This window comes from Lissotriton vulgaris, chromosome 1_2 (assembly GCF_964263255.1).
Source record: "Lissotriton vulgaris chromosome 1_2, aLisVul1.2, whole genome shotgun sequence".
Taxonomy (NCBI): domain Eukaryota; kingdom Metazoa; phylum Chordata; class Amphibia; order Caudata; family Salamandridae; genus Lissotriton; species Lissotriton vulgaris.
In genome coordinates, this window is record NC_141686.1 from 126,703,046 (window position 1) to 126,963,743 (window position 260,698).

The following is a 260,698-nucleotide window of genomic DNA, read 5'->3' on the forward strand; positions in this document are numbered from 1 at the left end:
GACATGCATCATGCTTGCTCTGTAGGGAAGTTTAATATGATTTTATTGCACTGCTGCACTTTATGCAATGAACTGCCACCAACTTCGTTCTTCTTATGTACAGTTTCAACCTGCTCCGTGGCCGGTCCACTGGGTTGTAGGCCTGTATTTATACATCAACACTTTTTATTAAAAATATTTTGAAAAAGAAAGCATAGTTGTAGCGGTTGCATTAATGAGTTTTGGATGTTTTTCTACTATGAGCGAAGAATGAGTATGATGAAAGCTGAAGGTTAAAAAGGACCAGATATTTAGCAGCTACATTATGTGTCACAGGCAGCCGGAAAAGTGTTTTAGACGCCCTTAAAAGGACACCACAGAAATACCACCTGACCGCCACCCTTGCACCCAACAAAAGGGGTTGCGACCAAGTAACTCATGTAGATACGCAGATCGTCAAATGATTATCTATCTGACATCACTGGTCCCTCTGGGCTTGAACGCCGAGATGGTAAAGAAATGCAGCACGTGGAGATAGGTCGAGTATGTGGTAGGTAAAAACATTTTCGGACTACTGCATGCTGATGTGCTTTGAATGCTGCCCCCCCACCCCCTTCTTTCTCCTCCCTTCTACAGGTCACGTCAGAACGTCGGCTGAAGTGTGGGAGAGCGATGGTCAAACCACCGACGAAAAGGGAAAGAGGGAATATGTGTGTAGTCGTTATGACGATAAGTTTTCAAAAAGACGTAGACTTAAACATGACTGTTCCTCCTTAGAACATAGCGACTGGGAGGATGGACTGACATAGAAACTGGACAGGTACTGTATGACGAAAATTGACTAGAAATAACACGTTGGATAATGTAACTAGACATTTGACTAGGTAGGGACAGGACCAAGAAAAGTGTGTGGGTAAGGGTTACCACGGCACCACCCGTCTAGGACGTTAGAAATGCTGCTGATGTTCAAAATGCACTGCCCCCTTTCTCACACTCTTATAGATATAGCCAAGCTGTCCGACTGTTCTCCCGATCAATACTTGCCGTTGCCTCAGCCTGGAGAACTTCCCACCACAGGAAGGAACTGAAAAATGGTTTAAGATCCAACCATGGGTAAATAGCGCGACCAGGTTAATTTCTGATCGACCAACAGAGGTGTAAGTATTGGCAATTGAGAGCACTCGCAGAGATAACAAGCGAGAAGGAAAAGGAGGGAAGGGTAGAAAGAGCTAAGCACGTAGATAAATAGGATAGTAAAGATACGTAGGATATAATATGGATTTTGTTGGCCACCTGTTGTTTTCTGTTTTGTCGTGAATGTCTTATATATGTGTAAATACATGTGCTGTCTTCCCTGTTTGAGTTTGTGTGTATGTAATGTACGGATTTATGTCTTCCCTCTGTCTGTATTTGCGTGTTACCTGACCTTTGCTGTTCTGTGTTGTGAGCGCACTAAATGACCTATTTTCGTACACGTCTCTCTCTCTCTCTCTCTCTCTCTCTCTCTCTCTCTCTCTCACCACCCCCTTATCTCTCTCTCTCTCTCTCTCTCTCTCTCTCTCTCTCTCTACATGTCATACGTGTACCAAATGGCTCGTTTGGATTGCGGACGACTCTCATTCTCTATGAGAGTCTCCCTATTTTCTCTCCCTCTTTGTGGTAAAATTGTGCCCCACCGGCACCAGTCTGATTGGATACTTATTGAATGCGAAGGTGTTCAGCGAAATTGACCGAAACTAAAATGATTGTATCCCGCCATATTACTACCTCTCCTTTCTGCAAAATGAATGAACTTGAATTGGCTAAGAAGGAAAGGACAGGTAAGACGACTAAGGTCCCCCAAATCTGGCCACCTATAGGGGAACTGTATGTCAATGGCACCTCATTTATGTTCTTCAGAGACGAACGCCAACGTCTAGATTGACCCCCAAACGCCCAGATTGCCCCACCCCCCCCCCCTTTTTTGCACCCAAGCGCGAGCGCCCGAAGCATCCCCGCCCCATTTTGATTGACCCCAGCTGCTGTCCCGGATATAAAAATAATGACCATGAGTAACTGTCGTCCCTCGAGAAAACCTTGTTTTGCCCTGACTCTCGATGATAACGCCCCCGCCCTGTTTGAAAAGGTTAGCCAGCCTTGAAGGGAAATGTTAGACTATTAAGGCTCGGGTTAGAAAGACGAGTCTCCCTGGAGGCTCCGAAATGTTGAGCTTGATGAAATACACAGTTGATAAGAGTCTGACTTCCCTCCATATGTGACCTGTGTAGACAATGAATAAAACTCGGCATGAACTCAGTAGGAATGCCGACATATGCACTGCTTCGTAAATGAACCTCTGACTGTGACCAATGAGCGTATCCCCCAAGTGCGTTGGATTGAGGGAGGAATTCACATGCATAAATGTCTTCCCCTGACCAGTTCTCTAAAGCTTGTTTTCTACCTATTCAAAGATTCATGATCACCGAAGGAGAAGGGTCAGATGTGACGTACAGCCTGGCTGCAGATCTTGGGACCCGTGTGACCTCGACCAAAGGTGGAGCTGCAGAGCAACAAGATACGGGACGAGACCGCAATTTCAACGTGGAAAATGAAAAATGACGGGCCGCCTTGAAGCCCTTCGTCTGCTAACCCACGTGTGCCTGGAGTCTCTGTCCCCCTTCTTTGGGCCCGATTGATGGGCCTGCCTGCTTGTTATCCTTTGCTCCCTTGGTCCCTTTTGTGTGTCCCAGGAACTCTGACCCAACTCCGCTCTCTCTCCTATCGACTATTTGAACCACACGCACCCTCTTTTCCACGTGACTTTTTGCCAAAGGGAAGAACTGCATTCAAGTGGGAATAGGGTGTTGCCACGGAAATATAGGTGCCGAACATAAGGCGCCACCAAACGGATTGTTTAGGGAACAGGACTGTGGTCTAACAGCAGAGGACTGACCGCACCCTGCAACGCGTAAGGATAGAACCGAGCTGGACCTATAGCTCCACCGCCGGTGCTCAACAGCGCCAACGAAAGTACACGGACTAGAGCCTACCAGTGATGGCTCACTGATAAAAAGACACTGTGACGAAGAAATCTTGTGTATTTAACTGAATTCCGCTCTCAACTACCTGGTCAAAACTGTTCATTGGTCACATTTTTAAGTCAGAAACACTTATGCTATGTAGTGTGCTTAATTGTTAGGAACTCAACGAAATGCCATTTCCTATGTGCTGCATTCTGCCCATCACCTCAACTGTCTATGATTGTATGCCAAATGTTAGTATCGGCAAAATGCTAATTCTTCAACGATGCCTGTCTATCTGTAACCCCATCAATTACAAAAATGAACGCTGTAATGTAAAAAGGGGCGACTGTGGAAATTGAAGAAATTGATGTACATAAACAGCATTCATTTCCCTTCTTCTCCCACTCCTCTCCCTGTGAGCACCATGAATACCGTAAATTATTGACCGTATCACTCTGCCAGTAAGAGCCCATACCCATATGCATATGTATAGCCATCCTAGGCACCACGGCCTTTTACCCATTGGAATCCCCGGCTTCCCTCCTGCGCGTATCTTAAACCCCCTCTCTCATGCATAGACCATGAAACCCTCTCCCTCTGCGCGACCCTGCTGTGAAGGGCAACCCTTCTGCTTGACCCGCACAAACCCCCCATTCCCTCTTGAAGAGGCATCCTTCGCCTTAGCTGACATAGCCCTCCCCAGCTGCACCTGACTGCCCCCGCTCTCTCATGTACGGGTCATAAGATCTCTCTCTCTCTCTCTGTGACTCTGTCCCTGTGTCCACCCTGGCTACCCCTCCCTTCTCCTCACATGGGCAAGTCATAAACCTTCTTCTTCTGCAAGACCCTGTCCTTGGGAACCACGGCCGCGCCTGACCAACACCTCCTTTCCTTCCATGAATGCCCCTCTGTTGACAAGCCTTCCCTCCGCGCTCGATTGTCCATGCGGCATGAATACCACTCCTTTGATGACCCCTTCCCCTGAGTCCGGCTGACCACACATGTCCGAGGCCATCGCCTGAGCCAGGAGATACCATTTACTGCCCTTATTGTATGAAGTCACTCCTCTTCAAAGGACCCACTACTGATCCTGGCCACCCCACCCCCTGGGCTATGATCAGGCGCACACATCCTAAACTGTTGACGGAACACTCAGCTGCGTGATTGCCCTCCCCTCTAATCAGCAGGTCAAGGGTCCCTATTGTGAACACATGTGGGGTAGGATTGACACAAGGATCATGGGGTTGTATTTTCCTTGTTACACAATATCATGATTGTAATGCCAAGTGTTTTGTAAAGTATAAAAGACGGAGTCTCAGCTCACTTGTCAGAGCACCTCCTGAAAGACACCGTGTTTCGTGTCCGAAATGACTGGCTCTCCTCATGAGAAATAAACTCTGTTCTTGATTCCTGCTTCCAGCGCCCGTCTCTTTATTTGGTAACTATTCAACATGGGAACTGAGAGGCGGTTTGCGCCAGCGGCCTGGGCATCGGTAGTAATCTGGGCTCCTGTTCCACACAAACAGATCAATCACAGATAAGAAGGGTTGGATTTCCACCACTTGTGAAATTTGGGAGTCTCTTTAGAGCCCGGCATAATATTGGAATAACGTGGGGCAACTATCCGTTGGTTGTGTATGAGCGATCCTAACTGGTCCCAATGGACAGCGATGGAATTTCTTTGCAGTTCCTCAGAGAGTATCCAGGCCTACAGTCTGCCTGATTTATCCACTTTAGATTGGGCCCTAGCAGTATAAGCCGCCCAATCTAAACAGCAAATTCTTTCAAGTAATGTAAATGTGTTGTATTTGTATAGCGCGAACAGTAACCCGTAAGCATCCCGGCGTTTGTACTCCTACCACAAGGGAACCCCTCCTGGCTTTTCCTTGTGAGGTGTCCACTCCTGGGCATCCCATGGTGAAACCAGGCATCCCTTGTGTATCGGGGGCCGTTGTGGAGACTAAGCAAGCTATTGCCCAGAGTTGCAGCGTGGGGCCCATGCTTAGATTCGGCACTGAGGCGAGAATATCCGGTCAGAGAAATTTAAGCCCGATCCCGCCGAGGCGGGAATCGAACCCTGGTCCCTGGCCAGCGCTCTGCATCAAGGTCTGCCGCTCTAACCATTGAGCCACACTTCTCCCAGTACCAGTAATACCATTTCCTCTTTAAGGAGGGCAGGAAGTTGTTCCTTCATTGCGGGGTCAGTCACCATTTTTTATTTAATGTCAATGTAGGCAATATTCTATGCGATGCAAGTCTTGTTCCAAGGACTTGAGCTCACCAACCCTGACTTGATTACAATGGCTGTGTACCATCAATTTCATTGCCTATTCTAGTGGGCAGCATATCTCAGAGGGGTGCATCCTCAAAAAGGGGGATGGAGGTACACCCCACGCTATCAAGGCATACATATAGGTCACAGACCAAAGAATAAAAGCAATACAGAAGCAAGGTGGGGTTCTGTAGTATCAAATTGTCTATAAGAGACCAATTAAGGTATAACACAATGGGGTAGCCCAGTGTCCCTCAGTGCCTGGATGAATATATAACAAGCTACAGTGGCTCTGTCTGGGAGCAACAATTACTTAGCTTAACTTGGAATAAATCCTGAAGCATAATAATGTAACAGTATACGTAACAAGTAAAAATTATACTGTAGATAGATCAAATCAACATGTACATTGAGCTGAGTGTGGGAACACCTTGATACTTGGAGTTTGGCAAATAGTCGTTCACTCATGGTGACCACTAGTACATTTAGTGGAAAAAATGGGGACCCCTACATATTGTTTAGTTTGCTTTTTGTAGGGAAAAGAACAACATTTTTAGAGAAAAGGGACAAATATTAAGCAAACTATTGATAATTGAAGCGCCCTTATCTTGACCCTATATTACATATTAAATGCTAACACATAATGATTTACTGAGACAGTAATATATCAAAATTATAAGTTTTTTTATTATTTTATGTTTCTTGATTTTTTGTTCATTATTTTTTACCTCAATTCATTTATAAAAGACACGTATATTTCATATAATAACTCAGACAAATGTAATGTTTAAGGCAATCCACTTCGTTCTTTAAGTTTCTTGTTAATGGGGTTCTGCTCGTTCACGTGTCATCCGCTACCGATCGCATCGGTAGCGGATGACACGTGAACGAGCAGAACCCCAGGCTACGCAGCACCGGTATCAAACAGAAGACTCGACCGGCACTAGACTGCATAGAGAGACCACGATTCGAACTATCATTAACAAGAAACTTAAAGAACGAAGTGGATTGCCTTAAACATTGCAGCAAACCACAAACAGCTAACTAGAAGGGGTAAACTAAGGACGCCAAAGCATCTACTTTGAATGGATAATATTATCTAGCCTCAGAAATAGTTGTCTAAGGTCAAACACGTGTTGGCATCCATAAGAAATACATTTGTCTGAGTTATTTAAGATCACCGTTTTCCTAGAAGTGTTTGACAACGAGGGAGCCCAAAGTAAAGAGTATCAGTGCTTCAATATAGCATTCCTCAATATCCAAGAGCTAATCAAATTGTGTCTGGAACCTCAAAATCGTGTAGTCAACCAATAAAAATAGAAGTTATGTTGTATGTTATATACGAATGACGGTCACCTGACGAAGGCCCCCTGGCCAAAACGCGTTGTGTCCCACCTTACCGCATTTGCCTTCTCCACTCTTCCATCGACTAATCATATCGTATAGCACTTGTCTTTTCTTCCCTTTTGGCACTATTGTTGAGTGTGTGTAGTTTATATTTGTATGTACATTATATGTTATCGATTGTTAAATTATATAAAATATATGTGTCTTTTATAAATGAATTGAGGTAAAAAATAATGAACAAAAAATCAAGAAACATAAAATAATAAAAAACTTATAATTTTGATATATTACTGTCTCAGTAAATCATTATGTGTTAGCATTTAATATGTAATATAGGGTCAAGATAAGGGCGCTTCAATTAGACCACTAGTACATTGCCATAGTCCAGGCAGCTGCTTATAATTATCTTTCACAATTGTTTCCCCATGCATATCTAGCAGGTGAAGTGTAAGGACACTGTATTCTCATCAGCTGTTCACTGCCCACAGACTTACCATTTCTAAGGCCCGCATAAGCTCTTTTTACATCATCTTCAGTGATCAGGGAGCCTTTTCCTTTCCGCTGTTTCTATCCATGCCAGTGTGGTGTCTTCAAGGTATTGGTGAATGTCCTCTGCCTGTTTAGTGTATTGTGACCCAGATAGCCTAGTATAATAATGAGCGAAATCCAAAAGCATCTGACAAGTGGTGTATTACATCTTCCTTGTCAGTCTCAAGAACAACAGTGTGCTTGGCCACCCAGAGGGGTTGTGTGAGGTCAGAGAGTGTGTGATCCGGGAGTTCACCCTCGCTATATTTTCTTGCTGTTGCATACTTCCCAATGTAATTTAGCTCCAGCTTGGCTTCCTCCCAGAACTCCAGGAGGGTTTTCTAAATTCATACTTCGGTGTCCGGGCTCCCAGTATAATGATGCACCCTTCTGTGATCTGGAGTTCTCATTTTAGTTTTTCCAGTCTACCCATTGTGGAATATAGGATCACATGGCCCATGGATGTGTACTCCTCCCTTATTACAGCCTTAAAGGCCTCCCAAACCATTCCCTGGCTCCGCATCAAGTTTTTGTCAATCTCAAAGTAGTTGACTATGGCTTGCCTCATTTCCTCTAAGAAAGCACAATGCAGCTGCACAGTAGGTTGAAAACACCAAACCTTGTGTTTCTGTGAGAGGTGGGATGCGTAACATCAGCACTACCCGGGAGTAGTCTGAGTATGTGCTGGGGAGAATCTCGATCAACTCTCTCCAGCCCACATGTCCCTTGAGCCCAGCCAATAATATATTTTGGAGAATGTACCATGAACTGCAGAGTGAAATGTATATTCACATTTATCAGCATATGTCGCTCTCCATATGTCCAAAGGGCTGCCCTCACCCCTGTCAGATGTTGGCCTCTTCTAAGGATCACCACCACACCCCTTGAGTATCCTGAGTACGCCAAAAAGTACCGATGGGGACACCAGTTACTGACCACTGCACTGCACATGTGAGTATGTCTATGCAGTGTCTGGTGGTGTAAGCTAGTACTTTAAGTGTTTTTCTCGCATTGTTGAGTCCCCTCACATTCCAAGCCATTAGCGTAATGCGCTTGCACATAGTCGCATGGCATGCTTGTTAGGACTGAGTGGCAATCTTGGTCTCCTTCCAAATCGGTTTGGCTATATAAAAGACTAGATGACTAATTTTCTTTATTTTCATCCCTCGCCCACTCATGCTGATCCCTAACTGTCCAGCAAATATCTATTCTTCCCCCCTTCACCTCACAAGAAATTCTTACTCAACTACGCATCCTCCCTCCTATACATGCATATTAACAAGCTATACTGCTTTGGTGTCAGCCTGGGAGGCAATACTTGGTGCCAAGTATCTCCTCTCCTATAATCTAGTCCACTTACGAAACTGTGCGTCTGCACATGGCTGCAGGTCGCCGGGGGCAATTGAGCATCAACAGCCAAGTTGGCAATGGACGGCTATTGTATATCCTGGGAAGAGCATTAGCCGAGAGTTATCCTTTAGCAGTAGAGCCGCTTGACACTCTGCCCTCAAGACCGCATCCCAATCTTAGTATGCAGGATCCAGACTACTTATAGGTGCATCGGAGCACCAGGAGGGGGAGGGGGAGGGTGGAACAGCACCAGGTGAGTCCTCTCAATTATAAAAAATGCAGAGAGGGTTGCCACCGGCGTGAATTGACGGATCTGGGTTTCAAGGAAAGTTACAGCATCTGAACCCTCTGCACCCTTGGACATGCCAACTATCCAGACATTATTGCAGTGGGAGCGCACCTCAGCAGCTTCAGCTTTATGTTTTGGGATCTGGATTCTCTCCTTAAGGGTTTGGAGCTGTAGGTAAATTCTTTTGGAGCGGGTTGTAGATTGGCAAATGTTTTCTCTCTTTGTGAGATTCTGTCCGCCAGTTTACAATGGCCATCCCGGAGGAGGTTAATGCCTATGGTAATAGCATCAATTTTGATTGTAGAAGCGTTTTTGAGGTTTGATCTGTGGTCAGAATTTGATTTTGTTTATTGTGTTCTGGAGGTGGGCTCATGTGAGGATCGGGATTGTGGCGCACCAGGGTACCAGGATTGGTCTGTCTGGTGTGGCCCATAATCAGGAAAAGAGGGTGAATTATCAGGCTCAAGCCCACGGAGAGATCGCAAGAGGGTATCAGAGTGGCACTCAGTGAATGTCCCAGGTCGGCTTCAGATCTGCTTGCCAGATGGTCTTGGGGGGCAGCATGAGCAGTCAGAGCCAAGAGGTGGGCCTCAACTGAACTAAACAGTTCAGAGCATGTAGGAGGCCAATCCAGTGATGATTATGGGTACTATGGCGGTTGTGCACCCGCTTGCTCCCCCAGATGGCCAGTTATGAGGGGAAGCAGCCCAAGCAGTCTGAGCTAGCTCTGGGATAACAGGTGCAACCATTCTGGGGCTCATATAACTCTGTTTATGGTGGGGAGCACTTAAATTCAAAATGAAAAAGCAGGGTAGGAGAAGTGGAGCATCTATATGGGTGGAATTCTCAGGTAGTAGCACTCAGTTCATCGAGCCCCTTTCCCATCTTATGACTGCTGTGGCCAGTCTCTGAAGAGGGCAGTCAGTGGTAGTTGATCTTGATAGGTGCCTCAGGGCCAAGGCATAGTAATCGGGAGAAGCCCCATTTCCTGGCTTGATGGAGCAAGGTTTCATATGAAAGAGACTTGCTCGGATGTAATCCTCTCATATAACATGTAATACTGTAACCAACATCTTTGTAAATACTATTGTTGCATTACAAATCTTATACAGAATCTAGGGGAAGCTTGCCTGTGTGTATTACTAACCATTAACTCGAGAGACTTAAAATGAATGCCGAAAACGCTGGATTTATATACACATGCGTCTACTGCATCCATGTAGTATGACGTCCTTTGCTTTTGGTGGAAAACTTTGCAGTTGCGCAATAGCTATTAAAATGGTCGATTGAAACCCACATGTTAGTGCACAAGCTATGCTTAAACTACACCTCTCACGTTTTATTAACTTGCTAATGCGAAAGTTTAAATACATTAATGGGATTAAAGTAGAAATAAGTGGTATACAGTCCATTCATTTATTTTTGTATTCTTACATGTCTTTCTCTGACTTTTTTAATAGTTCGTATTTGGGCCTGGAGGGTGACTGAAATCCCTATCCCACCGGACTTTTGCTCAAGCGCACTCAAACCCGTCCGGAATCAATTGAAACTCAGCCAAATTTCCTATAGCAAAAAGCGCTTGGGAACCTCTCTTCTCGACCCGAAGATGGGAAGGAAAGAAGTCAAAATTCGTATACAATGTATTGATCCTAATGTGAAATGCGGGTGGGAATAAAGCTTGGGAACGTAAATTAAGGGACGGGAACATTGAACAATGAACTAAAGAAAAAGCATTACATTAATATGGTGTGATGACCTCTTCCCATCTCCTCGCCCAATCAGAAGTAGGGTGTTTCAGGATATTGAAACATTGCGGGTGGTACATACACATAGACTAGTATAACTAAGGTAGGCTTAGTCAGTTAGATGTCACAGACTCTGTCACAGACCCATCACCGACGCAGACGACGGCGGATGCTTCAGAGGTCAGAGACGCTGTCCGAGCACTCTGATAGAAGACTCGAGAGAGAGTAATGAGATGGAGATACTGTCAGAGAAGAATCCGATCATCTAGAATGAGAACGCCACTGAAAATTGAGGAGGCACATTCGAGGAAGGGGAAAAATCGAAGAGAGTAGTGCCAGAGAGGGGTGTGACGCTGGCGTTGCATCTAGAAGAGGTCACCTATCCTGTCCAGAACCTGTCCAGATCCTTCTTGGCTCCTGACTATCCAGGGGTCCTTGTCCAGCTCCTTGGCCAGGGGTTTATCCTCACACCAATCTTGGTATATATAATTTTTTGTAGTATGTCCTTGTACTGCTCTCTGTTTCCTCCCTTTCTAGGTACTGTCATCTAGAGATTTTAACCAAGACTTATTTTTTGTCCTAATATTGATTATTTTCTTCAAGAAATTGGTGTATGACATGTATTGGCATTTGACTCACAAAATTATTGATTAGATAAAACTTTTAACCCGTTAACCGCAGCAGTAATTCCGCCGCGGTGCGGGCGTTTCCGTGCGTTTCCGTGCGCGGGTGGGGCGCCGTCGGCCAATGGCCGACAGCAGCACTGGGCAGGTAGTGCTGCCGTCGGCCAACTCTCTCGAGTCTGTAGTTATTTGAAGAAAAGGTTTAATGTCATTTCTACCTATTCTACTAACAACCAGATCTACTGACCAGAAGAAATCAAGTTCCAAGGTGATAGGGTTGGTAAGAATTGGTAAAGGTAAATTCATCACGCAGGAATATCAATATTGTTTGCAGCGGTAAATTACTTTCTTATGTGTGAATGTTTATTGGTCCAGGTGAGTATGGTAGTTTGTGAGTAACCCAAGCTGGTAAACCCGCTGCATCACCTTCTAGTGCCACAGGCCTTCAAGTTTCTACAGGCCCGGAGGGAGGAGCAGTGCAATCTCCTGACTGGAAGGCCCAGCCTCCAGGCAGATAACAAATGGCCCGCACAATGTCCTTCATTGGGTGGGTGTGGGGGGGGGGAGGCAGTGAGACTGCCTTGGGATGTTCTCTTGCACTCCAGAAATCACAGCTGACACTCAGTGAACGCCACAGAGGGCCCCTGCTCACCGTTGCACCCTGAAGGGGAGCACAACCGCCCGCAGCAATCCGCGCCTGCTTCTCTGGTCTGATGGGAGCTTTGGGAAGAGGGGCTTGTGTGGCTCAAGTTCCTCCCGGGGGGTCAGCAAGCGTGAGAGAGCCCCCCGGAAAGATGAGGAATCGAGGGGAACAATTACTTACCCACAGAAGAGTACGGCATCCCAATGGGAGGCGGAACCCCCATTGATGTTAGTTCAAGAGGCCAGAGAAGGAATGCAGCCCATGTTGCTCAAAGGTCCTGGAGCCTCCGGAAGCCTGGGAGTGGAAGATCCTTTCCCAAACAGGTCATAATGTGCTTTTTTGCAGTATTACCTTTTATAAGGTTATTCCATATCCACATGTTTATGACGCAATGGCAGTCATCAAGTTTTGAATTATAGTGGTCATCTGGCTATATATTCTTTGAAGATTTGGGTGTCATCTACATAGTTGTAACGGTAAATGATTTAATCTGGTTTGTTAAGGGGATTAGGTAGATGTTGAATAATAGAGGGGATATATTGGACCCCTGAGAGACGCCACAGTGTTGTGTGTGAGGAGCTGATGTAAAAAGTGGTAGACAAATAACACTTTGTCTTTGAGATGATAAGTAATCCATGTTACAGCATTTTACGGACTACAAGATGATGGAGTCTTTGTAGTAGCATGTGGTGATTGACAGTGTCAAATGCAGTTGCTAAATCCAGAAGCAACAAGGCAGCTACTCCATTCATCACAGCTTTGAGTTTTAGATCACCTCCGATGGATATGATGGCTCACTCTGTGCCTCTGCCTTTGAGTAAGACAGACTGTTGGTCTGACAATAATCATTATCTTCTGTAAGGTTTGAGTTGAGTAAACACTACTCTAAAAAAATTCCTAAGAACTGTCCATTTGATATGATCCTGTAGTTTGCTGGATCGGTTGGGAGAGACATAATGTAGGAGGTTTTAAGCATAGGTGGGAAGGAACCTAGCACCACTGACTTGTTGAGTAGGCTTCTGGCTCACTCCCTTTGCCAAGTTGTTTGAAGAATATGTTTAAAATGTTTTGTCTGTGCTGGATCTGAAGGTGATCCTGATGGTCTGGCTGCTATGAAAATTTTGAGGAAATCTTTTTGTGGCAGGGTATTGAAAGTATGCATTAATGGATGATTAGTGTTGTCTCTTTCTATTGGTGGTTAGGTCATATTTTTTGTGGTCTTGTCTACATTCTCCTTAAGGTAATTTTCATTCTTTCTCATTTTTTATATCTATTCATTGGCGATTTTATCACAAACATCTTGTGATTGTGGTGTTTTTGTGTTTTGGCACTCTGGATAGTGGAATTCTGTTAAGTATGTCCACAGACTGAAGTGCTAGATAATTTAGTTACAGGAGCAGATGTCTGTGTTCATGATTAAATTTTAGGTGATAAGGTGATTCAACTAATGAGTGGTTGCTAGCCCAGGAAGTCTGCTTAAACAATCTTGTTAAATAATGAATTGTTTTGTAATAAGAAGGGAGATGTTGTATCCTGAAGTATGTAAAAGTTATTATTGTTTGTAATAACTTTCTGATGTGGTTTGCATTTTATCTCGAGCTATATCTCAAGACATTCTTATGAGGTTGTGTACAATTACTCTGACACTCTCATTGGAATCTAAAGTTTGTTTTGGTTCAGACCTGAATGTTGGCGGTTGCTCGTTTTGTAGGCTCAATCATTTCATTGCACATTAAGCTTAATAAATACTTGAACCCAAAATGCTAGAGTTTTTCAACTGGAAGAAAAATATATGAAGACAATACAATGGAATGTGAAATAGGGCAATCCCATTAAATTCAATGAAGAACAAACAATTTCATAGCTGCCAAGTTCCCCAGATACAGGCTTAACTAGTTAGGCCAGTTCTGTTTTTTTAATTTTTTTTATTCTACAGATGCCAGAATTCTAAGAAGAAGAAAAACGACCGGACTATCTAATTACGCATGGACCTGGGAAACATAGCAGCTATGCATTTTTGAAGGTTAATGCATGTTTGCTAAGAATGGTAGACCATGGAGACATGCTGCTAATTAGATATCGCCGACGCAGCGCGCATGAACTGCGTAGGAGACTTTTAGCCGTCGTCCAGCTCTTTTTCGAAGCACAAACTCGTATGTGCTCCAAAAAAGAGCAGACTGCTCTCCCCAGCGCGCGAGCGTGCACACCACTCGCGGGTGCACCCCTCTGCCTCTCTCACCCGCTGCAGCCTGCATGCCTTTTTTTTCTTAACCTTCAGCGCGAGGCGCGTGCGCTTGTTTCAACATGTATGCAATACCATTTTTCACTTCCATTCTTAGCGATGTTGAAGATGTTCTATAGCGAGGTGCAAATACACTTGTCCCAGTGGCACAATAATATTCAGTGCTTGTTGCAATTTTGTCAGTCTGCAACTTTTTGTACAGGTTTTCATTCTACTTAAGAATATCGTTTATGGTCATTGGCCGTAGTCGACACACAACATGGAAGTTATGTTCAATTGCTACATTTTTCCACCCATCCACCTGGGGTACTGCACTGAATCATTGCATATCTTTGTTACATTCTAGTTAAGCGTGAGATGTTGACACGTATTTGTTTCTATTTATCACGATGTACAGTGATTTGCATATGTGTGTGTGTTTACAAATTCCTTTCTTCTGTTTTACTAGCTTTCTTATTGTATCCCCCTTTTTTCTGCTGTTCACCCCTTGTTTGCTTTGCTTCACTCGTACGAACCACATCCTCCTAATATGGCGCCTGCATTTGCCATTACATTATGCATTGAACTTTTAGTCCATCATCCACGACGGTACAACATTATCGCGTCTTGCTCATAACCGTCGCACACACACTGCCGCCGTCTGAGCCGTTCTCCGCGTTTCAGTCAGTAAATCTACTAACATCTTCTGTTATTTCCGTAAACACACTGCACAGCATGTTTGCAAAATGCTTGTAACCAGTATTTCATGCCGCATTTTGGTATGTTAGGCATATATGTGCCTACATTTGCATTCATCTGTGATCACAGAGTATTCACATCATGTATGCATCAGTAAACAAGCAATGGCATTGCCAATACGTCTCGCCTTTGAGACCTTATAAGTATTTAATTACGCAGCACAAGATCCTTGGTGCAACATCAACTGTTGCATGGGTAAACACTTATAATGTCCAAAAGGCGAGACCTATTGGCTATGCTAATGCCTGTTAAGAATGTGAATATCATAGAGAGGACACCATGTATGCAAACATTTTAGAAGAGGAAAAAGTGTGATTCTGATAAAATAATCGGGAGAATTTATTCCCCCCAATGACTACTATTTAAACAGAGGCAATTTCAGTTGGGATGCGGCCAAAATTAAGAATTTTTTTTTTACTTAAAAAATCGTGAGTCTCCCATTGGAAGTCTGGTACATAATTGCTCCTATATCCGAAATCCCTCCATCACACTCTATAAAGAGACTAACGGAAAAAAAACGCATTTTTTTTAGCATTTGAATAAAAAACAAACATAGTAAAGAAGACACAGTCAACTAATTATACAATCTTTTTAGAATCCATTTCAAATCTAATTATGTTTTTTTTTACCATAATGCGTCAATTTTCATCATAACAGAATAGCTCTGTTTTAACTGTTAATGTTAATACGGGGGCGGTTTTCCCTTCCACGACACCTCTAACGTTCTTGCGTGAAGGTAGACCTATTTTAAGATGGCGCTGACTTAGCCATATCTGAATCATTTGTCTGCTACCGTTCTGTGATGAACGTTTTTTATTTCTTTTAACCAAAACCTGACAGTACTACGACTTAACTACTTGTTCAAGATGGCCGCCACCTTGAAACTGCGCCGTGAAGTGTCAAAGTGTTCGTTGTAACCCGAACGTCTTCAGTTTAACGAGTTCGAACGAAACTACAGTAAATAACGTTTGAGACGTAATGCCGTGATTTATTACTGTTCTGCTTATTTTTACATCGGATCGGAAGAGGAGTCATTTTCAGCCGGAGCATCATCTTCACACGTGTGATCTGAGGGCAACGCAGAAATGTCGAGAGTGGTGAGGATCTACAGAACCCTTAGGAATAACTGGAAGAAAAGCACAGTGGGCTTTTCCCTGCTTATATACGGAGGACACTGGCTTTATGGGAAGTACTGGTAGGTGTTCCCTGCCTAAGAGCCCATCTGAAGGATTTGCATGCCATTTTAGAGTAGACACCTTTTCCTTAAAAAATGACTGCCCATGTTTTTACATTTTTGCTGACCTGGAAGGGCCAAGTTATGTTAGCGAAAACTAATTTCTGTAACATTCTCCATATTCTATTGTATATGCCAATTATCCATTCATTTGCTTTAGTGCTCGGTTAGAATAATGCAGGCAGCTGTGAAATGATTTTAAGTGAGTTTCGTCCTGTATTTGCTCTTTTAGGTTTACATTTAAAAGGGGAAAACATACTGGTGTTCACGGCTCTTCACATTTGTTTTTTTAATGGCATGGGTTTAACATTAATGTCCAGGTGGCCATCCTATATTGCCTTTCGTGCTGCTTCCATTGCCAATGTCTTGCCCATTTTGTACATGGTAGTATTTTGCTAACCCACGTGACTGTAGTAATGTGTTTTGTTCCAATAGCACTGTTTAGTGAGTTTTTCCTCTCCCATTCTGTGATTAGTAAAGCATGTAACACACCACCCAGCTCCGCGAGCTTCCAACTCGTCCTCGCGCCATTCCTTTTTGTTGTCAAACATCAACACCAAGACCTTTTTGATGTGAGAATGGTCGCAGTTTATTAAACCCTTTTTAGCCATACTAGCCATTAAAGGCCTGCTCCAGCTATCCAGGTGCAAGCCGGACAAAGGAACGGGACTTTAATGCTGGTATAGCCCAGCAATGGAGGGCTATAAGGCTATTAGAACATTTCGCCACTAGAGAGCAGAATGTTCTAACAAATAAAACAAAGTCCTCACAGAGGCTAAGGGGATTGAAACCGAAGCTTGTTTGAAGTCCAGTCCGGGCTCCAATGCCGAGTGATGTCCGGGCCCCCAGGATCCAGGACAGAGAGTATCCCAACTGTCCTGTTCTTGTCCCCCTTGCAGTGCCTTGACGTTTGAGAGCCAGCCTACTACAAACACTCTGCACCCAAGCTACCCGGGTCTAGTGAAACCGACTGCTTTCCCGTGCTCCCAGGACCATCACGATCTAAGCCCCCTTGGCAGCTCCCAGACTTTCAAGTGCCCCCCTCACCTCCCTTCTTTTCTACCATGTAATGCTACCAAATCGGCCAGCACCTGTGCACCCAGACTAACCAGGGCAGATACGACCGATCTGCTGGTGGAACTTAGGTCCTTGTCCCCCTACCACCTCATGACCGAAAGAGTCCCACGGATACGCATTTCAAGTATATGTATGCTATGTATGCAGTATATTTATTTTCTCCCACAGGAAAGAATTACGCAAAGATGCACTGTTGTTTAACATTGCTAAAACTGTAAAAAAATAAAAAAGACTATCCCAAAAGAGTACCTACCTATTTATAAAGTTCTTGGTTTCAAAATATATATATAAAAATACCTGCTATTTTTCTAAATTGGTGTGGATCTCCTTCGTGACTGTGTGCATCAAATTATTGACTATGTGTGTGCAACAAATGTCTTACACTCCTCTCTGATAACCCTAAGGCTACTTGACCACTCTACCCTAGATAGAGCGCCATGGGATTGCTAGAGCAATCCCCTGTCTACTTTTAAGGGATACCTAGACTCTTTACACAGCATATTTATTTTTTAATATGCTATATAAAGAGCCAGCTTCCTAAACATACCAGGTTGCTTCGTTACGGATTTGAATTGTTTTAACATTGCGCTGCATTGCTCCGTGTCTGGTGCGCTCACAAAAAGGAAATTGTCCAGGTAATGCAGTTTCCCTCCTTCGGGGCGCCTTTAGTCCAATGCCCATTTTAGGAACGTGCTAAAAGTTTTAAAGTACTGCGACAACAAATGATAGACAGAATGCTGAATATATCAAACATTCTCCCCCAGTCAAGAGATCTGGGTAACCCATCATTCTTTTGCTCACTATGCCACTCCAGTTTGGACCCAGCCATATGCAAATAAGTCTTTACCCTGCTCCTCATGGGGGCAGTCCAGCCCGAACTGACAAGCAAGGTCCTCCCTGGACCAGAAACAAGCATCCTGGGACCAGTTTCAGGTATATCACCCCTTATCAGCCAGGCTAGCTTGAATCCATTGACACAGCGAGCAAAGAACCCAAGTCTGGGCATACCTATCCCACTTAGGACAAAAAGTGCTGCGGCAACAAATGATGGACGGAATGCTGAATGAATCAAACATTCACCCCCAGTCAAGAGATTTGGGTTAAATCCATTGTCTTTTGCTCACCACGCCACCCCAGTTTGGACACAGCCATAGCAGGTCAGTCTTGACCCTGCTCCTCATGGGAACCATCTAGCCCGAACTATCAAGCTGGGTCTTCCCTGGCGCAGGCAGAAATAAGATTCCGGTTCAGGGAGGACCTGGCTCTGCAGTTCAGGCTGGACTCTTCCCATGAAGAGCAGGGTCAAGACTGAGTTCTCATTGGTGTTATATGCTCAGGCAGTGGAATTATTGCCTTGGCTCCTTAGGTCTCCATGTTTATTTATTCCAATTGGTGTGCTCCCTGGTGCCCTTTATTCTGTTCCTGTGAACGTGTGATGCCCCAGAAATGTCAGGACTGCATGAGCTTTGTAGGTGAGGGGGGGAGTTCGTAGCACCTGTTAGGATGCGCTCTCACTGTTTGTGATGCTCGGTGCACCCCAAAGGACACCGTAATGCTAGCTTTGGAGAGTGAGGGCCTGGGGGTTGTTGTTCTCTCAGCACGCAGCCCTATGACTGCTGAGCACCCCTGCGCTCGCTGCCACCAGCCTCCCTGTGTGTCCTTGCGCAACTGCTGGGGCTGTTCAACAATGGTCCTTGTTTAAGCTGCGTTGCCTTGTTGGGTACTCCGCCCTGCCGACACCATCTGACTCTTGCCGCAGCCTCCTCAGCTGCGCACCGATGCTGGTGTTCCCGTGCTGTTCTTCTTTGCTGGCAACCTCTCTTCCTTCACTGCAGACATTGGATCCTTAGCAATGTGGTGTGGCGACACTGCTCCGTCGCACACCCCATCTCGACCACTCCTCCTCTACCGCCGATGCTGGGTCTCTCATAGTGCAGTGTGGCGCCCCCGCTCCTTCACACGCCGCCTTGCAACTCCTTCACCATCGCTGCTGGATCCTGCGATATGATGCCATAACTCCTGGAGGCGACAATGTTGCAGGCCACATTTCCCTCATCGCCTTTTGGCTGCATTTTTAGCCCGCCCCCTTTTTTTTATGGAGGCATTCGAAAATCAACTGTTGCCTTGAAGTACTACAGCTACTGGGCCCTTTGTTGCTGCCCACAGGGGGTGTGCGGGAGAGGGAGTTCGCCACCATCCGTCGAAGGTCGGGTCCCACTTCCCGGTCCGCTTTGTGCCTGTTTCTTGGAATGTTTTTTTTTTTTGTCTGCTTATTCTATCATGTGGCCCTTCCTGATTATGCTCCATATAGTCATTGGGTACCATGCCAGTTCTGTGCCCTGACTTTTAATAAAGATGACCCCTATGACCCAGAGAATAATAAGCATCTTTGCATTTTCACTTTCCTACGATACTTTAAGCGTGTGCAGAGATACTTAAGCAACAGATACCCTTCTAGCATGTATCCACATTTGAAAGCTGTTGACTTGGCCCTTTTAGGATGGTCATCCCTGAATTTTATGCCTTCCTCCTGCATTTTTTCTGACCTGTTTTTGTTAGTTTTATGACTTTAGACACTTTACCACTGCTGATCAGTGCTAAAGTGCATATGCTCTCCCTATTGTAAATTGATGTTTGGATTAGTGACTCCATGATTGGCTTATTTGATTTACGGTCAGACCCTAGTACAGTGCACTGCGGGTGCCCAGGGCTGGTAAATCAAATGCTGCTCGTGGGCTTGCAGCACTGGTTGTGCCACCCACAGAAGCGGCCTGTAAATTGTGTCTCAGTCTGTGGGCAGTCTGGCACTCACCATTCCCTAAACCTTCCCTTTTCTGCATATTAGTCACCACAATGGTACGCCCAAGGGAAGGGTGCATTGCAGGTAAAAGGTAGGACATGCCCTGGTGTGTGTGGCATGTCCTGGTAGTGAATTACAGCCATTTTCATTTTTCACTATTGCAAGGCTAACTGTTCCCCAATAGGCCAGAATGGGCAGTTTGATTATAACATCTTATAATCCTAACTGACTCAGGGAACTAGGTAGAAATTCGAGTTTAGTATGCCTGAACTCAGAATGATAAAATACATCTTTTAGTGAAGTAGATTTTAACATACTGTGTTTGAAAATACCACTTTTAGGAAGTAGGTATTTTCTTGCCTAACTATCTAAGCCTGCTTCTGCTAGGTTGTGTATTCCTTTTCTGGAGTTTGAGTGACAGGGGCTGAGGGATTCCATGAGTCAGGTTGAGTCCGCACTGGGCTGAATAGAGCTATCTGCATATAGATGGGTGGGAGGAGTTGCACCTGGGACCTGAATAGGGCTGGACCTGCCTTCCATAATGCTGGCTCCACCTCCTGTGGTGCGTCTGATGTCCCTGGCTCATGCTGTCAAAGGAAAGAAGGAGTCTTGTCAACAAAGTGCACCAGGACTGCACAGAACTGGTTTGGACTCGGTACAGGATCCTCTGCCTTCAGAGGACAAAGGATTTGCTAGTATAAATATGGGAACCCAGAGCCCAGAATTTTAGATCACTTTAAGGAACCAAGAAAAATCTTTGCTGAGGAGAGGAACCAGAGAAAAACTGAAGGAGGAGACTATCCCTAAGCCGAGTGCAATTTGGGGTATTGGCCTGCAGTGGTTACCTTACTGCCAAAGAAAGGAGAAAGGAACTTTGTGCTACTTTCATCAACTTGTAAAGGATCTCCAAGGACTTGAAAATTGAGCTTGCAGAAGACTCCGGGATAACAGACTTCACCAACCAGGTCCCCTGAGCTCTTTTGAAGTGCCTGCTGTTGTGCTGGCGCTTCTGAGGAACTGCGTGTCGCAAGGAGCTGGAAGCGCGACTCACCAAGAAGCGTTAGGCAGCCGCCGTTGACGCATCACTGAAGAAGGGTGTCGCCGCTGTCGCATCGCAGAAGCGCCTCGCACTGCCAGTGAAGAGTGTCGCTGTCGCAGCAGACGCAGTAGCATCACAGGAGAAGCGTGTCGCAGCTCAGAAGATTCGTTGCGTCGCCGCACTGCCATCGGGCGTGCACACATCGTTGTCGCATCAAGAAGAAGACGCCATTTTATTTCATTGCACTGGATCTTCCTTGCATCACGGCGTTGCGGGTCGTATTGCCACGGAAGCGCAGTAAGAAACAGACGCATCACCTCCCCATGCAGAGAAGAACCGCGCATCACCATCTCCTACGCAGCAGTAGGAAACCGACGCATCACTGTTCTTGCTGGTAAGGAACCGACTCATCACCTTCTCTGCAACACTTTCACTGTATAGCGTTACCCATCCAAAGGTACATTGAACTTAGTGGCGCATTTACCAGCTAAAGAGAGCTAAGCTATTTCTACCATTTTTAAAGTACAGTATTGTGGATTTTTGTTGTTTGTGGTCTTGTTAAGTCTATATAAAAATAATTATTTTTATACTACAACCTGTGTGGTGTCCATCTGTAGTTTTGTCACTGGGTTACTGTATGTGTTCACAAATGCTTTACACACTGCCTCTGAGATAAGCCTGTCTGCTCGTGCCAAGCTACCAAGGGGGTGAGCAGGGGTTATTTTAGGTGCGCACCCCCTTACCCTGACTAGAAGCACTGGTCCCTATATGGTCTAAGGGTACTTACCTCTGCCAACTAGAGACCTCCAAATCTAACATTGGTAGTCAGTGGTTGCATGACTGCTAAAGAAAGGAGAAAGGAACTTTGTGGTACTTTCATCAACTTGTAAAGGATCTCCAAGGGCTTGGAAATTGAGCTTGCTTCCTGCTGAAGTCTCAGGGATAACAGACTTCACCAACCAGCTCCCCTGAGCTCTTTTGAAGTGCTTGCTGTTGTGTTGGGCCTTCTGAGGAACTTCGTGTTGCAAGGAGCTGGAAGTGCAACTCACGAAGAAGAAGCGTGATGCAGCCGCTGTCGTCACATCACTGAAGAAGGGTGTTGCCGCTGTTGCATCGCATCGCAGAAGCGCCTCGCACTGCCGGAAAGAGTTTCACAGCAGACGCCGTTGCATCACCAGAGAAGCATGTCACCGCCGTAACCGCTGTCATCGCATCACTGAAGAAGGGTGTCGCCGCTGCTGCATCGCATCGTATCACCAAAGCGCCTCGCATCATCAGAGAAGAGGGTCACCGTCGCAGCAGACGCCGCCGCATCACCGGAGATCCTTGTTGCAGGGCCTGTCGCGTCTCAGAATATTTGTTGATGCGCTGCGGCCGTCTGCTGTGCACCCTTCTTTTTCGCATCAAGAAGAAGACTCCATTTTGTTTCATTGCACCGGATTTTCATCGCATCATGGCGCTTAGGGTCGCATCCCCACGGAAGCATGGTAAGAAACTGATGCATCACCTCCCCATGCAGAGAAGAACCGACGCCGTCCCCGTCCCCTACAAAGCAGTAGGGAACCAACACGTCACCTCCCCATGCAGAGAAGAACCAATGCCGTCCCCGTTCCCTACGCAGCAGTAGGGAACCGACACATCACCGTTCTTGAGTGTAAGGAACCAACGCATAACTCTACCTGCAACACTTTCACTGTGTAGCGTTACCCATCCAAAGGTACATTGAACTTAGTGGCGCATTTACCAGCTAAAGAGAGCTAAGCTATTTCTACCATTTTTAAAGTACAGTATTGTGAATTTTTGTCGTTTGTGGTCTTGTTAGGTCTATATAAAAATACTTATTTTTATACTACAAGCTGTGTGGTGTCCATCTGTAGTGTTGTCACTGGGTTACTTTATGTGTTCACAAATGCTATACACACTGCCTCTGAGACAAGCCTGTCTGCTCGTGCCACGCTGCCAAGGGGGTGAGCAGGGGTTATTTTAGGAGTGTACCTTCTTACCCTGACTAGACACACGGGTCCCTATTTGGTCTAAGGGTACCTACCTCTGCCAACGAGAGACCCCAAATCTAACAAAAGCCATTTATTTTGGGGGCTGTGAATTACTGAGCGTATTTCATTCCTTGGCGCCCTCCTCTAAATCAGTCGCCTAGTCTCATTAAAAGATAAACATCTTACTGTACATTAAGTTTATCAAGCATGATCACTTTGTCATATTGAAGTGGCCATCTCTTGAATGTCTACTAAATTTAGCCTTGACTGCTGCATTCCCTTCCCATGGGGAGTAGCCTTGTTATTCAGCTGGAATTGCATAATATCTTAAGATGTGGGAAACCAGTGGTAAATAACAATATCCATAAAGGATACTGAACGGTATCCATACTTCCTCCAGTATCCAGAGAAAATACAGTATCATGCCCTGCCTTAGTTTCAGGTGTTGGCAACAGGGCTTCAAGTGAGCCGGGTCTCAGACCTGTTAGTAATTAGAAAAGGACATTGTTGGGTCCCCATCGGGCCCTGTGTTTATGTCCTTGCAGGCAAAACACCGATACATTTCTGAACAATTATTTCACATATTTACCAATCTAGGAATGCAATATTAAATAAGCTGTTACCTGGATGTTTTTTTTATTTTTTCATGTAGCATATTACTATTGTATAGCGATTACTTTGAAGAAGGTTCCTGCAAGGTGTTTGTAACAGCTGTGGTTGCTCTGTTGCTGAGGCTGACGGCAGTGTCAGTTTCTATCTCATAATGGCTGACAGTGGGTCAAAGAAGGTATTCAAACTATACGGTCCTCCAATCCTTGGCCTCTCTGCATAGCGCACAGAGCAATGGTCACGTGCCAGTTGCAATTGTGTTTCTTTGCAAATGTGAGTGAAGAAGGAAAACAGTTGTTAAAATATTGACACGGTGAAAGTAAAAGAAAATGTGATTATATATAGGTGAGTGAGTGTGTTCTGTGACTGGGGATGGTGAAGGGAAGGAGATGTGAGGAACTACATTCAGGAGAGAGTGGTGAAAAGAGGGTGCTAAAGAGGAAAGAGATGAGGTGTAAGATTTGCTGATGGAGGAGATGAGTATAGAAGAGGGCACATGTCTAAAATAGAGTGAACATAACTGGAGTGTTTGAGACACTGAAGACCACTACCCCTTCCACAGGGCTTAGTAATGTGTAATTACAATCTAAGTTTCAGAATAGAAACATTTTCAATAATATTTACAACAGAATCATTGTTACTCAATTATCTTAAATAGCTAACGACTATTGATAAAGCCAATAATCGTGGCTGGCTTTAGGTGTATGTCATTTGTTGTGCTATATGTCTGGATGCAATGAGAGAAAGCTCAGCGGGGCACTAGAATACCATTTGGGTGATACACTTTGGGAATCATAGAAATTGTTTGCATGCTTAAGCCACACCACTAATTACATAGGCTACACCCCTTTTAGGAGCCCCACACTTTTTTTATCCACTTAAAGCCCTGATTGAAATGGCTTAGTAACATGCCTTAATTCTAGTAGACCGTGCCGAAAAAGATTTTGACTGGATCCTTTTAAGTTGGCCATTTATTGGGGGGACGGATAGCAACAGCCCCACTACTAAATTTAGTCTAATGGATAGGTTTTAGCCATGGAACTCTGATACGTGATATCTGTTCCTGCCTTTACCACTGTACCAAAAGATGCTGGTGATAAACACTGCATTGAAGAGCCAAGTGGGGTTCCCAGCGAAATGGCATTTTTGTCCCATGGGTGCAGTCACTCGGCGTTGCCATTAGAGCTATCCCTACCCAAGTTGAGGTGTAGTAGGTGAGCTAAAACCATGGATCCTGTAATCAGGTTATTACTCCTGGCTTTCCCATCTATCAAAATGATGTGCTTGTGGTATGAAAGTACTTGGAATGATTCTAAATTGTGACAGTAAGTTTGTAACACTGGAATGGATCTTGGGCTCATCACGTTCTTGCTATATTTTTGTCCACCTATTTACATTTGTGAGAACTTTGAAACCGGTTTACTTCAGACAGGAAATTCGAACCAAGGATATATTCAGGCGATTGTCACCTCTGCATGGTTTTATTCCCACATGTTTGTAATTTTATATTTTTGTGGCTGATTGAGGATTATCTGACAGGTAATGGTCACCAGAACAGCCGTTCTACCCGAGTCATAAAAAAGGACAATAAACTATTTAGTCTCAAGTGTTGTGTTTACTCTTACATTATGGCTACAGTAGAGATGTGGTGAAATATCAAACCATAAACACATCCCAGAAGGACTGAAAATAGATTGCAATGATTCCTGAAATCTCTACATTTCTTTTCCTTTTCTATAGATAATGCATTTCTAATGCCTGCCTTCAATGTCCTACAGCCCCCCCTGCTGGTCAGACACTTTTCACTGCAGAAGCTCACACCACTATTTATGAGAATTGCTAAATTAAATTGTGGAGGAATTGTTGGTGATTACAGCCATTCCTAAGCACTTACCATGTTAGCACATGTTACCCATTAATAGGGATAGTGCACACTCACTGGGCCTTCGGTTGATCTCGCATTACCAAACTGATAACCTGCTCTGAGCGCAGCAAATCCCTGTGAACATATTGTCCTGTAGGAAGAGTAAAGTGGGGCATTGAGTGTTCTGCATCAGCTCCGTGTTGGACACAGTACACCCAAAATGCTAGACATGCCTGCAAAAATCTTGATACTTAGCTGTCTTATCCCAGAGCAGCTGAAAAATGCTCAAAGTCTGTATCCTTAACAAATGTATATAGCTTCTCAATTAAAGTTCCTCCTGCAAATCCCAAATTACAATCTCGTACTTCTCTTATTCAGCCTTTGTCCTTTGTCTGAGTACTTGCCAGAGAAGAGGACAGTTGTCTCCTTCCTCCTCCATCGATCTCCTCTGAAGGGGTGGAGGAATAGAGGAACTTTGAGAGGAATCCACACTCATTTACATTGGTCCATTTGTGTTAATATGTTTTTTAAAGATGATACAATTTTCTGAGAATTCAATCCACAATAAAATGCCATGTTTCTGTTTGAATGTGTTAAATTTGCATTAAGAGATTGCCTTTTCTTTCCTATGTCAGTGATAGCCTGCTGAGGAGAGCAGCATGTGAAGAAGCACAGGTGAGCAAACCTTTGTATGCTGATCAGTTTGTATTCTTTTGAGATTGTGTTGTACTAGGATATGTGCAATATTGACACAGTCTGATCTTCCATTGTAGTATTTTGTGAAATATGTCCGATGTTCTAAACGCAATTAGCAAGCTTCCCTTCAACAAAGCGCCGTTTCTGGACTAACTACTGGGGGACCTCTTTTGGGGGAACCAAAATTATGGGGTCCTTACTTATGGGTCTTATTTAATGCTATTATGAATAGCATGTTGCTCCCTGATACCTGGATTGAAGCAGAAATTGTTCCAGTTCTTAAGAAGGGCTCACACCTTCTACCCACTAATTATTGCCCGATCACTTTGATCAACGTTACCCAGAGACTGTTTGCACGGGTACTTCTTGTTCCCCTTCAGGTGTGGATGGAAGAACAAGACATCTTGAGCCTCTACCAAGCCGGATTCAGTAAAAACACACCTACTGTTGACCAGATATTTAGACTCCAACTTCTCTTCTGAAAAACGGTGACAATAGAGGGTGGCAACCTCTAGCTAATATTTGCGGATCTGAAGTTGGCTTTTGATCTCGTGCCCAAGGCCAAACTATGGGGTGTACTTAGAGATCTGGGGATTCCCCCTTACCTCCTCAGCATTTGGATGAGATTGCATGCAGGTAATTTTGCCCAAGTGAGATATAGAATATGTGGTGAATTAACTCTCCGCTTTCCGGTCAGCCAAGGGGTACGGCAGGGGTGCATGTTCGTACCTACCTTATTTTGTTTATTCATTAATGCACTGGTTGACCAACTGGGGAAGGTCTAGGATAATGATGCCCCCAAGATAGCGTTCGGTAAGGTTCCAGCAATGATGTTTGCTGACAACACTCTTTTACATTCAAAGTTGCCTATGGGAATCCAGCGGATTCTCAATTGCTTTGTTACATGCTGTAAAACCAGAGGGTTGGAGATTAATACACAGAAGACCACATTTATCGTGTTAAATCCTGCCAACAAGTCTCACTCTAACCCCTGTTTGAGTGGCACTATGCTTAAAAGAGTATTTAGGTATCACCTTGACAGAAAACCTGAGTGGGGGCCGCACATGGCTAAAGCAAGCCTTAAGCTTGCTCAGACCGTAGGAGGACTTGCAAAAATGCACAGAACATCCATCCACAAACCAGCCGGGCCAATAGTTGAGATTTACAAAGTTCTAGCAAGGGGTGCTGCATTATATGGGGCAGAACTATGGGGGCATTGTACCGCTATTTGCCTGAATAAGTTAGAGAATAATTTTATGAGGCAGGTGTTAGGTCTCCCCCTTCTCCTCCCCCAGTACACCCCTCGCCCCTCTACGCCTGGATCTGGGCATTAGGCCCATTGGGGAAGACATTGACCTTAGGCCCGTAACTTTCTGGCATAGATTGTGGGTGACCGCGAAACTGGCCGTCAATCGGTCAGAGCTCAAAGAGCTATTGAGTTTCACGGATATCTGCAAGATACCTTGGTTTGCATATTTAAAGGATGCTTGTAACAGGCTGGGCAAAGCAGGCTTATGGAGTAAACCTGAAGAAACGTGCTTTTTAATCTCAGTCAGAATTGGTTAAATCTTTCAGGAGGCATACACTTGCCGACATCAAGGAATCATCGTCCTATGGCCGCTTGACAGCTGAATTCCTAAAAATTAAGGAAGAGTACATCATGGAATCTTTCCTGGATGATGTTCAGCCAATCCTGGCGAGGCAATTATATGTACAGTTCAGATTTGGGATTCTACCACTTCATGCCTTTTCGAATAAATGGTCCAAAACGCTATCTGGAGGGTGTCCAGCCCGAAATCATGAGGAAGAGACAGATTTACAGGTCTTTTTTTTTCTGCCCTGGTTACAAATTACCTAGACAACGCTGGCTTATCCAACTCTGCAAGAACCTAGGCTGCGTACATTGTGCTGAGGCATTTGGAGTCCTAAAGTACGATCCATGCCTCCTATTGTCTTTGCCGTATCTCGTTCCTTACTTTCAATGTGGCGTGTACGTTGGATTTTTGTAAACTAGCCATCACGGCCCTAGGAATTTGGTGGTGGTGGTGGACGTAGTGGTGGTGGTGGACGTGTGGTGGTGGTGGACGTGGTGGTGGTGGTGGTGGTGGACGTGGTGGTGGACATGGTGGTGGTGGTGGTGGTGGATGTGGTGGTGGTGGTGGACGTGGTGGTGGTGGACGTGGTGGTGGTGGACGTGGTGGTGGTGGACGTGGTGGTGGTGGACGTGGTGGTGGTGGACGTGGTGTTGGTGGACGTGGTGGTGGTGGACGTGGTGGTGGTGGACGATGTAGTGGGGTGGTGGACAATGTGGTGGTGGTGGTGGTGCTGGAAGTGGTGGTGGCGGACGTGGTGGACGTGGTGGTGGTGGTGGACGTGGTGGTGGTGGACGTGGTGATGGGTGGACGTGGTGATGGGTGGACATGGTGGTGGTGGTGAACGTGGTGGTAGTGGTGGTGAACGTGGTGGTGGTGGTGGACATGGTGGTGGTGGTGGTGGACGCATCTCTCTGGTTGATGTTTGGGAGGGGGGTGGGGTGTTCTGTGCAGAAAGGCATTGCAGCGCTCTCGTAAATAAATAAAACAAGCGCAGCACTCGAAAGTGAATGCGACCGCGTTTGGGGCTGAAAGTGCATGCTGTGCTTAATGAGTCATGACGAGGGGGGAAAGCTGCACTCGCTCCCACGGATCCTAGGCCAGGGCAGAGAGAAGGTGGGACATGCACCCGCCTTTGGCCAATTGCATGTTGTCTTTCTTAGAAATACTCATGCAAAGGGTTGTAGCGGGTGAAGAAAACAAAAGCACAAGCTTGTGTTCCAAAGTTTAAAGCCCTTACTAAATGTCTTGCAGAGCAGCGCATGCGCACTGGCTCAGGTGAGACCTAAAAAGCGATCACTTCAATCATTGCCAGCATTATTTTATTGTGTCCAGCAGCCTTTAATGCCATTCATTATCATCATAGATGAGTATCCTTTTATCTGGGACCTGGTGGCCAATAGAATTTTGAAATCCGAGTGAGGTATGGAGATCTACAACTGAAATTCATCAACCTTTATAATTACTTTCCCCTCAGTGCTGTTACTGCTTTTTTTTTTTTTACATTCCCTCATCTCACAGATAGTCGGCCTCACGGGCACCTGTTTTGGTCTGCTCCGGATGCTGCGTAAGTTTCTCCCTTTGTTATCGGAGGAACACAGGAAGATCACAGTGCAGGCGATAATTGGCTCGAGAATTGACTATTCCAACGTTTTGTATCTCGGCCTGCCAGAATATCTGCTTCAACGGTTACAGGTGGTCCAGAATTCGGCAGCACGGGCCATTTTTGGACTATCTCGCCGTGCTAGAGCCTCGTGCCTCTTGGAGGCATTGCACTGGCTCCCTGTCCGGAAGCGGATAATGTTTAAGACCTTGACTCTGGCACATAAAGCCCTGCACGCCTCCGGAGCGAAATACCTCCAAAAAAGGCTGACCTTTTACCACCCAGCCAGGTCGCTGAGGTCAGAAGCCTTGTTTCTTGCCGCTGTGCCCCGTGTCAAGAGGGCACGCATTTGAGGTCGCTCCTTTAGACTGCTGGCGCCCCAGTTGTGGAATAAGCTACCAGTGGCCCTGCGCAGCACTTCAAACCTGTTGGCTTTTAGGAAAGGGCTTAAAACCTGGCTTTTTACTTCCTAGTTTTCCACGATCTGTTGGTTTCTTTTCTGTCTTTTGCTGTGTTTTTTTTCTTGTTATGTTATAAGATTGGTGTGCAAATTAAAGCGTCGGGACACTCTCTGAGTAGCCGTACGCTATACAAAATACAGTTTAACATAACATAACATAACATTACATCTATCTTAAAGCATCACAGTAGACAGGTGCTTCACAAACTTTATAGAATCGCAGCCTAATGTTTAGACTAACAAACTTTTGCAACCTACCTAGATTTAATGGACAAGAGGAATGGGTGATTGTTTTTAAATGTAATGTTAGACCTGCTTTCAAAATGCTGTGAATTACCAAAATAAATTCTTGCGTTCCTCTGTAACAGCAATTGGTTGTAAATTTTACATCCTTGACTACCCCCTCCATATGTCTTCATCTGACTGTCCATAAAAGAGGCAACTAGTGAACTTCACTGAAACTGGACCATTTTTCAGAGTGGGTTGCTGGCCTATAGACTCTGTCCACTAAAATCACAAGGCTTCAGAAAAATCTTCGTGTTGATACCAGTGATTTTAGCAAAACCGAAAACCAGGTTTGCGTCGAGTATGGTGTATATATCAATTTTATACAGCAAGTACACTACCCAAGTTCATTGGATAACTTCAAATGAGCACCAGTTTACATTACATAAGCTCGGATTCATTTTATGTAAAGCATGGAATTAAATGATTTTCCCAGAGCGAACTCCGGGACTCAAACCTGGTACCCCAGATTCAAAGTTGACATCTCCTGTCTTTATGCCACATTTATATTTCTCAATTTTTTGATTACACACATTGAGCAAATTCTCTATTGAAATGGCTTTGTGAAGTGAAAAACACTGCAGCGAAATATTTTGGAACGTTCACCTTTAGTCTTGCTTGGGAATACTTGCAAGGGTTTTTAAAAAACAAATCAACTTCAGCACCTTTGTGTCAGTGGTGCTGGGAACAATCTTCACAGCGAAAGTTCTGACATCAATGATACGTCACTGAAGTTGTAAGGATTGTGAAAAATCCTAGCTTCACACAAAGTGTAGCAAATGCATTCAGCAGGAGAGTGATAAGGTTGTAGTTTGTAGCTGCATTTTGGAGCCCACTGTCACAAATATTTTACTAACGCATCGTGCAGTAGCATACTGTCACTTACAGACTGCAGATTTTCCATTGAAATGGCCACTACATTTGCACAGACAGTTTTACAGCTAAAACTATAAGCTCATAATAGATAATGTGTGGTAATTTATCAGTTGCTCATGATCAAGGAAATGTGTCTGGTTTGTTTTTATTCTATTAAAATGTATTGCTTCCATCACGCTTCAGAATTACAAAAAAACGTGCTTCATATTTGCTTTTCTAACTGCTGCTATATTCTGAAATATGTGTACTTGTCATTTACAGGTATTTAAATTATGTGGTCACAAAACAATTGCATCCCACAGCCTTTCCTTTCACGCTCGCTCCATTGATCCCAGCAAGATTGTAACACAGTTCACTTTAAAAACTCCTCTCACTTTGCAGTCAGAGAAAGAAAACCAACCCTGCTAAAAAAATAATTAGACATTGGTCATAAGACACAGCCTGATGTTTGACATCTGTTTGAAAAATACCAAAAATGACCAGATAAAACAAAATGTAAAGGCATCTTGCTTTATTGCTCTTTTGCGACCCACCAGAAATCACCTCTTGGCCCACCAGTAGATCCCAACCCGCCGTTTGGGAAATGCTGCAGTAGATCCATAATTTTCAGCAAACTAAAAACATATACAGGGGGGCAATAGCCTTCTTTATTCAAACCACCTGATGACATGACTTAAAACCAAATATTTTGTTAGCGGCAACTCTGACTCTTCGTTTTCAATTGGATCAACAATATTCATGTACTTGCGTGGCCAAGTCTAGGATCTCACCAACCTGGTATAATTTACCACATCTTTCTCCCCTGTCCTCTATTACTGAAAAAAGGCTGTCCCGATTCTATGGAAACTTCCCCAATAATAGAAGTACCAAAGGTTTTCATAATCTAATGCCCACACATCACACATCAGTCAAAGTAGAGTGAAAAGTACATTGTGCAGGACAGTGCCATTCCATTTGCTATACCTGCAGTAGCACAGAGTTTAGATTGGGTTTTTGTGTCGGACAAAGACAATTAAAGGATGTTGACATCGAGTGTCTGGAGTGTAGTGGACAAGTGTTCCCAAGATTCAGTGCGGTATGATAATTTATTATCTATTGAATGAAATACAGTGTGGACCCTGTTTAGCAGTGTAGTAGTTAATATCTCTAGGATCCAATGTTCTAGGTTTCTCAGGTGCAGTTTTGTTTTTTGGCATCCGTGGGGTGACGTTTGGTGGGTTAATTTTCACAGCATGCTTGCGGGGTGGTTGTTTATTTACCCTGGTATGCAGTGCTTTGTGATTGGCTATTACTCCTATGCTGCAATGCTGCAGCAGGGTAGATTAAGTGCCCCCTTTGATGTAGTACAGTGGGTTAGTATCATGTGCACTCTGGTACAGTAGTGTATCCAGGGTGGATTGCACTGTGACATGTTTGTCTCTGAGGAAATAGTGGGGTGGATCATTGTCCCTAAATATTGTGCAGTTTGGCAGGATATCGTCTTTGGGATGCATTGTGGTGTGATGGATTAATGCCTCTAGATTGCATGCACTGAAATAGGTTAGTGCCCCTAGAATACACTGCCCTAGGTCAGTGGCCCTAGATGTAGTGTGTTGTGGAGGGTTAGTGGTTTTAAAGGAGCAGTGAAGTAGATTAGTGTCCCTCTGATTCAGCACTGTCTGTGGATTAGTATCTCTATGATTAACTGCAGTGTGGTGGTTTAGTGTCTGCAGGATGCTATCACCTCTGGTAGTTCGTGTCCCTAAGAGGAAGTGTTGTATATGTGAAGAAATATGTTTTGAACACTTGAGAGCTAGTCAAAATAAAATAACTAGAAATGTAGATCTTGCCAGTGACAGTACATTTCACTGTGTTGGCCTGGCTTTAAAGTTGGAGCCAATACTCCAGCTTACATTGTTGTGCTGTTGTAGCCTGTGGTGGGCTTTGCGTTTGGTGACTGGTTTACATTTTATTGTGCATGTGTAGCTGGTAACCTGCAATGTAAGGCTGCACTATGGATATGATAGTGCTGTAGCCTTTGATATGGTTGTGAGCTACATTTCTTGTGCAGTTGTAGCCCTTATACATGGCTCATAAGGTAAGACTATGTACTGCATTGTGGCTGCACCAAGTGTTACACCGTCATTAGAGTTTTTTATATGACATGAGCTGTTCTTTGGTTTACATTGTGTTGCAGTGGTGTGCAGCTTCCAGTGTGGGCTATTCTTTGGTTTACTTTGGTGTAATTGTACTGTGGCCTAAGATGTGAGCTGTGTGAGTATTGTAGGTAACGTTGTGTTGCATAGCTGTAGCCCCTGCATGCAGTCTGTGAGGTAGTGCTATTTACAATAAGGCTGCACTCTGCATTAAACTGTGTTGTCAGATTTGACTTATGTGGGCGGTCAGGCTGTCCCCTGGATTTCGTTGTGTTATAAGTCAGAGTTTGTGACCACTGCTGACCTGTGCTTTTAATGGTTGTAAGTTGTGAGATGGAGTAGGAAAATGCTGTTAAGCTTGCCATTGGATCGTTGTAGTTGTGCATTAGGATGTCAGGCACATCTCGACCACATTTTTATTTTAATTGCGACTAGTGACCTGGGATGTTACCATTAACAGTGAAAATCCATTGTACCTCTGATATTCAAGACATTGTTTTTGTTTGCACCTCTCCATGGTCAAGAAGGTTGACAAACCACAAAGTGCCTTTATATAGTGAAGATGTCGTGAAGAGGCAGAATATGTAAAGTGGAATAATTTAAGGAAAGAACTATCATATAGATTCATCAAAGTCCCCTTTTGCGAGTCTGTATTAGCGATTATTAAGGATTCACTATTACAGACTCGCAAAACGGGATGCATGTAGAATACGCAATATTTTTAGCGATTTCTACTGCTTCCTTATTTGCGATTCGCAAATTGCGAATCGCAAATAAGGATGCTATTTCCCATTCATTCCTATGGGCCTAGAGGCCCATAGGAATGAATGGGGAGTCGATCCTTATTTGCGATTAGCAAATAGCGAATCGCAAATAATGATGCGATTTCAAGGGTGCCAGGGTGTCCAAAGGACACCCTGTAGCACCCCTGAAATGCAAATGTACACAGGTGTTGCGCACACACATGTCCAAAGGACATGTGTGTGTGTAACATACAACTTATAAAAATGCACTAAAGTGCATTTTTCTAAGTTTTCGCTATTTACCACGAAGTTACACTTCGCAGTAAATAGCGGCCCCATATTGCGAATTCGCAATTTTTAAAAGGTTTATGAATAGCATTTAAGGAATCTCTAATTGAGATTCCTTAAATGCGATTCTTCGCAAATTAGCGAGTTCTGTAATTGCGATTTTTGCATTTGGGATGATGAATCCCAAATGCAAAAATAGCGCTTGCAAAGGGTCCCTTTGCGAGCCGATTTTACTTTGATGAATCAGGCCGTATGCTGGGAGACTAGGATAGAAAGCAGCATTGGTGTGGAACAAAACAAGGGCAGGATTATGGTGCATCTTGTGTTTGGAGCAAGTGAGCCCATTCCTCCAGTGCCATATTCATGCATCCGATTTAATTCTTCTGGTTCAGTGGGGTGTTCTGACTCTGTTTTGTGCCAATGGCACATTGCAATTTCAGGGCCCCATCAGCCATACTAATATACTTCTCACCAAGTAGCCCACTAGTAGTAAACCAGCCTCTGTGGTGAAGATCACAGCCTTTAGCTCTTCTCACTGGAAACTACGAGTTGTTGTGGTATGTTATGCACAGCTTTTAGGATGTTTTTACTAGGTTTATGGTGCCATAGGTAAAGTGGCTCATGGTTATGGGGGTGTCCAGTCAACCCATTTCAAGCTATAGGCAGTGGAGGGAGGGAGGCAGGATGAGTGCAGGGCTCGACAAAAGTACTCGCCCGCTCGCAAATGCGAGTCAATTTCTTTCAGGGCGAGACAGTTTTCAGGCCTACTTGACCGGCCTGGCGAGTGAGCTTTGTCGTTGTGCTAAAGTGCAGTGCCGGAGAAGTCTTTAGAGGGCAGCTGGGTGAAATGTTCAGGAACTCCCGTGACAAAATGCGGGAAAAGCAAAGGTGTTGATTGGCTGATTGCAACGCGGGCTCGGTAGGCTGAGGCCTAGTTGCAATCAGCCAATCAGATGGTTGCTAATCGCCGCACAGTAAAGTTTACAGACTTCTCGTTGGCTGATTACAGCCGCAGCAGGATAAGCGTGTAAACTGCTTTTGCCAACCCCTGTTCCCAATACACTTAACCGGAGGCAGGCCATGAACGACACTAGTGCCCTAGCACCTTGGATGTTTTATCATGAGCCTGGGAGCCCTGCGAGTGGAGCTTGGCCTGTGATATAAGCCTGCGCCTGCCGAGGACGGCTCGATCTCTCTGCTGGGAACCCTAAGGTATGAGCTTGGATGGGAACACCGCCGCGGGTCAGGGGCTCTTGCTCCGATTGTTGGAGAGGGTGGCTTTGAAGGGGATTGATGCCCAGCGGGGGCTATTGTTACGCTTTTTATTGTTTCAGACTTCAAGTCTTCTGGAAAAGCACAAACTTTCCGGCATCGTAAATAAACTGAGGTGACTAGAAATTAGCATTAGACATAAAATTAACGTGTGCATTAACATTAGCACTGCTAACTGCCTGTGATCAGAAGGTTGATAGTGCTCAGAGAAGCACAGCTAGATGAGGCACATGAGAAAGGTTTGAGATTTTGAAACTGCGAAGCATTCATGATATCTAATTAAAGGCGGCACAGGCAGCCAGAGAGTACTGCACGTGCCTCGTCCAATGGTAGCACACGAGATGCCAACAAGCTGCCTGCGGTGCCCATTAAGGTGCCAGATGTCAGCGCAGAAAAGTTTGTGTTTTCTCACAGCTTAGAAGTTGGTTTACCCAGCTCTACAAGGGGGGTGCAGTCAGGGGTGCACCAGCGGGATGCAGAGGGTAAACAGCGCCCCTCGATTCCCTCTGTTCTTTTAATTACAAAAATATTTAGCTGCATAATACGATCTATGGTAAGGAAGGAGTGAATGGGTGGGTTGGGAAAGATAAAAGTGGTATAAAAATAAGGAGGCTGGAGAAAAGTGGACAAGAACCAAAATATATGTCCACTCCAAATTGTACAACCAATCACGTTAAACGCATCTCATTTTATTTCCCTGGGTGATTTGTAATTAACTGTATATGAAGCATGGCCGTTCACAAGGAGGACCTGGCTGGCGCCGACTTCATTAAGTTGAAAGGCCAGGCCGTGAAGCACACCAGGAAGTAAAACATATGTAATGGGCAGATTGTACAATCTATGGTGTGTAATCGCACTGAAAGGCTTCACCGTCGCTTGACAGACAGGTCCCCATGTCAGCGACCTGGAAAGGAGAGTGATGGAAAATGACGATATCATGTCATGAGCAAGCACTGCAGTATTGTTTGTGGCCTGGGATGTGCTTACACAGCATGCCTGGTCGGATAGCTGGGACATAAAATACAATGCAAGACTCCGTAAAAACATTCCAGTCATACAGTTACTTCTGTCCCGAGCCATGGCGCGGTCTGCCCTTTCCAAGGCTGTGCTCTAGTACGTTTAAGGTACAGTAGTGTACCGAGTACTGGGAAGAGTGTTTATCCGGGGCTGTACTACTCTAATATGTTTAAGGTACATCGGTGAACCCAAGTATTGCTAAGTTTTTATTTTTTGCAGATTCATATAGCGCTTACTCGACCTGAAGGTATTAGAGTGCTTTACATGAGCACCAGTTACGTTACGGGACACACTCATTTTTGTTATGCACGGGGAGATTAAGTGATGCAAAGAGTATTCATTATGTACCACCCTCCCCCATTATTCAATACAGTTAACATTAGAAACTCTCTTTACCCCCTCCCCTTGGGCAGCAGCGCAGGTCCAATCCCCTCCCCTGAATGGAAAGTTAGAACTGTCCGTTGCCAGCCCATTCCCCAACAAACCCATAACCTGTACAACATCAGTATCCAGTGCACCATACTCCTCATTTTGTTGTGCTTGTTTTGTAGCTTAGGTTGGTGCATAGTATCCAATACTCCATTGTTTAATGCCATGCAAGTGGTCGAGCAGACAGAAGAGTACGAGGCTAAGGCCTCCAGCTCTCTTCCTGTGTCTCTGCCTCCTAGGAGGGAGGAGCGAGGCCTCCCGCAGACAGCGAATTGCTTAACACCGTAGTTCCCACTCTACCCCCATCAGTAGCTTGTATACTGCGGGCCACGCTCTAGTGTGTGTTATGTACAGTAGTGTACCCGAGTACTGCTAAGAGTGTTTATCTGAGGCCGTGCTCGGGTATGTTTAAGGTTCAGTGGTGTACCAGAGTACTGCTGAGAGTGTTTATCCAAGGCCGTGCTCGTAACTTTCAAAACATTGCAGTGAGAATAGTAATGAGGCAAAAAAAATCGATCATGTCTTACTGGTCATAGACCAACTGCGCTGCAAATGTTTTGAAGAAAATGTGAATACAACCAATTTGTGGGTCAAGTGCATTGATGTTAGGTCGAGTAGAACATTCTGGTCACTAGACCTGCAGGTCAAGTGCGATTTTTAAGATTTGTCGAGCCCTGGAGTGGATAAGCTTAAGGGCTGTGTGGATAAGCTTAAGGGAAGCCGTTGTGCATGGTAAGACTAGAGAATTTTGGTCTATAGTTGGTAAGGGATGTGGTGTCAGAACTAGTCCTCTTCCCATCCCCATCTCTGAAGAGGTATGGTCCTCTTTTATTTTGAAGCTATATGCTGGGAATGGCACATTGGCTGAGGATAGTGGGTTTGTTCAAACAGTTGATGGTCCTATTGACTTCCCATCAGAGAAAACTATAGAACTGGCCATAAAGAACATGCGCTCTTCCGGAGCAATGGGACCCGATGAGTTACCTATGACGGTTTTGAAGCAGGAGCCTTCTTTATGGAGTAAGATACTCTATCCATTGTTTAGATCGTGTTTTGTCACTAAAACGGTGCCTGCCTCTTGGAGGGGAAGTATACTGGTCCCAATTTTTAAGAAGGGAGCTAGGGACAACCCCTCGAATTACCGTCTGATAGCTCTCCTTGACTCAATCGGAAAAGTTTTTGCAAAATGTATTTTAACATTACTTTACGAATGGGTCGAAGATATTAATATCTTACCACTAGAACAAACTGGTTTCCGCAGGGGGCACGGTACATTAGATAATCTCACCGCCCTACAGGTGATCTCGGACAAATACATACACGTTCGAGGGGGGGTGGTGTTTGCTGCGTTTATTGATTTCTCCACAGCGTCCGACAAAGTAGATCGTCGTACGCTGTGGAGAAAATTAGCAGCATTAGGTTTACCATCTTACTTATTGGATCTTGTACGTGCTCTTCACACGGATACCTGATGTCGTGTGCTTCAAGGTGGAGAAAGGGGTCTCTCGCAATTAATTCCATCTCTGAACGGCCTTAAACAAGGTTGCCTCCTGGCCCCATTATTGTTTTTCCTGTATACTGCAGATCTCCCCGCTTCCCTGTCTGCTTGCGCGGGCATTGCTCCGGTGGTGGGGGGGGGGTTTCCTATCTCTTGTTTGATGTACGCAGACAATATCCTCGTCCTAGATTTAACACCTAAGGGTTTGGCTAATCGTCTGCAGGCTTTACATTCATTTGCTGAGTCCCATTTTATGAAGATTAATACATCCAAAAGTAAAATCATGTGCATTGCAGGAAAAAAGAAGTGTAGATCTGAAAATTTTGGATGGTCTATAGGTGGCCAGAAATTAGAGGTAGTCAAATCCTATACTTTTTTGGGTAAAATAATTGCGGCCAATTTGAGTGAGAAGCCTCATATCGAACATAGTTCGCGTAAAGCCCTCGCACATGGCAAAGGTTTGAATTCCCTCTATCTCGCCACTGGTAAAAGACATTTTTCCTGTCTACTTGAGGTGTTTAGGGCAAAGATTCCTGCTACGCTCTTATATGGAATAGAACTTGTAGAGCTGAAGCATTGGGGTTTCTGCCACACTGTTGAAGGAAAATTATTAAGATCTTTATCCACCCTCAACACCGCTTGCTCCCTGGCCGCATGTAGGCTCGATTTCGGCCTTAGGAGCAGCTGGGTTCAGGGACTATGTGCTTTGGTAAGATGGGTGGCATGTTTGGCCAGAGCAGAACCGGGATCGTTGGGAGCTCTTCTTAAAGGAGAATTGTTGGGCAACTTTAAAGAGTTCTCTCAAATAGTAAGGAATTTTAGAAGAGCTGTATCACTTCTAGAGGTGGATGAAAGTGTTTTATTCATACATTCCCACCCTCCTGTCCTGCCTGCCTGTTTCAGCTTAAAAACCTTGCTGAAACAGGCATCGTGGGAACTCTGCTTTAAATCGGATAAGAATGTATTACAAGAAAAGGGGGTGGTGATCTCCTTCTTAATTCTTACTCTATGAAGCTTGCCCAACCATATGTCACATGGAATATTCCACATGGAGTCCGAAGACTATGGTTTCTCCTAAGATATGATTTATTGCCTCTAAATTTACTCTTATCTAAATGGTATGGATCCTCTCCGATGTGTAATCTTTGTAATATGAGTGCTCAGGATCGAACTCATGTTCTGTTGATATGCCCTGCACTGCGCTCATTGCGGTTGAAATGGTTAAAGCCAATATGTCTCCAACTCTGTATTTCTAATGTAAATATCTTCCTGCAGGCTTTGTATTTCCCCCCAAATGAAATGTTTTGCTTCTATATTTTTAATTTTTTAAAAAGTTTTTTAGCTATTTATTAATGAGATATGGAGGTGTTTGGTGTTGATTATTCTTGTCTGTTGTCAATCGATGCAAACTGTCTTGTGATCTTTTATTGTATTTTATCTCTTGTCTGTAATTGTACTTCGTTTTTTATGTTGCCCTCTTTGAGAGCCAAAACATAATAAATAAAATTGTGAACTTGAAGGGAGGCAGGGAGTTCTAGGTAAGGAAATGTTTAACAGATCCATGAGAACTGGTTAACTAAGCAAGCATAGTATTACATAGAGGAAACTAGTGATGAGGTCCTCCCAAAAAGATTTTCAATTCCTAGGAAAGAAAGTTTGTCTGGTTCACCGTGAAGTAATCTCCATGTAAGAAAGAGTGATGAGTTATTTGGAAGAAAATATGATGTAACTTCCCGGGTGCCTTGGACTGTCTTTCAAAGGAGCAAGCTGGTCAAGGTGCAAAATGTATAGGTTGTTTTGCGATTTAGTAGTTGCATATGCAACTACTTAAATTGTTCTATGAACTTATTTAACACAGTTATGTGTTGTTACGAGGTTGTAGTGTATTACCATCCCATTCACATGAGGAGGGAGCGTATGCTGGGTGGGAAGCGAGGGGCGTATGCCTGGATGGAGTAATTGCCGACAGATCTTGTCTATTCCTCTGGCTCCCTCCTGGGAGGGGGGGGGGTCTCACTTTAGATGGAGGGTTTCTGGTCCACCCCCAAACTGGAAGTAACCATGTGGAGTTGCCTTTTACTGCCAGGCAATGGGACATCGATATGTAAAAAGATACTGTTCAAGTAACCCAGAGCTTGCACCTTGTTCCACATTTGACTAATAGGGTGTCTGCACTTGCTGAAGTTGTGATACATTTTTGTTAACTTTTCAGGTGTTTGGCAGCCAGCTAATCCCTCCAAATGTACATGTGCAAAAAGCAACAGTGTTTCTGAACCCAGCAGCCTGCAAGGGGTAAGTGCTGCTGGACGCCACTAAGATCACGCCTTAATTCCAGGTGTATTTTGTAAGCAGACTTTGTTTCAGCTAACTTCTCTCCCTCCTTCCCTGTGTCTTCCAAGTCTATGGAAATTTATGTTGTGATTAAATGTCAGCAAGCTTTCTAAGCATGTGAAGTGTGGATTTTCATTATGGAACTTATAACTCACCCATTGATCTCCTTAAAGAGTCAGGGTTGTACCTAAAGAGTTAATTTTGTGAGCGCTGCTTCAGCTAATATTCATTGAGCTGTTTTGTGGCTCTTGTTTAACACAGCCACTTGGTTTTCGCAACACATGATTCCCATAAATGAAGACCATTTTAATTTCAGTGGTTTTTTTGTATAATTTACACAGCAGCGAAGCAAGACAGTGCAATTAGAAAACGTGCAAGGAGACAGCATCTAAAAAATGGCATGAAATGGGTTCAAAATAACATGTATAACCCCAGAACACTACATGTTGAAAACCTGGGGATACCCTAGAAAGGGGAGTAATAAGGAGTTGAGAAAATACTTTCATTGATAACAAACCTAATATGTACCCTCCCTTCTCCCACACCAGTAATAACTAAACCCTCAGACCATCTTTACTGAAGTTCCCCTCCCATCAGCACCTTGAGGATACCCCCAGTAGTATCACCATTAGGACTCCGTTATACAAAGACTTAAAAGTGCCCAGAAAGGCTGTGGTGGACTCTGGTTGGGAAAAAATTATGTCACTTCTGTTGGGACATAAAAGACTGTCACATGTTGACAAATGTGCACCCTTTCGCTGGGTGCCCCTGCTGCAATGATGTCTGGATCCCTGGCACCGACTATTGATGTCCTGGGTGAACCCGGATCATACGTGTGCTTCATGACATAAGTCTGTCTGACAAATTGTGGTCTTTGTGGTCTCAAAGGGGTACCCAAACCGCTACCCTCATAGCGGTGAAGGGCTACTGCCTTTTCCAGGAGTTAAGTAGCACAAGTGCAGTGGTGACCGCTTAATCTGTAGTGATCAGTAGAACTGAAAGGGCCTATTTACCTGTGTCACTGGAGTAAGGCCCACTCGTGTAAAGTTCCACTACTGTGTGCTTAACTCACCCTTACCTACTTCAAGTTAGTATGTAGTGCTGTGCAACACCCATGTTGTTGCATGAGTGTGCTGTGTTTGTGTGCCTGTGAATGGCACAAACATGGAAGTCTATCGGTTCCCATTTGGGAGACCGAGAGCTGACTAGAGGAGGTAGAGGAATCCCCCCCAGACAGATTTGTGGAATGTTGCATTCCGGAGTGCCGTGTGGAACAGGTACACTTCAAAGGGTTCCCTTTGTTTCAGGTAGAGGTCATTGGAAAGGGGCCTGGCCACATCTCAGAAGAAGATGGGGCTGATAAGTGAATCTTAAAGAGTAGTGAATCTTAAGGAGTCAGACCTTGTGTAACCTTTTGATGTACATATCACCATGGCTGACATCCAGGTGTGAACTCCCATGGCCTGTGTGGTGGGGTATCCGATTTGGAGCCGCTCCTGCTATGACAGACTGTTTTCTGTAGGCAGGGCAGGACAAATGAGTGGTCACTTCGAAAGGACCACATCCCCAATACATACATCAAAGACTCATCCCCTAAATCTTATTTTAGATCTTTAAAGGATAAGAATGGGAGATCAAGGCCCTCACAATTGTAAGCTGCAAAACAGCCAGTCAGACTGCATGCCAACGAGGAGACGCTCCGCAAGACTTCTGTCTATTACCATGACTGGGATCTAAGGTCTGCCAGTCTCCCAGCCGGGTGAGGGGACATCACCCAGGGAATTCCAAGACCACTTACATCCTTGTGCCTGGAGCACCAGTGGCGGCTTGCTTACCAAGACCAGTGTGCCCTGTGAGAAGGAGGAGAATGCTTGTAGGGAGCGAAGTCCAGCAGTGTATCCTGGTGTGTGGATTCACTTAACGAGGTGTGAAAATACGGCTGCTGCACCGATCTGGTAGTCTCATGTGTGCAGATGCAAGTCAGTGACCTTGAATGCCAGAGAGGGGGCCGCCCTGAATTTAGCCATGCTTGCACCTATAGGGCGGCAACCTGTGTACGGAGTAAAGTTGGCAAACTGCACCCTAGGTGGGGCCGTTGTGAAGATTGCATGACCTCGGTGGCGATCGGGCTGTAGCTGTATGCTATGACGAGGAAAGTTACTGACATGCCAATCAGGCCTTTCCCATGTGCGGAATAAGATCGGTGAAGCAGTCTGCCAGAGATAGCCACTGTGAAGTACAAGGAATAAATCCTGGTTTGTCTTTAATCGAGAGGAGAGGACACTTAGTGACCTGTGACTGAGGATGGGAGCGATCGCCCCTAACAACCTCCCTCCCCCACCTGTGAGTAGGATCAGAGGTACTGACAGTTTCACCAGAGAAAGTGGCATGGATGCTCAGCTGTTACCCCTGCAGAGCCATGAGTGCTACTTTCTGTCAGCAGCTACTGCAGACCTCCGCAACATCCCAGAGTGGCATGGTCCCAGGGACTTCAATAGCTCAACCCCTGAAGGAGTGGGTAACTCTGATCAGAGGGGGTAGATGGGGGGGGGGTGTAATTTGTTCTGCTACATAGAGCATCGGACCCTGAAATACTTTGGAAGTTTCGGAATACGACTGGTGACATTTGGACCACTACTGGAGTTTCACCTCTGTCGCCTATAGTGAATGAGGAATAACCACAACCATTGGCATACATTAATTATGTCTCGTGTATGTACCGATCGAATTCTAGAGCCCTGACCTCAAGGGACTGTGTGTATTATTTGTGAATGCTGTATTTTTACTTTGTGTTCGCATATAAATATTTCTTTCATTAAAGCAAGTATTTGACTGGACAATCATTTACTGCTACTATTGAACGTATTTTGAGTTGTAAGCCTGTCTTCACCCCTTCCCCCTGCTTCTACCTTCCCCTGATAGGCCTTGGCCTGCTCGACCCATTCTACTGCTGCAATGGAAGTGCTGAAGGGGTACTTGGCCCAGTTGCTAAGGACCCATAATAAGTCAGGCAGTGGAACATCAGGAGTAAAAGGCCTCAACCCCCACGGTTGTGCCCAGTAGCTTCTGCTTGCCCCATGGCCCTTTGAAAGGGGTTCTGACAACTTAGGATGCTTCTCCACTGTACCAGGAAGCCCAGCGATGCTGTCTATTTCTTTCGCCGAAATCACCAGCATTGCACTTTTCCTATTGCAGAGTACCAAGACTCAGATGTGGAAAACACTGAAGGCTAGCATCTCTCATCTCTACCACTTTCTTATGCTGCACTGTACGTAAGACTTTCTTCCTCCAGTTTGCAGACCTTCACGCAAGCATCACTCTTCCAGCCTTGAAGGAGTTGTCAGTATGGTTGTTTAACACAAGGCTGTATGCAGGTCATACCAGGTGTTGCAACCTTTTAAAATGCGTCCCCATAAAATCCACATATCCTCTCCATCCACCAAAGATTTATTTAGGACCTGAAGTGGAACCTCAATGCTAGAAGAAACACCTCTCTAAAAGATCAAGTAGTTAAGTCTGTGACTGTAACTTCACGAGGAATGCTGTCACATTTGATTTGAAGATGATCACGTCCTGCACAGAAGAGTTAAAGTTAAACACTTGGCTCTCCAGTTCCCATATATCATCCTGTTCTTGCTCTACATCATGCACTTTCCAGTAATGTAATGTATGTAATGTATAGGCATTTATATAGCGCACTACTTACCCGGAGGGTCCCAAGGCGCTTCGACCGCTGCGAAACCCTTCCTGGCTTCCCTGAGAGATGGTCCCTTAATGGGTATCTCCAGGGTGAGACCAGGCATCCCCGGCGGTCTGGTGGGGCCGTTAGTGAAGATGAGGCAAGCTAATGCCCAGAGTTGCCGAGTGTGATCGCTGATCAGAGTGGGCACCGAGGCGAGAGAATTATCGAGTCCGCTGACCCTGGTCCAGAAACCTGCCGCGCCGGGAATCTTTTAATTTCTGCTTGTCCTCTTTCCTTGCTCATTTTGTTTTGCTGGACTTCACTGGCAAGTTGTCATGCAGGGCATTTATGGCCACACATGAGGTTACTCGCCACCTGAAAATATTGTGTCCACAAGGCTGCTCTATGTCCTTTTCAAGAAGCACTGGCTGTTCTTCAGAAAAACTCTTCCTAGTGCTTATAATCTTCATGATGCAGTACTGTTGAAATGCAGTTAGAAAGTACACAAACTCTCACGAGACTTGCTCTGTAGGGAACAGTAGTGGAGCCAATGTGGGCCTGCATGAGCTCTACAGATTCTAGACCAGAGGTTGTCAACCTTTTTGCTCTGAGCACCAATACACAAAATGTGTTGAAGTCCGGACCCCATCCAAAACTTTATGGAAAGACTTGGGGCATAGGGAGGGGCTAAGCTGAGCATAGGAGGGTGGGACTTAGGAGGAGTACTTTTTTAGTTGCTAAAATCCACACTAAATGTGACCTTCATAAAAGAGCAAACACATAAATGGTTAATTGATCTAATTCTCCTTCTACACTGACGATAGCTATGGTCTTGACTAGAACGCTGCCCTGCTGCTTCGTTTAGCCCTTCCCACCAAGTCTGGCCATCGCCCCAATCTTGAAACAGACTATGTCCCTTTCCGAAACAAAATAGCTCCCCCATGTTGCCCACGTCTTTGCAGCAAGGGTCCCCTTAGCCACAATGCTGTGCCCATGTCTTTATTGTAAAGTAAGACAGTCATAATTGTGACTTCTGAGCTCCGGTGCCGCGGCACCTGCCTCACTTATGAGAACTACCTGCCTTGCAAAATGAAATCCTTTTCTGCCCCTTGTTAAGTCCCCCATCCTCCTTTCTGCCATCTCTCTGAAGCCTAAGCTAAAGCTTCTCCTCCGCTTCAGTGTTTACCTCTCTTAGGATATTGGTTTGATACCCAAAGCAACACTGGCACACCAAAAGTGCACTGAGCCTTAATACAAGCAAGGAATGATTGTAAAACAGTCATAAAATGGGTTTAATTGGGCCCTCACACCTCTGGGCCCAGTGCCACTGCACCTGCAGCTCCAGCGAAGCCTACTCCTCTTCTCACTAAACTTGACCTTCACTCCTAGGCCTGAACACAAAACAGCCTTATCTACCCCTTTGTGTAAAAAAAAAAAAAAAGGGATTATACCCAAAGGTTGTCCCTCTATTATTCGGGACCTGTTCCCTGCACAGCAAAGGAGATCTGGGCCCCAATGCTAACAGGGAAGATGGCTCCCCATCTCCCTCTGTGCTAGTAACACATCCATAATTGGATTGTAGTTGCCCCTCACACCATTGCCCCAGTGGCAATGCACCTACTGCACCAATGGTAGTGGTGGCCCTTTAAAAAAAACGGAGCCTGCATTCTTCTTTATGGCCTCTGCCTGAGGATGCAGTCTCTGTCCATTTGTAAACAAAAATATTAGATCCCACATAATGCCCACCTCTCTGGGCCATCTTGTTGATGCTATGTGTGGATGTTGCTCCTTTTCGCTTTCTCCTGGGCCATTACTCTTATGCCCTATGGATCTGGACAATCGTAGCTCTCACTATGAAACTCTTTGCCTCATCACTGCCACCCCCTCGACTCACCGGAATACATATCTGTATGTAAATAGAAGTCTGAGTTCGCCAGGGAATGAAGGTGCCCATGTGTTTTTAATTTTACAAAGACCGTTCCCATACTTTTGGTTTTAAAGAAAAGTCATACCATAATTGTTTAGGGGGACCTGGAGGTACCTCCGTGAGAGAGTGAGAGGTGGGGTCTAAAGTGCTTTAATTTAGGGAGTCGATTGAAGCATCATGATGACAACGTTTTATTATTTGTAGAGGTAATTTAAGGATGTTTACTTTTGGAAATGTTCCTTTTATGTCTGAAATAGGTACAGCCTGGTTAGATAATATTAATATGTATTCTTCGAAAGCATTTGTTTGACTTCAATATTCACAGTGCTTTCTGTAACATGGTGGGACCTCATAGCACTATAAATACACAAGTCACTATTGCGCACTGTGCTATGATGAGTTTCCCAAAGACATCAACACCACAGACGTCATTACTCTACTGAACCACTGCATGGCTGTACCAATGCACCTTCACCCTCATCTGCAATACTCCTAATCTTATAAAATGGCATTCCTCCACACTACTGATCTACATACATCTCTCCAAATATATCTCTAATGCCTTATTAAACTTCCTCAATGCTCTATCTGCATTGCTAACCTTATAAACCGATGCATTTATAGCACAGGGAACTCCCACTCCTCACCACCGCTGCAGAAAGGAACCGGGTGCAAGGACCGGAAGTGTAGCGAGTGACCAGACTACACTACCCAGTGTCTCTTGCAACAAAGCACGCCGTCACGCTCCCACTGACAGCATTGCACGTCAGGAGGCGCGTTGAAAAGGGACCAGGGCCCGCCCTAGCCCGTCATTGCCAGGAAGAGGCAGGACAGGGCCCCCCCCTTCATCTGGCGCACTGCTCCATAAGGTCTCAAGGTACTCTAACTTATAAACACAGCCACTTTGTGGAGACTTTGAACTGGGACTGTGTATCATCAAGCCTACCCTACCATCAGTGTAATTTGATTAGGAAGAGGGATGTGTCTCCATTAATGCTGCTAAATGGGGAAAAGGAAGGACATGGAGGGTGGGGGAGTACCCTTATGTAAAAAAGGGAAAAAAGCTAAGAAAGTTCCCCACGCAGCTACTAACTGTGTTCTAACTAGAATTGAAGCCATTGTTAGCAAGTGTGAAGAAGTTCTGGGGGGTAGCATTAATATAAATCCGGCTAATAACACCAACCCACCCTTTGATGTTCCATCCCAGATGCAAATAAGAGTAATCCCTTGCATGTTTAACAAGCAAACTCCCCATAGGCATCTTATTTGCGAAGTACACAGTCCACCAGATATGACCAGACCGGGACTCCATCTAACTCTGACCCAAAATTCGCCATTAGATGGAACCACTAGAAGGATGCAACAGGATCGCAATATTGATACCCAAGTACTTTGTTCAAATAGGTTTGCAGTCCTTGAACATGTAAATGAGGACACTATTGCAGTCCCATTGAGAGAACATAATGACCCTGAAATTATTGATAATATAGCTATCTGTGGTTCTTGTGCGTTTACAAATAAGGGGTTACTAGTGAGAATTAAAATTCTCGAAAGGGAACTGGCATCCCTGAAAGAGAAGGTAGAGGTTCTTCTAGTTAGACTTGATCATTCCGCTGCTGCATCTGCCCCACCCCGGCCATCCATACACACCAGCCCAGCAAATGGGGTTAGACTAGAGAACCCCAAGGGAGACACACTTGGGGCATCTCTAGAGGTAGGTAATCGAGCACAGGGTTTTTTGTGCACTGATATTATACCCCACAACATCAGATCATACGCTGAGTCCGTCATAGACAGGGGTCCTAAAGGGAGTGCTACGGGCCATGCCACCACCAAAGTAAGCTATCATTGTCCGGTCCCCTCTAAGCCAGCCCAGAGCAACCAAGCTAGCAATCATGCCAGAATGAGAATACAAGGCGACACAACCCGCCCAGCGAATAATTTTCCAACAATATACATGACCCAGGTGCCAAGACTTAAGACCGCTAGGGGTTATGAAAGTAGTGAATCCCTACAAAACAAAGCAACACATTGGCTGAGGTATATAAGGGGTTGTAGATCAATAATTCGGGAGGACATGGCAAAAGTGTGACGGGTCACATCGGGCAACTCCCTGACTGATTGTATTGAGTTACAGCTATATGATCCAGTGATCGCTGAGAATCTACTGGCACTAGAGTTCAGAACATCCCCCCCTGAGAACTCTTCTATCCAGATCCGGCGCTATCCTCCTTGGTCACCAGCCCGGGAGGGGAGGGACTCGGGACTGAGTTCAGTTGATTGACTAGATGAGGCGTGGGCACTAAACATTCCTCCAGATTTAGTGGGGTGTATGTGCAGGGAAACTGCTACGGGCCCTAGCAGCCCAGGGACAGGAGGAAAGGGGAGGGAGAATAAAAAAGGCAATATCGATTGGACTGCGCCAGTGGAGGTTAGAGATGCCCGGCCGATAGCAACAAATGCAGGTGTGATCCAATTCCTCTCCTGGAACATAGCAGGGTTATAAAAAAAACGGGCTCTTCCGGAGTGGAATGAGTTTATTGGCAATTACGGCATCTGCCTGTTCCAGGAGACATGGAGTTTGGTCCCTCTGCACAAATCAGGGTTTACTACATATTGTGTTCCGGCGATCAGTTCAGGTAAAGGGCTCCCTTTCGTGGGGTCTCCACATCTGGATCAATATTACTCTAAATTGGTCCATTATTAAGCATAATTCTCATTCTCAGGATATATTGCGTCTGACAATTAGAGGGGGAAAAATGCGGCCCATATGGAGGTCTTTAATGTATACGCGAGAGGGTCTCCTGGGGCCCAATCATCATCAACCCTAACAGCTTTAGAGTTCGAATTGTCCTCTACCCCCCCAACTCTGGTATTGTAGCAGGAGATTTCAACTGCACATTCGAACCGTTGAGCATAGAGGACATTCTGGGTATTGGAGAAGAGGACGACAAATTGGCTATTCCAACCTTAACCCCTTCGATGCTATTGACGGAACGGTTCCATCATGAGCGTCTGTTGGCCTGTGCTCATGACGGAACGGTTCCGTCATGAGCCCGTTGGCTCATTAGAACTTTCAGCACAGCGCAGGAGTCTGCGCCGCGCTGAAGGTGTTAAACATAGCGCCAATAAAGAAGTGGACCCAAAGGGCTATACAAATCAACGCCCTGACCCTAAAGTACAACCTAAGAGCCATTAACGGCAGGACGCGCTCTGATCTTAGCTGGGTGAATACATACAATAGGATCAGTTCCCCCTCACGGATCAACTATATCCTGTTGGATACACGGCTATGGGGTGACCTTCTTGACATGGAGGTCAAACCCAGTTTGGACAGCGACCACAAACCCCTGGCTATGCAAATTATTCGCAAGTGGGATACTACATCCATTGCGACACTTAATGCCCCGGTGATGCCAACGAAGGAGGTAGTGCCATCTAATTGCAACAGAGGCCTTAAGTGGCATAAGGTTGCTAATCAGGAAGAGAAAGTACTCAACGTAAGGGACCTTATAGAGCATAAGATCATAGAGTACGAACTATTTAATACCACCTGTGAGGATACGCACGATTCCCAGTTCCCTAGGCTTTATCAAGACACAATAGGAAGGCTAGGAGAGTTTTTAGCACCAAAGACCATAGAGAGCAGAAAGCCTGCCTACCTCGACCATCTAATCTGTGGTACTCCGCTACATGCAGAGAAATGAGGCAGGCACTAGCTACAGCTCTTCGGGCAAAAGATCCCCCAAAAATAAGAATAGCCAGGAAGGACAATGCTAGAGCAATAGAGCAAGCTAAGCGCATTTGGGAAGAATCCCACTGGCAGGAGCTCAAATCTGCCGCACAGCTGAAGGATCCGAATGTGTTTTGGGAGCTAATCAATAAAAGCACTCTGAGGGGAATGGACCCGTTATCAAACCACATAACAGGGCGCCAGTGGTATGAAAAATTCTTCAGTCTGTATTGTAGGGACGAAGAAAATTTGTCTCCTAGGCCTGGGACACCTCCACCCATAGATAGGGTCCCTATACCAGCTGAAACTTTCCGGGATTAATGAGGTATCATTGGCCATAGCAAGCATAGCGCCAGGTAAGGCGGCGGGTCCCGATGGCCTCCCTGGCGATCTACTCTTCACTGACCCAAAGCCTTGGGTTCATTTTATTTCACTCGTGATGAACCTCATTACCAGAGGACATGCTGTTCCTGACTCTTGGAAGGATGCCGAGGTAGTGACCATCTATAAGAAGGGGAATAGGGAGGATCCTGCCAACTACAGACCAATTAGTTTAATCGAGTAATACAGAAAGTGGTTGGCAGGGTCCTCCTTATGAGGATAAGGTCCTGGATGGACGACCAAAGCGCCCTATCACATTTTCAGCCAGGGTTTAGTCAGAGAGTTGGCACGATGGACCAGGTCTTTAGATTTTATATGATTCACTGGAAATCTGTGATCATCGGGAAAGGCAGTCTCTATTTGGCATTCATTGACTGGAAGACTGCCTTCGACCTGGTCCTGCGTGCCAAGCTTTGGTAGGTGCTATTGGATCTAGGCATTTCCCCCCTGATCCTGGATTTCCTTAAACGCCTCCACGAGGGGAACTATGCCAGAATTAGGTGGGGCAGCCAGGGCCAGTTGACAGAAAGGGTGGCGGTGAACAGGGGGGGTACGCCAGGGTTGTGTATTGACCCCGACTCTGTTCTCTCTCTTTGTTAATGGGGCAGTAGACCATTTGAGGGAGGACCCAGCCGATGCCCCAACCCTGGAAGGCGAGAAGTCGCCTACCCTACTCTTCGCCGATGACACCCTTCTGGTTTCAAAAAGCCCGATGGGCCTGAAAAAACTGTTAGATCGGTTTAGCCAGTTCTGCGACTCACAGGGCCTAAGCCTTAATACATCTAAAACCAAGTTAATGGCACTGTCATCTTCTAAACGGTTTAGGAATTATATCAAGCTGAATGGTACCCCATTAGAACTCGTCGAATCTTTCGACTATCTGGGTATACGGGTCAACAACTCGATGAAGTGGAATTCCCACTTGATCAAAATGCTTCTCAACCACAAACGGGTGTCGGGGGAAATTCTAAGACATCAGCAACTTTCTTCCAGCAGACCAGTAGCCCCGGCCCTTATGGTATACAAGGGTAAAGCACTACCGTCGGCCCTCTATGGGGCGGAACTATGGGAGATTCGTGAACATCACGTACCTAGTAAGATCAGAGAACAAATTCTATAGAGGTCTGGTCTCCCTCCCACCATCTACCCCATTGGTACCGCTCCGCCAAGAATATGGGAAACATTCCATTAAAGATATTGCAAGGCTTTGCCCCTTATTATTCTGGTTGCACCTGAGTAGGACCCCAGAATTGTCAAACTATGCCACTGCCCTTATGGAGCTTATTGAGCTGGATATAGGCAATAGGTCAAATGGAACTGAAGGTTTAAACAGCTTGTTTTTGACATCGGACTGGCAGAGGCATGGGATAGCCAGACCCCTCCGCCAAAAAAAACTGTTAAGAAAGCCTATTGGGAGTGGGTCCAAGCAGAGAAGGCACTCCGCTCCAACCGGGGTATTTCTGACAGAGCAGTTCCTAGATCATAAGCATGTCCGAAAATTGGAACCCATTCTCGACTTTATTCAGTCTCCAAGAGAAAGGACACTATACCTGAAGCTGAGGTTTGGAACTCTTCCACTCAATGAACTCATAGCAGGGTGGAAACAACCCATTGTGATGTCCACTTCCTGCCCTGGCTGCGCAGCCCCCTCAGAATCTATCCCCCACTTTCTTTTTGCCTGTCCAGTTTATGGATATGCAAGAAGAAAATGGCTGAAACCTGTTTGGGATCCAAGAATTATAGGGAGGTGTTGCGTATCTTAAAAACTGATACAGCCTCTCCCAGTACAATTTGTGGGGTAGCTAAATATTTAGGTTGTGCTTGGTTAACTAGAAGCAAGCTGTCGAGGGATAATAACAATAATAACCGACAAAAGCTAGGCTCCTTTACGTGCACTGTCGCCCCTACTGTTAACATATTTGTCTACTTTTTATTGTTTTTATATACTATTTGTATTTATTGTAAATTTTAAGACGAGTTTCTTTTTTGCACCAGTTGTATGGAAATATGGTACTGCCTTTTGTCAATGTCAATGTCTTTTAAAATTGGTACTGTTTTTTTAGTGATGAAATTGGATTGTACATACTTTTATGATATTTTATATCGAATAAAGTCATACAACAACTAGTATGTATTCTTTGAAAGAATTTGTTTTATCATATACATTAAATTATGGTGGCAGGCAGTTTTATATTGTGTGTAATATAATTTTAAAATAATGATTTCAATATTGACAGTGCTTTCTATAACATGGTGGGACCTCAGAGCACTATAAATACACAAGTCACTATTCCGCACTGCGCTATGATGAGGTTCCCAAAGACCTCATCACCACAGACGTCATTACTCTACTGAAGCACTGCACCTTCACCCTCAACTGCAATACTCCTAATCTTATAAAAAGGCATTCCTCCACTCTACTGATCTACATACATCTCTCCATATATATCTCTAATACCTTATTAAACTTCCTCAATGCTCTATCTGCATTGCTAACCTTATAAACCGATGCATTTATAGCACAGGAAACTCCTACTCCTCAACAAGTTTACTCCTACAGTAGTCTTTGCCTTTCCAGTACTTGGATCCCAGCCAGTGTTCCTCACTTTTGTTTCTCTTACCTCAGTTTTTGTATCACTGAAAACCCATGCAACTCTGCTAGTTCCCTCCATGCCTTCAACTTTACAGTATTAAAACCTCAAATTATGTTAATCTCAAAACTCGCCTTACATTGACTTTGGTAATGTTCTGAAGTGGGGAAGGAACAGTTTTGCCAGAAATGTCCCTTACATTTATCTAATCGAAATCACGTTGGTAAGGAGCTGCCTTATGTGCCTTTGGAGTTTTCCGTGGCGCAGACAGAACCCAAACTATGCAGTTATTGATTGAAACAGCAACACTTCGTCCCCTTGAGCCGAAAATATTTCACTTTTATGTCCTGTCGTAATTTTTTCTTTTTATCTTGGGATTTCATAAAGCCTTATCGCCTACCATGAGATCCTGATTGTCCTACTATCTAAAGTTGCTTTTGATAGTGACTAAATAAAAATGACTATAGAAAATTAAGTACTGTTCCTGAGAAAAAAAGAAACTGTGACACATTGTGGAATGTAGGTCCAATAGCACATCTTTTATTTAGGTGTTTTTCTGCCATTGTTGAACAAAGACCAGTTCCAGAGTTGTTGAACAAGTTGTTTATTTCCAAAGTTGAAGCTCCAGGTAACCAAAGCTGTCCAACAGGGGAAGCCCACTTCTTAGACAGCTGGAATGGGAAGTGGTCTCACAGACCTTCAAGGAAATAGTGAAAGGAACAAAAATGTTACATTACATTAACTGTTAAAAGTGCTTGTTCAAATTCACTGGGTCACTGAGGAGCTCCTGTGTTAGTAAGCATAGGTAAATAACTTTACCTCCTGTGCATGAAAGCATTATGTAGTAAGGTGAAATAAAGGAGGTTTAAAGGGTTTGTATCCCCTAAACAGAGAAGGGTGCCCTGCAGTATATTGCAGACCAAATGGCTCACAATTATACTTTACTTCTGTACCAGAGAGAGTTGTAGATAGAGATTTACTGATTCTGTAAAAGTTCCAATGTTTTATACCTTGCGAAGTTTCTAGTGTGTGGTCGATAATTTAGTCAATAAGTCCCTCTGTGGTGTAATCCATACTAATATTATAAAGAGAGAGCCCAAACCTTTGAGGCGGGTAATCTCAGGAACCACAGCACCAATCACAGCATTGGAAATGACAGTTGGAGCAGATGGACATAGGCAATGCAGCTGGCCACCATATACATTAGAAGGGTAAAAGAACCTTGGGGGCAAAGTAGTCCCTTGTTGGTGTGGCCGTTCTGCTGGGGGCGTGTGCATACAGCGATAAACTAAAGCCTTCAAAGTACTTCATTGTGGGCGTCTGCGTTGTGCTGGGGGTGTGGCCATACAGCGATGGGCGCGGCATTCGCTACGTATTACAACGGCATTCCGAAAATAAAACCCTTCACAGTACTTCCTTGTGGTTGTGTGCATTGTGCTGGGACCGTCTCCATACAGCAATGGTCGCGGCATTCGGAGAAAATGGTGCGCGGAAATCCGGTAAAACAAGCGTTCACAGGACTCAGTTGTGGCCGTGTGCGTAGGGCTGGGGCGTCTGCAGACAGCGATAGGCACGCCTCAAACCAAGTTAGATTCCACCCCTTGCGCCAAGCCTTCTGGGGGCGACTACCATTACAATAACACTGGGCGGTGCTTTTGGCAATTTGCGGTGCGTTTGCCATTCACGCCAATGTGGGTTGTGGAACTGACAACATAGCGGGCAAACACGGCAGCATGACCCATTAACAATGACCTCATGTATGTATCATGTATTCATTTGACCACTATGAGGGTAGAAAAGCATGTCTCTTCCAGGATTCGCATAAGCAAATGAGAAGGCAGACTGTACTTCTAATATGAACACTAACAGAAAGAGGATTTCAGTTTGGAACACCTGAGTCCTGGGAATATGTGCAGAAAAAGGGGCTTGTGTGTCCAGGACATTGACCAAAAGAAAAACTAGTATGATATTTCAGTCTATGGAAGCAGAATCTAAGGGGATACTGCAAGGGACTTAATTATTAAGGATCCTGCAGTGAAACTACAGCTCTCACGTGATTGTATGAAGTGTAGCTCCTGAGGATCATTACTGAGACTAGATAGGGTGCAGCCACCCTATGATACTGAGTGAAAAGCCTAATTCAATAGAATGTTGACCTCTAGAAACCGAGCTGAGCCCACTCAATCCATTGCTCTCAAATCATATTAATGACACTGTGCCTGGGGTAGTGGAACTGGCTACATGGTCACAGGAGGAGCTTGTTTGTACGAGGGTGACAGCCTACTTACACGAGTCCATGAGGCTGGAGACAGGAAACAGTGACACCTGTGTACGGTGCCCCTTAACCACCCCTGAGAGCAGGGATAAGGTAACAAGTCAAACAGGCTGGTAATGGCCCATCATGGGAGGCCACCTCTCTCTATTACTACTCACTGGGTCATTTCTCTCCTTTAGGAAAGCAAGGAATCTTTTTGAAAAAAACGCTGCTCCAATTTTACATTTGGCTGGTCTGGATGTGACAATTGTGAAGGTAAGAACTATAAGCCTCTGGCAACTTAATTTCAATCTCCAGCGCTCTGTCCAAATGTCCACTACCTTACCATGCTCTGTTTAGATGTATTCTTATAAAAGGTTCATGTAATGGTTTTCATTTCATGAAATAATCTGCCCAGGTTTATTAATGTCAGTGGTGATGATATGCTAATTTCCTTAATTTCTGATTGAGTATCGGACTTCAAGTTGTTGGTTTATCTTGTTCTTTGTCTAAAAGATCAATCTCTATGCCCTTTTTAGAACCCAGGTACTTTTTAAGCTGCTGCATTGCACTAAAACCATTTATAAAACTGTTTGCCTGGAAGTCCTAAACAAGTAGCTTTAAAGGTCTTTACAGGAGCAGTTTCCTTCCAGCAGTGGAAATCATTTGGGGATTGTTTTATGGTCAGTGGGTTTGATTGTCCTCCTGGATAATATCAGTTCATTCTGACTTACTTGAACTTTTTACTTTGACTCCATTCTATCCCAGTGAAAGACCTGTCTCTTTACTTTACCTTTGATCCCATCTTAAACTTTCTCTTTTGGTTTTGCAGTTTCTAGCCCTCTACTTGAAATGACATTTGGATCTCTGTATCTTTCAGACAGATTACGAAGGGCAGGCAAAGAAGCTTCTAGAGCTACTGGAAATGACTGACCTCATCATAGTTGCTGGTGGAGATGGAACCCTGCAAGAGGTGAGAGTATGAACCTGCAAGAGGTGGAAGTATGAACCTGATCATTATTGATATAAGTCTAGTGCGGCTGCAGACTTTAAGAGATAGTGGTGCATTGTGTTCTGTTATGTGTCTGTGGGGTACAGCAGTGATGGAGAATGCACATAAACCTTTCAAATGGCCCTATTCTGTTGCCCTCTCAATAATGTGTTGGTTACATCCCTGTTTGTTCTTCATCTTTGTGAAAACTTTACTGTCGTAGAGGAGGAAAATTAAGTATTACACTGTTAGGACAGAGTGAAAACTATTTACCTAGAAGGCAAGTGGAAACACAGATCTAAATGACACACACTTCAGAAAGCCCCATGGCCGATCGTATCAGAATGGCATTGCCATTGCGCAATTTGGATAAGTTGACAGTAAAATTTAAGATGACGATGATCTTGTCTCTTATCCATATAGATGTAAAGGACAATGCCTTTTATTTACGTTTTGGTTTTTGAAACATAATAAAACGCATTGTCATTTACAATGCTAATAGATTAAAATTGCGTAAATGCGAGACCTATTGCATTGCAAATGCTTATTTTTATTTGTACTGCTGCCTGTGGGTGGACCTCACCAGTCCCATAAGCACTGCAGAGCAAACTTTAATTTCGAAAGCAATCTCTGACATGCTGGTAGTTGCATTCAGGGGGGCCAGGCATATCTATTGGGGTGCCCGGCCCCTTCAGGCCCCCTGTGGCTTTGGCCTTGCACTCATCTGCTACTGGAGGCCCTCCGTGGCTAGTTTAGGTTCTGTTATGTGCGTATCTGTTTATGGATTTATTCCGTTATTTTTCTTCGGTCCTCTCGCAAGACACTCTCATCAAGAGCTGCATATTAATTTTGTTCGCAAAAGTTCTCCTAGTGAAAGTGATAGGAGCACTAATTTAATTCAGCTTATCAGAATGTTTGTTAGGGGCATTTGTGTGTTCATATTTAGTCTGGCAGAGTCCCCACCAATTTCTCCTCCCTTAGATATTATCCTGCTGGAGTACCCTCTTTCAGTCTAGCATATTTTCCCATGTCTGTTGCATGGGTATCAGAACGCTGTTCAAGCATATCTAGGTACTTGAGGTACCACACTGCCATCAGCGTTTTCAAGGGGAGAAGTGTTAATGAGACCTGTGCTCCATCTGTGCCACCCACATAGGTGCTGCAATGCGTACGATGTGATAGGCTGTTACAAGTGCTTCAGCATATCGTAGGTGGGGCAGGGAAAGCAATCCAGAGTCTCCAGCACTATTTAGACAGCAGGATTTTTAATGGGCGTTTAGCTCCATGTCCTGAAAGCGCAGTGGCAACTCTTCCACCATCCCTGGCTTGCCCCAAATCTGAGCATTAACGTAGAAAGTTAAGTCTGAAAATATGGATGATGCTTGCGCTATGTATGGTGCCTCACCACATGAGAGTTCTAAATGTTCTAATGCCTTTCATTTCTCTACATTGTCTTTGCTTTAGAAACGAAAGTTGGGCAGCTTTTCCTTGCACGAGTCACTAGTATATTCCAAAAGAATACAAATGGGGTCAGGGAGAGACTACCCACCACCCACCTCACTTCTCTGCCTGCGGGTGTTTTGAGCATGGGTGGTACTAATTTCAATCTCATGTCTGTGCGCCATTCACCATTTCAGGGTTTGCAGCACTCCACGTCTTGTCAAACTGCTGCTACCTCAATTTGTGCTTACTGGTCCCTATGGAACCTCTTTGCCACCATGTTAGGACAGTCTTATTGTTCAGCGGAGTCATTCTCCACCTGGGTCCAGCCACCACTAGGAACTGTGCTGAGTCCACCCGTGCTCCGCTGACACTAACCGTTTCATTCATTCTGGGTCCCATGGCGAAATGCGCGTACGCCCCGGGGTCTATCATGCTGTGCCGCGCCAGATGCACATTAAGAATCAACAAATGTATTATATCTCCATTCTTATTGAGGCGCCTTTAGCCTCCAACTCAGTTCCAGTGTTTTTCCTATGTCACTTCTCCATTGCTCCGCCAGTGCATATTCTTTTCATACTCAGATGACTGGCGTCTATAGCGGTCGATCGTGAGTGTTGCTGAAACACTCCTCGCTCCATGGCTCCTAGCCCTAATGACAATCATTGTTAGTCCTACCTTTATGGCAGCAGCTCTGACTCTAACGGACAGAACATGTTATAGCAAAACAGAGCAAACCCTATTTATTTTATAACCCTAAACCACATAATAAAATTGATTTCTCTTCTTTCCCAGCATTAAGATTTCTGTGATATAAAATTCCATAAATTGTAATGTGTAAATATGTTCCTATGTTGCCATCTCTGGGTTTTGGTGATATTTGGAAACCGTTTGATATTCTGCCTCATGGTTTGATCAAACCAGAATCCCTCCCTCGATGGCAATAAAGGAATATAGGATCTGATTACATGGTTAACATTATGTATCCTGAAGAAAAAAATACAATGCACACCCACACTTTCCACAAGTCGCCAATAGAAGATTACAATGGTGGTCTAGCATTCTGACTCCAACCACTAAGCTTTCTCAACCACTGAACGGGCCATCTATTGTGAAAATAAATGTTGCCCAATAACATATGTTCGCACATTTATCACCTCAATGCCAAGGAGCTGTTTGAAACAGACTAGAAAAAATATTGATTAATTCCTCACTGATTTTATTCTCACATCACTTTTGAGAAGAAAACAACTGAGCCATAGGCCAGGCCTTGCACCCTACCCCTGTGCAGCCCATTCACAGTGGAGGTTGACATGAAAGTGAATTATTAAATAAAAATAAAAAATAAAGAAATTCTTGGGGAAAAAACGAGTTAAAGACAAAGCCTCGGCGAAATCTCACCGGTAGGAGGTCTAGAGCGTGATTTTTTTTCTTGTGAGTGCTCGCCAACCTACTGATGGCAAGCTGCTTGAGAGAAAAAAACTGCACTCCGCGTCACGTCGCTAAGTTTTTCGGAACTCTGCCAGCGAAGCATAATTCTTCGCCCACCCCTATTAAAGACTGAGTTGTAGCTAATGTCTGCAAAACCACTCATATTCACCAGTTATGGATAGTAATACGCAATATACACGCCATAACTTGCGCTGCCTGTCATGAAGAATACAGTACTTTACCAACGTTACAGGAACAAAAGACACACTGAAAAGAAAAAATCTTGGTGGGTGTCTTGTTTTTTGTACATTGCTAATCTTAACTGGCAAATTACAGTGCTTCTCAGCGAGAACTATAACCTAGTTATGAGTATGCTCTTCTTTTAAGAGGTTTTCTGTGGATTGTTTACGTGGTCTCACACCTATGGCCACACCGCTGCCACATGGTCTAGGAGGCTCGTGAGGACTTTTTGGGATAAATGTATATATTTTATTAACTCTTCTTTATAATGATATTGTAACCAAATAAAATACAACCTTTAGTATAATGCCTTCTTTCACTCTTCCAGGAAGTGATGGTAGCCTTTCGCTGTATAATGATCACATGCAGACCACTGTTGAATTCTTGAGAATAAGAGATGACAATAAATCTGGGAAACCCAGGTTTTTAAAAGTCTGTGTCCACTCTGTGTATCATTCTTTCGCTGAGTAATCTGCTGCATTTATAAGGTTTGTTGGGTGGGTGTATACAGAGGTTTGCTGTTATTCTGCTAAATGCCTATATTGAGTGGGTGCAACCAGCCCCTTTTCACCTGTATGTCAGATCATGTGATGATGGAATGGTATTGATGTGTACTAAAATCCTTCGTCCTGGCCTGTGTGATACTTCTTAGATTATTTTGGTGCTGGTGTAAAGCTACAAATATTTAATCTTTAAGTGATTTCAAGCATCGCTAATCATGATATGTTATTATTTCAGGTTGTAACAGGACTTCTTCGAAGAGCTGATCAGGTAAAATGTGCACTTTTATTTTTCCATTATGAGTGGCGGTAAAACAGCTGGGATTTCAGACCCTCTCAGCTTTTCTACCCTTGGAATTACCACAAAATTATGTATTTCCAGTGGTGCAGATCTACTCCATATTCCATTTTTTGGATTACTGACCTACACGTTTCCCCCAGTATTTCCAGCAGCCAAAGTGTCTAGGTACTGCCAGGGCCCTCGCCAGGAGGCCATTGCAGCTTGAACCACCCATTACCGCTACCAGCGACAGAACCTACACAACTACTAACGATAACACTACTGCAAGTGTGATAATTCGGACTAATTCAGGCTCCCAAAACTAAAAGAATGGTTTAGTGGGGGTTTAGTTGCTTTTAATTTTTTTTGGATTAATAAACAACTCTTGTTCTGCCCTTGCCTAGATTACACATACAGTGTCACCATGTGGCAGACTGTCATAAGTGCTGGTGTTCACAATTAAGTACTAGTGCCGAGCACCGGAAACCTCTGGCTCAAATTAGGCACTGGTCTAGGTATAACATTTGAGAGCTGGTATGTTCCTATCTGTTGTAATCTTGGAAGTGTGGCTTGACTTAAGCTTATGTGGATGAATATAAATGTCCCTGGAGGATTACTCTTACTTAAATACAACATGTCTTTAAAAATGATTTGTGTATGTGAAATCATTTTGCATGTTGATACAATACGTGCAGATGGTGCATCTTCCTCATACATATTGATGAGTTCTCATTAAGTTCATCACAGCTAAGGCTTCCACCAACGCTAATGATATTTTTCGTGGCGATTTTAATCTGCACTGGAACGATCCCAAGGATACACATGTCAATGCCATCAAAGACCTCTGACCCAAGCCTGCTTTCTACCAACTCATTCAAAAGGGGTCACTCTTGACTGGATTATCTCCAAAGAATCATCAGCCAAACTCACCTCCATAGACCCATGTGACTGGTCTGACCACCTCAGCATCACCTTCCTTCTACCTGGCACCCACAAGACCAGGGCACCGCAACCCGTGATTCACAAAGGCTGGATCAGAGACATAAAGAACCTGGACTACAGGGAGCTCGTGCCTCCTTGAAAATCCGACCTCCCCCCGCATTTCACAACAGTCGGTGGCCTAAACGATAACTACTCTGCGACTATACTGAACATCCTAGATGATCTAGCCCCACTAAACCTGAAAAGAACCCAAATCAAAGACAGAAACCCCTGGTTCACAGGATCCCTCAACAATGAGAGGAGAGCCCTTCGGCAAGCTGAAAGAACCTGGAGGCAGCACCCCTCTGCCGCTCATCTAAAACTCCTAAGCCAAGCCAGAAATGTCTACAACAGGAACATATTCAATTCTAATAAACTGAATTAGAGAATGCCAAGAACAGACCCCACAAGCTCTTCGAACTGGTCAAATACCAATCCAATAAACTGGCCAAATCATCGAAAGAAGCCCCCAAACCTCTAATATCCTCAGAAGAATTCTCCTCTCTCTTCGCTGGTAAAATCTCAGCCCTTGGCAACGAACTCCACTCCATCACGTACCTGCAACCCCTTCCTGACCCGCCTCCTTCTACCGCAACGCCCTCACAGGCTCCATCCAATAATCAGGCTCACTGGACTGACTTCGAAGTCTGTGATGACGACTCAGTCTCCAAAATCCTTTCTACCCTAAACCCGAATAACTATTTTAATGACTTGCTCCCATCCAACTGCCTTGTTGCTGTCGCCCAAGCTATTATTCCAAGCTGGACTGCAATAATCAATGCCTCTCTCTGGCAGGGAATGATACCTGACTCGATAAAAGCCGGCCAAGTCCTCCCAATTCTGAAAAAGCCGTCGCTGGATCTAGCCTCCCCTAACAACTTTCAACCCATATCCAACATGCCCCTCCTAGCCAAAGTCTTGGAGAATTGTGAGCAACAGCAGCTAAGTCAACATATCAACAACTTCCACCCACTCGTTGGCTTCCAATCCGGATTTCGACCTGGGCACAGCACTGAAACCACCATGCTCCACATCGTTGATGATGCCCTCCAAGCCCTTGACCAAGGCAAATGCTGTCTTCTAAACCTCCTGGACCTTTACTCTGGCTTCAACACGTTCAACCATGAAAAAGTTCTTGAACGCCTCAAACTCAGGATCGGATTGGAGGGCACAGTTCTTGAATGGTTCAGGTCCTTCCTCCAAAACCGATTACAGAGATTCCTAATCAACGGCAACCTAACTTCACCATCCCCGGTCACAGTTGGAGTCCCTCAAGGATCAACCCTTTCCCCCACCCTCTTCAACCTTTACCTAGAACCACTCACCGAAGTACTACGCACTGCTAACATCTCCTACCATATGTACGCTGACGACACTCAGATATACATCAAAATCACATCTCTTGAAGAGATTCTCTCCCTGAATGAAGCTCTGAAACTCACTGTCCAATGGCTCACATCCAATCAACTCAAACTAAACTCAAAGAAAACAGAATTTCTCCTTATCTCCCCTCCCAACACCAACCCTGAGATCCAATCATGGATTGAAGCTATCACAGCCTTAAATTGCCCACCGACAATCGTAGATTTGGCCAAATCCCTTGGAATTACCCTCGACAGCAACCTGAACATGCGAGGCCAAATCAGCCAGATTCCACCTGAGATACCTCAGGAAATTTAAACCCTTCCTCGATGCTCCTGACCTAAAAATGGCAGTCCAAGCACTTGTCATTTCTAGATTGGAATATGGCTGTTCTACACTCTGGGGTCTACCCAAGGTCTCCCTTGCACCTTTAAAAGCCTGCCTCAATGTGGCCGCCAGACTACTTACCGGCACAAGGAAATTCGACCATATTTCTCCACACCTAAAAGCTCTGAACTGGCTTCCCTTGAAGCAAGAATACAGCTCAAACTAGCATGCATCACGCACAAGGCTTTATACGCTTACTCCCCTGCATACCTTGCACAGAAACTTGTGATCTCCGGAGGAATCAGAAACTCCTGGTCGGCCAGAGACCTCTTGCTCCAACCTGCACGCTTTTGGAGGAAATAAACATACAATCTGGCCTTCTCCAGGGCTACTCCAAGAATAAGGAACTCTTTCCCACCTGCCATCAGATGAATCCCCTCTCTGGCTTGCTTCAAAAAGGATGGCAAAACCTTCCTGATGGGTAAATTTCTCGCTTAACCTCACCCTCACCCACCACTATGGCCCTGATCTTTGGCTGCCTACTGCCTCCCTTCGGATTACCTAATCACTGCACCAAGAACTCTGGGAATTGTGTCCGAATGGTTAAAAGTCTTTTTTTGTGTAGAGGGTTATCCAGTAATATACTGTCAGAACCGCTTTCAGAGGGCCACAGAACAAATAGGGATTCCTGTTCTGAGCCCACCCTGGGGGTTGAAGCCTTTTACTCCTGATATCCCAGGCCCTGACTGTAGGAAAGTAGGATCTTCCTAGCATGGTTATCCCCTCCCCTTTTTGCCTGGTATCAGTGTGTTTAGACAGTAGTTTGTCGGGATCCTGTATACAATACAATACAATACAATACAAGTACTGTGGTACCTCCACAATTGGCTACTGGTGGACCCTTATAAGTCCCTAGTATATATAGGGCATATGTACACCAGGGGTCTCCCATGGGCTGCAGCATGTATTGTACCACCCATGGGAGTCCACTTAAACTCTGACTACAGGCCTGCCATTGTAAACTGTGTGAGATGGCGCTTGCACCCCTCACAACAGATAAAGGTATCCTTCTACCTGAGGTCACTGCACTAAAAACCTATAAGTGACCCCTATGGTGGGCCCTTCAGTCCTGATGGCATGGAGCTTAGTTACAAGTGTGACGGTGCCCCTGCATGAGCAGGACACCCTCACATACCTCTGAGTCGATTATCCAGGCTTTGGAAGTGTGGTCAGCCATTTTAAGGTATATAGTGGACATCAGTCGTTACGGAATGTCTAACTATATGATGGCTGCACTGAATCTGGTCATGTTTGGTATCAAACATGTTGGAATCATACCCCAACACGATCCCTTGTATGGGGCATCATTGGGGGATTCCCCTCCCACCCTTTACTCCCAGTAATAGCCTTTCAGGGCCTTCCAGAAAGCTAGTGCTGCTGCCGACCACATACACGATTCTGCCCTCCTGCTGCTGAGCTGAGCTTGAGTAGGGGAAGGTAGAACAATATGTTTCCTGTCACAGGGATGTGTGACCACCTCCCAAACAAGACTTAGATGTATTGGGCTCAGGTGAGGGTGCTTTCCAGCACTGCCAGACTGTTTTGAAGGGCACATTTAGTGCCCTCCTTGCATACTCTGATTTGAGCCAGTTGATTAATCCTTGCCCCCTGCTCCGGCATGAAACTGGACAGAGAACAGGGGAGTATCCTCCCCTCTGTCCAGCCCCTCCTCCGAAATTGATCCCTGATTCGTCCAACCTTTTACATTAGGGTACTAAAGGGCCCGCCTGTGGGTGGGTCCTCAGATTTGTTGTTGAAAAAGACTCCTCTCTGAAACCAAGACACTCTTCAGCAGTCTGGACACTTGGACTTTGTTGGACTTCGACTGGAACTTAAGCGGCATCAATGAAGACTCTTGCTGCTCCTGGTCTTGCTGTACTTCAAGTCTTCTGCGTCGTTTTCTGTGCTTCATCCAGGTACTCCAGAAGGCCTGTGGGCATCAAGCAGTACAACAAACAATTGGTCCCAGTAGCAACATTTAACAATAAGAAAGAAAGAAAGAAATAGTGGCATTCACAACACCAACATTTCAAATTTCGCAGTGGATGCGGTTTTTCTTTAACTCATCACCAGCTTATTTAGGAAGCCCACGGAACAAAATACACTGCTCAAGGACAACAGCGACCATCCTATAGCTCTGAGGGATTCATTACCATACTCACAGTTTCTGCAAGCAAAGGTGCTCAGCTTCAAACTCACTACCAGAGGATACCCTAAAAGACTGGTACGCAATGCTCTAAAAAGAGCATGGTACTGCCCCAGAGAATGCTTAAACCCACACCCAAAAAACAACTCGATCGCATTGTTTGTGTCACTACTTTCTCTCCATCATCACACAAACTACGCAAAAGCATACAAAAGCAATAGAGTGTCACCAATGCAGGGATACTAAACCTAGACAGACCCCTCTTCGCATTTAAGAAAAGCAAAAACATCAAAGACCATCTAGTCAGGGCCGTACTACCATGTCCTTCCAATACAGGTACACTACACGAACACTGGGGTCTACCACGATTAACAGGACATGCAAAATGTGGAAACTGCACTGTCTGTAGATTTACCTCGGACTGCAAAGAATTTGTGTTTGGTACCATCAAATGTGCACTCAGAGAGTTCTCCAACTGCAACACCAGCAATGTTATCTATGCCATCTTCTGCCCATGCGACAAGATCTACATAGGCCAAAAGTCACAAAAATTATGGATCAGGATCTGTCCGCACAGGAGCAGACTCTGCTGCTAAACACAAAATGCCCCATTGGTAGAACATTTCGAAACTCTTGGTCACACTGAAGATGACATCCGCTGGACAATAGTGAGCGTGATAAAAGTGCCCCAGAGAGGAGCTGTCCTCTCCCAACTACTCATTAAAGAGGACTTTAAATGGATTTTGAGGATGGGCAGCATCCACACAGGCCGAAACCAACTTAAAGACTGGACGACACTATTGTAACTCCACCCTGTTGCAGTCTTTCATGTCCAAACTCCAAATTTGTTTGAAAGATACCTTGAATATATGCAGAACTCCGGCAACTCTTTTCGATTGAGTACTCACATCAAGTCACTAAAGATGTGCAACTGTAACGTTGCAGAATTTTTCACATACGTCAGGGCACAGTTCTACAACCCCTTTTAGTTTAACACCATCAGTCACATACTGGCACTTACTATGTAGAATTTATCACTGCACCCTACTTCTATAAAATTGCTGACAGCTAGTCACTAGTTTAAATGAAACGGTGCTCATGTTATTGTGAAACTCACATGTATAGTTTGTTATTTTAGATCCTGATATATATAAGTCCACAAGTTGCTTGTAAGCAAAGACGCGCACTCAGGAGTATGCAGCAGGCTTTCTTTTATTCCAAGATTACGCTACACGTTTCAACACAGTGTGATCAAGGCACAGCTTGTGTCGAAACGCGTAGCGTAATCTCGGAATAAAAGAAAGCCTGTTGCATACTCCTGTGTTGCGCGTCTTTGCTTACAAGCAACTTGTGGGTTTATTGGAATTTTAGGCTGTAAGGTCCGCCGAACTAACTCACCACCAGATGTAGGGAAAAAGGATCCCGGAAGGACCCTTGATATATATATTTTCTTCGTGTGGCCTCACCTTAATGGGATCCTGTCAGTGATGGATATATATATATATATATATATGTCAGGAATGCAGAGGAAATAAAAGGAGAATGGATGCAATCTCAGTTGTGGTGTGCGGCTAATTTCTGCTCCGTAAGGAGGAGGTTTGGAGAAATACTTAACGGTTTGGTTCTACCGTAAGCTAAGCACCTCCAGCAAGTGCGCCAGTGTCTACCCGCCAGGAACCGTCTTTTTGTGCTGTGAAAGCGATCAAGGGTGGACAGGTGACGCCAGAGACCTGCTCTGGCATGGATCACAGTAAGCCTTAAAAGTGGGCTTCGAAGTGGCACAACTGACTTTGCATCTTTAAATCTCGAATAACAGGAACCGTTACCCACTGGAGGGTTAAAAAAGAAACTTGGAAAACTACAAACACCACAATGCTTGGCGGCTCACTAGGGGTGTCCCATCGGGACGATGAAACAAAAACATTCACACCTGTGAGAGGTTAAAATCAGAAGCGTTGATGGTAACTTCCGTGAAGCATAATCCTTTGAAAAAGTTCTGTGTAGAACGAAACATGTCAGGAATGCTGAGGAAATAAAAGGAGAATGGATGCAAGCTCAGTTGCGGTGTACGGCTAATTTCTGCTCTGTAAGGAGGAGGTTTGGAGAAATATATATATATATATATATATAACACCTTTTGCTGACTTCGTTGGTCCGTTCCTCATTTCTGCTGGCGTGGAAGCGGTGTCTGCGAGCGCAGAGCGTGCTGAGGAGGAGCTTTTGTTTCATATAAATATATATATATATATATATATATATATATATATATATATATCGTGATAGTACTCTCTTAAAGTCACGTATTATGTGCAACTAAAGTCACGTATTATGTGCAACTAGCCAATCTTTCACTAAAGTGTCATTCTATTGAATCTCAACTTTCACCTTCATCATCCACATGTTTTTCCGTTTAGCAACTGTTCCATGCATGCAACCACCTCCCTCACTCCTTAACTCTCCACTCCAAGATGGCCGCCCCGCGCCACTGGTCACATGACCCCGCCTAGACATCCAGCGTGTCAGCCCACAACCACCCTGTGACCCTTTGCGTCAGTCACATGATCCTCATATCCCCGCCTCACACACTCATCGGTCCACTAGGATTTCATACACATGCCTCGCTGAGACCGCATCCAAGATAACCGCCTGCCTTGCGTCTCGTTTCACCAGTTATTCTGACCACAATAGAAATCCGGCACTTGAGTCTCCCTTTTTCCTGTAGACCCACCGGTCGCCGACCGGACTCCTCTCCACCTCAACAGCATTACGAGCATCGCTCTCATACGGAGGTAAGTTTCTCCGTGTCTAGCCCCGATACAGACCGCAACATGCTCCTGTCTGGTTTTAACCACTTCTCCCTCCCCTCCCCTCCAGGCTGCCAGATCCACTTCATAATGCCACTGCCCCGTGGTCGCCATCCCTATCTTCCATCCCTAAGGACACCGCCCCTAGTCTTGGTAACTACACAGTTACCTCACTCCGGTCTCCCACGGTAAGTCTTCCTAAGCCGTATTTCTTCTCCCACCGATTTGCCACGTTAACCCAATACCCCCCCAACCAATCACCCCTCCAATTTTCTGCAGGTTAACACGCGTCATCTGCAATCCGGCTATTCTGTCTGCTGCCTTCCAGCACAGGGCCCCACTTCAGTTATTGAGTTTCATGCTCTGAACTCACTTTTTTGATCGGCCTCACAACGTATTCCTTCACTGATATACGTACAGGCACACTGATCAGACCATTATTTGGGCGAGATGCTTCTGGGCTTTACTGGCAGTTCACCTTATGCACAAGCTCTCCTTATGCATGGAATTATGTATTACATCTATAGATACCCTGACTGACTTAATTGTAGACACTACTCCATCTCCTACACACAATCTCCACCAGTTATTGCTACTCATGCAAAATGCAATATAAAATGTTAAGTGGTATATGTGTTTTCTGCCTAATTAATCCCTGACTCACCACCCTATACGTTGTTCCTTTTTCCCCTTTCCTCTCCTCATTTTTGTTCTCCTTATTTAAGTTCTTACTTAATGTACAGTAATTTGCAGGCAATTGTTTCTGGCACTTTATCTGATAGTCCTGATGATGATCCAATATCTTCCTGGTAAGGATCGAAACGCAGTCAACATAGTTGTCAACCTTCTTCACAGTGATTCTCGCATTTGATATTGTGTAAAGGTGACCTCTCTAATTGTTTCAAAATCTACATACTGCTTTATAGAAACAACCACAAACTGCCTGAGCCATTTTACTTTGTCTGTTTTACATGTGGGTCTAGAGATACAGGCTTGTATCCCACTGTCTCGCAATTCTGCTCTATTTCTTAAACTATTTCGCATATTAAAAATGCCTCTATCCGGCTCGATACTGGCAAAAATATAGCACTGACTGGGTCTATATTTATTAAATACACATTCCTCATTTTCTCAGGAACCACTGTCTCTTATAAAAAGTTAGTTCCCAAGGTCCCTGACTGATCCTATTTGGGTTCCTGTTTTTGTTTACACACATTTATTTTCAAGGCATAAATCATTTCCTATAGACAACTCAGTTGGTCATAAATGCGGAACATGATTATATACGCAACATTGATGCTGTAGTATGGGAATAGGTAGGGGTGTTCTGGGTCAAAGTGAGCGAGATTGAAAGGGGAGAGTAATGTGACATATATACATTAAATTTACATAGTGAAACCAGTTTGGCCTATAACAGGCCAAGTATTCCAGTATATACATGTAGCACTATAGAGACGCTTGTATGAATGATGTGTAGTAGTTAAACCACATCGAATCAGGCTGTGAAGTCTAGGTGACTGTTAGCTTACAGTCGTGAGGAAGGAGGAGGTTTGCCATTTGACTGCATGGGATCAGTTGACCCACAGTCCCATTACGGATGCCCGTACGTGTACTCATGGCTGTACCTTTTCTGCTGTCTATTTAGAGCATTTAGGAGCCCACTCACCTAGACTTCACAGTCCGATCCGACATGCTGTTTGACTGACTGGGTGCTCTGTCGCACTGTCCTGATGAAGACCCAACACTAAGGACTGAACCACCTAGAACTTTTTAGGGGCTTCCCTGGGACCGTGCGGCCTTGTATCTGGTGGGGGAGAGTGGGGGTGTAGGTTATCTTCCATCTGTGGGCATAGGACAATGTAGATGAGGTGAAGGTAGAATTGGGCCACAGTGTGCTATCAGTTAGCCTGCTGGGTATCAGTTGCACCACATTATGTTGTTGACTGTGTATGTGTGTGATCGCTTTCTGTACCGACCTGCCTAATATCTGTTGCATCGCGTTTCAGTGCGGAGTGAGTGAGTGAGCGTGTGTGTGGGAGTGACCGTCTGTGGACCACCAGTGATTCACGACACTGGCCGGTGGTGTTGCTTTACACTGTGATTTCTTGCCAGAAGAACACTGTCTGACATTGGTTTTACCCGTGCGGTTCAGCCCACGGGGCTGCTAAAAAATGGTATAATTCATTGTATGTACATATTTCGGACAGCTGGGGTGTACCCTATAATTGTGTTGTATTGAATTATAAAAATTACTAGGGTAGGCCTGGGGTCGACAACGTGTCGCACTGCGTAAGGGTGCGGGGATGGGGGGGGGTTAGAATAGGATCTGTCCCAAGTGGGCATATTATTGATGTCTTTTCAGCACTACTAGTAATATTTCCAAGTGTGATTTATCCCCCGAAATACATGATTTTTTATATTGTGTTGATTATTGTGTGTGTTGAAAACAAACGTTATTTACATACATCAGGTGTGAAGTCTCTTTTGTGACTCTCAGTGTATTTATTGTGAGTGAGTGCTGTGCCAAGGCTTTACGCAATGCCTCTGTGATGAGCCTGACTGCTCAATCCCTACCCAAGGGTGAGCGCAGGTTATACAATGAGTATAATCACCCACCCTTGACAAGAGTGGTACGTTCTGCCTGGCTAGGACATTGCCTCAGCCAACCAGAAAGTGCCTGTTCAACACATGGTACTAATGATATTGTTTTATTTACCATGTTCTAGGTTTCGTCCCTATTTATGAATGTTGATGTTGGCCCAAGGCGGCTTATTAACAGAAAACTGGTTCTAATGTACTGAAATGCCTTCGGGTGAGACGTTCCTATAGCTACTTCAGTGGTTATTGGAAGTGTCAGTCTTTGAAAGACATCTCTAGTCTGCCATTTGTGGGCCACATCAGTTTTTATAGTCTGGCTTGACAGCTCAGCTTGAGCATCGCTAGATGCGGTCTTTAGCTCCCTCCACATGTTGGAAGCCATTAACCTACATGGATGTTTAGGTCTGGCTTGACAGTGTAAGTCCAGCTTTCACCAGACAATTATGTGATAATCACAACATGTAGGGAGTTGTATTTTCTAGATTTGACTAGACCGCAACTGTGTGCTTCCCGTTAAAGAGTGCTTTAATTGCAATCCTATTAGCTGTTGGAGGGTTTCCGTACGTAATATGGCTATCACATTAAAACATCACGACATGACTGTGAGTAAGAGAAACCCACAATTATAAAATTCCTTTGGCTGAGAACTATTTAACGCCAATCAGGACAGCACTCATGTTCACGCTGGTTAATTGCTGTTGCGGCGCTTATCCTCTGTAATAAGACTTATACGATCAAACCTTGTGCGGTTCAAAAAAAAGAGAACAAATCATATAACTGCTCAAAAGTTTCCACTTTGCTACCTTTCACCCAGCGATCCATTAGTTAGATACACTAGTACCTGGATTGGAGGGTGTTCTATCCCCACCCCCTCTACTGCATCATCCGGCTGCCCTCCAGCGTTCTCTTCCTCATCCCTGGCAGACTCTCTCGCTTTCACCAGGCCTTTAGCGCCATCTGGTACTTCTCCTTCCTATAGAGACCTATCACAGGGACTGCAAATTGCTTACAAAATGACTTCAGCTGTCTGGCAGTATAGGTATCTAATCTTTCCTCCTCAAAGATGACATCCTCTGAAGCATTGGACGTTGGCCTTCCTCTACTACTAGTACTCATGGCTGCTATCAACAAGTCACTACTAAGACAAGCAACCAACAATAAAAAAAATGTGTGGCTGCGCTTGGTCTACACTCACCAGTGGTGTTTACCAGTTATTGTACGTGGATCATAAAGGCAAGTCCTGATCCCACCTCTGCCACCAGTGTTAGAAATGGGGGTCTCTAGTTGGCACTGGCTGGCGCCACTGTCCAAATAGGGACACTTCTTCCTAAGTCAGGGCAAGTGGGCTACCCCCTTTGATAACCCCTGCTCAACTCTGTGGTAACGTAGCACGAGCAGTTAGGCCTATCTCAGAGGCAGTGTGTGAAGCGTTTATGGTCACGTACAAAAAGGCAGTAATGACACCACAAAAGGACACAACTCAGGTAGGTATAGAAAAATAATATCCTTTTCTAACAGTTGAACTCAAAACTCTCGAAGCGTTTCAACAACTACAATTTACGTCCACGCGTAGGGACTCAAAGCGACAACAACGTATTCACCCAAAGCGTGACACTGACTGAATTCAGAGCCGGGGCCTACACGACCCGTTGCGACCAGATACCTGTCGTTGGAAGGGAATACAGCACGCAGATTCTGGAAGAATCGGAGACGGTGACAGGCGGATTCCCAGCGACGACAAGTCTTGGAGGCTGAGGTCCGCAGCGTGTACTTAGTGGTTCGGGCACTCGGGGACAGACGAGTGCTCAGAGGCAGCAGCGCACGGCTGCGGCGGCCCGGGCTGGTGGTGGCGATGGCTCTCGTCGTGCAGCTCCGTGGTGGACTCCTAGCGGCAGCAGCTTTCCCTTAGCTGTGGCAGCCCACCGGACAAATCCCAAAGATGCAACATTGTCAATGGTGCAGGCGCTCAGCGGCTACAGCTCCCTATTAGCTGCAGGGCAAATTAAGAGGATGCAAAGTTGTCAATGGGGCTGGCGCTCAGTGGCCACAGCTCTCTTAGCTGCCGTGGCCCGTGGGGCAAATTACGAGGATGCAAAATAGCACAGGGTGTGGGCACTCAGCGGCTACAGCTCTCTCTGGACTGCAGCGGCCTACACGACAAATCACGATGATGCACAGTAGGAAAGGGTGTGGGTACTCAGTGGCTACAGCTCTCTCTTGGCTGCGGCGGCCCACGGGACAAATCACGATGGTGCACAGTGGCAAAGGGTGTGGGCCCTCAACGGCTACAGCTCTTTCCCAACTGCAGCAGTCCACGCAGATTCCGCGGAAGGGCCGAAGGTGCAGATTCAGGCGGACGCTCAGCGGGGGCATCTCTCTCTCAGCTGCAGCGGCCCACATGGATCCAGCAAAAGGTTTGAAGATACAGATTTAGGCGGGCTGTCAGTGGCGGCAGCTCTCTTCTTAGCTGCAGCGGTCCACACAGGATTAGCAAAAAGGTTCAGAGTCAGGCGGGCGCTCAGCGGTGGCAGCTCTTTTAGCTGCAGCGGCCCGCACAGATTCAGCAAAAGTTTAGAAAGTCTTAATTTCGATTCAGGCGGGCTCTCCGTGGCGGCATCCCTCTATTAGCTGCAGCGGCCCTCATGGTTTAGCAAAAGTTCAGAAGTGCCCAGTCTGCGGCCCTCACAGTAGAACTAGGGGCTCCGGATTACTCGACAGAGGCCTAACCTCCAAGCAGAACTCCTCGCACAGGAATTGCGACGGCTGACGGGGTGAAGTCTAATGTCCCTGAGACTTCTGCAGGAGGTGTTCTCGATTTTAGGCCCTAGGGTAGTTTCTTTGGCAAGCTTGATGAAAGTTGCAAAGTCCTTTCCTCTGTACACTCATCTTGAGATCCAGAAGGAGCACACTTGGTCAAAGTTCCAGCGCAGCATTTTATACCTAAAAAGTCTTTGTTCTCTAAGGTTGCAAATAACTGACTCTGGTCAGAACCAGTTCGGTGGGGTCCGGGAGCACTTGGTTTATGAGGCGACATCCTGCCCTTTCAGAATGAGGGGGTCTGCTATCAGACTCCCAGTGGGAGGTGGAGCTATCATTCACCTTGCCAGGCACGGCCCTGCTCGGATCAAAGAGTCAGCCCTCCCCATGCTCTGAATACTGAACTCTCTCTCTCTCCAGCCAGGTCTGACCCAGCTGGCCCTGCTGCTCCAAAACCAGATGGCCAATACACATACTCGCAACAGCCAACAGTAAAGCTTAGGCAAGAAACAACCACGTTTTCAGAACATGTATTTCAAAACATGTAACATATAAACGGTACTTACTAAAAGGTGCCCCTCAATATCCTGAGCATATACATACCAAACTCAATGTTCCTATACGGTTCCTAGGGCCCAATAGGATGATAGAAAGCAATCTTTAACTGGCCCATCCTGGCCTATAAGAATGGATTGTTTTGCAGTAGCGACAGTGAAATGGAGGGTAACTCACTATTGAAACAGGCTACACCAATGTAGGTATTATAGTTATCCTTATTCATACAGTCATATATATATATATACAGGGAGCATTTGCGCTGTGGCACTGAGTAGCAGTGGCACAGCACCCAGAACATCTAAATCCAGCCACTAGATAGGGAGAGTAGAGAGGGAGGGAGACCCACGCCAATGATGCCAGGTCCAACAGCGCCCATCATACATTACTGCCATCGTGCTGCAAAGAGCAGGGCCTTACACACATCCCTACATGAAATAAAATGTTGCCTTGGTCTAAATTTTCCTGAAAAAAACACAATTTGTTATTGATCTGCTTTCAGACTAGACTAAATAATGCTTTTCCTTTTAAGGAAATGTATTTGAGCTGTATTGTTTCTGAGCTACTCCAGATTTTTAAAAGCTTTTAAGACCTTGCCAGGTCCTATTATTTTAGACTTTTCCCATCTTTGTGATTGATCTTTCCTACTATTTCCATGGTGGACTTTCCCTTCCTAGACACGTGTTGCTTTGAAATGAGGCAATGGCCATCCATATGAGATGGTCCTTTCACATTACTCAAGACCAGAGTGTCCGCACTTCCCAGTGTCTTTCTTAAGGGTGTGTCTTGCCTGATAGCAGGACAGGGCGTCGGAGAGCCAAGTATGTGCTCTAGCCAGACATGACTTAATAAGTATGGGCATGAGAAGTGATGATAATCCAGCTTTCATTGATCTTTTGACTTTCCCAAAGGCTGTATTTTCCTGTATTAGAACTAATACCAATTACTTGCAGTACAGTGATAGTGACCGAGTAATTACCTCTGTATTATAATAATTCTTTTTTTTTAATGAAGGGAAAGTGAATGTAGGCTGGGACTGTGTGTCGTTTGCCGTCCAAGCACTTCTTGCCACTGCGGATAACCGGGGAACAGGAACCGCGCACATCAGGAGGAGGAGACCAGGGACTCGGGACTGCGAGATCCAGCGGGCCTTGCACCAACACTATTGGCCGCAGCTGGGGCCTCTTCCCGAGCCCGCCCACTGACTGCTCATCAAGCCTCGCGGCCCCCGCTCCGTGGGTGCCGCTTGTAGGCTGGGACTGTGTGTCGTTTGTCGTCCAAACACTTCTTGCCACTGCGGATAACCGGGGAACAGAAACCGCGCACATCAGGAGGAGGAGACCAGGGACTCGGGACTGCAAGGTCCAGCGGGCCTTGCACCAACACTATTGGCCGCAGCTGGGGCCTCTTCCCGAGCCCTCCTACTACCGATTTAAGTCACGCCTAAACACGCGGGACGCGCGCGGGACGGAGCACAGGGCGAAGCCCGGGCCAAGGGTGGACCCTTTGTAGCCCGTTTGAGCCCGAGAGAGACCGGACTGGGCCATCTCTCTGGGCATCCCCTTGGTGGATATCCACAATTAGATTCCGTGTGCCCCGTCTCGTCTGAGACCCAGACACTTCAGGAGTAACGCACCATGACAACAAGGGAGACATGGAGTAAAGCGACGGCTGCGTCCATCATGGCCACAGGTACTTTGGATAATTTCCTTATCAGAGCTAACACTGTAGTAAATAATGAACTGTCGGCCTTGGAAAGACAGCTAACAGAAGGCATTGAAAGCACTAGCCACCCAAAAACTTTAAACTTAAATATTGCATCCCCGGAGATAACGAGGCCTCCCATCTATCCCTTTTGGATAGTATTGATCAAACAATTGAGTCTGTCCTACAACAGCTAAGGTCCTCTTCAATCTCCCAACACGATTTACAGCGATCTGCATCTGAAGTCACCCCACCTCCATCGTCTGATCCAGCCCTGACTCAGAGTGAAGGGAGCGAACTAAGTCTATCTCATGCACGGGGTCTTCGAGAAGGTGCTATTTCCAAAAGAAAAAGATCTAGACAATCTAAGGCGGTTAAAAGGGCTAAATTGGATCATGCCTCTAGTACTGCTGCTAACATCTCTGGTACAATGGACCCCTCTCCTCTTACGACTGTTAATGAAATTGTGACTCCACTACAGCCCTCCCAACCGTCGGTGCTAGGGGAGGCGGGTCCATTCATTTTTGGCGAGGGCTCTTGTGGAGGGGGGGATCAGTCTATATCACTCATTGCCAATGTTTTGCGGAAGCTTCTAGAACCCATTTGTGTGCGTCTTGATTGTATTGACACTAGACTGCAAGCTATTGAAAATGTCACAGGGGGTATGAAGGAACAACTAAGAATTTTGGGTAATAGCTCCGGTGCGACAACTATGAATGTGGGGAGTTCTCCTCATGCTAATTTAGCTACTATCCCAGCCACAGGTCTTACTATATCACCTACGACAATAACTGTACCTATAGTCAGTCCTCCCACTTCTGCCCCGCCCCTCTTTCGAGGCAACTCCCGCCAGTGCCTCTAGTGCAGCAACCAAAGTTACCTGTGACAACAATCCCACCAAGGCAAGAAAAAACGCAAACTAAGATCAGCGACCACAACACCCATAACGCCCCCTCCTGAAATCGGTCATACACGGTCAATCTGCCTCCAGAGGCTGCAGCCCATACCGTAATTTTGGCCGGAGTACCGGAACTTTCTAGCACCGTACCAGAACCCTTTGATTCTCTAAAAAACAAGGTGATTAGCTGGTTGAACATCCACAGGCCTCTGCCGCCAAACTTAAGAGGGGAAATACTAATGGTCAAGCGGGTTCCTTGGGTGGGGGCACACAAGAAAGGAGATTAATGGTGATTGTATCCTGGTAACTTTCAGGGGTTCTCAGATTGCCCCGCATATTACCAACTGGCTGGGCAGTTTGGGAAACACTATGATCCAACTGTTACCATTGTCCTTTTTTTACCCGCCTAGAAATCATAATTTGCATCCTAGGGCCAATGATGGTTGGACAAGGGTGAGCTGTGCCATCGATGGTACTAGGTATAGGCCTACATTGCAGGAAATGCCAATGCAGATCAATTACTTGCATCCCAACAGCTATAGTTGTTTAGAAGAGGTGGATTGACTGCATCGAGATGTTTGCAAGGCAAGAAGTGATAGGGCGGTGCACTCTGCAGCAGTCCTAGAGACTGCTCCAGACATCACTGATACTGATAACACTCCCGCTGTCCTTGTCTCAAATGGCCAGCCGAGTACTATTACTTTAGAATCCCCCACATATTCTCCTAAAACTGCTCCTGACTCCCATTCATTAAAAATTCTTTCCTGGAACATAGCGGGTCTTTGTAATAAACTGGCCTACCCTGACTGGGGTTCATACATTGACTTGAATGACATATGCTTGTTCCAAGAAACATGGGCACGGGAGGAACAATATCGTCTGGGATTTGCCTCATTTTCAGTTGCGCTAAATGGGCGGGAAAAGGTCGCCCGTCTGGGGGGTTAACTATTTGGGTGGCATCCCATCTGGGCTGTAGTGTTAAAATCATGGATACAGCCACAGATGATGTCCAGTGTCTAATTTTGGAGTGGCCGAATGGATTCAGACTGGCAGTGGTTAATGTCTACTCAAGACCCGTGAGTGCCTCGTCTGAGTCGGGAACCATTGAGGAATTATCCTCCTTTTTAACCAACATCCCTGAGGGTCTTATGTATGTGGTGGGAGGTGATTTTAACTCCCAGTTTGAACGATTGGAAGGTCTGTTAGATGCTGTAAATCAGGAGGAGGACGATACCTGGGAAATTCCTCAAGTATCAGGTCCCCCAGCAAGAGCATGGACTCCTCTAGCTTTACAAATTACTTCACTGATGTTGACCCACTCGATAAGGGCGTGTAACAGGCGCTTAAAGTCTGATATACCACCTGCCTTTACTTTCCATCAGCTAGGGAGGAGGGCACGCCTTGATTACATCTTTGTGGAGTGCAGGGCTTGGAAAAGAATCCTCGATTTTAGGGTGGAGAGAGTGACCATCACCCATTAATTCTAGATCTTATAATTCCGGGTCCTGACAGGGGCATTCTATCACCCCAACCTGACATTCCTAACACGTCCACTCTATCTAGTAACAGACGTAGGGTAAGATGGGACAAGTTGGCTAAAAATCCCAATGGGTTAGCCAAATTGTATACCCAGATAATCCCAGTATTGGAGGATGTTGTCGTACTCATAGAAGAGCATCCTTTGGACTCCTTTCATGAAAAACTGGGACAATTACATACGGTATTACTAAGTACCATAAAAGAAATTCTAAATCCTATAGGACCAAGCAATGGTGGGCTTCATAGGAATCCATCCTGGTATAACAAGGCATGTAGGCAGGCGAAAGGTGACCTTTTAGAGGCCTTAAAGCAGAATAATAATAGGGACCTCATAAAAGCTAGGAGACAAATATATAGGAACCTTACACGTCACGCCAAGGGCGAATGGGAAAATGAGAAATGGGTAAATTTAACCTCAGCACTTGCGGTCAAAGACGCACGTAAGTTCTGGTTAATTGTGAGCACTCGCTCTCTTGAGCCAGACCAGGCAGTAACACCTAATATCGCTCCTGAGGTATGGGAACAACACTTTGCAGAGCTCTATAAGGAAGATACCCATGGCACAAATGCCCACATGCCTGATATAGTAAGTACTCTGGCCTCTGACCCGCATGACTTCAGGTTTTCCCTAGTCGAGTCCGTGGGGCAATAGCTAAGCTCCCTATGGGAAAAGCCCCAGGGTTGGACAAGGTTCCGGGGGACCTTTATAAACAGGATCCCGAGATATGGGCCCCTTATCTTCAAATAATTTTTAACGCAGTCCTTGGGGGAATGGCACCTCCTAATACTTGGTTGGGAGCCGAGTTGGTCCCAATCTTCAAGATGGGATCGCCTCTCCTCCCACTCAACTATAGGCCAATCAGCCTAATAGACGTATCCCAAAAACTTTTCTCAAGGCTGATATTGGACCGTCTCTTAGATTGGGTTGAGGACTCAGAAATTCTGAGTGATTATCAGGCTGGCTTCAGAAGAAATGTATTCACCACTGACCAGATCTTTAGATTAAACATGCTCTTCTGGAAAACGGTCAAAGTCCAGGGCGGCTCGCTTTACACTGTTTTAGTTGACCTCCGTGCGGCCTTCGATCTGGTCCCACAGGGGAAACTTTGGAGAGTATTGAGGGACCTAGGCATTCCAACCCCCCTCTTAAATATCTTAATTCGTCTCCATTCTCAGAACTTCGCGCGGGTAAGGTGTGGGAGACACAGCACTTTGTCATCTAGCTTCTCCATTGGAAGGGGGGTAAGGCAGGGTTGTGTTTTGGCACCAACCCTGTTTTGCCTCTTTGTCAACGGAGTAATCAATCACCTGAATGTGGTCCCCAATAGAGATGTTCCAAGGCTCGCAGGTGAAGGGATCTCTGCGATCATGTTTGCAGATGATACCCTGTTGCTGGCTAAGACACCAATGGGCATACATCGAGTCTTGGACGCATTTGTCTCATTTTGCCATGATCGGGGATTAGAAATAAATAGATCCAAAACGAAGTTCATGATTTTTAACTCTCCGAAAACATCCAGCCAAAACCCTGCTATAGGCGGTGTTCGTCTAGAGAGAGTCCAAACGTTTGAATATCTGGGACTAACCCTAAATGAGGATATGACTTGGGTACAACATCAGATCAAAACCCAATTAAACCTCTCCCAAAAAGCAGGTGGAATTCTTAAACTTCTGAAGCAAACTGTCTCTAAACCTATTTCCTCCCCTCTTGAAATCTATAAAATGCAGGCACGGGGAGCGGTGATCTATGGTGGTGAGCTATGGGGCCATAACTGCCACCCTGATATCACCACTATAGAAAACAGGTTTCTTAGGCAATTAGTATCTTTGCCAGCTAGCACGCCCCTACTAACCCTCAGGATGGACTTGGGACCCAGACCCCTCAAGGAAGAACTGGGACTTAAACCTCTTACCTTCTGGAGACGGCTTTGGGTTACGCCTGAACTTGTCAGCTATAGGCAAGAGCTCTCAGAACTTTTAAAAACACCAAATGTTTGGAACTTGCCCTGGCTGAAATACATTAGGCAAGAATTTGACAGACTAGGATGCCCTCTATTATGGTCTCACCCTGAAGAAGCCTGTAGAGGTGTATCCCGGCGGGAATTGGTCAGCCTGTACTATGATAAAAACATGTCCGCCTGCCTAACCAACGCAAAAATTGGTACACTGACGAGATCATTTTTGGGTCAAAAGGACTACTACAAACTGGAATCTGCTTTTGATATTATTAGCCCTAATGCCCATAGGAAGCTATATCTCCAATGGAGATATGACTCCCTACCGATAAGGGCCTTGACCGCACGCTGGCATCCTAATGCCCCCAGAAATTGCCCTGCGTGTAGTGCCAAATTAGAGTCTGAGTTACACCTGGTTTTCTTTTGCCCTTCCTACAAAACTTCTAGGCAGAAGTGGATTATCCCTACCTGCAAAAACCTGGGCTTCAGGCAGTGTTCTCAATCATATCAAATATTAAAAACTGACCTGTCGCCAATAATTGTCTTTCCGGTCACAAAATTCTTGGCTGCCATGTGGAATACCAGAATAAAATATTTGGAAAATTGAGATCCACTACAGTTGTGTAACTTCCCTAGTTGTTCTGGGGTTTGTGGTGATCTGAGGCCTTTTATAGGGTTTGCCCCAAGATTTGCTGTATGACAATGTTTTTACCATAATTTTAATATAACGGAACTTATTTTCATCGTAATAACTGTTATGATATTTGATGTATTTTACTGTGCATTCTTTTATGACATTTTCTATGTCGAAATAAAGATGAAAAATGAAATGAATGATCCAATTCCCTCCTTTTTCATGTGGCTGCAGGAGGTTCCTCTGTGCATTAGTTACTGTACATTCTTATGTTACTCGTAGTGAAAAAATCCTATTGGAAAACAGACCTAAACAACTATTGGAAATAGTCAAACAACAAGTTAGTTGCCATGCTAACCTCAAATCGGTACATAATGGGTAATTGCCAAGTGAAGGGGAATTCTCCGCTTTTTTCATGAAAAAGACAAGGAGGATTGAACCAGAATTGCAACTCTCCTCCCAATGTCTACCCTCACTGGCCATGCCCAGTCTCCTCCCAGTGTCACACTTTCTGTGTTCCCCTCACATTGGCTATACTTCTAAAAATAATGCTACTTGAAGTGCCTTCAATATCTAGGACAAAACTTATATACTTAAAACCATAACATCAATAAAACCCTCCAACAATTTCAATGATCCTCCGCCTGCTTAGCTCTTCCATACTACTACTTTAGTCTAAAATGATCTAGCTTTCCTTTCACAAGGCATGATTCCGGATTTCCTAAAGATAAGACCGGTCAAACCAATCCCAAAAAAACCAAATGCAGACTTGTCTGACCTCAACAATTTCCGTCCAATCACCAAAATCCCAACACTAGCTAAGTTACTTAAATGCGTACACCTACAACTCTACAACTACATTAAGCAGTGTTATCTTCTTGACCATTGCCAAATAGTCTTCAGAATGGGATATAGCACTGAATTGGCTCTAACTCACATTTTAGATGATGCCCTGAGATTGCTTGATTAGAATGAATCCTGCCTCCTTATACTTCTTGATCTCTCCTCTTCGATCAACATGGTAAAACATGACAATTTGATTGACCTTCTTGAGAATAGGATGGGGCTGTCTGGTACCATTTAAAAGTGGTTTCCCTCGTTTTTCCACAACAGGGCTCAAAGAATCAAAAATAATTAACCCTTTCTGACATCACCCTGGTCTCAATTGGAGGGCCTCAATGTTCCACACTGCCAACCACATTATTCAACATAAACATGGAACATTTGACCGAGATCCTGAAACAATTAAACATTCTTTATCAAATGTACGCGGTGTAGTAAGGGCTGGGCCTTGTGCGCACATTAAGTTAGCATAGGCTTATTAGAAGTTTAAAAGCCATTTTACCTTTTTGCCGCGTTTGCACACACCCCCTCATATAACTGTTGTTGTAAGTTAGGCTGTGTGAAATGCTTCACATGAGAATGGCTTGTTTTCAGCATCCCTAGACCTACATTGTGACTCTAGTCTGCACACTGAGTGCTAAAGCCTCCAAGGTTATCATAACAAGGTAGCTGTTGTTCGGGTTGATCGGCTCACGTTTTAGCCATAACATACACGCAGCTGCAGCCAACGTGATTCTGGCGCCTTTAATATTGCACTGTAAGCATGATTTCTGGCACTTGGAAGAATCCCGTTTTTCCAGAGAGACAGAGAGCTTTTGCAGATCCTGATGTGATATACTCCTGCTGATCCTAGAGGTATGGGGTCCCCCGCACAAGCCTAAGAGACCTTCTGTATTTTATAAAACATAGTTCCTACCTAGGGAGGGTGATTTATTAGGCGCTATAGGACCTATGTTCACCCTCATTTTAATATGATTTCTCCTTTTGTGTTTTATGGAATTGTAACAATGCGGATCATATTATTTCTAATCATATGTCTGCTTATGTTAGCAAAGATACTGCATCTTAGAGCATGTCTTTAAAATAAATATTTTAACCTTTTCCCGTGTCTCGTTTTACTCCTGTTGTAGACTGATATGAGGGTATAACGAAAGAGTGTTCTTGCATCCCACAATTCCTGAGTATAACCTAAGTCGCATGTTCTGGGTTGTCTAATCATTGGTTCCTTTGCTATAAGACGAAGAGCTAATGTGACACTGATGCTAGCTGGTTAGGGTTTCTAGGCACTAAGGTGAGTTTTTTGGTACACCACAATTCACTGAGGTCCAGGATCTCTGTGCACAGTTCTGTGTAGCAGCAGAATCTCTGCGACATCGGATGGCACATAATTGTTCCTGAAATGTTCCTCACCCGAATAGATCAAAATATTAAACTGCACCCTACTGAAAATCCAACGATGGTTAAACCACAATCACCTTGTGCTCTGCACTCTCAAAACTGAAATCCTTTTGATCGCCCCCCACAATCACTCCTCCCACATAGAAGAATGGCTCAGACAACTCACAGCTCTCAACTGCACCCCCCACATTATCCACTCTACTAGATCACGATCAGATTGAACAAATACCTAAATATGCAAGATCATGCCTGCGCAATCACCAAGAGAGACCATTATCAAATGAACCCATTAAGGAAAATTAAACCACTCTTGCCCTCCGCTGACTTTCAGTGTGCAGTCCAAGCCATAGTCTTATCCCGATTAGATTACAGGAGGGCTATTCTTGCAGGCTTACCTAAAGCAAGGCTGGTGCCAGAAAGGGCCACATTGAACTCGGCTGCTAAGCTCTCATCGTGATGTAGAAGATTTGACCACATCACACCTGACCTACAACAGCTGATATGGCTGCTGCTTGAAGCTAGAATCCAGTTAAGGATAGCCTGCATGACACACAAGTTCCTCCACCAAAATACTCCTGTCTACTTGGCCAAAAAACATGAACTATCTGGTGCTGACTCTCTAGTGCTGAAACCACAGAAGTTCAACAAAAAGAAAACTCCTTTGGACTTGCCCCAAGAATATGGAATGCACTACCTCCGGAAATCTAGACAAACCTCTTGACTAACTCCTAAAAAGAAGTAAAAATGTTTCTTTTGAACAGATTTCTTCAATAGCACCCTGAAGTCACCCAGCGTGGCCATTTTCCTGTTGACACTCTTGGATCTTGATTGTACCAGGACATTTGTATATACTATGTCTGTTTTGGTGTTTGCTTATTCCTTTTTGCATTTTATCCTGCTTGTATGACTTCACTGCTATTTGTACAGCACTCTGATACACCGATGGGTCATGTATGCGCAATATAAAACTCTTCAAATAATTAAATTGTTTGTTACACTTGCATGACTGTCTCATTCACCACTCTCCCTGTTTGATTTCAGGCTGTCTTTAGCAGGATCCCCATTGGATTCATTCCCCTTGGAGCGACCAGCACTCTGAGCCACACATTGTACCCCCAGAATGACAATAAAGTCAAGTAAGAATTATTTGTTTGTATGCTGATCATAGGCTGCCAGTATCTGATGATGAGAAGGATTGAGTAATGCAAGTGATGCACTTTACTGTTGTGTTTGCAGTTTGCGTGAAAGACCGGAGAGTCTGTCTATTTTTCTTTTGTATAAGTGTTTTACGTAAGAAAAGAAATTCAATTATGGCATCACAATACAAACATCTAAATTAAAGTAGTGTGGGTTACTTCTGAGCAGAAACAGAGTATTATGCAACTGACCCTCCTAAGTTTAACTAGCTCAATATTTAACAAACAGTGCAGACAGTGGAAAGAGTGATATTTGTTAATGTACATTGGAGGCCAACAGGGGAGCCTTTCTCAAAAGACCACTCAACGTAATTGTGTGGGCACAAAGTGATTCCTTTTATTAGGTTTCGCACTGCGAACCGATCGTGAAGCGATCGTCGCTGCGAAACACTATTGCAATTGTTTCTGCTTTCAAGGAGTCAAGGGAGACAGCGGACAAGCGATGTGCACGCGTGCGTAAACGGATCAGGATCAGGTCACACGCGCTTCCTGTCTCCCATGGCTCCTTGGAAGCAGAAACACACACACACACACATTCAGACCCCTGCCCCGCCGCGCATACACACACATGGTGAACCCCCCCAACCGCTGCGCATACACACACATAGACAACTGTGGCGACTCGGAAGGTAACTGCAAGCAAAGCTTTTATTCCAAATTCTCATGCCGATTTTTCACTCTTTGCATACTGCACGCAAAACTATTTGAGCAGCGTCAGGGGAGACTCGGAAGGTAACTGCACGCAAATCTATCATCTTAAATACTTATGCCGGTTTCTCACTCTCTGCACGGAATTATGCACGAAAAAATGCTACTTTAAACACACATGCCGGTTTTTTACTCTATGCCCGGAATTTTAAGCTGATATCTGCGTGATTTGTATTTTCGCGGGCTTTGCGGTGGTTTTTCACTCTCCATTGGCTAATAGGGCTGGGGCCATAAACTGGAGCCATAAATCGCCCCCCTGCCCACCAGATGACCATGAGGCTACATACCAACGCGGTCAGGGATCAGCAAAACAGAGATAAGCCTCTCTCCTCACCATCTAGCAGCATAGAAGCTGAACTCTATCCTCCCCTTCAAGCAACATGGAAGATGGACTAACTCGACCCACCCAGAGTAGAAAGGGAAACTATACTCTGTAATCACTCAATTTGGCGGCCATTTTAGACTGGTCTCTCTCTCTCTCTGTCGGCCATCATGGACTAGTCTTTTTCACTATTCGACCACACTCTAAGAACTGGCCTCTTTAGACTATTCTCAACTAGCGAATGTCTGCCTTTTAGTGCAGTATTATACTTCTACTTGTATTTAACGCACCGATCATTAGCTCATATATTTCTTGCTGCTCTCCAGTCTCATTTTTGACTCATTTAGCTCTTTGTTTGCACCTGTATTTTGTTCCAGTATATCATTAGTATTATACTTCTACTTGTATACTGTACAATTGTTATAAGCTGCACCCATTTCACTTTCTATTTTTGTATTGCACCGATTACTACCTCATATTTTTATATATTTATATATATATCTTTTTCTTTTTGTAAGTTGCACCCATTTCACTTTTTTCCCTGGACTGCACCAATTGCTACCTCCTATATTTTGATTATGTTGGCTGCTCACTAGTGTCACTTCTGTTTCCATGTAACTTACCGTTTGCCTCTATTTTTGTATTGCACCGATTACTACCTCATATTTTTATATATTTATATATATATCTTTTTCCTTTTGTAAGCTGCACCCATTTGCAGCTTACAGCGTACCGATTGCTACCTCATATATTTTGATTGCTCACTAATGTCACTAATGTCATTTTTGATTCTGACTGCTACCTCATATACTCAGTCTGCTCACCATTGTCACTATCGTTACATGTAATTTGTTGTTTGCACTTGTTTTTGCTCCTGTTATCATTATTGTACACCCTCCTACGCCTACCTCTACCCAACATGGATCTCATCGGCAAACACACATATAAAATCATCTACCCACCATTACCCAACAAAAAAGCCGCTAAGCGCGTTAAACATAACTTCCTTAGGACCCACCCTGAAACCCCCTTTGTCGACACCTATTTCTCACCGGTGAATGGATCCATGAATATTGACATCATCTTCCACACCACACGAAGAGTCCAATGGAGAAAAGTGTTCTGCACCTTACTCACCGTCTCCTCTACCAGGAAATCCGCTCATGGCTCAACACTCTCCATCACACCATCTCAACTCTTCCCAGGCAGAACCACCATCACTATCTACAATAACAGGATTGTCCTAATTCAATCCATAGACAGGAACCTGGAACTACTAGACAACATGTTCCCCACCTTCAAACAGCACCTCTCCAATCCACGGACCCCCACTCACAGCACCCCCAGTCCTCTCATCCCTAACCGCACAGCCTCCAATCACAACCCAGCTAACATAGCTCAGCCCCAAAACGACACGCACCTCTCCGCTACCCCCAGCACCTTAATCACCCACCCACCTTCTGTAGCTACCCCACACTCCTTAATCACAGACATAGATCTCTCCCCCTCTACCCCCTGCACCTTAATCACCCACCGACCTATTGTAGCTGCCCCACACCTCTCAATCACAGACATAGACCTCTCCCCCATATACACCAGCCGCACCCCATCACAGCTGAGGAACATCTCACAGCTCTCCCCTCCCCAATCCGCGGTAAACAGTCACCCTCCTGATCACACTTCCCATTGCATACCACCTGTTCATATCCCCCAAATTCCTCCATGCACTAGCGAAGATCACCCCCCTTTTCTCACTCCCGTTATCCCCACCCTCCTCACCCCCCACCACACAACCTCTGCGAACGTCGCAGATGCTGCTGTAATCGATCACCCATCCGATCTCACTTCCCCACACCCCTCATGCATTGGCGATTATCATCCCCCTTCACACATCACCAATACCCCCACCCTCCTTACTCCCCACCCCACTCCTCACACAAGTCGCGCAGAACCCACCTCCACCACCTTGAGCATACCTCCCCCGTCCCGCGACATGACCAACCCTCACCCTCTCTCCCCCCCCACTCTCACTCCCCACTACCCCACCCCATCGGCCAGACTCACGGAACACACCACCTCCCTCAACATAACCCCTTATCCTTTATCCCCTCCCATTCTTAGCCCTCACCCCCGTATTGTCACTCCTTCCCTCTCCAGTCTACATTCATCCCTCAACTCACCCACACCGCCTACCACAAGCACCATCACTCACGCTATCAACCGCCCCCTGTCCTCATCCCCGCCCCCTGTTCACAAACTCTCTCATCCTTCGAACGCTACCCCACCTACTCGGACCGCAGAGCCCTGCTCCATCGCGCGCACATCCCGTCACATTCGATCCAGTTCCCACCCCATTACCCGACTCAAACACTCACCCACTGCTCTCACTTCAAATTCCATCCCCAATCCAACACTGGACATGATCATCTCCACCCTCCTACAAGTCAAGGAAGAGCTCCACACCATCAAAGAACTTCTTCTCACACACCCCAGGCACCCACTTCCCTACACTTCCCCGCCCAACAAGGACTCCATTCGCCCCTCAAACCGTTCCACCCTGCTCTCCCCGCGCTGGCCCTCTATCCCTGATCGCAAGGCCACCGGCCGTCCCCGTCGCACCCTAAACACCCTTTCGGGCCGAGACTTACACAATCTCCTCTGCTCTTATGGCCCAGGTCCCACAAAACCCTCACCCACAACACACCTCCCCATACCCACGATTCGCACAAATCCCCTCCGGCCACCCACACTGAGCAACAGAAGTTCTGTCCCCTGTAATCTCAAAAATATCCCCCTCTCCTTAGAACATTCTCCCACCCTCCTCACCCCTAGACTAAAGTGTATCCTGCTCAACTGCAGATCGGCCCGGAGACACTCCTCTGGCATCGCGGAGCTCATCTTATCAAGGGGCATTGATCTAGCCATTCTGACTGAAACGTGGTTAACTGAAACATCCACACCTATAATGGACATACTAGTCCCCCCCAACTATCGCATTATTAGACTCGACAGGAATGGTAAGACGGGCGGGGGAATCGCATGCATCTACAGGAGCAACCTAGCTGTCACTGAAGGCCCCTCCCCCTCCCTCTCCTCCTGCAAACTCATCTGCCTTGAGATTACTAGTGAGGGCAAACCTGTGTGCTCCCTTCATGTTATTTACCACCCACCCGGTGACAACTTCATCTTCTCCCAACAACTAATGGACACGATATCCACCAACGCCGGTCGACAGCTCAATCAAATTTACCTGGGAGACTTCAACGTCCACTGGAATGACCAGAAAGACACTGTGGTGAAGAGCCTTAAGACGTTCCTCGACGCGCTTGACCTCACCCAAATCTGCAACGGTCCGACACATGAAAAAGGCTCTATCATTGACCTTATCATCGCCAAAGAAGACTCTACCCAACTAGTCGCAATCGAACCATGTGACTGGTCAGACCACCACATCATCACCTGCTTCATCAACGAAAAACTCAAACTTAACCCGGCGCAACCTGCCAAAACCAAGATTTGGAAGAGGGACCTGAAGAACCTTAACCCAAAGTCCTTGCCTGCCCACACAGGCAGTCTCCTTCTTCCCCCGACGGACGTCTCTGATGTGCATTCATTGACCAACCTCTACCTAGACTCCATGTCTACAATAATCAATGATGCCGCACCCTTGCAATTGAAGAGCGTCTCCACCAAGAACTCGAACCCATGGTACGATGGCAGACTCAATGAAGACAGACGTGTGATGCGCTTAGCTGAGCGCGGGTGGAGATCAGACCCCTCAGCACTGAACCTTAGAATGCTTAAGAGTAAGAGAAACGCTTACTTCAGAAAAATCAAACGCTCGAAATCAATATTCTTCAGCCAACAGCTGGATCAAGCTAAAAACCGACCAAAAAAACTGTTCGAGTTAGTCAAAACCCAAACCAAAATGCAACCTCCACAACCCAACAACTTAACAAAGGCTATCCCAAGTTGCGAAGACTTCTCTGCTTTCTTCAAGCAAAAGAACGACACTATAAGAAGCGATCTCATCAAGGATGCACGTCGATTCGCCGGCTCCATATGCATAACTAACACTCATGCTAAAAAAAACGCTTCATGGACATCCTTCGACACCTATTCCGAAGAATCAATTCACAAGCTGCTGGTCACCTTGAAACCCGCCAATCATCACACAGACCCCCTACCTGCCAATGCTGTTAAAGTCCTCACCCCCCTGTTCCTCCCACTCTGGACTAAAATCATCAACTGTTCCCTGCAACAAGGGCTCATCCCAGACTCCCACAAGATTGGGCAAGTCACGCCTATACTCAAGAAACCCACAGCTGACCCAGCCGACCTAAACAACTATCGTCCTATCACCAATATCACCACTCTAGCAAAACTGTTAGAAAAATGCGTGCAACTCCAACTGACAAAACACATTGAGCAGTTTGACCTCCTCAACTCTCACCAATCCGGATTCAGAGCAAAGCATAGCACGGAAACTGCAATGACACACATAATAGAGGATGCCCTCCAAATCCTTGATCACAATGAGTCTTGCCTCCTCATCCTTCTTGACCTTTCTTCAGCATTTGATACGGTCAAACACGAGAATCTACTGGAGCTCCTAAATACCAGAATGGGCATATCCGGGACGGTTCTCAAATGGTTCACGTCCTTTCTGCACAACCGTTCTCAGAGGTTCAAGATCAACAACGCACTGTCCTCGCCTGTGCCAGTAACACTGATCGTCCCGCAAGGTTCCTCCCTATCCCCCACATTGTTCAACCTCGTCATGGAACCACTCACCACCTTGCTTCAATCTTCTAAGGTACATTTCCATATGTACGCCGAAGACACTCATCTCTACCCCAAGCTTCAATCCCCTGAAGACATCAAACTGTTGAATGCCACACTAAGAAACACCCAAGCTTGGCTGGCCGACAATTGTTCTGATCTCTCCTCCTGCGAAAAAGGCCATCACCCAAACCTGGCTCAATCATCTAACCGCACTCAATGTCCAACCCACCATCATGGACTCAGCGAAATCCCTTGGCATCACACTGGACTGCAATCTCGACATGCAGCAGCATATTAGCATAGCAACTAAAGGAGCCAACTTCCAAATCAACACGTTGAGAAAACTCAAACCCTTCCTACCACCCAAGGACTTCCAAACTGTGGTACAAGCCTTAGTCATTCCTCGCATAGACTACGGAATTGTGGCTCTCAGCGGGCTCCCCCTGACAACAACGGCTCCCCTAAGAGCCTCCCTGAACGCGGCCGCGAGACTCATCACTGGCTCAAGAAAACACTCTCATATATCCCCTGACTTAAAAGCCCTGAACTGGCTGCCTATTGAAGCCAGAATTCAGTTGAAAATTGCCTGTATGACACACTCGGCCGTACACCACAAGGCACCCAACTACCTCTCTCATAATCTGACCATATCAGGAGGCTCAAGATCCAACAGAAGCACAAACACTCTCCTCCTGAAACCACGGAGATTCCGGAAGGAAAAAACATACAAACGCTCCTTCTCTGGAATGGCACCTAGGATCTGGAATGCACTCCTGCCAGAAACCAGGCTTATCCCGTCCACTATACTCTTCAAGAAAGAGGTGAAGGCCATCCTTATGGCTAAATACACCTAAACACTATTGATACTGGAACAATGACAGTATTTGGCTCCCACATTATCGGCCTCAATAACCTGCAACGCACCCACTACTGACTAATGCTTTGCTTTCAACATTGTGTTTACTCACCCTCTGGGGTGCTATAATCTTATCCGCTTAGACATTGTACTGCTTCCATATTATTGTTTCTTGATTGTTATTACTCTGTATACTCTTGTATGATTGATACCCTATTTTTGCAACTCACTGTCTACGGAATCTCATATTGATTTAAGAGTCTTGTTTATCCTACCTACTGTTTCTGTAAAGCGCTCTGATATCTGCAAAGATCTTGTTCGCGCTATATAAAACTTTAAAAATAAATAAATAAATAAACTCTCCCGCCCCCGCGCATACACACACACATAGAGAACCCCCCAGGCGCGCAGTCATAGCAGCAGCCGGATGGATGGGGAGGGCCGCGCCGAGCCATAGCGGGAGCACCTTGGACCAGTCTCAAACTGCACTCCGCCCCCGGCCACATAACATGCCCCAGACACTTGTAACGCTGGGTCGGACACCGAGAGGATGGAACTGCGTGATGTAGAGACCGGGTGATATTTCTCCTTTCTTTTATTTTTTTTATTTTATATCCAGGAACATTGGTCGAGCGTGTTTTTTAGACCAGTAGGGACCTACTTAATTTTAGGCCTGAGCCCAGGAGTGCGGGTGGCTTACTTCGACTGAAAACAGACATAACAAGGCCCCCCACAATCCCTTTACTCCAGACAGCCTTTAAATACAAATAAGAGAACCCCCCAACCCTCCCCAGCGCCGCCGTGCATACACACACGCATGCACACACACACTCGCATGGAGAACCCCCTGCCGCCGCCATGCATACACAGGCACACATAGTGAACTCTTTCCCCCCCCGCACACACACACACACAAACATACATACATACAGACCCCCCCCCCCGCCCCCGCTTCCACACACACATCCTCTACCTCGGCTCGGCGTGTCTTCTCATCGCAGCTTGCGCAGGGACAGCCAACGTGCACGCGCACGGCGACGACGTCTCCTGCTCTACAACCGTGGTTTCGGCGTCGCTGCCTTTTTGCATTTCCATTGCATCGTCTCCCTGGCATTTTAATAGAACTTTGGGACATCGTCGCTCCTCGAGCCTTTAGTGAGGGCGGCAAGGTAAGGCACAAATAACCCCGCCATGCGGGGGGGTGAGGGGTCTTGGGTCTGGGGTCTCCGTCTCTTTTGCTTGTTCGCACAGGGTGTTGGTGAATGGGGAGAGTGCGGCGTGCAGGCTCAGAGATGGCGTATGTTGGCCGGGGCAGCTGCAGCGGGGTGGGACAGGGGAGGTAAACAACTTTTTCAAGGATTGCTGGGGGGACGTCATTAATGACTGCGGTCGGAAAGGTAGTGGATGAAGAATTTGCGGCGCTATTGAAAAAGTAATGACGTATTATATAATAGTCGCCACCTTGTTTCCTCCTTCCCGTAAAAAATAGCATTCCTGCCTGCATGCGCCATGCTTGGGTCTTAAAAGTGGACTTTTTTGCAAGGGTTGCTGAGGGGTTAATGCCGGTATACCTCCGCATCTCGCCCCAAACGTTACTTTTGTTAAAGTAAAGCACTACACCGAGTCACCCATCTCCTTTGTGCTCACACATCAACAAACCAAACCGCCCCTCCTCTAACCACAGCGCTTCACATATTTCTAAAAATGCCTGCCCCCAAGCCACAGCATAGCCCGCCTCCTCTGCTATTCCACCCACACTAGGAGCTCCACTCTCCGCAAATGCATCGCAAGCCATTCACCACCCCCCCCCCCCGAATATCACTGGCAGGCCATCTCTCACACATTATGCCAGCCTCCTTCTGCACAGTGCGCATTCTTCAACAACGCATCTCCCTCAAGCCACAGCCTCTCTTCGCACCTACCGAGCCCTCCCACTTTCATTCCACGCCACTGTCTTTTCCAGCCTCTTTACCCTCTAACCGTGCCTCCTATAGTGCGAGACCCGCGATACTACTCGGCCACCTCGCATGCACTCGTCGGCCTAACAGCTGTGAGCCCGTGCCTGATGTGCATCATCAGAGCTGTGTGAATAATAACTGCGTCAGTCCTGTGCCTGAGGTGCATCATCAGAGCTGTGTGAATAATAACAGCTGTGAGCCCCGTGTCTGAGGTGCATCATCAGAGCTGTGTGAATAATAGCTGTCAACCCGTGCCTGAGGTGCATCATCAGAGCTGTGTGAATAATAACTGCGTCAGCCCCGTGCCTGAGGTGCATCATCAGAGCTGTGTGAATATTAACTGCGTCAGCCCTGTGCCTGAGGTGCATCATCAGAGCTGTGTGAATAATAGCTGTCAACCCGTGCCTGAGGTGCATCATCAGAGCTGTGTGAATAATAACTGCGTCAGCCCCGTGCCTGAGGTGCATCATCAGAGCTGTGTGAATATTAACTGCATCAGCCCTGTGCCTGAGGTGCATAATCAGAGCTGTGTGAATAACTGTGTCAGCCCGTGCCTGAGGTGCATCATCAGAGCTGTGTAAATAATAACAGCTGTGAGCCCGTGCCTGAGGTGCATCATCAGAGCTGTGTGAATAATAACTGCGTCAGCCCCGTGTCAGGTGCATCATCGGAGCTGTATGAATAATAACAGCTGTGAGCCCGTGTCTGAGGTGCATCATCAGAGCTGGGTGAATAATAACTGCATCAGCCCCGTGCGTGAGTTGCATCATCAGAGCTGTATGGATAATAACAGCTGTGAGCAACAGCATACTCTTGCACACACTCTCACTGCTCACCAATTCAAAGTTTGCTAAAAAATGTATGCAACGCATTGTCATACACAATGCCAATAACTCAAACTTTAATGCTGCGAAACCTATTGCATTGTAAATGCTTGTTACCTAAATGTCAGTGAGATACTTTCTTAAATTATAATTGACCATTCAGTAAATGCACATGAGCTCATCTTTCCTAAATGAAAACGCAGCTCAAATTAAGCAACTCTGATGTTTTTCTTCCTAAAGTATGATGGACTGTTTCTTTAAAGAAGAGAATAAACGTTGTTAGCATGTGAGATGGTCTTATCAAAATAAGACCAGATAGTGATGAGGTCACCTCGAATAGCAAAAACAGCGTACTATTCTATAGAATTGTGTCTCCAAGAAATGAGTCCGTACTTGTTTCCCAGTGAATGATCAATTACTCTATGGAATCTAGCAAGAGTGCTTTAGCACGCAAAGCCTCCACAGACGTTTTTATGATATGGTGATTGTATGGCTTCTCGTGTTAGGAAGTACATTATTTTTTGATAAACAATTGTACTGCCTTCATATCCGTGAATAGACATAACAACTTCATGCTCTAGTATCATAGAATCAAGTCGGTACATAACCAGATTACATTTTGGTTGAATATGTGAGATTCATTCATGCATTTTAGTCCCAGTCCATAATAATCCCACCATTTATAGTGTTTCTGGGAGCATCCTCTGGCGCTGTTAATGGGTACTTCCTGTTTTGTGCACCCCAATCCCTATTCCTATGCCATATGGTTGGTGAGAATGGTTCTAACAGCGTCCATCCACCAGCAGTGTCTCTTTTTACCACCATCTTGGCCAAACCCACCATGCTGCCCACCCCCACCCTCCTAAGACTACTACCCAGATCGTCCAAAATGCCCAACAGGGCCATCATAGCCATCAATGTGATTAGAAGCCCCAAGATTAGGGGCAGAGCCTTCCCAAGCCGGTGGCAGTAGCCTGCAATCTTGGGGCACTGCCATACCATGTGAAAAGAAAATCTGCATCCAGGCAGGTTCAACGGAAGCAGGCTGAGTTGAGGACTTTAGGTGTGCGCCATAGGCGTTGGGGAGAGTGAGAGGTCGCATGCAGGTAATTCAGTTTGGATCAGCTGAAGACGATAGGATATAGCAAGCTAATGGGGTTCTATGCTAGCCTCCCTCCAGTCAACATCGTCAGAGGGTCCCACTCAGCCTCCCACTTCTGTCAAAGGGCTTCAAATCGGTCTGGGACATTGATTACAAAGATACAATATACCTGAGATATGCCGCTTTTCCCCAAGGTTCCCATCAGTAACTTAGCTTGAATGGGTTGTATTCAGACAAGCCCGTAACGTCCACCCTGCCAATAGAGAGAGTGGGTCTGCAGGTCTTTGAATGTGCATATGCTGCTCCATTGGTGTACATCTCCAAGGCTGGTAATGCCAGTTCTGCCCCATTTAAGGAAACCTGTGTGTTGTGATGGAGGCACCGTCCCTGCCATAGTGCCGTTTGTTGTGTTAGTTTTTGGTCCCTCCTGACAAGTGCACAGCCAGGCACCAGTTTATAAAGACCGCTCTGGTAGAATCGGGGAGGCTGCGGGGAATAGGGTTGCCGTACACCAAGCCCATCAATTTGTCTATACCTAGGAGGGAGACCTCCACCTGGTATGTGACATTGCTGCATCCCCCACATAGCCAATCATTAATGAACAGGGTTTGTGAAACGCAGTTTTAGAGCTTTAAGTCCTCCATTCCCATTCTCCCATCATAGACGGATTGACTGCATTTATCCCGAGCGATACACCCCGTATCGCCCATACCATCCCGTAACGTCTATAAGAATGAGCGAAGCTTAGATGCCAGGTCCTTGAACCAGTGATTGGAAATCATCCGCGAGAAGTTTGGAGGATGTAGAGGAACCGTGGGAGTATAATCTTTTTCAAGCGGTCCACTGTACTGAGCACAATAAGCGGCAGTTGCTTCCATTTGTGAAGATCAGCCTTAGCTTAGCCACGAGGTGAGAAAGTTAGATTCCATGTCAGACCTGGTTTGGGGGCTACGTAAATGCCCAGGTACAGGAAGCATAACCGTCTCATGGGAATAGATGCTTGCCACAAAGTGAGCTCGTAAATTCCACGTAGTGGGATCAGCAAGGATTTACTCCTGTTCACTTTGAGGTCGGAAGCTTGACCTTAGAGAGCTAGAAGTCGTAGAAAGTGAGACCCGAAGAGATGCAGGTGGGCTGGGAACAGGTGAGCATAATCTGCATATAGGGCTATTCTCTCCTCAGTCACTCCCATTTCCAGCCATGCATCTGTACGTCACATCTCCAGTCTAGGGAGATGGTCTGTGGCTAGCCGCACAGGAGTAGGAAGAGGGCCATTGTGAGGCGAAGTAGGCAGGATGATGGCGGAGGAAGCCAGAGATCACCAATAAAGTGCATTCCCCATCTTGGCCATGCAGAGCATGCCTTTGGCTGTACACTTTTAGGGATAGTTTTGGCAATTGTCTGATTTACGGACTTATCCTTGAAAAAATAACATTTCTTATTCTAGAAATGGTACACTTATTCTAGGTATTTGATATAGTGCAAGCCTAGATCAAGGGAACTAAAGAGCACTTTACAGAGGTGCTTCTTTTATTGAAGCTTGTGCATCTCATCTGTGCATGCTTGTTTTCTTATTTAAACCCAGTACGGTATTGGACGTTTAGTGGCATTTTGTGAGGAAAGGGGAGAGAACACTGTGTGGCAGGAGGGAAATATAAAGTACAATTTGGCTTCTGCTTCAAGTATATATATACGGTTTATTAAAATACTTAATTTGTATAATCTACACATTTATCTAGGTTCCCCATCGATCTCTCCTATTTTGACGAAAGTAGCCACAAACTTTGCACATTATGGAACATGGTGCACCCATATAATGAGTAACATTTCACACTGTTTTGGAATGTTAGGTCCTGCTGAAATTTAACCTAAAACAGCCAGGTACATACTCTTTGGGGTTAATCAAAGTCTTTCTCTGTTATTCAGAATTATTCTTCAGAGAGATGTGCCTTAAAACAGATATTTTTTATAGCACCTCATGTGAAGACTGATTGGTTTGTTCTGAGCCAGGAGTGTCAATTGTCTATGCAGACGGTCTGACTACAAGCCAGTTTTTAAGAATAACCATTGACTACGTGAGTGAGTTCGTTGTACGTAATTTTTCCTTGTGTGTGTTACCTGGAATGTATTCAAAGTGAATAGGACACGTCACAAAGGTCCAACAGGTGAGCCCATCCAGTGGAGTATTTGAAGATACTGAATATGGATGATGGATAGTTTTTCTCTGGATTTTATCCTTAATCCCAAACAGTGCAAATGCTCTTAAGCTACTGTTAATGTGATTGAGAAAGCAAAAATTAGACCCAAGTCGATTACAAGGATTTTTAAAGTTTCTCTTTATTTTGAGTGGGTCTCAAACTTTTCCAGGCAACGTGTTCCCTCAGGCAAATTATGCCAAGGGTTATTAGTCCACGTGAGTGAATACAATTATTTATTGGCTAATCATATGATTGATTGTACCTGGTAACATGTTTCTGGGAGGAAAGGTGTCACATGGCATGTATCCGTCCCTCGTGGACCTGTGTGAACTGCCATGCGGAAAACGTTTATTCAATTGAGGTTTATCGGAGTACGTGCCACTAGGTGTCCTAAATAGCTCATTAGTGTGTTTGATATTAACCTTCAAAGAGCAAAGTTACTCAGTAGGATGTTATGTGCAAGGAAACCTTGACACCTTTTAATTGGTTGGGCACATATGTGCTCGATGAGGGGGCTCTTGCTGTCCCCTGATATTCACTGAGTGTTGGCCATCCTGGTCAAGCGCCAGGCGTGATGGTCTTCCCATGAATGTTGATTCCTGGTTTAGGAGACAATGAGATCACTTTTAGAAGCCACTTTGCCAGCCAGTAAGGTAACACAAAGCTAAAGAGTGTCCCCTTTAAGTAGCTGCAACTTGAAGAAAAAAGCCTGAGGCATAAACAACTCCATATAGGAGTTGCAGATGACAGTAGAACAGATATTTTAGCTGGGAAACCAACTTCCCTGAACCTGACCTGCACTTCCCTGAACCTGACCTGCACTTCCCTGAACTTGACCTGCACAAGAAATGGGTCTTCACTCCCCCTTCGCTGTTAACCAAACACCCCATTGACTCTCTCAGGGTGGTTAAGCAGAGTAGCCAAGAGCCTACTGAGAGGAGATGGTGTGGGCTTGTAATCACCATGTGTATGTGGCTTCTTTAAACTTAGTGTGAGGATAGGAGATGCACTGCCTGTTCTATGCAGTTCTACGTGTATATTCTAGTTTATCAAAGGGTGCTGCCCCACTGCCTAGATCGACCCGACAGGCTGAAAATATTCAGTTCAAACAGGAAAGAATACCTGTGTGTGGGTGGCACTGTTCCTGGTATCAATAAATTCATAAATTGTTCATTAATGTCTATGTTATAGACACAACATTAGAAGATGCAGATTTTCATTTGTTAATTAACAAATATTATGCGAACATTATATCAAAGTGAAAACTTGCATCACACAAAATTTCTTGAATCACACAAAATGTTTCAAAAAACATAAATGCATAATTTTTTTATAAGACAGGTAGGTAACTTCGCAATTATGCCATATTTGTGAATAAGCCCTATGCATTTAGGGACTCTATAGGTCCCTTCCTCAGGGACATGTCTGTAAACAAACAAATGTAAGTACCATGGTTTATTTACATATGTACGTGGAGGATTTTTACTCATCAACAAATGATTAATACATCAGTGCGTCCGGAACCAATCACATAGCATAGTGTATGCAAAACAAGCTTAAGGTGAAAGGAAGTGCACCAAAAGATAAGTGAAAAAATGTTTGTGAAAAAATATATCGCAAACCTTTTAGGTGAAATGCCAACTAGAATATACACTTATAACTGCATAGAACAGGCAGTGCATCTCCTATCCTCACACTTAGGGCCTGATTATGATGGAGGATTTTCCGCCTCCTCCGGGCCGGAGGAAGCCACCTCCGGCCCGGAGGAGGCGGAAAATCCTCTGCGGACTCACAGCCGCATTACGATGGCTGGTGGGTCTTGATTACTGTCCGCTGCTTTCCCGCCGCGGTCAGATTACAACCGCGGCGGAAAAGCTCTCATTTGGCTGGCAGTGTCTATCAGACACCGCCAGCCAAATTAGGAAGCATTTGTAAACATGCTTTTCCGCTGCGGTTTTTCCGCCGTGGAAAAGCATGTGTACTTTTGATTTTGGGGGCCCGTTGCGGGCCCCCAGGATGTTGGCGGGTGGGGGGTGCACATGGGGGGTACCTATGGTACCCCCCAGCATTTACTTGCACAAAGCGGCAGGCACCGCGCGGTGCCTGCCGCTTTGTGCATGTAAATGTTAAACATGCACTTTTGAGATTGCGGCGGGTGCTGCTTGAAGCAGCACCCGCCGCAATGTTAAATATCCAGGATGTGACCGCCAGGGTGGCGGTCACATCCTAATCGCACATTAGGGAACGCCGCAGCCCATGCGCTGGGGTCGCGGACGGACGCAATCCTAATGAGGCCCTATGTTTCAATTATTGACCATCTTTGGAGGTAGCACGCACAATAATTTTCATAAACACAAGAGTAATAACATGTTTTTTGACTCGATCTCAAACATTATAACAAATCGAGCTGCAACTTTAGCATATACTAATGAGGAGGCATCAGATATATATGCCCTCAAACAAGAAGTTAAACTGACACCCATGGAGGATCCATCTCACAACAAATCAAACAATTAGAATATTTGACTCAAAGACAATTAAACCAGTGACTGCACGCATCTACCCTTGTGCAATACCATAGAGCTAAACTTATGCCTAGGGGACTTCGATGATCTATCAGACCAATGGTATTCAGACTGCACCTCAACCCGCATTTATGGATAATGGTTCTCTATTTTAAATAAATGCTCGCTGGATCTGATTTTATTAATTATTGAACAATTATCAAAAACAATACGATAACTAGACGAGGAAATATTTGATTTAAAGAATTAAATGGAATAGCGCGTTGATCACGAGATGTGGAAGAAAACCTTGGATGACATCAATCAGAAACTTGACAAGTACAACAAAGAATTACAGGAAGGCAAAATACGTAAATATCGTTGGGACACCATAGATTATAAATTAAACGAGGTGTACACATGGGCAGACATTTACGCGCGGAGGCGATTCAATCAACAAAAAAACAACACATCATCTGAAAAAAGCATGGTTACTGACCCGGATACAGCTACCAACCGACCACTGATTGCCAAAGCTAATCTTTCAACTCCAGAACCATCCACACATTCCTGTTTGAACTGTTTATAAAACTTAGGCCACATAGAAAGCACCGATAGAACTAGCCCCTAGTGGACACTGCATTCCCAGCTGTAGAGCAAAAGCTCCAGCTTAGGGAGTTCTTGAAAAGTACTGTAAAACCTAGAGTGGTCCTAGTTCCTCTGACCCTGCAGACTTTGGGTCAGTGCCTTTTGAAACTTTCCTTGGGGCAGAGCTGCTTCACTCCGGCAGCCCCTCCCCTATACTCTCCTTTTTTATTGGTGGTGGGGTTATGGCCCTGTTGTTCTGGGGACACCACAAGCAGTAGAAAACTTTGAGTGATGAAAGCCCAGCAGGGCATTTTGGGGCTCTTCCATTAGCGCGAATACCAAATAGACTGCTCTGGCTGCATTTCTTTGTTATTGCTTCACCGTCTTCCTATTTCTTTCTCCTTTCTCTTTTTTCCTTCGGGTACCTGGTTGCACTTGGCCCCTCCACATGGTCTTCTTTGCTGGCCAGCTCATTGAGCCCACCCCAGCTGCCCAGCCAGCAGTTTCCTTTGCTACCGTGGGAGCCATTAGTGCTCACCTCCGCTCAGTGGCTTACACCCTGCCACCAGACATGGGCATAGGGAGTTTGGGCAGGCTCACCACAGCTTAATTCTTGAATGTTGGGGTCCTGGTTTCTTCCTTCTTTTTTCAGGAGGGGGCTGTGATAGCGCTCCCCTTCTGCCACTTGTGTCAGGCCCTGAGATGGGGTCCTGGGCCTCTTCCTTGCTTCTGGCGAGGGCACTATGGGGCTCCCCCGGGGCTCCCCTGTTCCTTCAATGATGGGTGGCCCTGAGATGGAGTCCCAGCCCCCATAGACCTAAACCACCCTGGGTGTTGGGGTTCCCTAGCCTCCAGAGCTCTGGAGGTGGCTCCAGAGGTCTGGACTCCTGCCTTTGTTCAGTGGGCCTGGGCTGCTGATTAGCAGATTAAGATGTCCTTCCCCACCGCTTCCTCCTCAGGGGCTGAGTGGGGGACTTGTAATGGATCCCTTTGTGTGGGGAGGCCTTTGTTCGATCTGCTGGAGAGAGATTTAATTAACCAGCAGGATGACAAAATGTCTGGACTCTGATTCTGAGGTGAGCCAGAGAAATATGACAATTCTGGACAACCCATAAGAAGCACATATAGCTTCTTGTGACTTATATAACCCTTATTGGCGTGCATGTTTCACCCCATTTTGATATCTTGATGAACTCAAAGGGAAGCGAGACTGCAGTCTAACGTTGTGTCACTACAGAAAAGACAGTAAACAACACTGACTTTCCCTATGAGTGTCCACTATTATTATAAGGCCCACCCCAGGTCAATATCTAACCGCGCAGAGTCATCTCGGCGCCAGGTTTTCCTTGTACGCAGTTACTGGGCTGCGTACAATGGTAGTCTCACATCTCAGTCCTCACTTATGTGCAGACAAGTTGCTGTGTAACAAGCCAATTGCCCCTTACCCTGCTTCCTCACATCAGCCTCATCTTAGAAGGCAGACAGTGGCTGTAAACCCGCCATCCATTTACTTTGTGTTTATCATGGGTGAGTCACCAGTTGTGGATCTCGCGCACAATAAAAATTCCAAAACCAGGTGATTTGAAATTGAAAAATCCAGGCGGATTAAATAGGCAGAACGAAATTGGTTACACCACCAGTGACTAAGTGACCACTAAGAAAGTAGAGGTAGAAGTTCTTGACTTACGGCCAGCAGGTCTTGAATTGCGTCCAGCAGTAAACAAATAAAAGATACTGGTTCAGGTAGCAGAAGCAGGGGCGTAACCGACACCTCCGCACCCCTTGCAGTGCGGTGTGCCCCCCCCCCCCGTCTTCACTGCATGAGGGGGGCCCTCCTCAGCTTGTCTGTGCTGTAAAAGTGTCTATTTCTAAAACAGCTGCAGTGAGCAGTGCACTCTGAGCTGACACAGTGCAGGCCCAGGACTGAAGAGAAACAAAATAGTTAACTTGTTTCTCTTTCAGGCAGAATCTGAGAGGCCATTTTCAAGAATGGGGGGGGGTCCATCAGAGAGAGTGCTCATTTTAGAAGGGCAGAGGTAGTACCAGAATGACCAGGGCTGCAACATAGGTCCCTGCAGCGCAAGAGTGCCTCCAACCCTTCATGGGCCTCTAATCCTTCAGGGGGCCCCAATCTGCTCCAAGGCCAGAGAATATCTGTAATGTGTGGGTGACTAGGGGCCCTGGTTCATATTCTGCAGGGTGCCCCAGCATTTTACATTTGGCCACTGAGCAGAAGTGTATGTCGAAGAAGCCAGTAGAAAACCAACAGGATTGTCCCAAAAGCGTATACATCCCTCATTTTAAGTAGAGCCTGTATATACTAACTAAACAGAAAGAATACTCCTCCAGAACCTGGAAGAGGAAATGCACCATCCTGGATTGAGAAAGGTTCATAGAGAAATAACCATAGACAGTCCAAATGAATTGGCAATAGAAAATACAAAGTACCAGAATCTTCTATCATGAATGACCTTCCTAGCGTTCCCCCCCCCCTGCCCCCTCTTCCCCCCCCCCCAACCCTACACTGTTGGGGGGGAGGGGAATCCCTCCCAGTAGCAGCCCTGAAGGCGAGTGGCACTGAGCTGCATATGCAATTCCTGTGAGGTCTGCAAATCAACGGGCCTCGTTGTAAGTAACTCCTAGCATGCCCTTGTCTCCACATGCACAGATAAACCCTCACGAAGGCACATGACAATATGGCTCACATCCCACCACCACCCCTCTATTCACCAAATTGGATGGGAAATAAAAAACATATGTACTAAGACTGGACTGAACTTGGATAGCTGCCCCCTTGACTGATTACAAATTGGGTACCCCTTCAACCTAACAAGATACTAAGGCTTCCCACATTAAAATGAGTCACAAATTTCTGCAACTTCAAACTTTGCATGGCCTTCTATCTGAACAAGAGGAGGGGAATTCAGCTTAAATCGAGGACATTGATCAAATAAGAATGGTCTTAACGGAAAAACATGGAAGACTGCATGTACTCGACAAGAGGTGGACTACTGCAGATGCACGGCTGCTGGTTTCTCTAACTTAGTAATAGAAAATGAACCTAGCTTTGAGGGGCTCTCTCTATCTAGTATTGAATAGTTGCGCTCAGGTCGCCTGCGCCCGTTAGCCTGTAGCTTCATCTGTTTTTGAACTTCTTGCAAACAGTCTTCTGCCCAATCTCATTAATGTGCAGCAAGAATACAGAGGCCATCATGGATGTCTATTCACCAGCATGCCAGCGTTAGGGAGTGAATGATTACACTCTATTTGACCCTTATAATATCACAGGAAGTGACATCATATGACCTTTGACCCTAATGTCCCAAGGAAGTGGTGTCACATGGCCTTAACCCAGATGAAATCACAATAATTAGCATCGCTGAAGTTCTGTAATAACTGCACAGCACAGACAGCTCACCATTTTAGAAACCACCTGTATTACGATGCTGTCATGATCTTGAAAGTGGTGGGATGTAATACTTACCCTGAATCTCAGTGGGCTCAGGGTTGGAGGGGGAGATGAGGTGGGATGTACCTCCAACCGATAAAATTATTTAAAAAATGTGTGAAAGTAGTGTATTAAAAACCACACTTTCTATATACATTTTCTAAAGAAACGATAGGCTTGAAGGGTACTTGTTCACATTAAAGTCCTTTCAAGGTGAGCCAAGTCAATGACACCTGACACTGGTTAGGTGTTCAACCCGTGATTTTCAAAATTGGCTATGGATACCTGCAGCATGCCAGTGCCAGTATTTTTCACACGTGCCTGTCATGTAACAGTTGCCTCCAGTATGCCAGCAGTATTATTTTAACATGGGTGCCTTTATAAGTCAAAAATTACCTTCAATATGTCAGGGCCAATGGCAGACCAGCAAGCTGAGCATCACATTCTCATTCACGCTTGCTTTTATTCCCTTGCTCACCCTTCGTAATTAATTCTCACTTGGACTCATTTATTCTCACTCACTAGCTTTCACTCACATAACTCATTCTCTCTTATTCTTACTCTGAGTCAATCATACTCACTTGCACTAACTATGTCAGTCTCATTCACTCTCACTTATTCTCACATACTCTTTCTCTATTCTTTATTCACATTTACTCTCACTCACATTCACTGTAACTCTCACTCCCTCATACTTTCTCACTTTATTCACCCTTCTTGTCACTCATTCTGACTCACTCATACTTACACAGAGTTTCACTTATTCACTGACTCTGCCACTTTAACTCACACATACACACGCACACAGACCTATTCACAAATGCACACGCTCTCTTGCACCCAAGCACATTTTCACCCACAAACACGACCACTGCATAAATTTGAAATTGTTTTTACATAAGACATTTGCCACTGAAGGTCTTGTTCTAGCTCCTGGTGCTCCATTTTTTTATTACATTAATAGTAAATACTAAACTATCATCCACTAATAGTGTAATAAAAAATGTCTAAAAAACGAAGATGAGCATGACACCTATAAAGGCGAGCTGCCCATGTCTTCTTGGCACTGATTTTGCTACCTCTGAGGCGGGGGTCACAAATGCAGTGCCATGAGTCTCAAGGGTCCACCCAGGAGTTCGACCCCATATGAGATCTGTAGAGGTCATGGGTACTGATAATGAGTACGGTATAATCTCAGGAGTAATCCTCGGGCAAAAGGAAACGTCTTTGTTGCACAATATGTGTTCTTGTTAAATGCCGACAGTGCAAAAAGCAGCAAAGAAAGGCCTATCTCACAAGTAGTGTTACAGAAGCACAGCAAAAGTTGTTCTTAAGTTTGATTAGTAAGTTCTGTTAAACTATTTGTTGGTAGATGGAATCGAGGTAATAGCCCTCTAGAAATTTGTAAGGTGGAACAAACAACTTTACAGAAACGAGGGTTGTATTGCAGGCCTCTGTAGATACAGCTAGCCTCCTATACAAATGAATGATGTTCTTAAAGCATAGGGCTATTTCCATTGCTGATAGCATCCTTTTAGACAGCCGTCAACTGTGACCATGATGGTTGTATAACCTTCAAATATTGATAATTGTGCAATGAAGTCGGCGAAAATTGTGTGCTACAGACCTGGAGCTATTGGTAATGTTTGCACCAACCCACTTCGCCTCAAATACGATGATTTATGTTGTGCTCAGGACACATATTAGGCCACAAATTGATCCCTAATTCGAGCCACTAGGTACCACCAAAAAAAGCGAGGGATGAGTCCAGAGGATTCTTATCACTATGACAAGCACTCAAAGCGTTGTGACATAAGTTATGAACTGTATAAGAATATATACTTTCAGAACTTTTTCTCCTTTACAAATCATTCTTCGCACACAGTTCCTTAATATTTCCACTATCAACCAGCCGAGTTGCGTTTCAAACTTCACCCTGAAATGCGGAGGTCAGTTACAATAGTTGTTCAGGAAACAAAATATGCTGATGACAAGTGGAACTACTGTGTGAAGACTAGACATTGTATCCGCCAAAGTATTCTTTAATCCAGAAATGTAAGTGACAAGCCAAACTATACAAAAGACTAGGTCCCGTGGGCTTGGCAACTGTTCTTACATTGACATTTCTGTATTACTATGAAAGGTATATGATGGATTCAAAAGGATGTTAAGCTCCTAAAAGCAAATGACTCTATTCAGTGCAAGCCTCCTTAATGGCCAACAACTGTTGATCGATAACTGAGTAGTAAGTAGATTAAAATTCAAGAGGGAGTACAAGATAGGGTGTTTAAGATGTCTTCATAGAATTGCAGGAAAGCAGCTCCTGTGGCACTTTGAGGCATCAGAGACTACAATAAACATCTTTTTAGGGTATAGATGTTTGAGAATAGCTGCTGACTTTAAGGTCCTCTTCAACAGTTTTTAAAGTCATTTTCACTGTTTTATCCAAGAGAACTCCAGGTTTAAGAAGTTTCTCTTTGGAATTCTGTGATACATTTACTGGTGTTAGAAATTGGGTGATTACTTGATAGAGGTGAGAACCCAACTCAAATAATAATCATAAACCTTGTCTGGTTGAACCACTAATGTCACGAATATACCTGAGCTCAACCCCCAGGTAGCTATGGCTCAGAGTAGATTTGCTTAACTTAGAGGCAATGTGTAGAGTATTCATGCAGTATTTAAACAGTAATAAAGTCAAAATGTCCTGGGAGCAGGTTCTCACCTTATTCACTCCCATGATAATTACTGGCTGACAGAAGGAAGAGAGCAAAATGCAGATTTAGCTTCCAGGGACTTCAGTTAGATCATCTTTATGAAATATTTTCTACAAATCTGATTTCACCAGTGAATTGGGTTTATATGAAATATTTCAAAAATTCCTGAAATTACATTTGTAGCTATTTGCTAGGTGGATATAATATTTATTAAACTTTATATTGTATTCCATTGCTTTCCTATGGAACAGCCAAACATGCTGCAGTGAAAATGGCTATGAGGTGCTAGTCACTGTAAGGACATGTTCACATTAGCCTTCATCTGTCCTACTTTTTAAATAGCATGCACCCTGTCTTAATGGGCAGTAAGGGTTACTTGTAGGTGACTTAAAGTATTTAAAAGGAGAGTTTTAGGCTGTCAAATGGGTAGTTTGACAGGTTGAATTTGCAGATTAAGCCTGCACAGGCAAGCTTCTGGTGGCAGACCTGAAGTGATGTTTACATTACAACTGTAGTGAATGGCAGAATAGGTGCTGCAGTCCACTTGTGACATTTAACTTCCAGGGCTTGGGTACACCATGGTATCATATACTAGGGACTTGTAAGCAAGTTAAATATGCCAATTAGGTGTATACCAGTTTCCTTATGTTGAAAGGGGGAGCACACGCACTTTACTCCTGGTTAAGATGGGGTAAAGTGCACAGAGTTCTACAGCCAACAAAAATAGGTTTCAGCAAAAAAAGGAGTGACCCTGCAGAAAGTTTAAATATCCAACGCTGGTTTAGTAGGAAAAGTTATTTATTAACTTCCTGTTAGAGAATACTCTTTAAAGCATCAACATATCTGGAATGTTCTATCATGGAAACTTCCAAGCACTCCCTTCCTCCCCCACTCCTCCCCCACTCTAGGAAAAGAATGACCCCCGCCCCCTCCCACCAATTACATGCTGAAGCCAAGTTGCTCTGTGCTGGATCTGCCAACTGCAAACTAAGTAACCCCCAGTGCACTCTTGTCCCCACAAGCCTTGCAGTGCCAACTCGTCATCACCACCCAAAAGTCTACTAACAATCTTAGGGCTCCCCCTGTAAGTCAAGCATGGCTTTCTGCTAGTGTGCTGGCTGTTCTGGAGCCTAGGTCATTCAATGACCGCAATAATACCTTGTCAAGCCAGTGTGACTATTCTCCATTGCCCCTGCTGGAGAAGCTGATACGCTCCTCTTCATCTACTTCAGTTTTGGTCGTTATCTGCCCTTCACTTTTGGCAGTATCTGCTACATGATCTGTCTTCAAACCTATGTCAGTTAGTATTTTAACCATTCTTGTTTTTAAGTGCAAATCCAGTTCTTCTCTTGATTCTCTACCACTTCAATCTTTTTCTCAGTCTATCCATATATCTCCTTTGTTCCTGATGATGCTTAATACCTTTACTGCTTTTGGAGTCGTGCCTTCATACTTTAAAAGGAGCACTTTTGTCATGCTTTCGGAGGGGGGGGGGGGGAACCAAAGTTGGATGCCTTAACTCCAGGTGATTATCACCCAATTAATATAAAATCCACTGAAGCAAAAACACTTGAGGCCTATGTTGTTGAATCCATGTCCAGTCTGGATAGCATTCAGTCTGACTTTGTTTCATGCTACTGAACAGACCTGAAATAGTACTAAATCAATCAACAAGTTTTCTAAAGCGCTGCGTGTCACCCCGGGGGGTCTCCAGGCACTGGGAAGTGCGAGCCACTGCTTCCTGAAATCTTCAAGCAATGGGGGGGTGCATAGACGGAGGTCATTCCAAGATCTGGCAGCAAGGTCGGAGAAACAATCACTGCAGCAGCTTCTTTGGATGCAGGCGATGTTTGCCAGGGCAAGGGTGAAGGAATGGAGCTCTCTGGCCTGTCGGTAAAACATCAGGCGTGGTTGATGTAGTAGGGTCTGGATTTGTGGGGGAACTTGTAAACATGAGTGTGGAGTTTGAAGTGGCATCTTTTCTGTACGGGGAGCCAGTGGAGAGCTTTGAGGGGAGTAGAGATGCTGGTTCTTTTGGGGAGGTTGAGGATGAGGCTTTAGGAGCTGTTTGGTGGTTCCGACATAGAGTGATTTGCCATAGTCAAGTCGGCTGGAGATGAGGGTGTTGATGACCGTTTTCCTAGATGAGGGGGGGATCCACCTGCAATTCTTGCGGCGCATGTGGAGTGTGTGGAAGCAGACCGAGGCAACGGTGTTGATCTGATGTTACATGGTTAGTTGGCTATCCAGGATAATTCTGAAGTTGTGCGCTCGGTCGGTGGGGGTAGAATTATGCTATCATGAGCTGCTCTCTGTGCGAGATTAGCTCTTGGATGGACAGGCATTTGGTAAAACCCTAACCCTTAACCATAATTAGATCGAGAATCTAGTGCCTGAGGAGGGCCTTCCATGTGCAATGTTTCATTTTGGCCTCAAAACATTCAAAAGAGTCCTACTCCATCTGCTGTGGTGAAGAGTTTGGAGGTCAATCTGGGGTCCAACCTTCAACTCTCAGCAAATTTTATCGGTAGTTACAACTTGTACTACGTTGTATTTTTTGCATTATAAGCAGTGTTCTTCTGAAAGCTGCAGATTGTTTATCAGTAATATGATAGACTCCCATCTGAATTCTTGTAATTCAGTAGATATAAAGATGGTATCTGTTGTATCTGTACGTGTAACTGGCTATAAACTCTTTTTCTGGGTGATCCATTTAATTATTTTTTTTAACTAACAAACTTCATAAATGCGCCCTGCTGAGCGTATATGAATCCCAAAATAGTAATTTACAGACGCATTAACTAGCTTCCTTTTTCTTTGAGCATCCACTTAACCATTCGAGTGGCTTTGGTTTGCTGTGTGTTTTTTTGTAATTACAGATGCCCACTTTGATAAAGTCTCTTACACAGAGCCTACTACTTTGTTCAGTATGTGCCTCACCTAGATCAAAACCTTTTTAATCTGACCGTTCCCACATTGTTTTTTCAGGCAAATCGGAGATGCTACACTTGCCATACTCAGAGGAGAGACAGTCGCTCTTGATGTACTTGAGATCAAGGTAACCATATTATTCTTGTTTGCCCCGTAGGAAATGCATGAATGATTGAAATTGTTGAAGACCGAAATGGAGCATTTCAATAAGAAATGCTTTATGTAGCAGCAGTATTGTAGTATGGAGGATGCTCACAGATTTTTTGGGGTACATAGGGATAGTGATGTAATAAAGAGATGGTGAACATTCAACAATAACATAACAATATATATATTTATCACATAAAAATAAATATACAAAAGTGTAGAAAAATGTGTGGAGTTATTTAATTTCTTGTAGGAGAGGTGTTCTTTTTGAGCAGTTTTGAATGTATTGAGTTGAAGGATAAAATAGAGATCTGAAGGAAGAGTTCCTGTGTAGAAGACCTAATAAGTGAATGTATCAGAACCTTTATTCTGCACATGGAGGTTTAGTTGTGTAGTAGAGGGTTTTGGGTGGGTTGACTGCAAGTTACGAGTAGGAGCGTATCTACTCATGATTTCTGATTGGTAATTTGGAGAGCAGCCATAAATGGATTTGAAAACTGGCATGAGTAGCTTGTAAAAAGCTGTCTCTAGTGGACACCAGCCCGCTTGATGATGGTACTGAATTATTATTATTCAGTATTTGTAGAGCACATAGCTACCCTAGGGCATCCCAGCGGCAGCGATTAGACAGAGTGAGAGAATGGGATTACAGGATGGATTGTTGAAATAACCAGGTTTTAAGACGTTTAAGAAACGGGAAATGGGTGGGATTCAACGCAAAGGTATGGGGCAGGGTGTTCCAGAGTCTTGCCACGTTATAGGAAAAGGATCTTCTTCCTGCTTCTTACTCTCCTGATTTTGGGGAAGACTGCAAAGTTAAGATTAGCCGATCGCAAGCATTTCTTGGGGCGATAGACTGTGATAAGGGGGCAGTTGATGGCAGGGCCAGTTTCCCACATGGTCTTGAATTTTACTAGATTGGTAGCCAATGTAGGGTCTTCAGAGCTTTCTTAGCCGACTGAGTTTTTGGAAGCCTGAGCAGCATCCTGGTGGTGCAGTTCTGTACGAATTGGAGTTTCCTTATCGTTGCTTTGGGAGCTCCTAGGTATAGAGAGTTGCCGTGTTCCAGACACGATAGGACCAAGGCCTGTATCAGCATTCCTTTTGCAGCCATTGGAAGGAGGGGGGAGCACCTTCTTCCAAAGTAGTCTTAGACATTTATTTATTTATTTATTTATTTATTTAGGTTCTTGTAAAGCGCAGGAATTCGATCTCCGAAGAGATATCTCCGCGCTGTGTTGTACTGAGGATCAGTGGAAGCAAGAGGAATGAGTGACTTAGCTAGGGTTGCTGGGTGGGAAACAGATACGTTTTTAGATATTTTCTGAAGGTGGTAAGATTGGAGTTCTGTCTTATGAATGGGGGTAATGAGTTCCATAGAGTAGGACCTCTGAAAGCTAGGGCTCGGCCTCCCTGTCTTTCTCTTCTGATCCTAGGGATCTGCAGCAGGGCTTGATTTTTAGATCTTAAGGATCTACCTGGCTGATACAGTTGGAAGATTTCATTTAGGTACCTAGGGCCAGTACCGTACAAGCATTTGTGGATGGTACAACAAATCTTGAATAGCACTCTCTGGCGAATTGGAAGCCAGTGTAGCTTGCTCAGTAAAGGATGTGAGGGAGATCTCGCAGGGGCATTGAGGATCAATCTAGCAGCAGTGTTCTGAACAACCTGCAATCTCTTCAACTGTTCTGTGTTAGCGGAGATGAGCAATCCGTTACAGTAGTCTACCCTACTCATGACTAGGGTTTGTACGAGTGTTCTCCGGTGATGGTCAGCTAAGTATGGGAACACCCTTCTGAGTAGGCCAATGACTCTCATGCAGGTTCCTGATATTTAATCTTTGTTTCTTTTGAAGGGGGGGGGGTGCACAGGCACTTGGGCCCTATCTGTTTGAGGGCCATGCTGGGGTTGTTACCTAGGAGCATAAGTTCTGTTTATCCTGCAACTATGTACAGGGACTGAAAGGCCTTAATGGTGCTACTAGTAGAATCTTACAGAGGAGTCTGACATTGTGAAATGTAATGATTGGCCAGTTATTCTATATGTTCGGTAGTTAAAAAAACAAGCTACGTAGTGTTGATTATGAAAGTGTCTATCAAGGGTTTAAATCATACCACAACATTCTGTCTAGAAGTGGTGGTGTTAGGCTGTCTGGAAGAGACAGAGGGGAAGGATTGGATAGGATAGAGTTAATTATTGGTCCAGAAGGGAAATGCACTACTTCAGTTTTTTGAGCAATTAATATGAGTGGTTGTACTGCTATCCAGTAAAGAATGCCGCAATTCTGTCTGAGATCCTTGTTGATGAGATCAGTAGTGAAGATGGGAAATGAAAGAAATGTGTCTCTCATGTGCAGAGTTATTATATTAGAAACTGAAAGAGGTGGTAATTTTACCGAGGGATGAATTGTAGAGGGAGAAAAGGAAAGGAAGAGGCCGAGAACTGAGTCTTGTTGACACTTAAGGGAGAAGGTCTGGAGGTGGTTAAACAAGGAGACCAAAAAGGAACAATCTGAAAGATATATGAAACCCAGCTCAGAACGAGCTGTTGATAGTAGGGTTCGGGTGGTCGATAGCGTAAAACACTTGCAAGAGATCATGAACTAATGTAAGGTGTAATTGTGGTGACCAGAGGTTATGAATTTGAGAGAGCGCTGTTGATCTTTAAAGAGCAAAGCTTGAAAGTCTGATGGAAAGGGTTCAAGTAGATTCTGAATAGTGAGAAAGAAGGTAAGGCGATTAAAGACTTATTGTTCCAGAATCTTTTTTTTAAAGAATGGCAGCAGAGAGATATGCTGGTCAGTGACAAAAACAGACGTATCAGTATGGTATTTTTTTGTAGAGACAATACTACTGCTGCCTTGAAGCAAAGAAAGCCTCTGCAATATTGAAGAAATGATTGAAAAGCTATATCAATTTGCAGAGGAGAGTGCCAAATGCAGGACAATCTGAGGATTGAAATGGTTGAATGATGGGCATATGGGGTTCAGAGATTTTTTAATAGAAATGTATTGAATGAATGAATGAATGAAATGAAATTTATACCGCGCTACTAAGCCCGAAGGCATCAAGGCGCCTAACCAAAGAAAATCATAAAAGGCAGATCCAGAGCTAAGGATAGGCTTTGGCAAATAGCCACGTCTTAAGAGCCTTCCTAAAGGCTTACTTTGAGGGAAGGGATTTAATCTCAGTCGGCAGAGTGTTCCACAACCTTGGAGCCAAAGTTGAAAAGGCTCTGCCACCCCACTTAGCTCTACGAACACGGGGGATTGATTGCAAGGATTTATTAGCAGAGTGCAAAGATCTGGAAGGGGTATAAGGAATCAACAGATCTCTCAGGCCTCTAGATCTGTTTGTGGCCAAAGCCCCATAGATCAGACAAAGGGACTTAAAAGAGATCCTGGCCTCAATCGAAAGTCAATGCAATGCTTTTCTGGCAGCCGTGGCAGAGGCCCGCCTAGGAAGATCCAGTACAAACTTCGCGGCGGCATTCTGCACCATTTGAAGTCGCATTATCAGACTCTTGTTAATGCCTAGATATAAGGCATTACAGTAGTCAAGTCTTGAGCCTATTAATGCTATTACAATTTGCTTTCTGGCTTGAGGGGACAGGTAATGTTTTATCTTCCTCAAGATATTTATTATGCCCCAGCATGTGGAGATACTTGCTGACCCAACCCCAGAGTAGGGTCAATCATGACTCCTAAGTTCCTGGCCAGGGCAGTGGGTGTCGGGCACACGCCCAGGGATGAAGGCCACCATTCCGCCGACCAAATGTCCTCCTTACCTCCGAACACCAGAATTTCTGTCTTCTCGCCATTGAGCTTCAATGAATTGCAGATCATCCATTGAGCCACTGCCTCCATGCAGTGTCTAAAATTGGAGGCAGCCAAGATGACAGGTTGGGCGAGAGACATCAATATCTGCGTGTCGTCGGCATAGGAGACTACCTCCATCCCGTAAGATCTAATAAGCCTGGCAAGTGGGGTCACATAGATGTTAAAAAGGGTCGGACTTAATGCCGACCCCTGAGGGACCCCACAATGCACAGGAAGGGATGGAGATAGGAACTCTCCCAGCTTGACTCTCTGTTCCCTCTGGTCGAGGAAAGAGGCCAGCAAACTAAGTGCGGGCCCCTCAACCCCTATCTCCCTCAGTCGAGATGTTAACACTGAGGGAGACAGGGTATCAAACGCAGCCGTGAGATCTAGCAGGATGAGGAGGGTAGTCTGGCCCTCATCCACTCTAGTGCGGATGTTGTCGAGCACAATGGTAAGGGCCGACTCCGTACTATGCTCTCTCCGAAATCCATGCTGCGAGTGATCTAAAAGGCCAGAAGTTTCCAGAAAGGCTGCAAGATGCTGGTTGAGATGGGTTTCCAGCATCTTTGCCGGGGCTGGGAGCAGCGAAATGGGGCGGAAGTTTTTAAGACCCCCCGGGTCCAATGTGGGCTTTTTTAACAGTGGTTTAACCACCGCTCTTTTCCATTGTAGGGGAAAGGTCCCATCCCTCATTGCCCTGTTCATGATCTCTAATAACAGAGGCAGGAGAGTCTCCTTGCATTGTTTAAGAAGTTTCAAGGGGCAAGGGTCTAGGGGAGACCCCGACCTAGTCTTGAGCAGGAGGACTTCAAGTTCCTGGAGGGAGAGGGGTGGAAAGCTGGACAAACACCCTGACGACACCTCCTCGGATGATGTTAGCGAGGGGACAGGAAAGCACGGAGAGGTAGATAGTGCCGACCTCTGAGATTCTAGAGCCGAATATATATCCACAATTTTAGATTGAAAGAATTGTGCAACATCATTGCAGATCTGCTGTGAGCTAACAACAGGATCCGGCACCTTCAGTGATGTGAGCGTGTCTACGATCTTAAACGGCTCTTTCGGCGAGGAGAGTGAGGTGGTAAGAGAGGTAAAATACTCTTGTTTAGTCCTTATCACCTCCATCTTGTACTTCCTTAGGAGGGTTTTGTGACTATCCCTATCTCGCAAATCCCAACTTGTCCCCCTGTCTTCGTACTCCCTGCCTAAGGAGTCTTAGTGATTCTGAGAACCACGGTGCCGATGGGCTTTTCCTCGCGGAGTAACACAGTGAGGCTGGGGCCAGGTCATCAATAGCTGTTTTGATGGCACTATCCATCCTCTCTACTGCATTACCTATGTCCTCCTCTGAGGAAATCACCCGACTGGGCAATCTGGGGGCGAGCATGTCATTGGTAATGCATTTGAGGTTACGCCTCAATTCCATTTTACTTGGCTCATTCCCCTTGCTATTAACAGTAGCGATCGTTAATTCTATAGGGATAGCATAGTGGTCCGACCAAGAGAGAGGGATGGGAGTCTTGATGGTCAGCCGGGGGTCGTTAGAAAAGACCCCATCCAGCGTATGACCCGCCTGATGGGTGGGATCATTAACTAGCTGTTTCATCCCACATCCGGAGAAAATATCCAGTAGGGATAGAGTTTCATTTGACTCCAAATTTTCCAAATGGAAATTCAAGTCCCCCAAAACAGTAAAGTTCTCACAGCCAAAATGTTGCTCTAAGATATTGAGCATATGATGGCCAAAATCAACAAGAGATGTGTGAGAAGGTGGGACTATGAGCTTCGCTGAAGTCATAAACACTGGAATAATTCCTCGCTACCTGCGTGAACCCGGAAGCACTTCAAATATGTACAATCCATTTTAAAATCCAATTGGGTGTTCATGTCCATCTGATTTCATTATGAAATGCACTGTGTGATAGCCTATCAGAGGCTTAATTTCTTTTTTTCTGGGAGATTACAATGAACCTGAATACAAAATTTGCATTGCAAATGTTTGTGTAGAAAATTTAACAAATAAGGGAAACTGCAAATGCAGCCTCCTAGGATTTCATTGTAAAGAGCCAAAAAACGTTTTAGATCTTTCCTATCAATTAACATCAGAAAATCAGGATTCCTGAACGAAAATTCCCTCAAAATGCCTTCTCTTTTTCAGAAGTGCCCTTCTTGTGACTGGAAAAAGATGGTTTCAGATCCCCACAAGGTCTGTGTGGTGTCTCCTGAAGAATCATGTGGTGAAAGACAGCAACGTCTGTAGTATGATGACAAAACATACGCTCCAAGACAGAGACGGCATGAGGCCGAGGGGTCGTTATCAATGTGAAATTTGTCAAGGAATGCGAACCATCTTCCAAAAACACCGTCAGAAGCCTTACACCAATATGCTGTGAGAAAATGCGTAGCCAACCAAATATTTAGTGTAGCGGTAGCGTTAACAGAACTGGAAGCAACTGGATATAAATGTGACATATCCATAAGGACATCCTCATAGCTTACTTTAACTACTCTAAAACCAGAAACACAGTTGAAAACCATGAACTTGCTTTTTCTGGAAAATCTTTGTTCTGCCAGCACACAGAGGAGGAAATACAAAAGATCATTGCATAACCTTCCTCATCACAGAATCTGTGAGAGATAATAAAGTTCAGCGAAAGAAACCCAGACACTAGTAAAGAAATCTGCTAAACATTAACTTGGATGATATGACTTCCCTCTGTGACAACATCCTGCCCCCTCCTGTGGACATGTCCGATGTCCATGACCCTACAGACCACTATAATCTCTCCATGACGAAAAATGTTAAACTCAATTGCGCCTCTGCAGTTAGTTTTGGAGAAATTATAGATCACACCACCTTTCACCCTCCCGCTCTGGTTCTACCCCATCCCCCCCCCCCCCAAAAAAAAAGCAATGCTTCCTGGAGCCTGTTCAAAACTTTGGATGTTTGGATGAAGGCACTATTCTCAAAACTCTGGCTGTGCTGAAACCATCCAAACACTTCAGTGATCCATGCCATCAAACTTCTTCAATGAGATCAAATCATCCACTTTTTACGAAGAGAATTAATGCCTCTCTATGTCAATTCTCTGTTCCGGATTGCCTAAAGTCTGGGCAGATCACAACTCTTCTAAAAAAAAAAAAAAAAAAACTGCAGATCACACGAACCTTTACAATTTTCGTCCAAGTTACAAAATTCCTACTCTGGCAAAACTCCTCAAGAACGGTGTCCACACCCAGCTATGCAGCCACATAGAACAATTCCGACTGCTAGACCAAATCCAATCTGGCTTCCATCAGGGTCATAGCACTGAACCTGCTCTCACTCACTTTGTAGATGATGAGATAAGTATACTAGATCAAAATTAATTAAGCCTTTTGATCCTCCTCGACCTATCGTCTTCTTTTGATACGGTTAACCGTGCCAGCTTAATCTACCTACTTAAACACAGGATGGGTCTATCGGGGTCTGTGCTAAACTGGTTCTCCTAATTTCAACATATTAGGACCCAAACATTCAAGGTGAATCAGTCTGTCTAATCCCCCACCACTCACTCTGGGGGTGCCACAGGGGTCCACGCTGTCACCCACTCTCCAACTTTTCCATGGATCCTCTGAAACTATCCAACATCCACTATCACTTGTATGCCGATGACATCCAACTGTATCTGAAAGCCTCCTCCCCAGAGAACACTCATGTGATCTCTCACCCTTGACCCACACAGTCCCCACAAATCTTCCCATCCCTACTATTCCTCTCAATCCCCACAGGTCCTCCAAAGAGAACGATAGAGGTATTGTTGCCGATAATCTAAAAAAAAAGTCACACTCACCACTGACCCCTCTTCCTCTCTTATCACTCCTCGGCTTAAATGCACTCTTCTGAACTGTATATCGGCCCCCAGACATGCCTCAGACATTGCAGACCTCATTATCGCACATGACCTCGACTTGATCATGCTCACCGAAACCTGGTTAACAGACTCCTCCTCACCACTCATTGACATTCTAGTTCCCCCTAATTACCACATCATTAGGCTAGACAGGGTGGGCAAAACAGGGGGTGGACTTGCATGTATTCCCGTAGCAATCTCACAATCAGTAGAGCCTGTTCCCCTCTATTCTAGTCCTGGGAACACCTTTGTCTTGATATCATCAGCGAAGCTAACCCTGTTTGCTCCCTACACATTATCTACCACCCTCCAGGAGACAGCCTGACCTTCACTGAACACCTCATGGATCTGATCACAACGAACACTGGTCGTCAACATACACAGATTTTCCTTGGGGATTTCAACCTTCATTGGAAGGACCACAACGACTCTGTGGTCAAGTGTCTCAAAAACTTCCTCATCGATCTACACCTCACACAAATTTGCAACAGCCCAACTCACGACAAAGGCTTTATCCTGGATCTTATCATCTCCAAAGCTGACTCTATCCAACTCGACTCAATCAAACCCTGTGACTGGTCTGACCACTTCATCATCACTTTCTTCATTATCGAAAAAAAAAAAGCTCATTCCGGCTCAATCCACCAGACCTAAGGTCTGGAAGAGAGACCTGAAGAAACTCAACCCCAACTCACTACCCTCCCTCAACAGCAATCTTCTCTTACCCCCCATTGGCGTTGTTGACGTACAGGCTCTTACCGACCACTACCTCAACTCGATGTCCTCAATTATCAATGCAGCTGCCCCCCTTCAATTAAAGAATGTTTCCTCAGAAATCTCTATACCATGGTATGACTGGATTCTTAATGATGATAGACTAGCGATGAGACTGGCAGAACGTAACTGAAGATCTGTCCCGTCAGCTTTACACCTCAAAACGCTTAAGAAAAAAGAGAAACGCTTACTTCAGAAAAATCAAACGCTCAAAAACTGCTTTCTTTAGCCTCCAGCTTGATCAAGCAATAAACCAACCAAAAAAACTGTTTGAGTTAATAAAAACTCAATCCAGAGATGTCCCTCAAACTCTCTCAAACACCTCTTATGCACTGCCGTCCTGTGAAGAATTCTCTTCCTTCTTTAACTTAAAGACAGACAACATCAGGAATGACATCCTCACTGATCTAAATCTCTGTTCTAACCCTGAAAGTAAAACGCCCATTGAGTTAAAAAACCATGCTTCGTGGTCATCCTTTGAAATGTACTCGAAAGAAAAAATTGCCAAGGTTCTTAGCACACTGAAGCCTTCCAATCACCTCACTGACCCTCTACCCGCAAACGCCGTAAAGGACTTTTTTCCATTACTTCTCCCCCTATGGACCAAAATCATTAATAGCTCACTCCAACAAGGATGCATCCCGTATTCCCTCAAAGTGGGACAGGTTTTGCCCATTTTAAAGAAACCCACAGCTGACCCCTCCAAACTTAACAGCTATCGCCCTATCACCAATATCCCTACCCTTGCCAAACTACTAAAAAAATGCGTGCACCTTCAACTGACTAAACACATCGAGCACTTTCACCTCCTCAACCCATATCAATCAGGTTTCCGAGCAGGCCACAGTACTGAATCTGCTATGACCCACATCATTGATGATGCACTTCAAATACTTGATCAGAATGGTTCTTGCCTCCTCATACTACTTGATCTCTCCTCAGCCATCGATACGGTTAAGCATGAGAATTTACTTGATCTGCTGAATCTCAGAATGGGTATCTCAGGGACAGTTGTCAATTGGTTCACCTCCTTTCTGCACAACAGGCCCCAAAAATTCAAGATCAATAATACTATGTCCACTCCAGTCCCTGTAACACTTGGTGTCCCTCAAGGATCCTCCCTCTCCCCTACTCTGTTTAATCTAGTCACGGAACCACTTACTGTACTACTCCAAGCATCGAATGTTCAATTCCACATGTACGCTGATGACACCCAACTCTACCTCAAAATACACACCCTCGATGACATCAAAATACTCAACACAACGCTTAGGAACACACAGACCTGGCTAGCAGAGAATCACCTCAAACCTAACGCGCTAAAAACAGAATTCCTCCTAATAGCTCCTCCCTCCAAAATCCCCATCACTCAGACCTGGCTTAACCATCTCACTGCCCTCAACATTCAAACTACTATTGTGGACTCTGCGAAATCTTTAGGCATAACCCTCGATGGCAATCTCAACATGCATCATCACATCAGCAATGCAACGAAGGGAGCTAATTTCCACATCAATACATTGCGTAAATTGAAACCTTTCCCCCCCCCCAAGGATTTCAAAACTGCAGTCCAAGCCTTGGTCATCCCACGAATGGAATATGGAAGTGCTGTCCTCTGTGGTCTCCCCCTATCAACAATCGCACCATTAAAAGCCTCTATTAATGCTGCAGCCAGACTTGTAACAGGCTCGAAAAAAAGGTCACACATCACTCCCGATCTAAAAGCTCTAAACTGGCTGCCCTACGAAGTCAGAATACATCTGAAAATCGCCTGTATGACCCACAAAGCTTTACTTTTGTTAACAATGGAAGAGTGATCAATACAAAACACCTCAAGTGATAATTCAATGAGAAAACCAATGAGAAAACAAGAAAACCAAAAATAGCTAAACCTGGTAAAGGAACACAAAAGTTAATTATAAAAAGAACCCTCACTCACCAACCTGGTGGTGACATGCTTCATCATTGGGTTCCCACCGGAAGGACCGAATGTCCTCCCAGTGTGCTACTATGCCTGTTTACAGCGGAGCTGGTTCTTTTGTGTGTTGATGCAGTGGAAAACCAAAAGTGATAAATGAGTGCAAAACTTAAAAAATGCATAGTTGTGACTGTCAACTACTTTATTAATAATCTAACCAGCATTAGTTAAAAACAGGTGAATTTGGGACTAACAAGTAGGTTTTTTAAAACGAAAACCCTTAGTCCTCTGAAAAATTGGTCAACATTGTTTCAGCTTAAGAGCCAGAATCGCTCAGCATTCGTCAGGACCGTAAATGTAATCCTCCGGCGGTATGCACGCGCTAAGGCGCACCCAACCGTGAGGATATAAATGTGAAAAAAAAATGTTCAAAAATTGTAGTGAATTACTCACGGATTTACCCGTGGGGGCACGCTCTGTAATTTACTGGGGCCTTCTATCTGTAGGGAGGAAGCAGAGCAGTAATTCAAGAGACATATTAATCACATGATTACATTTATACCTTGTAACAGAAATCACAGGGCAGTGTTTCCAAACCCTTTCCTTCACCAGCTGACACCCATTATGGTGGCACACTATTCATGCAAGCATATATCGTGCTTAAGTTGCCAAGAAATGGACTTTTCTTCACTTCTTGGTATTGCCATATTGCAACAAATCGACTGTTATTGAGGAGTTAAAGAGTGAATTTACGACGACTGTAATTGTCGCAGCAATTCGTCTGAGGCTGCAAAGTATTCAAACTATTCAGTAGAAAAGAACCACGCCTCAGGTCATACAAAGAAAATTATTAGTAATAGCAGTGCACGCTGTTTAAAATCATAGACTAACCGTACAGAACCTGTGAGAGCTCCGTTATTAGTTAAAATCATGGAAGGAAAAACAACCTCTCCTGGGCCTTTCAAAATGCGCTTTTTGTCCGCATGTCATGGGCATACACGGCAGGGGTTTCCTTCACGCCGTGCAATCTGTAATTGGATTAGTGAAAAAGCTGTTAATATCTCCCCGCAACGTCCGCGTTGCTTAGACTTTCTCACTCCCAATCGCATTGCCTCTCAAAACTCCTGCCTTGCTACCCCACTTACTTTTTTGCCGGCGGCTCCCCAGAGGCAACCTATCGTTTGCACTTCCGTGGCCCGAATGAACATCGGACCAGGGCGCCGCGGTGTGAGATAACGTCAAACGTGGGTCACGTGACTCACGTATCATGACGTTTGTTTCTATTCCTTTCCGCTTAAAGGGCCAAAATTTGTTTCAAGTTTAAAACTTTATTGTTACACTCAGAGTCTTCGAGCTTGACACTCCGCGAACCCAAATGTTGAGGGCCAAAAGTTTGCATGTTTATAAGAGCGGTTTCAAGACGAGAACTTTATTATACCGCTCAGAAACTACGCCTTTGACATTCTATGAACTCCCAGGGCATATTCACTTGTTGATCCGGTGTAAATGTCCCCCATTTATTCACATGTTATTAAAGGGAAATACAAAACTTTTTTATGTTATTTTTAAGTACATGTTGGTAGAAGCTAATGCTTATTGGTACTTATAGGGTGCTCTGTCTTGGCTGGCATGGATGTATTTGTGCACAGAGAGGGGTACCCATGTGGAAATTGAAGAAATTGATGTACATAAACAGTATTCATTTCCCTTCTTCTCCCACTCCTCTCCCTGTGAGCACCATGAATACCGTAAATTATTGACCGTATCACTCTGCCAGTAAGAGCCCATACCCATATGCATATGTACAGCCATTCTAGGCACCACGGCCTTTTACCCATTGGAATCCCCGGCTTCCCTCCTGCGCGTATCTTAAACACCCTCTCTCATGCATAGACCATGAAACCCTCTCCCTCTGCGCGACCCTGCTGTGAAAGGCAACCCTTCTGCTTGACCCGCACAAACCCCCCCATTCCCTCTTGAAGAGGCATCCTTCGCCTTAGCTGACATAGCCCTCCCCAGCTGCACCTGACTGCCCCCGCTCTCTCATGCACGGGTCATAAGACCTCTCTCTCTCTCTATGTGACTCTGTCCCTGTGTCCACCCTGGCTCCCCCTCCCTTCTCCTCACATGGGCAAGTCATAAACCTTCTTCTTCTGCAAGACCCTGTCCTTGGGAGCCACGGCCGCGCCTGACCAACACCTCCTTTCCTTCCATGAATGCCCCTCTGTTGACAAGCCTTCCCTCCGCGCTCGATTGTCCACGCGGCATGAATACCACTCCTTTGATGACCCCTTCCCCCGAGTCCGGCTGACCACACATGTCCGAGGCCATCGCCTGAGCCGGGAGATACCATTTACTGCCCTTATTGTATGAAGTCACTCCTCTTCAAAGGACCCACTATTGATCCTGGCCACCCCACCCCCTGGGCTATGATCAAGCGCACACATCCTAAACAGTTGACGGAACACTCAGCTGCGTGATTGCCCTCCCCTCTTATCAGCAGGTCAAGGGTCCCTATTGTGAACACATGTGGGGTAGGATTGACAATAGGATTATGGGGATGTATTTCCCTTGTCTCACAATATCATGATTGTAATGCCAAGTGTTTTGTAAAGTATAAAAGACGGAGTCTCAGCTCACTTGTTAGAGCACCTCCTGAAAGACACCGTGTTTCGTGTCCGAAATGACAGGCTCTCCTCATGAGAAATAAACTCTGTTCTTGATTCCTGCTTCCAGCGCCCGTCTCTTTATTTGGTAACTATTCAACATGGGAACTAAGAGGCGGTTTGCGCCAGCGGCCTGGGCATCGGTAGTAATCTGGGCTCCTGTTTTACAATTGGCGTCCCAACGCGGGGTCCATCAGTGACATAAGGTCCGGTAAGAGAGATCCAGACGAAGAAGGGAACATCTAAAATGATCGGAGTATACCTGCCTTGAGAGGGCCCTCGCCCGGCTGCCGATCGAAAGAACTTCACCAATTCTGAACGGACCTCTCTTGAGTGACCTATTGTCCTGACTGGAATCCCACAGGAATGCTACATGGAGTAAGAGAACGATCGGGCGCTGGAGGAGGAAGATGAAGAACTGTCCGTATGGTCCGGTCCGGGTAAGATTAAGTAGGGTGTTTTTACGCCTGATTGGTAGGGTGGTTCTATCCACCTGATTGATTGATTGTTTGTATTGGAATCGGTATTTGTATACTGATATTGTTGGTATTGGTTCATTTAGCTTTGAATGCTACTTGACATATTGGTTCTCTTCTTGAGAACGAGACATTCTCTGTTTGCAAACAGCGGCGAATAGGAACGTCGTCCCTCTTTGCAGATAGAGAAGGGTAGGTAATGCAGACTTTTGTCCCCGTTGTAATCCGTCATGCCTACTTTTCTCCCCACTGATTGTTTGAAATCGATTAATAATCGATTGTTGCTCTTTGAGATCTTCCCTGTCCACAAACAGAGACGAATAGGAATATTCTGTTTCCTTTATGGATAGCGAAGGGCAGGTAATGCAGACATTTGTCCCCGTTGTAATCCGTCATGCCTGTTTTTCTCCCCACTGATTGATTGGTTGCCTGGACATTGTTGCTCCAGGAATTGTTTCGTTTGAGGTATTTTCTGCCTGCAAATAACGTGGAGTAGAAATATTCTATCTAGTCTTTGCAAGTAGTAAAGGGTAGGTTATGCCCCTTTGTGAATTTGTCAGTCCTACCCACTCCCCACTGATTGGTTATTTGGGGGGTAGCTCGCATGGTCCGCCCAGGAGACTACCCTTATGGAGGACATATGCTCCCCACTCATGGGCCATTTAGTGGAAGTAGATCATCTGGTCCGTCCAGGAGGCTATCCTAGTAAGTGGAAGTACATCCTTTGGTCTGTCCAGGATGATACCCTAATGAAGGAATATATGTTCCCCTTTTGATCGATAATCTAGTTCCAACCCGGACCATTTACTGGAGGGAACTCGTCTGGTCCGGCCAGAAGTTCCCCCTAGTGAAAAGGACACATAAAAAAAATATATGAAGTGATCACCGTTCCCTACTAACAGAAAACTTTAGCTCGAAACACGCTAAGGAAGAGAAAGAAAAATAAAAAGAAATCAGGCTAAGTCAGTAACCCCCTGATGAGCTTTTGACTTCACTAAAAATAAGAAACATTAGAAATAGTTCGTAATAAGAAATATAAAATGGCGAAAAGTTTGACAGCAAAAATAGCCACGAGGTAGCTAGGCTCCACTGCCTATTCCTACTCCCAACATGTCTGCCTCATTGCCCACCACGCCCAAATAACGGTCACACGAAATAGAAACAATTCAATAGGTACCTACCCCCATTCCGGAAGCTCCCGAAGTGCAACAGGTCCGCGGTTATGCCCATCCGGAGGGCGAGGCCTCGAGGCATGCGGGGCTCGCCTGGCCGCGGTCAGTAGGAGATGCTGTTGGGCAGGCGGCCCAAAGAATAATAAGGACCTCTCCACCTTTCCCTCTTCTGCCGCCCTGCAGGCCGCGGGGAGAGAGGGGGCTGTCTTGCCTCGGCCACCGACCACCCCTCTCTCTCACCCGATCCGGCTTTCGTCGAAGGCCGAAGCCAAAGCGAGGATGACGGCATTTCTTTGAGCTATAATGGCTGCAACTACACCCAACGCCTGACAGTTGCAGATAGTCCCGCCACATGCCAACGCCTGGATAGTTGCAGGTAGTCCCGCCACATGTCAAGGGGGGGATGTCTTGCCTCAGCCACCGACCCCCCCCCCCCCCCCCCCCCATCTTCAATGGCTGGCACGGCCAATACCGAAGCGCTGGAGCCGAAGAACGGCGCGGGGTCGCTGGAAGGGGGAGGCGGCGCGAACGAGCCTCCCCCACCTCCCTCCAGGTGGAGGCTTCCAGCGGCACCCCGGAGGGAGTGCCCCCTCTGTATACTTACCTAACATCAGAGGCAATGATGCCCACAAATGGTTCACTCAAGAACTTAGAGCACTTAAATTAGGGGTACGACAGAAAGAAAGACAGTGGAGAGCCACCTACTCTTCACAGGATAGGGAAACCTTCTGCGTCACTAGGAAAAGTTATCAAAAAATTTTAAAACAACACAAACTTAATTACTTCTCCACAAAAATTTTATCGTCATCCAACAAGTCCAAAGATATTTTTAATATAGTTAATGAACTCTGTGACAACGACAGGACAGCCCCTTCAATAGCTCCTACGCAGAAGCTATGTGATTCCCTGAATAATTTTTTCAGAGAAAAAATTGTCACTATCAAATCGAGCATTGCTAATTCCCCAACGTCACTTCCTCTGGATGACGTTTTTTACAATCCCTCTGTATTAGATACCATCCCGGCCATTGATGGTAAAACCTTTTCCTCACTTTTGACGAGGGTAAAGTCCGGATCCCCTAACGACATCTGCCCCCCCCACATCTTCTCGGAAATCGGTCGGACTATCCCTCAGGGTATTCTACCCCTACTAAATAAATCACTGACGCAGGGTACCCACTGGCTTTAAACACGCTTTGCTAATCCCTCTAATTAAGAAACCAGGTCTGGACCCTCAGGACTCATCAAACTATCGTCCTATATCCCTGTTGCCGTTCCTATCCAAGATATTGGAGGCTCACGTCTCCAATTGCCTTTCCAACTTTGTGGAAACCACTGGATTTCTGGAGCCAAATCAAGCTGGGTTCCGTCCAGGCCATTCGACCGAGACGGTAACCCTGGCAGTCCAGAATACACTTCGGTGCAACGCGGACAGGGATGTCCACCAGGCACTGGTGCTTCTTGACCTGTCTGCTGCATTCGACACGGTCGACCACACTATTTTGGTTGGCCGTGTCGAGCAGGCAGGCCTCAGAGGTACTGCCCTGAGCTGGGTGGAATCATTCTTGTCCGACCGGACTCAAGCAGTGAGACTGGGCACCTTCACAGCCCCTAGAATTAAGAACGATTGCGGTGTCCCTCAAGGCTCATCCCTGTCTCCCCTTTTATTTAATTTGTACCTGCGTCCCCTTTTGTACTCCTTGAGGAAATTCAAAGTGTGGATCTTTAATTACGCAGATGATCTGCAATTGGTTTTCCCCCTGGGGTCGCCGGATGCTGTCACTGAGTTTAGGGAGCTCATGGCTCATATCCAGAGATGGATGGGCCTTAACCACCTAAAACTTAACCCAGGCAAGACTGAATTGATCTTGCCTGGGAAGAGCGAACTCAGCTGGGGACCTCAATTCTGGCCTCCGGAGATGGGAAATCCCCCCTCCAAATCCCGCACGGTTAAGAGCCTTGGAGTCACCTTCAGTGAAGACCTCTCCTTGAAAAGCCAGGTAGGGTCAGTTGTCTCCGCATGCTTCTTTCAGCTGCGCAAGATTAGAAAGATTGCCCATTTCCTAACCCATTCTGCCCTGATACAGGTGACCATCGCCCTTGTGCTGTCTCGGCTGGACTACTCAAATAGTTTATATTTGGGCCTTCCAGCCGGGCAGCTCAAGAGGCTGCAGTTGGTTCAAAATCAGGCGGCCAGGCTGATCTGCGGGCTTCCTAAATGGCAGTCCATCAGGCCAGGCCTGGCAGACCTGCATTGGCTGCCGGTAGCCCAGAGGGTGGCTTTTAAAACCGGCTGCATTATCTTTAGGGCATTACAATGCAAAGGCCCCAAATTCATCATCAACCTGCTTGCCAGATACACCCCCTCCCGCAACCTCCGTTCTGGTCACAAAAACTTGCTCACAGTGCCGGTTGTTAGGAAACAACGTCAGGGCGGCAGCTCCTTTCATTTTCTTGCTGCATCCCTCTGGAACTCCTTGCCAGCTTCTTTAAGGTCGCACGAGGATATTCTAGCCTTCAGACTAGCCTTTAAGACCTGGCTTTTTAGAGAAGCCTATCCTTAGATGTTCTAGGTGGTCCTCCTGTTGTTGTGTTATGCTCTGAAAACTTCCTACAGCACCATGAAGCCTACGGGCGTACGTGCGCTTTATAAGCTAAATTTAACATAACATAACCCCAACGCTCTTTGCTTAAAGAGGGTCAACATCGAAAAGCGGTCTTTTGCCCAGGAAGGGCGCACGCCCCATGCCTTCTCTCCTCAACTTTGAAGATTCTATGAGAGCCGGGGGGCACCCCGATCCCTCCGCATGGGCGCCCCCGCCCCCCTCACTGGGAACCGCGACATCGGTGCACTCCTGCCGGCGCCAGCCTCGGTTTGGAAATGGCTAAAATACAGCCACGGCACAGACTTGATCAGTTCCGGTGGAACCCCAGAATGACCCGGTAGGAAAATTTTTGCCGCCCTCCCCACTCTTTGACTAATGGTCCATATTGTTAGACTGTTAACCACATAGCACAAAACTTTTTGAACTACCAACGGAAGATTCTGGTCCAACCACGAGTCATTGGAGACATTCTGACTATGCTGGAACCAGCTTGACCTCGCCCAAAATGGCGCCGACACAAAATGAGACTTTTTGAATAAACTTTGTTGCACCCTGACCGCGCAGCTTTTTGTCCCGAGATATGTATGCAGTTTTTTTTGGATAATGAAAGTAGATATGAAGGATATTGAGTATGTGCTCGGACAAAGAACTGACTTAGGGTGGGTACTGATTATGATTTGGAAAATGAATTGGTGTAATTTAGATAAAGAATGAGTATTGGATAATGAATTTATGAATTAATTAAAAATGAATTACTGACATGCATCATGCTTGCTCTGTAGGGAAGTTTAATACGATTTTATTGCATTGCTGCACTTTATGCAATGAACTGCCACCAACTTCGTTCTTCTTATGTACAGTTTCAATCTGCTCCGTGGCCGGTCCACTGGGTTGTAGGCCTGTATTTATACATCAACACTTTTTATTAAAAGTATTTTGAAAAGGAAAGCATAGTTGTAGCGGTTGCGTTAATGAGTTTTGGATGTTTTGCTACTGTGAGCGAAGAATAAGTATGATGAAAGCTGAAGGTTAAAAGGGACCAGATGTTTGGCAGCTACATTTTGTGTCATAGTCAGCCGGAAAGGTCTTAGACGCCCTTAAAACGACACCACAGAAATGCCACCTGACCGTCACCCTTGCACCCAACAAAAAGGGTTGCGACCAAGTAACTCATGTAGATACGCAGCTCGTCAATGATTATCTATCTGACATTACTGGTCCCTCTGGGCTTAAACGCCGAGATGGTAAAGAAATGCAGTACGTGGAGATAGGTCGAGTAAGTGGTAGGTAAAAACATTTTTGGACTACTGCATGCTGATGTGCTTTGAATGCTGCCCCCCCCCCCCCCACCCCCTTCTTTCTCCTCCCTTCTGCAGGTCACATCAGAACGTCGGCTGAAGTGTGGGAAAGCGATGGTCAAACCACCGACGAAAAGGGAAAGAGGGAATATGTGTGTAGTCGTTATGACGATAAGTTTTCAAAAAGACGTAGACTTAAACATGACTGTTCCTCCTTAGAACATAGCGACTGGGAGGATGGACTGACATAGAAATTGGACGGGTACTGTATGACGAAAATTGACTAGAAATAACACGTTAGATAATGTAACTAGACATTTGACTAGGTAGGGAAAGGACAAAGAAAAATGTGTGGGTAAGGGTTACCACGGCACCACCCGTCTGGGAAGTTAGAAATGTTGCTGATGTTCAAAATGCACTGCCCGCCCCCTTTCTCACACTCTTATAGATATAGCCAAGCTGTCCGACTGTTCTCCCGATCCATACTTGCCGCTGCCTCAGCCTGGAGAACCTCCCACCAAAGGAAGAAACTGAAAAATGGTTTAAGATCCAACCACGGGTAAATAGCACGACCAGGTTAATTTCTGATCGACCAACCGAGGTGTAAGTATTGGCAATTGAGAGCACTCACAGAGATAATGGGCGAGAAAGAAAAGGAGGGAAGGGTAATAAGAGCTAAGCACGTAGATAAATAGGATAGTAAAGATACGTAGGATATAAAACAGATCTCGTTGGCTAACAATTGTTTCCTGTCTTGTCGTGAATGTCTTATGTATATGTAATGCATGTGCTGTCTTCCCTGTCTGAGTTTGTGTGTATGTAATGTACGGATTTATGTCTTCCCTCTGTCTGTATTTGCGTGTTACCTGACCTTTGCTGTTCTGTGTTGTGAACGCACTAAATGACCTATTTTCGTACACGTCTCTCTCTCTCTCTCTCACACCCCCTTATCTCTCTCTCTCTCTCCCTCTCTCTACATGTCATACGTGTACCGAATGGCTCGTTTAGATTGCGGACGACTCTCACTCTCTATGAGAGTCTCCCTATTTTCTCTCCCTCTTTGCGGTAAAATTGTGCCCCACCGGCACCAGTCTGATTGGATACTTATTGAACGCGAAGGTGTTCAGCGAAATTGACCGAAACTAAAATGATTGTATCTCGCCATATTACTACCTCTCCTTTCTGCAAAATGAATGAACTTGAATTGGCTGAGAAGGAAAGGACAGGTAAGACGACTAAGGTCCCCCAAATCTGGCCATTTATAGGGGAACTGTATGTCAATGGCACTTTATTTCTGTTCATCAGAGACGAACGCCAGCGCCTAGATTGACCCCCAACGTCCAGATTGCCCCACCCCCTTTGCACCCAAGCGCGAATACCCGAAGAATCCCCGCCCCACTTGATTGACCCCAGCTGCTGTCCCGGATATAAACATGATGACCATGAGTAACTGTCGTCCCTCGAGAAAAACCTGTTTTACCCCGACTCTCGATGATAGCGCCCCCGCCCTGTTTGAAAAGGTTAGCCAGCCTTGAAGGGAAATGTTAGACTGTTAAGGCGCAGGTTAGAAAGACGAGTCTCCCTGGAGGCTCCGAAATGTTGAGTTTGATGAAATACACAGTTGATAAGAGTCTGACTTTCCTCCATATGTGACCTGTGTAGACAATGAATAAAACTTGGCATGAACTCAGTAGGAATGCCGACATATGCACTGCTTGGTAAATGAACCTCTGACTGTGACCAATGAGCGTATCTCCCAAGTGCGTTGGATTGAGGGAGGAATTCACATGCATAAATGTCTTCCCCTGACCAGTTCTCTAAAGCTTGTTTTGTACCCATTCAAAGATTCACGATCACCGAAGGAGAAGGGTCAGATGTGACGTACAGCCTGGCTGCAGATCTTGGGACACGTGTGACCTCGACCAAAGGTGGAGCTGCAGAGCAACTAGATACGGGACGAGACCGCAATTCCAACGTGGAAAATGAAAAATGACGGGCCGCCTTGAAGCCCTCCGTCTGCTAACCCACGTGTGCCTGGAGTCTCCGTTCCCCTTCTTTGGGCCCGATTGATGGGCCTGCCTGCTTGTTATCCTTTGCTCCCTTGGTCCCTTTTGTGTGTCCCAGGAACTCTGACCCAACTCCGCCCTCCCTCCTATCGACTATTTGAACCACGCTCACCCTCTTTTCCACGTGACTTTTTGCCAAAGGGAAGAACTGCATTCAAGTGGGAATAGGGTGTTGCCACGGAAATATAGGTGCCGAGCATAAGGCGCCGCCAAACGGATTGTTTAGGGAACAGGACTGTGGTCTAACAGCAGAGGACTGACCGCACCCTGCAACGCGTAAGGATAGAACCGAGCTGGACCTATAGCTCCACCGCCGGTGCTCAACAGCGCCAACGAAAGTACACGGACTAGAGCCTACCAGTGATGGCTCACTGATAAAAAGACACTGTGACGAAGAAATCTTGTGTATTGAACTGAATTCCGCTCTCAACTACCTGGTCAAAACTGTTCATTGGTCACATTTTTAAGCCAGAAACATTTATGCTGTGTAGCGCGCTTAATTGTCAGGAACTCAACGAAATGCAATCTCCTATGTGCTGCATTCTGCCCATCACCTCAACTGTCTATGATTGTATGCCAAATGTTAGTATCGACAAAATGCTAATTCTTCAACGATGCCTGTCTATCTGTAACCCCATCAATTACAAAAATGAACGCTGTAATGTAAAAAGGGGCGACTGTGGAAATTGAAGAAATTGATGTACATAAACAGCATTCATTTCCCTTCTTCTCCCACTCCTCTCCCTGTGAGCACCATGAATACCGTAAATTATTGACCGTATCACTCTGCCAGTAAGAGCCCATACCCATATGCATATGTACAGCCATTCTAGGCACCACGGCCTTTTACCCATTGGAATCCCCGGCTTCCCTCCTGCGCGTATCTTAAACACCCTCTCTCATGCATAGACCATGAAACCCTCTCCCTCTGCGCGACCCTGCTGTGAAAGGCAACCCTTCTGCTTGACCCGCACAAACCCCCCCATTCCCTCTTGAAGAGGCATCCTTCGCCTTAGCTGACATAGCCCTCCCCAGCTGCACCTGACTGCCCCCGCTCTCTCATGTACGGGTCATAAGACCTCTCTCTCTCTCTATGTGACTCTGTCCCTGTGTCCACCCTGGCTCCCCCTCCCTTCTCCTCACATGGGCAAGTCATAAACCTTCTTCTTCTGCAAGACCCTGTCCTTGGGAGCCACGGCCGCGCCTGACCAACACCTCCTTTCCTTCCATGAATGCCCCTCTGTTGACAAGCCTTCCCTCCGCGCTCGATTGTCCACGCGGCATGAATACCACTCCTTTGATGACCCCTTCCCCCGAGTCCGGCTGACCACACATGTCCGAGGCCATCGCCTAAGCCGGGAGATACCATTTACTGCCCTTATTGTATGAAGTCACTCCTCTTCAAAGGACCCACTATTGATCCTGGCCACCCCACCCCCTGGGCTATGATCAAGCGCACACATCCTAAACAGTTGACGGAACACTCAGCTGCGTGATTGCCCTCCCCTCTTATCAGCAGGTCAAGGGTCCCTATTGTGAACACATGTGGGGTAGGATTGACACGAGGATTATGGGGATGTATTTCCCTTGTCTCACAATATCATGATTGTAATGCCAAGTGTTTTGTAAAGTATAAAAGACGGAGTCTCAGCTCACTTGTTAGAGCACCTCCTGAAAGACACCGTGTTTCGTGTCCGAAATGACAGGCTCTCCTCATGAGAAATAAACTCTGTTCTTGATTCCTGCTCCCAGCGCCCGTCTCTTTATTTGGTAACTATTCAACATGGGAACTAAGAGGCGGTTTGCGCCAGCGGCCTGGGCATCGGTAGTAATCTGGGCTCCTGTTTTACACCCAATGTTCCCTTGTTTATAGTATGTGGAGAAACGATCTTTTCAGAGAGAAGGATGGTGTGTTTTGTTCATCTGCATTCCTTGCAGGTCATGCTGTTAACGCTGCAACACTGATCCCCATCGAATGTCATTGTTCAATCCTGAACGGTGACTAGACAAACAATGGATCCATCTCTGTTCTTTCTCGAACAGACTCCTTTCATTACCACCGGTGATATTCTCAATAATCGTCCATCGCATGTTGTTTGGTGTATGATTTCTCTCAATGAAATGATTTGTCAGCTTGGTAGCATTCCTCTTACATCGGACGTTACTCCGATGTTTACAAATCCTCAATTTAACATGTCTGGTTGTCATTCCCACATACTTGAGGTCACAAGGGCATGTTATTAAATAAACCACATTACATGTGTTACCGTTTGTGTGGCTGCGTTGTACCCACTGTTTCCCAGGTTCGATATTTAGAAACTTTGTATGTACAGTTAAGTGGCAGACACTGCAATTCCCGCAGTTATCTCGTGCAGAAACTGTCAATTTCTGGTGGATCAAGAGCGACAAGAAGCGCAGACAATCTGCTTTTGAAACTCAGGGGATTCCACAAGAAAAAAACGTATAAACGCTCCTTCTCAGGAATGGCGCCCAGGATATGGAATGCCCTCCCTCCAGAAATCAGACTTATCTCATCCACGGCATCCTTCAAAAAAGAAGTAAAAGCTCTCCTCTTAGCCAAATTTTCCTGAACTTTGACTATTGTAATATGGTAACTCAATACTTTTCCTCCAAACAATATTTATATTGTTTTTTGTATGTATATTGACCACCTTGCATCGTTGCCACCCATATTGTTGTTCTTTATTTTGTAACCATTTACACCTTTTCTTTTCTCAATGTTTTTGCTTAATTATTATTCATTTGCATGAATATTCACACTCTGTAAAGCACTCTGATATCTGTAAGGATCTTGTTCGCGCTCTATAAAACTTTCAAAATAAAGAAAAATAAATAATAAATAAACATCCGGTCTCTAAATTCACCTGTACAGAAAACGACAAGTTGGCTGACCCTTAATTACCTGAAATTAAACGCTCTCAAAACAGAATTCCTCTTAATTGCCCCATCCAAGCAGTCTCCAGACATCGAAAAATGGATGCATCAACTAACTGCTCGCAACTGCATTCCAAACATCATTGATTCCAGGAGCTTATTGGGAATAATGCTAGATAAGCATCTGAACATGCAAAATCACATTAATGCTCTCTCACCAAGGAAGTGAGCTTCCAATTGAGCACACTAAGGAAAATAAAACTGTTTCTACCCCACAACAACTTCAAGGCAGCGTTGCAAGCCCTAGTGATCTCTAAGAGTGGATATGGAAAAGTAACCCTCTATGGCCTTCCCATATTGAATATGGCACCACTTAGGGCCTCTCTCAACTCCACTGAAAAGCTCATCACAGATTCAAAATGTAACAATCACATCACGCCTGAGCTGCAGTTACTAAATTGACTCCAGTATGAAGCAAGGATGCATCTAAAAATTGCATGCATGACCCACAAAGCTTAACATTTCAACACCCCATTATACCTTGCACAAGAACATGAGCTCTCTGATGGCTCCAGATCCTGTAGGTTCTCCAGCACCTTACCGCTCAAGCTACAAAAATTCTGTAAAAAGAAAACCTACTATCGAGCATTCTAGGTGAAATCAGACTGACCCATTCCAGGTCTTCTTTCAAAAGAGAAGTTAAAGCGATACTGATGAAGACATTTCTGGCCTAGATCCCCAGCCCCAAGGCACTCTGACTCGCTTGTCTATATCTGTCTGTAGTGAACTGTTATGATTGTATTTTGACCGGTTGGTTTACTGTTACTTCTTCCTGTACCTTCATGATTGCCAAACTGTAAAGCGCTCTGATACTCCTATGAGACATGTTCATGCTATATAAAACTTTTTAAATAAATCAGAAATGAGGCAAGGACATTAAAAGCCCCCTCGGATCACAAGAGCATCATCTGCAGTGCCCCTTAAGGCTCATTCCTCAGACCCACACTCTTCGATAACTACATGACACCCCCAAGCCAACATCATCAGAAGCCATAAACTGGACATCATATCCTACGCAGATCACACCCAGCTAATCCTCTTGTTATTAGAAGATCCCGCCGCAAGAACCAACTTCCTCAGAAGCTTGATGAGCGTTGCCGACTGGATGAAAAACAAAAGCCTGAAGCTCAACACCGACAACACCGAGGTACTGATCTTCACAAACAATACCCCCCCATGTAACGACTCCCGGTGGCTCTCCGATCTAGGACCCTCACCCGGACTGGCAGACCATTCCCTCAACCTTGGCATAATCCATGACAGAAAACTCAACATGAAAAGCCAGATCACAGCAGTTTCGTCCGCATGCTTCCTCACTCTTTGCATGCTCTGGAAAATCTTCAAACAGCTCCCCGTCAACACAAGACAAACTGTCACCTTAGCCCTAGTCACCAGCTGGCTGGACTATGGCAAAGTACTCTGTCAGAATCACCAATCGCCTCCTGAAGAGACTACAGACCTTTCAGAACATAAAAGACTCGGCCTCTACCTTCCCAAATGAATCCACACATCCACCCCACCTTAAGAAGCTCCACTGGCTCCCCATTCAAAAGAGATGCCGATTCAAGATGCTGATCTACGCCTCAAAGCCCTCCATGATAAAGGACAAGCATACATCAACCGATGCAGGAACTTCCACCTACCCGCCTTACACCTGCGTTCCTCATCCCTGTCCCTCACTCACACACCCCGCATCCCCCTAAGCATAAGTGTAGGGCACTTTTTCTACCTCGCTGCCAAGTCCTAGAATGGCCTCCCCCTTCACCTTCAGACCTCACCCTCTCCTTGAGAGTACAGGAAGGGTCTCTACACCTGGCTATTCAATGGAACTTCTCGAAACTGCAGCCCTCAGCGTCTGTATAGCCTTGCGGGTGATTAGCGGCACTTTACTAATCCTGTTTGAGTGATTGAAAGCAGTTGGTTTGGAGGAACGCAAGAAATTCATCGGACTACAATACAGACAGGGAGATTGTAGATACTACTAGTATAGGATTCATTTGTCTTTTAATCAGCATCAACAGTATCCACAGACCCAGAGGTACCCCTATCAAGCTCATCATAACGAAAGACAACCATACAAAATCTCCATCTTCTTGAGAGATTACATTTTCTTGTCCAAGGCAGTGACAACCTAATACCATTTTCTCTGTTACACTCTTCAGTGGAGGGAGCGGTCTCCTTGTATATAGTCACAAATGATAAACGGGTGCTAAATATTGTAGATCCAGCTGTTTGTACTCCGGAAAGAAGCATCCATCCTATTAAAAAAAAGAATCAAACACATTCCTTCAGGTCAAAAAGGTGTGAGAGTATACTCCCAATATTTTCTCATAATGAAAAAGGGACCAAAAAGAGAATTCAGACCAATATTAGATCTGAGATAGACAAACAAATTAATCACAAATGGAAATATTCCCATATCCCTGCGGGAAAAGAATGAATGTGCACAATAGACTCACAAGACACATATTTCTACATCCCTATAGCCCACCCCTACAAAAGATTTCTTCTGTTCCTTGTTGAAAAAAGCAATATCGATACACAGTACTTCTGTTCAGCCACAAGTCTGCACGGCACACATTTTCAAAATGCATGACAGTAGTTGCGACGCACTTAGAAAGAAAAATATTTGTTTATCCTTATTTGAACGATTGACTGTTGAAGGCTCACACTCCACAGAAGTTGAAAAAAGACTTCATAATGCACTGAGACTCCTGAACAGGCTAGGTCTCCGGATCAACAATTAAATATAAATATCCATGCCAGTTCAAAGGCTTATCGAGCGGGTGAAATTTGACACAATAAGGTCAACAGTGTTTCCTTCGGTGGAGAGAGTTTTTTTCTATTTAGCATCAATGTCGTGACCTCAGGTCAACTCTTCATCCAACTGCTAGAATGATAGCATCACTTCTCGGATCAATGGCCTCTTGAATAAACACTGTTCACATTGCAAGGTTGTGTATGAAACCTTCTAGCAATGCTTGGAGGATCAGTGGTCTCAAAGAGAAAACATTCGGGAAGACAGACTAATGCTCACCTAAACAGCAAGGCAATCTCTGACATGGTGGTTCAAGAGGCAGAATTTGTTAGGAGGTACCCTATTTCAGGAGCAACTCCCATCTTAAATAGTAATAACGGATACATCGCTTACGGTTTGCGGGCTAATATGTGAGACCTAACCATTCAGGGACAGTGGTGAAAAAGAGAAAAATCGTACCACATACATTACCTAGAGCGCAGAGCTGTTTGAATAGCTCTCAAAGCCTTCCTCCCATTTCCAAAGGTATCACTAACCTTTCGGATAAGGACCTACAACACCACCACCACCATGCAATACATAAACAGGCAAGGATGCACCAGGTCAATTCCTCTGTCATTGCAAGCTCAGTCAGGGTCAGTCCAACAACCTAAACTTGACATCAGTTCACATGTCAAGTTTAGGCAGACTTTCTCAGCAGAATCTACAAAGAGTCTCACAAATGGGTACTTGACAAGTACTGAAGGATATTTTTCAAGAATGGGAAACCCCTGCACTAGATATATTAACAACAAAAGAAAGCAAAACAAATGCAGAGACTTCACATCTAGATGTCCATCGAATGTTGGAGGCCCTTACTCTATCCTTTTCCACGGATCCCAATAATACCAGTGGTGATTCTGAAACTTCGTATGTTTACCTCAAAGATGATACTGATAGCTCCAGATAGGCAAAGACCGTGATGGCAACCCAACATGTTACAAATGTCCACAAAACCACTCAAGGAGCTGCGGTACAAACCAGACCTACTAACAAGACTTCAGGGTCAAATTTGACACCCAACCCTTTCATCATTAAACGTGACTGCATGGCTCCAGAGTTGGTCATCTGAATCTGCCACCAGCCTGTATGGAGGAGGTAAAACTCTTCTCAACAAGGACATGGGGCCTGCAAAAAAGACACAATACAATCACAAGACAGGATTCTCGTCCGGAGCTTGAAGTGTGGCAGGCAGTGGGATTGGACACATGGGGAGACCTAGTTGTTGACTTGAAACTGTGCGACTTTGAAACCCTGATAGAAAATTATGGGATACCCCAGGGACATTTCTGTTTTATGCACATTGTCACAGCAATTTCTCCAGACATGGGGTAACACGCGCATGGAACTCACCTTACTTCAGGTCTTACAAACTCTGCGAGCACATGGACGGGGCAAAAAGGTGATCACAATGAGCTACAATTCCCTCAGGCCCGACTTGACACGTCTGTTGGCAGCATTACGTGAACACTGACGAGCAATGGACACAAGGCATAAACTAGTCTAAAATATCTACGAATGCCAGGCTGAAATACACGCAATTCAACTACCTCCACCACACGTATCTAACAAAGCATAAACTATTCTAAAATTATATTTACGAATGCCAGGCTGAAATACACGCAATCCAACTACCTTCACCACACGTATCTAACACCGCATAGGTTGGCACGCATGTACCCTACCTCTGCTGACATTTGCCCCAGATGCCTAGATACGGACACAACATTCTTCCATATGGTCTGGGCTTGCCCTCGACTCAGGAGCTTCTGGAACGATGTAGCTGGGACATTGACAGACACCGCAGGCACCCTGGTAGCAGCCCAGGCCCCACGTTTCCTGCTTGGTATAACGAAGCGCATTCTATCTCCAAAATCAGTCTGGAAGTCTGCAATGCCTTTGCTGGAGGAAGATCTCTGATACCAAGTCTCTATGGGCATTCATGCTTTTCCATGCTGGTCTTTGGCCACATCCAGATCATATTTCCTTTCTTGCTGGAAGCAGAAGCTTGTTCAGACTCTGCTCAATAGCTGCTTGGATGCTTTTCTAATAGTAACTTGTATGTAAAAGAAGTACTATTTTGATCTCCCTTCTCTCCTTTGCATATGTGGGCAGATATTAATTGGTGGTGATCATTTTATTTCATAAAGTGGTTTCTTTTTTTGCCTTATCATTGGAAAAATTGAAAGGGTAAAATAACATGCATACTTTAGTTATAATGAAAGATAAGTTCAACTTGATTTTCCTTTCTTTTAGGGAGAAAGTAACCCACCTGTGTATGCAATGACCGGCTTAAGATGGGGATCTTACCGAGACGCAGCAGATAAAGCCAGCAAGTATGTAACACAATTACAAAGAAGTGTCAAACTTAGAAATGCACATATGTGCACAGACTCAACTACGTATTTGACGTTGACTAGTGATATGCGTCCACTAAGACTGTATGACTATCACCCAGAAAGGATGAAATAATAAAGCAGTGTGCTCCAGTGTTAGGGGTTCATGTCAAGGTAGAAAAGGGGAATGCTGAATGGAGAAGAACGGTAGCACAAACATTGTCGTTAATAGGTGTGAGAAGTTGGCCTGATATGTAGTGCTCACTATTCTAGTGATCACTGTGTATCATTCCAAACGACCCTTATTGATGATTGGTTGTAAGTCAACCTTATAGACCAGCTATCCTAGTAGCATGGACAAGAGCAGTCTTTAGGCTAAACTCTAGAGGGCGTGTTAAGCCAGCTGTTATACCATCACATATACCCCTTGAACACCAAGTGAAAGGACACCACACAAGTTGTTATGAAAATAAAAGGATATTTATTTATAACAAGTCTACCCTGATCTCTTTATGAGTCAGGGAGCTAAGCACACAACAAAACTCTTAAGAAAATAAGTTGCACAATTTACACAAATGCCCGAGGGGCACGAAAAACCATATACTACAAAAGTGGAATGCGAAATACTAGCCGGTAAGTAACAAGATCCAGAGGCTTTAGGATCGCTAGGACTACACTACTGAAGCTTCAGGTTAGGAGCAGGAGGCCTAGGGTGATCAGGTGCAGAGTGTGCACTCTCACGCGCATTGCGGGATAAAGTTTATGGATGCTAGATTTCGTAAAGTTAGTGTTATCGAACAAATCCGTCTAGTTAGGCTGAAAACGAAAAAGGATCTGGACACTTAGATAGTGAACCTACGTTGGAGCACCGAAATGCTCAAGTTACCTAGCCCAGGGGCTGCGGCTGCATAGGGTTCAAAAGACGTCGGGAATCCTCGTTACAGTCTATGGAGCCTGAAAGAAGAAGTTGCTGGCAGGCGACCAGTGATGATGTCCGGAGTGATCCAAGCCTGGATCGAAGATGGAGACGACCTGAAAGCAGAGGGGACTCCGTTCTTAATCACTAGCCAGTGATCAGATGGGCACCAGGATGGCACCGGATGAAGTCACCTCGACCAGGTGAGTGGGCGACGCTGGGCTCTGCAGTCTCTCGGACCAGGAGGCGTTGTCGGCGACCAGGATGGAGGTGCGAGCTGTCCCACGAAGGTGTCTGCTGTTGGCGCTGCTGAAACCAGGATTGGAGCAACAAGCCTTGGCAAAGGCAAGCCCACGCGGTGGACTCAAGATGGCGTCTGGAGTGGACCAGGAGGGTCCGGGGTGCTCCTCTGTTGGAGGGGAGCAAGGGCCAGTCTGGAGCAACCAGACCAGCGATGGAAGTATCGTGGTTCGTCGTCAGGAGGGCCACAGGCCAGCAGGCAAGTAGCCGGACAACGCGGTGAGCAGCAAAGAGCAGAAGGGCCCCACGCAGATCTCGTGGATGCTGGGGGGGCTGGACTTCGGTGCTGCTCAGGGTTCGGGCTTCTCAAACCCCAAAGCACTCACTCGAGGATCCCTCGGCGGTCGTGCTGGATAAGCGTTGTGCAGTTCTGAAGATGGCCGGTCCCTCGAGGTCTCGTCACACCCACGAATCTCAGCTGGGCTGATGATGTAGGTAGAGGTCAGAGGTGCCAGGGAATCCGGGTCTCGTCGAGCTGGGCAGTCTTGATCCGGAGGATGGACTTGCAGCAAACCGCATGCGCTTAGATGGTGCCCGCTGGTGCAGGGTGGCTACTCCTTAGCCACAAGGGAGAGTCTTCAGAAAGGTTCAAGAGTTCTTTCGTGGAAAGTCATCAAGATTCAGAATTATCTAATTTGGGAAGGGGGCCCGCTCCTACCTTTATACTAAAGAAAGGGGCTGGCACGCGACTAGGTCCTGCCCATGGGTGGGACCAAGAGGGGGGTGGTTACACCCCTCTCCCTTGTCCGGACTTTCCCCGGCTCAGGGGCTGGTGTGCCCCTGGAACTGGTTCAAACCGGCAGATGCATAGTGAGCACCGGGGTCCCACTTGCAGTCACCTTCCTCCTCAGCCCTGCCTACCTGGGATACACAAAACCCTGTCTGGGATGGTGCTAGCACCGCCCCTGACAGGAAACCCTTTGTCCAAGCTCTCCTCGCTGGAAGGACTCCCAGCAGCAGGAGGTCAGACTTGTGTCTGTGGTGGCAGCATCCATTTTGTGATGCTGAGGCTCGAGTTAGCTTTAACCGGGGTTCACAGTTACATACATGTCGTGTCCCTCTAGAAGGGTGGAATGCTAACCCCGTCGCCAGAATTGGCGAGGGGTTAGTATTCCAATTCGTATGACACCTTACTCGACATGTTTTGATAAAGCGATACCAAAGATAGCAAATAACCGCGAGGATTATAATGCACTTAAGAGTATATTTATTTATTTATTTATTTATTTTATGTAGCTTGTAAAGCGCACAGCTACCCCCGGAGGGGTGTCCCGGCGCTGGAACCTGAGTCTCAGAGGGAAGGAGGGGAACAGACAGGGGAAGTGTCATGAAGATCAGAGTCTGGAAAAGAGCCAGGTTTTGAGTCTGGCCCGGAAGACAGATTCAGAGGAACAGAATCTGAGATCAACTGGCAGGGAGTTCCAAAGTTTAGCAGCGATGACGCTGAATCCTCTGCCACCCATTCTGGAAAGTCTAAAGCGGGGAGAGATCAGGAGGCATAGGTCATTGGATCTTAAGGATCTGATGGATCGGGATATTAGAACTCGTTTTTTAAGGTAGTTAGGTCCGCGATCATTGATGGCTCGATGAGTCAGAGTGAGAATCTTAAACTGAATTCGGCTAGCCACCGGGAGCCAGTGCAGTTCCCTACGATATGCGGCAACTGACTGACGATAGGAAATGTTGCCAATCAGCCTCGCTGCCGCATTCTGGACAATCTGAAGCCGATCAGTCAGGTATTGGGGAGCTCCGGCATAGAGACTATTGGCATAGTCCAGATGGGACGTAATGAGAGCGTGGGTGACTGTCTGGCGGGAATCCAAAGGGAGATAGGGAAGGATTTTCCGGATCATGCGCAGCTTTAGGAAGCAGGCCGATGTGACTTTTTGAATCTGGGTTTTACAGGATAGAGAGTCATTGAAGTGAAAGCCCAGGTTGCGGGCCGAATGGACCGGAGAAGGGGCGGGATCCAATGCAGTAGGCCACCACCAGGAGGAGGGGATAGAATTTTTCTGGTTAAAAAACAGCACCTCTGTTTTGTCAGCGTTGAGTCGTAGATGGTTTTCCGACATCCAATCACTGATGTTGTTAAGACACCGGCGGAAGCTGGAGAACGCGGAGTCAGAGTGGCCCCTAAAGGAGAACACTAGCTGAGTGTCATCAGCATAAGAGACCACCCTGACTCCATAGGACTCCACCACGCCTGCCAGAGGGGCAAGGTATATGTTAAAAAACAGAGGGCTGAGGGCAGAGCCCTGTGGCACACCGCAAGATAAGGGTTTTTTCTCCGATCTGAAGGGCCTCAACAGCACCCTTTGACTTCTTCCAGAGAGGAAGGACTCGATCCACCTGATGGCAGTGCCGCCAATGCCCATCTGCCGTAGTCGGTCAAGGAGGATGGAGTGGGATACCGTATCGAATGCCGCGGACAGGTCGAGGAGGACCAGCATGGCCTCCTCGCCTCTGTCCACGCACTCTCGAATGGTCTCCGAGACCTCCAGCAGAGCCGTCTCCGTGCTGTATCCTGCCCGAAACCCAGATTGCGAATCGTGCAGTAGTCGGTTGTTCTCCAGGTATTCCGTGAGCTGCAGCTGCACGGCTTTTTCCAGAACCTTAGCAGGTTTGGGGAGGAGGGATATAGGGCGGTAGTTGGAGAATACAGTGGGATCGGCGTCTGCCTTTTTTAGAATTGGGATCACCAAGGCTTCCTTCCAGGTGGTAGGGAAGAAGCCATGGTGCAGAGAGGCATTCCAGATGGAGAGGAACGGGTCGGCTAGCAGAGGAGCCAATTCACCCATAGTTTTGGCCGGAACGGGGTCAGTGGGTGCGCCAGACTTGCAGAGAATGAGTAGTCTCAGAGCATCCTCCCGGGCAAGTTTATTGAAAGCATGAAGGGACGGGGAGTTAAGGGGATCGGTAGACTGGGTCCGAGGCATTGGCTCTGTGGGGAAGGAGACGCAGAGTTTATCGATTTTTTCAAGGAAAAAGTCCGAGAGTCCTTCACAAAGTTTCTGGCTTGCTGAGACCTGAGTGGTCCTAGCCGGAGGGGTGATGAAATTTTTAACAATGGAAAAAAGGGTTTTTGAAGAATTTTTGGCCTTGGCAATTTGGAGCGAGAAGTGGTCTTTCATGGCAGTTTTTTTGTGTTTGAGAAACTTTTTCAAGGCCTCCTTGTAGGCGAGCTTAGCCTCAGGATCGTAATTTAACCTCCACTTCCGTTCAAGTGCTTTACAGCTACTTTTTTCCTCGCGGAGGGAGGTTGAGAACCAGGGAGCGGAAGGACGGGATCTAGAGGAAGTAATGAGTTTCTGGGGGGCAATGTGGTCAATAGCGTTGATAAGGGAGGAGTTGAGCCTGGCGATATTAGAATCGATATCCGGGGATAGATGGTCCGACTGGAAATGGAATATCGGGTCAAGGGAGGCGCAAGTGACTATGTGCCACTTCCTACCCAGCTCTTTCCTGGGCACAAGAGGGATAGAATTGTGGTCTAAGGTCAGAGAAAAAGGGATAAGGTAATGGTCCGACCATGTAAGAGGAAGGGAGGGAGAAACAGTAATAGTGGGAAAATTAGCAAAAATGAGATCCAGGGTATGACCCGCCACATGAGTAGGGCCGGTAACAAGTTGAGTAAGATTAAGGCTATCCATGATTTCCAGTAAATTATTCGCTTTTGTGCAGAGGGAATTATCGACATGAAGGTTAAAATCACCTAGGGCCAAAAAGTATTGATGTTTCAAGGCTAGATCAGCTAACTGGTGGGTGAGAGCGGTAAGAGAAAGGGAAGCCGCCGTGGGGGGGTTATAGATTAGAGAGCCTGCTAGAATGACAGCCGCAGAATCGGAAACTGAAAAGTATAGGGCTTCAATGATACCAATGTTGGTGAGTTTGGTGATGGTCAGCTGGAAATAAGATTTAAAAATAATAGCTAATCCGCCTCCCGATTTTCCCCCTGCACGATTGACACATTTTATGTCATAGCCAGATGGAATGGCTAAATAAATGTCCGGGGAGGATGAGTCAGTCATCCAAGACTCAGTGAGGAATAAAATATCCCACTCCTCGGAGGAAATCAACAGCCAGATGTCATTGGCATGTCGGGGGAGGGAACGGCAATTGAGTAAGCCTGCTTTCAACGTCCGATGATTAGACGTTGAGAGCTGCGGCGTGGGCTCAGGAAGCGAATGGGGAAGGAAGGACGGGAGAGTGAAGTTGCATTGAGAGCAATGAAATGGAGCTGATTCAAGATGGATGGGATTGCAGGGGGAAGTAGTCGCACAGGGGGAGGGGTTCAGAGAGTGGAGCTGGGAATTGGTCCAACACACACGTGCAGAATCATCAGCATGGGCAGGGGGACAGGCCCTGGGCCCGGTCCAGGCCCGGACGGGCCCAGACGGGCTTGCCTTTGGCGCGCCTTCGGCGCGCAAACGGCGCGCCCGCTGCGCCCGTCCGCTGCGCTTCCTGGCGAGGCACATGATTTATACCTAAGCGGGAGGGCGTCACGGGGGCGTGGCCAGCTGAGGTGGGCGTGTCAGGGACGCGTCTCGCCCTCAGTGATGGCGGCGAAAAATCGTTGCAGCGCTGAGAAACGCTGTTCAATGCAGGGGTGAGTAGAGCTTTAGTTAAAACACAACACAATCAGAGTAGTTTTTAAAAACAAAGGGTTCACTCCCGGCTTCCGCCTCAGGAGACTCACAGTTCGTCAATGCAGCGCTGTCAGCTGTGTGCGCAATTTAAAGGTATTTCAGGGGGCGTGGCCAGCTGAGGTGGGCGTGTCAGGGACGCGTCTCGCCCTCAGTGATGGCGGCGAAGAATCGTTGCAGCGCTGAGAAACGCTGTTCAATGCAGGGGTGAGTAGAGCTTTAGTTAAAACACAACACAATCACAAAACACAAGTTGCCCACAAAGTGCTGGGCAACTGGAGCAGGGAAAGTTAGGGCAACGTTGGAGCCTCTCTGGGCTCAAAGAACCACCACTGTGGCACTGGTGTGCCTCTCTCAGGCTCTCTTACACAAGTAAGGGGGGGCTGCTGAGCCTCTCAGGGCTCCAGCAACAAAAAGGTGCAGCCTCGCTGGGCTGTGGGGTCCCCCTCTCTGGGGATCCAAAGCAATAATGCTTGCCAAGAGCCTCACTGGGCTCTAACTCGACTGGTGCCCCCGGGGCACCTCGTGGCCAAAAGGAATGCTAAACGGGCTATTCTCAGGGGAGCGGCCCTCCCTCACTGGGGCCACTCGCAGGACACACCGAACCCGCCCTCGCACTCACCGGCTGTTCAGCTGGGCTGCGGGCGGGGCTCCTCTCCTCTCGTCCCGGTGTCCCAGGCACGACGTGGCAGGCTCTGCTCTTCGAGAGCTCCCGCTCCTCGGGGCTCTCTGGATACTCCTCCCTGGGCTCTCCCTCTCTTTGGGAGCCTGGGGAGGAAACGGGAAGACGCCGGCTTCTCCTTCCACCGGAGCGCGGGGTGGCCTCCCGTCCGCTTCCGGTTTCTTCTCTGTCTTGCCCCCGGCTTGCCTGACTTCCGGGTCGCGGCAGCGGGGCGGGACTTCCGGTCGGCTTCCCCCGGGCCGCGCAGCGATTGGCCCGCCGACCCAGCACTTCCGGGTCGCGGTAGGCAGCGCGGCGGCCCGGCGGGGGCAGCACACTCCTGGGCTGCGGCGGTGATCCGGGGACAGTGCCGGGTGGGCACCGGCCTCCAATTCAATTAAGGAGCGCGGTGACCCTCGCTCGGGGCGGACAATGCCGGGTGGGCACCGGCCTCTGCAGACCAAGCGCTCCCAGCGCTAGAGGGGTGACCACAGCGCTCCCAAGCGCTGCAGGCACAATAAAGCGCTCTTAAGCGCTAAGCAGCAACCAAAAGCGCTCCCAGGCGCTAGGGGTAAAATCCAGCGCTCTCCAAGCGCTAGGCAGGCGATCTCCGCGCTCCCAGCGCTGAAGGGCAGAGAGCAGCGCTCTCAGGCTGCAGGCAAAGAAGTCCTCAGTGCTCCCCAGCACTGGAGGACAGGACAGGGCTCCAGCAGGGCTGGAGGCAGGCAGGGGGGGCAAGGCTGGGCCAGAGCCAGCACACTGGGTCTCCAGGCAGGGAGACTCCCCAAGTGGCGGTCCTTCTGGCCCCAGCAGCGGCAAAAGCCCCCTCTGGCAGGATTCAAAAGTAGGTACATGGTACGCGTTATCATAGAACAGCTATTAGGACTTGGTTCCGCAAGCTGCAGACGGGCTCAGCTCATGCCAGAGCACCATCTCACATAATTCTAAGCACTCTGCCTTCAGGATTGTTAAGGCCTGCCATAGGAGTGACTGATAGGAATACATGTGTCCATTTTAGGGTTAGATATAGGAATACTATATCTAAAGCAAAGGGTGATTACACCACCTTACCCCAGCTGTCGTGCAGCCAGTTGTGTCAGATTTAGATGGCCAGCCAGGGGTGGAATAATACATGCTGCAGCTCCTGGTATGCCCTGGGTACACCTATGCCCTGGGTACAGGGACTGATAAGGTGGCCCAGTACCAATTGGTAAATGCGCCTAAGGTACATGTGTCAATTTGGAGAGAGAACAGCTAGGCTGTGGGTCTGATTAGCAGGCCCACAGCCAGGGAAGGTCGTAAACCAGTGAAGCAAAAAGCAAAAATCTGGGGTGATCATAGGATTGCAGACCCTACTCTCCTACAATAGGGTTATTGGGAATCGGGGTAATCTGTGAAACTATTTACCATATTAGGAGGTCCTGCAGGTCAAGTTAATTGTTTGTTGGCTGCAACGTTAATGGCTTATAGTATCCATATTTTAAAAGTTGCTAAAGGTAAGAATTATGGTGCATTGATAGAGTGAACAGGTTGGTCAGCACATAAAAAGCACATATTTGCCGCACTTTTCCTAACCACATTTCTCATTTTTTAATTTGCTTTGTGCAGATATTGGTATCTTGGGCCTCTGAAAACCAAAGCTGCTCACCTGTTCAGCACATTGAGGGTAAGCTAAAATATTTGTCAAGAGGCAGCATTTAGACCTTGTTCCAGCTACTACTCCAGTGCAAGAGTTTCTGAGCACTTCGTCTTCCCTCTGCATGCCATTTTCTTTTACCCTGTTATTCTCTCGGTTTGTGCACTTTCTACTACTACCATGCTTTCTTCCCTTTTGTTTCTTCCTCGGATTTCCTTTTTTTTTTTTTACGGAGTTTTATATAGTGCGAACTTGACCCGAATCGGGTATCAGAGCGCTTTACATAGCACCAGTTGCATTACATAAGAACGCATTCATTTTTGTTAGGCACGGGGAGATTGTGATTTACCCAGAAACACAGGATGTTCAGCGTTATTGCCGAGACTCGAACCCGGTTCCCCAGATTCAAGGTCGACCACCATAGCCGTTTTATTGTTTTGCTGACATTTGTTGTCATCTTTTATTTTGATCCTCTTTGTCATTTTTTTACCTTAATCCTCATTCTCTCAGTGCCATCATTTCCCCTTCTTCTTATCTTTCTTCCTCGTTCCTGTTTGACTAATGATCCCGTTTTAGCTCATGTTCAGGATGGTACTGATACTGAAAGTGTTATTGTAACGTATTAAGGCCAGTATGAAAGACTGGGTGATTCATGAACCACACGCTCTGAGGAGAATGAATTGTCTGCGGCTGTCTAGGATGCAAATATGGCTGTGCAGAAAAAGGTAAGAAGTATGCCCATGTGTGAATCCCAAAATCATTCTTAATTCCAGATAGGTTTTGTAATAGCATTGCTTTTTTATATTTGAAAAGTGGATAATAGATGCCAGTAACTGTGTATGTGTGTGTTAGGGTTATAGATGGTTTGTGTATATATTTGTCTGGATAAGAGCAACCATAATTTTACGCACACTAGAAGAAAAGAGAATGATACTCCTTTTTTCATGTGTAGAAAGTTACGGGCATTGCATACACTGGAGTTGTATGGGTATATGTGTAGTTTTTCAAGTGGAAAATTGTTGGGACGAAAGTGCTCCCTGCATGGTATATGGGTGTGTTCCCATGCCCTGACTGCTTGTATATCTGTTTTCTTATTTTGGCCCTAGTGTCACACTAATCCAGCATTTTCTCAAAGGCCTAAGCATGTCCCTGGCCATCTTCGCCACTGGATTCAAGCTAGCCTGGCTGATGAGATACATTGGAGTTCTCTCTTTGTCTCAAGATGGGCAGGACCTCGGATGCCATTTTCGCTGTCCAGTAGTGCAGGCTGCGCACTGAACAGCACGAGCCATAGGAACAGCAAACTTTGTCTATTGCACATGGTTTTACCAAGCCCCCTGCACATAGCTTCACTCATCCCCTATAAGCCCTTTGAGCATTCACCACACCCTGGAGTGGAAGCTGGCCCCGTTCCTCAAGTTCATGTAGGAGAGGGTTGAGCCCCATTTGTTTATATTTTTCTGAAGTCCATGCAGGCCCCGTAAAGATTAATTGCTGCTTCAGAGCAGCCTGGAAAAAAACTGTTACATAAATCATTCTAATCAGTAAGTCTGCCGAAGTAGGAGAGGGCTGAGCCCCATTGATTTATATTTTTCTTAAGTCCATGCAGGTCCGTGCAAGCCACGTGAACATTAATTACTGCTTCAGAGCAGCCTGGAAAATAACTGTTACATGAATCCTTCTAATCAGTAGTCTGGCGCAGAAGCTGTAGCCTACCTCCTAAATTTGCAAGTATTGATCTAAACCATACCGCTCTAAATGGATTTTAGAAGTCACTGAGCTAAGTTTACCCAAGACGGCATTGTTTCTAGTATGCATTTCTCGAGTCTATCAAGGACACCTAGCCTGTACTATTGCATCAGTTTTCCCTAATTCAAAGATGACTTAGTGTGATGTGAATGCCGGAAATGCAAAGGCAAATTTCAGACATCCATCCTTAATTGAAAGCAAACCGTTTAATATTTGATCTAATTAAATGAACCAGATATTTGCAAAGCTAGTTGTACACAAAACCATACAGAATGAGAAACAGATCCATAAAGATCAAAGATCTAAATACAAGATATTAATGCATGCATGCCATAGTTTCGAACCTGACATAAGATTTTAATAAACAGTGAAGTGTAAATAATTACCTAAAAGGACAAAGAAAACTCTGAAAGGCATCTGATTATTGTTGAGTCCTAGATGTTCCTGACTAAGGTTTAAACGCCAGTCTTAACTTTAGTGGCCATGACCTGAACAATGTCGTAGTTTTAACAAAGTAGGACATCATGGGTTGCTCCATCCCAGGACTCGAAATCAGCTATGCAGCCTCTTGATGTTGCCTTTCCCTAAGGTAAGACACTTATCTCTGTGGAGGCTGTATTTGACGTAGCAGTGGCGACAGTGGTTTAGTTTTTTTTTACATGGAAGCATCATTTGGGAACTTGTTGCCCACTACATCTATCTGCAGCTTTAGGCAGAATGACCCTTTTTGACATTTTTGGAAACTTGTTAATGTAAATCCAAAATTGCAAATCCATCCTGGGTGGGTCTTGGACAGAAACTAACTAAACAAATAGACAAATGCAGATGACTTCTAGAGAAGGTACTTGTACAATGGAGGGATTTAGAGCAAACCAAGAGGAAATACTTGAGTTGGTACAGGGATAAGAAAAAAAAACTCCCAGAGCCCACAAACCAGATTTCTTAGATGGGGGATAGATGATATCTGTTCTCTGGGTATGTTTGAAATGGGTGTGGCAGGGAGAGAAGTGCCTCTAGATGCACAGTTTCATCCAGCTTGAGGAGTGTTGTATGTTTGAATAATTCGTAGAAGTTCTAAAACCACACCCACCACTAATACTTTGTGAAATCAACTTTTATCCAACTTGAAGTGTGCATTTCTTTCCAAATATGCTTCCTGCTTCTCTAAGTATAGGCTTCCCGCTAACTAGTCCGCGTATTTAGGCAAATGCTAGGCATTACATAATTTGTTTTACCTTGTTTTTTCTCTTTTGTCTACTGATGGGACAGCTCTGGCATTGCTTCAAGGAACTTTAAAGGGTTTATAACTGAAAGAGGTGCAAGGGAAGCAACAATGCCATTGTAAAGTTAAATAAGAGTAAGACAGTCTGAGTTTGTGAAACAGGGCAAACTAAAGACCTGTAAAAAATGATGATCCTTGAGTTGTTTCTAGAAATTGATAACATTAACGTTTTAAGCAGAGAGGAAAAATAGAGCAGCCTCCTTAAGGAAGACCTCTGAAAATCAAATAATCTGCCTCTAAACCTTTTGTATCTTGCCAGGTGAACAGAAAGACAGTTTTTGGTAACAGACCTAAAGCATTTTGCTGCCTTAAATATGATTATTTGTTTTACTGCCACCCAGTGAAACAGTTCGATAAGTCAGTCTAGGAGCATGTTGTATCAAAAGGCACCCTAAAGAAAGGGATCCCCTGTCTGCTTAGCAGGATGGAAGTCTGTGAATTACTTTCTGTCTATTTGTTTGGATACAATTTCATTAACTTCCCTTATATGTGTAGGAATGGCCTCAGAAGCACCCTGCATCACTGAAGTACTTGGGTCCAACAGAACGGCCCCCAGAGGAGCCAGAGGTGAGACCTCAAAGACCTTCCCTGTACAGAAGAATTTGTCGACGTCTCTCTCTCTACTGGAATCCTCCCAAGGAAGGTAGGCAAACCCCTATAAGACTACCTACATTTTCATTTCCTCCTCCCATCTATTACCATTTCTATGATTTACAGAACTTGGCATTACCAAAAGACATGCAAGGAAACAAATCGCATGCTAAAAATCATTGAAAATGGCAGTCTAGTTAGTTCTCAACTTCTAGAATATGGAAGGCATCCCAAGAAAAAATGAATGGTGAAGAAACATGTACACTCAAATCACAGGATGTTTAACTTCATCTTTATTACCCAAAAAAGGGATGTGTCTGGCAATCTCTGGTGCTTTTAGAAGCAATAAACTGACCCCTAAGCAAAAGTTGCATCATAAATATTTGCTTGGTGGCCTTCTGTGGATAGAGTCAACAGCTAACATTCCCTTCACCTGCGGAATCCAATCCCACTCGTCTCTAAGACTGATCAGCAACAGAACCCACAAAGTAATCCCTCTTAACCTGAATTAACATTTATTCTTCTTATTTAATAGGAGAAAATCGTTTGACACAAATTACATTGAATCATATTGCAAAAAAGTAATAATGTACAATTTATCACAAATGGTTCACAAGATCTCCGACTCCTTGTAGTCTTTCAACAGCATGATTCTTGTTATTAATAGTTCATACGAAAACTGCATGCACAGCCAACCCGTTTTTTCGGGGTAAGACCACCGCTTCCTCAGGGCTCTAAAATTGTCAGTTGTACATCATTAGTAAACAGCAATTAGAAGGTCAACTGTGTCATCCCCTGATGCATCTTCAGTTATTCCGTCCTTTTGTGCTTTGAAAATTCAGAAACCAGGGATGATTATTTTTGAAGACTTAGCATATAACTATAAATGTAACTGGGTTTATTAGAATTTGTAGTGACTGTGAGCACATTCGTAGCGCCATGGTGTTGAATGAATAGATGTTGATATGACTAAATTTTATAATGTGTGCGTGGAGTGAACGGTAGCCAGTGATGAGCAGATCTCAACAGAAATCTTACTGGGATCACACAGTTGAACATCTAGTTTCTGTTTAGTAATGCTGATGTACTATCAAAGACAATTTTAGAGCATTGCTAAAGCGGTTCAACTTGGTAGGCAGACTGCATATTCCAGAACCGGGTTGCTTCAACACAGAACAGAGATTTATCCTTAAGAATCTTCTTTGTCTAAAATGATCTCAGTAGTCCAGCTTCTGCAAACCTCTGCAGTCCTATTTGGACTAAATAGGTATGCAAGTTGTCTGCTACAAATGAAAGGTCTGTTTGTCAGTGGTATGATGAGCAGTGTGCAGGACTGTAAAATCTGCTCTCATGGCAACCAGTAAACCCTTCCCAGGGCTGATGTTGCGTCCCCCCCCCACCCTCCCATTTCACTGTTTCACAATGGGCTGTTTTAAATGTATTAGAGTTTTTGGAGACTAAAGCAGAGGAAATACACTTGACACCACTAGAAGTGTTATGGTAGATAGGATAGAACCAAAAGTCTTCTGTTTTTGACAACTTGTCAATCTGCAGCGTGCTACACAGTGCAATATCAAGAACAACCACCCCCATGTTCTTCGCTATGGTAATTGGCTTGAGCTAAAGTCCCATTGTTTTTATTCAGCTTGCTACATTTCCATATATCTAGATCTACATCACAAGATGCTAATCTTTTTTTTTTCTTCAGATTGTTTTATAAAAGGTGTTTTAACCCATCCAAAGTTTGATCTGTTGGAGGGATACAGTGTAAGATATTGCTGTGGAACCTTGTTGGGCTTGGGTTCAAATACGATCTAAGTTTAAGCTCTGCAGAGTCGGTTAGAAACTGTGTGTGATATTCAGCGGAGGTTGAACCCAACTGGTTATACCTCCACTAAATTCGCCTTGCAACTCCTTTACAGAATTTACTCGATATCAGACTAGGGCTGGCACTTCTAATCATCAAAGCAGATAATTGTTGATGGGTGGCCGGGTGGTTGACAGCATTGATGCCCACCAACAGACGGAATTAGTCCATGGTCCGACACCACCAGTTTCTTACAACTTATTCTGCCCCTTTGCTAAATATATCAAGATTTGATTGCTGTTTTCTGTCCACCAGCTAGATCATTCTCAGATTCTACATATGGCTAGTTTGTTTCGGAACTTTGGTGACACTTTGACTTGTTTCCCCTCAGTTAAATCACACTCTAATCTTGGCTAAGGAAGTGGTAAAGCATAGATAGGAAGACTGGTGTAAATACTGACATTTCCTAGTTGGATTTCTCATTCCCCACTCTTTGTGCACGTTTGGATTCTGCTCTTGTGGTATAAATGTGCAGCATTTTATCAGCTCTTTAGTGTGTCCTGCAACTAGGCGTAGTTTTACACGTAACAGTATGGCTTAGTGGTAACAGGGTGAAATGTAAGTGGTATTGAATGGATTTTAGATACTAGATATGACTTTTTGCACTAACAATCGGAGGGTGCATAATACCATTGTGTCTATCGGTGCAATCAGGGCACTCTGATTCTTCAGTATGGAAATTGATGTTGCCTACATGCAACTTATTAAACCAAGTAAGTAGCCACATTTAAATTGTCACTATATGAGTAGTCATTCCCATATATGTAAAGCTGTTAAAAGTCTTGCCGCCCCAAACCCACTGCTTTAGCTTCACCAGCTTCTGGGTTACCACAGCAAGAGTAAAGGTCATATCCCTGGTGCTCTCCAACTCTGTGGTAGCTGGAGGGTAACTTGTGGTCCAGTTAGCCTTTTAAGCTCAATTACCAAGTGTCATTGAGTTTGGTAGTAATATTGAATAACATTGCTACTAGAGTGCGGTAAGGTAACAAGTGCCACGTAAGACAAACAATTTTATGCAGACATTTAGGTTAAATGAAGTGACACAACAGAGCGGACCAATAAATTATGCTGGAATTGCTTAGAAAGCTCACTTGTGCTGCAAACTGACTGAGCGCTGCCGGTGGCCCACATTTGATTCTCAGCAATGTGACCATTCCAAGGGACATTTCCGGGACGAGTGGACTAAGTAACTCACAGGAGCCCAGTAAGAACATTAACTAGTGGCGCTAACTTAGTAGATAAATTGGCTGGGCAAGTGTAGCTACTCATAAGATAACTTGGGGAGTCAAGGTACCTGTGGTGATGTATGTATCCAGTAAGCATCAATTTAATATATTGGTAGTATACCCCAGGTGATTAATGAAGTTGCTGCATAGAATTGTGTATAATCTGCTGTTAACTTGTTTGAATTTTCAAAAAAATAAATAGCTGAGAGTTATGGAGTAGTGTGTGGAACATGCAGGTCACAGATTTCTATTCTAGTAAGGTAACTCAGTGGATTGAAGCAATGGAGGCAGATATCCTGTTGTAACCTATAGGTCACAAGTTCTTATCCAGGTGAAATAGTGCACTGTTAAGCACCTACAAGGTAAAAGTTGAAATGTTTGCAGGTTGCAACTTAAACATTAGGCCTTCTAATTTAGTTTAATTGATTTGGGTAGTAATGTAATTATTGCCTGCTATTAAGTGCCAAAATTGAGTTCAGTTTGTTTTGAATACTATAGGAATATCCATCGTTATGGTAATTGCATTGCAAGATATACAGAACATTATCTAAGGGACCATTTATAAAAAGAATGCCAACATGCTGTGAGAAGGTCTCTTTACAATTATTAGTAGGATACTGAAAGACAAGTGGTAAACCCAGGCCTTCGAAACAGCAGCAATTTGTGGGGAGAGAGACATCTCTCTATGGATTTGAATCCTACGATACAAAGGTTGAGGCCAAAGGGTAGTATGCCATAAATTAGGAGTAACCATCAGGAGCATCTCAGATTTTGTAGGGTTCAATTTACATAAGTTAGCATTTATCCACCAGGGAACTGCCACTTGTACAAGGGGTAGGTTGCGAGACAGACATTCCCCACACACCCGGTTGTTCAATAAAAGCTGTGTCTAATCTGCGTACACTTACTGCAATCAATGCAATATATGAGTTTAATGGGGTTTTGACCCAGAACCACTTCAGATCGTCCTGAGTGGTAAGAAGCAATCTGCTTCAGCTTAGTACCCCGTAGAGAGGGCTAAGTTAGTGGTAATCTGCTGAAAGTCTTAATGGTACTAGGGCTCTTCCATGCCCTGTAGGCTGCAGATTTTAAAATACTCAGGACTAAGGTTCCAACAACATCGTGATCCAAACAAGGGCAAATGCTCGCTTACAAAGGGTGAAATAGAGAAATGAATTCCACAAACTCCTATAGCTGGGCTGTTCTTGCTGTGTCTAGCATTTTAGCAGCGAGAGGGAGGAGTTAAATTCATTAAAAAAAGACTTGCACTTTAGAGCTAAAGGATATTTTTTTAGAATACGAGCTGGATGATAACAAATTTTAGTGGTTCAGAGATTAAAGTAGAGTGACTAGAGCAAATAATAGTGTGCAATACATTGGATCCAATCACCTCCCTCACCAAAATAAGCACTTTATTAAGGCAGGTATCCAGAATACACCATGAGTGCTTACTGCTGGGTAAAAGCATAGAAAACTCCTTGGCAGATAGAGGAGAAAGGAAAGCCAACATGGGAATGCCTTCAAATATTAAGGCAATCACCAGATGTTTGTTGATAGACTGTGCTGTATTATTGTCCATGAAGCCATTAACATTTTAAGAAAACTATCTGAAAGTGACTCTACCAGCTCTAATGTGTTTCTGATTATACATTGCACAGGATGAGGCTAGGAGAGCTATGGTCTTAATTTGTGCAGAGAATTGCGTATATTGGTGAGTTTCAAAAAGAAATATTTTATTAGAAGCTTTAACAATGTGATGATATGTACAAGATCACCCCGGAATAAGATTTTTGCACGATGTAACCTATATATTCTATCAGACGAATGATTGCATCCAAAATTGAGTTTTCAGGTAGTATTTAAACAAGTGGAAGGATGATTTGAGTTTTGTTCTTCTGGTCAGTCCCCAGCAGTAGTGATTCGAATTTGATCTGCTAAGTCAGTAGCATCTATGTTGTTCCAAGAAGGGGTATGTACAACTCTGAACCTGAGAGACCTATCTTTGGATGTATCAAAAAAGGCCAATAATCTTAAATGGAATGAAACCTGTCCAGACCAGGGTAAAAGTAAGCTGAATCTGTTGTTGCACTTGAGGGAGAACTAAAACTGATCTAAAAATATGGCCAGTTACATGAAAAGCAAAGCTATTACCGAAGTTCAATAGCAATTTTTCCAGGTGATTACCTCTGCTCAGAGGTTCAAAGTTTTCAGTATGAAATGTTCTGTGAATAATGAGGATATATTTTTCTTATTTTTTCTCATGAACGCATTCGAATGCTTTCAAGGAAAACGTTTTTTTTTTCCAAACATACTTTTTAGTGTCTATCCCCTGTACAATGTTCAGCAAAAATATGCATAATATGACATTTCCTTTGATCGTTTATTCCCATTTATGATAAGCTTAGCAACAGAAACATGTTTACATAACATTGTTCAACTGTTTCCATCAACACCAACATCAAGAGTACCCCCTGCCCTTCTGTTACTGTCGTAGTTTTTATTCCTCCCTGTCCTTACCACTGAACGCTTGCCCAACAAAAATATAAACCTTCATCCATTAGTGGAGATCTCTCACCAACCTACATACTTATATTATCCAGTATCTAAAGGGTGTAAAATGGGGCGGAGGAGAAGGTGCAAATGAGTAGATGGTTCCTGAATATCATAATGGATGTTGTTTAGGGGCCATTCCAACCTGAACAACTCGATCCAGTCACTGGTCACCACCACCCAGTCAGCCATAGCTGTATTCCAAGGAGTGCCTTCAGCTCAGTTGTTACCATACCATCCTCCATTAATGGAGTCAGAATCGCATCCCATGCTGTTGTAAATTCCAATATACCCCTCTCTCTTTTGCCTCCCAGAGCAGTAATAGACTGTCATAACTGGCACGGTTTAACTAATTGTGTTTTCCAAATTTCTTACCTTGAACCAACTATTGACTTCTATTTTAGCATTATCTGCCTTTTACCTAACACCAAGGCAGTGTTTAGGAATTTAGTCACAAGTTTAGCTTTTTAGGGCAAGTGTATATGCCTAGTATGCATGCCACCGGAGTATTCGCTATGTGCCTATCTCTGTTCTTGTTAATAAAGCCGATTATATCAATCCAATATAGAACAATGCTGGGGCAAGCCCAGATTATATGATGTAGGTCCACCCCCAACATTCCACATCTAGGGCATTAAGCATGGGCACTCAGGAAATATTTATTAATTCTACACGCATTGAGATTAAGTACTGTGAAATTGACTCAGTTTAGATCATGCATTGTAGAAGATTGTGGGATCATTTTCCCACACGCTCACCCAGTCTGCTTTCCTAATTGGTCTGTGTAGATCATGTGCATATTTATCCCTGAGAGTGTCCAAGAGGGTATTGATTTGAGTTCTCAGCACCTGGTATAACGGTGTTCCAACTTTATACGTTTCTGAGGTAGTATAGATTGTATGGAACCCCAGGTGTACATGAGGCTCACTCATTACAGCCTTCCATACGCCTCTGACCGCTACCTATACAGAGCTGTTTAGTAGGAACTGCCCCGCAGATAACCCAAAGTCATTCAGTTATTCTTTATATTGCAGGGGCTCTCTATCTCTGAATAGGTCTTCAATTTTCTCAGTACAACAGTCCACCCATGCACATATTCCCTTCCATAATCCTTTGTGCGTAATCTATTCAGGCAGTTCAAAGGTGTATTTGGTAAGTAGGGGACTAAAGTTTGTGTTTTGTACAGGCTCCAGACCCGAGAATGTTTAATTACTCTTAAAAGCCCCAGTATGTTAAAGTTTTTCCTTTTGTTACCAAACAAGGAGTGGTATTAACAGCTGCAGTGGTGAGCCACGGCAGTAGGTGTCCTTGGCCACACTTGTCTGTGCCACCAGCCATCTCGTCAGCCACTTTAACTGTGCTGCTATATAATAAGTCTCAAAATTAGGGGCTTCAAGTATTACCCCCCTCTCTTTTGTTGGGAGCTGCAACTTAGACATCGCTACCCTATGCCTACCCGAACCCAATACTAGCTATGTGAGCAAATAGTCTGTCGCAAACACACATCCTGGGCACTGGCAGCAAAGCAAAGTAATGCAAAAGCCTGCATAACACAACCATCTGAGGAGTTGCCACCCTTCAGGCCAATCTGCTTCACTCAAAGTCTGTTGTTTATTGGCTGTAGACCCCAAGGCTTCATAATGTGATGGTGGGAGGCTATTTACGTTAAGAAAGAGATGTTGAGTTTTAACTGGGTGACTGCGTCTGCCTTCTGTCTCATCCAGGCTTTTAACATATGTTCTGTGCTGGTGAGTAGGGTGATTCTGAAGGTAAGCCTTGCTAGAAAGGGATATTTTCCCTGCTGCATTTTGGGGGTGATACACAACAAGTGTCCCCTGCCTGTACTTCTATCATGACCGCAGCACTACACCTGATCCTTCTCTCACATAGCACCCACGAGAAACTCCACACAGATGGCGAGCCAAAGGTGAAAAATGTTGTCTTGGAGGAGCTAAGGTGGAGAAATGTAGTTTTGATTTAGCATGCAGTTGCAGAAAAACAAACTAAAAGAAAAATCTACAGTCCGAAAAACAAAATTGCTAAATCAAGAAATATTGGTGTTCAAAATATCTACAATACAACTGGGAATGTTTTTTTGTGTATGTGTTGGCTAGTTATTCCCCAAGAACTGAACTTGACTTGACACACCATAGGTGACCTGTAGGGCAGGCCCAGCTATCCATCTGTAGCCCTAACAATGATGTGTGTACTCGTAACATAGTCTCCCTATTTTTCTGGTTATATCTCTTTCTCTGCACACCAAGAACCCTTTAGTTCCTGTTACATCGTTTACTCACGAGGCGATCATTAGTTGTATGCAATCACACAGGTTTAAGATGACGGGTAACCAGAATTGGCATTACTAATGCTGTAGTTGTGTTTCCATGTTATGGAAGCTTGCAGTGCTGTTGTTTTTGTGTCATTCATGCATGTGTGTGCCTCTCTGGATAACCTGCACTCTTGCTGAGTTTGCTCTAACTTTTTTTATGTGAAGGAAGCTTGTACTGCTTAAATGCAAACTGAGTCTGGTTTATTTGAAGGACGTTTGCACTGCTCCTGCTGCCTTTATTCTTCTATCACACAGGGCGAGAGAGCGGGAAACACGCAAGTCATGTCCTTCTACATACATCAGAGGTACCTGGGTTCTCATCCAGGGGATACTCCTCAATAGTCATAATCTTTGAAAACTCCCTGCACATGTGCGGGATCCCGGAGCATATAGAAAATGCATATATAAACATATATATATGCAGTTTAAAATATTTCCAAAATGGCAATAATGCTGAAATTACATAGGTTTGCATAGTAGGACCTATACTCTCTCAACCCCTACGGAAGGAAAAGAGAGCAGAAAACATTTGTCATACAATAATGCTTTATTACCATATATGCTTGAGATCTTCTGGGACAAATCTGGTCCTAATCCCCAGATTTAAATACAAGACCAAGGGTGGGAAATCCTTCAATGTTCTGGCCGCCAAAGCCTGGAACAATCTGCCTGTCAGTCTCAGATCCATAGATAATGAAAACAACTTTAGAAAACTTCTCAAGACATGGGTCTACCAACAACTAGACTCCTCCGTCCTGGCAGCTATCTAATCTTTTATTTTCCAAATCCATTTTTCTGTTACTCCCCGCAGCTTGCTCAGCGCCATGATGCTCCCCTGGGAGCGAACGTTAGCGCTTTACAAATGCACAAAAATATCAAATATCAAATAAAAGCCTGTAATTGCAGGCATTTGCCTGTAGGCTGCAGTAGAGCATAAAGAAACAAAGAAAACTGACACCTTGACTTTAAGGCATTAGAGTAGGGGTACCGTGCCTTTAAGACCTGTAGGCGACTCCCTGCTCCCATGATGCACCACAGGTGGCAGTTAGGTCAGTTCTTTTCTCCTGCTCCTCCTGAGATGATCCTGGAGCTTGAGCTCTACAGTTTTTTCTCCAAAACTGATTTTGAAGAGATTTTTTCAGAAAATTCTACGTTTTCTGGTTTCGAAAGGCTTCTGGTGCTGGTTTTGTGGACTTCCATATATTATTCCGCTCAAAATGCCAGCCTTATTCAGGAAATGTCCTTCCTGTGACAAGAAAATGGCACTGGCAGATCCACACTCGGTGTGTATTGTGTGTCTTCCATCCTGACCCAATCCTGACCAGTGCCACCATTGCCAGAAGTTCTCCAGGCGAATCCTGCGCGACAGGGAACGCATTAACCTTCATGCTCTGCTGGAAAAGGACAAGAGTCATCAGGTGGGTGGCCCCAGGACATCATCTTCCAGCAAGCAACGTCAGAAGCGGCGAAGTTCCACCTCTCCTGACCCTAGGAAGAGAAAGGGGACGAGAGATTCACTTGTCGACATTGAAGTCGCCGTCGAAGAGACCCAGACACTCTTCAGGAACACCATCTCGACGTCGAGGGTCTCCACCGCATGCAAGTAAGTCGGCGTCGAGGCACCACACTTCGGGCTCGAAGGCTGTGGGTGCTGAGAGACCTAAGTATCCGTCGATGTCGAGGCTTCCGTCGACGTCGAGACACTCTCCGCCACCCTTGAGCGGGTTAGAGTTGAGAGTAACGATGGCCAACATCTCGCCGCCGGAGCACGTGTCGCCATCAAGAGGATCGACGTCGACTGGACGGCAGGGAAGTTCACCATCGACACGACGTCGTGAAAGATCGCCGTCGACTCGACGTCATGGCAGATCACCGTCGACTCAACGTCATGGCAGATAACCGTCAGCTCGACGCTGTAGCAGATCGACGTCGAGGTCTCCAACTCGACGCCGAAGATCGACGTCCCCTCATCGCTGCAGGCAATCGACGTCAAGACCATTGAGACCTCATTCGACGCCGATGGTGACCCAGACCTCATCGCCGTCGAAGCACTCCACGTCGAGAGAAGAGGTCATAGGAATTGCCGAGTCCCCACAACAGTCAGATCCTGGGTCCAGATCATCTTCAAGAGACCAGTCATCGTCTCCAGGACTGCACACTGTGGAGATCTCACCAGAAGCATCCCCCAAACCTGCGGAGGGGTGGGCCCGCAGTCTGCCACCTCGCCGTCCGCAAGGTGCTGTGTCAGGTGACCGCAATAGTCCGGACTCGGATTACTCCCGCATGTATTCACCATCCGGGCATACTCCGCGGACATGCACTCCGGCTGGACCCTCGAAGTCTCCCCCTAGGAGACCAAGATCGCCTCCCAGGCCAAGATCACCTCCCAGGCCAAGGGCGCCTTCCAGACCAAGATCGCCCTCTACACGCCGGTCTACGTCCAATGGTCGTCACAGCCGTCATCACGACAGGCCCGATAAGAGGAGGCGCACAAGATCACCTACATGGTCTTCCTCTACGAGATCTACGGTCCAGGACTACTCTCCGACCTTCTCCTCAACGCCTCCATCGCGGGTGTCGCCCATAGATGGCATCTCGACCTTCACGGATGTTCTGGGTAGGGGTGCAAAGAAACTCAACATCACTTTGCATACCCCGGTGGTTCCCACGTCTGTCATCTTTGACACTTTGCATCACCGGACAGCTCCTAGACCGCTGCTACCATTGGTGCCTGGTTCCTTGGAACTGGCTATGGCCACCTTCCTCACCCCTGCGACGGTGGGTTCCGTGCCATCCAGAATGGCCAAAAAGTACAAGGCTCCAGCAGAGGACCCCTTGTTTCTCAGGGCTGACCCACCAGCGGACTCGGTCATTGTGGCCGCAGCCATGAAGTCCCACTCCACTTCTACCTCATTCTATGTGCCTCCTGAGAAGGATAGCAAACAGATGGACTCATATGGGAGGAAGATGTGCAACACTTCATCGTCATCAATGAAGGTTGCGAGTGCCTCTGCCCTTCTCGGGAGATATGACAGATCTTTTTAGGACTCCCTCACACGTTTCACCGAGAAGTTTCCCAAAGAAGACCGCCCGGATTTCACTGAAATTCTACAGGAAGGTGGGCTAGTAGCCAATAAGGTAATAAGTGCTGCAGCGGACGCTTCAGATCTCACCGCTCATGGCTACTCCCATCGAGTCTTTTCCCGACGCTCGGCCTGGCTGCGTCTCGCAGGCATCAAGTCTGATGCCCATAGGAACATTCGGAACCTCCCTTTTAATGGCTCATCGCTGTTGGGGGCTCACGCTGATGACGAGATGACCAAAATTAAGGCTGAGATGGACACTGTCAAGGCTGTTGGTCTGCAGAAGCTCAAGGAGTTCAAGAAACGTTTCCGTCAGGGCGACAAACGGCGTTTCAACAGAGGGTTCAATGGTCCTCCCAGAGCCAACAAAGATCCCAGTTCCAACAAAGACGCCCTGGGAGAGGTAGAGGCAACAACCAACAACAGACAACAGTCCACCTACAAGCAGCCTCCCAAGCCTTGGGTCGTTGCTTCCTCCGCAACCGTTCGCCACTCCGGTGGGAGGGAGTGTAGCTTGTCACCTAGAAGAGTTGAAAGCCATAACAAGAGACAAATGGCTGCTGAATATTGTGCAGCATGGTTACTTGCTGATGTTCAAGTCTCCTCCTCCGCAAGTTCCTCCGCAATTCAAGCGCCTTCCTCAAATCCAAAGTCAGCTTTTGAAAGATAAAGTATCTACCCTTCTCTCAAAGAAGGCCATAGATGAGGTCCCTCCCATACGAAGAAATCAGGTAGTTTACTCCCGCTACTTTCTAGTCCAAAAGCGGGGAGTAGCCAAAGAGTACAGACCTATCCTCGACCTGCGCCTGCTGAACAGGTTTATCAGAAAGGAGAAATTTCGTATGCTAGGCCTGCACCAGATCTTTCCGCACCTTCCCCAGGGAGACTGGATGTGTGCCATCGAACTGCAGGACGCTTACTTTCATATACCTGTCTCAGTAAAGCATCGCAAGTCTCTCAGGTTTCAGATAGCCCGTCACCACTACCAGTATCGGGTGCTTCCGTTCGGCCTCAAATCTGGCCCACGGACATTCTCCAAGTGCATGGCGGTGGTGGCTGCCTTCCTCCGAAACCGGAAGATCTTCGTCTGCCTCTACCTAGATGACTAGCTCCTAAAAAGCTCCACACCTGTTCTGCTTGAGAGCCATCTCTCTTACTGTCTCAACCTGATGCATTCTTTGGGTTTGCAAGTCAACTACAAGAAGTCGGTCCTCAACCCCACCCAACGAATACACTATCTGGGCGCCTCCTTGGACTCCGTAGAGGCAAGCGTGTGTCCTTCGGAGGAGAGGTTGTCATCAATGCTTCTGAAGTGCCGCACCCTGCTTGACACCCTAAGTCCTACAGCCAGACAAGTGCCGTCCCTACTGGGATCGATGGCCTTGTGCATCTACATTGTGTCCAATGCACTCCTTCACATCAGGCCTCTGCAGCGGGCACTCGAGGACCAATAATCTCAGAGGTCAGGCTTCTGGGAAGATCGTGTCTCTCTCCATCAAGTTGCCAGAGACTCCATCACATGGTGGATCAAACGTTCTCACCTGCTGCATGGAGTTCCGTTTCATCAGTCGCCTCCAACGCAGACAGTGGTCATGGATGCCTCACTGCACGACTGGGGTGCTCATATGGACCAGCTGCAGGTACAAGGTCTCTGGTCCGAGATAAAAAGAAGCTATCATATCAACTTCTTGGAACTACGGGCTGTCTATCTGGCGCTCAAGTCCCTGTACCCGTCTCTGCACTCCAGCCACATTCAAGTTCAGACAGACAACACAACAACGATGTTCTATCTGAACAAACAAGGAGGCACCAGGTCACGAGTTCTGTCTCTGGAAGCTCAATCCATTTGGCGGTGGCTTCTGTCGAGTGGTCTCTCCATCGTCGCGGTTGACCTTCCAGGAATCCTGAATGTTCAGGCGGACGGCCTAAGCAGAGACTTCGTAGAAGCACACGACTGGCTGCTCAACGAAGACATCAGGCAGGAGGTGTTTCGACAATGGGGAGTTCCAGACATAGATCTGTTCACAGACACAGCAAACGCGAAATGCCCCGTCTTCGCGTCCAGATTCCCCCAGCAGGGATCACGGGGGAACGCACTTTTGATCAGCTGGTCTCAGACATTACTGTACGCTTTTCCTCCACTGCCTCTGATCCCGGCGGTGATACAGAAATTCTACAGGCTCAACACCAGGATGATCCTGATAGCGCCGGAGGGGCCATGCCAATGGTGGTACCCGGATCTTCCCCAGCTGTCAGAGGTTCCTCACCGGAGGCTGCCCTGCCGCCCAGACTTGCTGATCAAGGACGAGGGGAGGGTGTTTCACCCCAATCTCCCTTCCCTTCGATTGACGGCATGGCTCCTGAGGTCATTCATTATGGCCACCTAGACCTCTCGGTGGACTGTATGGACATCCTGAGGGAAGCAAAGAGGCCCTCCACTAGAAAGTCTTATGATTTCAAGTGGAAGAGATTTTACATTTGGTGTATGGACAATGCTCTTGAACCGATTAAAGGTCAGGAGCAGGTGATTCTCTCATACTTATTACATTTGGCATGGTCAGGCCTGAAGTACCCCTACATCAGGGTTTACTTAGCGTCAATAACAGCCTACGGGAAGTCTCCTTCCCAGACCTCATTGTTCCTCATGCCTGTGGTCAAAGCTTTCTTAGAGGGGCTTAAGAAGGTGTTTCCACCAGTGAGGTCCCCCTGTTCTCCCTGGGAGCTTAACACCGTACTTACAAAGTTGATGGGTGCTCCTTTCGAGCCTTTTCGTAAGGTATCTTTGCAGCACTTGACCTGGAAAGCTGCCTTTTTGGTAGGCATCACCTCAGCCCGCAGGGTGAGCGAGATCCAGGCCCTGTGTTGCAAGGAACCTTACACAGTGTTTCATGCCAATAGAGTGGTGCTGAGAACACATCCAGGCTTCCTGCCCACGGTTGTCTCGGGTTTCCATATCAATCAGATCATCACTCTACCTACTTTCTTCCCTCACCCAACCACTCCCCCGGAGATGTCTTTACACTCTCTAGATCTCCAAAGGGTTTTGACATTTTACCTGGCTAGAACTGTTCCATTTAGGAAGTCGGACCGGCTCTTTGTTAATTGTGACACAGCTAATACCTGTCTGTCCGCTTCAAAAAGGTCTATCTCGAGATGGGTCGGCTCCTGTATAGCTCTGTACTACCAATTAGCTAACAAAGCTTTACAGGGCAAACCTCGTGCACATTCTACTAGAGGGAAAGCTTCCACAACAGCTCTCCTTCGCAACATTTCAATATCTGAGATTTGTAAGGCGTTCAGTACATACCTTTACCCGCCATTACTGCCTAGATTCAGATGCCCAGGCCGATGCCCAAATGGGACAGGCCTCTTTAAAGAATTTGTTTGCATAACTGCATTATAAATGTGATGTTGATTCATGTTTTTGCTGTATACTTGATTGCTCATCCGCAAGACTTTGGGTATGGGCTTGCTAATCTATTCATGAATTATGACTATTGATGAGTATCCCCTGGATGAGAGGATTAGTTACTTACCTGTAATGCTAGTTCTCATTCAGGGGTATACTCATCAGAGTCATAAGTGAGCCACCCACCTCCCCGGGCGAGCATTACTGCAAAGTTATGGTACGTTAATTACGGATTTACTCAGGTATTTATACACCTCGAAAAAGAACTGACCTAACTGCCACCTGTGGTGCATCATGGGATCAGGGGGTTGCCTACTGGTCTTAAAGGCACGGTACCCCTGCTCTAATGCCTTAAAGGTAAGGTGTCAGTTTTCTTTGTTTCTTTATACTCTACTGTAGCCTACTGGCAAATGCCTGCAATTACAGGTTTTTCTATGGCAATAAAGCATTGTTGTATGACAAATGTTACTTCTCTCTTTTTCTTCCTTTGGGGCTGGTAGAGTATAAGTGCTACTATGCAAACCTATGTAATTACAGCATTGTTGCCATTTTGGAAATATTTTAGGCTGCATGTATATGTTTTCACATATGCATATATATGTTTATATATGTATTTTCTATATGCTCCGGGATCCTGCACATGGGCGGGGATTATTCATAGATTATGACTTTGATGAGTATACCCCTGGATGAGAACTAGGATTACAGGTAAGTAACTAATCCTTCCTAGCTGGAGGTCCACTTATTCTGTCTCCAGATATACATGTATTTGTCAATTGGCACCAGATACTCCAAGCTTGAATTTACTCTATTAGGAGAAGCGTTATATTTACCACCACAATACCTGCTAAAAGGGCTTAAACAATACCGTAGTATGAACCCAGTTGCAGCTCTAAAGCTGAGGCAGAGACACCAACAATCATATTTTTCCCTGATAGCGCTAACCCAACCAGTTTATGATATTGCATTAATATATCATCCAGTTTGTTTCGTATAATGATAGGGACACCATGAATCTCAATGTACTCTAATCAGCAGTTTCTCTCTGCACAAAGCACGGTGATATCATCAGCCCTAAATGCAGTAGTACATCAGGATACAGAGCTGGTTCCTTTTTGAAAAAGCCTTTTTCTTATGGTAAAACAGATCTAACCAATAAAGCAGAGTTGACCATTAAAGGGATTTGATCAAGTGTAAAGCCCCAACTGGGAGGTGATGGCAATATCTTGCTGATGACACCCAGCTGGTGCTCCCTTTTAAAGAAATAAACAAAGTGGAATCCACTCGAGTGATAGTGATCCCTAGAGTGATGGGGAACACACAGTGTTGTTTAAATGCCCCTCACACACCAACAGGCCCCTTGGTGTCATGCTTCATCATCGGGGCCTTCGCACCCCTCTACGGGATGCGGCGTGCTACGACTTGCGAGTACGCAGGAGCACTTGAAGTGAACTATGTGTGGGGGTGTGTGTTTAATACAAGGATGTGAGTGAGGTGAGGTGAAAAAGGTGAGTGGTTAAAAAATACCTGGCACGTGGGAAGAAAAAACTTTAATAAATCCCCGGCTGGTATTATTAAAATTTAAAGTGCAAGGCGTGGTTTTAGAAAGATACGTATTAGGGTATCAAACCACTGTGTTAAAAGTCAACATGTTTCGGAGGTCGAAGCCTCCTTCTTCAGGACAAGGGTGAATGCACTTACCCTCCCCTTACTCACATGTAAATATGTAAAAGTGAAAAAATAAAAATTACCACAATGTGTAATGTTCCTCACAATGTTTATATGTAAGTGAGTGTGGTTGCGCCCAGTTGGCGTGAGAACCTGTGGAAACAAAATCATAGATAAACATACAAATCTAAGTATCACAGGCTAAGAGGAGAAGAACAATGCTTCTCTGAAAAAACATCAGGTAGAACCCAGACAAATAATTGGAACCTGGAACAGAAAAAGAAGAAAAAGGACACTACAAACATACACACACGCAAACCAACATAACTCTCTGCTCAGATGGAATGAGAGCAGAACAATGAGGACAAAAGATCTTACTTAAAGTTCCCAAATACAGGACTTCATGAGCCTTTAACGTATATTGGGGAATCCTTCCTTTCTAATCAGAAACCTAGGGAGTGAACATCAGGGATTTAGTAGAAGAACTTAATCATCAGAGTGCCACAGCTACAATGTGAAACTGCTTCTCATGGTGGTCTTATAACTCACGGTTACAGCAACAGCTAATCGCCTGCCTTCCCTCAACGCGGGAAGGCAGGCGATTAGCTGTTGCACTCTGATGATTAAGTTCTTCTACTAAATCCCTGATGTTCACTCCCTAGGTTTCTGATTAGAAAGGAAGGATTCCCCAATATACGTTAAAGGCTCATGAAGTCCTGTATTTGGGAACTTTAAGTAAGATCTTTTGTCCTCATTGTTCTGCTCTCATTCCATCTGAGCAGAGAGTTATGTTGGTTTGCGTGTGTGTATGTTTGTAGTGTCCTTTTTCTTCTTTTTCTGTTCCAGGTTCCAATTATTTTTCTGGGTTCTACCTGATGTTTTTTCAGAGAAGCATTGTTCTTCTCCTCTTAGCCTGTGATACTTAGATTTGTATGTTTATCTATGATTTTGTTTCCACAGGTTCTCACGCCAACTGGGCGCAACTACACTCACTTACATATAAACATTGTGAGGAACATTACACATTGTGGTAATTTTTATTTTTTCACTTTTACATATTTACATGTGAGTAAGGGGAGGGTAAGTGCATTCACCCTTGTCCTGAAGAAGGAGGCTTCGACCTCCGAAACATGTTGACTTTTAACACAGTGGTTTGATACCCTAATACGTATCTTTCTAAAACCACGCCTTGCACTTTAAATTTTAATAATACCAGCCGGGGATTTATTAAAGTTTTTTCTTCCCACGTGCCAGGTATTTTTTAACCACTCACCTTTTTCACCTCACCTCACTCACATCCTTGTATTAAACACACACCCCCACACATAGTTCACTTCAAGTGCTCCTGCGTACTCGCAAGTCGTAGCACGCCGCATCCCGTAGAGGGGTGCGAAGGCCCCGATGATGAAGCATGACACCAAGGGGCCTGTTGGTGTGTGAGGGGCATTTAAACAACACTGTGTGTTCCCCATCACTCTAGGGATCACTATCACTCGAGTGGATTCCACTTTGTTTATTTATATGACTCGGGAGACTGAATCCACTGACTCTCTCTCTCCCCCCTCCTGTTAGAACTTGCTCCCTTTTAAAGACCAGTCGGCTGATTCCTTTAAGAGTTTCAAGAGTTGCCTCAAGGATGTTGCAATTTGGATAAATAATAATAAATTTAAATTAAATGCTGAAAAGACAGAAGTGATGTTCTTCGGGACCAACAAGCCTCCAGACTCAGATTTGTGGTGGCCGCAGAAATGGGGTTACCACCCACCCCAGCGGGCACTTTTAAAAATCTAGGAGTACAATGGGAGGCAGATCTGTCCTTTTCCTCTCAAATCCAGCAAGTAACATCCTCCTGCTTTGGAAATTTGAGGTACATGAGGACATATTTACACTTGTAACCAAAAAACTTTTGTCGAACCGTAGTTCATGGAACGGTCACTTCCAGACTGGATTATGTGAATGGCCTCTATTTGGGCCTACCTGCTTACATGGTTAAGAGACTAGAAATAGTCCAGAATGCGGCTGCGAGATTGATTATACGCTTACCTATGCGTCAACATATCTCTCCACATATTAAGGACCTTCACTGGCTACCGGTGACAAACAGAATTAAATTTAAGGCCTTAACCTTAGTTTTTTGGTCATTCCATGGACTCTGCCCCAGATATCTGAAACAACTTATTATGTGCCTACAAACAGACTCACCTATTGCTGTCCAATAATCAGAATCTGCTTGACACCCCACGAGTTAGGAAAGTGCGATGGGGCAGCATATACTTTGCAGTGAGAGTGGCCAAGCTATGGAATTCTTTGCCGCCTGCTTTGCGGCAGATCGAATCAGAATTTCTATTGAGGAAGGCAGTTAAGACTTGGCTTTTTAACTTTGATTAATTCCGGATGATGGCTGGTGTTTGACCACTTATTTTGCTGTCACTAGTTGTTACAGCACCGGGACTCCTCCTGTATTATTATTATTATTATTATTATTATTATTATTATTATTATTATTTGTGTTTCCCAACATTAAGCTACACACCGTTGGCAAAAGACAAACCTAAGGATACAGACCTAAAGGCAACTACATTATTCATCAGAAAGATGGGCAAAACCCTGGCATCGTGCATTACGCATGATGTAACAAGCTGATCAGATGCTGGTTTGCGAACGGATTTGCTTTGAGGATGGACGCACTACTATAAAAGCAGGTTAAAGCTCGGCCAACTCTCTTCCTCTGCGGCAGATAATGGTGCAATAGAAGGTCGGTGGAGGCACTCGTCCCTTAAAGTCACGAATGTCATTTAGGGGTCGCTCCTGCGACCCCTGGCTTTTCCTTTGCAACCCTTTGTGCTATCATTGCAACCTCTGACAGTAGAGGTAGGTAAAAAGAAAGCATAAGCAACCTGCAAGTATTGCCTTGCCTGCAACGTGCTTGTAAAACTGGAATGCAAGTTTATTTGAGTGCCAAGGAACACCTAAAATTTATGGAGACTTGTGGGTGCAGTGCAACAGTGGTGGCTCCTCTCCCTTTCAGTAAGAAGGTGAACTTTCTACTGTCTAATATGCCCAAGGTAATTACATTATATTCAGCTTAGCTAATGATTCTGGCCAAATTTGCTTTCAAATTCACCATTTGCCACACATATGCTTAATTATTCCTCAAGGAAGAATACTCATCCAGCATAAATATGCATGGTGTACCTGAAAATGTCACTATATTGCGCAATGCTCCCTAAAGTTTCTGTTGACAGCTAGACGTCTAGACGCTACATTCATGCTTCTATCATTACTCTGGGCAATATCCCCCACACTCTATACTCCTGGCTATATCCCCGATATAAGTAATCCCTTTCTGTATGTATGTATGTATGTGAAAGAGAGAGAGAGAGAAAGAAATATGCATCTAGCTGTATATGTGCGTAATGTGTTAGTGTAGTATAGGTGCCTATATGTTTGTCTGAAGTGCCTATAGGTTTCACATATGAATGGTAGCATGCACTCCAAATTGTAATGAAATGTAAAAATGTTATGCTGCTCAAGGCAAAGAGTTAACGTGTGCAACCCTGGAATGCGCTCTGTCTGTCTGCGTGCAATGTTGATACAACTGTTGGAACCTCGTCAGGTCTCACAGCTCAGGATGCCCAGCAAAAGTGTTCAAAGAATCCAGTAAAGCCAACCAATATATTCTCTTTTCTTTCAAAGTTTCTTCCGATAGTTATCCTGAATTTAACCAGACTTATTTGCATCTCCAATCTTTAACATGGGTTAACGAGAGCCATGACATGGCTTTACTCTTAGACACAAAAGGTTCACAGTCCATATGCTTCAACATTAGATGGTAATTCCAATGCATTTCGGGCTAATATGCCCTTCTTCAGAGGTAACTAGGGTAAAAATAGGTTTAACATGTATGGCTGTTCAATATGTTAGATACAGTCCAGGATTTATTCTTGCCATTCTGGTACGGTAAATAACCCTAACCACGAAACCGTCACCCCACATGTTTTTACAATCCATGCACTTACCACGCAAGTCGTAACAACGACTTGCGGAGGGGGTAGAAGGTGTTGGATTTAAAATGCAACATCTTCCCTACTGTCCGCGCAGACTGGAGTTGGAATAGTAAGTTATACTATTCCAAGATCCAGCGCCCCCCTCCGCAAGTCGTTGTTATGACTTGTGGGGTAATTGTATGCGTTGTTACAACGCGGTCGTTGTAACGACCACATTGTAACAACATGCGGGTAACAAGCTGTGGAAAAAAGAAGCATATTCTTCTGGTACACATCCTGTTTCTTCTGTTAGAATTCTATGATTATAATTGCCAGAATGAAAAGAAAAAAACTTTAAATGAATGAACTATTCATAAATGGAATGGGGATACTGCATGGCTTTTTGAGAAAGTGTGTGTGTATAATAGAAATCAAGAAAAAGAATGTCTTTGACTTCCCTTCTATTGATGTGTGGGTCTGTATGAAAGCAGTGTCTTATATTGACACTGCTTACATGGTTAAGAGACTAGAAATGGCCCAAAATGCGGCTGCGAGATTGATTAGACGCTTACCTATGCGTCAACATATATCTCCACATATTAAGGAACTTCACTGGCTACCGGTGGCGAACAGAATTCAATTTAAGGCCTTAACCTTAGTTTTTCAGTCATTCCATGGACTCTGCCCCAGATATCTGAAACACTGATTATGTGCCTACAAACAGACTCACCTATTGCTGTCCAGTAATCCGAATCTGCTTGACACCCCACAAGTTAGGAAAGTGCGATGGGGCAGCAGATCCTTTGCGGTGAGAGTGGGCAAGCTATGGAATTCTTTGCCGCCTGCTTTGCGGCAGATCGAATCAGAATTTCTATTCAGGAAGGCAGATAAGTCTTGGCTTTTTAACTTGGATTAATTCCGGTTGATGGCTGGTGTTTAACCACTTATTTCGCTGTCACTTTCGCCGGGACACCTTCTTTGGGAGGTAGCTGTTTGCACTTTACAAATGGCTGTAATATTATTATTATCTGTGTTTCCCAACATTAAGCTACACACCGTTGGTAAAAGACAAACCCAACGGTACAGACCTAAAGGCAACTACATTATTCATCAGAAAGATGGGCAAAACCCTGGCATCGTGCATTACGCATGACGTAACAAGCTGATCAGATGCTGGTTTGCGAACGGATGTGCTTTGAGGAGGGACGCACTACCATAAAAGCAGGTTAAAGCTCAGCCAACTCTCTTCCTCTGCGGCAGATAATGGTGGAATAGAAGGTCGGTGGAGGCACTCGTCCCTTGAAGTCATGAATGTCATTTAGAGGTCGCTCCTGCGACTCCTGTGTAAAGATTATTCCAACGCAGAAATATTGGTTGAAGATCTTTATTGTAGCATAGGAAATAATAGGACCTCCAGCTGCTTCCACTGAAGCAATTTCTCCACAGACTACTTTAATGAATAACATTCCATATCACCTAGCAACCACAACATTCCAATAAGAACAAATCCCGACATATCTCCCCCATGCATAAAACAAAATCAAAATTAAAACATATAATATAAAACATACATATAGATCTATACCATTACACTTAGTTTGAATAATATGCACAAATATCTAATGTTGAATAGCATGACACCTAGACAGATTCCCACAACTCCAAGCTGACCCATCAGCTAAAAAAGGAATATTTTTCTTTACACTTCTGACTTGTAAAGGTTTAGAAAACTTGCTTTCACCTTTAGTAACAACTCCTCCTCTCTTCACAACCACCCAATCACCTACAACAAAATCAGGAACTTTAACACTTTTCCTCAAATTGTAATGGTCTACTGTTACTCTCTGTTTTTCTTTAACATCACTCTCAACTGCAGCACGGTCCACCCACACACATTCTCTGTCTTTTAACCATCCTGGAACTTCTTTCACACCTGGTTCACGTCCCTTCAAAGAAACAAACGGGGACACTCCAGTCACCGCATGTGGTGTAACTCTGTAAGACCACACCAGTTTTTTGAGTTTTTCTGACCATACCAAACCATTCGCTAACGAGAGCTGAATATTGTCCATCAACAAACGATTAATCCTTTCTACCAAGCCGTTTGCCTGAGGCCTGAACAACGCCACCTTTTCATGAACAATTCCCATCTTGTTTAAACACTTTCATCCTTCTTGAAACTAATTGAACTCCATTATCCGATACTAAAGTTTTTGGAATCCCTTCACTTAAGAATACTCTCTCCATGAAACCAATAACTTTTTCAGTCTCAATACATTCAGTAGATTCTACAAGAAACCACTTTGAGTGATAGTCTACCAGGACCATCAAAAACTTATTCTGAGATCCTAACTTAGCTATAAGACCCAGAAAATCAATAGCTAACCTTTCCCATGGCTGTTTAGGAAATTCAGTGCATGCAGGGGGCGGTTGTCTCACAACTTTAGTTTGATCACTCATAGCTCATGCATGACACTCTCTGACAAGACCCTCAATGTCATTGTCGATCCCTGGCCACCAAAACGATTGTCTAATACGCCTCTTGGTCATATTCCTTCCAAGATGTCCTTCATGTCAATGTTCATGATTTTACATCTCAATGTTACTGGTGGTACCAACTTTCCTCTTCTCCATAATTTTCCATCACTCACACTCAACTTATCTTCTACATGATAAAAACTCCTAAATCGTACATCTTCTGAAATTCCTTTTGGCCACCCTTCCGATATACACTTCATAACTTTCAATAATAAATCATCATTAGACATACTATTGTCCCATTCCTCTTTGGCAAAAGCTTGTTCCTCATTGCACCTTATCACAACCACAACTTCCTCCAAATCATCATTAGTATCATCTACCGGCATTCTAGATAAATAATCTGCCACAACATTTTTTACACCTTTCATGTATTCCATTTGAAAATTGTACTCAAGTACTGATAGTATCCACCTAGAGATTCTGGGGGTAACATTCCCCTCCAAGCCTCTTCCACCTTTAAACAAATGAACCAATGGTTTGTGATCAGTACGTACTTTGAATGGTAATCCCCAAACAAAGTATCGTAATCCCACCCTCGTCGCCAATGTAAAGATTATTCCTTTTTTTTTTTTTTATTGAGATGGATCAGAAAATGAAAAACAAAAACAACTTTACATGATACAGATATCAGCTGGACCTGCTGACATATCAAAATTTTAAACAGAAAAAAGAAAAAGAAAGAAAAAAGGATTAAAACAATTAAAACAAAATTCACAGATATACGGGGTGATTCTTACGCGGCCCCTTTACAGAGCACATTGCAGAAGCCTTAAACATATATTGCCAGCATTGCATAATCTTACATTAAAAATCATAATATGTAGTATAGTGACACTCATCAATCATCTTATCTTCCTCCAGTTGCTTATCGGAGCCCATATCTTTTTACCGAGTTCTTTACTTTTCTTACCCTTAAATTTATATAAACATTCTTCAATATTATGGGTCCCTAGCAACCTTGTAAGCCACATCTGGAACTTGGGAGCGATCGGATCTTTCCAGGCCGCCGCAATTAGAATTCTAAAAACAGCAACACAAAGAAAGATAAAAGCTTCGGCTTCCTGCTCAACCTTAAGATTTTCATCCCTGCCGATCAGAACAGATGTTGGGGATAAAGAAATTTGACACTCTAACAACCCTGATAAAAATTTCTCCATTTCTTTCAAAACAGGGTTAAGATTTTGGCATGAGTAGAACATATGGATTAGATCTGCAGGACCTTGATTACACCTTGGACAACTATCTGTATCCCTTTTACCCCATTGAAACAACTTAGCCGGGGTGTAGTAGAGATTGAAGATCATCTTATAATGTTGTGCCTTCAGATTAGTCGCTCTTAATATTTTCCTATTTAATGCCAAAGCGTAATCCAAATCGATGTCGGGATCTCCTAATCTTACAGCCCAGGCATTTTCTACTTGTCCAATATCCTCTTCCAATCCCTGTAACAAATGATTGTACCCTATTTTAATCTTTTTGCCCCCACTCATTATGTAGTGCACCAATGGATTTGGCTCCTGAACAAACACCCTTGGTCTTAATGCCTTCACTGATTGTTCTATCTGTTTGTATAACAGCCAGTGATTCGAGGGGATACCAAATTTCTGTTGTAAGGCCTCAAACCCCAGGAGGTCATCTTTCTCCATGACGTCCCCTAGACATCTAATGCCCAACCTTTTCCAACAACTACTATTCCTATTTTGTCCAAGATGCAGAAATGGACTTGCATTCCAAAGATCAATTGTGCCATTAATTTTAGGGATCTTGAGAAATTTCAGCACCGCCTTCCATGTCCCCCAGGCAGATAGCAGCACTTTGCTTTTACTCCTCTTAAAATGCAAGGCATTAATTTCACGTGTTAGCACCCCCCTGGCCTTTTGACCCATTACCAGCTCATAAATTGTGGGGATTCTATAGGTATCATGTAAAGCTTCAGGGACATCATAATCCAATAAATAGTTCATACGTAATAATAAACAAACCCAATGGTATAACCGTAGGTTAGGAGCAGATAACCCACCTCCCTCTAGCGGTACAGAAAGTCGGGCTAAAGATCTTCTGACTTTGCCATATTGCCACAAAAATTGTGAAAACACTGCTTCCATCTTCTTCATCAAACCTTCCTCAATTAAAAGCGGTATGGCACGGAATAGATACAATAGCCTGGGAAACATTGACATTTTCAGCACATTGACCCTCCCAATCAATGACAAATGTAGTACATCAATCCTTCTTAATTCTTTATCAATTGTGACTAATAGAGGCCCATAATTTTCTTGATTGATTTTTCCTACGTTTGCATTTATTTTAATTCCTAAATAGACCGCGGAGTCCACATACCTTTGATCTCTTTTCTGAATATTAGTAGAACAGATTATTATAGTTTTTTCAGTATTAAGTTTGTACCCTGAACATTTCCCAAACTCCTGAGCCAAACTGCTTAGTTCCTGCATTGCCACTTGCGGGTTAGTAGTAACAATTGCCAAATCATCCGCATAGGCCAATAGCTTAGTGGTGTGACCATGAGATACGACCGGGGGTATTGTTTCAGAGGCAAGAATCTTCCTAATAAGGGGGTCAATGTACAATGAGAAGAGTATGGGTGAGCATGGACACCCCTGACGGGTGCCCCTTCTAATCACTACCTCATCTGATTGGAAACCCATTGTAGTTATTCTAGCGACTGGATCCATGTACATTGCTTTGATGGCTTTCCTACACTTTTCACCAAAGCCTCTTCTAGCCAATACCTCCCACATATAGTCCCAGACCACACGATCAAAAGCCTTCTCGGCATCTAAAAGTATCATAGCCATATCTCCACCCGTAACATTAACTGCATCAAATAATGAAATTGCCCTTGCTGTGTGTTCGGTGGTACCTCTCCCAGGGACAAACCCATGTTGCCATAGTGAGACAAGTTGGGTAATGATCCGTCCTAATCTGTTTGCCCAAACTTTAGAGTACAGTTTGGCATCAGTATTTATTAAAGATATCGGACGGTACGAACCTGGGTTCTCTTCTGGTTTGCCCTTTTTATGAAATATGACGATGTTGGTCTGTTTCCATGTATCTGGAATAGTGCCTGACCATATTATTCCATTAAAAAGACCCTCAAACAAAGGGAGGATTTCATCTTCCAGGACCCTGTATGCCTCTAATGGTAGCCCGTCTGGTCCAGCCGCTTTACCCACTGCCAGTTCATTCAGAGCGGCTTTTATCTCCTCTGTGGTTATATCCAATTCTAGCCTAGCCCTATCGTCATCTTTCAAAGTTGGGGTTGACGGAGGCTGATCTTGAATATATGGTACTACCCCTGGCTCTTGATCATAAAGTTTTTGATAGAATTCTTGGAAAACATCCATTATAGATTTTGGATCTGTATATTCACTCCCATTGTATGTAATCTTTCTAATTCTATTACTGTTTGATTCTTGCCTAATGCGAAGCGCTAAAGCTCTACCCGCTTGTTCTCCAGTCTCGTATCTCCTTGCTCTCTGTGTTTGATATTCAGCTATCTCCTTCTGTGTAATTATTTTTAAGATTTCACCCTTAATCCGGGCCATATTGTTAACTGTCTCTCCACTATCCTTACCAAGTGCTATTTCCTCAATATGACACAACTCTATTTCGGCTAGATCTAAAATGAGTTTCTCTGTCTTGCTTTTATCCTCTTTTCTTAATTTAGCAGCATAACTGATCGTCTCCCCCCTTAATGCAGCTTTAAAGGATTCCCAAACTCCATTTCTGGAAGCGCTATATCTATTACAGTCGAAAAACTCTTTTGCCCAATTTTTAATGTGTACTACGAACCTTTCATCATTTAATAGTTTCCTTTCAAAGGTCCATCTAGACGTTTTCCTCTGTACCTTAGGGATTTTATACGTCAAAATTAAAGGGTTATGGTCGGATATTATTCTTGGTAATTTAGCGATGTTAACCTTACCGATTTCCCCCGCAGAAACAAAAAAGTAATCTAGCTTAGAATATTTCTGTGCCGGATGGGAAAAATATGTATAACCACGGTCACCGGGAACTTTTTCCCCCCATACCTCCACCAAACCATGAGACTGGATCAAAGCGTTTACAGCCCTATTGACTTTTCGTTTCCGACCTGTATAGTTACTCCCCAGTTGCCAGTCTGCGAAGATATTCATATCGCCGCATACTATCATCGGGTTAGCCCAGTTCGCCAACTCTTCCTCTAGCTTATCGAATACCGTTGGGTCATCCTCATTTGGGCCATATATTGTACAGAGCGTAAAGCCCATATTCATTTCAACTAATACCCATCGGCCAGAGCCATCCGTTTTACTACGCTTCACCCCACACAGATTATTTTTAACCAAAATGGCCACCCCTCTAATCATTGATGATTGTGATGAACACCCAACCATAGTATACCCATTTATCTCCAATAGCTTTCTTTTATTCCAGGGAATGTGGGTTTCTTGGATGCATACTATATCTATGTTATTAGATCTTACCAAGTAACTCAATCTCTGCCGTTTCCTCCAATCATTTAGCCCCCCTGCATTGATAGTACATATCTTAATGTCTGACATTGATACAATATTTACAATTCCTAAATTGACATTTTGCCCCGCGTCTGATATCCATCATAGACCGTATCCTTTCCATCTCATGCTTTTTCAAAATTTTCTTCCCTTCCCCCTCCCCCCCACCCCTCCCTCCCTCTGCACTCTCACCCTCCCCAGCTCCAACCTGGAGCTAGACTTCAACCCCCCTTGCCCAGAGGCGCTCAGACCGATGGTCTGTGCACGTGATGGTTTACAGCTCGGATCGAGGAGGAAATTAATTACATTTATTTTTATTTATTTTTTTTTGTTCCTAAATTTTACTCATTCTCTTATTTTTTTTTTATTTTTTTTAATTTTGACCCCTACCTTGTAGATTTCACTTCAAACACCAAATGCCTTAATAACCAGTGACCATTAACAAAAACTCACAGATATATGGAACCTAAGTTTTAAGCATATTTTTCAGCCATTTAACCATTTTGACCCGTTTGCAATGTTCCTAAACTACTTATGACATGAGAAATTCCTTTGCTTTGATCTCAGAGGAAAAATAAAATGTTTTTCCATCTTTAATTATTTTCAACTGAGCGGGGTTTATCAGATACGCCTGCATCCCCTTGTCCTGAAACGGTTTGATCATCTGCCGCAGTCTCCACCGTCTCTCAACCGTAATATGACAGAAGTCAGGGCGGACAAAGAATGTGTAACCTTCAACTGCCTTTTGTTTATCCGGTCTTGCCCGCTCAGAGATTGCTTGCCTCAAATTGAAATTACCTAAAAAAATTAGGATCGCTCTAGGTTTGTCATTTTGTTTCGCGTTTTTATGAATGTTAGCAGGGATACGATGAGCTCTCTGAACCTCCCTGTCAAAATCCCAGTCTTTTAGATCCATAAAAGCATGTTCAAAAAGTTTTACGACAAATGCTTTCGTATCTGACCCCTCAGACCCTTCAGGGATTCCCAGAATACGTAGGTTGTTTTGTCGCGATCTGTTTTCCAACGACTCAAGCTTCCATTGCATATCAGTTAGTTGCTTTGCATGGGTGTCGACTTTGTCAGAAGCGGCAGCTGAATCAGCTTCGGTAGAGACAATTCGGTCTTCTAAGTTGGTTACCCGTTCTCCCAGGTTCACACAGGCCTTTGTCAGTTTCCTTACTGCCCCTTGTATTTTTCTAACTGCTGCCTGAGACTTGCGGCTCTCCTGTCTTGCTTCCTCTCGATGGGCTAAAATCTCCTGATGTATAACCTCCAGAAGGGACATTTGAGCAGATTCCCCACCTAACCCATCAGTGACCGTATTAACCAGCGGTTGCTCCTTCTTCTGGCTACACTTTCTTGATCTCAGTAAAGTTTTTACCGCTGTATTTGGAGGGCTACCTTCATCTTGTTCCAAATCACTGCCAGAGTCTAATTCACTACCTTCTTGTTCCAGACTATCATCTTCGTCATCTGACCATTCTCCGCCCTCTGATACAGAGAAGAAAGCTTCACTCTGGACTTCTTTTTTACCTCCATGACTACCCTCCTCCAGGGTCTCTTCTGGAACTTGGGGCATTACTGAGACTGCTTCACTCTGGACTTCTTTTTTACCTCCATGACTCCCCTCAGTATCCTCCTCCAGGGTCTCTTCTGGAACTTGGGGCATTACTGAAACATTATCCAAACAATCGTTTCCAGGAGTCTCCCCCTGCTGCTCTTCCCCCTCTATAATTCCAGCTGTGTTAGCTGTGTTATGTTGTTCAGATAGACCCCCTTCTGTATCTCCAGGGGACCCTATATCAAGCCTTTGTACAATCTGAGTCTGGGTCTGGGTCTGCGTTGAATCGCCCTTTACATCCTTGGAGTCTTTATTTTTAATCACTCTCTGAAATATATCAGAAATTGGGGTTGTTCCCTGGGAATCGGAGTCATTGTCGATCCCTGGCCACCAAAACGATTGTCTAATACGCCTCTTGGTCATGTTCCTTCCAAGATGTCCTTCATGTCAATGTTCATGATTTTACATCTCAATGTTACTGGTGGTACCAACTTTCCTCTTCTCCATAATTTTCCATCACTCACACTCAACTTATCTTCTACATGATAAAAACTCCTAAATCGTACATCTTCTGAAATTCCTTTTGGCCACCCTTCCGATATACACTTCATAACTTTCAATAATAAATCATCATTAGACATACTATTGTCCCATTCCTCTTTGGCAAAAGCTTGTTCCTCATTGCACCTTATCACAACCACAACTTCCTCCAAATCATCATTAGTATCATCTACCGGCATTCTAGATAAATAATCTGCCACAACATTTTTTACACCTTTCATGTATTCCATTTGAAAATTGTACTCAAGTACTGATAGTATCCACCTAGAGATTCTGGGGTAACATTCCCCTCCAAGCCTCTTCCACCTTTAAACAAATGAACCAATGGTTTGTGATCAGTACGTACTTTGAATGGTAATCCCCAAACAAAGTATCGTAATCCCACCCTCGTCGCCAATGTAAAGATTATTCCAACGCAGAAATATTGGTTGAAGATCTTTATTGTAGCATAGGAAATAACAGGACCTCCAGCTGCTTCCACTGAAGCAATTTCTCCACAGACTACTTTAATGAATAACATTCCATATCACCTAGCAACCACAACATTCCAATAAGAACAAATCCCCACACCCTGGCTTTTCCTTTGCAACCCTTTGTAATATCGTTGCAACCTCTGACAGTAAAGGTAGGTAAAGAGAAAGCAAAAGCAACCTGCAAGTATAGCCTTGCCTACAACGTGCTTGCAAAACTGGAATGCAAGTTTATTTGAGTGCCAAGGAACACCTAAAATGTATGGAGACTTGTGGGTGCAGTGTAACAGTGGTGGCTTCTCTCCCTCTCAGTAAGAAGTTGAACTTTCTACTGCCTAATATCTAGGTGCAAAAGTAATAGGTTCATGCAGATGAGAGGTGAATTGGTGCAAATAGGTGTGTGCTCACATATGAAAGGTTAACATACATGCACCTACGTAGCTGAAATGGGGCTAGGTACACGGTAAAAAAAGAGGTGCGTATTGAGAGGCTAGGTCATTATCACATACTGTAGGTTTTTAACTTCAGTGAAGGCAGATCCAGTAATGCCATCAGAGTCCAAGATTACGCAGCCTCACTTTCTGTGATGGTATCAAGGTCAACTGTCATATGAACCACTGGTGTCATTTAGAAAGTCAAAAAGCATATGATGTTAGTTCTGCTACGCCTAGCATTTTGGTGAATCGATGTCCATGGAACAAGTCAGTCACATCGGCCCAGAAAAAAAGTGCAACTATCACAGGGTGAATGGTGGTATACTTCCACATGTATGAAGGCAAAGTATGTATTCAAACAGAAACCAATAGAGTATCAAATTCAAGCTGGCCAAAGGGGGCTTACAAAGATCACAATATCGGATACCTGAATTAATGTTTGACACAAAATATCACTTGACATAAAGACTTTGAAATCTATTGAGCACCATGATGTGTATATGTCATTCATAGGAGAGAGGATGTGGCGCTACGGACAGAGCTGCCTACTTTAGAACCGGGGATCCAGATTCAGGTTTCGACGTTGGCGCAACATCCTGTGATTCTGGGCAAATAACCTAAAAAAATGAGTAATGCATTAATGCATCTGGACGTTTGGGTCGAGTTCACACTATAAAAAACTGCAAAAAAATGCCACTGTTACGTTTTGTTTATTGCAGCTTGACATACTTTATTATTGGGCAAAATACTCTACGATATAGGTTTGTCTGGCAAAGATTTATGTCATGTTTTTTACATGACCAAGACGGTATGTATGCATCTGATATCGGATGATTAAAAAAATGCTTGGCACACTGTACTTCTGGATTAAAAAAACTGTGCAAGTAAAGATGTGGTACGAATATTGTTTGTTTAGTTAACTAAAGGCATCTTATCTTTTGAAACAACTTTAAATGCTATTCTAACAAAAAAAATTAAAACTAAGAAATTCCCCAATGTGTTGCTTGCTTTGCATGCTTGTGTGTCACATTTTATGTTAATACATGTTTTGAACATGACCAACATAGTACGCCTCAAAGTATGAGCAAACTACTAGTTTTATTCAAACTAAATGACGAGAATAACCCTGAATGGCACACCTCTACAAGTGTCTGGCCATAGGGCGGTATGCAACAGACTATGAGCTTATGTCTTCTCTAATTAAATCTAACAACACTAACATGGACTAATTATCTAACTCTGCAAGTATGTGACTTCAGGGAGGTGCCCATTCTCCCAGCCGTTGAAGTGAGATCAATCCCAAGGAAGGGTAAGTTAGGAAATTTTAAGCAAGATCACACAGACTTATCACATCTGCTAATTTTAGAAATGTGCACATTCCACAGTAGGGTATTTCACGTAGTATGTTTTTGTAGTGATCACGTTAGGGTGCATTTGTTGTTCTTCTATAAATTGAAGGTTTCAACAAAAGAAGTTTCTTTATATTTTATGTCATAGGTAATCCATTTTTCCAACAAACACTGGTATGAGAGCCTTATGCCTCTAGTACATTGCATGAGAATCTTTCCAGTTAAGGTAGGGATCGCAAGAGCCGTGGAAGAAGGCTGACTGCCCATATAAGTAAATAGACACGGCAAAAACATGCAAACAAGTAATTTTGGATGTATGAAATACTGTTTTCCGAAAACATGCCAGCTTTAGTTTTTAACGATCTCCAGGGTCCCCCAACAATAAAAGATATATTTTAAATAAGGGTGGTTAAGTGTATTATCTGTGTGTGGGGGTGGTGATTTATAACTGGTAATGTCCATACTCTACTGTCTGTGCAAGAGAAGCGTACACTGCTGATGCTGATACTGATACTCTACCTGTTCATTGTTTGCAAGAGAAGCTTTTGATGAAGACCATATAGTGACTGTTCAATGTAAGAAAGCAAAGTTTGCACTCTTGATGCCCATACAATACCTGTTCACTGTGGTGTATTTTTAAGCTTGAGTACACCTCTTCATCGTACAAAAGTCAATATGGTTGGCATTGTCAGTACTTGCTAAGTTTGCATGAATAATATGTACAGTTGGAGTAGAATACATACACATAAGTTAGTGCATTTACAGAATTTTCTAATGATATTGGTAGTTGTTTAGCACTACCATCACCTAACCATGGATGCTTTTTCTTACCTGAGATGCATTTTCACCTTGGCTTTAGATCTCACTTGGACTGTCTTATCTTTGTTACTTTGCAGAGGTGGTCCCTGAAATTGTTCCTGAGCCGTGGGAGGAAGCACAGTTGTCACCCATTGAGCTATCCATCACAACCCAGAATCAAAAGCTTGACCTCCTGGTAAGGAAGCACAGTAAATGGATGAGTTAGAGCTATTCTGTACCCATCCGTAGTACAAGTCCCACTATCAATGGTTGTTTTTAAGTTTCACTTCTGCAGTCTACTCAAAATGTTTCAGGTCATGTGTCCTTTTCACCTGCACTGATCATATCCCATAGTCCCACATTCATGCCCTTATTACAAGTGGGCTGGAAATCCTGATCAGGGCAAAAAGGGGTTACTGCCTAAACTGGAATTACACGTTCTCAGGCACCTTTCCACAGTGAAAAGCAGACTGAATTTATTCAAGAAAAAGGCTGAGAACAAGTAGAAAACCTGCAGAAAATTGTGGCAAACTCTTATCTCAACAGTAATTTCTTGTTCGAAGTATTGGCACTCAGAATACCATTAGAATTTCATACATCTGAAATACTAAACCCTGCAGTATTTCCATTACCTTGTGTTTGGGAAAGGGTTGATTCCCAAGTATTGAAACTACCTTAGTCGTAAGGCGGGCCTAAGAAGCTGGCACATACCAAGCCAACACACTACCCTAAGGATTGCAGTGCTATGAATTATATAACATTTTCACAGTCAGACAGTAAGAAGATCGGGACTTCCCCAGGACTAAGCACCTTATCTCGCAGTCATTATATCCAAAACTTCCATAGGTATCATTTCTCCAGTATTGTATCTTTCATAGATTCACATGCATGAATCTTCAACATCGTCATGGTGGGAGTCCCAAAGTAACAGTACTAACACCTAAGCATTAGTAATCACACTGGGAACAATAGACAATGCTGGCCAATTCACATTGTTTTAATGCATCCAAACTTTAACCAATCAAAGTAGAGACCATGAAGCATTCATCCCCAGCAGAGCCACCATACCTCACATTTCTTACCCTGGGTCATGTGTTAGGAAGTCTCCTGGAACTCTGCTCTGTCACAGTGTTATTCTTGTCAACTTTGACCTCTCAACTCTTCAATCTATTCCTTGACCTTCAAGCAACATCTGAGGTACAGTCTTGGGGATTAGTTCCCAGTTTTCATCGTGTCAGAGGGTTCTAAAAAAAGACTGTTCAGGCCTTGTAAATCCTGTTTGAAGCGAAGACGTTTTTGTGAGGACCCCAACAAGGAATATCTCTTCTTCCTTTACCCTCACCATAAACCAAAGGAGTGCAAGCATTGTCACGCTTTCTCTGCCAAATCCCTAAAAGACTGGGAGGCTAGGCTCCTTCTCTGGTTCGAAAAGAAAGCTCAATCTGATTCTGAGGATGAGGAAAGGGGACACTCTTTCTCAATGAAGTGCAAAAATCCCGGCCCGCTCTGAACCTCCAAAAGATAGTACAATCCCTCCCATTACTATGCGGGATACTTTTGTGGCAGATGGCAGGGGCCGCTGTTCTACGACACCAAGGTTGGCTGAAGACTACTTTGTTCTGCCCAGAAGAGCAGGCAAAGATTCGTGACATGACGTGCCATTTAATGGCAAAAATCTTTTCAGAAAGAATGTGAACGATATTGCACCATCACTGGGCAATTTACATCAAAGACTCTTCCCGTCCTTTCGAGAAGGCAGAGAAAGAGGGCAATTTATGTCCAGAGTACCTTATCAACAGAATGGGTACCAACCATATCTTCAACAAGAGTATCACTCACAATACTCCTCACAACAGCAATACAGAACAGCAGCAGCATCATCATACGCATGGCAACCCTCAGAAAGATGTCCTCCGGCTAGGGGAAAATCACAGGACACCTCTAGGCACAAGTGATGCTGGCATAATGCAACACAGTCACACCCTGGAATTTGTTCAGACTCACGGAGCATCCAATCGTCATCTGCCTCTGCTGAAGCAGGAAGTGTGTTTGCTCCTCTCCAAGGGTGCAATAGAGGAGGTTCAGTGGTTTCAACGCAACGCAGGTTTCTACTCCCAACTTCTTCCTCATCAAAAATAAATCAGTAAAATGTGGACAGGTGATGTACTTGAAGATCTGAAACAAACATTCAGGATACTATCCTTACAAGAGATCCTTAAACTCGTGAACACAGGGGATTCCATGACATCACTAGATCTACTAGGTGCATACTTCAATATCCTCATACATGTAAAGTCGAATTTCTACAGTTTGAAGTGGCAGGGTGACATTACCAATTAAAAGAGCTTCCTTGTGGGCTTCGCTTGACTCCCAGGGTCATCACAAAATGCATGCCCTAGTGGCCTTCTTGAGGGTAACTGGGCACTAGGTGTTCCTGTACCTGGTCAACTAACTTATAAAGTTCAAAACCTGGCTATTCCAATGTTCCAGGTAGCTGTATTTCTCGCGTATTTATGTTGACCTCCTCTGTGCAGAATACTTGTCAAACCTCTGGCCCCAGGACTCATCCAAAAAAATTCCAGGTTGACTTTGAGGTTAAACTAGGACTTTACTCTTCTATACTGTTAAATCCCGAAAGAGTTCAAAACTCTCACCAGTCCTAAACCATTCCCTCCATTAACATCCACACTTCCTACCACCACCATCACATACTTCTCCACCTGTGCCGCAAGGCACTGACTCAAACCTCAGACTGTCTACTATCCACAGGTCACCTCTGACAAGCCCATCAGGATCCATGGGAAGATAATGTGGTAGACCCGCAATACTACCCAGATCTAGAGCCATATCCTGCCAAACCATGCTATCCCTTCTAGATGATATTACTGTATATCATGCAGCAATTTAAAGGTGGTGGAAGGGGGAACAAGGGAACCCTACTCACTGGGAGCCTGGGTGTACAGTAGAAGGAAAACAATGGCTCCTGTGGGATAATACAAAAAGACTCTTGATAAAAATAACGCACAATGGCAATATGGGGGGTGGACTGAGTGTCAAAAAAAGCTGTCTACACACGTATCTGGTCTGATATTTCATTGCATTGTTTATATAGACATAAGGAAAACTTAATACAATATACATACAAAAATATACACATAAATTAACAGGTGATTTAGTGTCCCACTGAAATTATCATAGAACCTACGCTACTCTAGTGACATTACAGTGGAAAAAAAGGAAAAAGTGTACGCCTACCTAAGAGAAGAATACTACAACAATATAGGAGTGCAGAACAGACAAAACACTTGGGGTAGATTCAGGAGGAACCAGCCTGTCACTTTTTCTGAGTCCTCAGGGGGCTCTAGTGATTCAGACGCCCAACCAGGGCCCAGCCACCAAGACAGTCACTCTGGGCAGCCTTTTTTAGACCGAGGAGGCACGAGAAAAACTAAAACATGGCAACAATATTCAGGGGAACGTCAGACACGGAACCAACATTTCCAATGGGGTCCCCAGCCATATTGAGTATAGGGCCCCATAGAACAGAGAGTATTCCCATATTTAACCTGTCCCAACATGTTTAATCCTCATCGTAGATATCGCCCCTAAGTAAAGGACTATCTTTTGTCATCACAGAACCCTCAAATTTCTTTAATCTCAAAACTGAAATGTACCAATTCTTCAGAAATATAATACTGAAGCTATTCTTTATGGGCAAAGAGAATTACACACAAGACTCTGTCACAGGTCTGAGACCCCCATCGACCTTTTACCCTACCAATGGCATGATGCCACCCGAACTGCTGACATTTGAAAAACTTGTCCTGATGGGTATTGAGGGTATGAAAAATGGCCACAAATACATTCCATACAATATCAGCATAGAAGAACGCATAGCACTGGATAATCTAAAAAATGATCAGTCAATAATTCTTAAACCTGTAGACAAGGGCGGCGGGGTTGTCATACAAAGTAGAGAGGATTTTGACACTGAGATTAGGAGCCAGATAAGAGAAGAAAGGCACTACAAAAAACTCAATATGAACCCTCTAGCAAGCATTAGAGAACAAATCCTCAGTGTCACCACCGAAGGATTAAATCTAGGCTTTGTCAGCAAGAAGGAATTTGAGTACCTCAAAGCTGATCAGCCTAGAACCTCTGTCTTGTACACTATCCCAATAATACACAAGAGTCCCACCAATCCTCCGGGGCCCCCAATACTCTGGGGTTGTGGTTCAATTCTTGAACCCATTGGAAAGTACATAGATTTCTGATAGATACATCTGCCAGTGGATTCCTCACCTTGTGAATATCCCCTTGCGTCAGCAACATTCACATGCACATGATACACCTACTAGAGGGAAGACCTTACAACATAGAGGACGAATGGCTAGCCACCCTCGACATCACCTTTGTACACTAACATACCGCAAAGAGAATGCATACAAGTCATTAAAGACCTCTTAGACACCAGACCCAGACCCATACAAGTACCCACCTCTTTCATTGTCGCACTCCTGCACATTGCTCTCACACACAGCTACTTTGTATCAGAAGGCAGTTATTACCAGCAGTGCTCTGGTACCAGTATGGGAGCAATTTTTGCTCCCAATTTAGCTAACATATACATGGACTATGTGGAGCACAGATATGTCTTGAATAACATTAACATGTACCGCCCCCGAATCTCAAGCTGGAAGCGGTACATAGACGATATCTTCCTTATCTGGTCAGGAAGTTATTCTGAATTCAGAAACTTTGTCACGTACTTGAACTCAGTACAATCACACCTCACCTTTACTTATACTATTCACAAATCCACTGTAGCCTTCCTTGTCTTAAATATCCAATACAAGGAAGCTCAACTATACACATCTTTACATCGAAAACCCACTGAGCACAAGACACTTACTATAGTCACCATCCAAGAGCGCTAAGAGACGGCTTACCTTATGGTCAATTTTTGAGACTGCGGCGCAATTGCACCAAGAAGGTTGATTATATGAGAGAGGCTAACATACTGAGGAACAAACTACTATCCAGGGGCTATTCAAACAAACTAGTAAAAAATTCCCTCAAAAGAGTATGGTTTGGGGGGGGCGTGGCCAAGATGGCGGCGGAGTAGGACGTGTTTTTCAGTCCCTCCGGCGCCACATATCTACTAGCAATGTATAGCACCCTGCAGAGTGCCCAGAGGCGGTGTCCTGGGGCTGTCCGGACGGGCTGTGTGGCGTTATTTACAGGCTCCAGGCGGGGAAACGGAGACGTGCTGAGTGTGGCCTGCTTGAGCCGTGGGACTGGGGAGCCGCGTGACAAGCGGTGGCTGCCCGCAGCGCACACGGGGGGGCTCCTGAAGTGGTGACTGTGGTGGGGGTCGGGCCGGTGCTGGCCCGACCCTGGCTGGCACTCGAGAGTGACGCTCAGCAGCGAGGAGCGGTACCGGAGCCCCATGGTGACGCCACTACAGGAGCGGCCCAGCGGAACGAGACTACGCCGCAGATGCCCTGCAGCGACCGGAGGCCGGCATTCCCTCGGCCCTGTGTCAGACGGGCCCTTGGAAGGTGAGGTGTGCGGCTGAGACCTAGTGGGGCGCCTGATTGTCGGTCCGCAGTTCGGCGGACAGCTCGGAGGTCTACTGACGGCCTGCATTGGGGACGGGTGAATTCCCCATGCCCCGACGGAGGGTACTGTGCACCTAGCGCTAGAGTGAGGAGTCCTGGTGGTTCCCCGCGCCGGAGTACACAGAGGGGCCTGGGGGCCCGTCACCCGCCCCTGGCCTCTCGAGCTGCAGCGCTTGGTGACGTGAGTGCCTTGAAGGGCCTGCGCAGCTTTTAGCGCCCTGATCTGGGCAGGACCTTATAGCGCTTGGAGCACGGTGAAAGTGGGGGCCGGACCTGCGCAAGTGAGGCCTGACGACGTGACTGCAGAGAGGGTCCTGTGTAGACCTGGGTGTCATTGAGTGAATGACTAGCGGGCGTTGCGCCTCGCTTCCTCTAATCCGCCTTTGCCAGCGGTGGGCCACGACGACCTGAGAGGCCCTGTCGATCCTGGTGTGGCGCAAGATAGTTTGCCGCCCTGTGGGTGATCATCTGGTCCCAGGGTCTGTCCCGCCTCGGCCTTTCCTGACGTCTGGGCCGGTGTGGTCGTCGAGACAGCGGCACGATCGGGGGGAATTGGGCAGTGGACTCCACGCCTGCATTGCGACAAGTGGGGGACAAAATGGCGGCGAACAGGCCTAAGAAAAACAAGCTGCCGAAGGAAAGCTCCCAGAAAAGTGCGCCACAAACGGCCTTGCCGGCTGCTGACAAGTCCCCGTGCCGCGACGACAGTGAGGCTCCTGCCACAAAGGCTTTTATGATGGAATTGTTCGCTGCTATAACGGAGGACATCATGGAACTACGCTCCCAGCTTGCATCCGATCTGAAGGAGGTGCGGTGGGATGTGGATGGTGTGGGAGAGTGTGTCGCGACGCTAGAGGAACATGATTTAGCGACGGCAGAGGATGTGCATCGTCTCCAACAGGATGTATTACGCCTCATGGAGCAAAACATAGACCTGCAGGCCCACACTGACGACTTGGAGAACAGATCCCGCCGCAATAATATACGAATAAGGGCGGTGCCATGGAAGGGTGAGGGAGCGGACCTGAGGGAATATGTGGAGGCTCTCTTTCGGCACGTCTTGAGCGAGGAGGACCTACAGGAGATCCAAATGGACAGAGTGCACCAGGTTGGCCTACCGCGAGGACCCCAGGCCCCCCCTTCTGATATCCTGGAACGAATTTTGAGAAAGGCGCGTGACCACACCCCCCTTGAATTCCGGGATCACCTTCCTGTGTTGTTTCAGGATCTTGCAGCCTCTACTCTGATTAAGCGGAGAGTGTTTAGGCCTGTCACTACCTTCCTGAGGGAGCAAGGTGTTCCCTACTCGTGGGGGCACCCATTCAGACTTATCTTTAAATGGAAGGCCAAGCTGATCCAGGTTCAGTCACTGGATGCGGCTCGGGACATCTTGGGTCTTAACCGACCCACTACACCGACTGAACCCAGCAACTCCCCTAATAGGCAACGGCGCCAGTCCTCGGAGTGGCAGAGAGTCGGCAAGGTGGCGACGACGACAAAGCCTGACCTGTCAGTGAGCCTGCGAGAGAGAGGAGCAGCAGTGGCTTCTGTGGCTTTGGTGACGGAGGCCCCAGCGGGCACCTGAGGACTGGGTCTTTGGCTTGGCTCTTGCCGGCCTCTAGCGGGCACCGGAGGTGGCTGTCCACAGGATCCAGATGGGTAATGTTTCTCTGTCCTCACCTTGGGGGATGTCCTGCATCAGGACTTGTGATGTGGGTGGGTTGGTGCCATGTTCCCCTGCTGTTGGGGCCTGTTCAACGGACTACCGTTTATTCTTTCTCTTTGTTCTGTTGGGATCTAGGGTCACACTGTTGGGGCTTGTGTTGTTAGGGAGCCTTTACTTTGTGGGGAAGCGGGGCGATGGGGGTAGGGAGGGTCGGTGGGGTGGGGGGGGCTCCGCATCAGCTTTTGGGGGCTATGAGCAGGCTGTTGAATGTTTTTCCTCCATGTGAATGGAATCTGGCTGGAATTCTTTGGGGGCTTGTAGTGTGCTTGTCCAGCATAGTTGTTTTGGTTGTTGTATTGGGGGTTTGCGCTGTACCTCTGTTGTATGACAAATGCCTAGGCCTTTGAAAGTGGTGAGTCTCAACGTTAGGGGACTCAACGACCCGGTAAAGCGGGCTGCGATTTTGTCCCTTCTGGAGGGTGCGGATAGTGATGTGTGTCTCCTACAAGAAACCCATCTCCTTGCCAAAGACATCCGGGCATGCGAGATAAGCGTTTTCCCTTGCAGCTTTGGTCTTCTAGCCCGAATAAGAAAAATGGGATGGCGTTGTTGTTTAGCACCCGTATGCATTGTAAAGTACTGTGTCAAGTGGTCGATATTAGAGGAAGATGCTTGGCTGTACGAGTGCAGTGGGGGGGGGGACGACTTTCACGATAGGTTCCACCTATGCCCCGAATGTCCAACAAGAAGCATTCCTGCGTTCAGCCCTTGCTCAGGTGCTTGCCTCCCCAGAGGTGCTGGTGCTAGTGGGTGGTGATCTTAATCTTATCATGGAGGGAGGCATCATCATCTCCTACGCCGACGACACCCAGCTGATCCTCTCCCTTACCAACGACCCCGCCACCGCCAGAGCCAACCTTCACGAAGGGATGAAAGAGGTAGCCGAATGGATGTAGAACAGCAGCCTGAAACTGAACTCAGATAAGACGGAAGTCCTCATCCTGGGATCCTCACCCGCCGCTTGGGACGACTCCTGGTGGCCCCCCGCCCTAGGCAGCGCACCCAAACCAACAGACCAGGCACGCAACCTGGGCTTCATCCTGGACTCCTCCCTCTCCATGACCAGACAAGTCAACGCCGTCTCCTCGTCGTGCTTCAACATCCTGCGCATGCTACGTAAGATCTTCCGGTGGATCCCCACCGAGACCAGGAAGACGGTCACCCAGGCCCTCGTCACCAGCTGTCTGGACTACGGCAACACCCTCTACGCCGGAACCACCGCCAAACTCCGGAAGAGACTCCAGCGGATCCAGAACGCCTCAGCACGACTCATCCTGGACATCCCCCGCCGCAGCCACATCTCCGGACATCTGAGAGACCTGCACTGGCTCCCGGTCAACAAGAGAATCACCTTCCGTCTCCTCACCCACGCACACAAAGCCCTACACAGCCAAGGCCCAGGATACCTCAACAGCCGCCTCAACTTCTACGCTCCCAAACGCCAGCTTCGATCGACCAGCCACGCCCTCGCCGCCGTCCCCCGCATCCGTAGAGCCACCACAGGGGGACGGTCCTTCTCCTACCTCGCCGCCAAGACATGGAACTCCCTCCCCACCCACCTCCGCCTGACCCAGGACCACCTCGCCTTCAGGAAGCAACTCAAGACCTGGTTGTCCGAGCAGTAGCAGATCCCCCTACCCCAGCGCCTTGAGACCCACTGGGTAAGTAGTGCGCTATATAAATGCGATGATTGATTGATTGATTGATTGATTGATTGATAGATAGGTCGGAGCAGCGGTCCCGTCGAACAGGGGCATGGACGCAGGAGGGGAAGCAGTGGCTCTCGGAGGGGGGACTGCATGATGTATGGTGCGTTCAGCACCCCCAAGAGCGCGATTACACCTACTACTCTGCCGCCCACAAGACCTATGCGCGCCTTGATCACTTCTTAGCCTCGTCCTTCTTGCTACCCCATCTATATGCGGCAGACATTACACTGCACTCCCTCTCTGACCATGCGCTCATTTCTGTGGAAGTTTCGCTTACCGGTGCTCGACCGCCGTCGGCTGGCTGGCGGCTCCGGGACACCATGCTTCACTCTGAGGCGGTAGTGGCGAAGCTGTGGGATACTATTACACACTACCTGGAAGACAATAGAGTAGAGGACACCCCGCTTGCCTCGATCTGGGAAGCGCCCAAATTGGTGGTGAGGGGTGATTTGATAGCCCTCTCGGCAACGTATGCTAAATTGCACAGGGAAAAGCGAGCAGAGCTGGAGGGGGATGTGCGCGGACTGGAGGCAATTCATAAGAGAACTGGGGCGCCTCGGGTCTGGAGAGAGCTTGAGACCAAGAGGCGCATGCTCAAACATCTTGATCTGGACAGGGCGGCGCATGCACTACTGCGCTTACGGCACAAATGTTTTCTTTGCAGGGACAAAGGGGGTAAGATACTCGCACATAGGCTTCGTGCGCGAACACAAGCACACACAATACAAGCAATCAAGGATCATCGGGCACAGACCCACACCGCGGACGCTGACATACTAAACACCTTCTGTCACTTTTATCAGTCGCTCTACCAGAAAGAGGGTACCGCCCCAAAGAGCATTGAGGAGTATCTTGCAGCCTCTGGTATTACACCTCTGTATCGAGACTCAGCTGAGATGTTGGATGCTGAGTGGAGGAAGTTATCTCGTCTATTGCGCGATTGAAACTGGCCACATCACCTGGGCTGAACGGATTCTCAGCTCTTTTTTATAAAACATACTGTAAGGAGCTGTCCCCTCTCCTCACTCGCCTTTTTAACTCTTTCCTAGACACCGGGGTAGTCACTCCCTCCATGACTGAAGCGGCCGTCACTGTCATCCCCAAACCGCGGAAAGACCCTACGGAATGCGGCTCTTATAGGCCGATCTCCCTTCTCAACATTGACGCTAAGCTGTTTGCGGGGGTGTTGGCAGCGAGGCTCAGCCCTCTGATGGATGTGGTGATCGACCCTGATCAAGCGGGGTTTATACCAACTAGACAGGGGGGTGATAACACCAAGAGGATGCTTCATCTACTGGATTCAGTACACCGATCCGGGTCGCAGGCTTTCTTGCTTTCTATTGACGCGGAGAAAGCATTTGACCGCGTCGACTGGAATTACATGTTTGAGTTCCTGTGGGCCTTTGGGATTGGGGACAATTTTCTGAAATGTATCCAGTGCCTCTACGCGGCTCCTACAGCGGTGGTGCAGGTAAATGGGGGTCGGTCCAGCGCCTTCTCTATTACTAGGGGGACGCGACAGGGGTGCCCCTATCCCCACTGATCTTTGCGCTCTATATGGAGCCTTTTGCTCAGCGCGTTCGCTCTCACGCCGATATCTCGGGGCTCCAATTTGGGGCGGATATCCACAAAGTTAGTCTGTACGCGGACGACGTCATCTTAGCTCTACCTAACCCCCATTCCTCTCTGCGGTGCCTCTCAGCAGAACTACTGGCCTTTCAAAACGCTGCAAGCTTTAAGGTTAACTTCACCAAGTCACAAATTCTCAATATCTCAGTCCCTGAAGCTGATGTGGCGGACCTGCAGAGGGACTTCCCGTTCCAATGGCTCCATTCGGATATCACGTATCTGGGTATACGGCTGGCCTCGACCATCCCTAAAACGCTTTACTTAAACTATGCGACTCTAGCCGAACAGATTACTAAGGCATTAGCGGACTGGACCCGCCTGGGGTTGTCATAGTTTGGGAGACTGGCCGCTATCAAAATGACGGCACTACCCCGCATTCTCTGTTTTTCAGATGCTGCCTCTGAGCCCACCGCCGGGTGTGCTGCGGAGGCTTCAGGTCTTCTCAATAAGTTCCTAAGAGGCCACGCTTTGCGTTTACAGTGACAACTACACCGAAAGCCGCTGGGGGATTGGGTTTTCCGCTCCTTGCTGCTTACTTTCAAGCATCCTGTCTTCGATACATGGCTGAGTGGAATAGGCCCCTGTCCAGTAAACACTGGAACTTTATGGACCAGTCTGTGGCTGGATGTAACATTTGGCGGGAGCTCTGGTTGCCGCGCAAACATAGGGCGTGGGGTTTGTACTCTTCTCCAGTAACTTCACCGACGCTCAAGGCCTGGGACCAGTTGGGGTTGCGCAACGGTTGGACGTCCTTCCCTTCTCCGATGATGCCGATAGTGGATAATCCTGACTTTCCGCCGGGTTGTGCCTCCCCGATCTTCCAGCACTGGCAAGAGGAGGGGTGTAAGAGGGTGGGCTCGCTCTTCGATCTGGAAGGGCTAATCCCATTTCACACTACGATCTGAATACTTCCTGCTGCGCACAAAGGACGAGTTCTATCATGTGCAGGTTGCACATTGGGTGACTCAACCAACCAATGTTGCACTCATGTCGCGGCCCCTCACGGCCTTTGAACGGTGGCTGGTGTGCAAGAAGGATGATCGGAGCCTTATTTCGGAGCTTTATGCAATGATCCTCCGCTGCCCGCGGAAGCAACGCACCAAGGCGCAGGTCCACTGGGAGATATTTAAGACGCCCGCTGACGCCCAAAGAGTGGGAGCACGTGTTTTATAGGGCGCACCACACGACATCCAATACTGCTGGGATCGAATCGGCCTAAAAAACTGCAACATATTGGTACTACACACCCGCGCGCATCCAGGCATGGGACAAGGTGAAGTCAGGTGTCTGCTGGAGGGGCTGCAGGATGACTGGGACTCTGATACACTTGCTATGGCGGTGCCCGAAACTAGAGCGCTATTGGGCGGTGGTCCTTGATGAACTAAATACTGCTTTTCAGATTACTCTTCCGCGACTTCCCGAACATACACAGCTGGGGTTACCTCATTCCACTTCTTTTCCGCTGCGCTCTCTTGGGGGCAGGCAGATTACGTTGGCTCTACTAGCAGTACAACAGGTCCTGCTCGCTCACTGGGGTTCCCCGGCGATACCTGACTTTCGGGACTGGATTCAAAGATTGTGGCATACTCTGGCTATGGAACGGCTTTCCTTGAGTGTGAATGGGAAGGGTTCGGAATATGCTAAGCTGTGGGGCCCTTTTCTGCGACTCCTGTCCAAAGACTTACGGGAAGTGACATGCACAAAGTATCTGCAAATCTTGCAGCTTATCCCATTAGAACCTGTGGGCGCCACGCCGGGCCCTTGAAAGACAATGCACGTGACTGGGCTGGTTGGTAGGATTGTAAGGTTACCTAGGACAATGTAGAGCTGATGCGGAGCGGGGTGGGTTTGGGTGGCGGGAGGATGGGGGGCTTTGGATGGGTGGGGGTTTGGGAGGGGTGGGGCACTGTTTCTCTTTTACTCATTATATTGCTGTGTTATGTATAAAATTGTGGCTGAGTTGCAGGTGGAGCTGTGGAGCCTTCATTTACGCGGGGTCGACATCCGGGGTACAGACCCATACTCCGTGTCTATGACTTGTGTATCCGCCCTGCCGACAGGTTGATGTAGGCAGCTGGGCTGTGTTATCTGGTATCTTGCCGCTCAATAAAAATGTTTGATTCTAAAAGAGTATGGTTTTGCCCAAGAGAAACACTGCTAACGCCCAAGGAGAAGTCAACAATAAGCAGACTTATCTGTGTCACTACTTTTGGTATACATGCCAACAAGTTGCGCCAGTTGATTACAAAAACTGGCATATTATCAAGAAATTAGACCCAAGCATTGAGGTCCCAATGTTTGCTTTTAAAAGGGGCAGGAATGTGAAGGATCATCTCATTAGATCCTCTTTAGAAGTCCCAGCACAAACCAGATCACTGCAGGCAACATGGGGACTCCCGGAGGTCAAGGGCCATTACAAGTGCGGCAATTGTGTAGCATGCTCATTCATTTCCAACACCAAGACATTTGAGCATCAAACAGAACTTGGATTTTTTTGCCAATTGTAAAACAAAAAATGTGATATACTGCATCACTTGTCCATGTAGATTGCCGTACATAGGCCAAACCCAACAGGCATTGGACAGCACCACAGCAGGATCAGAAACTCTGTTCCCAATGCCCTGCTGGTCAGCCACTACTCAGAAAAATAGCACACAGCAGATGAGATTAGATGGCTGGTCATCGATACGGTCCAAGTCCCTCCGAGAGGAAGAGACCTTTCACAAATCCTACAATAACTGGAATGTCGTTGGATTGAACGCACCAACTCAATCACAGAGGGGTTAAATTCGACAGAAGAATGGCGTGGATTTGTTACTACATTAAGTGTTTAACACCCCAGACCCTGGTCATTTGTCATATGTAGCCGTAGAACCAAGTGTTATACACACTGGGATATACTAGGTGGGCCAGACAAACCCTGCAACATCACTGTGACACACGCCTCTGTACACATTATGGTGTGGAGCACACACGCCTACCCAGGTTCGAGATGACAAGACTGCATTACACAAGATACCATCACACCTTTGTGCATTTGAAATATTATAGAACACACATGCTCAAATGATACCAGACTCTATTGTATTCCTGTTATCAGTCTATCTGGCCTATATTCAGATAACTGGCCTGTAAGTCAGCCTATACTACTTTCCTTGTGTCAGTCCACACAAATGACTAACCTTTTTTCATTGTCCAAATGAGCATTATATTTACGTTTCTTAGGAGTAGCTTCTATGTGTTTCATTTCCTAATCATCATTGTATCAGGGTACATTTTCTGTATGTTATACGATTTATTCATCCCCGTGTGTCCAGATTCCATTCTGTTACAGTGTTCTTTATGTGATATTATTCCAACAATCAGGCATGCATATGTGAGACACCTTTTGCATCATTAGCATAAGCTTCCTTGTGAAAGCACGTGTATAATGTTAATCGATTCTAGGTGCATTCGCACACTATTCGCCGCAATCCAACAATGTGTTTGCTTCATGGTTCCATCAGTTCCCATCGAGACTGCAGGATGGCAAATACGAGCGTATTTGTACAATTCACACTCGGATCACTATACTCTAGAACTTTATTGCAGCTAGTATTTTCAGTGTTCACAAAATACGTATTACATTGCTCCATGATGATGAATAGGGCGCAGTACATGACTACATTCAGGACAAGACTAGTCTGTTGTCCATATCTATCCCCGACACACAATAGACCACAGAGTCATGGAGCTCATCCGAGCTTTTGCCTCTACGTTAGAGTCTTAAAACGGCCACGTTGACCCCCAGTACAAATACCGCGCGGTTTAAAACACACGTTGTCATCGAACCTCAGGAGCACAGACGGAGCCCGCATTGCTACCACGCCTATCACAGGTATGCAAGCATGTCACCCGCTGTAGTTATAATCCAACAACTATGTGAGTTGAGACTGAAACGCAATCAGCATTCCCCCTCTTGTAGCGCCTGGTACATCCACGAAAGACCTTATCCAAAGGAGAAGGATTCATCCGGCAAATCCGACCACAGCTCTCACGCACTTAGAGCGCCAATGTGCGTTTTCTGGTAAGAATTACATTGCAGGTTTCCTCGTATTTCCCAGCGCACCATCCCGTGCCGAGACCAATCCTCTTTATACATTATTTCCTTGCAGTCCCCCGCATCTCCTGAACCACCGTTACATTGATACAACAGAGCCTTGAGGCCGGCTCTATCAGCACACGTGCCTGCTTACTTCACCCTCACATGGGGTAAGTGCTTGTATTAGGACGTGGTCGTCTTACATACACCTTATTTCCGCCCCTATTGTGAATCCTAAACTGTTCATTTTTTTCATCATTCCACAGCTCGCGGCTGGGACCCCTGTGAGTCTTTTATTTTTCACCAAATATATCACGGTGCCACCACTTATCTCACTAGCTGTGCAGGCCCTCCTCAGGTATTTACACACTTAATGCCTTCTGACAAAACAGCTTCTCTTCTCTACTAGAAACATCTAAACGAGATGGCCCTTAGCTAATATTACCCCCCCCCACACCCCATTATTTCCCACAGCTGTACCCACACTGTTCAGTCCTGAGGAGACCCTACATCCCCAAAGGGTCGAAACGCCGTCGACAGTACAAAGAGGCAGACCACAAACAACAGTTTCCTATTGTCTAAATTGTGGATGACCAAATTGTACATACACTACATGGTCACCTCTTCTTGATGAAACAAATGAAAAATAGAAACCGTCTTTTTTATATGTCACTGTAACGTCACTAGAGTAGCGTAGGTTCTATAATTTCACTGGGACACTAAAAACACCTGTTAGTTTATGTGTATATTTTTGTATGTATATTGTATTAAGTTTTCCTTATGTCTATATAAACTATGCAATGAAATATCAGACCAGATACGTGTGTAGACAGCTTCTTTTTTTGACCCCCAGTCCACCCCCCATATTGCCATTGTGTGTTATTTCTATCAGGAGTCTTTTTGTGTTATCCCACAGGAGCCGTTGTTTTCCTTCTTAATCGTAATTCAAAGGTGAGCCCACTACCACCACTTAAAACTACATACTATAGAAGATAAGTTCAACTTTCTGGTCTCAAATAGAACACAGGTATGAGCTCTACCACTGAGAGGAGATGGAGGAGCTGGTAAACCACCTAACAGATACCCATCAAAAGAGGGGATAGGAGATGGGTGCTGATGGCTAGACTATTAGCAGTGCTAATATTAGATGGGCCCTTGACCCTGCATACACAACTGATAGAGGTATCAGTTCAAGCATCCTCCTCCACGAGCATGCCTGACTTAAGGTGTCAGGGTTTACGCCAACAGCACCTATCAAACATCTCTTTTGAAAGAGAGTATTGTTCGACCCTCAGGTCGAGCAGATGCTCAAAAAAATTAAAAAGGACACTGACCTTGCCAAGCCTATGGGCACTCTACAATGCCCCAGTCCCATATCTCCTTTCATAAGCATTAAATTAGTGGAAGTCGCAAACAAGAAGTTTAGGCCAGACACCCCGTATCAACAATACGAGCAGTCTTTTCAGGACCTCCCAGGACCATAAGACTATCCATAGAGGGGACTGTAAAGGGAATGGGTGTGGAAAAGGCAGCAGTGGCTCTGCAAGGGCCGCTTTGCTACAAAGCAGTGACTCCTTTTCCTTCTTTCGCCATCCCCCAACCACATTACACATGTATGGGGAAGAGAGAGGCACTTCCTACCACAGTGCTAACGCATCACGTTGGTCAAAGTGAATCAGTGGGTCGGTCCTCTCCGTTGTGAGACAAGGGACACAACCCCTCCACAACCCCTCCAAACATCCCACCCCATCACCATATTGTAAGTTCAGACCACCTTCTCCAAGAAGAGGCTTAGGTGCTTCTCCAAAAAGGGCACAATAGAACCAGTACCTCCAAATAGACATTGCACATGGTTGTATTGCCTTTACTTTTTACTGCTATACCAAGGCGACTTCATGTTGGCGTGGATCTGAAACACATACCTTCACATCCCCATTCACCAAGTGCACCACCAGTACCTTCTGTTTACTGTAAGTGGATAACGCTAATAGTTCAGGGTGTAACCCTTCGGAGTCACTGCAGCACCAAGGGTGTTTACAAAATGCCTAGCAGCAAAGTTGCTCGGAAATGCCATACACCTCTTCCCATACTTCGACGACTGGCTGATCAAGGGCAGCAGCAAATGACAATGCCTAGCCCACACTCCTACAGCAATGCCTCTTTTTCATAGCCACAGCAAATACAACCCTTTCTAGGCTTAATCCTAAATTGAATAACAGGCAAAGCATGTCCCAGCCATCAGAGGGTAATGGCATTTCAACAGCTGCTGCTTCTTTTTCGAACACACTGTTCAATTACTGTTCGCGCTGTCATGAATCTGTTGGGTGAATGATGGCTTCCTGCATAACAGTTGTACCATACAGCAGGTTGCACATGCATTTGCTACCAGAATGGTTATCAAGGCAGTGGGCACAAGCAGAGGGGCATTGGCAGGATCTATGGTTGGCAACAGTCAGTGTTCAGCACTCCCTGCTTTGGTAGAACAGCAACAACCTGTTGCTCGACTGGCCCTTTCAAGACTATCTATCACATGTGGCCATCACCACCACATGGTGTGGGAAAGCTCACCTTCGCGAGGTAACTGTCCATGTCACCTGGACCCCTCTGCCACACCAGGGACACCACACAAACTATCTGGATTTGCAAGCAATAAGACTAGTCCTCAAAGTGTTCCTCTTAGTTTTGCTGGGGTATAACAACAATCATAATAATAGACAATGTGACAGCCATGTTCTACATCCAGAGGAAGAGATTTGACAATTGGCAGTCCAAAACCACATTCACCTGTTTCATAACAACTTTGCGGGCGAGCTTAGCAGAACACAACAAGTCCATGAGTGAGAATTCCAATCGTCCGTCCTACGCAGGTATTTTTAGCAGTTCAGTGCGCCAACAGTAAACCTTTGAGCCACTTAAAAAATGTAAACTGCTAAAACTTCGCTACCAGGTACACACAAGTGCATAGGTAAAGCACAATGGATGAACTGGTCAGGGATATTGACCTACTCTTTTCCACCTCTTCCCCTCATCCCGTATTTGCTGAGGTAATTGTCTGTGATTCTTATCCCAAGGACGCCAGATTGCCCTTGGCGTGATTGGCAATTGTAGAAGCATTGAGTACCATGCCTATCAGTTTTTACACAAAGTTTTCATACATGCCAGATCTTCTCATTCCACATAAGGGTCAGCTCAAACACCCAGACTCCAAATAGCTGAACTTTGCAATCTGGGACATGCGTACCTAAGGTTTGGCTAACTCAATTTACATGGGGAATTCATCTTGACGGAAAACAGAAATTCCTCTACTCAAGCCTGCCATGACAGTAACTGGAAACTGTACATGCTGCATCTTCAAACACTTAGACTGTCTTACGGTTTATGTGCATTTTATGTAGACCAATCTTTCTTACCTCCCACGTGTATAGATCAAGGTGTCTTGCCTACACTTCTATATGCTTCCCTTCAATACATTGTGCGCTCTTCCATGTTCAAAATACCAGTCATTATGGCTATTATGGAAGGTCCAAAGACTACTCCAGCCCCTCTCTGGAACCTAATGTGGTCCTCACATAACTCATGGGTCTTCCTTTTGAACCCCTACATTTGTGCCAAGCTCATTATTTGTCTTGGGAGGGAACTTTCTTAATTTCTAAGATCCCACACATGGATGATCATAAATACATATGTTTCTGAGCGCAGACAAGCTTATTTTGGCAAATAGTTTTCTCCCGCTATAAACTTAATAGATTACTGGTTTGGAGCTTTTTTAACAAAATCCAACCTCCACTGTGGCCCATGCCTTTAGAGTTAATGTGTTGCAGGCTCTGTGAGTATAAGTGTGCATCCATATTGCCCATTTTATGTTCTTGCCCAGCACTTTTGAAGGAAGGTAGTAGGCGTATCCGTATCCTTATTCACCTCAATTTGTTAAAAATCCAGACATGCTTCAAGCAAATAGTTACTGCCTGATGGCAAATTCCCACATTTAAACTCCAGATTGGTAAAATCCCTGAAATTTTCTGAACAAAAGCTCCAAGAAAAAGACAGCTAATGGACGTTTAATAATTGATGACTGTTTTATCTGTAAGTTGATTTGATCTTTAATGAATGCTGATATCTTTTCGATTTTTTTTATTGTTTGATACTGGTACAGTTCCTTTTATGTTAATTGTGATGGTTTTAAATAACTTTGCAATAAAAAAAAACATAGCGCTATCAGACAAAGGCACACTGCACCATGACTGGATACCAACTGGTATGTGATGAGACTGAACCACTGCTTAGCTGGCAGTACATCTCTCTTATGCGGCATTCACTGGATTTGGCGAGATCCTGGCAGTTTTTGCCCAGCTTCCACTCATTTCCTGTGTAATGCTGTGTAGCAGACAAAAGAGAGGGAGAGCTGACATGTCAGAGTGGGAATTTTCTGAAACATTCGACTTGGAGTGCTTTTTGATCGATAGTCATAACTGTGCGCCAGAAAATTGAGGCATGGGTTTTGTGTGTTAGTTGACCTCATCATGTTTTTAAACCTCTCACAGCGTACAGAAGACTCAATGATGATTTGCATTGAACCTGAGACCATCAGTAAAGCAGACTTCATAACTGTGGGGTGAGTGTCAGTGATCATAGTTTCCTTGTTAATAAGAACTTTTTTTCTCTACAGTGCATTTGGAGGCTTGTAAGTAACAGGGTGTTACTATTACTCAGTTCAGTTATCCAGTATTTGGGGTGTCTTTCATAGATTCACATGCCTGAATCATTCCCCGTCGCCGAGACGGGAGCCTCCGGTACATAAAAAAGTAATGTCCTATAGACATACATAGAGAAAATAGGCCTAAGGGCCTCCCCTTAGTAGCCTTTCTTTGTCCTTATGTAAAAAGGACCAAACTCTCACAGTCAGCCAATCAGCTCCGACCTCCCTCTAGAACCTTCCTGGGAGGAGCCTCAGTCCCTCAGATTTTCTACCGCACGTTGTGCTAGGGAGTCTCCAGCCTGAGCTCTCCTCAGGTTTCCTTCAAAATCATCTAACTTTCTTTGAAAGTGATTCTTCAATCCCAACTCTTCAAGGACTACTTCACTGCACTGTTTTTGCAGTAAGTGTTTTCTTTCCACTGCTTTCTTCCATGTCGGAATCACAGAAGAAAGCCCTTTTCAGGGCCTGCTCTTCATGTGGGAAGAAAAGGATCCATGCGTATGATAAGCACGACCTGTGCTTATATTGCCTGTACCCGGACCACGTCTCGGACAAATGCAGGATATGTAGGGCATTCCCTAAAAAGACCGTGAAGGACAGGGCAGGTCGCCTTCTCGTCTGGCTCGACAGGCTTAAGGACAGAGACACTCTGGAATCATCTGAGGGCAGTGTTTCCAAGTCCTCAGAAGTCTCCAAAAAGAGGCCTAGGGTAACATCCCCGGGCCCCTCAGACACTCCTCCTAAGAAGGCACACAAGAAGTCTTCAGAGGCAAGATCTACGACATCTTCAGTGTCTGTTCGGGACGATCAAACTTTTAAAAAGCCTGCTCCGTCGTCTACCAGACATGCCCAGAGGACTACCGCAGTCACTACCACTGTGTCGACGACATCAGCGTCGTCGCCTTCAGCGTCGACGACGACGACTACATCCTCGTCCTCAGGTAGACCTGTTTCCTCTGTTATTCTACTGACATCGTCGTCGTCGACGATGAAGGCCTTGTCGACGACGAAGACTACACCGACGACGTCAGCGTTGACGAGCCCATCGTCGTCAAAGACATTGCTAAAGAACCCACCGTCGACAACGAAGACGTCGACGAAGGAGTCGACGACAAGACGTCGACGAGGGAGTCGACGACGAAAACGCCGATTACAAAGTCGCTGTCGGCAAAGACGTCGACGACAGGCTCGCCATCGGCGTGTGCACCGACGACGTCAACATTGACGTCGAAATCGTCGTCGACGACCAAAGTACCGTCGACCACCCCACCGTCGGCGAAGACGTCGTCGACGACGAAGACATCGGCGACGGACGACTCGTCGCCGAATACGACACTGACTGAGCCATGGAAAAAATCCAAACTGGTGGAAGTGTCGGCCCTCTCGATAACGCCGTCAACGACACCCTCGACGGCAACAGGATCAGATGCCACGTCTGGCAAAACTACCAAACTAAAAATTACACCGGAAACAACGTCCCCGAGCAAAGTGGAAATGCAACCACCTCAGGAAATCTTCCAAAGTGAAGAATCAGAAGAGGATTACCACCCGGGTCCCGCTACTTCTACCTCGGACCTTAATGTCAAATGCCAAAGCACTGATGAGGAACAGGAGGAGTTCACTTATCAGGAACATTCCGTCCACACTAGTGTCCGCACGGAGGTCACCCCAATGATATACCTACCAGCGACTCTTGTCAATGACCTGCGATACCTTGTACAGGATTACAAGCAACGCTTCCCAGATGCGGACAGTGGGAATCAGACACCTGTGGCTCATACACCGGCGTCCGCCCCAATCCAACCTCTCCCTCAAACCCACCGGGACAAGGTCCAACCTCAGGTAGTGAAACCCCGTGACAAGGTCCAACCTCAGGTGGTGGACTCTTCAGACGATGATGAGGATGAGGAGGAATTGGAAGAAGGAGAGGTCCAGGAGGTCCACTCGGACCAGAATGACGAAGATGAATATGTGGCGTCTTCCCCAGCTTCGTCATCCCCAGCTTCACCACAACCACGCCATGCGGACTCAACGCCTGTGGACATTGGCGGCTTCCACAAACTTGTGGAGAGGGCGGCTAAGAGATACCATATGGTCGTGGAATCTACTGAAGCGGAATGCTTCTTGCACGACTTCAAAGAGCAGACGCAAAAGTCGGCTAAGTCTATTCCAATTATAGAGTTCTTGTGGGAGCAAGGCAAGAAATTAATGCTGACACCCGCTTCTGTACCAGCGGTTGTTCCACGCCTAGACAAGAAATACAAAGCCCCACTTACAGCGGCGGCTTGCCTCAATGGCCACCCCAAACCTGATTCGGTGGTTACGCAGGCAGCCCAGAAGAACTCCCGCAACCCTTCCTCCCCGCTGTCCGCTCCTCCACACAAAGAAGGCAGGAAGCTTGACACAATAGGAAAAAGGTTCACAACTACTTCGGCCATGACCATCAAGGTGGCCAACTCCATCGCTTTGTTGGGGCGTTACAATCGCCAACTCTGGGAGGACATAGCCCCTTACGTAAAAGAACTGCCTGACGCAGTCCAGAGTGAGGTCAAGGCTCTCCTTGTGGAAGGTCAGAATTCGGCTGCGGAAATAATTGACTGTGCTATTGATGCAGCCATGACCGGCTTCCGTCAGCTTGCTGGAGCTGCTGTTCTGCGCCGTCAAGGGTGGTTAAAAGCGACGTCCTTCCGCCAGGAGGTGCAATCGAAGGTGCTGGACATGCCCTTCGACGGCCAGCATCTTTTTGGGGATAAGATCGATGAGGCACTGCAGACCATAAAGAAAGACACCGATACTGCCAGGGCACTCGGCACTTTGCAGTCACGAAACCAGTCCTTTCGAGGCAACCGCTCCAGAGGTCAGTCCTCTTATAGGGGTTCCTATCAGAACAGGTCCTCTTATTCCTACAATAACAAAACTCAATACCAGCACAAGCAGCAACAAGGTCGTCAATCTTCATATGGCAGATCTACCTTCAGAGGCAAAAATCCCAAGAGAGGCACTGGCGGCCGCCAGTGACCGATTACTCCAGCCAGTCCTACCACCCTCTCCATCCTTTCAAATTGGAGGAAAATTGACCCATTTCCTCACCAATTGGCAACACATTACCACGGACCAGTAGGTCCTCCAGATGATACGATTCGGCCATTCTCTCGAATTCACCAGCATCCCTCCCAATACGCCTACCCAAAGACGGGCGCACAAACACCTACGCCTGCTTCTCCAGGAACTCTCTGTCATGCTACACAAAGGAGCAATCGAACGAGTCCCAGCATCCTTAAAAGGGAAGGGATTTTATTCCCACTTCTTTCTTGTACGACAGAAGGAAAACAAGTGGAGGCCCATTCTAGACCTCCGGGCCCTCAACACCTTCCTGCGGAGCCAATCGTTCAGAATGGTGAGGATCCAGGAAATCCTGGGCACTCTGGAAAAAGGAGTGCCAGGATGCCTACTACCACATCCCCATCCTCAAGCATCACAGAAAGTTCCTGAGGTTCGAGGTTGCAGGCCGGCATTATCAGCTCTGGCTCACATCTTCTCTCAATGGGGTCTCCCGAAAATCGATCTGTTCGCCACCAGGGAGAACACCAAATGCCCAAACTACGCAAGCTGGCATCCCCAACAAGGGTCACTGGGAAATGCTTTTTCCATCGGTTGGTTCAGCGTGTTTGCGTACGCTTTTCCTCCGTTCCCGATGATCCCGAGGCTCCTCAGGAAGATGAAAGCGGAGCCCTGTACCCTGATCCTGATTGCCCCGTTCTGGTCGAGACAACACTGGTTCTCGGATCTGCTTCGCCTCTCCATCAGGTCACCGATTCGTCTGAGGCAGCACCCGAACCTCATAACGATGTCCAACGGACAGGTACAACACCCGAACCTCCAATCGCTCAAGTTATCAGCCTGGCTCCTGAGCACAGAGAGTTCTGGGACCTAAATATCCCACAGGACTGCAGGGATGTCCTGGCGAAAGCGAGAGCGGACAGTACAAACAAAACCTACTCTCTCAAGTGGAAAAGGTTCTGCATTTAGTGTTCAGACCAGGGCCGGCAACCACTCGCTGTCACCCCTGAACAGATATTACCATACCTCCTACATTTGGCACAGTCAGGACTGGCACATGCATCCATTAAGGTTCACCTGGCAGCTATCTCTAGGTTCACCAGAACTTTCACAGGGCCTTCTCTGTGGTCGAGTAGGCTGGTCAAGCAATTCCTGAAGGGGCTCTACAGATCCTTTCCGAGGCCTCGGAAAGTCCCTCCGACCTGGCAACTGAATCTGGTACTCAACCAACTTATGAGACATCCGTTTGAACCCATTCATAGAGCATCTATCAAATACATCTCCTGGAAAACGGCGCTCTTGCTCGCTCTAACATCGGCCAGGAGAGTTAGCGAGCTACAAGCCTTGTCCATTCAGGAACCATATATGCAATTCAGACAGGACAGGGTGGTGCTGAGACCGAACCCTAAATTCATACCAAAGGTGCCTTCGGACTTTCATCTCAATGAACCGATTGTCCTTAAGTCCTTCTTTGCGAACCCTTCCACAGCAGCAGAAAGAGAACTGCATTCTTTGGATCTCAAAAGATGCCTAAAGTTCTACCTGGATAAAACTAAGGATCTCAGGAAGTCTTCACAACTGTTCGTAGCATACAGCAGACCACGAATGGGCCTGCCTCTTACAAAGCAGAGCATCTCCAGATGGATCTCCTCGGCGATTGCATTCTGCCACGACAAGGCCGGACGGCCTTTGACTGATCATGTTACTGCTCATTCCACCAGGGCGATGTCCACGTCAGCAGCACTGTTCGCTGGAGTGCCAATCTTGGACATATGCAGAGCGGCGACCTGGAAGTCACCGCACACTTTCTCCAGGCACTACTGCCTGGATATCGAACTTCAGAAGGATGCGGCAGTGGGCCAGGGGGTGCTTCGCCATCTCTTTCAGTGAGGTGAGCCTTCCTACATCCCGCCATCCAGGTATGCACATTCTTTGCTCTTGTGATGTTCCATTATGCTGTTCCCATGTTATATGATAATATATGCATTGTCTAACATGTCTGCATAGCGACTTTACATCACACATGTGCATATCTGATTGCTAACTACTCTGATTCAGGCATGTGAATCTATGAAAGACACCCCAAATACTGGATAAGAAATGCGTTACTTACCTGTAACAGCAGTTATCCAGTATTGGTGTCTTTCATAGATTCACATGCAACCCTCCCGCCTCCCCTGGAAGGACTCACATCCTTCTCTGACTGTATTACGCTAACCTAGCTGGGTGCGTACGAAAATCTGAGGGACTGAGGCTCCTCCCAGGAAGGTTCTAGAGGGAGGTCGGAGCTGATTGGCTGACTGTGAGAGTTTGGTCCTTTTTACATAAGGACAAAGAAAGGCTACTAAGGGGAGGCCCTTAGGCCTATTTTCTCTATGTATGTCTATAGGACATTACTTTTTTATGTACCGGAGGCTCCCGTCTCGGCGACGGGGAATGATTCAGGCATGTGAATCTATGAAAGACACCAATACTGGATAACTGCTGTTACAGGTAAGTAACGCATTTCTTCCATATGCTAACCTGTAGTATTTTGGAAAGCTGAGTTGTGATTTGAACCTGTGACCTGGCCATCAGTGTTTAACTCTTTAAGATATCTTGCCCTGATTGCGAGTGAGGTGAAGCAGTATTCCCAAATAGAATTCCTCTCCTAATTCTGAGTGGGCTGGCGCTGTGGCACCCGATTGTCCTGGGTGTTGGAGCACTGGACCTGACTTTAGTAGACTGTAAAATGGCATGAGGGTTTGGCTGCTTTTGTAGCCAAGTCTCTTTCCTTGTATTTTTTGTTCTGGCCAGAAGGAGCAAACAGTAGACCTTCCTGCTAGAACGTAGCTTCCATGATGCAAATCAGAGTGCTTTGCAAACCCAGACGGCAGTATGAAGTGCTGTATAAATAGTAAGATGCATAGCTTTGCAATAGCAGTGGAAATTGATCTCCTGAGTTGCATTTGGAGTAGTGGCGATGTCTTGCTCCTACTTCTGATGTGTGCCAAATGTGGCACAATCTGGAGTTCTACATATCTTTCTGCAAACCATGGCAAGAGATTTTCCCTCTGTAGCATAAGGCACATAAACCGAAGATGCAGGGCTTCCGCCTCAGTTAGATGGACTCGGACACAAATGGTTGCTTTAGAGGATTGATGGTGGGACAAATCAATTCATCCTGGGCCTGTAAAATGTCAACCCTCTGAACCTTTTGAGAAGAATGGAATTTTAGAGATTTCCCCGGTCATGTGCAGATTTTGGCACTTCAGTCTTACGGGAAAGCACTGGTCATAGCACCCTAGTATCGACTGGAAGAAGGACACCTTCAATTCCATCGAAATTATCATGTTTCCCAAACTTTGGCCTTAAAAAAAATATTAGCCATTATTCTCCATAACATGTTTCTTGTGAGGTGGCGGAGAAGCATAGTGGAGGAATGGATGTACAGATTGAAAGACCCAGAGGTCCCTAGGTCCCTATGCCCAAAGCTGGGTAGTGAGCCGAAAGGATGATATTTTTCTCACAGAATCGGTCTTAAAAACTAACTCATAGACTTGACAGTCCAAGAAGTGTCCAAATGCCACAGCAAGCTTCAATTTCTCCTCCAGCGTGCGATGCACTGTAGAGGAAGCAAAGAAGGACCTCTTGTTCCATTTTTTTGTGAGTATTGATCTTATAGCCATTGATCACAAAGAGAGAATGGGATTAGAGACTAAAGAATCTCAGAACTGGTGGCAAAAATGTGGCTCCTGCATGTCGGAATCTTTTGCCTTTTGTTTATGCCTACACCTGCTATAATCCAAGTTAGAATGAGGCATCCCGTGTCAAACTACTGAGAATCCATCAACTGGATACTCTTTGCTTTAGAACAATTGGAGAGAAAGGTTGCTAAAAACCTTCCAGAGCATCTTCTAGTCTTTCATAGATTGTTTTTGCCTGAGTGAGATTCCAAATGGCAGCCGAATTAAAGGAAAAACAATGCCCAATAGTAATTTCTGTACATTTTCTTTTCCACCATAACTTGGCCCATTAGCCACTTTCAGTCCTAGTCTGCAGGTCCTAGACTCTTCTTCTGCCGAAAGCCCAATCACCTACAGCAAATGCTGTTTTTGCTGGCTTACTCTCCTTGCATAGTTCATACTACTGAAAGGGGAGTTATTTGGCTTGTGTTTCTTTGAGCTTATCGATTACCTCCTTCCTATAATGAAAGAGGAGTAAATGGTAAGAACATGGGAAATCTACCCTTTTGTACTTGATGTGGCAATAGGATCATCAGTGTAACATTCTCTCCCATAACGTGGGACATGTACACACCCTTTTTCTGGAAAAACACAACAAAGTTGAGAGAATAAGGAATTAGCTCCACCCCTTGGTTGTAAGCAGAGTCGAAGCTTCTATTTCTATTAAGATATATCCTTTCTGAGGACTACCATGTTTCCTTTGCAATAAAGATTGATAAACAGCATGCTGTCAGCAATGGAGCGCTGGAATGGGGAACTGCTGATGGAAGCAGCAAGGCAATGCTGTGGTAAGGCCCAGACTGCTGGGAGGTCTGGGGAGACAGTAACATGAAGAATGGTGTGGCAGCAGCAGGTATGCTTCTTGGTAAAGAGTGACATTTGTGGTGTCAGCTTGGTGGGTCATGGCTCACCCAGTGCGGCTCAACATAGAGAATCTTTTCTCAACGTTTCGACCTCGAACCGAGCCTATCTAGGTTTGGATCTTGAATCTGGTCTAGGGAAAGCAGCAACCATGATAGAGCTGTGACTGGAGCCCAGAATGGCCTTCAAAGAGACCTTGACAGTTGGCGCCTGCCACTGTTCCCAGAGCCCTGTAATTCAGAAAACACCTACAATGCCAGAGACTCTCGCTCGCCGGAGATCAGTGCTCCTCGCAGCGATTCTGAGAGTCCACTTACCCTGCCTTGGAACACAAAGTTGACTCTGAAGCCAACCTTGAAGCAGGTCTTGGCTCCAAGCAATCCCATTCTTGAAGACAAATGCAAGCAGCCTGATGTACTGCTTCAGTGAATTTATACAGACCCATTGTCAGGTCAGATCCTTGCAATACTTTCTGTATTTGGGCTAGCCACTCGCAAAAGAAATGCCGATTTGGAGGCAATTTCAGCGGAACTTCGGGCTTAAGCCATAGAAGAGATCCCACACCACCACAAGCACTGTCATCTTCATGTTCACCACTCTCAGCGCCGTCTATACTCCTGGACGGCTCATAGACTCAGACCATAAGGCACCTGCAGATAAGCCAGAACTATGTGAGGAGCCAATGTCCGCAGATAAGAGTGATCACCCCTGGCATGACTTTAATGGCAGACAACCCATCTTAGGAACCATATCAATGTAAACCATCCCTGCCCAATGACAACTGCATACCACGCAGTCATCCAACAAATGGCAGACCACATTAAGGTCAAGCTCCATGTGCTGGAAGAGGAGGGGGGCTTCAAAATGCTTTTGAAGATTGAGTGGTCCATGCAGTTCATGCAAATGTTACAAGAACATGCTCAAATGCTCTATGGAGAACCTTATGGACTGATGCAAGGTACAAGTAATCACTCCTAGGGAGGAGAAAAAATGGTGCATCACTTACTCCGTTGGCTTGGTCTGTAGATATGATCTGTATCAGTGGATGGAAATGGAGGAGCTCATCAAGCATTTTCCAGATAAAAAGCCAGGCAGTGTGATTGTTCAGGAGAGTCAAATAATTTTAAAAGCCAAAATCAAATGCACCCTCAGTGCCGCTGATACTGCTTCCTGGGAAACGGACACCCACTGCATGCCTGGCGTCTAGATTCCAGCCTAAAGTGCAACAGCACCTCCCCGACTTGCCTTTCGATAAGGAACAACTTTTTGGGCCACAAGTCTATTCTCCTTTTGAAAAAATAAAACGTAAAGTGCTAACGCTTTGACTTCAGATACCTAAATCCACAGACCTTGGGCAATGCATTCTGAATTAACTATTCTCCAACTACCACTCTTTACATATAGAGTAGGAAAGATTTGTCAAACACCATCAAGGCACTATCGGGGCACACTATCTGTGGTACTAGCTCCTTCTGGATGGTAGAGGTGTGGTCTGCCTTGGGTAGTATTGCAGATAATTTGCAAGCATGGGCAGATATTGTATTGAGGGTCTTGTAATGTTGGCCCTGCCTTCAATGCTATTTAATATGGGTGCTCTGTATGGTCTCATAATAGATTATCTTGCTCCACTGCGGGTGCATTGCCCGCCCCCATCCCATGTGCGGCAGGTGGCCCCTGTTCCTTAGAAGGCCCTGCAGAGATGTTTTTTTATCTATCTGATCGATAAGCACATTGATTCATTAAGGTATAAATCCGTAGGACAGGTGCACTTCTGTATCTCCAATATCTAATCCAAGTGAGATGTTTGTTTATATGTATGTTTTTTTTAAATGTGAATTGGAGAAAATCTAAACTTAGCAGTTTACCAGGTGAACGTTGGAACTTCGCAGAACATTTTCAGTATCGACTACAAATACATGATTATTTAATAATGTATTCGCTGTTGTCAAAATGTGCTTCTTGATGTGGACAGCCAAACAGTAAAATAGTTTTTCTGACGTATTTGCAGTCACATTCTGGAGTTAATTACATTTTGGTTTTGAGGGTAAAACGATCTGTTCTAGACTTGAATTCATTTTCATGTTACATCCTCAAATCACTGTAGAGTAATTGCTGGACATATGGATTATTCCAACAGGAATGTGGGAGGGGAATGTGTGAGAGATGCGAATACAGTTCACCAATTTTGGACATGGGACTGCTCATGAAGATCGATGTTATGAGGAATTGATGTAGTTGGCAGAGAAAACAGCAATCCAGAAACAATCATGGCTAAACAAAAAGTGCTGTTTAGGTGAATTTTGAAAATTACAGTCTACAGTAGAACAGATCATAACACCAAGGCAGACTTTTACTATGTATTCATCCATACCGGAGGACTTTGTGATGCAATAATGGCAGCAGGAGGTTGACTGTATCCTGTCCTGAGGAAGGAGGTGTTGTGTTCTAATCTAGGACCCCGATCAATACTGTGACCTTATGCCCCTATACGGCTATAATCCATTCATACCCCTATAATGGCATAAATGATCAGAGCCATATTGTCAGCCATATTTCTGAAACTCGCCTCTGCAGCTTATTACAGTAGATGACACAGCAGAAGCCACTATCTTAGATTCCTAGATTACACTCCGAGTTCTTCAACAAGATAAAACTCAGCAACCTGGGAAAGCCCCGCTTGCTATGTTTTGATTTGTAATAGAACTCTAATGAGCACTGAAAGGACGATCACTTCCTAGTGACATCCCTATTGACGTCTTATGTCCACAAAATTACGTCAAACAAGGCACCTTTCAGGTATAAATATTACCAACGTTGCCTTAAGCAAACGCGACGTCGATAACGATGGTGTGGTGAATACAGGAGCAGAACAGCTGTCCCTTGCAGAGCCCAGCAGATGCAAGCAGCCCACGGACGCTGCCCCTCCTCCTCCTTGACGCGCTGAGAGAGACGCTGTCTTTTCTCTTGCCGAGAAAATCCAGCTCCGGCGTTTCCAGCCTACTCTTGCGAGTGACTGGGATATCGAGTCCTGAAAGGAGATACAAGACCTCCAACATTCTATTCCAGAGGTATGGTGTTGACTAAAACCTTAAAGAGAATTCTTGAAGCAAATCCTTGGCAAAACCAACTTAACTAAACTGCTACTTACTCCCTTCCAAGTATTAGGCTTAGGTCAGGTACATTGGGGTAGGCGTAGTTAGAAGCACCAGTTGAGTACGTTAGCCTAATGTATATATGAATGTATATATTTTATTCATTTTAACCATTGTATGGCTAAGAAACCATATCAATGCTTTTACAGTATTATTTCGCAATCCTCCTTTTACTGTACGCACTTTTTATAATAACAAGTCTTGCAATTGTGGCAATTCATTTCTCTTGCATGAGAAGAAAGTCTGTTCAATAAATAATACCTTTTATTGAAAACGCCCGTCTCTCTATTCTCTGCATCTTGGTGAAAGTAATCTGCACAACTGACTGAGTGAAATAGCTGTCTATTGTTTCACACGACTCTAGAGATTGACTCTTATTCTAAGGAGCAAAGTTGTCATGTTTATGCGGTTGTTGGAAAACTGAATCCCTTCTTGTCTGAGCCAGGGGAGCTTATCACTCCCTATTCAGTCAAGAAAGTTTCCAGTGACCTCTGAGCTAGTTGGTACAAACCCAATTAAGTTTAGCATAGTCAGTAGAGACCTGGAAGACCGCACTTCTACGTCTAAACTGCTGTTTGTTATTCCAATATGCAGGGCCTATAGGGAAAATAGGAACTACACTACATGGGGCCCAACGTTTGGTAAGGCAATAAAACTAACGCAAGACGTTAGAGTAACTCAGTCGTGCACTTTCACACAGACCCATTCTACCGTAAATACTCCAATAGACGTCTGGAGTGGGTGAAAGGTTAAAATCCGCCCGAACTTAGTAGGAAGAGATTCCTATGTAAAGCTCTGGTTTATTCAACGTTGAAGGATACAGTGTTCCAAAATATTGTGCACCTAATCTTTGTCTCCTTGGAGACCTGCTCTGCAAAAGACCTTCCTGACAGTAAAATGTCAGAAGAGAACAACGGAACCGTTGATGCCGCAGTAAATGCGACTCAGCAGGCTTCCGATGAAACAGGAATTTACCCACCGGGTGCAATAATCATCCCGGTCAACATAAGAAAAACTATAACGTCAAAACTTATAGAAAATGGACTGACCACACAAGGTGGCACAGTCGTCTTCGTGATAGAGGCACACGAATATCGGCAGACAGAGGTATTCTATTCATGGATAAAATTTCCAGTGGCAAACGCTGCAACAAACGAGTTCCACTATTACAAAATAGGGGAACCACCGGATGAGTACGCTCCTTTCGAGGAGATTGAAATCCCATTAAAATACCAAGAGCACCTGCTCTGGTTTAAAGGCGCCCTAAAACACAATGATCATATTACCAGGCTCGGTCCACTAGGTAGACCAGGAGCAACGTGGCCGGTTCTAGCCAGCTACACACCACATCCGGACATTGCAAAAATGTCTAGAGAAGAACTTTTAGCACAGCTAAAAACATTAATTAAAATACATAGACAATTAGTCCAATATTTAATGCGGACTGCAACAGACCAAACAGCTGTTAATATCCCACAGCTGACCCCTAATCAGGGGAACACAAATAAAATTACACAACAGAACATACAATCAAGTCTTGGTAAAGCACCCATAAAACGGGAACAAATTCCTTTCTGGTTAGCGCAGAAAATTACTCAAATAGAGGCAGTATTTCCGAATACTACCCCTATTGAGAAACACAGAATTCTGACCATCTGCCTTCCAATGGGGGTCGCACCACACGTGGAGGACTGTGACACTTGGGGTACAGTCTTTGCTTCCATTTACACAAAAACACATGGTGTTCCGTCAATGGCGGTAATACCAGAAGTGCTAAAACAGATTCAGAATGAATACGGTCCAGAACCTGCTTTAACTCTTGGTATGAAATTACTGAAAGACTTCAAGCAGGTCTCGGCTATATTACTAGCCAATATAAAAGGAGAAGCAGCATCTGTGGCGATCCGCCAGAAATTGAAGGAAACAGATATAACAGATCAACCAATTGAGCTTGCCAGAATTATAGAAAAATGTTATGAAGAATTAGGTAGAGACAGCTTGGGTGGGAAACCAGTAAAACCCCAACTACTCGAAAATCCTGAAAAATTATTTAATAAAAATAATTCAAACACTCCTAAAAAGAGCTGGGATGGAAATAAACAATATACTCCCAAGGAAAAAGTTTTCTAGTCCAGAGGAAGGTCTCCTCGACGGAGGGAAAGAACTCCGACTCGAGAACACCAATCTCCCCAGAGGGAGCCCTCTGAGAAAAGATATAACCTTAGAAATAGGGATAACTTGAAGAAGCCTGATAGATATCACAGTATTGATACACGTCCCTCTCGATCTTTTTCACAGAAATCGGAAAGAAGAGGACGGTCAGACCCAGGGAAGAACACCAAGTCCAAAGACAAGGAACCTGCTCAAAGTAAAAAATCTAAATTTCCAAGAAAGAAGGTAGCCAGTATTAGAGTAATCGAACATGCAGAGAATACTGAGGACACAGCTGAAAAACGGGGAGTGGGCACAGACAATGCTAGACAGCGCAGCAGAAATCACCATAGCTCGCAAGATCCTGATGAGTCATCTGGAGACAGTGGACACGAATGAATACATTCAAGTAGAAACTGCCGATACCAGAGTTAGCGAACCTCATAAGATATACGAAATAACACTGCTTATAGAGGGAGATGAGACCAGGAAAATAAGGGGTCTATTTTGGGATAAACTCTCAAAAGGCTATGACATCCTGTTAGCTGAAAAAGATTGGCCCCCAGAGTTTGTCAGGGAGTTCCCTCGTGGCGAAGAAATGATTATGCCTGCCTTCTCGAATCACATTCCGATTCATACTAAATATATATACGCAAGAAAATGGGCAGTGGCCCAGGCACCAGCATTATATAAAAAATCATGTAGGATGGGATGAGGACACTCCTCCTCACAAAATCCAGTTAAAAAGTCAACCGACTTCACAAAGGCAGTATCCAATTAAGCAAGAAGCTAAAAAACAAGTCAGGGAGATTTTAGATCAACTTGAATACCAGGGGGTGATTGAAACATGCACCTCTCAAATGAACAATCCTTTGTTTCCTGTCTCCAAACCGGACGATTCATATCGTCTAGTCTTGGGACTACAGACACCTTAACTCATGTTGCAAAACATTTGCAGTACAAAATTCGCATAGTGCTGCACTAATAAATAACATAGTTTGTAAAAAATATAAAACGACATTAGACATATCAAATGGTTTCTTTTGTCAAAATATTGCACCAGAAAGCAGATACTTGACCGCTTTCTCAGTAATGGGTCTCAGAAAAATTTCTGTAGGCTCCCACAGGGATTCAAGAACAGCCCAGGACTATTTTCAGCCAGAGTAACAGAGTTACTACAAATATATGATGATGAGGCATTATCTTATGTCGATGACATCTATCTAACAGATGACGACTTGGAGACTCACTTGAAAAGGGTGAACACCATAATACTTGGTTTCGCAGCAGAGGGTTACAAATTCAACTTTAAAAAGTCTCGAATTGCCCATCTGACAGTATTATTTTTAGGAGACAAATTATCAAGTGAAGGAAAAAGCCTAGCGGACAACTTCTTAGAGAAGTGCGCTGTACTCCAAGCACCAAAAACGCTGAAGAACTTACAATCGATTCTAGGTTTCCTGAATTTCGGAAGAACTTACATTCTAAATTATGCGGAGAGGGTTAAACCTCTCTATGAACTAATTAAACCTGATTTTAAACCAATCAACTGGACTCAAAAACACACAGAAATTTTGAGATCACTGCAAACAGACATGTTAGCAAAAACAAAATTGGATACACGTGACAATAAACGAATCCTTGTAATCAAAGTCATCCCAGGAAGATGCGGATTCACGTACCTAACCTCTAATGAGGGAGAAACTGTACAAATTGCTTACAAATCACACTTGTACACACAAGCAGAAAAAACATTCAGTCTCACAGAAAATACTGTGAAAGCAGTACAAACTGCAATAGCGAATGAACGAGAACTAGCACCTGGCAAAAGGATCAATGTCCTCACAGCGGAATCCGCCTTCGAGGCGCTATTCAGCCCAGTAAACCTGCCTACAGTGTCACTGGATCTGAAATGGATACAGTGTGTAAATTCTCTTGGAGCGGAAGATGTGAAATACTATTTCGCCCCGCACATGAAAAAACTGAATGATTTAACTTATGAACAAGAATATCCTCTGCCAATCGAAATTCTTCCTCTACAACAATACTCCTGTATAATCTACACAGACAGATTTGTACAGCACTACAATGTAGAAAATAAATCCTACGATGCAGCCTGCGCGATTGTTAAAGGTCACTGGCTGTGCGGTAAATTCAGACCGAAAATAACAAAAACTGAATCAGTGAGAAACTGTTCGGCTCAGAGAGCTGAAATCAGATCTTTAAAGATGGCGCTTGAAAATGCAGAACGTGAATTCCCGACACTAATCGTGTGAGATTCGCATTTTTGTGTCAACTCTCACAATAATAAATTGCAGAGCTGGGTTAGAAATGATTACAAAGATGACACAGGTGCCATAATCAAGCATAAAATGCTTTGGAAACAGGTAGTTCTTTTACAGAAAGAACTACAAAAGACTCACGTGATACACACTCTGAGTCATCAACGTGATGGCGTTCACGTTGCAGGGAATTCCTTGGCTATTACAGCCACAGCGGAAGCAAGTAAACCGGCTTCCGTAGCCACAAAAAAAGCGTTCAGAAAAATACATAGGCGGGGAAACCATGCTGGCAGTAAAAACGTCCTTAAAAAGCAACTGTGCAGCACTACCCGTGAACTATCCACTCAATTATGCATACGTAATTGATGCAAACTCCGTTCCTTTTGCTCGAATCCCTGGAGTGGGGGATAGGGTAATTCCAAACACGAACCGGAGAAAGTTATTAATAGCAGACGCACACATGGGTGAAGGTCCAAGGCATAAACAGATGAAGGAATCTCTGACTAAATTACAATCAGAGTACTGGTGGCCGGGGATGAGCGTGCAACATCAAATATATGTAAAAAACTGTCAAGACTGCAGCAGAGATAGCAGTAATGAACCAGTCCAGTCTGTTGCCCAGTTACCGTTTATAGACAGGGTAATGCTGTCTATATGCAAGCCAGCGTCCTAATAATTGTTTAAGACTAAAATTCACTTAAAAATGTGGCCCCAGCGCTCGGCTGACGCCAAAACTGTTATAAAAGCTCTGCGAGTCTTTATCGCCACATACGCAATTGCCATGTTCCATTCTGACCAGGGTCCTGCTTTCAGCTCTCGAGCTTATAAGGAGGCCATGGCCAGTATGGGCGTTGGGTTGCGATACTCTTGTCCATCACACCCCGAAGGGAACAGTGTAGTGGAAAGAAAAAACCGGGACATAAAGCAATCTATATCAGCGAAGGTATTAGGTTCGGGTGATGGGTGGGTACAACATTTAATAAGTGTCCAGCTTAGTCTTATCAATATGCCAAGAAATTCTCTAAAAGGTTTCAGCCCGTACGAACTATTGTTCGGAACTAGAATGCATGTTCATGACCTCGATAGTCAGGCATTAGTGGTAGAAATTAAGAATAAAGACTTTGATATCAAAGACCGTTTGGCTGTTTTACAGGACTTGAATGAAACAAGAATATCCTTAAGCAACATAAAGTTAAAGCAGCAGCCACCTACCACTGAAGAGGCACCACCAGCCCCAGCAAGACCTGTCTGGATTCCAAAGATTGGGGATCTAGTCAGAGAAAAAATAGCGGTGAAGAAGGAATTTGGGCCTTCTTACAGAAAAGCAGTACCTGTCTTGGCAATCAACGGAACAAGATCAGTAGTACTACCGCCTCTTGCTGGTAAAAAGGAGAACCGAGTTGTATCAATCGACCTGGTAAAACCACAAGCATGTGGCCTATAATCAACAGTAGGCCCAGTGGACTCCCAAGAAATAACAGAATACCCAAATTTGCAACAATTCAAGAGGTTCAAACTGAAAGACTAATCACATTTGATAAACCTGCAGTGCACAGAGAGGGACTATGCAATAATGCCATGGAACTCGTGCCTCTTGAAACACAGATTGAATCAGTTCGTCAAGAAACACCAGTCTACAATGATGTGGTATCAGAATGTGCTACCGAAAGACAAATTGAGAAAGCAATTCCAACAATTGACAGAACTGCCTCTGGCTACTTCATCAATTTCGATAACTTTTCTGAAGATCTAAGCAACCCTGAAGTAACGCCAGAAACAAAGACTTTTAAAGAAAAAGCAACAGAACTCTTTCATCAACTCAAGGAAATTTACCTTATTTCTCCATGGTTAGAGTTCTGATTTGGTCTAGGTGTATTTTTCCTCCTGCTTTGGCTCATCATGGTACTTTGTTTGGGAAAATTCATTGAGGGAAAATACAGTTCAATGGATACAGCAAGTCAGAACATCAACTTGGTCCTAAAACCACACAAATCATCCCACGTGAAGAAAAGAGAACTATCAACAGTAAATGTCACAGCCATTCCAATACCCTGCGGGGTAGTATGGGACAAAACTGACTATGAAGTATATGGTCCGGTTGAAATCCTGAAATATCCCCACCAGTTCAAGGTTTCCTTAAGTGACTTTGTAAAACCAAGTACATTTTCTGATGATTGGGATTTTGAAAGTATAAATAATATGATGTCTGATTTAGTGTTGTCAGCAAGATTTACAGAACATGATTATTTACAAGGTTCGTCTAATTATGAACAAATGTATTGCTTCTCACATTACGGAGACCATTACTTACATAAATCTGCACAACCTAGAAATGTTTTTAAATATAACCAATGGGAACATTGTGCTACTCCACTTAAAAGCAGTTCTAAAACATTCTATGAGAAATTCCAGTACTTCTCAGGGTTTAATACAAGTGATGCAGAAACGTTTTATTTTAAACTGTTGGATAAAACATGATTGAAAACAATGTTGACAAATACTAAATTGATATATTCAGAAGCATTTTATGAAAAAATGATTTTTGGAAAAATAACATTGAAACAAAAACCATCTGGGGTACAAAAGATTGGCAGGTACAAGGCCTAGAAGCATTACTTCGAGCCTGCATGATCCCAGAACAAATAATGTTCTTAAATGACACGATTCACCAAACAACCTGTCTTGGCCTAGCTAAGATTAAAGACCTTAACAAACCGTCTATTCCAAATCCAATACCTGATAATGCAACAACAGAAGTTGAAATAGACGTATCTCGAATTTTACATCTAAACAGAACACATCCTGATTGGAAAAAGTGGTTAATCTGGCCTACTGACACGAATAACTGTCAAGATAGATTCCTGAACAAAACACAGGGGTTAACAATGTACAGACCAGACCCTAGATACTCCCAGAGACAACATCCAGGGATAGTAACAACATACAGTGTAGGGAAGCTGTGCCTCGAATGGCTAGAATCATCCACACTGGCAGAAATTAAGCAGCACTTACCTTTCCTTAAAGATGGTGCTGATTTGCGCGATTTCATTCTGGGACCTCGCAGACAGCGTCAAAAACGTTTCATAGCGACCAGTATATATGCGGCTTACAACGAGGCTTAGAAAGTAACTCAAATTGAAACAGCTGAAAAAATACGAGAAATTGATCGTATTAATTTGGAAAAATCACTTTCTGTTGTGGACAATGGGTTAATGACTCTGTCCTCCAGAATATATTCACTGGACAATATTGTATCATCTGCCATAGATATAATAGACAAAGACTTGCTAATGTTACAGCATGGCCAGTCACAATTGCGTTCTATTGTACAGTTAGGCTGGACGCTGCAAAATCTTCGTTCAGGCTATGTGCCATGGCGTTTAATCAACACAACGTCATTATTTTCCATCTTTAACCTTACTGATAAACAAATAAGCTTGGCACAGAAAGGAGCAGACTATACAATCCTGAGCATCGAAAAACTTGAGAGATTACCATTGACAATGTCAGAAAGTCCTGTCATTGAATGGATAATAAACAGGATTATCACAATTCCGTTAACAACTTTCCGATTTAAAAATTGCCTTGAATACATACCGACTGGCCAGTATGAACGATTGGGTAAAGGGTACATTAAGTCAGCATGGAAATTACCATATACACACACATGCTATAGTGACCGCAACAAAAATGTATTTCTTAGTGGTGAAAACTGCAAACATTCACTAAGCGGTATACTTTTGTGCCAAGGTATTAATTTACACGGGGCCTGTGAAGGAAATTCAAAGAACCTTTCATGCCACCAACATGTCACACCTGCAAAGCAGATAGAGCCTTTCTTTAAGCAACTCTCGAACAGGAGTTACATTCTAATAACGGATCACAGCTGTTGTGGCCTTATGCCAGGGAAAGCATATCTTGTACAAGTAACTTCCATGGTCAAATGCTGTATGCAAGCATTGTTTCCAAACGGCCCTGGAGACTCCGAGACTCCCATATGGCCTCGTTTGAATGTCTCTTCTATACGAATTGATACTTTAAGCAGAATGAAGTCTGTGCTTTTGCAGACAACAGTGCCCATTACGTCATCAAAAGAGACGTATGATCTCCAAGTTGCAAGGACGGCTTCGGAGATTCATGACCTTTCATCAACAAATTGCCCCGTGCATTTCACAGAAATGCTTAGCCAAATTCTAAATATGTCCAGTGCCATAGGCATCCCAGGCGTATTTAAGACGATTTTTTCGGGACTGTTAACACCATTCAAAGCAATTCTGGGAAACATTCCCAATTTTGCCCATTCAGTCTTAGGCGGCATACCCCTGATTTTGGGACTTGTAGCAGGTATTTTATTTTTGACCCTCCTGCTCCGATATGGCAAGCCAAAACACAGACATGACTCCGGCAAGGATGGAAGAAACGATCCTAGCAGTACGCTACCGGGACCGCATAACTAGAGTCCTTGGATTGGCCAGGCTGAGAGATCTGAACATGACCTGGTTTCTTTCATTCAGACCTATATGGCAGACCTGCATCTTACCTGTGCTTCGATGTATGCTATGCAGAGATGAATGCGTGTTGGACACCGGTCTTGCACTTCCATCAGCAGTACCAATGGATATCGATACTTTGCTAAGTCCTGTAACGGCTCATGCTCTGTGTTGTCCCCAGCGGCTACCAATCCTGATGACGGCATTCGTTGAGACTCCTGTGCTACGACTAGGTGGTGACAGTGGAGCAAGAAATAAAAGCAACATCACCCAGGTACGACCTTCTGTGAGCATTGCTGATCCAGACACCGATGATAGCAATCATTCTCACACCTGCCAGGTTACAGCGTTATCGAACTTGGTCGAACTGTCACCTGATTTTGTAGACCAATTCTTTGAGAGCCTGTCTGATATGATGTTCTCCCCTGAACAGAAATAATAATTTTTGGAAAACATTCCGACACACAGCGTTCCCATGAACTCTGAATTCGGCCTTCAGTTTTGATCAACAAAAACTACTGAAAAGCGTTGGAAGTCTATTCCCCCGTTCACTATGAAAAGTTTTTTTTTTTGGTTTGAACATTTTTCAAAATATTTACCTTTTTCTGGCGCAAATTCTTTGCTTAAAGTAGAACTATTCATAAAGAACAGAACTTCTATTTTTAGGTAAATCTAGAGACAAAATAACTTTACCTCAGCCTCTAGCACATGTTACAGCAATTGCATTTCTATGTGATGAAATTATCTCGCCCTTCTTTTCTGTATAAAGAGATATTTCATGTGTAATTTTTTTTTTTCGCAAAATCGTTCACGGATTACATATGCTATAATTTTGAATGATTTCTATGCTTAAAGACGTACAGTACCTATATTTCCATGTATTTCAAATAAGCCATTTCAAATGCGAATATGTATTTTGGGGTGGTAATGTTACACATACATCTTATTGCTTTAGTTTTTAGTAATTTAATGGACATAAATTCGTGGAGTGGGTGTCGTGTTCTAATCTAGGGCCCCGATCAATACTGTGACCTTATGCCCCTCTACGGCTATAATCCATTCATACCCCTATAATAGCATAAACGATCAGAGCCATATTTTCAGCCATATTTCTGAAACTCGCCCGGCAGCTCATTAAGTAGATGACACAGCAGAAGCCACTATCTTAGATTCCTAGATTACACTCCGAGTTCTTCAACAAGATAAAACCCAGCAACCTGGGAAAGCCCCGCTTGCTATGTTTTGATTAGTAATAGAACTCTAATGAGCACTGAAAGGACGATCACTTCCTAGTGACATCCTTATTGACGTCTTATGTCCAAAAACTTACGTCAAACAAGGTACCTTTCAGGTATAAATATTACCAACGTTGCCTTAAGCAAACGCGACGTCGATAACGATGGTGTGGTGAATACAGGAGCAGAACAGCTGTCCCTTGCAGAGCCCAGTAGATACAAGCAGCCCACGGACGCTGCCCCTCCTCCTCCTTGACGCGCTGTAAGAGACGCTGTCTTTTCTCTTGCCGAGAAAATCCAGCTCCGGCGTTTCCAGCCTACTCTTGCGAGTGACTGGGATATCGAGTCCTGAAAGGAGATACAAGACCTCCAACATTCTATTCCAGAGGTATAGTGTTGACTAAACCCTTAGAGAGAATTCTTGAAGCAAATCCTTGGCAAAACCAACTTAACTAAACTGCTACTTACTTACTCCCGTCCAAGTATTCGGCTTAGGTCGGGTACATTGGGGTAGGCGTACTTAGAAGCACCAGTTGAGTACGTTAGCCTAATGTATATATGAATGTATATATTTTATTCATTTTAACTATTGTATGGCTAAGAAACCATATCAATGCTTTTACAGTATTATTTCACAATCCTCCTTTTACTGTACGCACTTTTTATAATAACAAGTCTTGCAATTGTGGCAATTCATTTCTCTTGCATGAGAAGAAAGACTGTTCAATAAATAATACCTTTTATTGAAAACGCCCGTCTCTCTATTCTCTGCATCTTGGTGAAAGTAATCTGCACAACTGACTGAGTGAAATAGCTGTCTATTGTTTCACACACCTCTAGAGATTGACTCTTATTCTAAGGAGCAAAGTTGTCATGTATATGCGGTTGTTGGAAAACTGAATCCCTTCTTGTCTGAGCCAGGGGAGCTGATCACTCCCTATTCAGTCAAGAAAGTTTCCAGTGACCTCTGAGCTAGTTGGTACAAACCCAATTAAGTTTAGCATAGTCAGTAGAGACCTGGAAGACCGCACTTCTACGTCTACACTGCTGTTTATGTTATTTCAATGCGCAGGGCCTATAGGGAAAATAGGTACTACACTACAGAGGAGTGCATGCAATGTCCACTGTGGGTTTGCATAGCTTTGCATTTGGCCTTTACTGCATGCCTAGAGATTTGTGTGTCGTGAGACAGGACATCACCTTTAAGGTTTCTGACTGGGAAAACTTGCAAACCCTTCTTCTTTATGCTATGCCAGGTAAAATAACGTATTTACTCCAGTATTGGAACTTTCATAGATTCCCATGCTTGTATCATTCCCCGTCGTCTGAATGGGAGCCTCGGTAAATGAAAAATAACATAGCAGTAGGTACAAAAGAGAAGGAAAGGCCTAGGCCTCCTCTCATTTTGTAGCATATCCACCTCTTTTTGTAAAAGAACCCAAAAACATGTAACAACCAATCCGGTTAGCCGCACCCCATAGAACCTTCCTGAGAGAGTCTCAGATTTTCTACCGCACTTGTGCTAAGGGAGTCTCCACTGAGCTCTGCTCAGATTTCTCTACAACTTTTGGATTTTAACTTTATTCTCTTCAGGATGTCAGATAAGGAAAAGAAGGCTTTATTTAAGGCCTGTGCTACTTGTTCTAAAAAAAAAAATGGCTTTACATTGAGGACAAGCATAAGGACTGCATTTATTGCTTGTACCCTGATCACAAGGCCATTGATTGTAAGATCTGCAGGATCTTCTCTACTAAGACTCTGAGAGACAGGGAAGGACAGCTTGTGACCTGGTTACAGAAGATGAAGTCACGGAAAAAAGTAATTTCTAGTGACAGTGGAGATTCCTCCTCAGCTACATCTTCAAGTAGGTCTAAAAAGAGGGGTAGGTCTTCCCCTTCAACTTCGACTGAATCTCCTGCTAAGGCCTCTCAAAAGATCTCTGATAGGTCTGACAGGCCCTGTCCCAAAAAATCTCCTCACCGAGTTGTAAAGGAGAGGGAGGGACTTGTTCCTGAGGTTTATTTCTGCTCAGAAGGTGAGCCATGGACCTTCTGCTGCCTCTCCACCGACTGAAAAGGCAAAAGTGTTCAAGAAACCAACATCTGCACCTCAGGAGCAAAAATCTGAGAAGAAATGATGTCGACGACGACATCATCAGATACGTCGATGACGGCATCTAAAATTCACCCGGGGTCTATTGCAGCTCCTTCGAGGACGACTCTGTCGACGTTACAGGTTCCTATCACATTGTCGTTGACGATGTTCACAATCTCAATGTCGACGTCATTGTCGTTGACGATGTTCACAACCTCAATGTCGACGAGAATGACTTTGCTGTCGACGAAGACGACGTCGTCAACGACAATGTCAGTCAACGGCAACAATGGTACTGACATCAAGCTCGTCGACGGTACGGTCGACGATTAGCCCATCGCCGACGACGGTCCTTTTTCCGACAACGATTCCTTCGACGACGACATCGTCGACGACCACGTCGTCGATACAAAAAGTCAAAAGTTCTATCAAAAGACTCCAAATTATTCCTGAAATGACATCTCCGCTAAGGGTGACACCATTGCCTCCAGCATTGCTTTTGGACGGGGAATACTCAGAGGAGGAAGAAGGTCCTTATGGAGATGCGTATAGTCCATCCCAACTTCAGGTGAAATGCCAGGACTCAGATTCTGATGAATATTACTTAGAACAACAACAATTCCCTCCACAGGATAGACCTCAAGAACAGTCACATCAGGGTATGGTGGCTATGCCGTCTTCACTTTTAAGTGATTTACAAATCATGTTGTTGGATTACAAGAGGAGATTTCCTTCTCAGGCCTCTGATCAACTATCCATGCAACAGCCACCACCACCTCTGTCTACTTCTGCTGCTACAGAGGCTCAACCTCCGCAGCAGGAACCATCGGAACATAATATCTTCGCAGGGCAGGTTGATGATGATGATCATCAGATGATGACCGGAATGTGGAACAGGTCCCTAATCCGGATAGGGAATGGGATGAATATATCATTCCAGATCCGGCTTCACCATCACCTGATCCTATAGATTCTCCTCCAGCAGACATCGGAGGTTTCCATAATCTTATGGAGAGATCTTCCAAGAGGTTCGGCCTTCCCATTCCTGTGGTACAGTCGGACTGTTTTCTTTATGATTTCAAGGAGCGTTCTAGAAAATCAATCTGTTCTATCCTGATTGTGGAGCATGTATGGAGTGAGGTAATTAAAGTGATACAGTCTCCAGTTACCGTCATCCCTCTTCTTCCGTGACTGGAGAAAAAATATAGGGCTCGTGACAATAGTCCCGCCTGCCTGGTTGGTCAACCCAAGCCGGACACTGTTATCTCTCAGGCGACTCAAAGAAAGTCAAAAAATCCATCGGCACCACTTACCACACCACCTGTAAGGGAGAGCAGGCATCTGGTCAATGTGGGCAAGAGGTTTCCTCTATGTCCAGCCTCCTTGTTAGAGCTGCCAATGCACTTGTCATTTTGGGACGATATGATCGCGAAATTTGGTGCTACTTGTCTCCATTTATAGATCAACTGTCAGATAGTTCTAAGGCTGACGCGAAGAAGATCCTAGAGGAGGAAGAGCAGTCTTCCTCAGAAATTATCGATTGTGCGATGGACTTTGCCACAACTGCTTTTCGCGCATTGGCAGGGTCAGTTGTCCTAAGACGGCAAGGCTGGAGCAAAATAAGATTTTGGATTTGCCATTTGATGAACACATGCTTTTTGGCAAGCATATAGACGATGCTCTACAAGACATCAAAAAGTACACAAACTGCAAGGTCCTTGGGGACATTGAGATATTGCAAAGTGTCTTTCCGGGGAGCAAGAGGAAAAGGTTTTTCTACCTACAGAGGAGGATACTAACAACGCTACTCCTCCTATTCACAATCTTCGCAATCATACAAACATCAGTAATCTCAACACCAAGGCCAGTCGGCATCTTTCTCTCGCCAACCTTATGCAGGTCGACAGTTGCGTCAAGGGAGAGATACCTCTAAACGCCAATAGCGGCTTCTCGGCTCTGCCTACTGTTCCTTCACCCCTTGTACAATCAGTAGGGGGCAGGATATCACAATGTCTCCACAGCTGGAAGATCATAACATCAGATTGGTGGGTCCTCAATATCATCCGGTTTGGCCACACATTAGAATTTCAAAACCTCCCACCATTCAGAGCCCCTCACACCACAGAATCAAAACATCTACATCTACATCTTCTACGTCTCAAAGCTCGTCAACTGCTCATCAAGGGAGCAATAGAGCCAGTACATCTATCTCAACGAGGAGATGGGTTCTATTCCAGGTTTTTCCTGGTTCGCATGACGGAGGAAAAATGGCGCCCAATCTTAGACCTGAGGAAGCTCAACACCGATCTCATAAAACTCCAGTTTCGAAGGGTATCTCTTCAGGATATCTTGTGACTTCTGAATCCAGGAGATTACATGGCGACTTCGGATCTCGAGGACGCATACTTCCATGCCCCTATCCACCCAGCTCGCAGGAGATTTTTACTCTTCACAGTAGCCAAGAGCCACTTTCAATTCAAGGTCCTGCCTTTCGGACTCAGATCCGCTCTGCGGATATTCACAAAGGTATTGGCCCCAGTTGCAGCGTTTCTCAGAAAGCAGTCTTTATGGGTTTTTCCCTACCTGGATGATTGGTTGATAAAAGCTCCATCTTCTCAAGCAACTACCAGAGCAGTCAAAAGATGCATTCAGCTTTTCAGTCATCTAGGTCTTCAAGTCAACAAGGACTAATCAGTCCTTCTTCTGTCCAGGGCGGCCAAGTTTCTAGGATCCGTTCTGGATACGACTTGCTTCAAGGCTTTCCATCGAAGATCTCAACCTATTTCAAAAGAGGCCCAGGAAATTTGGGAGTGGGCAATTCTCCAAGACATCACTCTCTCAGCAGAGCATCTCCCAGGTACCCTCAACACGACAGCATATGCATTGAGTCATCTGAAATCGGTCTGTCACGAGTGGGAACTCGATCAGGACACTCTCTACAAGATTTTCACATGTTGGGGCGCTCCGTCTATAGACCGGTTTGCTACCCCAGAAAACAGGAAATGCCGGTTCTATACAAGCAGGGATCACCATTGCGGTTCGTTGGGGAATGCTCTTTTGATGGCCTGGTCAGGAGCATTTGTTTACGCCTTTCCTCCAATTCCCCTGATACCAAGGCTACTCAGAAAACTCAAGACAGAACCCTGTAGAACGATTTTTAATAGCGCCGGCGTGGCCCCGCCAATTCTGGTTAACAGAGCTTCTCCTGCTCTCTCAAGAACAGCCGTTTCACCTAAGTCCCAATGTAGTGTAGTTCCTATATTCCCAACAGGCTCTGCGCATTGGAATAATATATCCTATAGATGTGGCGTAGGACTTATGTCTACTAGGTCTCTATCGAATATATTAGACTTAATTGTGAGTGCCCGCTAGCTCAGAGGTCACTAGAAACTTTCTCGAGTTCACAAGAAGGGATTTAGTTTCTGACAACTGCATAAACATGACAACTTTGTTTCCCCAAGATAAAACTGATCTTCAGAGTCGTGGAAACAATAGATAGATATTTCACTCAGTCAATCATGCATGCTTCGTTTCACCAGAGGTGCAGAGATATAGAGAGACGGGCGTTTTCAATAAAAGAATTTAATGAACAGTCTTCTTTCTCAAGCATAAGAAATTAACTGCTACAATCGTAAAACTGGTTGCAAAATATAATGCATACAGTAAAAAGAGTAGGATAAAATAATACTGTAAGAGCATTGTATGGTTCCTAAACCATAGATAAATACATACATAAATAATAGAGGCTAAAAGTACTCAACTGGTGCTACTAAAATACGCCTACCCCGATGTACCTACCCTAAGCTTAGTACGAGGGAAGAAGTAAGTGAGGTGTAACATAGATGTAGTATTCTTTGCCAAGAATCTGTCCAAGATTTCTCTTAGGGTCTAATCCGCTCCGTACCTTGATTTGGAATGAAGAAGGTCAGGCTCAGGACTCGATTTCCCAACAACCCGCGAGGGTAGCTTGGAAACATTGGAGCTGGATTTCTCGGCAGGAGAAAAGACAGCGTCTCTCTCAGTGCGTCTGCTGGAGGGTCGGCTTCCTTCGGCACTTGCAGTAGCAGGGCGCTTCGGGCAAGTAGATAGTCTAACTGCTTCAAACCACCGTGTGTTTGCTTTGGCAAGTGTGGGCATATTTATACCTTGAAGATACCAAGTTTGACGTAAAGGTAAAATGTAAATGTAAATTGATACTTGTATAGTGCACTACTCACCTGCAAGGGTCTCAAGCCGCTTGTACGAATATCGCTGTGGAACCCGTCCTGGCTTTCCCTGTGAGGCGTCCACTCCTGGGCACCCCCAAGGTGAAGGCCAGACATCCTTAGCGTTGTGGGGGCCGTTGTGGAGATTAAGCAAGCTATTGCCCAGAGTTGCAGAGTGGGACTCCATGTTTGGAATAGGCACCGAGGCGAGAATTATCAGGTCCGTGGAATTTTGAGAAAACCTTCATCTGTTCTCTTCTGCTCCTCATCAGATATTGCCATACATTCTATCTCTGGCCAAGTCAGGCCTTGCACATTCCTCAGTCAGGTACACCTGGCAGCCATCTCTAGATTCAGGCGGACCGCCTCTGGTCCTTCTCTGCAAGGATTGTCAAACAATTCCTGAAAGGACTCTTTAGGGTTTTCCCCCCAGTTCGGCCTCCGCCTCCAATGTGGCAAATCAACTTGGTTCTGGCTCATCTCATGAGACCTCATTTTGAACCTATTCATAGAGCGGTTGTTAAATTTCATGTCATGAAAAGTGGCCCTCCTCTTAGCCTTGGCGTCAGCTAGGTGGGTTGGGGAACTTCAAGCTCTCACCATTATGGAACCTTTTTTACAGTTAAAAAACGACACTGTAATTCTAAGAACAAATCCGAAATTTATTCCAAAGGTCCCTTCGGATTTTCATTTGAATGAACCTGTTCTAAAATCTTTTTTCCCTCGACCTACGACTCCAGCAGAAAGGTCTCTTCATTCCTTGGATATCCAGAGGTGTCTGAAATGTTATCTGGAGCGCTCAAAACATTTTAGGAAATCTTCACAACTCTTTGTTGCTTTTAGTGCAACTTGGAAAGGTTTTCCCCTTTCAAAACAAGGAATCTTTCATTGGATTTCTAGTGCAATTCGCTATTGCCACCAAGCGGCGGGTAAGTCGCGAGGACGTGTACGAGCTCACTCCACAAGCTCAGTTTCATCATCTGCTGCTCTCTTCGCTGGAGTCCCTATTAAAGATATTTGTAGGGCACCTACATGGAGCAGTGCCCACACTTTATCAAAGCACTACTGCTTGGACTCTTCCACAAGGAGTGAAGCGGCAGTGGGGCAAGCAGTCCTGCGGAACCTCTTCCAATGAGCGGTGAGCTTTCCCTTCTATCCCTCCTTCCTATTATTGCACATTTTGTATCTGATAATGTTTACTGACTACTGTTTCAATGTCTGTTGACTTCTTATGAAAGTATGGATACAGAGTTATTTCCGTTTTTATGTCTCAAAATGTGCTTTTTTGTTTAATGCTAGCTACTCTGATACAAGCTATGGGAATCTATGAAAGTTCCAATACTAGAGTAATAAAACAAGTTACTTACCTGTAACTTTGGTTATCCAGTATTGGTAACTTTCATAGATTCTCATGTTCCCACCCTCCACCTGTGGGAAAGCTCAGCCTTCAGCGATTGTGGTTACGGTTACACAACGGCTACAAAAATCTGAGGCTCTAAGGCTCTCTCAGGAAGGTTCTATGGGGTGAGGCTAATCTGATTGCTTGTTACATGTTTTTGGGCTCTTTTACAAAAAGAGGTGGCTATGCTACAAAATGAGAGGAGGCCTAGGCCTTTCTTTCTCTTTGTACCTACTGCTATGTTCTGTAGTAGGGGATCTCTGTGTATAGTCATAATCTAGTGAATAGTCCCGGCAATCAAAAATAATCTCTTAAATTGTCAAATCATGCAGAAACTGCAAAGACACTTAAGAGAGAATTTAAAGACAAATAATGCAGCCTATATCCACAGGCTACACTGTCCAGTACTTCAACTAGAAATTCCACCAAACAACACCACAAACACAGCCTGCCCAGTTTATACCATAGAGAAACTTGCCTCCACCAGTAAAAGACTCTGGAATGATAGAGAGGAAGACATGGACAGACAAGCCCCATAGGCTGCCATTATGTGGCTTAAATAGGATACTGTGCCTTTAAGAGAACTTTCCAGAACTTTTTCCCAGTATCCCAGAATGCATAGCAGGTCCCTCTTACTTTCAGTTATTTTTTCCGGCTCCTGCTAACAGGACCCTGGCATTGAGCTCTCCCTTGTTTCAAGGATTTATTGGATTTTTGTCACTTTTTTGTTTAAAAGTGTTTGAGTATATCTTTCTTGGTGCTTCTCTTCTCTCCTGTGTGTTGGTTCAGGCTTTTTAGGGCTCTAAAATGCCTGGTCTTTTCGACAAATGCCCAGCATGTGGAAGGAATAAGGCCAAGAGTGATCCACACGACGTCTGCATCGTCTGTCTCCCTGACACACATGTCCCTGAAGACTGTGACATCTGCCAGCAGTTTTCAGCAAGGACCCTGAGGGACAGGCTGAAGATTAGGCTTCAAGGCCTGGAAGAAAGACGACTGCAGGCTGCAGGTGGGTCTGGGCAGGCTGGGAAGGTTCCCTCTGCCTCTGCTGAGGCCTCTGGGGGGCTCCCCAGAGGCAGGAAGGCCAGCAAACGGTCCCAGTCTCCGTCGGCGTCGATTGCATCGACGACGACGTCGAGAGGGATGACGACGGTGTGTTCCCCATCTCCCCGGGGCTCCGGGTCGAGACGGGGTGAAGATTCGACGTCGAAGGGCCTGGATAGGCCGCCGTCGAAACCACCGTCGACGGCATCTTCATCGTCATCGTCGACGTCGGAGTCGACCTATAGACGTGGAAGACGGAGCGGCAAGCATCGGCGCTCGCCGCCGAGGCGACACCGCCGATCGCCGTCGAGACAACGGTCGGCGTCGAGGGTCTCCTCGATGTCGAGGACCTCGAGAAGGAGGAATCGGCGCTCGCCGTAGAGAATGGAACGGTCGATGTCGCGGAGGCGGCGTTCGACGTCAAGAAGTAAGAGGTCGACGTCGCGGAGGCGGCGTTCGACGTTGTGGATGAAGAGATCGACGTCGTGGAGGCGGCGTTCGACACCGGAGACGTGGATGCGGCGTTTGACGCCGGATAAGCGACGCTCGACGTCGAGAAAGAAGAGATCGGCGTCTAGGAGTCGCTCCTCCTCTCCTAAGCGGCGCAAGAGGAGTTCTGGGGCCAGAAGTCAGGCTGGATCTAGTGGAGGCCGCAAGAGGAAGCGATCGCCTGCTGAAGGGGCTGGGTCACAGTCCCCTTCGCCGAAGGAGTCACCGGGTTCGGTGTACTCGGTGGTGTACACGCCAACTCGGCCTAGGTCGCTTCCACCGCATGGGCCTGCCCCTCGGTCAGTGATACCTCCTGTCCCTCCGCCGAGGTCCACATCATTACCTCCTCTGCCGACACCTCCTAAGGGGACCCCGAAACCTAGACCCCAGGAGGAACCGAGGAAGACGCCCCCACGGAAACCTGTGGAGCGTCCACGGGCCGGCAGATCACGCTCTCGCTCTAGGAGAAAGGAGCGATCGCGCCACAGGTCATCCACGCGGTCGAGACACCGCCATAGGAGGCACAGATCTCGCTCTCGCACGAGGTCCTCAGGGACTACTCTCCGACCTTGTCGGGATCACCGGACACGAGGGTGTCTCCGATTGATGACCTGGTGGCTTTCCACAATGTTCTTTTGAGAGGAGCTGCAAAGTTGGGCATATCTTTGACGGTGCCCAAGCCTAAGACATCAGTGATTTTCGAGACACTGCACCAGAAACACCTGTCTCGTCCGCTGCTGCCTCTGGTGCCGGGCCTGGAGGAACTGGCCATGGACCTTTTCCTCACTCCTGCGGTGACGAAGGCGGCTCCATCAAGATTGCTGAAAAAATACTGGGCTCCCGATTCGGACCCGGCCTTTCTAAGGGCGGAACCTCCTCCGGATTCTGTAATTGTGACGGCGGCCCGCAAACATGCCACCACCCCGTCATCCACGGTTTCCCCGGACAAAGAGTCTAGATGGATGGATTCAGCTGGAAGGAAAGTATGTGGAACTTCGGCGACCTCTATGAAGGCTGCACGTGCCACGGCTTTGTTGGGACGCTACGACCGCGCCGTCTGGGACTCCCTCCAGCAATTTGCGGAACACTTGCCTCGCGAGAAGCGAGAGGACTTCCAGGAAGTGCTGAATGAAGGGATGCTGGTAGCGAATCAGATTATCAGCGCTGCAGCAGACTCATCCCTGTTAGCGGCACATGGTTTTTGCCATGGAGTTTACCAGCGCCGTCACGCCTGGCTCGGCCTTACGTCACTTAAACCGGACGCACAGCAAAGGGTAGCCAACCTTCCATTCTCTGGCAAGACCCTTTTTGGGAAACATGCGGATGACGAAATGGCCCGCATGAAGGCGGAGGACGAAACACTCACGGCTGTGGGCCTGGAAAAGCCCAAAGAAGTGAAGAAATCGTACCGCCCATTCCAACGGCGGTTCGGTGGGCAAGGCAGAGGACGTGGCCAACCTTCGGGACAGTCACAGCAACTTCAACAGTTCCGTAAGCCGTTCCAGAAACGCCAGAAGGGCAGAGGAGGCCAACAGTCGACACCAGCGACCAAAGGCCCGGCTGGGTCTAGGCCCTGAGCACTTACTTCCCCCGGATCTGTTACCCACTCCGGTAGGGGGAAGCATTAAATTTTTTCTGGCAGAGTGGAGAAAAATTACTCAGGACAAGTGGGTGCTGAATATTGTTTACAATGGATACAGTCTTCGGTTCACCAGCCCGCCTCCAGCAATTCCACCGGTCAGCTCGCAGTTTCAGCTGCGCGAGCTTCAGGCGGAGGCAGATATCCTGTTAAGGAAAAGGACGATAGAAGAAGTACCTCTGTCTCAGAGAGGAAGAGGTCTGTACTCCCGGTTCTTCCTGGTTCGCAAGAAGGACAAGAACGAGTTCAGGCCCATTCTGGACTTGCGACAGGCAAACAGATGGATTCGCAGGGAAAAGTTTCACATGCTGTCGTTGCCTCAGATTTATCCTCAGTTGCAACAGGGAGACTGGCTATGTGCTATAGACCTACAGGATGCGTACTTCCATTTGCCCATTGCACACAAACACAGGAAGTTCCTGCGGTTCCAAGTCGGCGCCAATCATTATCAATACACAGTACTCCCATTCGGACTAAAGTCTGCGCCGAGAACATTCTCGAAGTGCACGGCGGTGGTAGCAGCACACCTACGGAAGAACAAGGTGTTTGTCTACCCGTACCTGGACCATTGGTTGATCAAGGCATCCTCCTTCTCGGAAGCGGGAGCACACTTCCAGAAGACGTGCGTTCTCTTGAACAAGCTGGGGCTGCACATCAACATGTCCAAGTCTGTCCCGACTCCGGTCCAATGCATACAGTACTTGGGAGCCTCCATCAATACGCTGTCAGCAAGCGTGTCTCCTTCGGAGGAGCGACGATTATCACTCCTTCGGAAGGCTCAGGCTCTTATGACAACTCCATCTACAACAGTGAGGACGGTGTCTTCTCTACTGGGATCGATGGCCTCTTGTATCTTCCTGACGCCACACGCACGGCTGCACATGAGACCGCTGCAGGAGTGCTTGGAAGACCAGTGGGATCAGAGGAAAGGATCTCGGGACGACAAGATACGACTGTCTCTGCATGCTCTTCATTCTCTGAAGTGGTGGTGTTCAGCGGAGAATCTCCTCAGAGGGGTTCCCTTCCACAAGGACATTCCCATGCAGACTGTCGTGACGGATGCTTCTCTCCTGGGGTGGGGAGCGCACTCCGGAAACCTACAGATTCAAGGAACGTGGTCCCCGACGGAGGCCACGTATCACATCAATTTCCTGGAACTCCGAGCTGTTCACTTGGCACTGAAGGCCTTTCTTCCGTCCTTCCAGACCAACTCTCTGCTTGTACAGACAGACAATACCACCACAATGTATTACCTCAACAAGCAGGGGGGCTTGAGATCACGCACTCTGCCGCAGGAGGCGCAGACGATCTGGCACTGGCTCCTAGCCAGAGGACTGACGATAACGGTTACCCATCTGCCAGGTGTGCAGAATATTCAGGCGGACGGACTGAGCAGACTGGTTCAGGAAAACCACGAATGGGTAAAAAAGGACGACGTACTAGAAGAAGTCTTCGCAAGGTGGGGAACTCCAGACCTAGATCTGTTCGCCACCGCCGAAAACAGCAAATGCCGAGACTTCGCCTCCAGGTACTACCAGCAGGGGACGCTGGGGAATGCGTTATGGATCAACTGGTCGAACAGCTTTCTGTACGCTTTTCCACCCATTCCCCTGATTCCGGCGGTGCTCATCAAACTGGCCCGGTCCAGGGCTCGGATGGTACTCATTGCCCCGGAATGGCCCAGACAGTGGTGGTTCACGGACCTGCTTCACCGGACTCTCCTTCCTCACATTCGGCTGCCGTGCAGGCCGGACCTTCTCACGAAGTTCGGGGGACGGGTGTTACACCCCAACCTCTCGTCTTTGAGTTTGGCGGCATGGCTCCTGAGATAGTGCAATATGGCCATCTGAATCTGCCCGAAGATTGCATGGACATACTGAAGGAGTCTAAGAGACCGTCCACTCGGACTTCCTATGTTTACAAGTGGAAGAGGTTCTGTATCTGGTGCCAGTCTAAGAACCATGACCCGACGACGTGCAAGGAAGATGTCATCCTTCCTTACCTTATACATTTGGCGCAGTCTGGACTTAATGTTCATTCCATTAAGGTTCATCTTGCTGCATTGACTGCCTACAGGAAATGCCCTTCACAGACTTCCTTCTTCCAGATCCCTGTGATCAAAGATTTTCTGGAAGGCTTGAAGAAAGTATTCCCTCCTGTCAGGCTTCCTTCGCCTTCATGGGAACTGAATGTGGTGCTGTCCAGGTTGATGAAGGAGCCTTTTGAACCTATTCATAAGGCTTCATTGCAGCACCTGTACTGGAAGGCTGCGTTCCTGGTGGCCATTACATCGGCCCGCAGGGTGAGTGAAATTCAGGCGTTGTGTTGCCAAGAACCTTATACTGTATTTCATGCTGCTAAGGTTGTTATGCGTACTCACCCTAAATTTCTTCCCAAGGTTATTTCTGATTTTCATGTCAACCAGATCATAACTTTGCCTACGTTTTTTCAGAATCCTTCATCTCCAGCAGAAAGGTCTCTCCATTCCCTGGATGTTAGGAGGGTGTTGAAATTTTATCTGGATAAAACCAAAGATATTCGTAGGTCTGACCAGTTGTTTATCAATTATGGGTCGGTCAGGACGGGTCTTGCTACCTCTAAGCAGTCAATTTCTAGGTGGATTGTGTCCTGCATACAATTGTGTTACCAAAAAGCTATTCATAAGGCTTCGTTGCAGCACTTGTACTGGAAGGCTGCGTTCCTGGTGGCCATTACATCGGCCCGCAGGGTGAGTGAAATTCAGGCGTTGTGTTGCCAAGAACCTTATACTGTATTTCATGCTGCTAAGGTTGTTATGCGTACTCACCCTAAATTTCTTCCCAAGGTTATTTCTGATTTTCATGTCAACCAGACCATAACTTTGCCTACGTTTTTTCAGAATCCTTCATCTCCAGCGGAAAGGTCTCTCCATTCCCTGGATGTTAGGAGGGTGTTGAAATTTTATCTGGATAAAACCAAAGATATTCGTAGGTCTGACCAGTTGTTTATCAATTATGAGTCGGTCAAGACGGGTCTTGCTACCTCTAAGCAGTCCATTTCTAGGTGGATTGTGTCCTGCTTACAATTGTGTTACCAAAAAGCTAATAAGACCTTAGGAGGTAAGCCTAAGGCTCATTCCACCAGGGGCAAAGCTGCCACGAAAGCCTTGCTCCGTAACGTGCCGATTGCTGAAATCTGCTAAGCAGCCACTTGGAAGTCGGTTCATACCTGTGCTAAACATTACTGTCTGGACACTGATGCCAGGGCAGATGCTCAGGTTGGACAGGCTTCGCTGCGGAATCTGTTCGCACAATAGTGGTGTTAATTTCTTTCTCCTCCGCCGCTTTGGTGTGGGGATGGGCTTGCCATTCTATTCACTAGATTATGACTATACACAGAGATCCCCTACTACAGAAGGAGTAGTTTCTGTCCTGTAACTCCAGTTCTGTAGTAGGGGTATCTCTGCTATAGTCATAAGTGCCCGCCCTCCTCCCCGGTGGAGAGAATTCTTCATGTAAGGAATGCAACAGGTCTGGCGTGCTACGCCTTCAAAAAGAACTGAAAGTAAGAGGGGCCTGCTATGCATTCTGGGATACTGGGAGAAAGTTCTGGAAAGTTCTCTTAAAGGCACAGTATCCTATTTAAGCCACATAATGGCAGCATATGGGGCTTGTCTGTCCATGCCTTCCTCTCTATCATTCCAGAGTCTTTTACTGGTGGAGGCAAGTTTCTCTATGGTAGAAACTGGGCAGGCTGTGTTGTTTGTGGTGTTGTTTGGTGGAATTTCTAGTTGAAGTACTGGACAGTGTAGCCTGTGGATATAGGCTGCATTATTTGTCTTTAAATTCTCTCTTAAGTGTCTTTGCAGTTTCTGCATGATTTGACAACTTAAGAGATTATTTTTGATTGCCGGGGTCCACGCACATGGGCGGGACTATTCACTAGATTATGAATATAACAGAGATACCCCTACTACAGAACTGGAGTTACAGGACAGAAACTACTCCTTATTTTTTATTTGCTGAGGCTCCCATTCTTACGACTGGGAATGATACAAGAATGAGAATCTATGAAAGTTACCAATTCTGGAGAACCAAAGTTACAGGTAAGTAACTTATTTTCCTATTGCATAATTCATATATCCTTTCCCTTCGATTCTCATTTGTCGCAAGTGGCCACCTTGATGAAGACAAATTTTCTTTCCCTAATTTTAGTAAAAATTCAGCAGATATTCTTGGGTTCTGAGAGCTGCATGAGGCGAGTTAATGCGATTGTGAACTCATACTAATTAATGTATGCGTTAACTCTTATTGAGCCAAATGTGCAACCTACTTTTGTCTACTTCACTTTTCACTACAGTCTGAAGAAGCAAGCTCAAATTGCTGACCCCCGACAAAGAGCAGACACAGTCCACCGTCCAGCACCATTACCCTATAAGCATTGGTCCATGTTTTTTGTGTACTCGTACTGGTACTTTGCAGGGGAGCTGTATGTTTCTAGAAGTGGGCCTAGTTCCGTACCATTAGAATGATGGATGGAAATAAATGGATTGATAGATGGATGCTTGAATCTGTTTTAACCATTGGTAATTCTCCCAGGGATTCACTTTAGATTTTGTATGACAATGGCAGATGTTGACATTCTGTCATATGCTGATATTCTGTCATATGCTGATAATGGTGTCCATTCTGTTCAAAGACAACTGCGTAGACCTCACCTCTGAGGTACAGGCAGAATGTAACCATGTGTAATCAAAACTTTAGGCTTACCAGCTTTAGGGGTCCACGTCTGACCATCTTCATTATTGCATGGGCAGGAGACTCACTCTTTTGGGATCAGAATTCTTCTCTGTAACAATCATTTGAATTTAGGAGGATATTACCCAGAACGCTTCTTTGCGATAAGCTGTTGCCTACGTAAACTCCACCAGACATCAATCCAAGATTAAACAGTTCTTAATTGGTGCTTAGTAAGGGATCTTAGGACTTTGGCAAATCATTTTGCCTTTGTTTCCTTTTTGGCAACCATGCTTTACTTAGTAGGGACATAAAGATATTTCAAACTGGTGTGTGTGTGTGTGTGTGTGTGTGTGTGTGTGTGTGTGTGTGTGTGTGTGTGTGTATACGCGCGTACGCGCGCGCGCTGTGTCTGATAGCACAAGAGTAACGCCTTTTCTACATAATGGCAGTATTAGCATGCAATAAATCAATTTAAAAAAATTGCTTAAATGAAAGAGGTAATGGAGACAGCAGTATGTCTTTTCTAACACACTGCAAAATGAATTTTGGGAGGTCGAAATGAATATCCATCACACTGAAAAGATCAGTGTTTATAATACTCATCTGTCCACATGAGAACATCGTGACCTATAGACCTTTCCATGGCCTACTTTGCCCTCACGATGAGGGCCTGATTTCCAGTGACCGTACGAAGCAGTAAAAGGGCATAGTAAGCTCACTTTTATTGTATGGAATCTCCACCAAAACCATAAAAAGTAGAAGATTGGGCAAGTGCTTATCGTGCATAATGTTTTTTAACCCAAGGTATATCTTGAACTTGAGTACTTGTTCCCAAGGCTAACCACTCTGTTGTCCCTTTTCTATTGAGCAGCAGTCAGAGAATGACCAAGCATCAGCTGTGTCCTGAAGGGAGTCAGGTTCTGCAGGCCAGTCAGTGCATCCTGCAGCTTCCGGAGGTGAGTGAAACGTGGATGCGCCAGGTTCAATAGACACCTTTACCCTGTCCATTCCCATCACTTATAAATATCTGCTTCACACTCCACTCTGCTTGTATCACTTCTTCACTCCCAGCCTGGCTTTACCTGTCATTATTGCTTGACTATCCGGTGGTTGACTAGCTAAGGACTGTGCAGATCCAGAAAAAGGATCACCGCCTGATGATAGCCGTCTTACTGATTATAGCATCTCTGAAAGGCTGTCCTCTAATCAATCTCATTTCTTGCTCGTTGATCAATGATTGTATGCCTTGGTTATAAAAATAACTATTGTGGTGTTCTTTCTGAAGCCGAACGCACAACTTTTGAGATAGTTTTTTCTGTGGATTACATTATCAAGCAGGGTAAGCTTGCTCTCTCCCCCTTGGTTTTTAGCACTTTAAATCTGGCCACTGGCCAACTGGTCAGCATGCTCTAGGTATCAGTGAAGAGTGGTTTCTGGGTGGGATATTTGCTGTAACTCATCCTTTTTTTCTACCAACAGGGCACGGAAGGGTTCTTCAGCATTGATGCTGAGGAGTACGATGCCATGTCAGTGGAGGTTCAGCTTCTGCCCCGCAAGCTCCATTTCCTCTGTGACCCCAAGATAAAGCAGGAATATCTCCAGCGCAATCAGACCTCTTCGGAAGGCGAACCATCACAGGAGGCTCCTCAGATCTGAGAAAAGCCCTTCAGGGTCACCGTATTCCCAGTGTCTTCTGGCGCCGGCATGGCTGTGTATGCAAGTGATTCCTTCTAGCCGAGGTGAATTCCAGCGACCTCAGTGAATGCTTATTTTCTCTAATGGTTTCGATATTGACCACTTGCGGTGCACAGACCAAGTACAGATTGGACAACAGCTCCCTCTATACGGCTTTTCCTCTGAGTTACTGCAGTTCCCGGACAATGGAATTAGCAACCTTAATTTGTTACTAACTGACTTCAGTGCCAATGACAAGCCTCCGTCCTCCCTGAAATATAAAACCATAAAACAAGTATTTTTACCTGTGTTGATCATAGATAAACCACAAAAGCATCCAGCACCTTAATTGCAAGGCACTGTCTGGTCCAAGAAAGTGCACACTTGTGGGATTTGCTCTGTCATGTTTGGTACGCATCAAAATATCAATTGTTTTATTAAATTGATTTGTATTAAACTGGAGAGGAAGTGGTTAGCCATAATATAGAGTTTCATATTTTATAGTACAAGTAATTTGTGTAGCAGAGGAAATACATCTCTGGCCAGGAAAATCAGGGCGGAGCCGGATGGAACTTATGGGTGTACAATCTCCTTAAGCTTCTGCTCAGTATAAAAAGGAGACATTTCACCATATCGATATACCTACATCCATTCTATATCTTTTAAGGAAATTGATAAGTGAATCCAATAAAGGTAAAGGCAACTTTGAAACCAGGAATGGCGCAATGACAGGAGTGAGTCAGACGTAACAAGTGGAAGCTCTGATGTATCTGGGATTACCAAGCGGCTAGAAGATGGGAGTTTAAAATTCTATGAAAGATCTTGTCAAATTGTGCAAGGAAAAAAATCATAGTTGAAGTGAGCAGACACTTTAGGATGTCTGCCAGTGACAGGATGAACTAAACGAATGCCGTTTGGATTAGCATCCGTTGCTGCTGTGTTCCAGAAGGCCATGCAGCAAATATTGGAAGGAGTTAACTGCACTAAATGTTTCCAGGACGATATCTTGGTGTATGGTCGCACCATAGAGGACCATGACAATACACTTAGACTTGTGTTCAAAAGGCTCATGGGAGCAGGGTTGACAGTACAGAAGAACAAGTACAAAATAGGAGTGACGACTGTCTACTACCTGGGGCATACTATTTTCGAAGAAGGGTTTAGACCGAAAAGCAGCTTTCTCAATACGGTGAAAGGCACTCCTGTCCAAGAAACGAAGACAAACTCAAGTCATTCTTGGGATTGATGGAATATATGGCAAAGTATATTAACAACTTTTCATCCAAGTGTGAACCGGTGCCAGAACTTGTAAAGAAGAACAATGAGTTTCAATGGGAGGAGCAACACAAATGTGTAATGGATGCTCTCAAAGAAGTGCTATTGAGTTCGCTGGCTTTAGGGACATTTGAACCCTTTAGATAAAAACATCCTCACTACAGACGTCTCTAACAAAGGGTTAGGGGCCACCCTGTCTCAAAGAAACGGAAAGGAAGAGAGGATAATAGCCTACGCGTCCTGCTGTCTTTTTAAACGCAGAGAAAAACTACTCTGTTGTTGAAAAGGTGACTCTGGCGTGCTTCTGGGCTATATAGCATTTTAAATTCTATCTGTGGGGGCTGAACTTCACCATTCTTCCGGACCACAAGGCTCTCACTTCTATCTTCACTTCTGAAGGGCACGGCACGCATAGGAAGGTGGATTCTGGCTTTAGAGAACGGTGCCACCACTTCTCTCACTAGCAGGGAAGGCCCTCTTCAGGTATTTACACACTTAATACCTTCTACCAAACAGCTTCTCTTCTCTATTAGAAACATCTAAACCAGATGGTCCGTAGCCAATATTACCCCCCACTTCCCCCATTATTTCCCACAGGTGTCCCCACACTGTTCAGTCCTGAGGAGACTCTACATCCCCAAAGGGTCGAAACGCAGTTGACAGTACAAAGAGGCAGACTACAAACAACAGTTTCCTATTGTCTAAATTGTTGATGACCAAATTGTACATACACTACATGGTCACCTCTTCTTGATGAAACAAATGAAAAATAGAAACCGTCTTTTTTATATGCCACTAATGTCACTATAGTAGTGTAGGTTCTATGATCCTTTCACTGGGACATTAAAAACACCTGTTAATTTATGTGTATATTTTTGTATGTATATTGTATTAGGTTTTCCTTATGTCTATATAAACAATGCAATGAAATATCAGACCAGATACGTGTGTAGACAGCACATATTGCCATTGTGCGTTATTTCTATCCAGAGTCTTTTTTGTGTTATCCCACAGGAGCCGTTGTTTTCCTTCTTAATAGTAATTCAAAGGTGAGCACAATACCACCACTTAAAACTACATACTACAGAAGACAAGTTCAACTTTCTGGTCTCAAATAGAACACAGGTATGAGCTCTACCACTGAGAGGAGATGGAGGAGCTGGTAAAACACCTAACAGATGCCCATCAGAAGAGGGGATAGGAGATGGGTGCTGATGGCTAGACCATTATCAATGCTAATATTAGATGGGCCCTTTACCCTGCATACACAACTGATAGAGGTATCGTTCAAGCATCCTCCTCCAGGAGCATGCCTGACAAGGGCGGCTTTGCTACAAAGCAGTGACTCCTTTTCCTTCGTTCGTCATCCCCCAACCACATTACACATGTCTGGGGAAGAGAGAGGCACATCCTACCACAGTGTTAAAGCATCACGTTGGTCGAAGTGAATCAGTGGGTCAGTCCTCTCCGTTATGAGAGAAGGGTACTACCTCAAATTCCACAAAAGCCCTCCAAACCTCCCACTCCTTCACCATACAGGTGGTCTGTAAGTTCAGACCACCTCCACCTTCTGCAAGAAGAGGTTTAGGTGCTTCTCCAAAAAGGGCACAATAGAACCAGTACCTCCAAATAGACAATGCACAGGGGTGTATTGCCTTCACTTTTTAATTTCCAAAAAGGATGGTTCCCTTCAACCAATCCTTGGCCTCCGGCTATTGCACAAGCTCACACTTTCACATGGTCACTCTACATGATGTCATCCCACTGCTATGCCAAGGTGACTTCATGTTGGCGCTGGTGCTGAAAGACACATACCTTCACATTCCCATTCACCAAGTGCACCACCAGTACCTTCTGTTCATTGTAAGTGGATACCGCTAATAGTTCAGGGTGTAACCCTTCTGAGTCACTGCAGCACCAAGGGTGTTTACAAAATTCCTAGCAGCGAAGTTGCTCGGAAATGCCATACACATCTTCCCATACTTCGACATTTGGCTGATCAAGGGCAGTAGCAAAGGACAATGCCTAGCCCACACTCCTACAGCAATGCCATTTTTTCATAGCCACAGCAAATACAACCCTTCCTAGGCTTAATCCTAAATTGAGCGTAATGGTATTTCAACAGCTGCTGCTTCTTTTTCGAACACACTGTTCAATTACTGTTCGCGCTGTCATGAATCTTTTGGGTGAATGATGGCTTTCTGCATAACAGTTGTACCATACGGCAGGTTGCACATGCATTCGCTACCAGAAGGGTTATCAAGGCAGTGGGCAAGAGCAGAAGGACATTGGCATGATCTATGGTTGCAACAGTCAACGTTCAACACTCCCTGCTTTGGTGGAACAGCAACAACCTGTTGCTCGACTGGCCTTTCAAGACTATCTATCACATGTGGCCATGTGGGAATGCTCACTTTGCGAGGTAACTGTCCATGTCACCTGTACCCCTCTGCCACACCAGGGACACCACACAAACGATATGGAGTTGCAAGCAATAAGACTAGTCCTCAAAGTGTTCCTCCTAGTTTTGCAGGGGGAAAACAACAATCATAAAAACAGACAATGTGACAGCCATGTTCTACATCCAGAGGAAGACATTTGACAATTGGCAGTCCAAAACCACATTCACCTGTGAACAACGACTTTGTGGGCCAGCTTAGCAGAACACAACAAGTCCATGACTGAGAACTACAATCGTCCGTCCTACGCAGGTATTTTTTAGCAGTTCAGCGTGCCAACAGTAAACCTTTGAGCCACTTCAAAAAATGTAAAATGCCAAAACTTTGATACCAGGTACACACAAGTGCATGGGTGAAGCACAATGGATGAACTGGTCAGGGATATTGACCTACTCTTTTCCACCTCTTCCCCCTCATCCAGTATTTGCTGAGGTAATTGTCTGTGATTCTTATCCTAAGGACGCCAGATTGCTGTTAGCGATTCAGAAAAGGGGGTGGTGATGAACAGAGTGTCTGAATTAACGAGACCACTCTTACCCAGTCCAGAGATCAGGGCTTGATCCATCACCGTTTTTTAGCTCACTGCACCATCCCAGCTCTGAACCTGGCTACATGCAAATTAGTCTAACCCTGGCCCAGTGCATCATGGGAACAGGGCAGACCAAACTACCAAGCCAATTCTTATACTGGGATGGAAACAAGCTTCCGGGGACCGGTTTCTGGCATTTCAGCCGTCTTCGGCCCGGCTTGCTTGAATCCTGATGGTGCAATGAGCAAGGGGCTCACATCTGAGTATACCCTTCCACGCTTATGGTGGACAAAAACGATTCAGAAAAGGGGGTGGTGATGAACAGAGTGTCTGAATTAAGCAGACCACTCTTACCCAGTCCAGAGATCAGGGCTTGATCCATCACCGTTTTTTAGCTCACTGCACCATCCCAACTCAGAACCTGGCTACATGCAAATGAGTCTGACCCTGGCCCAGTGCATCATGGGAACAGGGCAGACCAAACTACCAAGCCAATTCTTATACTGGGAAGGAAACAAGCTTCCGGGGACCGGTTTCTGGCATTTCAGCCGTCTTCGGCCCGGCTTGCTTGAATCCTGATGGTGCAATGAGCAAGGGACTCACATCTGAGTATACCCTTCCACGCTTATGGTGGACAAAAACGATTCAGAAAAGGGGGTGGTGATGAACAGAGTGTCTGAATTAAGCAGACCACTCTTACCCAGTCCAGAGATCAGGGCTTGATCCATCACCGTTTTTTATCTCACTGCACCATCCCAGCTCAGAACCTGGCTACATGCAAATTAGTCTGACCCTGGCCCAGTGCATCATGGGAACAGGGCAGACCAAACTACCAAGCCAATTCTTATACTGGGAAGGAAAAAAGCTTCCGGGGACCGGTTTCTGGCATTTCAGCCGTCTTCGGCCCGGCTTGCTTGAATCTTGATGGTGCAATGAGCAAGGGACTCACATCTGAGTATACCCTTCCACGCTTATGGTGGACAAAAACGATTCAGAAAAGGGGGTGGTGATGAACAGAGTGTCTGAATTAAGCAGACCACTCTTACCCAGTCCAGAGATCAGGGCTTGATCCATCACCGTTTTTTAGCTCACTGCACCATCCCAGCTCAGAACCTGGCTACATGCAAATTAGTCTGACCCTGGCCCAGTGCATCATGGGAACAGGGCAGACCAAACTACCAAGCCAATTCTTATACTGGGAAGGAAACAAGCTTCCGGGGACCGGTTTCTGGCATTTCAGCCGTCTTCGGCCCGGCTTGCTTGAATCCTGATGGTGCAATGAGCAAGGGACTCACATCTGAGTATACCCTTCCACGCTTATGGTGGACAAAAACGATTCAGAAAAGGGGGTGGTGATGAACAGAGTGTCTGAATTGAGCAGACCACTCTTACCCAGTCCAGAGATCAGGGCTTGATCCATCACCGTTTTTTAGCTCACTGCACCATCCCAGCTCAGAACCTGGCTACATGCAAATTAGTCCGACCCTGGCCCAGTGCATCATGGGTACAGGGCAGACCAAACTACCAAGCCAATTCTTATACTGGGAAGGAAACAAGCTTCTGGGGACCGGTTTCTGGCATTTCAGCCGTCTTCGGCCCGGCTTGCTTGAATCCTGATGGTTCAATGAGCAAGGGACTCACATCTGAGTATACCCTTCCACGCTTATGGTGGACAAAAACGATTCAGAAAAGGGGGTGGTGATGAACAGAGTGTCTGAATTAAGCAGACCACTCTTACCCAGTCCAGAGATCAGGGCTTGATCCATCACCGTTTTTTAGCTCACTGCACCATCCCAGCTCAGAACCTGGCTACATGCAAATTAGTCTGACCCTGGCCCAGTGCATCATGGGAACAGGGCAGACCAAACTACCAAGCCAATTCTTATACTGGGAAGGAAACAAGCTTCCGGGGACCGGTTTCTGTCATTTCAGCCGTCTTCGGCCCGGCGTGCTTGAATCCTGATGGTGCAATGAGCAAGGGACTCACATCTGAGTATACCCTTCCACGCTTATGGTGGACAAAAACGATTCAGAAAAGGGGGCGGTGATGAACAGAGTGTCTGAATTAAGCAGACCACTCTTACCCAGTCCAGAGATCAGGGCTTGATCCATCACCGTTTTTTAGCTCACTGCACCATCCCAGCTCAGAACCTGGCTACATGCAAATTAGTCTGGCCCAGTGCATCATGGAAACAGGGCAGACCAAACTACCAAGCCAATTCTTATACTGGGAAGGAAACAAGCTTCCGGGGACCGGTTTCTGGCATTTCAGCCGTCTTCGGCCCGGCTTGCTTGAATCCTGATGGTGCAATGAGCAAGGGACTCACATCTGAGTATACCCTTCCACGCTTGTGGTGGACAAAAACGATTCAGAAAAGGGGGTGGTGATGAACAGAGTGTCTGAATTAAGCAGACCACTCTTACCCAGTCCAGAGATCAGGGCTTGATCCATCACCGTTTTTTAGCTCACTGCACCATCCCAGCTCAGAACCTGGCTACATGCAAATTAGTCTGACCCTGGCCCAGTGCATCATGGGAACAGGGCAGACCAAACTACCAAGCCAATTCTTATACTGGGAAGGAAACAAGTCAAGTCAAGTCAAGAGATTTATATAGCGCGCTACATACCCATAGGGTCTCAAGGCGCTTGAGGAAGGGTGGGGAATTACTTGTCGAATATCCAAGTTTTAAGTTGCTTTCTGAATGCTAGGTGGTTCTGAGTAAGGCGAAGGTGAGTGGGAAGTGAGTTCCAGGTTTTAGCTGCCAGATAGGAGAAGGATCTACCTCCCATGGTGGTTTTGTTGATGCGAGGTACAGTGGCAAGGGCTTGGTTGGAGGATCGTAGCTGACGGGAGGGGATGTAGAAGGACAGTCGTGTGTTGAGGCATTCGGGTCCAAGTTCGTAAAGTGCTTTGTGTGCGTGGGTGAGGAGGCGGAAAGTAATCCTCTTATTTACGGGGAGCCAGTGGAGGTTTTTCAGGTGACCAGAGATGTGTTCTTTACGCGGGATGTCTAGTATGAGCCTGGCTTAAGCGTTCTGTATGCGTTGGAATTTTTTCTGGAGTTTTGCAGTGGTACCGGCGTATAGGGTGTTTCCGTTGTCCAGGCGGCTCGTGACCAGTGCGTGGGTGACCGTTTTTCTAGTTTCGGTGGGGATCCAGCGAAATGTTTTTTTGAGCATGCGAAGAATGTTGAAGCAAGATGATGAAACGGCGTTGACTTATCTGGTCATCGAGAGTGAGGAGTCCAGGATGACGCCCAGGTTCCGTGCGTGGTCCGTCGGGATGGGTGCTTTTCCAAGGGCCTCTGGCCACCAAGAGTCATCCCAGGCGGAGGGGGAGGTGCCTAAGATGAGGACTTCTGTTTTGTCTGAGTTCAGTTTCAGACGGCTGTGCTTCATCCACTCGGCTACTTCTTTCATTCCTTCGTGTAAGTTGGTTTTGGCGGTGTTAGGGTCTTTGGTAAGTGAGAGGATCAGTTGAGTGTCGTCAGCGTAGGAGATGATGTTGAGATTGTGTTGGCGAGCGATGGCCGCAAGGGGGCTCATGTATACGTTGAAGAGGGTGGGGCTGAGTGACGATCCTTGTGGCACGCCGCAGATGACTTCAGAGGCCTCTGACTTGAATGGTGGGAGGCTGACTCTCTGGGTTCTTCCGGTGAGGAACGAGGTGATCCATTCTAGTGCTTTTCCTTGGATTCCGACGTTTCTGAGGCGCTGTAGAAGGGTTCTATGACAGACTGTGTCGAAGGCAGCGGAGAGGTCGAGGAGGATGAGGGCGACTGTGTCTCCATTGTCCAGTAGAGTTCGAATGACGTCTGTTGCTGCGATAAGTGCGGTCTCAGTGCTGTGTTTTTGGCTCGGAAGCCGCACTGTGAGGAGTCGAGGGATTTGTTGGTTTCGAGGAAGGTGGCGAGCTGGTTGTTGACAGCTTTCTCGATGACTTTGGCCGGGAATGGAAGAAGCGGGATGGGGCGGTAGTTTTTGAGTTCGGTGGGGTCAGCTGTGGGTTTTTTCAGAAGGGCGCTGAGTTCTGCGTGTTTCCAGCTTTCCGGGAAGGTGGCGGAGTTGAGGGAGCAGTTGATGACATCTCGGAGGTGTGGTGTTATGATGGAGTCTGCTTTGTTGAAGATGTGGTGAGGGCATGGGTCAGTTGGGGATCCTGAGTGGATGGAGTTCATCAGGCGAATGGTGTCCTCAGTGGAGATTGGGTTCCAGTCGTTAAGGATGTTCAAGGGGGGTGAAGGTCCTGCAGAAGGTTGGGTGGGTTGGTCTCCGGGTCGGTTGTCGAAGCTGTTGTGGATGTCTGCGATTTTGTTGTGGAAGAAGGAAGCTAGGGAGTCGCAGAGGGCTTGGGAGGGGGTGATGTCGTTGGAGTTGGCTGATGGGTTGGTAAATTCTTTGACGATGTTGAATAATTCCTTGCTGTTGTGGGCGTTGTTATCTAGTCGGTCTTTGAATGCGGCTTTCTTGGCAGACCGGATTAGTTGGTGGTCTATGCGGGTGGCGTTTTTGAAGGCGTCCCTGGTGCTGGTGTTTGGGTCTTTTTTCCAGGCCTTCTCGAGGGAGCGACAGAGTTTCTTTGATTTCTTAAGATCATCGTTGAACCAGGAGGCGTTTTTGCTGCCTAGTTTGATTTGACGTTTTTTCAACGGTGCTAGGATGTCGGCGCTGTTGGATAGCCATTGGGTGAGGTTAATGGCTGCTTGGTCGGGGTTTGAGGAGTGGGCGGGGGGGTTTAGAAGAAGCGATGAGGAGATCTGGTCAATGGTGATTTTGTTCCAGTTTCTTCGCAGGGTGGGTTGAGGATGGTTGTGGTCTTATTGTAGATAAAGTGAACGCAGCTGTGGTCCGTCCAATGAAGAGCTGTGGTGTGACTGAATGAGACATGTTTGCTGGAGGTGAAGATGGGGTCGAGTGTGTGACCTACAATGTGGGTGGGGGTAGTGACAAGTTGTTTGAGTCCGAGGTTGGTGAGATTGTCCAAAAGGGTGGTGGTGCTGCTGTCATTGCTCTTTTCCAGGTGAAAATTGAGGTCTCCCAATAGAATGTAGTCCTCGGAGGGGAGGGCGTGTGGGGTGATAAAGTCAGTGATGTTGTCACTGAATTGTGCACGGGGTCCTGGAGGCCGGTAGAGGAGGGTGCCTCTGAGTGTGGTCTTGGGGTCGTGTGGATCTGGAAGTGGAGGTGTTCGGCACTGGCAAGGTTGAGTCTGAGCTGGTTGAGATGCGGATGGAGTTCTTATGGACGATAGCGATGCCTCCTCCTGTTTGCTTGATGCGGTCCTTACGGATGATCTTGTATCCTTCCGGGATGGCAATGGTGATGTCTGGGGCTGAAGAGGCATTCATCCATGTTTCTGTTAGGAAGGCGACGTCCGGTGTGATGGTGTCTAGTAGATTCCAGAGGTCGATGGCGTGTCTGTGGACCGAGCAGGTGTTGAGCAGGATGCATTTTAGGTGGTTAGTGTCGGATCTCTGTTTGGTGTTGGTGGATGAGGAGTTGGTTTTGGTGCCGTCGAACTTGCAGGAGTTGCAAGAGAAGGGTCCATGGGTGTGTCCAGGAGCGGCTTGGACGCAGTTGGGGGAACGGCCGGGGTTAAGGGCTAGGAGGGTGGTGGCATCGTAAGTGATGCGAGTGGGCTGGGCATTGCGGGAACCAGGGGGTCTGGCGCTGGGCGCGCACTAAAATTATGTCAGGCGCGATACAAACGCTGTAATAGGGCAAGCAGGCATCAAATTAATAGTAACGATGGTGCAATGAGCAAGAGACTCACATCTGAGTATACCCTTCCACGCTTATGGTGGACAAAAACGATTCAGAAAAGGGGGTGGTGATGAACAGAGTGTTTGAATTAAGCAGACCACTCTTACCCAGTCCAGAGATTGCTGTTAGCGAGATAGGCATGGTACTCAATGCTTCTACAGATGTCAATCAGTTTTCGCACTAAGTTTTCATACATGCCAGAACTTCTCATTCCATATAAGGGTCAACTCAAACACCCAGACCCCAAATAGCTGATCCTTACAATTTGGGACCTGTGTACCTAAAGTTTGGCTACTTCAATCTACATGGAAAATTCATGGTTATCTTGATGGAAACCAGAAATTCCTCAAAATACCAGTCATTATGACTTTTATGGAAGGTCCAAACACATCTCCAGCCCCTCTCTGGAACCTAATGTGGTCTTCACATAAATCATGGGTCTTCCTTTTGAACCCCTACACTTGTGTCAAGCTCATTATTTATCTTAGGAGGGAACTTTCTTAATTTCTAAGATCCCACACATGGATGATCATAAATACATATGTTTAGGAGCGCAGACAAGCTTATTTTGGCAAATAGTTTTCTCCCGCTATAAAGGTTAATTCATTTCTGGTTTGGAGCTTTTTTAACAAAATCCAACCTCCACAGTGGCCCATGCCTTTTGAGTTAATGTGTTGCAGGCTCTGTGATTATAAGTGTGCATCCATATTGCCCATTTTATATACTTGCCCTGCACTTTTGAAGGAAGGTAGTAGGCTTATCCGTATTCTTATTCCCCTCAATTTGTTAAAAATTCAGGCATGCTTCAAGCACATAGTTACTGCCTGATGGCAAATTCCCACATTTAAATTCAAGTTTGGTAAAATCCCTGAAATGTGCTGAACAAAGGCTCCAAGAAAAAAATAGCAAATGAACGTTTAATAATTGATGACTGTTTTATCTGTAAGTTGATTTGATCTTTTTATGAATGCTGATATCTTTTCGATTTTTTTTATTGTTTGATACTGGTACAGCTCCTTTTATGTTAATTGTGATGGTTTAATAACTTTTCAATAAAAAAACATAGCACTATCAGACAAATGCACACTGCACCATGACTGGATACCAACTGGTATGTGATGAGACTGACCCACTGCTTTTTTTTTTTTTACTTGTCAAGTCTTTGTGGAACATTTACAGCCGTACTCTCTCACTGTGGGCCACCAGGCTGATCACGCTTTACTTGGGTCACCAGACCTCCTCCCCCTTAGTATTGGGGACATGGTAGAATCATTGGAGTGTCCGGATCATTCTTAAGTTCCTTCCCCACCTCATTAGAGGGTGCCAGATGTTAAACAGCTTCTCCTCTGCCCTTTCATATTCCAGCCGGGCCATACTTAATGATGATTTTAACCAGTCCTCACTACTCAGGGGAAGGTGGTCTTTCCATCTTCTACATATTTCCCTCCTTGCCAACAATATAAAATATAGGAGGAGCCCTTTTTCCTGACATGTGGCTAGCTGGTAGAAGAATCCATCATCCCCAAAAATAACTAGTGAGGAGTTTACTTTAATTGTAGTGCAGAAAAGTCCCGACAGTGCCTGTCCTATCTCCTTCCAGTATTGATCCAGCTCTTTGCAATCAATAAACATGTGGATATCGTTAGCCATCAGTTCCTGACATCTTGGGCATTTCGGTGGGGGTATAGGGGCGAATTTCCCGATTTTATAGAGGTTGTAATAAAGCCTAGTAATCACGAAAAAGTGGTTCTTCTTCAGACAGGCAGGCTTTATATGTTTATATAAGATCTTCAAGGATGGTTCAAGCATGCCCTCTGCCTGCAATGCCAATGCAGTGTTGTTCCAAATCCCCTCTGCCGGTGGTATCCCCATATCTTCTCCCTCTACTAAATGTTGGTACCATACTGAGATTTCTTTTGCTATGGGTGTGGGGGATTGGCTAAGCCTTTCTATTACCTCATTACTCCCCATCTCCTCCCGTTCCGCTGTATGCCAGGACACCAATTGGAGATATTTGAACCTTGATAGGTCTGTCCCTACCTTTGCCCTCAAATACTCCCATGGGTGTATCCCCTCCTCATTCATTAACTCATTCCACTTCAAAATTCCGTCTCTTTTAATGGGTATAGCCAGGGCATCTTTTAGACAGTCGGGGGTACCAGGCGAGTCCCAGATTGGAGATGAAGCTGAAAAGTATCCAACCCCACTGCCTACCCTTACCCTGTACCATACCTCAAAAGCTGTTTTTAATATCTTCAGACTAACCCTCTTGAAGTATCTTGGAGAGCCAAACTTATACAAAAATTCACATTCCTCCCTTCTACTCTCACCATTTCTTGCAACAGTTTGGCCCAGGATGAATCATCAGGTCTGGTGAGTAACATGCGGAGGCTCTTAAACTGAAAAGCCACGGCATAGAGGCTAATATCCGGGAGGGCTAGCCCACCCTTTAACAGTCTTATTCTAAGTTTCTTCCAGGTTAGTCGTACCCCTTTGTCTCCCCACACAAAACTCCCAATTTTACTTTATTTTTTTCACATCTTTCTTGGGGAATAGTAGCGGTATAGTTGAAAATAGATATGAAAGCTTCGGGAGAATAACCATTTTGACTAGATTCACTTTCCCACAAATTGTTAGAGGGACGTTCCTCCATCTACTAAACAGACGGTCTATTTCCTTAGTGGTTCTATCCAGATTTATCTTGGGAATCCGATCCAGTTATCCAGTATTTGGGTATCTTTCATAGATTCACATGCCTGAATCATTCCCCGTCGTCGAGGCAGGAGTCCCACGGTAAATAAAAAAGCAGTGCCAAAAGCACTTTGTAGTAGTAGGCCCTAGAAAAGGCCTGAGGCCTAGATTATAATAGCCTATCTACATCATTATGCTAAAAAGACCAAAGTCTTTGCTCCAACCAATCAGCTTACAGCACCCTCTAGAACCCTCTCTGCAGAGCGAGTTCCCCTCAGATTTTTCACCGCACGTCGTGGGTAAAGGGAGTCTCCCTGAGCTCTGCTCAGTTTTTTTCTTCAGTTTTGCTTCTTTTTGGATTTCAAGATCATACTTCATTTCTCTGATCCTATTAAGGCAGTAATATGGCAGAATGGCAGTAAACAAGGTAATAGACTATGATTTATGTCTAACCTTTTCCTCAATAACTCTCACGTTCTGAGAGATGAGGCTATTATGGGTCAGAGACTTCAATCTGCCACTTCTGATGAGGATGAGGAGAGGTCAAAGGTAGAAGTCGCGCCAGGAGCCTGCTGAGGGCGCGCATAAAAGCCATAAGATTCACCTCGAGTCTTTATAGGCACTTCTCTCAGAGGATACAACTCCCTTTTCATCCCTGACACTGCATCAGGGAAGGCCTCTTGACCTGACATTAGGAGTATATAACATAACTCCATGTCTACTATTACTGCCGTACCTTTATAATCCTCATCAACTATGATCGTCGACGAGGGCCTCATCTTCGATGGTCGTCTACGATGGCCTCTTCTACGAGATGGCCTCATCTACGATGGTCGTCGACGACCGCCTCATCTACGGTGGTCGTCGACGACGGCCTTAACGGTCATCGACGACGGGCCTCGTCTACGACGGTCGTCGACGACGGGCGTCGTCGATGACCTCATTCGTCTACGACGGTCGTCGACGAAGGACGGTTGTTGACGACGGCCTCATCTAAGCTGATAGTCTATGCCTGATCTTTGATAGTGTCATCTACAATGGCAATGCTTAGCTACGACGGTTGTCTATGACAGCCTTATCAAGGTAGCCTCATATACATATGACCTCATTTGTGAATGGCCTATACTACACATGGCACCATCTATGAATAGTATCATCTAGGGCTGGCCATCATTCGATTGCCTCATCTATGAGTGCCTCGTCTACGGATGATATCAACTATTTTAACCTCATCTATGATGGTATTGTTATGACTGTCTTCTATGACAGCATTATTCTCTAGCAATGGCCTACTCTAACAATGGCCTTGTATGCAAATGGCCTAGTCTACCGATGGCATAGTCTACCAATGGCTTCGTCTATCAATGGCCTACTCTACCTATGGCTTCGTCTATCAATGGCCTAGTCTACCAATGGCTTCGTCTATCAATGGCCTACTCTAACAATGGCCTTGTATACCAATGGCCTTGTCTACCAATGGTCTCGTCTTTCAATGGCCTAGTCTTTTAATGGCCTCGTCTTTCAATGGCCTCGTCTACCAATGGCCTCGTCTACCAATGGCCTCGTCTACCAATGACCTGATCTACCAATGGCCCCATCCACCGATGGCCTGATCTACCAATGGCCTCATCTACCGATGGCCTGTTATACCAATGGTCTCTTCTACGAAGGGCGAATGGCCTCATTTATGTTACCCTCAACTACGGATGCCCTCACTTATGATTGCCTCATCTTCGATGGCATTGTATATGGCTGTCGTCTATGACAGCCTCGTCTAGGATGGTTTCTCATGACGGTTATCTATGACGTCGTTCTAGTCCGCATTAACCTAGCCTACCTAACCATGTCTACGTCAATATATATTTTTAATGTAGTGGGCAGCAGCCAGATTTTGACTGCCAGCTACAGGCGAACAAACAGAATATCTCCTTCAAGGTTTTGAGGAGGTATGCAGGAAGTTTACGAGAGTGGTACCTATAATAGACTAAGTCTATTCCAGTGTTTCTGCGCATAGAACAGAAATGATGGGTACCTACTAGCAGCCCATCCGGTCTGATAGGCAACTGTTCGACCAAATTCAGTAATTTCAGAGCCCGCTCAACAGCAATCTAAAATCCTGCAATGCCTATCGCCACACCGCCTGACAAAGAAGGATTTTGTCTGGACCTTATGGGGAAAAAATTCTCTACTTTGGCAGCGGCCTCTAGTAGAGCTGGCAATCCTTTATCCATGATCGGTTGTTATGACCGTCAAATTTGGTTGGACATAACGAGTTGCAATTACCTCATTGCTGAGAACCGAAGGCAGGATGCAGGAAAGATTCTGTTGGAAGGTGAACATGCCGCATCAAAAACTTTAGATTACGCCTTGAACATCGGGAACAACAACCTCCGTCACTTAGCAGGGGAGGCAGGGCTTAGACGAAGGGATGGCTTAAAGCCGCTACCTTAAGCCCTGAGCAAAGATTCTAGGCATAGCCTATGATGAAGAGTTTTTGGTTGGGTAAACATTTTAAAGAAGCCCTCTTAGTTATAAAACCTGGCACTGATACTGCACGATCATTAAGCACCCTTCAGTATGGGCGCGGATCTTTCGGAGGATCGATATGAAGAGGTTTTCATCAAGAGGAGGATACCAAAACCAACCAAATAAGCAGTATCAATCTCGGTACAGCCTTGCAGCCAGGCATCTTGCTGTAGATAGTCTGTCTAGTTTCTCCCATCAGGGTGGTCGAAAGAGATTAAATTATCAAGGCTGAGACACTAACAGGAAGCCATGATCCCCACAGGGCTCCAAACATTTTACCCTTTTCTCGTGTGGGCCCGAAGGTTTCAGGTTTTTGTTTACAAGTGACAGGGAACTATGTCAGACCAATGGGTTCTAAACCTAGTAACCAATGGCCACTCTCTGGAATTTATCAAACAGCCATATACTACTCCGCCCAGGGATCCCTCTCCCCCTCGTTTTCACAACAATTAAGTTATTTAAACGAAGGATATTTTATGGCTTCTCTGGATGGAGAGGATGCGAATTTCCACATACCTATCCACCCCAAACAGCACGAATATTTTCGCTTTCACGTGGCTGGTGCCCATTATAGGTGCGGAGTGCTCCAGTTTGGGATGAGATCGTCAGCCTTCCACTAAGTACTTGGTACCAGTGGCAGCAGCATTGAGATCTTGAGGAATGCAAGTATTCCCCTGTCTAGACGATTTACTGCTCAAAGGTCCTTCAGAACACAAAACCAAGATTGCCACAGTAGATGTACCCATCTCGTCTTTTCTCTGGAGCGGATTCTCAACGACAGAAAATTGCAGTTTCAGTTCAAATGTTTGCTTCGTTCCAGAAGATGTGCTCTTCAGCGATACATCTCATACCCTCAGCATGGCTCAAAATGAGACCTTTTCAGGAAGACAAGCAATGGGTTCGTTCGACGATACCTTCAAGGTTACATCGTGCATGATAAATTATGTACATTGCTGGTCGCAGACAGAGAATATAACCCAGGGTCGCACGTTCCTGCAAACCATTCCAGGGTTAGTTTTAACGACTGATTCCTCCATGGAAGGATGAGGAGGTTATCGGCAGGATTTGCAGAATTCAAGGAAAATGGTCTCAAAGACAAAGACAACAGCAGATCAACAGGCTTGAGCTCCACAACACTGTTCTGTCCCCCCAAGCATTCCTCCTGAGGATTGAGGGTTCCTCTGTGCTAGTCCAAACCGACATTACCATCAGCATGTATAATATCAATAAACAAGGAGGAACTGAATCAGCTACACTCTCGCAAGAGGTTCAGGAATTGTGAGAAGGTGTCGCATTTCACAAGATTTCTTGAGAGCTGAACAAGTCAGGGTTCTCCACAATGCTCTGAGCATGTCTCAGTCGGACTGTCACGAGTGGGAGCCGGGGAAGGGACAGGTGAACCCAATGTTCCAAGTTTGGGTTAAGCCGGCACGGGATCTATTTGCATTCAGAGAGAACAAGGAAGGCCAATATTATGCCAACAGGTTCCCTTAACAGGGATTAAGAGGGAATGCCCTGTCCATGCAATGGTCAGGAGTTTGTGCGTACGCTTTTCCCCCAATACCATTGGTTCCGAAGGTGTTCTGCAAGATGAAGCTGGAAGGTTACCATCTGATTCCGATTGCGCCCCGTTGGCCGATATTGGTTCTCGGAATTTCTGCTATTGTTTACAGGCAAGCTCATTCGGCTACGACCTGAGCCTACGATGTTGTCAGGGGACGGAGGCCAAGTGGTTCGTCCGGACCCACAGTCACTACACTTGCACGCACAGATTGTTGTGAAATTTTGGCCAAATCTCGTGCCCAAGGCACAATCAGGGCTTATCGCCTCAAATGGAAGCGATTTTGCGGTTGGTGTGAGGTGAATGCCATTCACTCAATTGGTTACTGCAGAACAAGTTCTCCATTATCTGCTCTTCTAGCCAAGTGTGGGCTTAGTTTTTCATCGAACAAAATGCGTCTTGCTGTTCTTTCCAGATTTAGGAAATGTTAAAAAATTTCTTTTTTCTGCTCTTTGGCACTTGCCAAACAGTTTATGAAAGGGCTTTTCCGAGCCTTCTCTCCAGTGCGAGCACCCTCCCAGAGTGGAAACTCGGCATTGCTAGAGCAGTTAATGCAGTGTACATTGGAGCTGATCCATAAACCAGATCTCAAATTCCTCACCTGGAAAATGACCCATTTACTGGCTCTTACCTCGGGGGGAAAAAAGGGTTTGTGAGATCCAAGCTTTCACTGTAAAGGAACCCCTCATTTTTTACATTTTCCTCGGAACTATGTAACCCTTTGGACAAATCCCAGGTCCATGCCTAGGGTACCAACACAATTTCACTCTAACGAACCGTTAAGACTAAAGACATTCTTTCCGGATCCATCTGCTCCAGCTGAAAGAGTAATATACTCGCTGGAGATTTAACGCTGTTTAAGATTCTAACTACAGAAAACTAAGGATATCAGATAATCCAGCCAGCTGTTCGTGTCTTATGGTCAAACAACTCTTAAAACGGCTGTGACAAAGGCAAGAATAGCCAGGTGATTAGCATCTTTTCTGTCATGACAAGGCTAACAAATCTTTGCAGAGGAAAGTCAAAGCTCTTTTCGACTAGAACAGTATCAACATTCACAGCTTTGTAGGCTGGAGTAATTCCAAAAGATATGTGGTGCTGTGACATGGAAAAATGTCCACACGTTTACGAGACATTACTGCCTTTAGTCTACATGTCAAGAGGGTTCGGCACTTGGACAGGTGGTCCTACGCTACCTTTTTTCGTTAATACCAGTTTCTGTGACCCTTTGGCTTTTAAAATATTATCTATGCTTGCCTTTATTCATGATATGCATGAGGTTATGCGATTTTAACATGTTATAGTTATATGTACTTTAGTAGATATATTGGATGTGTATGAGATTTACATATCCATGTTTGGACTTTACTATGCATGGCTCTTTAGTTCTTATAACTCATGTTTTAGCTTTGAAGGTTTGCATTATCAAGCCACTGGTAACAAATAATGGATGCAACTGGGAGTTTATCAGCATACGTCTCCCACCATCCGCAACCGACTGTATACTTGGTATACTGCTTGCTATTCTGATTCAGGCATGTGAATCTATGAAAGATACCCCAATACTGGATAAGAAAACAAGTTACTTACCTGTAACTTCAGTTATCCAGTATTGGTATCTTTCATAGATTCACATGCACCCACCCTCCTCCCCGGAGAGTCAGTTCTCTAAGTTCGGGATACTTCTTCCCACTTGTGCTACGCAAATCTGAGGGGAACTGGCTCTGCAGAGAGGGTTCTAGAGGGTGCTGTAAGCTGATTGGTTGGAGCAAAGACTTTGGTCTTTTTAGCATAATGATGTAGATAGGCTACTATAATCTAGGCCTCAGGCCTTTTCTAGGGCCTACTACTACAAAGTGCTTTCGGCACTGCTTTTTTATTTACCGTGGGACTCCCGCCTCGACGACGGGGAATGATTCAGGCATGTGAATCTATGAAAGATACCAATACGGATAACTGAAGTTACAGGTAAGTAACTTGTTTTCTTCCCTCACAATGTATATCCCAGGTATCTAAACTCCACACTCCTAGCCAATGATCTATGTTCCAACACATGACCTCAAGTCTTCGATCTATTCGCCTTATAGCCAGACAGTGCACCGAACTCTGCTGTCAATTCCTCAATACGAGGAATAGACGTCACTGGGTCTCTTGTGTATAGGACCAGATCATCTGCATAGAGGGCCAACTTGGAGCTATACTGCCCAGACTGAAAAGGTGTTATAATAGTATCGAGCCTAATAGCCTGAGCCGTAGGCTCAATATATAAATTGAACAGTAACGGGGAGATGGGACACCCCTGTCTGGTTGCCTGCTGAATGTTGAATACTGATGTTAATGTTCCATTTAAAAGGATCCTAGCAAAGGCACCCCTATAACAGCTCTTAGGCGTATATATAAATAGTGGCCCAAACCCCATTTCTTCTAGGACATCCCAAAGGTATTTCCAACAGACTTTGTCGAGGGCTACCACTGCCAAGGGTTCTGATTTTCCCACTGCAAGGTCGATGTTTCCCAGCAGAAGTTGTCTTTGATCTTCAAAGTGTCTACCAGCCACAAAGCCCTTCTGATCTTCATGAATCAATTTAGGTGTTAATTTGGCCAATCTCCCTGCCAAAATACCCATAAAGATTTTATAATCTGCATTTAGCAAGGAGATTGGTCTATATGAGTCCGCTTTTTGGGGATCCTTCCCGGGCTTCAAAATCAGGACTATTATAGCTTCCTTCCATGAGTTTGGGACCCTGCCTGTAAATGAATAGATTGAGTTAAAAATGATTTCTAATATTGGGCATAGATAGTCTGTTAGGTGTTTATATACCTCACTAGGTAATGCATCCGTACCAGCAGCTTTTTTGTTTTTTTAATTTCTTAATCTGTGCTGATATTTCTTCTACAGTTATGGGGGCATCCAAACTATTTCTTCCCTCCTCAGACAATTTTGGCAGATTCTTATTACTCAGCAAAGTATGTATGGCTTCTATGGGCGGATTCACCTCTTCTTTATGCAGATCTGAAAATAGAGAAAGGAGGCAGCTTTGCATATCCTCAATACTCCTTGATGTTTCCCCATTATTGTTAATTATTAACTCCTTGATGTCATTCCTAACACGGTCAGTTCTAGATTTCCATGCTAGTAGTGCTCCTGCCTTTCCCCCATATTCGAAATTATCCATCCTACTTGAATCCCACTGGGCTTTACACTTTGCATCTAGACGCCCTCTATACGATTGTTTAGCCAATTCTAAATCCATTTCGATCTGGGGGAGTCTTTCCTGCTCACTACTGTGCACATTAATCCTATCTTGCTCCAGCTGACCTATTCTGTTCTCAATTTCCTTTAGTTCCCTCACTTCCAATCTGTTCTTAGCATAAACTAATGCATGGAGCTTCCCTCAGAACCCTGCCTTATAGGAATCCCAAACGTTATCTGGAGTGGTAGACCCCATATTAAATGTAAAAAATTCTGAGGTGAATGCCCGGATCGATTGTATAGTCTCTGGGCTAGACAAATAGCCCTCTTTAACGTCCATCTGGACTGCGTCTGTGTTATACTTTTCACAAACACTAACTGTATAGGAGCATGATCTGATAAGAGGCTAGGCTTCACTTCTACCTTCTTAATTTCATTAATTGAATGCCTATCTGTGAATATGTAATCTATCCTAGAGGCATGTTTAGACTTCTTACTATAAAATGTATGTCCCTGTAGTGTACCCTGCTTAGCTCTCCATACATCCTCCAAATTGAGATCATGAATCATATTCCGTAGTGCACGCCGTATCTTTGGTGCCCCTAGGTAGTTACTCAAGTTTGACCTATCTTTGATGGGGTCTAGTAATACATTAAAATCCCCTCCCAAGATATAAGGTGGTGCCTCTAAGATCAATATGGATTGTAGTTTCAAGAGGTAAGATGGATCGTCCACATTTGGGCCGTAAAAAAAAGCACATACAACCTCAATGTTATTCAATAACATTTTAACAACTATCCATCTTCCAGAGGAGTCTGTTTGAACCCCCCTGATTGTTGCGGAGGTGCCTTGTTTCACTAGTATGGCCACTCCTCTATTATTTGTTGTCTGCTGTGAGACCTCAAAGTCCTTTATCCATTTGACCTTAGAGAATATGGATCGACTTTCGACTACACTCAAATGTGTCTCCTGTAATAGACAAATGTGAGCGCTCGATATTTCCAAATATTTGAGAATAAGTCTCTGTCTACGAGGACACCGCATTCCATTTACATTCCAGGTGGTAAAAATGGTTTGTTTACTCCCTCTAATTTGTTCTCCCATCATTCTTTCTATTCCCTAACAGGCTTAATTCCTTAACTCTAGTGAGATGAGTATTTTTATTTTATTTTATCCCTATGTCCCCCCCCAGTGCTCCCCCTGTCCCCCCACCCCACAC

The 260,698-nt window shown here is 45.4% G+C and overlaps 1 protein-coding gene across 1 annotated transcript; it reads left to right on the forward strand.

Annotated features, from left to right (window-relative positions):
* Positions 1–15,596: 15,596 nt before the first annotated feature.
* Positions 15,597–241,713, forward strand: AGK (acylglycerol kinase). The gene is made up of 15 exons (XM_086952969.1): positions 15,597–15,953; positions 26,011–26,050; positions 40,482–40,561; positions 55,369–55,444; positions 56,049–56,141; positions 60,009–60,041; positions 83,653–83,747; positions 108,806–108,875; positions 137,595–137,674; positions 145,803–145,860; positions 149,357–149,504; positions 181,900–181,997; positions 201,109–201,179; positions 238,679–238,763; positions 239,287–241,713. Exons 1-15 carry the CDS (start codon positions 15,844–15,846, stop codon positions 239,461–239,463), a joined length of 1,314 nt encoding a protein of 437 aa, XP_086809095.1. The 5' UTR covers positions 15,597–15,843; the 3' UTR covers positions 239,464–241,713.
* Positions 241,714–260,698: the final 18,985 nt, after the last annotated feature.

Bases quoted from the DNA above. Each gene is read 5' to 3' on its own strand.
- AGK (XM_086952969.1), top strand. From the start codon at position 15,844: ATGTCGAGAGTGGTGAGGATCTACAGAACCCTTAGGAATAACTGGAAG. The intron at 137,675-145,802 runs GTATGTAACACA...TGCTTTGTGCAG, and splicing joins GCAGCAGATAAAGCCAGCAA to ATATTGGTATCTTGGGCCTC. The intron at 238,764-239,286 runs GTGAGTGAAACG...TTCTACCAACAG, and splicing joins GCATCCTGCAGCTTCCGGAG to GGCACGGAAGGGTTCTTCAG.